Source organism: Equus asinus, chromosome 2 (genome assembly GCF_041296235.1).
Source record: "Equus asinus isolate D_3611 breed Donkey chromosome 2, EquAss-T2T_v2, whole genome shotgun sequence".
Lineage (NCBI taxonomy): Eukaryota > Metazoa > Chordata > Mammalia > Perissodactyla > Equidae > Equus > Equus asinus.
Window position 1 is genome coordinate 76,235,493 of NC_091791.1, and position 288,358 is coordinate 76,523,850.

Genomic DNA, 288,358 nt, shown 5'->3' on the forward strand with positions numbered 1-288,358 from the left:
TTCATTGATTTCTTTTTTCTTTTGCTAGCTCAAATATGTTCTTGAGTTCCTCTAGTGACATTTTCATTTCAGCTCCAAAATTTCTGTTTAGATCTTTTTTCTATATGTAATTTATCTTTATTTTTTTTTTTTTAGAAAGATTAACTCTGAGCTAACATCTGCTGCCAATCCTCCTCTTTTACCTGAGGAAGACTGGCCCTGAGCTAACATCTGTGCCCATCTTCCTCAACTTTGTATATGGGATGCCTACCACAGCATGGCTTGCCAAGAGGTGCCATATCTGCACCCGGGACCTGAACTGGCAAATCCCATGCTGCCAAAGCAGAACATGTGAAATTGACTGCTGTGCCACCAGGTCAGCCCCTGTAATTTATCTTTTTATTGACATTTTCTATTTGGTAAGACATCATTGTCACACTTTCTTTTAATTCTTTAGACATGCTTTCCTTTAGTTATTTGAATATATTTAGAATAACTAATTTAAAGTCTTTGCATAGTAAGTACAAAATATACACCCCATCAAGGACATTTTCTGTTGCCAGCCTTCTTTTTTTTTCTGTGTATGTGGCATACTTTCTTGCTTCTTTGCATATTTGCATATCTCAAACTTTTTTTTGTTGTAAACTAGACTGATGACTTCTTTCCCTGGTCTTTCCTGCGAGTATGTGCAGCATTGCAGCTCCCCAGGAATATGTCAGAGATTTTCAAAGTTTCCTATGGTGGTCTAGTTCTCCAGGATTTTTTTTAAAATTTCCAGTAAGGCTTTAGTTTTCCTTAAATGAAATCACAGCCTTAGGCAGCTGAGATGTTGCCAGAAATTTGGTATTGGTTCAGTAATGTCCTGGGAGTAGGTTTTCTTCTCTTTCTCCCTATTTCTGACCCCAAGCTCAGCTTAGATGAGCTCTGAGTCAGATAAAATAGCTACCACATTGTGTGAATAGAGATTTACCAGGGAGCTGAAAGTTCTGACAAAATATTGACTCTCCTCTGGGGACTGCTCCTTCTCTGTCTCCTTTGAGGACCTCTCCCCAACTCATCTGTTAGCAGTAGATGTGCTTTTGGTCCTATCCTAGGATGACTTTTCATTTCTCTGAACCTAGTCCCTCTGAATGCACTCATCCACTTGTGGATCACCTATACTCTGATGACTTGGAAATATAAATCTCCCTCCCAGAACTCTGAGGATTTAAGCTCTCAACTGGAAAGCTTCTCATGAACATTCCTCCAGCAACAAAAATCGGCATTTCAAGAACTAAACTCACTCTCTTCCCTGCCCTACCTCTCTAAATGGCTCATTCTCCTGTTTCTCCTATAAGTGATGGGGATCTCTCCATAAGGCAATCCAAACAAGGTCTCCCTGTGCTTTCTCCTTCCACACTGCTGTCACTCCACATCCACATAGTTGAAGTTCCCAGCAGTTCTTCCCCCTAAATTCTCTCCAGTGCTTCCTTTCCTCTCTGTCCACACTCTCTATTCAGACTAGGCCATTTGCCTCAATTTCTCAGATGGAATAGAGACACCCCTGGGATGCACTCCTGTGATGCTCTGTAATTAACCCACTTGGAGCTCTTACCACTCTATCTTCCATCCCAGAGCAGAATATCCAGGAAATGCCCAGCTCTCATTTGTCCTCATCCCTTTGGCTATAGAATTTGGTAGGCACTCAAAAAATACAAAGTAAATATTTGTAGCAGTGATTAAAACTCTAATGATGCTCAGGTCAAATTGTAAGTTTAGGTTATCTAGGAAAAATATGGGTGATAGTTAATAAAGACAGTGAGTGATACTGAAAATGCTTCTGACATTAATCAGATGTGCACTCCTGAGGTGTTTTACTAAGCTCTTGTGAAGGAAGGAGATATGAGAATACCATGAAAAGTTTGGCAATCATTCTCCACTCTGCAGAGTAACTTTGTGGTTCAGCTATAATTTAAGGAAAGACATGACTAGACAGCTCAGGACCACCATCTTTTTGGACTCCAAATTGCTGTTACTTGGCTAGAAAATCCACAGAGATTTGACTTCAATTTTCTTGAGGGTAGAAATGTATTTCTTCCAGTTACTGGCAGGTCAAAGTATTTCTTTGCAAAATTTTAGGAAACTCTGTCTTAACAATACCCAGAAAAACAGATAACCTTGACAAATGGGAATTTTAAATTTGAATTTGAAATGAAGTCATTGGAAAATAAAACATTCAAAATGCAAACACCTTTAAAAGGCATTTATCTCTAGAATGTGGTATTTGCAAACAGAGACTCCGACGGCTTGCATCCAAGGCTAGCTTTCTATGAGTCCTGGGAGTAATTATTTATTTATCCTACTATACTGAGTTGGATAGTGTCTTACTAAAACTCACATCCAGCTTAAGAAATAGAGTACCACCTTTACTTTTGGAGATCCCAAGTTTCCCTCTTTTATAACCTGAAGACCAATTATAGAGGAAGGAATCTCAACAGAAGTGCTAGCTGTGGGCACGGTCTCTCTTGCCTGCCACCCTTAAGTAATCCAAAAGACCGGCTTTTCCTTCCTGCTCTCCGACACCTAGAGTTCAGGTAGGTGACCTGGATTTGGCCTATCTGTTGCTCCCATTTAGCCCCTTGAATCTTGAGAAAGTGAAAGAAACACCCAGGGACACTTGAGAAAATATTCAGGACAGCCAAAGGCCCAGGAGTGTCATCCAAAAAACTGTTCTTGTGGCTGATGTTGGCTGCATTTCCTGTTATCTAGCCTCCCTTGATTCCAGTCAGTTCTGCAAGTTGTGATTGCCAGCCTTCCCATGAATTCTGGGAGTCTTCCAGTACACATCCAATACACTCTTTTGCTGCTTAAGCTAGCCAGAATCATTATCTGCTGCTTGCAACTAAACCTCTGTTCCTGTGCTCTCTCTTTCATAGTGGAAAATCCATTGCAACATGGCAGTTACTGTTTGATGCATCTCTGAGCTCTAGCCCCCAACCCTAGCCCTGGGTCAAGCTCAGGATCAGCACCAGGAAATAGGTGTTAACTAAGTGAGGTCTCAGGATAAAAAATTTAGAATATATATATATTAGGACTTAGACCTAGGGAATTTGGGAGAAAACTTCCCGGCTCCAGGAACTCTGCCTGTCACAAGAGACGCCATTGTGTCTATTGATTTGGATTCTCTGGCTTGGAACAAGGAGCACGAGTCACTCTTCTTTCTCCTCAATAATACTGAACAGCTGCTCTGAAGTGAACACCAGATGACATGCCTATAACCCCCTTCTCTAAATAAATGCAATAAATATGACTTTCTCTTTCATGAAACATGGTTGGGAAACATGCCAAAGGATCATCATCTCTCCCTGCTCTGGCAACTCTCTGGCATCCTACACAGCAAAGCAAGGGTGCATGTTCCCTGGGCAGCATCAGCCCCACTCTGAGCAGCTGCCATCACACTAGATCTAGAGCTGAGAGGTCGGGTGCTGTCTGGTGTGAAGCCCTCTGCCTCTCTGCAGAGGCTGTAAGTCCTGTGCTGCCAATTAGTCCTTCCAATGGGCATTCACTGAGTGCTGAGGCTGGGCTGGGGAATTGTAGTTTAATGAGTACCACAGATGCAGGAACACGTTTGCCCAACAGATGGCCAAGGCTTCTTGACTGATGCTTGTACCGAGTTCCGGGGTAAAGGGGACTATGGTGGAGGGGCAAGAGGGGGTCAGAGAAGACCTATGGAGGAGGTGAACCAGAACTGGGTTTTGATGTCAGATCGAGGTTTGTCAATGAGAAATGCAGGAAGGATGTTTCAGACTAAAATGCAACATGAGCAAATGCACGACGGCCTGAGGGTACAAGAAGGAGTCGGGATGGGAAGGCAGATCTGCAACTTGTCTTGAAATTGCAGCAAGCCTTCTCTGGGTGGGCCAGAAGTGAGCCTTCCTTTTTGGTAGGATCTGGGGACCAAGACTGAGTCTCCACTCGGAAACACTGGCGTTGAAGGACCTCCTGCTCAGCAGAGAGCCTTCAACCTGGGAGCCATGACTCTGTCTGGTTCCTGATCATTTCCCACATTCCTGGACATAGGCCATTTCTTCCTTTACAGGGCCAGGCAGGAAAAGTGAAATGCCCGACAAAGAGACTCACTGGGTGCTGTGGCCCTCAGTCTGGACACAGAGCTCTATCCATTCATTTATCCAACCTTTATTGAGCACCTTTGGTATACTGTGCCAAGGAGGGGTGGCCCAAAAATAACTGATACATATTCTTTACAGGAATGTGATTAAATACTATGCAACCATAAAAAGTGATGTGGAAAGAGCATTTAATGATTTAGAGAAGGAATGTATTCTATGGGAAAAAAGCAAGTTAGAAATATGTTATACATGGAATAATGTCATTTTCTGTAAGAGAGAAACTTCTCTCTGCACATAAAGATATGGAGGCTGGAAAGAGATGTGGATAATATCAATACATAAACATACACATGTGCACACACACATACGCATACATACATGCGTGCCTTCTCTCTGAATGGTGGGATTACAGGTGACATAATTTTTTCTTTATTTCTATTTTCCAGATTTTCTATAATGCACATATGTAATTTTGAATCTGGAAAAAAATAAAAGAAAAATTTAAAATACAACAAAAATCACAGCCCTTGTGCTCCCAGAGGTGCTCACGGGCAGTGCAGGACTCAATCACGTCCCCATAGGAGTGGGTGGATGTGGATGTTAGAAGACTCCGGGTCGTAGTTAAGTCTTTGGCTTTAGCAGGCCGTCATCCTGTTTAATCCCAGCACACAGCTACTGGCCTATTTTGTTGCCCATGGTTCCAATGACAGTTTAATTGTCAGGGCTTTTGTGGTCTCATTTTGGTCTGCTTGTTTGTCTGATGCTTCTGGGGCTCCCTCTGGGCTTTGCTGGTGCTACCTGAGGAGGAGAAGGTGCGTCTCCAGGTGAGGCACTGATGTCTCCTGGTGGGTTCAGGCCCATAGGGACAAGAGGGTTCTCTGACCAGAATCCTACTGTGGCAAGATCCCCTTAATAGAGACCCCCCAGCTACCCTTTTGTCTCTACTGGGAGAACATCCTCAGCCCCATGGAGACAAAGAGGCTGCCTCAGCCATGCCACTAACCATGGGTGTCCCTCTTGTCCAAGCCCCCAGGGCTGGAAGCCTCTTGGTGGAGGAGGACAGTCTCAGGCCCAGGTGGAGAGCTCCACCCCTAGCTGTTTACTCGTAGTGGGGTTCCCAGTTGACCTCCCTAGCACGTGGTGTTCCCATAGGAACTCTTGTTCAATACGGGAAGGGGAGGGAAGAGCCTACCTGGGTGCCCTCTGCTGCTAAGTTGGGGGTTGGGAACCACTGGATCTAGGTCTTCTTCCATTGGGTGGGAGGACCTAAGACGCCCTGCTACTCTGTCCTTTCTTCAGTCCTGGGATCTCAGACCAGTTCTCCTTTTACCACCTCTCAGAATTCCATTCTGACTGCCTGTTGTCAAATGTTGTACTTAGCAGAGAGGAGCAGAGAGATCTGGATCTTTCTCCTCTTGTCCGAAACACGGGTGCCCTCCTCAGTCTTCTTCATTTCTCTTTTCTTCCATCTACTCCACTAAGTTCTTTGTTAAGATACAATTAACTTATTATAAATTTCACCCATCTAAGATGTACAATTCAATGATTTTTAACATAGTCACCAGGTTGTGCAACAAACAAACACCACTATTTGATTCCAGAACATTTTCATCACCCTAGAAAGAAATCCTGTATCCATTAGCAGAAACTGGCCCTCATTCCCCTCTCCCCTCAGCCCCTGGCGACCACTAATCTACCTTCTGTCCATAGAGATTTGCCTTCTCTGGACATTTCTCCTGGATGGAAACATACAATAAATGGTATTTTATGCTTGGCTTCTTTTGCTTTGCATAACGTCTTCAAAGTTCGCCCAGGCTGTAGCATGTATCAGTGCTTCATTCTTTTTATTTGCAAATAATACTCTATTAAACAGATATACCACATTTTATTTATCCATTCATCACTTGAATTTTTAAGTTGTTTCCACTTTTTGGCAACGATGAATAATGCGGCTATGGACATTCATGCAGATTGTGTGGATGTACATTTTCATTGCTCTTGGGTATATGCCTAGGAATGGAATTGCTGGCTCATATGGAATGTAGTACTGACATATGCTACAATGTGGATGCATCTCAAAAACATTATACTAAGTGAAAGAAACCAGCCACAAAGGACCACATATTGTATGATTCCATTTAAATAAAATGTCCACAACAGGAAAACCCACAGAGACTGAAGTAGATTAGTGGTTGCCTAGTGATGGGGTCAGGGCTGGGGAAGGGGAGGTGCTTGTAATGTGTATGGGGTTTTTGGGGAGCTGATGTTGACATTCTAAAATCGACCATGACAAGGGTTGCACACATCTCTGAATATATTCTAAAAACTATTGTACACTTTAAATAGGTGAATTGTATGGTGTGTGAATTATATCTCAATAAGCCTGTTATTTAAAAAGAAAGAAGGGAGGGAGGGAAGGAGGAAGGGAGGAAGAGAGTCACTGTGGGGAGACAGGTCTGGACCCTGCCCCTTGTCCCCCAGGGTGAGTTGCCAGTGTCCCGCAGCCACACGGCTGCGGCCTCAGTGCCTCTTGTGAAGTGAGGGCCCGCTATAAATCGCCTGCCCACTGAGGACTGGCTCTGTAAACACGCGCCCAGGGGCCTCAGGCATGTGCCCCTCCACAAAGCTTAGCTGTGATTACTGCTTTATTGATCCTCCGATACCTTCTGGGTATTGAGTTGCTTAGAACTTTTTCACTTGCCTTGTAAGTCTCCCCATGCAAGTCAGCCGGCCCCATTTCCCAGGCCAGGATTCTCAACAACCCCAATCTTCCTGCTATAAATGTCACCGAAGATAAACTGGGGCCAAATCTCCTGTAGGAAGTGGTGGAAACTCTATCTCCAAAGCGGAGGGAAGCAAGACTGGACAGAGTTCGGGGGAATTCCCTAGAGCCGCTCTCCCCGCAGGTGCCCTGCAGGGCAGGAGGGCAGGAGGGAAGGATGGAGATTAGATTTGGAGCTTGCTTTTCTAAAAGCTTTCAGTCCTGGTGACTTGAGTTGACTACATGGTAAAAATAGCAGAGGGAAGTGAAAAATTTCATTAGCAGTTAAAGGTTCAGGATACATACAAAAGCAGTAGGAGACATGCACTTCCTTCAGAGAGAGAATTGCACTGAGCTGAGGTAAGAGCCCACAGAGCATGGGGGCAGAGCGTGTCTCAGGCTCCCCTAGAGCAGCAGGAAGTCACAAAGCCTGCAGGTTTGGGAGCCTTCCCATGACACAACAACCTCTCTGAGTGGAAAGTGTTAGCAATGCACTCTCTTTTCATTCATTAGCTTAAACAAAGCAGTTAAAGATTAAAAAAAAATGTGATAATGGTTCTCAATTCAAATAGAAATGGTTTGTAACCACCTGGTCCTTTGAATTCAGAAGATCATCCCTGTTTGTCAATCTCATGGGGTTGGGGGGGGAGGCAAAGGAGAAAATGTCCAGGGAAACATTCTGGAAACTGCAAAGCACTAGACAAACACCAATATCTTGCCTTCTCTCTTGGAGGCTTCTTACTCAGGGATCTACCTGAGGTGGATGCAGCAGGAGAGGACCAAGAACAATGCCAGCCCTCTGTCCTCCAGAGAAAAGCAAACCAGCCATAGAGGCTGCCCCCCTTCAGGCAGCCCTGACTGCTCACAACCCCCAACATTCAAATCCCTGCTTTCCTAGGAATCGCTCTTGTTAGGGAGAACTTATCAGGTTTCAAAATCCCCATGTGCCTACTCTCTCATTTAGTGACTCAACAGAATGGTGAGGTTGGAAGGTCAGAGATGAGCATCTCCAGGTACAGAGGGAGAAATGGAGGCTCAGAGAGGTTGGGGTATCTACATGCTTCATCCTACAGGGTCTGGTGTCACGGAGAGGGCTACAGGAGGTGGTTTGTCAGAGAGGGCCCGCCTTCTCAGTCCCAATGCTGAGGCCATTACCCCAACAGCTTTGTCGCTCTCAGTGCCTTTGCTCTCAATAACTTTGCCCATGTCTGGGTGTACTCCTGAGCCATGCACCAGGTGGTCCAGAGGGTCCTCATGCCAGGACCCTACTTGCCCTTGAGGGAGCCTTGGCATCTCATCAGACAGAGATCAGAGCTGATGAACCCCAGAGCACACATGCTCGGTGCTTCGGGGGCCTTGGTGGTACAGTGAAGGGGGGGACTCAACCAGGCAGAAGGAAAATCCACATAGCCAGAGTGTACACCAATACATAGGGGGCATTTCTCCTTTCCACAAAGAAGAGACCACCAATATTTTTTGGAAACATGTGCCTCTTTTAACTGTCCCCTTTTGATAGAAACATGAATACAGAGAAATGCTTCTCTATTTTAAAGGAAAAACAATGAAAGCATGATGATAAATAAGCATTGACCCTCCACCCCTTAGCTGGAGACATGACGGGGAGCCATGTGGCTGAGGGGACTGAAGTGGGGGCTGCTTCTCACCTCCCCATCATTGTCCCCATACTGGAAGGTGTGTCTAGTTTCATAAGATGCTCTGAATTTTCGAGGAAACCTGGGAATGTGCGCTCTTACATGATGCTTCCCTATTTTCATGTGCAGTACAAATCTTGTTTTCCCCTGAAACTCCATGAAGACCAACTATGTAAAATGCATCGGTGGCCAAATTTGACTTGCAAGTTTGGACATGTGCCTGAGGTTTTATATTACATCGACTGTGAATGTCTCTCCTTCAGAAGATCACACCAGCTCTCAGAGAGCAAGCTGACCTCCCCACTGCAAGCTCACCCCAAAGCCCTGGGAGGGAGCACAGAGAGTCTCCTGAAGCTCGTCTCCCCTGAGCACTCAGGGCTGCCCCTACTCTCTCCTTCTCTGAGGACCAGCCACGTGAGGATATACTCATCAGTTTTATTCCTACGAAATAAAAATGTATTAATTGATCACATTGTTCTATATTTTTGATTTTGTAATAAGATGGAAAATGAACTCTGCGTTCCAAAAGACTCAAGAATGATTTAATAGATTTTGTTCAAAAGCCTGACCCTCTTAAGATGAGGATATAGCTTTCTTAAGAAACATCGTTACTTGTTAATGGACAGTTTAGACCTGGCCCCTGAGAATTCGAAGTTCAGGGGCTTGTATCCTAATATAAACAGGCTGTGAACTTTTGACTAAAACAGGTAAAGTAATGACAAACAAACCGTGATGAAATGAAAACTAATCAGAGGAGAATAATTTTCTGAATTTTTCCGAGAAGCCCCGCTAATCCTGGAGGATGTGATCTCACGCCCCAGCCATGCAGCCTCTGTCCACACAGGGCAGCTGTAGATGCAGCGACATAGTCAGTGCCGCGTGCACCTCTCGCTCCCTGTGTGCAGGGCCACGTGGCAGTGAAGCCTGACCAGCACGCTGGCTCTTCTGCCAGCATCCTCCTCCCTTACAGCCGTTCTTCTCCTGGTTCACTGTTCTCTCCTGATCAATGAGGCCATTCTTTGGGCTCTCGCTGGTACGCTCCTGCACAAACATGCTTTTCCTCCTTGTTCACATTATCACAGAATTAAAAAAAAAAAAGAATTGAAGAAATTAGAACTGACAAAAGGAAGTTGAACAAATACATTGTCTCCTTCCTTCAATATATTCCCCACACATCAGCCAGAGGGATCCACTTAAAATCCAAAGATTCTACCACTCCTCTGCTCAGAGCCTGCAGTGGCTCCCTACTTCTCTGATGAAAACGAAGCTCTTTCAAATTACCTTTGGGTGTCTCTATGATCTTCCCCCCACCTTCTCCCCACTCACATCTGTGGTTTCATCTTCTCCTGTTCTCTCCCTCCCCCATGTATTCACAGCCACACGGACTCCTCAAGCATACCAGGCCCACCCACCTCAGAGCCTTTGTACTTGCTGCTCCTTCCACCTAGGACCTCTTTCTTAGATAGCCACATAGCTTTCTCTCACTTCATTGAGGTCTTTACTCAAATGTCACCTCATCATGATTTTGATTTGCATTTCCCTGATGATAAGTGACGTTGAGCATATTTTCATGTACCTACTGACCATTGGTATGTCTTCCTTGGGAAAATGTCTATTCAGGTCCTTTGCCAATTCTTTAATTGGATTTTTTGCTATTGCGTTTTCCTACAAACAGAGAATAGAATAGTGGTCACCAAGGCATGTGGGGGCATAGGGAAATGCACATCAAAAAATATAAATTTTCAGTTATAAGAATAAGTTCTAAGGATCTAAGGTGCAGCAAGGTGACTATAGTTAATAATACAGTATATATGCTTGAAAGTTGCTGAGAATAGATCTTAAGCATTCTCAACAACAACAACAAAAATATATAGTTGACTATGTGAGATGATGGATATGTTAATTATCTTGATCTTGGTAATCATGCAACAATGTATCTTATATCAAATCATCACATTGTACACTTTAAATATATACAAGTGTTTTTGTCAATTATTCCTCAATGAGATTGGAAAGAAAGAGTCAATTCCCTGGGGCTGTCCCTGACCATGCCATCTAAAGATTCAATTGAATGCCCCCAGCTCCAGCACCCCTGCCTTCCTCTCCTCTTCCCTGTGGCCCTGTCACTCTCTGATGTGCCATGTCTTTTAAATATTACCTTGTTTCTTAACTGCTTCCCAGTCTGTAACCCCCTTGGTAGCGAGGATTTTGACCCTTGTGTGTGGCACATAATCAGCTCTCAATAAATGTTGAAATTTTTATTCTTTTTTTCGAAACAAACACTGAGTAAAGAAGTACATGTGCCTGGCAAGGCGACACTAACGGAGCTGGGTGGTAGAGAGAACTCTGCTCCCCTTGCCCTTTGTTACTTGGATGCCTGGGCAGGTCCCTTGCCATCTCTAAGCCTTAGTACCCTCTGTAAAATGGGCACAATTATATCTTAGCTAACAGGCTGTTTGAGGGATATCATTGGAAGAGCAGAGTCTAAAGTGCTTTACAAGAGCTAATATGCACCAAGGCAGGGCTCCTTGGCACTATCGATATTCGGGGCTGGCTCATTCTTGCTTGTGGTGGGCTGTCCTCTGCATTGTAAGGTGCTGAGCAGCACCCCTGGGCCCCGTGCACTGGACACCAGTAGCGACACCCCCATAACCCCACTCACCTCAGTCTTGACAACCAAAAGTACCTCCAAACACTGCCAAATGTCCCTAGGGCGGGGATAGAATTGTCCCCACTGAGGACCACTGCTCTCTGAAGGCCTACTAGTTGAAGTAGCAACTATAATATTCACCATTTAAATTCTTTAACTGGTCTGTTTTTCACTGAAATTGAAAATCCACTTCGACTCCCTCTTTGGTTAAGTTTTATTCACGTGAGAATGAACAAGAAGCTGAAAACTTTTTCAGAGTTTATGTCGCAATTTCAGAGCCTTGAATGGGATCCCCAAAATACTGGGAAGTTTGTGCCAAGTTCCAAAGAAGGGCCTGGTAATAAGTTGTTGGGCAGGACATGCTTCCATTCTTCACCAGCCGCCACCACCATGTCCTTTAGGAAAAGTTCCAGACATCTGGAGGAGGCAGTTACAAACCCAGGCTAGCAGTTGGTTAAACGTAGCCAACTAAATCTAAGTGACAGTGTCGGGAAGCCACCCGGCTTCTGGGGGAATCGCTGAGGGGAGCTCTTTTTAAGGATAATAACTGATCCCAAATCTAACATACTGCACTCAGATGTGCAAGAAAAAGTTGCTTGTTTGTTTAAATTTTCCTGTAACTGCTTTAATCTTCTCCTTGAATCCCCACCCCCAGGAAGTGGAGATAGGGAGCCAGCGAAGGCAACTGAGCTTTTCCGGTAAACGGTTTCTCAATTCGTTTTTGGTTTAAATAGTGTCTTTAATAAATGGTCAACTCCAAGTTCAGCCTTCCAGTGGAGTCGTGGCTCCCTCCCTCTCTTGCAGATGGTGATCTGGGTGTGAGCAAAAGGCCTGGGATAGGAAAGTGGCCCCCCGTTGATGGTCAGCACGCAGCCCGCTCCGATGGTTGCCCCCGCGGGTTTGTGCTCTGTGAGATCTGTGGCGAGAACATCAAGACACCTGCAGTCCTGGCTGTGCTTGCAGCAGGGAAGCCACCATCTGCTGCTACTGCCACTGGCCGGCCTGGGGCTCTGGGCTTTGTGGTCCTCAGTGCCTCTCTTTTCTAGACACTAGATTGTTGACACTCCACATTGAACTTCACATGCTTTTACCTGGCAAGCGGGAGCTCCTGGGACCCATGCACACCTGGCTTGGGCTGCAGGAAGTCAGGATTCCTCAGATCTGAGCATCTAGACACCTGTCACTCACTTCCAGTCTATGCTGAAGCTGACATCAAGTCAAGGTGGTGGGGCTTGTCCCAAGAACCTGGAGCCTCATTCATTCATTTATTCATTCACCAAATATCTATCAAGTGCTCGCTCTATGACAAAGAAAATGAGCAGTGTGTCAGAGGGAGATGGATGCTATAGAGAAAAGTATATTCAGGAAGGCGATGGGACCATTGGGAGACGAGGCCACTATTTTAAACAGACTGATCCCAAAGCCTTCTCTGATAAAGTGATATTTGAAAAGATTGGAGTAGAGACCTAGAATTAGTCAGAGGTGAGCCACAAGAATATCTGCTGGAAGAATCTTTCAGGCAAAGGGAAGAGCAAGCGCCCTGAGGCAAGAGCATGCCTGGCGTGTTTGCAAAACAACACAAAATCTAGGGTGGCCAGTTAGAGAAGGCTTTAGAAACACCCAGGTCAATATGAAGGTCCCTCAGAACATTTCGTGGCTGGCTTCCTTATTGTAATGGCCTTCTTACTGATTTCCTTGTCCCACTCCTGATTATTCTCTAACTTGAGGTCAGCTTGATGGTGACAGAGGGGTATGGAGCCTGAGGTCTGGTTTCCTTACTCTCCCTCTAGGGCCCGTGACTTCCTCACCAACTTCCGGCCCAGGAGAGGCAGGATCTCTTGTTCCTCTTTCAGTCTGGTTGGAGAACTCCCTCACTGAATATCCTGAGTTCTCTCTCTGCAGTAAGACTTACAATAAAATTCTATGATCAGAGGAGTCATGGAAAGTCTCACTCTCCCTTCTTCCTTCTTGCCCAAATCTTGGCTTTGTCTCTGCTAGTACACAAGGCACCTTTGTGAGAATTAGAATGCATTGCTCACTTTCAGAGGATGAGGCCATGTACCATGACAGCTTGCCAAGCCAACCCTAGGCTGCATTTCTGGCCTCCTTCACATCATTGAATGAGGAATCCTCTAGCCTGCAGCTGGGTAAAGGCTGCACTGGCTGTCAAGACTATTGATTCCTAAAGACTTGAGAAAGTCAGCTTTGAGACTCAAGATTGATAATGACCTATGTCTCCTAGAAATACCAGGGCTAAACTTTCTGGGGACAATACACTTTGTGGTATGGTCTTAGAGGTAGAAGCTAGCCAGAGAATGAGATTGAAAGGGGGAAAGGAAAATATTATTCCTATTACCAATATTTGCAAAAGGGTCTGCAGGATCCATTTTGATCCTCAGAATAACTTTCTCCTCTTTTCTATCTCCCCTCATGAGCAGGATATTTGTAGGCTGTTCTCAGAAGTTACCATTCAGTAGAATAATGGACATGGATGGAGAACAAGGTATTCGTGGAGATGAATCAAAGCCAGGCTTGGTCGAAGAAAGGGAGGCTGAGGAGAGGATCAAGACTTAACTAGTTGATATCCGCTAAAGACAGTGGGTATCGAAGACCATTAAGGGTCTGAGATTTTACTCTCCTTACAAAGTAACAAGTTAGCCTGCCACAGTTTCATGGATGATGGCAAAAGACATGAGACTCCTGGGTCAGAGACAAAGGACTTTATTCCCATAGCACCGCAAGCAGCATGAGCATCAGCATATTTGCATCAATTCTCCCTGGCCCCCAAATCCCACAGCAGTGATGCAGAGAGGCCCATGTGGATATTGTACATGCAGTGAGTTTGCATCACAGGTGAGAAACCACAAGCTTAGGGAACCCCTGAATCTTTTATAACGTGCAGTAAGCAAACCTGCCTGACCTCTGCCCCAGAAGGAGACATTATCTTTGCTATACTGGATAGTAAGCAAACCTGCCGTTGGCTCTGGAGGGGCACCCTATCTGTGCCTTAGATATAGGCTGTTCTCTATACAAACATTCTTGAAGAGAATCTAGGACAAAGGCAGCCAGTGCCCCTGCTCACAAGAAATGTGAAAGACACACAGAGAATTGTCTCCTAGCATGGCGGGTAAGAACTCGATCTGCGATGTTGGTGGAAGTTCACCAATTGGCCACTGTTGCCCCAGAGCTCCTGCTCTTGATGAGAAAGGATGAAAAATATAAAGCTGAAGACCATTCTTGTGTCGTTAGAAGATAAGCTTGGCCTTTTTGTTTCTGGTATTGCCTCATAAGTAAACAAAAATGGGCCCAAACACAAAAAATAGTCAGAGACTGAGGAATTCGGCAACTCGAACATTTCTCCCCACTGGGCAGGTTTCCTATAGGAAGTCGTTGGCCCCTGGCTGCCTGGGGCGGCAAGCAGCTCAATCCATCACTGACAGGCAGCTCTGGCAGCGGCCAGCGTGTCTGGGCCTCTGGAGTCACATCTCCAGGCAGAGACCAACAATCCGGTGTTTAGATCCAAATCAACACTTATAACAGCCTTGGGAAGTTTTCAGTGCTCCAGAGACACAGTAACCATTATCAATAAAATCGTATGAACTAAAATTGCACAGAGAAAGTTTAGTAAAATCTTCTGGAGATGGGATTACTTTAACAAGAAATTTAGTTTTCTTTTCTTACTGCTGCTTCTGCTTATATAAGAGTTTTACTCAGTCACTAATTCACTCAATTTAATTGAATTCCTGTAACATTTTTTAGAAAAAAATTGTTGAGCATTTGCTATGAGTTGGTCTTGGCTAAGTGCTGAGGATACACCCATAAGCAGTGGCCATCCGTTTCCTGAAGAAGCTCACAGTCCTCCCAGAAGCACAGTCCTCTGAAGGGGCAGCCATCGAGGAGTGCAGAAAGTGCCAGAGGTGTGGGTGGAGTCGGCGCCTGACTTAGAGACACAGGATCCTGACCTCTCTGCATCTATCAGCGTGGGAACAGTTCCCTTCATCCTAGCTCCTCAGCCCTTACTGCCTCATCCTTCTTGGTTTCTGATTGTTCTGTGTGCTGCAAATGCCCATTGGGGCTGCAGAAAATCTTTAGGGCAAACTGCACAAAATGATGAAAATCCAGGATTACTTGGCATATTCAGAGTACTAAACAAAGGTTGGGCAAGATATTCAGACAAACCTACTATATTTATGATAGTTGAAGAAACTGAGAGAATGGAGGAATGAATCAATCATGTAAAAATGTGAATTCTTGTAACACATAAAAAATGAAAGATAAACTTTACATCCATTAGGATGGACGTTATCCAAAAAAGAAGAAGAAGGAAAGAAGTGTTGGTGAGGATGTGGAGAAATTGGAACCCGTGCACATTGTTAGTGGGAATGTAAAATGGTGTAGCTGCTGAGGAAGACAGCATCGTGGGTCCCCCTAAAATAAACAGAATTACCATACAATCCAGCATTTCCACTTCTGAGTCATGTATCCAAAAGCAATGAAAGCAAGGACTTGAACAGATGTTTGCACACCCGTCTTCATAGCAGCACTGTTTGCAATAGCCAAAGTGAAGATGTGACCCAAATGTCCCTCCACAGATGGAAGGATAAACAAAATGTGTATATGTACACATGCATTGGAATATTATTCAGCCTCCAAAAGGAAAGAAATTCTGACACAGGCTACAATATGGATGAAATTTGAGGACATTATGCTAAGTGTACTAAGTCAGACACAAAAGGACGAATATTGCATGATTCCATTTATATGAGGTACTTAGCACGATCAAATTGATAGAGACAGAAAGTAGAAGGGTGTTTGCCTGGGGCTGGAGGGAGGGGGAAATGAGGAGTTATTGTTTAATTAATACACTTTCAGTTTGAAAAAGTTCTCGAAATGAGTAGTGGCGATGGTTGCACAACAACGTGAATATACTTAATGCTTGAACTGTACACTTAAAAATGGTTACGTGGTAAATTGCATGCCATGTATATTTTACCAGCATAAAAAAAGGAAAGGTAGGACACTCAGTGAGTTATCAGTTGAAAAATTGATGGCATTTTTCACTTTTTAGCCAGATGTTTTGGCGTCATGTAGACATGGCCAAAATGAAATGATGAAGGATCTGGGAATTGAAGCCAGGACTCTGGAGTCTCAAGTGACTGCGATAATTACCGCATTTCATTTCCTGTATATAAGGCGACTGGAGTTCAAGACCGAAAGCAATATTCCAATGGGCTGTGATTAATTACCCCTCGCGTGTTTAAATGGACCTCCTCATGGCTTTTGCTATTGTTCTGTGCAAGTAATTAGGGCAGTTCCACTGGAGAGGTCATTCTTGTGCATATCCTCATGGAGAAAAGACAAAGGGCAATTTCTGTTCAGCATCTAATGAGATTTCAGACTTGGGATATTTTAAGCCACAGTTAGATCATGAACACATAGGTTTCACTGAGAAGGGAAGAAAACAGGCCTGAGCATGCTATCATTTGCCCACACCATCTCACTTAATTTTCTTACTAATTCTATGAGGTATATGTTATTTTTTCTTTCTTTATAAATGAACCTCAGAGAAGTTAAGTAACTTGCCCTGTGTTGCACAGTAAATGGAAGGGCGGAGAGTTGTGCTTTGCCCTGATACTAAATCCTTTCGTGCTTTTCTGAATTCCACCTATTGACAGGCAAAAGAAACTTTGGCTTTCCCTGAATGATTGCTGTTATTCACTCAGTCAACAAATAATCGTTCTTCACTTCCCATATTCCGGTGACAGGCTCTGGGGATAGAGACATAAACTAGTGTGTTGGTGCCTCTAGGAAGGGCCATGTTTTGAGTCAGGTACGAGAATCAGGTGAAAGACCGTGATCTATGCTGTTGCAGAGGCAGGCACAGGTTGCGGAGCACAGAGGAGGCAGCACAATCCAGACAGAAAAATGAAAAGCAGGCATTTCAATCACAGAGAAAGACTCCGGAATTCCCTGGAGTACACTTGGAGCCGTGCGCGGGGCAATCAACGTGGTAAGGGGTGTGCATTTGATCCTGAGGTGGACAGTGGACGGGAGCCACTGACACTCTCAAGTGAGAAAATGACAAGCAAATTTGCAGTTTAGAAAGACGACTCTGCTAATTATATGGAGGGTGGAGACGGGGGCAAGGAGACTGTTTTAGCTTCCAGGGGCTGCCGTAACAAATCACCACAAACAGGGGGCTTCAAACAACAGAAATTTATTCTCACAGCTATGGAGGCGAAGGGTCCAGAATCGAGGTATTGGCAGAGCCAAACTCCCTCCGACAGCTCTGGAGGAGAATCTGTTCCAATACCTCTCTCTTAGCTTCTGGTGTTGCTGACAACCCTTGGCATTCTGTGGCTTGTAGGTGCATCACTGGTGGCATAACCCTGTGTGTCCGAGTTGCTTCTCTTCTTGTAAGGACACTGTAATCGTACCTCCATTACACCTGCAAAGGCTCTGTCTCCAAATAAGGTCACGTTTATAGGTATCAGGGGTTAGGACATGAATGCATTTTTTGGGGGGGTAGGGATGGGGACACAATTCAACCCACAACGGAGACCAATTAGAGGACACTTGCAATTGCCCAGCTGAGAAATGATGTGGCACTGAGCAGCAGCACAGACATGGAGGAAAGGAGTTGGTCAGGAAGTAGAATTGGCCAAGCTGGATGATGGGATGTGAGAGCTAGGCAGCAGTGTTGGCAATGCCAGGCTTAGGGCTGATGGGGAGGGAAAGGAAGAGGATCAGTGGGGAAGGGAAGGGGCAGGGGTGATGTTCTTGAAGACACCAGAACTCTAATGGCTACAAGACAAAATATCAACATTTGCTTTAGACCCTCAAAATTGTCCAAGTCCGCCCCACACCTCTCTCTGCACCTCATCACTTACACCCCTGCCTTCCTCCAAGGTGTGCGTGTGCACACACACACACCAGGCAGCTGTTCTCGCCATCTGTTCACCTTCCTCCTAGAGTGTTTACTGGGGACAGGGCTCCTTGAAGATGGGTGATGTCCTGTACTTGTCTGTGTCCACCTGGGGCAGAGAAGACAGGGTGTGCAGAAAGGGAAAGCATGGTGTGGCACAGGGGGCACCCCAACCTGCTGAGTTCCATTCTTCTGCCCACATATCCCCCTTGGAGAAAGGAGAATTGACCCCTCCTGCCCCTCAGCTTCCATAGCATGTGGAGTCTAACGTGCACATACAGGTGTTCGGCTCTTTCATCGTCATCATGTGTGTCTGCTCCACCAGTAGAGTAAGCACAGATTGCAGAGTCAATGTTTTACTCATCTTAAACCTCCAAGGCCTCACAGGGCACATCCCAGAGTAGGTACTCAAGGAATACTTGCTGAAAAGAGCAAATCATATGGGCTCTTCAAGGAAAGTTGCTGAAGTCAGCTGCAGGGGTCAAGTGCATGGGCTGTGAAGTCAGGCAGACCTGCATTTGAATCCTGGCTCTGCGACTCAGCAGCTCTGTTCACTTAGGGGGATTTATTAAACTCCCTAAGCTTCACTTCCTGGCTGAAAATGGAGATCACAACAGTGGGCTGCCGTGACAATTCAGTGATAGCACGCGCAGATAGCATCTAGCATGCTGCCTGACACGCAAACTCGAAAAAATGCTGGTGATCATAGCTAGTCTCCTGAGGCTGCCCAGAACTTCTGATAGCCCATTTCTCTCCTGAGGACAGACTGAGGGGCTCTGTGAGTCCCAGTAACCCTAGCCCCCTCCCACCAATCTCTTGCCCCAAGGTAGTGGCAAAATTAAGACGTAATTGGGAGGAACATGCACGGTTCTCCATCACTCTTCATGGTTTGGAGATTGAGCAATCATGAGACATTAGACTGTCATTAAGAACAGCTGTTTCTAGAGGCAAGGCTCTTCCAGGAAGAGGCTAGAACCAGAAATGTGCCAAAAGAACACGTGTAGGAGATGAACAATGTGGGTAACAATTTGCAGATAGGGTGGGAACTTGATACAGTGAAAGGAGCCTGAGCTGCTGTCTCCCAGTAGAGTCCTGGCTCCATCTCTTTCAGGCCATGAGACCTGGAACAAGTTGCTGGCCGTCTCTGACCTCCATTGTCTCAGGCTTCTCATGTGGTTATTGTGAGACCTGGAAATAAAATATACAAACTGACCAAAACAGTGGGTGATGCACAGTGACTATCCAGCATACAGTGCCTCTATTTTTCTGTCATTATGAAGATGACGGTGGGGGTGGAGAGAGGTGTCACAGGCCCTCAGTAGTAAATACTCAGCAGTGAGTCAGGGGTGAGCTCTGTCATCCAAGAGAATGTGTGTGGACCTGTCCTGTTCGGAAAGCAGGGTCCCGTAGAGACCAGAGGCAACTCTCCTGGGCCCCAACAGAGCCCAACTCCTTAGTCCTGCCTGACTGGCCAGGTAGGTGCCCCAGGCTCTGTCTAGGTAACAGGCAAGCTGGGACTGCAAACTCCACAGGGAGAGTCACGTTGGAGGGAATGAGAGAGGAAGAGCGAGGCTGAACCAAACTCAAAAAGGACCCAGGAGGCCAACCAGTGGGTGGGATAGGGGACAACGATGGTATGGGGTGGTGGATTTGGGGAAGAAGAGAGCAAGTCACCCCGGATGACTGTGTGCTGAGTTTGAGGTTTTACTTTGTCATCTTTAGAAATGTTTGCAGGAGGCCTACAAAGTACGACAAACTGCTCAGTATCTTAAAGACTTGAGAAGTCCTTATTTTAATTCAAATAAGAATTATTATCTGTCTGGGGAGGTCTTTGAGACTTGCTGTCATGAACTCAAGGCTGGGGGACTTGTCGCTGGTCCTGCTCTGGCATTTTGTAGTTGGATGACCTCGATTAGACCTTTCACCTCAGTGAACCCAGCTCTCTTCTCTCTGAAGAGTGGGTTGGAGAACTTGATTTCTCATGTTCCTGGTGACATTTTGTAACATTTATTTTTGAATTCCCAACCTTCCTTTACTTCCCATCCCAATTTTTTTAAGTGTAGGAATTATAACAGAAAAAACATTTTTGCATTAACTTTTTACATCATTTCCTAGACGCTAAGATCTATATCACAAAATCACCCAGGAAGCCTATTAAAAATACCCTCCTCTGGGATGGGTGTCAGGGACATCTGTCAATTTCACAAGCTCTGTAGCTGAATTTTTATGATCACACAACAATAGCCTATGCTGTCTGAAAATATAACCTCATAAAGCAGCTGCTAAAAATTGAACTTGATTCAATCCTTAAAAGGCACATCTTTAAGCTGTAATAAAAGCCAAGGTCTTCACTAGCAAAATGAAGCCAAGAACTGAGAGAAATATGATGATGAAGACTAGCATTCACCAGCCTGAGGATGTCTGTGAATCACTAATATTGTGCTCTGCGCCTGGGCCATGGGCTTCCACGAGGTTTCAGGTTGTTAAAATGACCTCAGGACTTGGACCAGCTCTCCTCTTGTTGACCTGACCTGCTTGTCCACGCTAGAGGTCTAGCCTCTAGCCTCTGGTTTTAGGTTATGGCCTCTGGTTATGCCCTTTGGTTTAGGCTACAGTGCATGTGTGTGGAGTTGCTTTACAGGAAAGAATTTGTGCAGAGTTGCCTCCATCCTATAGCCCTCCATGGGAAGGCAGCTCGTGGGATCTGGGTACCCTCTGGCCATGGGCGGAGCAACATGTATCAGCCCACCATAGATCAGACTCTCAACCACGGCCGCTCAAGACTAGACCTCTGCAATGGTTGGTTCCCAGGAGGTCGCAAGCTGGACAGAGAGCAGAAGCTCAAACCATGGTGACCCCCTTTGAGGAGGCTGGTGGCACCTGCAAGCCAGCAGAGGCAAAAAGTGTGGCCCCTTGCATCTGCTGGGGCTGCTGCTGGGGTCCTGACATTTGGCTCTGACTGTGCAGGAGAGAGCAAGACAGATCAGGTGGCCTCACAGCAGGTTCAGTTGGCCTCCTGTGCTTCTGGGGTCTTCTGGGCTCACTCACTCCATCCTCCACCTGGACAAGGCCCTTCCTCAACATCTCTGTGTGTTCAAGCTAGCTTCAGGTGTCCTCAACTACAGAACAAGACACAATGCTGCCAGTTGAAAACTCTTGCTTACTTAGTTGGGAAATTTTCCATTGGAAAAAAAGGCAATTGGATATAATTAACATTTTAAAGAGCAGTGGCACTAAATAATGTTGAAATCAGCCCCTAAGCAGTCCCTAAATCCATGTTATTGAAGAATTCTACGGGTCGGTCATTCTTTCTCTCCTCCCCCATCTTCCATCTAGGCCTTTGCATACACTGTTCCCCTGCCTAGAAGACCCCCAAGCCTCATCCTTTCACTTGTTTAATCCCTACTCACTTTTTAAAAGAGAACGTGTTACTTTTGGAAGAGTTTTAGATTTACAGAAAAGCTGTGAAGATAGAACAGAGTTCCCATATATCCCACACTTATATTTCCCTGTTGTTAACATGTCACATATTAATATGTTCCATTTGTCACAACAAATTAACCAATATTGATACATTACTATCCACTAAAGTCCATACTTTATTCAGATTTCCTTGTTGTTACCTAATGTCCTTTTCCTGTTTCGGGACCCCATCCAGGATTGCATATCACACTTAGCCCTCCTGTCTCCTGAGGCTCCTCTTGCCTGTGACGCTTTCTCAAAATTTCGTTGTTTCTGATGACCTTGAAAGTGTGAGGAGTTTTGAGGAGGGTCCGTCAGGCATTTTGTAGAACGTCCATCAAGTGGGCTTTGTCTGTTATTTTTCTTATGATTAGACTGAGGTTATGGGGTTTTGAGAGGAAAACCACAGAGGTAAAGCGCCGTTCTCATCGCGTCATATTGAAAGTAGGTGCTATCACCCTAACAGCCTCGTCCGCCCTGCTCACTGACCACCACAGCAGTGTTTGTCAGGTCTCCCTACTGTACAGTTACTCTTTTCTCCCCTTTTCCATCCTGTCCTCTTTGGAGGTAAGTCACTGTGCGCATGGCGTGCTTAAGGTACAGAGCGGGGGTTTTGGTCCACCTCCTTGAGAGGGGCGTAGCTACACAAGTCATTTGGAATTCTTCTGCAGGGGAGATTTGTCTGTACTCCACTATTCAGTCATGTATTCATATCAGTGTGACTTCATGGATGTTTATTTTATACTTTGCTTTATAATCCAATACTGCTTTATTTATTGTGTTGCTCAAATCGTTCCAGTGTTGGCCATTGGGCATTCTTTCAGTTGGCTCCTGTGCCCCTTTGACATGCCGCCATCATCGAGTGTGTGCCTGTGTACATGCCTGCACGTGTGTGTGCATGTGTTTATATTCTGGCACTGTGAGCTAAACGAGGCTCTTCTGGTACATCAGGCCCCAGCCCTAGAATGAACCGTAACTCCAGGAGCCCTAGTTGCTTTCGTTAGAGAACAGTATTAGAAATCAAGATCTGGGCGTTGCGTGTGCTTATTGCTACTGGGATATCATTGCTCCCAGGCCCTCACTAACCGACGTACATACACATATCTACAACTATTTCTGTGTGTATCCTTCTGTATCTATATTAAGCTAAACATGAGTTAAGAGTAATATCTCCAACTCTAATCTGGTACCACCAGATTAATCTGGATCATTCTACTCTTCCCCCAACCCTTGCTTGTCTGTAACCTCCCACTCCAAGAGGGAAAAGCCTGGCTCCCACTATGTGTCACAGACTAATTGTTTGGTTCCAGTATACATGTGTAGTGGTTTCAGAACTGTTAACCCATACCTCTGTGGGAAACAACTTTACCAGCTAGATCACAGTGCTTATGTACAGATCTTTTGCCTTTAGTTTTACAGTCCATATTCACTTCCAAACTTAGGTCAACATTTTTCTCTATCCTGCTCAGTGAAGTTTATTTCATATGTTTGTAATACAGGTACAGTCGTCAAATTTTTTTGTCATAGTGCGCAGTCCATCCTGGCATCCACTGATCTCCTAGTTGATTCTTTTTTAATTTGCACACATTAAAGTCCAACTATTATTCTGTAAAGTTCTATGGGTTTTGACAAATGCACGGTGCTGTATACCCATCATTACAGAATCATAAAGAATAGTTTTACCACCCTAAAAATGCCCCTATGTTTTGCCTATTCAATCCTTCTGCTTCCCCAACTTCCAGCAACCACTAATCTGTTTACCAACTCTATCATTTTTCCTTTTCCAGAATGTCTTAAAAATGAAATAAAAAATTTCAGACAACAATAGAGAGAAATTTCCTGAGCATAGATTACACACAGAACCTTACCCACACCTGATTTAGATGAGGAGTTTGGGAGTTTTGATTTGATGAGACTTAGATGAAATTTTGGACTTGATTTGAAGCTGTAATGGATTGAGACTGTAAGGACCTTGGTATGGGCAAATGTATTTTGTATGTGGGATGGAGACGCTTTGAGGCCGGAGGGTGGACTGTGATATGCAAAATAATATCTCCCAAAGACCCTGGAATGTGTAACTATGTTATCTTGCACAGAATAAGGGATTTTGTAGGTATGATTAGGTTAAGAATCTTGAAATGGAGAGATTTCATGGATTATTAAGATATCAGAGTGGTCCCAAGGTAATCACAATGGTTCTTACAAGTGAAAGAAGGAGGCAGGAGGGTCAGATCAGAGTGGTGTGATATTACAAAGACTCAACTAACCATTGCTGGCTTTGAAGACAGGAGAGGGCCATGAGCCAAGGAATCTGGGCAGCCTATAAAGCTGGAAAAGGAAAAAATAAATAAAAGAATTCTTTCCTAGAGCCTCCAGAAAGGAATGAATCCTTGCCAACACTTTGATTTTATCCCAGTGAGACTCCTTTTGGACTTCTAACATCTAGAACTGTAAGATAATAAACGTGTGTGTGTGAAGCCACTAAGTTTGCGGTAATTTGCTACCTCAGCGATAGGAAACTAACTCAAGATCTATGATCCATTTGAGTTAATTCTTGTATAAGGTGTAAAGTGTGTGTCTAGCTTCATTATTTACATACATTTGATTGTTCCAGCACCATTTGTTGAAAAGACTACCCTTTTTCTGTTGAATTGCCTTTGTCAAAGATCAGTTGAAAATATTTGTTGGGCTGTCTATTTCTGGCCTCTCTATTGTGTTCCATTGATCTATGTGTCTATAATTTTACCAATACTCAATTATCTTGGTTTCTGTAGCTTTACAGTGAGACTAAAACTCAGGTAGCATGAGTCCTCCAACTTTGTTCTTCGGTAATGTTGTGTTAGCTATTCTAAATCTTTTGTCTTTCTACATACATTTTAGAAGTAGTTTGTTGATATCTGTAAAATAGATTTCCGGAATTTTGATTGGGATTATGTGGAATCTAAAGATCAAGCTAGGAAGAATTGACATCTTAACAATATTGAGTCTTCTAATATATGAACATGGACTAGTCCCCATTTATTTATATCTTCTTTTATTTCTTTCATAAAAGTGTTGTAGTGTTCCACATTCAGATCCTGTACATATTTGCTAGATTTATACCTAAACGCTTCATATTTTTAGTGCTATTATAAAAGGTATCTTTGTTTCAAGTTCCAATTGTTCATTGCTAGTATATAGGAAAGAAATTGACTTTTGTATATTGACCTTGTATCCTGCTTCCTTCTGATACTGCTTATTCATTCCAGGGTTTTGTTTTTATAGATTCTTTGGTGCTTTCTACCTAGACAATCATGCCGTACATGAATAAAGGCAGTTTAATTACTGCCTGTCAAATCTGTATATCATTTATTTCTTTTCCTTGTTTTATTGCACTAGCTAGAATTTCTAGTATGATGTTGAATAGAAATGTTGAGAGAGGACTTCTTTGCCTTGTTTCCAATCTTGAGGGGAACATACTTTGTAAGACTTTTATTCTTTTAAATTTTTTAAGATGTGTTTTATGGCTAGAATTTGTCTATGTTAATGGATATTACATGTGAGCTTGAGAAGAATGTATATTCTGCTGTTGTAAGAAGAAGTATTCTGAAAATGTCGATTAGATCAAGTTGGTCATAGTGCTGTTCATGTCATCTTATTGATTTTATCCGTACTGGTTATCTGCCTGCTTGATCTATCAATTAAGGACAGAAGGGTATTAAAGTCTCAAACTAGAATAGTGAGTTTGTCTATTTCTCCTTTCAGTTCTATCCATTTTCGCCTCATGTATTTTAGTGCTCTCTTGTTAGATTCATGCAGGTTTAGGATTGTTATGTCTTCTCGAAGAATTGATCCCTTTATTGTTACATAATTCCCTCTTGATTCTGAATAATTTTCCTTGTTCTGAAGTTTGTTTCATCTGAAGTTGATACAGCTACTCCGTCTTTCTTTTGATTAGTGTTATCATGCTATATCTTTTCTCCATCCCTTTCCTTTTAGCTGGTCTGGGTCTTTATATTTACAGTGGATTTCCTGTAGACAACATGTACTGGGCCTTGTTTTTGTTTAATCCACTCTTATAATCTCTGTCTTTTAATTGGTATGTTTAGATCATTCATATTTAAAATGATTTTTATATAATTAGTTTCACATCTGCCTTATTTGTAACAGTTATTTATTCTCTGCATTTGTGTTGTGTTTCTTTTTCCTCTATATTTCTGCCTTCTCTGATTTTAATTGTGTACTTTATATGATTTCATTTTAAATGTTTTCTCAGTATATAATTAATACTTCTTTTTAAAAATTTTTTTTGTGATTGCCTCAGAGGTTACAACATACATTTTTAAATAATCTAAGTCCACATTCATACAACACTATATTACTTTGTATATAGTTCAGGTAGCTTATAATAGGATATTCCCAACTCCTCCCTTCTGTCTCTTGAGGGCTAGCCCTGTACCAGGCACTATGCAAAGTGCACTGCATGTACAGTGTAACTTGAATAATAATATTCAGCAGCTTTGACATAAACGATCATTACACCCCTTTTACAGAAGATGAAATTGAGGCTTAGAGGCATTGAATTCCCTCGCTGGGTCTTATAACTAAGAAAGCCCAAGATATCCAGAATTCCAGGGCACTGAAAGACTAGAGAGAGCTCATACAGTGCCTGGTCCAGCTGCAGGCACATAGCAAAGGCTCAGTAAATAAAACAACCCACATGTCTAGAATGGTAAATGCCTTGGTGAGGGACCCGGCACAGGATGGTTTGCAGAATAAAGGGTGGGGCTAGCTGGGGTTTGGTAAGAACAGGGACTGATTTTTTTTTTTTTATTTTGTTAAACTCACATTAACAAATGTGACTATTTTCTGTGCCTCTTATGTCCACGGTAACCATCATGTTAGCTCTGATTTACTGAGGACCAAATTTTTTCTGGCATTGAGCTAGGTGAGTCCTCAGGACCTCCCTGTGGCTTATGTTTTGTTTGTTTGTTTTTGCTGAGGAAGATTTGCCCTGAGCTAACACCTGTGTCAATCTTCCTCTATTTTGTATGCAGATTGCTGCCACATCATGGCCACAGATGAGTGGTGTAGGTCCACACCCGGGAACCAAACCCAGGTCGCTGAAGCAGAGCATGTGGAACTTAACCACTAGGCCACCGGACTGCACCCCCCACCCCCACCACCATGACTTATATTTTATCCCCAGGTGACAGAGGAGGAGACTGAGGCTCGGAAAGGTAGAGGTCTTGCCAAAGGCCACAGACTTTTGGAAAAGCTGAGATCTGAACCCAGCCTGCCTACCGCCAAAATCCATGGCTCCCCTTAGCAGCAGGCCTGAAATAATTGCTACCATATCCCTTCCTATCAGGAGATGAGCAGACAGCCCCAGAGGCAGCTTCCTGCCAGCCTAGAGCTTTTGAAGCTTCCTGCATCTGGGCCACCTGGGCAGGGGTCTCAAGGCCTTAGCAACAAGCTTATGGATCCAGTAATAATCCACATTGGGTTTAGCAATCCCTAATGTGAGGGCTAATGATGTGCAGAGGCCTCAAAAATCCCTCTGCCAGAAACATCAGAAGGAAGCGGGTACAGTTGGCTCAAACACCAGCCAGCGGGCAATTTATTAGACCAGCCATGAGGCAGGAATGCAAGTCCTGCATGGAAGGCCCTTCCAAGGGCTGCACCTGGCACTGTGGACCACCCCAGGGGGCTGCCTCCAGCGCTGCATGAGAGACATCAGGCAGTCTGCACCTCTCAGGTACTGGATGTGTGTGTGTGTTGGGCTATGGGGTGAGGAGAGCTTGAGAACCCGCAGACCAGACCTCAGGCCAGTGGCAGCTGCCAGGCAGGCGGGTGGCCGCCCAGCTGCTCACAAGCTCCAGCGCTCCACCAAGTGCTCCTGTCTGCCATCAGCGTGGGGGTCAGTGCAGGGCCGAGGGGCCATGCTGGAGCCTAAAGCCCTCTCCCCACTTCTTCCTGCCCAAGCACAACTGTTTGATCCTCCATCAACAGCTGCCTAGCTAGGCACTAGCCCGTCTCTATTAACTTTTATGACCCTGCATTGCACCTTAATGGTTCCTAGAAGCGCTGGCCTGTTCTGAAGCCTGGCTTGACTATCCCAGAGGTCCCTACTGCCTGCCCACATCTAGAGGCGCTGCTTCCTACGCGGCACTGGGAGGGAGCAGGTGTCCCCATGGGGGAGTGGGACCTGCAGGGAAGGTCAGATAGGAGGGGCGGGACCCCAGGCATCTGCACAGACTCCCAACCTCCCAACTGGCGGGCAGGCTACCAGCATCTGCTCTCAAGCTGGACGTCATGCTACTGCCGGTCCTCGCAGATGGCTCCCAGCAGTGGCCGTCCCCGGGTGGATGCGCGGGCCACGGGGACCCGCAGGGCTCGCGGCGGGGCTGTAAAGATCGCTTCAGCATCTTGCCCAGTTCAAGTCACAGAGGCTGTAGAAGGAGCCCAGACCGTTCAAATCCACCATGTCATTTGGCTGTGGGAAAACCACCCCGGAGAGCGAGGCCCAGCTTTGCCAGGCATCCTTGTGAGGCGCAGTGAGGGTCCCCTAACTAACTGAGCACCCACTTCACGCTCCACCGCGACCGGCTCTCCCACAGGGGAAGGGAGCGAATCTAACGTTCACTGAGCACTTGTTCTGTGCCAGAAGCTGTGCTGAGTGACTCACACACATTTAATTGTCCCCAAACCCTGTGGGATAGGCACTACTGCTTACTTCTGGTTTATGGATGGACAAGCTATGATTCGGTGAAAAAGTTACTTGGTAGCAGAGCTGAGGTCAAGGTCTCTCTAAGGGTCAGGTCTTGCTTTTCACCCAGCCACACCCATCTCTGACAGCCCACCCTCCCAGAGAGCCAGTGCTGGGTCATGGGCACCCTTGGTCTGCCCCAATATGTACATCACATGCATGGGAGGCTGGGGAAAGCTGAGTAAGGAAAGAAAACAACCAATCAGGAATAAAATGAAAATGTCCCAACTGAAGAAATACTGTCCCTGAAGTTCATCATATCACTGCAGTGTTTTTTATTCTGTTCCGCTTACAGAAATGAAACTTCAACTCCGAGGGTAGAGAAAGCAAAATGTCTTTTCCTGTGGTGGACGGCAATAACCCGGCCAAGGGACTGGCCACCTCTAGGTGACACAGAGACAAGCCCTGCAGGGGTGGTGATGCCAAGCCATCCTGGCTAGAGGACTCAGTTCCAGGGAAGGCCAGGCCAGACCCTGCAGGTGACCTCAGGGCCATGCCACAGCAGACGTGAAAGCACGAAGTGGTATTTCCTAAATGTTGTAAGAAACTTCTTTTTTAAATATAAAACTAAAAAGTAAAAATCCTTGTCAAAAAAAGGCTGACAAAGCAGCAAGTACTCCCAATCTCAATACCTCATTGCCTCATTGAGTCAGAAGTGCATAACCTTGCAAAAATATAAACGAAGTATCAGAATATTTCAGGGCATCCACAGCCACACAGTTGGTGAGCAGCAGCTCCCTGGTATCATCACTCCCAACAGGGGGAGAATTATTCAATTCCTTCATGTATTTTAGGGATATCCATTCCTTGATTTTTGATTACATGGAGATATTTAATTTTTTTCCTCAAAGATCCACAAATACTTGAGCATCAAAACTTTTCAAATGGCTGCCACAATGTGGGTCATATAGTAGATGTTCTCTATGTGTTTAATATTTAATTAAATCAATGCTGATTCCATAAAAAATTACGGACTGTGTGCACAAGGGTAATGGGGCTGGGTCCCCGCGAGCTCACAGGACTTCAGGGGGGTCAGGGGGCACTGCAGGGTGCTCCTGCCATGGTTTCCTCAGCCCGTGGCTCTGATCAAGCACTTCCAAAGGCTCTTATAAACCCACAACTAGTGTGCAAACCAATGGTTAAAAAATTAGGGCTGGCCCAGTGGAGTAGTGGTTAAGTTTGTGCACTCTACTTGGACGGCCCAGGGTTCACAGGTTCACATCTTGGGCACAGACCTACACACCGCTCATCCAGCCATGCTGTGGCAGCGTGCCACATACAAAATAGAGGGAGATTGGTACAGAGGTTAGCTCAGGGACAATCTTCCTCACCAAAAAAAAATATTATATAAGGGAACTGTCACAGGGGTTAGGTGATGACTAAGGCAGATGAGGCCCCTGACCAGGAAGTTTACATTTCTGGGAGGAGAGACAGATAACAAACAAGTGAGCAAATAACTGATTTCTGATTCGGAGAAGCGATCTGAATAAAATGAAGCTTGCCGTGGTCAGGGAGTGTGAGAGGGCAGTGCAGAGGCCACGTCAGGTCTGGAGGTGAGGAAGGCCTCTCTGAGGGGAGATGCTGGAGTGATGAGAGAATGCAGCCTCAGAAGACCTGAGGGAAGGCCATCCAAGAAGGAGTGGAGTCAGTGCAGTGGTCCTGGGGTAGGAAATGAGCTTCATATTCGGGAATCTCAAGGTCTATGTAGCTGGAAAGGTGAGTGAGGGCAGAGCAGGAGGTGGTGAGGGCCATATGGGCCATGGTTTGGCGTCTGGGTTTTCCTCTAGAAGGACTGAGAAGCTGTTGGTGGTTCTGAGCAGGAGCACGACATGGACACCAGCCCCACGGGCACTGTGTGGGAAATAGCCTGGGCAGCAGTATGAGCTCCTGGGCATGGGGCTCACATAACAGGCTGGATGGTGGTGCCGTCAGTGAGCTGGTCACCAGCCTGAGGTGGAGCAGGCTTCTGGAGACATGGCAGCTGTGGAGCAAGAATCAGAAGTTTGATATTAGATATACCACTTCTGAAGATGTTCCTTTAAAGAGGAGCAGAAAAGTGGGATGGTAGCTGGAGGAGGGATGTGGGACTGAGAAGACCATCCAGGAAGGAGTGGAGCCAATGCAAAGGCCCTGGCCTAGGAAATAAACTTCACATTCATGTTGTTAATGACCAACCTTTCACTGCAGGTTTAGGTGCTGTTAGAATGACCCAGTGGCGAGGGAAGACCTGCTGGCGCAAGTGATGGAGGTGATTGTCACAGAAGCAGGCAGACTTTGAGCCCAGAGACATTGAGGAGAGGGACTCTGCTTTAAACTTCTTCATTTCTCCAGCACAGCATGTAAAACTAAGGGCAAAGTGCTGAGGAAATGAGAGCCACCACGTCAGACTAAGACTGAGAACCATGAGAGCTTCCTAGAAGAGGCAACACAACATCATGCTGAGAAGTGAAGGACCAGCGGCAGCTTGTTGGCAGGGTTAAGAGGATAGGAATGCTCTCCGCAGAGATAACAGCATGTGCAAATGTCAAGAGGTGGGAATGAGCTGGGCATGGTTGGTCATGGGGTGTGCAGGGGTGCTAGGAGCTGAGATGGGAGGGGGACCAAGCAGGCTCACAGGCCAGGCCAGGATGTGTCACCAGGTTGACCATCACCCCGGCAGCAATAGAGAAGATGACTGGGTGGGGAGGGCAAACTCTGGTGGGAGGAAGGCCATTGGGAGGCAATCCCAGTGGTCCAGAAGTGATGGTGATGAGCCAGGGGACAAGTGGAGGGACAAGAGGGCAGTCAGGGAGCTGGTTATCTGGACTCAGAGGCTGGTTTGACAAGGTGGGTAAAGAGGGAAGATGAAGCTAAGGATGGGTGCTGGTTTCTTGCTGGGGTGAGTGGGCAGGCAGAGGGCAGGTGGGGCTGGGGCTCCTCTCTTTGTCTCTGTCTTAATTGGCCCAAAGCCATGAAGAGCTAGAGACTTGGTCAGGAAAACTGCACATCAGGGCATCCACTTCCCCTCCTCCCGGACAGTCACTGACCTTGGTGACCCACACACTGTGGAAGGGGCCCTCTTGGATTCTCTAACAGAGATGCTGTGAGGTCTAGAAACTGGGGAAGGTAACCCCTGGGCCTATGCAGGGAGGGCATTCATGGCCCCATCCAGGGCCCTTTCGGTGGGTGGTCCCAGCAGCAGAGGACCAAATGACAGAGATTCATAATGCCATCTGGGCACATCAGGCACAGACACACAAGGATCAGTTTGTGAGGGGCAGGACTTTGGCCACTGCCTGGATACGTGAGACAAGACTCCTGGCCATGGGCAGAGGGCAGAGGGCAGAGGGCAGAGGGCATGGCGCTCACTGAGTGAGGTGGGTTTAAGTGAGGGCTTCGGGCCTGGAGGAAGTGGATTGGAATAATCGTGTAGACTATGGGCAAGTCTCAGGAGAGGGAGAAAGGGACACAAAGGAACCCCTGGCACACTGGAGTCCAAGTGCAGGGCTCCAAAACGAAATGCTTTCCTTGGTGGAGAAAAGCATTCTATGAGTTCTCTCCTGAGGTCAGGTTGGTTCTGAAAGTCCGAGCCTGCAGTGGGAAACCCTAGGCCTGCCCTAGGTGAGCCTGGGGCTCTAAGGCACAGTAGGCTGAGCTCTCCACCCTCCAGGAACAGTTGGGTGGACAGGAGAGGTGGTCCCCCAGACAGCCCATAGCAATATAGAACTACTCTTCTGTCCCTCCGCATCCTCAGGGAGCAGGAGATGAGTAACGTCTAGATATTTCCAGAAACAGAGAGAGCTACAAAGAGATGAGAACACTCTCCTAACTCAGGGTTGAGTGGGAGCTCCGCATTTTCCTCCTCTTCTCTCTGATCTGAAACATAGGGCCCAGTGCCCCACCATACTCCATGTGATCCCTTTGTGCTCTCGGCATGTGGCACACACAGTGGAAAGAGCTGCCCTATGCACTCTCTCCATCAGGGCATCTCTCCTGGCCCAGGGCACACATACTCACTCCAGCGTGTTCCGTGCACAAACATATCCAGGTCTCCTTCCTCTTCCCCTGCCTTCTCCTCACTAGCCTGGGTTTCTGCAAAGGCAGGGGCTGGGTCCCAGGTGTACTGAGCTCAGAGCACAGCACACCAAAAACGTGTGTGAAATGAATCCTTACCTACGTTTACAGTTTGTAAAGCACTTCTGTTGTTTCAAACCTCATAACAAGTCAGGGCTGTGGTTACTTCCATTATCTCCCACTAGCAGTGAGGAAGCTGGCTCCAGGAAGTGGTGTAATTTGCTGGAGGTTGCAAACCTTGGAGGTCACAATGCTAGATTTTGAACTCACATCTGTCTGAGTCCAGTTCCAGCCCTGCCCGCTGCTCTCCAGCCTGAGGCCATGCATACAAAGGAGAGACAATCAGATGATATCACATGTGTGCATTTGTCAGATTTGGGGATTGTAAACTAAAATCACAAAGATAACCCCACCTCCATTTTCATGGACAAGCAAATTGGGTGCACCCAGTTCAGGCAAATGAAGAGAACTGAACAGGGCTAGAAGTAGCTGTGGGCGCTCATCTCTGGCTGTCTGCTCTCTCACTCTCTGCTGACTCCTTTATTCATCCCTTCACTAACCTGCTGGCCATCTGTTTGCTTTGGTTACTCACCCACTGGCACATCTGTTGGGTTCCTGGCATTTAGTTCCCTCCCACCGTTCCTTCCACTCTTCCTAGGAGGAGCACAGGGCAGCAGTTGGGGTCAGGTGCACAGGGTCACACTTCTGCCTGCTCACTTCCTAGGGGATGACCTCACTCTGGCACTTTCCCTGCTTGGTGCCTCAGTTTCCACATATGTTAAGGAGAGAGCGATAACTTGCAGCTGGTTTCCAGCCTGTGAAGATTCAGGGCTTGGGACAGGAATTGCACAGAGCAAGTACCAGCAATGCTAGTTAGCATCGCTGCTAGCATTACTTTTTGTTTTACAGCCTGCTGAGTATTATGTGGGAGATCCGCACAAAGGTCCAGCCAGGCGAGACTGTCTCTTCCAGGAGGAGTTGGAAAGAGTTACCACGAGCCTGCGTAGGCAGTGCCACACCTTATTCTCTTTGCACTCACATCTTTCACTGTGAATCTGGAGGAATGGAGGCAGGAGGCTGCTAACGCTGAAGGAGACCAGGATGACTCCATAGAAAGGAAGAACTCAGATGAGTCACAGAGAGGTAGTATCCAGCTCAACATCCAGCAATTAATCAGGGTCTTGTGGTCCAGGAAATGGCTACAGGACAAGGGTCCAGGAACTCACCTGAGCAGCTGACTGGAAGGGTCCACGGCCTCAGGTGTGACCCCAGCTCACCTGGGATGGCTACAGGGCCTCTGGCTACTACGTCCATCTACCATTCCACAATTGTCCCACCACTCGGAGCAACTTCCCTGCGACTTCACTGGCGCCATAATGCAAGGGGTCTGTGCGGGGACCTGGGACCTGACTTCCAATGGCTCCTGGGATACCTGGCCCTCCTCACCTGGCTCAGCCTTGTGGGGAGCAGAAGGTACTCCAGGACCTAGAGTTTGGGGAGTACCATTCATTGTTCAGCCCCATCCTGGGAGGTCGAAACCACCAGGCCAGGGATGAGAAACCACTTCTATTGGAGACATCTGTCTTGGGACCTTCAGCCCTTTTGGGGCTCCTAGGGCTGGAATTTCTCAGGGGACTCCTGCAGCTCCCAAACTGCCCTGCAGAAAGTGGCCCCAGCCACACCACATACTGCAGCCAACTTCGAAGACTGCCAGGTTCCAAGCAGCACACCTTGAACTTGAGGCCCATGTGTAGGGCAGACCCAGGAAGCCCTTCTTGGGTCTTGGTTTAGATTCAGCAGCTTCCGGCAAGGCTCAGCTTTCTCAGAGGCTGGCCTGGCCTCCTTAGAGCCAGCAGGCAGCTGTGGTCAAGACCAGACAGATAGGGCCAGGGGAAGCGACTGAAGTCCTCTCCTAGGCCCTGTCCCCAAATCCCCAGGCCACTACAGGATGCTGGATTAGCCTCCACTGGCAAACTTGATGCATATTCATTAAGGCCAGATATCCAATTGATTATACAGCATTTACAAGACAAAGGACAGTAACTCCCCAAAGTGTGCTCAGGCCCCATCTGGGAACAGGAGGCCTTTTCCCTCTAGGTAGGAGCCTAGGCTCAGCTCCCTGCCCACTCCCCATGGGATGATCTGTGCTGTCCCTACCCGAGTCCCCACAGCCCGCCTCTAGATGTCACTCCTTCCACACACCCAGCTCACGTCCCCTGGCCTCCTATCCATTCATGGTCCCATGACTCATTTCCAAACTTTGACTCCAAACTAAGATGTAAGTGACCACATAGAAGACAGGAGACCATAGGTGGGCTCTATGGGGCTCCTTGACCACAGCCCTAGATACCCCTCCCTGGGCCTGGAGGTCTGTTTTGGCCCTTTCTCCAAGGGGTGGTGGGAGGAAGCGGAGGGTTAGAGGGGAGGAGCCTAGTTTCCTCCAAGATCAGAAACTCCTATCTGAACAAGACCGGAGACCAGAGATCAGAGGTACTGTTGGGAGAGGATCAAACGTATAAAGGGGCTCTCATCCTGAAAGCCAGCAAGATGGCATCCCTCTCTTTGGCCCCTGAAGTCCAGTTAGCCCTAGTGTGCCCCCAAAACTACTGACACTTACTTCTGACAAACTGTGCCCTTTTTTAGTCTACTCACACATCCCTAGGTTTACCACTTCCGTCCATAGTCCCACCTGAAATCCTTAATTAGGTAGCATAACGGAACTAATCCCACTCTTGTCTGAGCATCATGGAAGGTTCTGGAGAAAGGCAGACATGCCATCCCCGGGGATGCTTGGACCTTCTCACTGTGGAAATCTGTATAGGCAGGAACATGGCAGCTGTGAGCTCTCCCTAGGATCCTCTTGTCTTTACTCAAGAAAGACGGAAGTGAAGTGAAGTGGGGGCCCAGATCCTCGTCATCAAACACCCCAACTCTGCTTTGGCCACCCAGGATCAAGGCAGGATGGCTGTCCCTGTGGACCCTGGGTGTGGTCCCAACTGTCCCACTCATCACACTCATGACCAGAGCAGTCGCACCCACAAGACAGCTCCAGCATCAGTGTGCCCCGCTCAGGGTTGTTCTGACTGCTGTGAACTCCTGCTCCCTCTCCCGCAGTCTAGGAAGAAGCTGGATCTCTCTCTGATGATGGGCAAGCCCAAACTGGGAGCCGGAACTCTCCAAGGAAGTCAACCTGATCCAATAAGACACAGAAATCTGACACCTAAAAGGATTGGATGACACAAACAAGGGGCTGGATAGAAGTGAATACCAGGAACGAGGGCTGTGTTTATCTGCTTTTCCTGTGTGCTGGGCCTCACTACAGGCCTCATCACATTAGCTCCCATGTCAGCTGCTGGGTGGGCATTGCCCTGACCCCATTCTCCAAGGAACTTGAACTCCTTGCCTAAGAGGGTGTAGCTGATGAGAAGCTGAGCTGTGGCTCATCCCCCAGATCCATGGCCACAAAGCCACAATCGTCCCCTCCTCCCATGAAGGGCTGTGGTGACTTTGTTGAGGGCTTACTGGATGGACTTGCTCCTGTTTTCACTTCCCTAGGAAATCCAGTCCAACCCTGTGTGTCTGTGGACCTTCCATCTGTGGGAGCCAACCCCTCAGACACCATCTCAGGAGCCCACTAAACTGGGGGAGATCCAGCAGCTTCTCTTGAGGTGTCATTTGCGAGCCATGTTAAAGGAGAGCTTGGATCTGAAATTAAGTTCTGTTGTGTCCACGACGTCCTTTTTGTCAAGTTACAGCATCTGGGGTGAAGAAGAAATAACAGACTTCAGCCGGTGGGCTGTTGTTGGACAAAAGCCACATTTGTCACTGGGCTTTTGGCCAAAGTACTAATCATTTTTTTAAATTGACCCTGATGGAGGGGAGCAGCCGTGGGCCACCAAGGCAGTGGTGGGCGTGCTAGGAATTCCTGACCCGTCCGTCAGCACTGAAGCCTGATGGAGACTCGTCCAGACATCAACCCCCAGGGGCTGTGCAGAGTCAACGCCCAGGGTTGTTTTCTTAATAAGCAGTGAGGTCGCAATAATGGGTCCCCGGTAAACATTAGGGTCACATATCTTAGGGGTCTTTATTGTCAAAATATGAAAAGAAAACTGTCCGGGGCACAACTCGCACGCAGACTCTTGATTAGCCCTCTAGGAGGTGCACTGTAGGTGACCGTGCCATTTTTGACGACTCAGCGAGCTCCCCAAGCAAGACTCTCCTCTCTCTTATCTGCAGTATGCATGTGGAAGGTCCTCTGTGCCCTGGTCATCAATGGGCAAGTGCAGAGGGCAGCCGGGTTGGGCAAGGGCAGGAGGGTGGACTAGGAGGGTTAGAGATTTCACCCCAGCTCATGGTCAGGAGGCAGAAGACCAATGACATGAAAATCCAGGAGCCAGGAGGTGGGGAGCAAAGTGCAGGGAAGCAAGAAGGTGTCCTTGGGAGTTAAGGCAACCAGAGTGAGGCTGGCTGTCAGGGGCCCTGGGACAGCGGACTGCCCCTACACCACCCTGATGTACTTCCTGCAGGACGGTCAGCGAGCTGTGTGGAGCAGTGGCACTCTGCTCCATTCCACCATGAACACTGCAGAGATGGCAGTGAGGGGTCCTTCCTCATGGTCTCTCACCAACAAGGGGCAAGTGCCCGTCCCCCCTACACCACAGCAGCACCAGCTGGGCTTCTGTCCTGTCTTGTCTTTGTTCTGTTGCCCCTCAGCTCTGAACGCCCTTCCCCCACCCTCTTTCTTAGGCCAGGCCCAGGCATCTCACCCTCTGGAAGCCTCCAAACAAGCTCCCAGTCCCCTCCTCATGCACCCTGAGCCCTGAGCTTCCCCTCCATGTGTCCTTGGCACCTCTATCCTTACACTTATTACTACAGCATAGTTGTCTGTCCACTGGGCTTCTGTCCATTGCACTGAGAGGGCCTCATGGGCCCGCATCAACTCATAGTAATTTGTATGTAGCTAGTACTGAGTCCACAGTGAGTAAGCTCTCAGTCATGCTTGTGGCGTGAATGAATGAGTGAATGAATGAGAAAGTGGCTGGAGAGTTGGCGCCAGCTCAGAAAGAAAGAGCCTGTGGGCCTTGTTGTATGTTGCATGCTCATCTGAGCACTCCTGCCACATCTCTAGAGTCTGCTTGTGAACCTCCAAGTAAAGAGAAAATAAAGATTTCCAGGCCTGGGCATAAACTCCATCCTTAGCTGCTTTAACAAATACCTCAAATGTGAAAACAGGCTCAGTGTCTCCCAGAGAAGGTGTGGGGAAAGCCAGTGGGAAACGCCACAATAAGCTGGAGCGTGCCCTTGGATTTGATTTGCAGACTGGCCTTGTCCCGAAGCAGGGTCTCTCCTCACTGCTCCCCGCTCTGCGTTGTTTGCTCACATAAATCCCTCTGCAGGAGCTCTCACTGTGGCAGTGAGAATGCAAGAGTGGTTGGAGCATTATTCATTAGGAAGGAAAAATACCTCTTTACTTAAACTTGATAATGCCTTTGATTTTGAAACTCAGACAAGAACTACTAAACTTGAGAAGCTTGAAATTCCAACAACTGTTTGGAGACACTGATGGGGTTTGCTGTGGGTGTGAATGGAGCAGACGGACTTGACTGAAGTACTGGACCCAGAGGCTCCGCCACCTCTATGAGCTCCCCAACACCATATCTAAGTCTTTTCGGAACCAGAGAGGGTGGGAAGGCCCTAAAAAGCTGGAACTCTTTGTGTGTTTTACTCCTCACAAAGCAGAGAAGCATCTAATTATTGTTTCTCAACTGTGTAGATCTCTTACTGCCTTTCTCCACTCTCCTGTGTGTATTTGCTGGATTGATTTTATTCACTGGGTTCTAATTTTCTCCGTTGGATTTTCTCTTCCTTTGAAAGGCACTGAGACAATGGTGACCTCCACAAATGCATACATTTGTGTGTGTGTTCCATCAAGGAGCGGTGAGAGGGGAAGAATCATTCTAAATGGGTCTAGAGGAAGCCCTGGTGAGAGAAGGACAGGCACATTTTGCTGCAAAGGAAATGCAAAGAGAGAAAGTGGGACCTGAAACATGGAGGTTACCATGGTCAGAGAGACAAGCTGGGCTCTGGAAAGGTGTCCCGAGGTGTGGACCTTGGGATCAGGCTGCCACCCACCCTGGCTTTGCCTGTGGGCGGAAAGTGGCTGTTGGGGCACTGAGAGCTCAGACTCAGGCTCTGCTCCTGAAGTCTAAAAATGCCTGACCCTGTTTTTCTAACTAAATCCAAGCTGGCCAAGGCAGAAGTCTTCCTCTTCCTGACGATTCTGCATGATCAGCTGTCCCAAACACCGGCCCCTGCTTCTCTCCCCAATCAGTGGAGAGCTTCTTGTGGATAATCACGCATCTATTTTTCTTTCTCTCTCATATCAAACCAAATCTAACGACATAAACAAGATGTGTATACATAAAACGTGTTAATAATTTTTTAAAAGATAGCTTTACTATAGACAACAGTGGTTCTCCCAGGCGACCTATCAGATGACCTAATCGATGGAAGATAATGTGGGTCGTGGGCCTCCCACGAGTGGCAACTGGTGACCGGAGCCCACAGTACAGCCTGAGCCTCCTGAAAGACAGGGCTGCTTTAAGGATGGGGTCGTTTCCATGCCGCAGGACGGGGAGGAGAGGCCCTCTTCAGCTCCTGGCTTTTCTGCTGGCCCCCCATCTTCCTGTGCTTGGGGCTGATGGCGTTCCTGTTAGCTGAGCAAGAGAACCTCTCAGTCCAGACATCAGCCAAGACAGCCCAGGAAATCTGCGTCTGACAGTGACTTTGAGCCCTTCATTTCTCTTCCAATTTTCTGACTGTAAAATTACTAGGTCAAATTTAGTTTTGTATATAAAAACAATCATGTTTTTTTCCTTAGTGTTTTTAACCTGGTAACCCAACACTGTAAACATGCAGAAAGGATTGGAGCCCGGTGGGGTGGCTGGCTGACCAGCCATATGATTCTAAGAAGGTGCTGATGTTTTCATAAATGAGAGTAGGTGACAGGGAGCTTTGCACGGCTGTAAAGCTCCTGTGGGCCGGAATGGTAGCAGGAAAAATACAGCATCAGAAACATGGAGCTTCAAAGACTCCTCTTGCCTCCCAACGTGTGTCCTTACTGCATGTAGAGGCACAGTGTGGACACTTCATTGTGCATTTAGGTAATCAGATCCCTGAACCCCTTCCTCCTGGCCCCACAGAAGGTCCAGCATGGTTGTCATCTGCTTTAGTAATATGGTAGCACTCTGCGCTCTCAAGTGCCTCCCTTGGAGTCCATGATTAATAATCTCTTCCTTTGAAGTTGAGATGGCAGGGCTGTTTGTCAGTGTGCACTCCCACCCGCCTTGTTAGCACCCCTGCGCAGTGCTCAGCTAGAGCTCCGTGGTTTTCTGGGCTGGTGGCAAAGCAGAGCAGGTCTGGGTAAAAGCTCTGGTTCTGCCCTTAACTTAGTAGCTGGGTGATCTTGGACAACTTGCTTAGCCTCTCTGAGCCTCAGTTTCCTCATCTATAAAATGGGGATAATAATAGTGCCTATATCAAAAGATTACTCTGAGAATTAAGATGATGCAAAAGCACCTTAGCACAGGGTCTACCATATGGTAGTTTTTGGCAAATGGTAGTTATGTGTATTGATATTGTTTTGTTACAAAGGGCTTCATGGTGCACATGTTGACAGAGAATGATTGGTTTAATAAGTCTGAGAGAGCCTGCTGGAGAAAATGAATTTCCAGAAAAGTTTCAGTATATAAAGGTCGACTGGAACTGATGAGACTGAGATGGCCACTGTGTGTCTTGGACCCACCTTCCAGATCCAGATAGGCTCTGTGGAGCACAGCCCTGTGCACAATTTTTATTAAATTCCCTTGTGATAACTATTTTAGATAGTATTGTATCTCTTTCGGGTAGTTCTCAGAATATCTGACAGACAGACATCTCCTGCAAAATTATATGAAGAACTTGAGTAAGTAGAAATTCTATATAATACAAAGAGAAAACATTATGTATATACTTCATGAGTAACCCACCTTCAGTCTGCAAAATTCTTTCACTTTACCCAAAATCATTTGTACTTTTCCTAAGCAAGGTGTTAAATCCTGACGTGCATGGGCATTGGTATAATTCTCCTGGTCATTCCCGCAGCCTCCACTGTACTCCAGCATCCCGCTCTACTCCACTGCACAGGAAAGCTAGACACAGGCAGCAGTGCTCACCCATCTGTCTCGGTAAGGCCTAATTCTCCTAGCTCTTCCTTCAGCTGTATGGGTTTGTGCCCTCCTCTCTGCCAGCCTTCCAGAAGCCTCCCACCAAGCCCCACTATTGTCTCCCTCTGCCACACGCCAGGGATGCTGGAGCAGCAGGACCCTCTCCATCTCATGCCCTCCAGCTGGGTCCTCTCCCCCGACCCCTCCTGCTCTGCTTTTCTTGAGCAGAGACACACATCCTTCCTCAGTCATCCCTCTTGCCCGAGTCTTTCTCTCCTCTCTGGAGGAGGCACTTGCCTGGCTTGTGGGCTCATACAACTGCCAGTACCTGGAGCCCCATAGCTAACTTGCCCAGATACACTTTTCCTGGCTAAGGAAAACTAGCATTCTCCGTACCTGTGGAAACTTCCTAACACAACAACCCAACAATAGGCATCCCAGACTTAACACAGAGATATAAATAGATGATCCTTCACATCTATGCATGAGGCCACTGGCTCAAGTGGCCAATAACCTAAGTACAGGTCACAGAGGCCTGAAACTGGTCCCAGGAAGTCTCACAGCACTGCATCTTTGAGTGAGTCAGGGCAGGAAGGCCAGTGTCACAATCAATGCTCATGGCCCACAGCTCATGGGCTCACCCCTGGAGAGCAAGGCTGTGCCAGCATCAAAGGGCAAGGAGGGGACAGGAGAACATCTCCCGGCCCAAGGAGGACCGCAGGGGAGGAAAATTGGTGCTCAGACAAGAAGAGAACGAACATTTCTTGCTCAGTTCCCATGTGCCAACCCCTTCACATGGGGCCAAGGAACTGATTCTTGCCCACAGTGCTCCCAGGAATGGCTCTGCATTCGTTATAAGGAATATCTCAACGGGTCCCAGCCAGTTCTCCACCCCAGTGTCCCCAAGGGCTCGGACAGGCCCATCTTCATGTGGTTCATTGTGGGTGATGTTAAAATGGGGCCAGAGGAGGAGGGAAGGGTGAAGTGCCCCCTGTGAAACCACATCATTATGTCACTTAATATTCAGAGAGGCCTGTGAGGGAGGCATGACGGTGAAAACACCTCAAGTGACAGAATTAGGATTGCAGCTCAGAACAGACTGGCTCCGGAGCCTGGGCAGCTCGTACTTCCCTCATCAGTACGCTGATGCTCTGAACTCTGAGCTCCTACCTGTTCCTGGCTGTGGGAAAAAAGTAGACAGAGATAACTGGCTTGTTGCATTCCTCCTACCAAGAGGAAGCAGTGAAGGCCAGGTTTCCTGTGGAAGAAGAAAGATCTTCAAGCACTTGTGTTCATTCCCCAGCATGTAGCCCTTTGGGACATCATGGAAAACACCAATAATGTCTGATTTTTAAAGCAGAGTAAAGAAAAGGGGCTCAGAACAAGGGCGATTCACTGAAGTATGTAAGGTGCTTGATTGCACAGAACCACATGGAGCTAATCCTTACTGAGCACTTACATGCATCGCCATGATAATCTGATGAGGCAGACAACAGTATTCTCCCCTTGGGAGAGATGAGCACTAAGTAATCTGCCCAAGGCCAGGTAGTTAGAGCCTAGTGGAGCTGGGATTCAGGCCTGCCAGGCTGATACTGCACCCGGCCCCTGTATCCCACTGGTGGTTCACTGAAAGTGTAGGTGCGCTGTAAGAGGGGAAGACACCCTCCACCCCCCCACACACCCTTCACGGATGCTCACGGTGCCAACATAACCCCCTAATGTGACCATGGTATTTGATAAGCGAGTACTCCTTTCCTTCCTCCTTTCTTCCCTTCCTCCCCCCTCCCTCCTTCCTTCCTTCTTTCTTTTTTTTCCTTCCTCCTTTCCTCCTTTCTTTATTCCTCTCCTCATACACTGACCCGGTCCTTACTATGTGAAGGAGTCTAAGCGAGGTCCTGTACACTGCAGAGCCCAGCCCTGAAGACACCTTCCTCTTGTGGGGACGAGCCACTCACATAACTCCACCACATGGCAGGATGTAACAGTGCCAGGAGAGGGGAACCAACCAAGTTCTTGGGGATTAATGGAGAAAGGACCCAGTCTCCACCTGGGAAACCAGAGTCAGCTCAACAGCAAAAGTGGTGCTGAAGCCGGGCCTAAAGAATATCTAAAGGATATGTAATATTTTGAGAGAGATGGAGACAGAAGAAGCTAATTGCCCATTACCTTGCACTAGAAGTGGAGACAGAGCCATGGGATTTGAGGGCGAGAAGTGACCCTCTGGACCACTTTGTCTGTGCAGGGCCCCCGACAATCAGATGGTCTTCTTTAAAAGAAAATGATGTCAAAGTAACCAGCAAGTTAAAATCCCTGCGCTGGCTCCCTGTGCACTCAGCATGACACCCATGCTCCTGCCTTTGGCACCTGTGGCTCTGCGTGATCTGGCTCCTGGCTGCCTCTCCAGCCTCATCTCAGTCAGTCTCCCCTCCTCCACTGCAATGAGGGTGCCCTTCTTTCTTTCTTTCAAACACACCAAGCGCATTCCCACCTTAAAGCCTTTACATGAGACCTTCTCACTCTCTGCAACACTTTTCTGCCACATCATTGTGTGGCAGTGTTATTGTCATGATGCAGGTCTCAGCTGAAATCTCACTTCTCACCAAGTTCTCCTTGGCCACCCTAGCTGAAGCAGCTGCTCCCCAACACAGACACACGCCCAGGCAATCTCCAGATCTACGGCATCACCCTCTTTTATGTTTTTCAAAATACCTATCCCTCCCTGGAATTGCCTCTGTTTTTTGTGGATTGTCTCCATCTCGTCACTAAAATGTGAACTCCAGAGAACAGGAATCAAGTTAGATTTAATCATGGTATGGTGCTAGCCCCAGATGATGTCAACTCGTTGGCCCTCGATAAATACCTGTTGTTGAGTGCTCCCCTCCCACCTCACTCTTCCTTCTGAGTCTCAACACCCCTTCAGTTACAGGCTGAATTGTGCCTCCTGAAAATTCCCGTATGGAAGTCCTAATCCCCAAGACCCCCAGGTGTGTGACCTTGTTTGGAAACAGGGTCTTTGCAGATGTAATTAGCTGGGTCAACATGAGGTCAAACTGAAGTAGGATGGTTCTTAATCCAATATGACTAGTGTCCTTAAAAAAGGTGAAATTTAGACAAAGATACAGGCACAAAGGGAAGACAATGTGAAGGCATAAGGAGAAGATGGCCAATGTCAAGCAAAAGGAAAGGGCCTAGAGCAGATCCTTCCCTCACAGTCCTCAGACGGAACCAACCCTGCTGGCACCTCAATTTTGAACTTGCAGCCTCCAGAACTGTGAGACAATAAATTTCTGTCCTTCAAGCCGCCTAGTCTGTGGTATTTTGTTACTGCAGCCTTAGCAAACTGATACAAGGGGTGTATAAGATGAGCTCCAAATTGTTCTCCTATGACTCCCCCTTCCTGCTCTCCCCTGGTCTTAAGGGAAGAGTACTTTCCGTCATTCCCTTGGGGTGAGTATGTGGCAAACAGTCTCAGGTCCCTGCCATAGCTGACTTATTTAACATTCTTCAGCAAGTGGATGAATTCACTTCCTTCAGGTGAGATTAAATTCCTTAGCTGGACAGAGTCCTAATCTCCCCACACTCTCCCTTAAATAATATTTGTTCTACCACTTCCTACAAACAACTTTGCTGAGGGAGTTTATGGCATGGCTTAAAAGAGGAAGCTTTCATTTCCTCTCTCAAATCACTGTTACAACAACTTCTTCAGGGAGCTAAGAGCCCTTGCTCCAGCACCAAGGCACTAACAGCCCCTCCAGGGCTGACCTGGATAGTCCTGATGGCCCGGCTCAGTTTCTGCCTCAGGCCCATTCCATCCATAATGATTCTTCCAGTTGACACCCCTCATGTCAGAATACACAAGTCCTGGTTAAAGCACAACTCAATCTTCATTCCTATTTTCCAAAGCTTTTTCCAAAATGGGAAAACTATAGAGCTCAGGAGACTGGCTGAACAGCTTGAGGTTTTTGGCAAACACGGATATGTGCAGATGTGTTTTTCAAAACAAGAGCAGGGCCTCGTGAGCCAGTTCATGTAGGTCTTCTCTCCAGGAAAATGAGGGAGCAGTAGTCCTGGCACACAGATCTGAGAGAGAGTTGCTTCCTAAGTGTTTAGATCTGAGGAAAGAACCCCCGGTTCCAGTTCAAGAGACGTAAAGAGAATGGTATTGCCCTTGCAACAAGAAAAAAGCTAGACTAATTGCAAATTAATGACATTTCTTGAACCCATCAGACAACTGAGGTCACAGGTCAGTCATGTAACCCAAAATCTGGAGAGAGACAGATGTATGCAGGGATTTTAGTGTTTGCTTACCTAGGGCAGACATCAATGGGTGCCATATAAACTGGTAATAAGATCTAAGTAAAAATTTTTAAAGAATTGATAAATGCCACATCTGGGCTAGCAAGAAAAGGTGAAACCCCTGGGCAAGGGGTTGGGGTGGGGGATGGGCAGTGAATGGAGATATAGTGGTGTTTGCAGCCTCCTGCAGGTTTTTCCTCCATGAATCCCATCAGGCATTCACAAGGAAGATTAGGAGAATCCTGAGATGGTCTCACTCAGATGCTGAGCAGAGTAGGGTAACAACAGCCTTAATCTTCAGACCAAGAGCAACAAACACTGCCACCCCTCAGCACTGGTGGAAACCATTGCAGCTGGGGGAAAGGAACAGCAAAAGTAAGTCTCCATGCCTGGAGAAATCCAGGAAAATGTGCCAGGCCAACATTATAGCTGGAGGAGGTGAAGAGGCACTTATTAAGGCCATATTCCCTGACACCAAGCCTCACTGTGCCTGCCTGAGACGGAAGCTTAACCGGAACATCAGAGTTCATCCTTTTCCCCTTTTCCCACCACTATGTTTTAACAAATATCGAGTAAAAGTAACAGTCAATTGTAGCTGGGAGAATGACAACAAACAGATTCTCTCTGGGGAGCAGCACAATGTGAAGACTCAACACTAACCAGCTAGACACCAAGCCAAGCAGGGTACAGACAGTGGAGGAAACCCTCTGGAAATTAGCCCACACACTAAATACAAGGCAAAACCAGAGGAATCTGAAGTCTAGTGCAGTAAGGATAACCAGAGAAACAACAGACTTCAAAGGCAACCCAACTTCTGACTATATTAACACAAACTCCCACAACAAAGGCCCAGCAGAAAGAAAGGCATGCTCATGTCCAAGTATAAAAAACTATTGACCTCAACATTTACAGCCTTACATGAGATGCCCAACTTTCAACAGCAAAAACAAAAATAAGAGGCATAGGAAAAGGCAAGAAAAACACACTGCAGGAGACAAAGCAAGCATCAGAACCAGAATCAGATATGACACAGAGATTGGAACTGTCAGCCAAAGAATTTAAAATAACTATGATTAATATATTAAAAGATCTGATTGACAAAGTACAGCATGCAAGAACCGATGGGTAATTTCAGCAGAGAGAGAGAAATTTTAAGAAAGAATCCAGTAGAAATGCTAGAAATGAAAAACACAGTAACATAGGTGAAGAATGCCTTCAACATGCTCATTAACAGGTACAACACAGCTGAGGAAAGATTCAATGAATTTGAAGATAGCTTGATAGAAATGAGCTAAACTGAAATGCAAGGAGAAAAAAAAAGTAAAGAAAAAGTACATCCAAGAGCTGTGGGACAATATCAAATATTTTAAGACACCCGTAGTTAGGATTCCAGGACAAGAGAAAGACAGTGGAATAGAAGACGTGTTTGAGGGAATAGCATCCAGGGATAAGAATTCTCCCAGGCTCTTGGGAAACCACAGATCCAAGAGCTCATGGAACACCAAGTGGGATAGACATGAAAACAACACAAAAGAAATAAACAAAAAACACCTAAACGTATATTCAAATCACTGAAAACCAAAAACAAAGAGAACATCTTGAAGACAGAGAAAAAAAAGACACATTACCTTTGGAGGAACAAGGATAAGAATTATAACAGACTTCTCCTCAGAAACAATTACAGTGGAGTGGCACTTTTAAAATGGTGAAGGAAAAAAATCTATCAGCACAGAATTCTATAGCCAGTGAAAATATCCTTCAAAAATGAAAGAACAATAAATACTTTCTCAGACAAACAAAAATGTAATTGACATAATTACTGACATAATTCACCCTAGCAGGCCCCCCCAACAGAAATGTTAAAAAAAAGTTCCTCAGAAAGAAAGGATATGATATTGGTTAGAAAACTGCATCTACACAAAGAAATGAAGAGCATTAGAAATGGAATAAATGAAGGTAAAATAAAATTCATTCTTTCTTATTTTAATTTCTCTAAAAGATAATGGAATATTTAAGGCAATAATAGTAACAATGTTTTGCATATTTCTAGTGTATGTAAAAGTAAAATATGTAACAACAATAGCACAAAAGATAGGAGGAAAAATTGGAAATAAAGATCTTTGTATAATATATGAGTTGGTGTAATATTATTTAAGGATGAACTTGGATTATTTTAAGACATATTGTAAACCCTAATGAAACCACTAAAAGATTTCTAAAGAATATATACGTATGTACTTCAGTAGAAGAGAGAATAGAAAAGGAGACTAGGCAAAGACTTCTTTCAGCTGAGTGCAAGCAGGCACGGAGGGGACTGAGCTGGAAGGAGATGGGGAGCCACCTGGTTAAATGCAAGTGTGTTGCTTGACACTAGTGTCCACACTGCCTTTTTTTCTTAGGTAATGCAAAAATCAATACTTCCTTTTGTTGCTAGTGAAATTGTCCACTCATAGAATGATTTTTCTGAATAATTTTCTTTATTTTTCAGTTCTGTATCTAGTTCTTCAAGTCAATAGTGACCAAGTGATTACAGCAAAGTACCGGGCATATTTGATGAAACTTTGCTGAGCAGAAAAAAAACTACATGATGTGGGACATGTATTAATAACAAGCTACACTGTTCCTAATGTTGTATATTAGGTTGGCGGCTCTTACCTTTTTAAGCCATCTTTTGCTCCTAAACAATGAAAAATTGCCAAATAGGAAAACAGGCGTATACAAAATTGTCTTCTTACTGATGTAATGTTAAATCCTTTAAATTCATTAATCCATTGAGCATTCATGACTACAAAAAGAGAGAGAGAAGAGAAGTAAAAAGAAAATGATTTCCACATTAGCATTTTTCAGGGTTATTGAAATAGAATCAAGAAGTAGTCTTTCAAAGTTAGAACAGCAATTTCTTTTGGAAAAAATGGATATCCATTTTCAGAAGATTAAATTCCAGCAAAAGGAGGGGCCATCTACATGTAGCCAAAGCATTGATTTCCTTATAATGAGAATTTGGAACTCTGGTCACCATACAAGCCATCTTGAAATTTAAATAACTACACCAAAAGAAGGAAATTTCTCATGAAATACCAAACCGAAAATAATAGGATACAACTGTGCCACTGTCAATTTTCCCATGGAAACACTTCCCCAGACAGTCGAGGCTCTCGAGGATGGCGTCCTACGAACTTGAAAACGGTCCTTCTTCAATGAAAGTTAAACTTTCCCTTATGAACATTGGCCATTAATTCTTTTCCCCAAGGAATTTCTGGACTTTTTCTAATAAAATCAAGATCACAAGAAAATACACCCTAAATGTTTTTAAACGCCTGTTTTAAAGAAGTAAATATTTCCTTTTTTAAAATAAAGCTTTCATTTTCATGGTGAGGTATTTTTAATTTTTTACTTATTTTTTAATAAAAACTGTGTATATTTGAGATGTACAACCTGATGTTTTGATATACATACACGTAGTGAAAAGATACAGTTAAGCTAATTAACATACCCAACTTCTTCATTAGTTACCATTGTTTGTGTGTGCGGTAAAAACACCTGAAGATCTATTTTTAACTATAGTCACCATACTGCACCTTACATCTCTAGAACTTGTTCATCATACATAATTGGAACTTGTACCCTTCAACCAACATCTCCCTGTTCCACCACCTCCCTAGGCCCCGACAACCACCATTTCACTCTTTACTTCTGTAAATTCTACTTTTTTGAAAGATTCCACATAAAAGTGAGGCCATGTGGTATTTTTCTTTCTATGTCTGGCTTATTTCACCTAGCATAACGTCCTCCAGGTTCTTATCTCAAAACAGTACTATTAGCTTCAATAAAGATGAGAGTTAGACAAAGGACCAGAGTATCCAAATTGGGTATTTATAACGAAGAAAGTACATATTATCTGGCTGGCAGAAGCCATGACAGGAATCCAGAACCTGACCATCAGTTGTCTGTGTTGCTGACCAGAGGCTTCCATTGGCTAGTCCATCCTGCACTCAGCTGACGTACGGGCTCCGCCAATATGCCCAGAGCCCTTCCTCCCTGCCCAGCACTAGCCTAGATGCTAGAGCCCAGACATGAACAAGACACTCCTCCTGCTTCAAAGAGTCGCATCCCAGAGAAGAAGACAGACAGATTTAGAGGTAATTAAAGATAGCATTTCAAGTAAATGTGGCCAATCCTCCTGCCCAGTAATTTTTCAAATGAGCCAAAAGAACTCCATTTAGAAAAAAGGAAAAATAATCATCTACACAGAACTAGGAATGTCTCATCTCATTCCACTGTCTCTGCAGACTAGCCCTGAGGTAGCTCAGTTGGGACTGAGCACAGGGACAGAGGTGATCACAAAACCAGTGTGGTGTCTGGCTGAGGGAGAAGCATTCTGAATGTCCCCAGTGCTGTCCAGCATGGAGCCACCAGCGGCTGGTGCTCCATTGAGACTGGAGAGTAAACCCCATGTTAGCTTCTCCCACTCAATACCCATCAGCTTGGGCAAAGGGACTAAAGAGAAACTTGCTGCTAAATAGGTCTTTATTTTCTGTGATCAGGTTTCACCAACAGGAGGGGTGAGGTCAGGAGACATCTGACTTTATAACAATAGATCATAGGTGACTCTATAGAGAAAAAATCACAGAAGTCAAATCACAGAAAGTTCTTGGGCCAAAAGGCAGTTTTCTCATCTGACTTCCCACGAGCATTTCAAATCTTATAACACGGTAATGCCTGTATGTTATTTATTTCAAGTTATAAAATAAAACTAACAATCAACTATATCCTTTCCAAATTCCTGGCAATGGTTTTTGAGGTGGAAGAACACAGACCATTGTTCAAAAGATAGAAAAAAAATTGAAAAACCAAGGAAGCATTAAAACAGAACACCAAAGCGATGACTTACAGCACACGCCTTATGCAATAAATACAAATATATAACCTAACTCACAAAAGAAAGGTCCTCACTCAGGACGAGACCAAAATAATATAAAACCAAACGACACGCATTCTAAAAAAATATACAATTCAAATAAAGGAATTTAGGAAGGTTGAAAGTCAAAAGTAGAGCAAAAAAGTTATAGTTCAATGTACATGCATAGAAATCTGGGTGTTAATATCATACATAGTTACATTTAGAGCCAAAAAAAGTGGATTACATTTTGATAATGTTGAATTGTATTCAATATAAAAATATTGTACTCAACATAAACATTCAACATAAAAATATAAAATATTTTATAAGATTTTTGTTCAAGTATTAGTAAACAATAAAGAGAGAGCTATCAAGGACTTTTTTTATTAAACAGCATAGCATTAATACATAAAATGAAAGCTAGAACAAATAAAAGAATAAATTTGGCAAAACACAAAATCCTTAGAAGATTTAAATGTAGCTCTCTGGCTCTATCCTGTATGTCAAGAAATTAAGGATGAGTAAAATACAGAGAATCGAAATAATATAATTAATTAGATTAATCATAGACATAGTACATATCTACGTTTATATAAACACGTGTTTATTTATAGATGAGTGTGTCTCCATGTCTTGCAAACAGTTTACATCTTTATCTATTCTCTTTTTCCGTATTATTTCACAAGGAAAATGTCAAATTAGAGAAAAAAATGAAAACTAGCAGAAACTACCTTCTATAACATCAATAGAGTCAAACTAGAAATACATAACAAAAGGTTAGTCATTGCCGATTATTATTTAGCAAGGAACGATTTTGGAATTTTAAACAATACTTTGGTCAAAGAAAAACTCAAGATACCTCAGGGAACTCCCTTAAAACAACACCCCTTATCAAAATCTTCGTGATACTATTACAGCTGTAATAATAGAAAAATTTATAAGCATTAATATTTTTAGTAATAAATATGAAAAAATAAAAACAAATGATTTAAGAATCATATTCGATAATTTGTTTATTTTTTGTGAGGAAGATTTGCCCCGAGCTAACATCTGTGCCAGTCCTCCCCTACCGTGTATGTGGTGTGTGCTCCGCCACAGCATGGCCGATGAGTGGAGTAAGTCCACGCCTGGCATCCAAACCCACAGACCCGGGCCACCGAAGCAGAGTACGCAGAACTTTAACCACTCAGCCACAGGGCTGGCCTCTCAATAAATTTTTAAAAATAAAAGTTGCTAAAAGGATATTAAACATAGAGTCATAAGTAAATTAAAAGGTTCAAACAGAAAAATAGCATCAATTCATCATGATGTAAAAGGTGGTTCTTTGGGGAGGGAGGAGACTGGACTAGAATAAAATAGAATATAATATTAATTAGCCCAGTCAAGAAAAACAAAAAATGAACTAATAAAAGAAAAAGAAAAAGGAAGGAAAGAAGGAAGAGAGGGAGCGGGGAAAAAGGGAAAGAAATAGAGTAAGAGAAAGCACAGACATCCAAACCTGGGTATAAAAATGAAGTAGGATCAGAATTACACAAACATATGAATGACTCTGAAAACCTAAATAACATCGCCTTTTTTCTAGGAAAATATAAATGATCAAAATGGTCTCAAGAAGAGATAAAAAAGCCTAAAGAACAAACCAAAAGAGTTGTCAAAGAACTACACCCAGTAAAGCACCTGGTCCAAACTTTTTTCTGGAAAAGCTTTTTCAAACACTGAATTTAAACTGATCCAGAGCACAGAAATAAGGAAAAAATTCTCTCCATTATTTTTTAGAAAGCTAATACAATTCTGACATCAAAACCTAAAAGAGCACAAGAAAAGAAAACTACAGACACTTCACACAAATATTGACGCATAAGTCCTAAATTAAATATTAGCTTAAATAAGAATGAATAAATAAGAAACAGGGCAATGCATCAATGTTAGCCAACTTAGTAAGTATCTTGCTTGGTCATTGGGTCCAACCACATTTCTGAGGCTGAGAGCCGAGTCTTAGCTGAAGGGAATGGAAAGTCCCACTCAATGTCATGAAGCAGGAGTGAGGACTTGGACAGAGTGCTAGGACCGAAGGCCTTCGGGGCTTACACCAAAGTGTGGCCCGGCTAGGGATGTTTGTAGAGGACGGGCCTGGGAGCAAGATGCAGGTGCCCAGGCAGAGACACTAGGCAGGTCTGGGTCAGAGAGGGTTAACTCCTCTATGATGCTTCTGGGACTCTGCTGGAAAGTAGAGGTGACAGTTGATTCCTGGTCTCACAGGGGTGATGGGGAATGAGGTCTGGGCTACCACTCTAGGACAGAGGTGCAGGAGAACAAAGTGACCACAGCGGCCCCTGGTAGAGAGAACTCTCCTCCAAACAGGAACAGGGTCACTGGGGAGACAGGAACCTGGAGCAGAAAGCCAGGGAGCTCATAGTTCCTGAGCACACAGGAGATTTATCTTAGGTGGCTTAGAGGTGCTTTGAGAAAAAAAATGTATAAAAAGTGAAAACATCAAAGTAGCTTCAAAGGACGAAGAGAATCGTGCCATGTTTCACAACTTGCTAAGCCTCTCAGCAGCTTTAAGCCTGTTTCTTATCAAGGTCTGGACAATGACCACACCCAGGGGTGTGCTTCAGGCAGGCTGGGAGGTTAGGGAGCACACACCCCTGTCCTGGGCTGCCACCCCTCCACTGTGACAGGTCACAAAATAAGCCACATGCCAGATGCTAGCCACCTGTCCAGCCAAGCTGTCCTGGCTATAGGGGCTCTCCAACCTGAAGTCCAGCCCAGCTTGGGTGCATCCAGCTCAGGAACGCCCCAGGGTCATCTGAACCCATGGAAACTGTGACATTGCCCTTCTCGTCCTTGTCCTTCTGCATTTTGCCACATTTAACTCCATGGCTTCCACAGCCTCCTCGAGGCCCTGGGGGAAGTGATTTGTGTGAATGACGAGGTAAACCAAGAAGTTTATATGGCAAAGCATGATTGATTCCCTGGGGTTTTATTGTAATAACTTTAATCTTCTGGAACTCATCTGGTATGAATTTAGGAACCATGCAGCATTTCGCTGAAATTCCCCCTTAATGCAGCCCTCACTCTGCTGGTCTTAGTGGTTACAGAGTTTGCCATATTTATGATTTGGCCCCAGGCTCCTTATTAATGAGCCTTGAAAAGAGGGTGTGGAATGTGTAGGCGCCTTTAGTTGTGCTTTTCCTGGGGAGGAAACAAACAGAAATATCTACCTTGAAGTGCATGTGGGTTCTGCCTCCCTTGAAAGAGGAGTAAATCAGCTTGCGATTCCCCGGCCCCGTCAGGGTGGAGAAGTGTCTGACACTTGTAAGGTCTCTGAGCTCTTGGTGTTTGCAGATTAGGAGAGGGGGCGGGATTTCTGAGGTCTTTGTAACAACAAACTCAGGTCCTTCCTGAGTTTCTGGACCTGAGGCTGGATCCACTAAGATGAATTTAAAAAGGCCATGGGGTTTGGGGATCAGCTCCCTATATTTTAACTGCTTTCCTGGTCAACTCTGGCTGCACTGGACTTCAGGAGACCTGAGTTATACCCTGTTCCCGGGCTTACTGACTTTGGATAGGTCACCTGACCTCTCTTCCCACATCCATCCCTCAGTCCATCTAACAAACATTTCCTGGAGTGGCCTTACAGAAGGGTCCTCTGAGCTTTGTTTCCACTGGGCATTGGGGTACCAAGACCAGGGAAGCAGAGGCTGTACCCTAGTGATCTCAAGGTTTAGCGCATGCTCTGAGCTTGGCATTCAGGGCCTCCTCTGCAAAACTGCCTTCCTGGGGATAAAAATAGGTGCTACATCAGTGGGATGAGGAGTCAGCAGTCCACAGTATCCTGTCGTGCCTGAAAGCCTTTACAAATAGGTAGAAAAGCAAATAGACTTGCCCTTGTAACCTTATTGGAGCTGGGTAGTGGCCAGCTGAGATGGTAAGAATCATGACACCTCAAGGTGCAAAGTGCACACCACTTCACAGTTTACGAAGCACTTTCACACACACTTATTCCTTGCAGCAAGATGCTTGGTTAGCACTGTTTGTAAGTGAGGACTCCAGCACAGAGGCTCAGCACTGTTGCATGACTTTCCCTGCAACACAGAGAAGGAGCTGCTGCCTGATAGAGACAGGCTTCAACCAGACAGCCCAGATTTTAATCCTGGCTTCTCACCAGCTCTAGGGCTGGACAAGTTACTAATGTCTCCTAAGCCCATTTCTTTCTTAGGTTGACAAATAGCAATAAAATTGCCTGTTTGGTGGAGCTTGTGTGTCAATTACAACACATGTCTATTTCCCAGGAGTGTGCCAACACATAGTACATGCTCCATAAACCTCAGTTCAACACCCTGCTTCTTTCCCCTGCTGTGTTTCATGCACAGAAAGTATCCCATCAATATTAAATTACACTGCTAATCAGAAGAGAATGGTCAATCCACACACTTGCTGACCGGTCTGTAGGAATGCTGGTGATGCTCAGCAATGGCTCTTGGGTCACCTGGTGGCTAGTGTCATCCATGCCTTCCTTGTCTGGCACTGTCTACTGTGAGCTGGGCATTAAGGGACCTGCGTGGACCTGGAGTTCCAAAACCCACAAAGCAGCCACTTGAGCCCCCCGTGCCACTCTTCGCCCATGCTGGGCCTCGCTAGGCCATATGACAGAGGAAGGGCATTGTTTCCTCTGACCAGGCATCCTGAACATCCCACTAGGTTTTGAAAAAATCCAACAGAAAGAAATAGGGAGGAAAAAGCCAGCTGCTTGAGCCTAGGTCAGACTCTGAACCTTGCCAGCTCTCTGCTCCTGCTCTTTCTAGCCCCTCTCTCTGGGCCTGGGCCTCATCTACATCCCAGCAGCTGGGGTGGGAAAGGAGGGGGAGGGGAGTTAAAATGCAAGGACTCTCCAGTGGGATCAGGACAGCAGCCACATAACCCAGGTCTGCAGTAGCCCTGGTGAACCGCTGTCACCAAGACCCCCGGGGCCTGGACCCCAGTGGGCAGCTGGGGCTGGGCTACAGGGCTGCCCAGCTGTCCTCCACGCTGCTCCTCCCCCTCCCTGCTCAGGGACCTCACTGAGGCCCCCATGTTACTAAAGACCAAACCCAGGGGCAAAATATGGAAGGGGGACCATAGTCCCCTTCTGTGGAGCAACTGCTCTCCCTCACTTCAAATACGAGGAAGGGGAGATGGAGGGAGAGAGAGGGAGAGCTAGTCTTCCCTGAGACACAGACCCTTCCCTTCCTTGGTCTATTTACTAGAATTAGTAAGAAAATGCCCCCGCCTTGGCCTGAGCTAATTCAGTTGGGTTTTCGTCATTTGTAACTGTAAAAATGGGCTAATGCAAAAGCCCTTGCACCAGGTTTGGAGACATTCTACTCTAACAAGGTGGTGGAAGTTTTATATCCCTGCTGTTTCCATTATAAAAGTTTCTTAAAATCACATTTCATCTTAAACTAGGCCAGATCACTATTCTGAAAGGTGTCCCATGAAACTCCCCTTGGCACCCTGAAATTTCACAGAGTCCCGGTCCACTCAGCTGGTGCAAGCTGGCCACTCACACCCAGGAGCCTCCTGGGTGCGTGGATTCCTCTTCTAGTCCACATGCAGCACCTTAACTGGCCAGGTTCCTCTCCTAACACAAAATTCTTCCTGAGATGAGACTTGGCAAGGCAAGGGGTAGACAGTGGTAGACTCTGGGATGGGCCACCAGGTCCTCCTTCGAGGCTAAAGGACTTGTTTCTCCCAAGTGCTGGGGGTGCCACTTGCTGGTGGCCACCTGGCAGCCACACCATCAGAAGCTGTCCTCTGCTGGGGAGGAGCCTTGCCCAGGGTCACGCCTCTTCCAAGGGCAACAGAATAAGCAACCATTTGAGGTGGAAGCATGAGGGCCCTGCTGCCTCAGAGTCCCATGGGATTGACTGGGACCTTTTGAAGTCTGCATCACAGTCCAACTTCTCCCTCTGCCCACTTCTGCCTCCTTCCCTCCCCATCCACAGGTATCAACCCTGGGAGCACTCCTGAATAAACCATCTGCATATTAACAAAACACTCAGATAAAAGACAGGCTGGGGGCTGGCCCTGTGGCATAGTGGTCTAGTTCGCGTGCCTTTGGCGGCCTGGGGTTTGCGGATTCAGATCCTGGGTGCCAACATACATGTTGCTCATCCAGCCATGCTGTGGTGGCGTCACACATGCAAAATAGAGGAAGATTAGCACAGATGTTACCTCAGCGACAAGCTTCCTCACCAAAAAAAGAAAAAAAGACATAGTCTCTGATCCCAGTTGTCCTGGGCTCAAACAGTCTCAGGGGCTCCTTCTTGCCTACAGAACTCAGCAGCATCCCCAGCTGTGGCCAACTGTGGGGGTTCATGTCATCTTGGACATGTCCTGCCATGCTTGACTGGGTGGAGTCAGCTGCCTGAGAGGATGTCTGCAGAGAAGAGTGAAGCGGCATGAAGCTGTAGGTCGAGGGACAGGAGGGCTGTGGAAGGAATTCTAGTTCCTGGCCAGGCCCTTCTGTGTGGGTCTAGATGGCTGAAAGTGGTGCTGCAGGCAGATGGAAGCTTTGCGGGGCATGTCATCCTGGTGGCAGAGTGTGGCACAGGCGAGAGGAAGGGCCCGTTCCACACTTTCTACCTTGCCAGCTAGAGAATGGACAGCTTGAGAGGCGTGGAGCACTGAAGGCAGCTTTAGGGTCAGTCCGAGCAGCATGACCAGTGTCAGCGTGTCCTCAACGAGCCATGTGGACCAAACATGAAAGAGCAAGCGGGTGGAGCTGGATGCCCCTGGGCACTCCCTGGGCCCTCCAGGGCAGGGCCAACATGAAGGGGGCTCCAGAGAAAGAGAGGAGAGTTACTGTTTCCTGCAAATGCAAACCCATTTGTGCCCACAGCCTGGGGGGTTGGGGACACCGAGGACTGAAGAACACTTCCCTACCCCTTGGTCGGACACCCCAGGTCTCTGTGACCTGGTCACAACCTGCCTCCCTGTTCAGCCCCGTGATTTCCCCTCATGCATCTGCTACTCCACAAATCACACTCCTTCCTGACCCCAACACGCCTCCAGCATCCTCACCCTCATTTCTCCTTCCACCCACCGCATTTCCACTGTTTAGATCTTTTCAGCCTTCAACATCCAGCTCAGATACACCCCACTTCATCCAGCCTTTCAAACTGGCCCTGCCATTTGCCTCTCTCCTCGCCCTCCACCCCTCTCCTCCTCCTCTCCTGGACACACGCGTATTCTTGTTGTAACTCCAGACCCCAGGCCCATCACCCTGAGATGCCTGCTCCACCAGCCCTGAGAAGGTTTGTGCAGCATGAAGGGAAGGGAGAGCCCAGGATTTGTGGTTCAGTGTGAGTTCAAATCCCATCTTTTCCATTTACTGGTGACAAACTCCTTGAGCCTCAGTCTCCTCATCTGGGACAGATGGCTGTGCAACAACATGTAGGCACTGAGTGTCATGTCAAGTCCCTTCTGTCACTGTTGCTGGGGCTCTAAGGACTTCTTACTAGGAAGTAGAAGAGCTTTTGGCGAGTTTGGGTTGTCCACTCTGCATGAAAGCCATACCTTTGGGGGCCAGCTCCCGCCAGGACTTCCAGTCACCCCTGAAAGGGAATGAGGAAGAGCCCAGGAGAATGCCAGGGACAGAGTGAGCCCTTACCAGAGCAGTGCAGAGTAGAGGCAAGGAACACCCTGGGGATGGCACCGGGTGCCAGGAGGAGAAGTCTCAGTGGGCAGGTGTGACTGCTGGGATTGGAGATGTGGCATCACTGAGATGACTTGCTTTGTAAGGTCACCCAGGGAAAGAAAATCCACAGGGTGTGGAAGGAGGAGGCAGGGAGGATGTTGAGTGCCTACACAGAGCAATGGAGGAGCTTCCCCAGATCCTTTCCCCAAATAGCCCCCAGGGGGCAGGGGGCTTACTGGGCAGGAGTACAAAGTTTTCCATGGCCGCTGGCTGGCCTTTCTCACCATTACCCCACCCTCCCTGAGCTGACCTACCAGAGGCAGTAAGTGTGGGGCCAGCGTGGGGCTCACACCCACGTTGGCCTCCAAAGCATCCCAAACCTGCAGCCCCACAGGCCAACTGGGTTCGTCCAGGGTGCCTGGTGTTGGGTGGAGAGTCTGGCTGCAATTCTGAGTGCATCTCTTCCCTCCTCATCTGTGATCAGAGCTGAACCTAGGAACTGCTGAGCAGTTTACTCAGTCTTGCAGTGGACACTGCAGTCCCAGGCTAAGCTGGAGAGGTAGAGGAGGCCAGAATGGGGAGGTTAAGGCTCTTTCCTGGGTGCACTGGGTACTGCCACCCACTGGCATCCCTCCTTGCTGGGAACAGACTGTCTCTCTGAGCCGGAAGTGGAGAGTGGACACTGTGAGGCCTCACAGGCAGATCTCTGTCCAGTCCAGTTTCTTCCTTTTTCTTTTCTTCAAACTAAACACATCTACTATCTGGCAACCTGGGGAGACAAAGGTCAAATTTTGCACACATCAAGTATTTCTGCCTGAATAAACAAGTTCTTTTTTTTTTTTCTTGGTCCCTTATTATGCTCAGAATCGATCCAGCTGTTCACAGCTAGGTGACGTCCTGGCCAAGATATACTCTGGGGCAAGGACAGGCACATACCTGGACTGGCTGAGTAGTGGAAAGGAAGAGGAGGGTCTCACTTCTGGGGCCTGGGAGGGAGATGTCTGCACTTGTTCAGGGATGGGGGAGGAACAGGTGGCCACCCATCCCCAGCCTGGCCCTGCCCTCTCCATCTCCTTGGGGTCCTGGAATCGGAAGCTTACTCCAGGGTGGCTGACTGACAAGGACACAAACAAGTGCCCTCTTCCTGCTATGGAAATGCTGCTCCTGGAAAATGAATTCCCTCTCTGGACCTAAGTGCAGCTCTAGTGCCCTGCCCTTGCTCCTGTCTCCTTCGACCTCCCCCTTCCTCTTCCTCAGTGCTAATGGAGAACTGGCTCTGGGTAAAGTGACCAATTTATCTTCACTCTCATCTCCCATGGTTCCTAGGCCTGCAGGCAGGCTGGTTCTCACTGAAACCATGATTGCCCAAATTCCAGGGCTTGGAGCTTACAGAAAACAAGCTCCCATTTAAGAACCTGTTAAGGGATCAAACTGAAAGCAGTGAGGGGGGAGAGGGGAGCAGTGGGGGACTCGAAACCTGTTTTCCTTGACATCAAGGCTGATTTGGGACCAACTGTGTGCAGACCCCTGCCTGAAAAGCCCCCTGTGTTGAGACTGAGGTGGGGAGCTTGCAGGAGTCAGGCAGTAACTGTTGGAGTGAACTGTTTTTCCAATGTCTTGCTAAGGCCAAATCTACCGGAGGAGCCAGGAGACTCACCTTCGCCCTTGAATGACTTGCTCCTTCTTGCTCCCAGCCCTCTCCGTGTCTGCACCAGTGTTTGGAGATCGTGCAGCCAAGGGGGTGACAAGCCCCCAGACCTGCATCTCCACCCACTACCTTAGTGTCACCCCCCCAGGACCTGCATCTCCATCCACTACCTTAGTGTCACCCCCCCAGACCTGCATCTCCACCCACTACCTTAGTGTCACCCCCACCCCGGACCTGCATCTCCACCCACTACCTTAGTGTCACCCCCCAGACCTGCATCTCCACCCACTACCTTAGTGTCACCCCCCTGGACCTGCATCTCCACCCACTACCTTAGTGACCTCCCTCAAGTGTTTGAGTCCTGGATTCCTCACGGGCAATGAGGATGGGACCATGCCTGACTGCAGTTCAGTGGGAGAGAGAAACGCACATGAGAGCTGCTGTGTGAATCAACAAGAGCTATTAACTGGGAAGAAATAAATAATAATAATAAATGTTGTTATTCCTTGCACTTATACAGGACAGCAGTGTCATTCTCAGAGCTTCTGGCTCTGCCTAAAGGGAAGAGCAGATTCAGTCCCCTCTTCCAGCTCCTCTACCCGTCTGCAGCCCGTTTTGAATCATCCTAGTCTAAGAATCCAGTGTCTGAGCATGACCTTAGTCACAAGGATTTCAGGTTTGCTAGGGCACGGTCAAGTGAGCCCCTCTTCAGGGGCCCAGAGAGCCATGCCTGGAACCCCCCAGGGAGGTGCTGGTGGGCACGGAACAGTGGGAGCTAGTGCCATGGCTCCCAAGGGGACCCAGCCCCTGGCCCACACTGCAGCTCCCAGTGGGCCTGGTCCTCCATGGCTCTGCAGGCCCCATGGCAGGCTGCAGACATAGACCAAAGGGACCCAGGCCTCATTCTGGTCTTCACAGTCAGCTGTTCTGTAGGTTCATTAAACTGCCTCCTCTTGGCTCTCGGCAAAGCCTAGCAGTGTGTCACAGACTTCTACTACACACCAGAAATGCACCCGCAGTGGGCCCAGGGCTCAGGAAGGAGTCTGCACTTCTGCATCCAAAGCCACCAAAGGCACTTCCACATCCAGACCAGGGGCATGAGGGAAACACACAGGCCGTATCATGAGCCCTGGTCAGAGCCTAGACTGTGCTGCCAGTTCATGTGGTGCTGGGAAGTCCTTCATTCACTTCTGAGCCCGGGCATCTGCATCGGAAGAGTGGGATAACCACACTTGCCCTGCAATGCTGCTGGGGAGCTCAGATGAACTGGCAGTGTGACCCGTCTACGGAATCATCGGGATCTATCTGACATTCGGCCACACTGCAGTTGTCACTGCACACAGGACCTGTAACTGCAGCCACCTGAAGAGGCAGCTGGGCGCTTGGTCCCTGGGGAAAGAAGCCTGTCCTCGTAAGTTTAAGCTTTGATTCCCTTCAGACTTCAAGATCTTTGCCGGGTTTAATGGGCTCTTTCTATGGAGGCTGCATGAGACTGTCGTATAGCTAAGACTACCATCACTGCGCGTGGTATACCAAAAAAGGATGAGACTTCTGAGAGCTCTGGGACAAAATACAGCTGACAACTACACAAACCAGTGGCACTGTTGGACCAGGTACAAACCAAGGCCATCCATCTCAGTTGATAATGGCCTAAGTGTGAAGAGCACCTCGCCCCATCCGGCCAGGACAGTACAATATGCTTTTCTTGGCACACACTGGGCAGGGGTGCCTGACTCCTCCTGAGTTATGAGCACTCGGGATTTGGGCTTCCTGCTCAAAACCTCAACTCCAGTCAACTGGTAGACAGAATTATACTCACACTGACCTGCTGAAGAAGCCGCAGAAGTAAATATTGCCTCAGGTCAGAGCTCCTCCTGGAATGTCAGAACTTTGTTGAAAGCTGCTGAGGCAGGAGTAATACATCACCACCACCCGCCTCTGTTTACAACCGGGTAATGCCTTTTATGACCACCTCTCTCTATCCTGAATATTTGTTTTATTGCCCCTGTAGGGAGATTTTTCCATTTGGCAAAAATCATCAGACGGTTTCAGTCATGTTAACAACTGCTCATTAAATGCAGAGGAGTAAACACAGAAATAAAGGTTTGTTTCTTTGCTATTTTTTTCCTCCTTTTTCTTTTTGGAATTTATGGAAGAAAATCATGGGACGGGCAGTGGAGGATGAAGAGTGCTCAGACATTTCTCTCCTTAGCTCCTGCCTGGGTGGGCATTCCCCAGCAAGCCCTCCCTGCCTTTCAGAGAGGCCATTCTTTCAGCGAGAAGGAAATGAAGGTTTTGATCTGTTTCAAGGTGAGGGCTTGTTTTGAGATCTCTGCGTTTTGGACCCTTGATGCTTGATTCTTCTTCCCTTGTGGTCCAGGAAGCAGGAAGCACACCTTTCTGTTCATGGTGGAAAAGGAGTCTCAGGACTAGAGCACTTGGAGAGGATTGATGTGGAGTATTGAAGAGGAGAGTCAGGTGGATGGGTGGGTGGATGGATGGATAGATGGATGGTTGAATGAATAGATGTGTGGGTGGATAGAAGGATGGATGGATGGGTGGTGGGTGAATAGATAGAGGAATGGATAGACAGATGGATGGGTGGTGAAAGGGTGGATGGATAGATAGAAGGTTGGATTGCAGATTTCTTAAACTAACTATAGCACCTCTTGGTGGTACAGCCTAGGACTCTGAGGCAAAACTTGGGCACTATACAGAGACAAAGGAAGCAATAATGGTCAATAAGTCTGGCTGCAAACATAGAAGCTTCATTCTGGGAACCTAAGAAGAGAAAGGTTGCTGGAAGCTGGAAGCCAGTGAGGCTGCCTGGGTGAGGTCTGAACTCCCAGTCAGCATGCTGGATTTGCACTGTTTAAAAAAAACAACAACAACTCTAATTTAAACATTCCTTATTTGATAAATTATCCCCAAACAAAAATATCTTTTAATGATCAATTTGTTTAACCTCCCCAATCTGTTTCTGAGCAGTGGGGTGGGGGGATGGGTACCTTACTGGTGTAGGGTGATCTTCCCCACCTGAGTCCATCTCCCACTTACATTCCCTGGGCCAGGCTGCCAGTGGGGCCTGCCTTGGCACTTGGCATTGAAAGCCTCTCCAGGCAGCCTCTGTGTAGGGTCTTCTCCAGTGGATCTGTGCAGCAAGACTCCAGACTCCTGGCCACAGGGATGGAAGGTGGAGAAAGAAGTATAAGTACCCCTTCTGAAGAAGGAAGGCCAGTGAGGCTGGAACCCTGGCTTCTCTGACTAGGGGGCCAGCTGTGTGGGCAGCAGGCCCAGCTCCTCCTCCACAACCCACAGCAGCTCTTGACCTCTTTCCTCATCTGCAGATCCCTCCAGAGCAAGCTACTGCTCACGTGATGCTCATTCCTCAGATGAGGGCTCCTCCCCTTCCCCCATACACAGCACATGGCACCTGAAACAGAAGGATAAGTTATCAGTAGCTGGGCTTCATAAACAGCTGCCTGGACAAGAGGAAGAGGAGGGTTGGTGATGCTGGGGAGAACGGGCCTGACTCTCCTTGCCTCAGGCATAACCATAACTAATTCTGGAAGGTCGGGGTGGGGGCTAGTGTGGTATTAAACCGCTGATAGCAGAAAGGAGAGCAAAAAAAGATCATTCCTGTACTGCTTTAGTGCTGTACTTTCCAGCATAATAAAGCTGTTGTAAGAAAACTCAAGAAATCTCATCATTGAGATAGTGGGTGATTCCAGACCTTGCCTTCTCAGCACCCTTCCCATCCTCTGCTCACGTGTCCTGAAGGCCCAGGCAGAAAGCCCACAATTAGGGGTTCTATTGTGCTGCGAAGAGCAGACACTTTGGAGGAAGGTTATCAGACTCAGCAAATACAAGTACAAGACACCTAATTAAACTTGAATTTCAGATGAACACAGAACAATTCTTTTTAGTAAAATATGTCCCATGGAATATTTCAGACATATTTATACTAAAAATATGACTCGTTTATCTGAAATTCAAATTTAACTGGGTGTCCTGGTTTTCTACAGGAAACCTACTCTTCTCTTCTTCACCAGGAACAGCCCTGCTCAGAGCCAGGCTGAGCTGACTTAAATCTCAGCTCTCTCGAATAACTTTGTGCTCTTACGTTCCAAATCTTGGGAATGGGTTAACATTGAATTCACCTCATAGGGTAGATGTGAGGATAAAAGAGGCAAAAAGTGAATCACACTCAGTGACTCCTGCACAAACGTTATTTATCCTCCCATGGTTCACAGTCCCCGTCACCCAGGGGTTCATAGTGGGGGCTGGTGCATACTCCAAGATCCTTCACCAGAGCTTCAGGTGCTGAGACCAATCTACTCAGAGGCAGGGGTAACAGGAGAGAGGGGCGGGGTTAGGAAGGCAGAGCAAATCTGGACCTGACTCCACTGATTTTGGTGATGAGGTGCAGGCAGAGTTGAGTTGGTATGTGGGAGCTGGTGTGGGGGCTGGGACACAGACCTGCACTATCAGGACCTTTAGGTCTGATTTGCCCTTGAACATCAGCCCTGTTAGTCTGATGCTCCCGGAAAATGCTCCAGAAAATACCACTCCTGCTTTAGGAGTGTCAATCAAGGGAGAGGTTTTGGGAACAGCCAGCTTAAACAGATGATCTGGCTTGCTGGATGTACATATTCACCCAGGGTGACCCCTGCCTGTGTGGGTGCCCCAATGCCAGCCAGACCCCAGCACAGCCCTGCATCCGGGAGCCCTGGCTTGGCCTCCCCAGGGTTCTTCCCTCCTCGATGGCTTGCGGCTCTTTGGAACTAGCTCCTGAGGTCAATTTGGGATCCAGTTGAGGAAAACATGGCCAGCCGTACAGATGGTGAGCCTTGACGATTTTCCAGAATTCAAAGACGCTGGTCCCAGAGAGCTGTGCCTTTGTCCCTGGCTGGCTCTGCCATGTTGGCTGAGATCTTCAACCACTCTGAGCTTTGGGTTCCTTGTCTTCAAAGCTGAGACATTAGGGCTTATTCAGTGAGTTGGGTCTTCATAAGAAACAAATGTGACAAATTCAGAGAAAGCAAGTTGAAGTCCTATGTGAATATCTTCCCGAGGGCCTTCTCCATGCCAAGTGGTTTCACACTTAGTAAATCCCAACACCACCCCTGAGAGCTAGTGTACCCATTCCACAGATGACAGCCTTGAGACCCTAAAGGATTTGTCTTTCTCAAGGGGCCTCCTGGCTCCCAGGGTGGGACACCAGCTCGTGAACCCAATAGGAGGTGTCAGAGGTGGGAGAACAGAGGTGGGTGGGAGGGGGGCAGCAATGCAGCTGTTTCCTGGCGTGCCCCTCTAGGCACACCCCAGAAGATGGGAGGGGAAGGACTTGCAATCGGAGGGACAGAGGGGTGGGACCTCACATGTCTCACAGTCTGCCCAGGGCCTGAGCACTCCTGGCTGAGCATTCTGTGGCCTCACCTGGATGACAAGGGTGAGGAAGATGCCATATCTCCTTGTATGATTTTGTTTTACTACTTTGGGGACAAATGGTTTGTTTAGAAATTAAGAGAGAGCGTGAAATAATACAAAAGACGGTCATTATTTAGGCAGCCTTTTCTTTCTGTATCTTTTTCTATCACTATCTGAATTTTTGCTATACCCCCAATCACCTAGACTATTGCATGCTATGTTAGTCTAAATCTACTTAATTTTTAAAACTTAAATCATATACTTAAAAAATGAAATCAGTCTTGAGAAATATATGAATGCTTCAATGCGCTAGTTGTATTTTTTCTTTATTATTTTTAAAAATAAATATGTAAATCTATATTTTTAAAAATAATGTTTTCAGAGTACCACCCAAATTCATCTTGTCAGTTACACACTGGTAAACAATGATTTGGTGCAAAGCTTCAAACTTGTAGAAGGTCCTCCCCTCAAGCCAAGCCACTGAACTCTGAAGGAGTGAACAGCCCAGGCCGGGCAGAGGGCCGCCGGCAGACACCTAGACTGGGCACCACGGTCTAGAGACCATTACACACACTCAGGAGGTGGAGGCGCACCTGCCCCTTAACTCAACAGCCAGCCTCCTGACCCACCCCCCACACTTTGAACTCTGCATGATTAAGGTGTCCCTGAGGAGCAGCAGCTCTGAGCTGAGCGTGGGAGAGATCTGGAAGATCACAAAGGGAAGGTGGCATTGCTTTGGGCGTGATGGGGAATGGAGTTCCCGGCACAGAAAGAAAGGTGGAGCCTTTTAAACAGAGATAGCGACATAAGCAAAGGACAGAGAAGAAAGGGTAATGGGCTCTCCTGCCCTGAACTTGGGAGGTGGCCCTGTGGCTAGGGAGAGCCCAGGTTAAAGAGGCACAGTCTGAGGGTCCCTGGACCCCCAGAGCGTTGGCCAGAACAGAGTTCTAAATTTAAATAGCTTGCCCATTGAAAAATCGTGGAAATTTTACTGAAAACACAGACCTCTGGCTTCCTTATTTAAAGTCCTAACTTCCTCCCCTTCCCTCTGCTCCAGTTTCCTGTAGCACTTAATGATCTTCTATAGACTATGTGCTTAATAGCTGTTCTTTAGTACTCTTTTCCTGTCTCCCGGACCCATAGGATGTGAACTCCAGGAGGACAGGGGTTTGGGGAGGTTTTTTGGTCCCTTTACTTAAATATTTCAAACACCTAGCCCGTGTCTAGCACATAATAGTTGATCAGTAAGTATTTTAACGACTGAATGAAAGAAATGATCAGCACTGACCGGTCCCACGCTAATGTCTATCCAGGGGTCGCGGGGCGCGGCCAAGCAGGAGGCCCTGATTCCTCTCCGCCCTGTCCACGTGGGTCCCTCCCAGTGGCTCTCCTAGGCTGCGGGGGCAGCATCAGATTTTGTGGCAAAGAGGAAGCAAGCTAGAGGTTTTGGCGTTTGCTTTGGCCAGACTTGCGGGCGAGGCTCCGCGCGGCTCCCGCTGCGCTCTGGGCTCCATGGCCCGCCGCCGGGCTGGCTGCCGGATCTATGGCGGAGCCCTGCAGCTGTACCCTGCTGCTCAGCCGTCAGGGCCTGGACTCAGCCTTGCCGCACCAGGAGCCCAGGGGAGGGGGACCAGGAGTCGGGGGAGGGGGGACTTCGCCACCAGAGGGCGCCCGAGCCCAGCCGCCGTGCTTTGTCTTGTCCGCCGCCTGCCAGGGTTCGCTGGCTTGGAGATAACTAGTCCTCGCTCCGGAGACCAGGTGGAGGCGTGAGGATGCCCGAGGATTGTCTTCCCCACTGGATTGTTAGTTAAGTGCAGGGATCAAGTAAGTAAGGTTCCCGGCCCTAGGCCCAGTGCCCCGAAGTAGGCTCGGCCAGATGTGAATGAATGAATGAATAAGTGAGTGCAGGTTCAGAGCGCACCTAATTGGGCGCGAAAGTAGTTTCGGAAAACAAGACACACATGGCCTTTGTCCCGGAGCTCTCACAGCTTCCTGCAGACCACCCCCTCGCGTGGCCCTCAGCTGGAGCTGCCGAGCCCAGGCCAGCGGGGCCCGCCCACTCCTCAGATGGCCAGGACTCCGGGGCTCCCCAGAGACAAATACCTGTCCCCACCGCGCGTCCCTCAGGTGGACGCGTGGATAGAATTCACTCCATTGTCCGGCTATGCTGGTAAGAACATGGGGAGGTGGCTGGAGCGTCCCGTGGTCACTAGCGAGACCCAACAGGGCGCTCTTCTCACCTCTGCGCCTCCTGGGACGCCTGCCTGCACCCCTCCCTGCTCGGCTGCTCTTTCTCAGAGTATCTGGGTTAGGGCGCCGCGGCGGCGGCCTGCCAGAAGGGCTGGACACCGCTGAGGGACGACTCACGGTGTTCTCTGCACCAGAAAGACAGTCGCCAGGAGCACCCTCGGGGTGGGAGGCGGGAAGAAGAGGAGTTCACTCATCACTTTGGGTCGTCCAGGGCATTCACTGGGGAGAGGGAGAAAATGGTGACGTTTAAACAGTTATTTCCAGCTTCCCTTTATTGGATACTATGTGTCGGACTCAATGCTGAGCACCGCCCGGCAGTGGGGAGGCGAGTCGGTCCGTCCTCCAGGCCCACTCGGTGGAACCGCACAGTCGAGAGAAGAGAGGTACAAAGGGCCAAGTAAATTCACGCTTACTAAGAGCCTCCAGGGCGAAGTGCTTTTGTTTCCTTTGGCGGCACAGCATCCTATTTTAGGGGCCCAACTCTACAGTGAGGAAACTGAGGCTCGCTAGTAACTGATAGTGTTGGCTGGGAATAGGAGTCCCTCTGACGGTAGAGACCGGACTCCTTCCCTACCGCCAAGCTTTCCGGGCCACTGCGCGGTGAGCCTGGGTCGGTGTCACCTCGACGTCCTGCACTCCGAAAACAGGACTCTCTTAGTTACCTCGGGACGCCGCCGGCCCAGCTGGCCCTCACCCCTAGGACCGACTTGTTTGTGTTTCCTTGGTTCTCACTCAGCTCCTGCGGGACTCAATCTCTCCATCTGCATGATGGGAACAATGACCAGACCTTCAATAACCAACCTTCCCCTGGGTTCCTCGCTGCAGGTCAGGCCTACAGAGAGGGGCCCAGGGGAACCTGAGGTCAAAGGCCGGAGAGCACGGCAGATCCCAGAGCACTCCGGGGGCGCAGGAGGGGTGGGAAGGAGGGGACGGGAGAAGCTGCCGTGCGGGGGGAGACGCGCGTGCGAGCCCCCTGCCTCCGCAGGGATTCGGCTCCAGGCCCGCCCCTTGCCGCGCGCCCCGCCCCGCCCCGCCCCGCTCTCGCCTCTAAAGTGCTAGGCGCGCGCCTCCCGCCGCCGCACTTTCACTCTCCGCCGCCGTGTTCGCTCCGCGTCCGGCCTCCGTCAGCCCGCCGCCTGCCCGTGCCATGGATGCCAAGGTCGTCGCCGTGCTGGCCCTCGTGCTGGCTGCGCTCTGCCTCAGCGACGGTGAGTGCACTGGGCGGCGGAGGCGTAGGCAGGGCGCAGAACTCAGCGCCCCGTGCGGGGCCGCGGCTCCCCTGCCCTCGCCAGGACCGCCCTCAACGAACCCAGTTCTCGCCACTGTGCACAGGAGAGGTTGAGGCAGTCCACTTCGCAGGGCGCGCTCCCGCGTGGTGCAGTGGCCGAAGCCCGGTGCGTTGCACCGTCCGCGCTGAGGCTTCGCAGTACGCAGCCGGGCTCGGGTTCCAGGACGGCTGGCGGCCGCCAGACCTCGAGCGGGCTGCAGAGCGAGGTCGGGCAGGATAACTGGGTGGGAGCGCGCGGAGGGCTCGTTCGGGGAGGGCGCGGGGTGTGGCGCCAAGTCAGGAGCCGCGGGCCCCAGGCCCTTGCCGCCCAGCCCGCAGCTAGTACCGTCGCGCGCTAGGCTCGGTTGCCAGAAGCGAGTGGGCTCCGAAGACCCGCTGCGCTGGTGCTGGAGGTGCGATCGGCAGTTCGTGTGGGAGAGAGCGCTTTGCAAAGCTTTTGCAAAGCTTCGCGGCGTGCTTGTCGTGGCGGTGCAATTGGGTGCCGCTCCGTGGCATCCCCTTCACCAGAGGCCAGCCCTCTCTGCACTCACCCTGGCGCGTCTCCGCGGGCGAATCATACCGCGCAGCTGTTGGGGTTGCGCGGCTCGCCTGGCCATGCGTCTGCACAGCTCCACGGTCCGCAACGACGCGGGGAAACTGGGCGCGTGTCCAGCCACTGCCTCCCTGCCTGTTCCCGGGGTCACCAAAGGGAGGCCCAGGGACCGTCCAGGTCGCTCTTGCCCCTCCACAGCCCCCACAACACACCTGCAGACAGGCACCTTTGTCTCTGGCCAAGCGAGGGCACTACCTTGGAATGAGAGCTGCAGCAAAGTTCAATCGCCAAGGCCTTAGGCCACTGAGAAAGGTGGTGTCCCGTTTCACTGGGAGAGGGAGAGAGCTTTTTTTTTTTTTCTTTTGAAGCTTAAGAGAAATCTCGCTGTTTTGTCACAGGACACTGTTGCTGCAAGCCAAAATAAACTGTTGTCTCCGAACACGGAAAACAAAACCATGTTAGCCCGCGCTGCCCTTTCTTGGCTGCATGCGAAGTTTCGAAGGAACCCTGCAAAGGGCTGAAGCACGCTCTGAGCGCTTTGGTGCTGCTGCGGTCTGCGCAGCACCGGAGCGCCTGGAGCGCTAGGCTGGGTTCGGCCGCGGACCTGGCATTGCACCGCGGCATCCTTGGCGGCGGTGGTCCTGGAAGCCAGTGTGGGTAAAATGAGCATGCCTGCTGCTGGGCCAGGCTGGAGGGCCTGGGCTAACAGGGATTGGCAGCTGAGGGCCTGGGAAGTGTTCTTTAAAAGTGCAGCAAGTTTTGCTGATCAGAACTGCAGAGGGACAGGGATGGAAGGCAACTTAGAATTTTTCTCCTAGCTGGAAAAGTATCTTAGGCTGTGTCTCCACATTGACCCCCAGGTCATGGGGAACCTTCTGGTTTGGACATTAACAATTGAGTGGTATGGTGAGAGTGGAGGTGTGTGCATCTCTCTGAGGAAATGGTGCTGCCCCCTCCCCTAGGGAGTTGCAGAAAAGACTGGAATGCAGGGACTCAAGTCCTTGAGTGCTGAGCACAGCTGAACTGCAGGGAGGACAGAGGAAGTGGGGGCCTCATCTACAGACTCCTCCTGACCCTGGGAAGGGTTGGTTGTTGCCCCTCTGAGTTGCCTCTTGGCAGCTCAGTGGCCAGGTTAGAGTCCTGGGCTCCAGGCAGGTCTGGTTCTCCTTGCATGCATAGACCAGAAGGTACTTTTTGACCACCTGGAGCCTGTGTGCCCTCTGGCTGCATACTGAGTCTCAAAGCTGCACGCAGGAGACTTGTTCCGGCCCCTGCCCTCCCTCCACTGGCTGACCTCAGCCAAGCAGCTGGGCCCCTGGGTGCCCTGGGCTTCCAGGGGTTAAACCCAAGGTGGGCCTCATTCCCAGGCCTGGTTGGAGGGGCTGGCCAGGGCTTCTCTGCTGTAGAGTGCAAGCTTCTCTGAGAACTGCTCAGGAGCAGGGCCAAGTTCACTAGGTCCCAACCCCAGGGAACATCTGGGCCAGTCAGCCTTCTTGCCTGTACTCAGTCACATCCAGAACAGTTGGAAAAGTTGGTAATATTGACAAAAAGCACAGTGGGTGGACAGAGCACCAAGTGTCTTGGTAAGAGCACTTGAGGAGGCCCTGTCACTTTAAAAACCTGTTGAAATTCCCCATTTGACAGGCAGGCAGCTGGGTCCTGGGAGCAGGAATAAGAATTACCTTTGAAGGAAATGAATAATCCCAGGGGGACAGAGGGGACAGAGGAGAAAAAGAGAAAGCCTGTGTTTTGAGCTCAGAATCTGCTCTGATTTCTGGCCTGATCTCCACTGCTTGCTCCATGGAGTCACAGCAGCTTCTCAGACATGAGAGTAGCAGCCCCCTCCCCCAGCCCTGTGCTGCCCCTGCTCCTCTCGCACTGTGCACCTTCCAGCTCTTTGTTGCTCTGGGGTGGGGACCCTGTCCTGTCCCACCACCAAGGCCCCAGTTCTCTAGTTCCACTCAGCTCAGAAGGACCCATGAGAATTCCAGGGAAACCTGGAGGCAGGCCTCTCTGAGGGGAGACTGTGGCTCCTCCTTTCCCCGGGCCTCCCAGCCCCCGACTCTGGGGTTGCTTTCCCAGGTGATCTGGTTACAGGGCAGTACAGACTTCCCTTGCAGGGACTCCTTGCACTTGCTAAAAGCCAGGCCCCAACAGCAACTTCTGGAGTCAGATGAGATGAAAACCTGAATGCTGCCCCCGGGACTCTCCAGTGTCATGAGTCACTGAGCATCCTGAAGCTGGGCTTTCTCCTTCCTGGTTTTCAGGGAGTCGAGTTTGGTCCTGGGGACAGTGTGGTCTGCTTCCCGCCCCCATGCCACCCCAAGTCAGCAGCTAAATAGGCTGCTGTACCCAGGCCATGCCGTCTCTCAACTGATGCAGCCTTTAGAAAAAAAATTAGCTAGTCCCTTCCTCACGAGGTTTCATGCCCCAAAGTGTAGAACAGAACCACGAGGAGGCCTCTGGGAGCTCTGTAAACAGGCAAACTTTTTTTTAAATCTCTGCACTAAATATTCTCAGACATACGTTTAATCCCTGATGAAAGGATCCACAAATTCAGATAATTTGCGGTATTAAGTAGGGCTTGGATAAAATCTGCAGGAAAAAAACCAGCCCACAAATCCCAGCCCCTCGGGGCTTGCAATTCTAGACTTAAAGAGTGAGCAGTGGGTTCTGCAGGAGCCCTTTGCTAATTTACACTAATGAGTGTCAATTATGGCATTTTGCAAATTGGTGAATTGGCAAACAAAGATGTAATATAACCCAGGAGGCTATAGCATCCCTGCCCTGCAATGAAAGCCACAATTGACTCCAGCCCCAAGAATCTCCATGCCTTCGGAGCAGTGCTGGGGAGAAGGTGGGACCCTGTCCTGCCCTCTGGGGACTCCAGGTAGGAAGCAAGCTGGGAGTCTTTTTTGGTTGCCTGGACTTAAGGTGAATGTGAGGAGAGGAGATAGGGGTGGGCTGGGCCGGTAGCATTCCCAGGGGAGATGAAGCAGGCAAGAGAGCCTGGAGGCTCCTTTCTGCTCCCCTTCCCTGAGTAGGGAGGTCTTTCTAAGTTGGTCCTAGAGAAATTTATTTTGGACAGAAAAACTGGGAGCCTCAGTACTTAGACTGAAATTATCTCCTGTAATTGCTACCTTTATCTTGAGACGCCTCAGCTTCTTATTTTAATTTCCCTGCCCACCTAGAGTGTAGCTCTCTCCAAGAAGGGCCTTTTGCCCTCTGGTCCTGTAGAAGCTACTCCTGAGCCCACCCAGAGCTCACTGTGCTGCTCGAGGAGAGGGTTTTTGCCAGGATGCACCCCTGACTTGTCCCATCACTCTTAATCCTACCATCATTCCACCATCTTAAGCCTCAGCTGCAGAAGCAGACACACGTGTATCCCCAAGGCCTGGCAGGGTAATGACAAGATCCTTGTTATCATTACTCTTCTAGGGAAACCAGTCAGCCTGAGCTACAGATGTCCTTGCCGGTTCTTCGAGAGCCACGTTGCCAGAGCCAACATCAAACATCTTAAAATCCTCAACACTCCGAACTGTGCCCTTCAGATCGTGTAAGTCTGAACATCATCGTCCAGGGACGTCACATCTAATGGGCATAGTAACACCTAACTCACAGGCTTGTTAAAGCTAGAGAAATGACACATGCGCAGAGTCCAGCCTTGAACTCGGCATCATTAGAGGCAGGTGTTATTATCACCACAAGGACTTTGAGTTCACCACCAGGCAGGACTTTCAAAAACCACTCTTACCCTTGGTGCCGTGCTGGCTCATTGTGGTCCTCATCTTTTCTTTCCATGCTTCCTCCCTCAGGCAGCTGATGGCAGCACAGCCTCCAGACTGGAGAAACGTGGGCTTCACCAAAGTTTCTGTGGAAGTCCAGTAAATTTGCCAGCCCTTGGTTAGTGATGGTTTTGTCTGTGCTGCCAGTTTCAAGACTTTAGTGCTCTCAATTAATCCTTTATCACAGCACAAACTCACAAGACCCAAATTCAGTCATTTTTAACCATTTGGTGAAACTCAAAATTATCATCTCATTTAAGTATTTTCTCAAACATGACACATGAGTTTCTGTTTTTGCTGGTGTTGATGGCAACTGATAACATTTGATTTCATTCACATGGGAAAAGAGACCAACCAAAATCACACCTACACAAGACACACAGATCTCTCGCCCGGTGTGGGTGCATGAGGAGAGCCTGCTGTCTGTTGCTGGCCTCCAGGTCTCCTGTGCCCACACTTGCACACAGCGAGCGTGGTCCTGTGTCTAGACGCCGGGAGGTGAGGCTTAGGTCCTCCTAGGGGAAGCTCACCTCCTGTGGGTTCCAGTGCTAAAAGTGGGGTGGGAACACAGAAGTCGGAATGAAAGCTGCAACTCCCTGAAGGCCTTTCCACCCAAGGCCAACTGTTTTTAGGTTTGATTTTCTTTGTCTTTTTTTCTGGCCTGTCTGCCTTGAATGTGTTTGTCGTTTACAGTCTGTTTTTGGCCACTAGAAGATGAATGTTTTTTCACTTACTCTGCTTATAATAAAATACTCTCTCTCCTTTGAGAGGTGTTTTATCAGATACTGAATTTAGCTAGCATGAGCCTGCTTTCCAGGACAGATTGTGCTGGTTCAGTTGCCTGGGAATGCACCTCGAAGCTGAAGAAGCCAAATATAATTCTCAAGTCTGAGCCAGTACAAAATTAATATACGGCGGTACCCGGATTTGGACCTCCAACTGCCTTGCTTCGAGCTGTACCTTTCCTCTGCACACCTCTGTCACTTAATAGTTAGGCTGTGTGAAGACTCCCATGGATGTCCCCGAGCCACCATGATGGCCTTACCTGTCCTCATAGACCCATGAGTGGTGGGCAGGGGAGTCCTCAGGGTGCTTGAGAGTATCTGGTACCCAGGGCTTTATGGAGGGGACCCAGAGAGGTGAGTCCAGGTCCTCCCCAGGAGTTTTTAGGTAGGGAGGCTGTGAGTAGAACGGAGAAGTCGGAGGAAGGTGGGTTATGAACTTTTCAAAAACAAATGAAATCATGGAGCAGTCAGTGAACTTGTAAAATCTCTCTAGAAACCATTTTTCTGGCAAACTACGTACACTATCCCTGTCCCATCCCACCCCCACGCCGCAAATGCTCCTCTCCTTGCCCCCTCACTGCCCCCCCCACCCCCGGCCCAGACCACTGCAGTACCTCTTTTCAGGTCTCCTGCCTGCAGGCTTACTCTTAAGTCTGTTTTCCATGTACTATCAAGGTTACCCGCCAAAATAAAATCTGCTTCTGTCACTCTCCAGTTTAAAATCCTCCCAAGTTTCCATAACCTTGCAGATCAAGTCCCACTCCTGTGCCCCTTGCACCTGCTCCCTGGGCGTCCTGGCTCCTGTGCTCCCTTTGCTGTACTTGCTCTTGCCTTCCCTCACCCTTTGGTTTACTTGCCCAGCTCTTATCCTTCAAAGGCCAGCTCAGATGTTCCCCCTGTGAAGTCTCCCTGGACCCCCCCCCCAAGAAGACTCTTTCCACTTCCCTGTATCTCTGCAGTGGAACTTGCCACACTGCTAGCTTTGTATGTCCCCAGTGCCCCTTGAATTCCTCTGGAACCTGAGCCTGCTAAGGCGGGCACCTGGGCCAGGTAAGGGTCCTGATGTGGGGGCCAGATGAGCAAATGCCCACATCACAGCAGTGCCTCCTTCCGCTCAGCTGCACACTGTCCCCCTTTCTGTTTTGGCAGGGCAAGGCTGAAGCACAACAATAGACAAGTGTGCATTGACCCGAAACTGAAGTGGATTCAGGAATACCTGGAGAAAGCTTTAAACAAGTAAGCACGCAACAGCCAAAAAGGACTTTGCACTAGACCCACTTGAGGAAAGCTAAAACCGTATGAGAGATGAAAGGGCGAAGGTGTTGGGGAGGAAGGTCTGAATGCGGGGGAGTGCATGGACCTGGGAATGGGCTTGAGGTTTGCCCAGCATGTAGACAATGGCATTTATAGCACATGGTACGATATCGCAGCTTGTATTCATCCGTGCCCCGTACCCTTGCATATTGGCCGTTTTATAACTGGGGTTTTTCTAAGAAATTGTATTATCCCAGCAGCATTTCCCACCTGTCGGTTCTCTCATGATCATCACCATCATCATCATTCTCGTTATCCTTTTCTAAATCAGTGATTACTTCAAGATCTGTATTTGGTTTATTTTGAAGCTTCTCCTATTCTTCCCTGGGGGATCTGGGCACAGTCAGGTGATGGCCAAGCTTAGAGCTCAAAAAAGTGTCCTTCCTCCAGATGCTGAGGCTTGGAGGAACACCGTGGGCAGCTCCCACAGGGGGCACCTCCTAGAATGACAGCCCTGAGTGACTCTCAGATACTGACCAGTGCCAGGCAGTGGCCACCACCTTCACCTCCTCTTTCAAGCTGAGTGATTGGGTCTGCGGGCTCCATGTACCAGCCCCCATCACTGAGGACTGTGCTCAGACCTTCTCCTGGTCCTTCCCAGGCTTCCCCCTGCCTCCAACAGCATGCTTTCACCTCACTTTCGCTTCTCATTTCTGTACGTGCTCAGCGGGAGAAGGGTGATTGCTGGGGCTCCCACCCCACAGCCCCCTTCCCCCCCCTTGCCCTCCTCTCCTCCTCGGCCCTCTGTGGGATCCTTCTCTGGCCTCCTCCAGAATGGGACTGGCCCTCTCCTGGGCCATGTGAGATCGTGTCTCTGCCTTCCCACAAAACACAGGTCTTTGCAGAATCAAATGCAATTTTCAATCTGAGAGTTTGCTTTGAGGAATTTGGTTTCTGTGATTGCCTCTGAAGCCTGTATATGCCAGGGAGGCTGTACAAACTCTGAGGTTTCTGAAATCAGAAGTAAAAAAGTAAATGAATAAAGGAGCCTCTTGTCACTCACCCCAGCTCCTGAAGCCACACAGGGTTTCAGGTTCCAATCAGAAATGTTGGCAAGTTGAAATTTCCATGTATATATGTGATCCACAGACGGGCCTGGTGGTATTTGTAACATTTTGCAAGGCATTTTTAAAATATTTTTTCATGCACAACTTTTTTAAACGTTTCTTTAGAAAACAAATGTATTTCAGAATATATTTATAGTCGAACAACTCATATATTTGAAGTGGAGCCATATAAATGTCAGTAGGTTACATTTCTCTATTATCTTAAACTACTGGCAATTTGTAAAGAAATACATATGATATATATATGTGATTGCAGCTTTTTGATGTTAGCCACAGCGTATTTTTTCACTTGTACTAAAATTGTATCAAATGTGACATTATATGCACTAGCAATAAAATGCTAACTGTTTCATGGTATAAACCTCCTACTGTATGTGGGAATTTATTTACCTGAAATAAAATCCATTAGTTGTTAGACGTGAAGCTCAGATGTATTTCTGGAGTTTATGAAGATAAGCTGGCCTGCTGGTCAGGTGCCTTAGACCCTCCTGTTGAGGTCAGCTGTGAGTGACAGTTTCACCTGCAAGTGACTGCACCCGGTTTTCCTCAGGAGCAGATTAGATCTGCAGCTCAAGTTTTTGCGTCTTTTTTTTTTTTTAACCCAATGGAAGTAGTGGTGCTGGTGTTCTGAAGAATAATATTTGGCTCACTAATTCCTCTTCCCCTTCCTCCTCCTCCTCAGTTCTCCTAACATGCCCATGTAATCTCCAGAAACTCAACCCTTGTAATATTCAGCTTTCACATTTTCCCATGTAAAAATCCCATAATTCCCAGCCATGGTTAATATCGAGCTTTCTCAGGAACAGGTGGCCTCACCCCATAAATCATTAAATACCATTCAGCTTGAATCATTTTAATGTGACAGTCATGAGCCAGTTGCTCTAATAAAATTCTGCTAACCAGCTCTCTCCCTCACTCTCCAGAACAATCCCAGTCATTCCCGGGGGTGTCCACAGGCATCTAGAAAGGAGAAGGTGGCATCTGGCCACCCTCTTTCTCCTCTTCTGGATGACCATCTGAATCTTGGGCCTCCATCCTCCAAAGCATTATTCGATTTGAAGTGCAGAGATTTTTTACATAAAGCAGAGCAGCTCTGCCTTGAGAAGGAAGGAGAACAGATGGGGTGAGATGGAGGACCAAGTCCAGCCTGGCCCTGGGCCCTGGCGTGCCTTCGCACCCTTTTAGGTGTGAATTCCTTTCCCCATTGGAAGCATCAGGCAGTAGTGGGAACCAGGGTCAAGTTGGCAAATTGGCAATTGCTCTAACCAGTTCGCAGATGTTTCAAAAGTCTGTCTAGCTTTTTTTTGAATTGGGGAAAATGCCTAATTTATCTTAATTTACTGATGGCAGTGCTTTGCCCAGGGGCCTCCAGGCCTGAGACTGAAGACAAAGTTAAAAGGATACATGGGCCAGTGTTACATATTGTGCAGACTGAGACAGACTCTTGTTTGTTTCAACAGTATTAATGATTCTACTAATTTTATCTAAGGGGGCGCAGAGAAGAAAAAGTGGGGAAAAAAGAAAAGATAGGAAAAAAGAAGCGACAGAAGAAGAGAAAGGCTGCTCAGAAAAGGAAAAACTAGTTATCTGCCACCTCGAGATGGACCGCAGTGCTCTCTGCTCCTGTCTCTCCCGGCGCTTTGTAAATTTGCTCTTCCCCTCCTCCAGGGTAGACCCCTGCCTCCCGGGCTCCGCTCAGACTTCTATGGGGGAGCAGCACTCTGCTGCCCCTGTGGCCACACTGTCTCCTGTATTTATATGCTTTTTAAGGCCTTTCCTGGTCTACTAAGTTATGAAGAAAGTAGTTGTGTAGAGACTGGGGTTTGGGTCTGTGACGGGGAAACTCCGTGCTCAGGACTCTATCTAGAGTGGCCGAGGACTCTAGAATGGCCAGGGGTCTCCAGCATCTCTCTGGGCTGTTGAGCCTCCCACTCAGCCCTCCGCTCCCTCCCTTAGAATGCCCATGATCACTCTGGAGCTCACACAGCTCCACACACCTACAGTCTGCATTCCTGTCTGAGACCAGGCTGTGGCCGCCTGGCCTGCACACAGGGCAGTCTGCTAGCCCAGCAGCAGGAGCCTGGCCAGCAAGGGGCATGTGCCTTATACCCTTATTCCCCGCCCCTTGGCCTTGGTGGTGCAGAGCTGGCTGTGGCCATGCCACTTGCAGGTGATAACTGACTCCTTTGCCCAAGTGCCTGACGCCTGGCCCTCCACCACTCTGCCGCCAGGGGTGGGACTTCTCCAGCACCCCCCAGGCCTGGGGCTGTGTGAGTGGCTTTACCTCCAAGCACAAGTGGGCTTCTGCAGACTGTGGGGAGAGCAGGTGGGAGCTCTGCACTCTCAGAGAGCAGCTGTGGAAATGCTTCTCAGGGAGCCTCCTCGCCAGGCAGTTCATTTCGTAGATTCTTTAAACAGGTCCCCGATGGATATGGAGGAACTGTGTGCAGGGCCTGCAGCTCCGGGGACTCCTGCCCTATCCCCTCCCTACTTCTGCCGGAGAGTCTCCATGACCCTGTGTGATTACGTTCGGGAACACAGCTGCCTCCGTCCTCACTCATGGGAAATATCTGCTTAAAGTGGACATGGTTTAAGTTCTAGAACTTTCCTCCCCCACCCACAGATTTATGTCTGAGATTTCTTTCCAAGTCTCTCTAATTTGGATGGGAAGGAGAGGGATCACATTGGAGAGAAAGGCCCTGATTTTCAGTGCTTTGAAAAAGGATGCCTTGAATACCTACTCTTCTCCCCATCCCCTGTCACACATAAACACACACTCACCCTGCACCCCAGACCCTTGGGCATAATTTCAGTACATGGGTCCAGAAAGATGAAATGGTTGGAGGATGGAGCAGATGGATTTCAGGAGAAGAAAACCCTAGGTCCCTGCCTGTCACCCTCACCTGGGTCACACAGCCCGTGTCTTCCTTCTGCTTTAATGCACTCCTTCATGGTTACAGGATGCAGAATTGTAGCCATTCCTTTTTGCCATTGGAGAAGTGTCCCCCTAGGGTCTTGCTGCCAAAGGCCTTTTGTTCCCACTGCCATCTCTTCTATTTGGCCACCTCTCCCAGGCTGAGCCCCTCTTGCTGGCACTGGGAATAGCAAACCTGCTCCTGGGTGTGTGGGGTGCCCACCTCCTCCTGCCCTCCCAGCCTCTGAAGGCATCTGGATGATGGCTGGGCTGCCCAGGGCTGCCGTCCTGCCTGTGGGAGCCAGCAGCAGTTCTGGTCTGTAGGACCTTGGCTTAACCTTAAAAAAACACCCCGAAGAAGGTCAGACCCAGGCCTCCATGCTCTCAGTTCTTCACACTGTAGGAACAGTGCATCTCTGTGCCTAGAGAGGGGTGGCAGGTCCAGCCTGAGCACCATGGAGAGCTGTTTGCCATCTAGCAACAGTGAGGCAAGCTATTGCTTCTCTAAGGTGACAAACTGCTTTTTGCAGTGCTCAGGGCAACAAGGTTTCCCCTCCATTCCTGGGGAAGCCGGGGCTGCGGGGACTAAGAGAGTTGGTGCCACATTAAGACACGCAGGCAAGCTTGAGTCCTGTCCTTGTATGACTCCAGTGGCCCCAGGGCTTCACTATATCTGACAAGTGGGCATAGCCCCAGCCCCGTCGAAGAGAGGGTCGCCGTGGAAGAGCCGAAGAGGCGGACCTTCGTTCTCTTGGGGGTTGTAACTAGGCAGGCGCGCGCCTGCACCAGGTGAACAGTGTGCGGCGTGCAGCAGCCGGTGCGCCCGACTCCTGGGCCCCCCTGCCCACGCTGGCCGAGAGGTCCTGAGGCGAGTGTGGGTGGGAGGTGGAAGAGTTCAGTAGCACTAAGACCCAGGACGAGCCGGCAGACTGCTCCTGGCTCCAGACCGAGCAGGGAGGCCATCAGTCCTAATGTCTGTGCTGGCTGAGGCAGTGCGCCCTGTCCTGTCGTGTGACCGCTGTGCCATGCTGTTTCAGTGACCTCCTCCATCCACCACGCCCCATGCTTGCTGCACCCGTCCGTCTTCTCTGCTTCCCTTTTCCAATTGATCCCTTGCTTCAGCCATGGCTCTCTCTCTCACTGCCCTCCCCCTGCCCAGGGCCTCGGAAGGGAGACGCACTGCGACGACTTGGAAGTCAGGCGTCGGGGGCCCTGCTGGAGCGGGGCTCAGCATCTCAGGCATAAGGCCTGGCTGCTGTGGGAACCCGCCTTAATGGTGTCTCCCTCTGTTCTTGTTAACAGGAGGTTCAAGATGTGAGAGGCGCAGGTTGGGTCAGACGCCTGAGGAAACCTTACAGTAGGAGCCCAGGTCTGAAACCAGTGTTAGGAAGGGCCTGCAGAGGCTTCCCAAGGCCTGGGCAGGGCCGAATGCATTTCCAAGGGCTTTGTTTTGCACAGTTTGCCTTACTTTCACCGTTTGATTATGTAGCAAAATATATGATGTTTATTTTTCATTTAGTTTGATTATCCAATGTCACTGGTGACAGATAGCAACTTAGACTAAGACCATTATTTTACTTGCTTTATTGTAATATCTTTCCCATGGAGCCCCAGGTCTGATTAGGGGTTCCTGAGTTTTGTCTCTCTCTGAGCTGTGCAGGCTGAGACCCCAGACTGAGGGAGCCTTGCCCACATCATCATGTCCTAGGATGGAGAAACCACCAGGAAGTGTCAGGACCAGTCAGCATGGGCACACCCTAGGACTGCCCTGTGCCGTAAGGGGTGATGAAGAGTTAGGTTCTAGTGGGCCAGGCGGGAGGCTCACCCTTCCTCCAGGGGAGAACTGGAGTCCGCCTCTTTGGCGAGATCGCAGGGCTTCCCTGAGCTGAGGCAGCAGGAGTGTGAGGCCAGCGTAGGGTGAGATGTACCCCTCATCCTGAGCTCTCCTCTACATCCCATCATGTTCTTCTCATCATTCTCTCTCTCATCCATCATCATGTGTCTCCAAGACTGTCTCCATGACCCCGGAAAAGGACTCTCTCAAGACCAAAGCTTTAATTTAAACTGGGCATGAAGAAGCAAACCAAACTGTCTCCTGTTACCGGGTCCTGAAAACACTGTGCACATCTGTGTCTTGTTTGGAATATTGTCTGTTGTCCAATCCTGTGTTTTTGTTCAAGGCCAATGTCCTCAGTGCATGCACTGTCAGTTCCTCGTATGCAAAGGCTGGGAGTGAGGAGAAGCCCGTCTGGGCCCCTGACCAGGTTTCTGATGAGGACAACCATCCTTTGGGGTGGACAGCCTTGGTTTCCCCACTGATCACAAAGCTGTGGCAGATCAACAGAGCCCAAGGGAATTTGGTTTATAGCAGTGTTGACCTCTGAAGACACCGACCCTCCCTGCTTCTATGGTTATTAATAGCTCAGAAACAGAATTTTGTCTTCATTGTATCAAGCCCAGCATTGCTATGGAAATAAGAAAGGAATTCTCAACTCTTTTGGTTTTGAAAACCCAGTCCATAAAATGATCAGTCTTGGACATGAAGATTCCTTCCCAATTAAAATTTAACCTCATCTTCTTCACCATTGGGCAATCCCATTGTCTCTTATCTTGCACGGTGGCTGCTGGAACTTCTCTGCTGCCCCTGTCTTCTTGTGCTTCTGGGACCTCCAGCAAGACATTCCTCTTAGAAAATGATGGGATATTTGGGAAAGTAAGTTAAAAACCCTGCTGTTTAGAGTGTGTCCTTTTACTGAGGGCAGTTTGTAGAGTTGAATTACATAGTTTAAAAATTTCACTTTTTGAAAAGGTAGGCATTTGAGGGCTTTATGCTTGTTTTGGTGTTTTTCATGTGGTCTCACAAATACTTTTCCCTTTGGATAAAGATCTCAGTAAAATTTTTAAAATTAAGAAAGTGGAAAAAAAGGACAAAACAAGGAAATGTATCAATTGACAGGACACTGTAAATAACATGCAGAAAGTGTATTATAGTAAAACAGTCTTGAATTATAGGTGTTTTAAATTTAATAATCTTTGAGTTATCAGTAGCATGTGTTAGGCATTTCCATAGACATTCCTTTAAATTGGATCTTCATGGTAGAAGGTCAGTCCATCAACTGAACAAGCATTCACATCAAACCAGTTAGTTTACATTGAAAAAGTAGAGTATGGGGGCCTTTATTAGTTATAAGGGATACACAACTGGTTTCAAAACCCTCTTGAAATCAACCTGCCACTACAGGGCTCCTAAATTATACATGAAATGATGAAACTTTCAGTGGGATAGTCATTTTCCAAGTAATCCAAGATATTTAAAAATCTCATGGAAAATTTGGGAGCATCTTCCCCTGGAATCCATGAACCAGAACCATTAAATCTCTTACTCCAAGAAAATAAACATGTCCTTAAATCTTGACTACAGTTAAGGAAAGAATCATTTCTATTTCTCCTCTATGGTGGGAAAAATCGATAAGAGTAGAAACTGCAGAGAAAATTATTTGTGTAACAATTCCTCTACTTGCAATCTGCCCTAAAAGGAGATTCCCAGCTAAAGCAAATATGCGTTTAAAGAGTCTATTTGCAAAACAAAAGGCTCTCCAGATCAGCCTGTTGCTTTCAAAATACAAGTCAAGGGCATCAGTTGCTGAGGGGTCACCCAGCTGTTCCTCCTGGTCCAGTGCTGCTTTTCCCTGACCTTCCTTGGGCCCTTAGTAAACTCCAGGGCAGTCCGCCACTGCCAGCCTTTGCATCAGGACCAGGCCGGGGAGCCTGGGGGACCAGGGCTCACAGACGTGCTGTGTGTTGAAATCTGAATCTGTGCCATGTGTTGTTTGCACTGTTCTTTGTCCAGCTCTGGCCAGGTACTGAGACCCCAGCGAGAAGGCTCAGGAGGGGCCCTCTGCTTGTCTGTCTGTCCTCCAGAGAAAGGAGGTTCTGCTTTGAGCAGAGGCCTGAATAGTGAAAGGTTGCCATCCCCCAGTGCGAAGTCCAGAGAACTTCAAAGCCTTTGCATTGATCCGATTTGACCTTCCTTTCTGACCGCTGCCTGGTGTTATCACTGTGGGCTCCCTCGCTGGGAGTTCACCACCCTTCTCAGGTGGAGCGCCCTTTTGCAGCTGGATGAGAATTGTGGGGTCCTGATCCCTCTACACATTTTCCCTGACCCATTCCAAGGGAACCCCATCCTTGGGAAATGCTCCCTAGGAAACTTCAAGTCCTAAGCAGACCACTGACACGGCCAAGTTGAAAAAAATCTCATAGGAAACTTGTTACTCTGCAGCCTCGCTGGACTCTCAGTCCCTGAGCAGTGATGGGTCAGTGTTAAATGTGATAAATACTGTATTTTGTATTGTTTAAAATGCATCTCCCAGATAATGTGAAGGTGGTCCAGGAGAAGCTTCCTGTATGCATTGTGCTTTTTTTTTTTAACAAGTAACAACTCCTTTTGAGAAACAATTTCTACTTTGAAGTCATATCAATGAAAAGATGTATATGCACTTATAATTTTCCTAATAAAGGCATGTATTCAAATGTAGCAACCAACAGTTTGAAATTAGTGTTACCATTTGGAGTTTTCCAGACTTGGTTTTTCTTCCTCAAACCCAAAAAAGAGGGATTATGTAATCTTAACTACAATAGTTAGAGGAAAACAGGCCACTGTAATCACACTAATCTGAGGTAAGAGTTCTGGGGGCATACTTGCCTCGCCCAGTCAACTGACCCTTAGTAGGGGAAAGGCACTCCCTTTTCTCCAAATGTCCTTAGTTTTGCTAGAATCCCTTCCTAAAGGCAAGCTAGACCTCTACTCCAGAAGGGATGGGTTTCTGCAAGGGCCCAGCATTTGCCTGTCAGCTGTGGAGAAGGAAACCTGCGCTCTGTATTTCCCAGGCTTAGTAGAAGACAGCAGAGGCCCCATCCCTGAAGGCATTGCTGAGGACCCAGCACCCTGCGCATTTTCTGTCCTGCACAGGGGCCCTCCTGGAAGCCAGACACTGATTCTCTGAACTGTGGCCAGCCAGCCCTGTCCCGGACACTGTGAACAGGGATTGAGGGCAGTAAGCCTGACAGACAGGTTCTGTCCTTACAGAGGTCGGTCAGCCCCTTCACACTTCCTCCCACATTCTCTCTGGTCCATAGTCAACCATGCTGGAAAGGAGAGGGCAACACAAAAGCCGAAAATGTCTCAGTCCAGATTTTTCTGTCCCCCAGATCCCCTTGCCCATAGGCCCCGATGTCACCATGTACCCCTGTGCTCAGAACCTCCCAGTTATTTATAGGGTGGCCGTGATGTGGTTGCTAAGTTGCAGGTGGACTGGAGGGAGACAGAAGGATGAGAGGAGGCCACAGCAGGAAGCAGCATGGTCTCCTGGGACAAGCATGGGTGTGAGGATTAGCAGACCAGCCCTTGAATCCTGATCTTCCCTCAGAAGCACTCTGTGACTTGAGACATCCCACCTGCCTGGATTCTCAGGCTCCCCGGCTATAGCCTTGGAGCTTAGTATCCCCCGGAGTTGTGAGGATTAGACTGGGGTAGTGTGTACAGAAGACATTTTGCTCCCTCTGCCCCTGTCCCCTGGGGTCCAAAGAGCTGGAGTAGGTCAGACCTGCCTCTGCTGAGACCCACAGCAGAGCTCAGATACCAGCTGGAGCTAGAAGTGATCTTAACTGTTGAGCTTCTTGCTCTTAGCTGGCAGACTGGGAGAAGCCTCTTGATTGGGGTCTTGTGGGTTCCCTGAGTGCCTGTGCAGTGCTGGCTCCAGTACACTCCACCACTGTGTGTGCACCAGGAATTAACCTCTGGGTTAATTCTTCAGAATCATGTTGACTCTTCAGAGTGATGTCATATAAAAGAAAAAAAAGAGGCAGTGGCCTACCATGCTTCACACGGCTGATGGCCCTCATTAGTCAGCCAACTACCGCTGCGCTGCCAGGCCTGTGCTAGGTGGAATAGATGCTGTGGTGAGCAAGATGGCTTACTCCCTGACTTCATGGAGCCTGCAGTCTGGGGACTGACTTGCAATTAAGTGAGCATTTTCATAAAGCTCGGTAAGTGTAGGTCAGGTGCATCCAGGTGTCGGGGATGCTTAGAGCACCATAAACGGCTCCCTAAAAGAAGTGCTGGTAAGCCGAGACCTGAGAGCAGTAGATTCCTCTGGGGGGATCTACTGTCCCATGAGGACTGCCCCTGAGAGCCCAGGTGGTTCCTTCTGTGGGTTAGAAATGAGAGCTGATTCTGCCAGGGGTGCAGCTCATGGGGGAGCCCAGCATGAGGGCAGAGGGAGCTGGATTTCAGCCCCTTCACTCCTCTCACAAACCACACAAATGCAGCTGAGAGGAGCTGAGCCCCCACAGGGAGGAAGTTCTGGCACCTGGGAAGTATCATGAGGGGGTCCCCTCGGCACAGCTGATTGAATGGTATGGAATCTGGCCCAGGCTGGCTGATCCAATTTGCTGTCCCAGAAGTACAGAGTTGTGACTCACACCTCATTGGGTTTTCTGACCACAGTTGAGAGCCTTGTACTTGGAAGTGTGCGTAGCCAGGAGACAGAGAAACAGATGAAACTGGATGAAACGGATTCAGAGAAGTGGGGATGAGAGACCAGCCACCCTGGGCAGAGGTGGGAGTGGCTGGGACGGTCCAGTAACACTCCCCGCACTTGGGTAGCATATATTTCAAATAAAGCCCTCACAAGAGCTAGAATGAGGATTTCTGCTAATTATACTCAAATAACCATCACTAGGGGCAATTAGGCAAAGTGGGCAAGGAGGCTCAGCTGTGAGCTGGTGCTTGCACAGGGAGTTATGTTGGAGATCTCACTACTCCCTCTCCAACCTCCCCAGGGTCTGTGCTGAGCCCTCTGTCTGGCTTCAGTTTGAACTCCAAGGAAGGACCACGCCTGTGCCTGTTACCCTGTTAAGATTAATAAATGACCCTAAGCCCCTTCCCGACAAAAAGGCACACAGATTCTGTTTAGGGCCTAGACGCTTTTCCCCCACTGAAAGCACCCACCAGCACAACCCAACTTGCCCACATCAATTGTGGTGAGATGGCTGAACCATGGTCAGCCTGTTGACAGCTCCAGGCCAGCCCCAAGTATGGGGAGGGGAAGCTGAGATCTACCCCACAGCCTGTGTATCCAATAAGAAGAACAAACCAGGACAATTGAGTTCTCAGGTGAGTCCATCCCTAAGGCCTCCCCTGCTAGACTGTAAGCTCCGTAATGTCTCATGGGGGTTCAGGGAGTCCCAGTGCCCAGAAGAGTGCTTGTCATAGTGGGTGTTGAACAAACGTTTGATGAGCCAGCTGACATCCTCAGGTTGTGGGGCATCAACAGGCCCTGAGGCAGCAGCCTCCCGGCAAGCCAGAGACAAACTGTGCTGGCCTACCTGGGGCTGGAGCTCCTCTCCAATCTCAAGGAGGTTGCTCTGCCACGTTTTCAGGAGTTAACGTTCATTTTAGAGCAAATGAGTTGCAGCTGCCTCTTGGCCTGTGAAACCAAACAGAAACAAAGCAGAGTGAAGCCCTAGATGAAGCCTCTTACACTCCCAGCCCTTCTACTATTCCTGCAAATGGAGGGGCATGTGGAGTGGCTAGAGGTTCTTGTGGACTGGTCGCCAAGTGGGAGGAGCCCTGGACTTTTAGGGAAAGTGAGTAGCTGTTCCTTGCTGTGTAACCCATCCTCTGTTAACTATAACTCAGTCCACACTGTTCCTGCACCTCTGCAGCTGACTACAGCTCAGAAAAAAAATACATCCCTGCTGTCTGGTCTCTTTAAAGTCATGACCCTAACCAGAAATAGGTCCTCAGAGGTGCCAGCATCCTATCACAAGTCCCTGCCCCAGTTGCCCCTCCTGCTAGGTGCTTATTCCACACTTTCTTCTCTCTTTAAATCTTCATCCTCTTCTCCCTCTGCACTATCAGCTGATGATCTGGCTTCTGTGTGAGAATACAAGTGAGCAATAAGAAGCGGACTTCCATGATCTTCACCTCTCTTCCACCGCCTGTCACTGCTGTGACCCTGCAGGGAGCACCCTGCTCGCTGGCCACCCTGCATCTGGTGGTGGAGCCCAGTGCTTCTCCCCTGCCCAAGGACATCTCTCCTTACCTCCCCCTCTCTCCTGCACCATAAATCTTTCACTCTCTACATGGACCCACCAACATGCAATAATAACTCCCATTGAAAACAAGACAAAGTAAAAATAAAACACCCCTATACTCTATCCTTCTACCCTTATATCCCCTTATAGCTTCTGCAGTATTTTCCTGCTTCTCTTCCCACAAAAGTCCTCAAAGAGTTGCTATATATCCTGTGTCCACTTTCTCTCCTCTCTCTGTTCTTTCTGGAATCCACTCCAATTAGAATTTTGACCCTACTACTCACTCCAGTCGAACTGCTCTTTGTCAAGGCCATCACTGAGCCCTGTTTTGGGAAATCCAATGATCACTTATCAATTCTCAGCTTACTCAGCCTATAGGCATCCATGGCATCACTGATCACTCTCCTTGAAACATTTTCTGGTTGGCTTTCAGGAGACCACTCCTGACTGTTTCTTCAGCTTCATGCCTTCTCATTTCCCTTTGCTGTTTCCTTCTCATCCTCCAGACGTCTAAACACAAGAACACCCCAGGGCACAGTCCTCAGATGCTCTTCTTTAGCACCAGGTCAACCCATTCACTCTCTTGGCCTTAAACACCAGGTAAATGTGGAGGAATCCAGGGCGATATCTCTCCTGAACTCCAAGCTTGTACACTCAGCTCCTCTGTTGAAATTTATGATATGCAAAATGAAATTCCTAATGTCCACCTTTTCCTCAACCTGCTCATCCCCATTTCTGCAAATGACGACTCTATCTTCTCAATTGCCCAGGCCAAAACCTTATGGTCCTCTTTGATTTATTTTATTCTCTTGCAACCCTGAGCTAAACCATTAACAAACTCAATTAGCAACCTTCAGAACAAATCCAGAACCCAATCACTTCTCACTGCTGCCATGTTGGTCCAAGCCACAGCCATTTCCTATGTGAATCACAGCACTAGCCCCTGGCCGGCCCACCCTTATGCCCTGCAGTGTCCTCTCAACAGCAGGAAGAGTAGACCTGTCATGATGCCCGGCCACGTCACTCCTACTCAAACCCTACAGTGGCCAACAGGGCTTTACACCTGCTGGCCCCTGTCACCTCTCTGACCTGACCCCTTTCTGCTCCAGCCACACTGGCCTCCTCTCCCTTGAACAGGCTGGCCCCACGCCTGGCAAAGGACTTTTGCACTAGTTGGTCTCTGCCTAGATACCACAGGGTTTACCCCTTCCTTCCTTCAGTCTCTGCCCACCATCATCTGTCAGAAAAGCCATTGCAGACACCCCGTCCTCTAGGGCAGTCCCTCCCACCGCTGGCCACCTTATCCTGTTTGTTCTCCTCCGTAGCTCCACCTGCCATGTTCATTTCCCCACAGGAGAGGGTTCACACTATGTGGGAAGAGAGGACCTTGGTCTGTTTTGCTCACTAGTTATTCTTTGTGGCTAGCACATAGAAGGTACTAAAGAAATATTTTTTGAATGACTGGCTGATAAATCAACAGGATGTTCACACAGTGGAAGCTTTCTTGGCTCATCTCTAAAATAAAGATAGCAGTGCTCACCTCACAAGGTTGTGCATTCATTTGCACACTCAGGGTCACACTGGTAAGTTGTTATTTGGACCCAAATTCATCTCACTCTAATGTCCATATATCACAGGTCACACATGCTGACCCACTGTGCCTGAAGCTTCCCCCTTGAGTCCCTGGCACATGAAGAACAACAGTGGTTCATTTCCTGTGAGTCCAGATTAAAGAATCGTTCCTTCCCCCAGAGGCACCTCCTTCTGAGTGCTCCCACCTCCTGTGGGTACATGCACACACTCCCTGTGCAGACCAAAGGGTGGTCAGTGCTGGGCCGGGGTCCAGGGGAGGACAGCCACAGCCAGTATAGGTCCCTAGGATGAGGTCTCTGCTGCTGGTGTTTCATCACAGGCCTGATTTTGGGCAGTGGCCAGTGGTCAGACCTTAGCACGCAGCCTGTGCTCTAGAGGAGCAGGATTCCAGAGACATCAGCAAGTAGAAAAGGACAACGAACAGAGATCAGCTACTAGAAACTAAGGCTGTGTCCTTCCATGAATGGACACAGCTGGGGAGTGGCAGAGTGGGGATTCCAACTTATGTCTATTTGGCTCCAAACATGAGCCCTTAGCCGTTAGGCTTCCCTGCCTTGCTTCTCTGGTTCTCCATGGCTTTCCCACTGCCCTGCCCAGGTGGAGACCTCATTCCACCCTAGATGTTGCTGGCTTCGCCTAAAGGCAGCTGCTCACAGCCAGACCCAGGCAGGATGGCCGACCCTCTGGGGAGGTCAGGGAAGGGGCCAAGAACTCAGGGAGGGTTGGCAGCAGCGGTGGCTGTGCTCGGGTTTCCTGAGCAGCAGCTAAGCTCTGCACTGCAGTTGGGGAAGTTGCTCAGGAGAAGGAATGACCGGTCTTGGTCAGTCTGGACGGCCCCAGATGCAGCCACAGGCTCACCTTGTCCTGGCCTATTCCCAGGCATTTCTCTGAACATCAGCTTGGGTCACATGGGCTTGTAGGCCGTGAGGAAACAACTATTCTGGGCATTCCTGAGCTTCAGGGTAGGCAGCTCTCCTTCCTGCCACTACGGGAATTCACCCCCCAGCACCATGTTGCAGCCTTGGCACCTGGAACGAGGTCTGCTGGGGACTAGCTCTGTCCAGTTCTTCCTGAGAGAGCACCTGCCCAGTAGGCTGTGTGGGCCTGCCCCCTGCTCAGGCCACAAAGGGGAACTGGCGGCTAATGCATTCACCTGCGCGTTTCCTTAGGTTGGCAGGACAGAGTTCCCAGCGGAGACAAATAAACACCTTGATCAGGAGCTTTCCGTCAGCTGACATTTGTGGGGCAGCCTGCGCCTGCCAGGCCCATGGTGGGACTTTCCAGGCATGCTCTACTTCAGTCCCCCCAGCAATCCCAGGAGAGAACAGCCCTCTCCTGTGTGATGGTCCAGGGCAGCTGTGGAGCCTCCATGTCTCAGAGCTGGTGTGTGGGGAGGCCAGGTCTGCTTCTAGGCTGTTTGGCTCCAATGCATCAGACAATCTGTTCTTGCAGTTTGCGAAGAGGTCCCTCAGGCAGAGGCGGTGGCAGGGGCTGTCTGGCTCAGGTCCGGTTCTGCCCCGTAAGTCCCAAGGGTATTTCTAGGCCTTAAATGAGAGTTCCTTAAGTTAGAGGGAATGCAAGGAAATTCTGACTGTGAAATTGGTATAACCTCTCAGAAGCAGCAATTTTTAAAAATGAAATAGCATTGAATAGAAAAGAAAGAAGAGAAGAGGATAAATTGGAAAACTTTGGTATATGTCACACTCACTAAAGGGAAGAATAATCCGTGCATGTGTGTGTTTCATAATGTCAAATGCAATTTTTATTGTAGATTGTGGTCAAAAAGTGTACTGGTCTTGTGTCCATAAAACCCAATGAGGAGATGGCTCTCCTTCCCCGAGTAGAAGAGAGAAGTCACAGGATAACACTAGATAGCTGTGATTTAATAAGAGTTTAAAAAACATTCTTACGTCTCTAGAATCAGGGTACATTTTACAATTACAGTACACATCTAATGGCTAGTTTATGTTTTTCTTTCCTGAAGAGCTGTAGGCTTTACAATTAAATGCTAATATATCAGACTCAAAAACACCAGGGTCATAATTGCTACTCTGTACTGAGCCTCCTGCTCTGTGCTCTGCTATCAGTATTGGACGCTGTCCTTCAAGAGTAAAGCAGCTGACTGATGTGCGTTATGAAGATGCCGCTGATCCCAGGCGTGGGTAAGGACAGAGAGGCTCAGGAGAGTCCAGGGGCACGCCCAGTGTTACCCACCAGAGCAGCAGATCTGGAATCCAAGCATAGTTATTTCTGACTCCAAAGATCCTTCTGAGAGCTCTCTGGGAAAGGCTGGAGTTAGAGCCATCCCAGGAAGGGCACAGCTCTCGCTCTGTGCTTTTCCAGAATAACAACACCAGTCTCATCCACAAGGCACTTTCCCTGCAGCTGCCAAGGCCCGTGTTCTCAGGTGGCAGGAGGGCAGGGGCCCGGGCCCCGCCGCAGTGCCTTTTCAGGGAGCCAGTTCCAAAGGGATGGGCCTCACTGATCCCCTGCTGACCTCCCCAAGCCTGCACCCAAGAAGCCACAAAGAACAAGGGCCTGGAGCCTGGGGTCCCAGAAAGGGGACAACTTGAACCCCAAGATTCCCAAAGTGGGGAACCAGAGGGAGTAATCCCCTGGGCAATCCAGGGTACCAGTGATGATAATCAGATGCCCTTTTAAAGTCCTAAAAAAATGGAGTGACTGTGTATCTCGACCTGCCCAGACAGTCCCAGTGTCTGCCTGTTGTCCCAGCAAAATGACTAAGAGTGCCTTTCTCTCTCAGAATGTCCTAGGTTGAATGATAAATTATATGGCTGCTTTATCAAAAAATGAATGAGGTTGTGGACTCTGCTAAGCCACACCTTGAATGGCGAAGGATCCTGCTCATCCCAGCCCTCCTCCTTCTCTGTGTCGTCTTTTCTCTCCAAGAAAAACTGAACAAGCCCCAGGTCCATGTCTTACTTCCTTCCCTGGTCCTCATCGCCTCTCTTCACCCACACCTGGAGCTGCTTTCAGGGGCGTCTGAATCCCCAGCCTGGCCTTGGGCTCCACATTATCCCTGGAGTCCAGGTATAAGACATGGAGGCCAGCCCAGGATGAGGAGAGATCAAAATCCACAGAGTCTGCAAAAATTGCTGGACCTGTGGTCAATGCCCACCCCATCATAGACCACATTTGAGACCCAGGGAAGTCTTGGCACCTCCCTGAGCCCTGGTCTCCTTGTCTGTGGCTCCTCATCTGTAGCTTGCAGAGTGGGGAGAAAGGACAGCCCTGGATTGCCACGGAGGTGGAGCAGGGGTGGTGCCTGAGTGCGAATAAGGATACCAACCTAGCATTCATTGCATCCTTCCTTGTGCCAGGCACGGAACACACACTACCTGATGCTCCATGCTCCTTGCAGGGGAAATGGTATGCCTGTTTTGCAGATGAGAAAACAGTCAAGTTTAGCACTTTTCTAAGCCATGTGTATAAAAGTAGCAGAACCTTGAGTCTCCACATTTTTTATTTAGCCATCTGTATGACCAGTTAGTCTTCCTTCCTGTGTGTCTCAGACATAGCCATCAGAGAGATAAAAGGGAAGTGTCAGGGTGGGGATGGGCGATGGTGAGGAGGGAGTCACTTTGAGCCTAAAGGGCCTTAGACTCTCCTTCACCTTCTGCTGGACTAGGGACTGCCCTGGGGTACAGGGGTGACATGATTGGCACTCTCAAGGGGTCTAGCACACGTGAGATATGTGGAAGTATCTCCTGGATGTGACAGTGTTGACTGACCCCCCCCCCCCCCCCAGTCACGAGCAGCTGTAGGCTCAGGAGTGTGGGTCAAAGAAATGCATTCTTGAGTTGGATAAAGGGAGAGTCAGACCCTGCCCTCACCAGGCAGCACGGAGAGGCTGATAAAGAGTAACCGGAATAATAATGATAAAACCAGCTGATGTCCCCCAGGTGCTGATTATGTGCCAGACTTAGGGCTGGCTGCTCCAGATCCATAACTTCATTCAACCTGACTTATCAGGGAGGAAGTGAGTGACTTGCTCAGGGCCCCCCAGGATAAACAGGAGACATGGACCCGATCCTCTTTGTCTCCACATGGTTTTGTCTTGAAGGCTAGCAATTGGGACTTTGTGGCTAGGTGTGTTGGGTGCCAGGGAGTGCATTACTAAGTTGGGGTTCCCCTCCCTGGCTTTGGCCCTCAAGGGCCGCAAACCTGCAGATCTTTCATATCTGTGGGCTGCCTCCCATGTCGTCCATTTGTAATCAAACGCATACTTTAGTGAAGTGTCAGGTGCTCTTGGTGACGTTTCTCCCTTCAGCTGTCTGTGTGGAGGATGTCCTTTGCTGGAGGCCAGGCTGGGCTAAAGAATGGAAGCCCCCTCACTTCAGCTTCTTCCCCGGCCCATCTCCCAGTGTTCCTGCTGGGGTGGCCAGGCCTGTTTGAAGTACCCAAGGACAGGACATTGTCTTGAAGCCAGGGTTCAGGAATCTTTGCAAATTCATGCGCTTAGGCTGTATCCTTGGCTTTAGGGTACACAGGCCTGCACCCCCCAACCTTGGGCTCAGCCAGTTGCCTTTTTACCTTTCCCATCTCAAAGTTGCTCTCTGCTTGGAGACTCACACCCATCCTCAGGGTCCCCTAGCTCCTAGCTTGTCCCTCCTCCAGGATCCCGCACTCAGTTGGGGCTTTGGATCCCATTCCCCTTGGCCTCAGCTCCATCAGCAAGAGTCACCAGCTCTGCCAAATTCCATGGAAATTTCCAACTCCTAAATCTCTATTGTGGGGCCACCACTAACTCATTGCCAGAAAATTTAGTTACTTGTTGAACAGGATATTTAAACAAACACTAGAGGTTATGTAATTGCCAGGCATTGCAGCTCCCTGACCTGCAGCCTCAGTAGGTTTGGGACATCTGCACCTCTGGGCTGGATGCAGGGGCTCCTTAGAGCCACCCATCCCTGCGAGGCTCTGGCACACTGGACACATCCAATTATAAGTCAGCTGCCAAGAATGTGGTTTGAAAATCATTTTTGCTCCTTTACCTATAAGCTGAAAATCTTTCATCCGGATTTCACCATTTCTTAATTTTGCTGTTGTTTCACAAACCACGGATCTCCATAGTTTTGAACATATGTGTTCCTGGGAGTTCAAATTCCCAACTTTCATCCTTTACTCCCAATTATTCCAGCTTCAGCAAATTCATTCCGCCAGCTGTCCTGCCAGGGGGTCCCAGCACCACCTCATGCCAGTATAACGATGATGGATCCCTTCTCAGAGCAGCCAGATGGGCTCCCAGACAGAAAAAAAAAAATGGTTTCCAAGTAAAATAGGACAGACAGACAGAGCTCTCACCAGGTCTCTTCAACCTGGTCGCCACTGGAGGTGGCTTAGAAGGATGTACAGAATATCCAGTGCAGCTTGGAAATAAGACTTTCATCTTCTTTTCCCCGACACACACCGTGAGCTGTTTGACAGGAATTAGATCAAAGTGGAAGAGATTTGTGAGGTTCCCAGCACTGAAATCCTCCTTCCCATTGTTTTTATTCACATTTTCACACTATTTAGCCTCAAAGTGAAGCAAAACAAGACAGAAAAAGGCATCTTCAACAGGTTTGGGCTTGGGATTGTGGCAGGAACTAAAGACACTTATGAGAAATCTCAGGGACCCAGCCAAACCCAAACACTGGATGAGGCAGGGGGCCACCCTGGGCTTTGGGAGCAGCTCCAGCCTTGGTTTGCAGCTTTGGGCATGTCCCAGTGCCTAGTGTAGTGAAAGGCAGCTTCATGACTCTCTGCACTTCCCAGCACCCAGAAAGGGACCACAGAGGCTCCCTGACTCCCTGTGGCTAGTGGAGCTCATCCATATGAGAAAAGATAGGCAGAGATTTGAGGAAAGTCTGGGGGAAAAAAACAAACAAAAGTTGAAATGGATGGAAAATAGAATTCATGAAATAATACTAAACATTTATTTTAAATAACGGGAGGAGAGCCTCTATAATGGTCTAGAACAATTTAGGATTTTGGATGCAATCAATTTCTTTCCTCGTAGAAGGTTGAAAAGCACCTCAAAGGTGATGCGTTAGATTCTGGAGCAGAAAGATCAGCCTTGCCCTGCTTTTGAGTTCCCCTGCTATGCCCAATAAAGTGTGAACTCATTGCAGTCGCTAAATAAAAATCTTCTGTAAGGATCTTACCACTCCTTTATTGAAACCCTCTAAGAACTTCCCAAAGCTCCCCTCTCTAGCCTCTCTCCTCCCCATCCTCAATCACACTGTGTTGCTCCTTCCTCCCCCAAGGCCCCCAAGGTCCTCCAATGCATTTTTCCTTTGCTCAAGGCCTCTTCCTAGACCTTCCACCCCACGACTCCCTTATCCTTCAGCAGGACCCTCCCATCCCCCAAGATGCCCCTGTGATAACCCTTTCTGCTCCACCCCGTTTCCCTCATAACCCACAGACCTTCGCACCATCTTCATTCCTTTGCTCAGATGTCTATGGTCTGTCCTCCCCACTGGCTGCCAGCTACACGAAGCCGAGTTTCGTCCACACCACACCTCAGCTGTCTGTGCAAGGATGCCCTCTGAGGGCAGCTGTCCGTTCTGTAGTCTCACCTCCCTGGAAGTCTTCGCCCATCAAGCAGCCACGTCCAAGTTTGTTTACCCTCTCTTTGGTCAAAGCCTGACCTGCTATCCCAAGAAGGAAGGCAGTAAAACTGCCGCATGTTAACAATTTACAAATGTTTTTGTTATTGTTGCCCATATGCTCTGAGGATTTTGCATTGGTCAAATTAACATAATTTGAATAGTGTGGCAAGCCAATATTTTTCTAAACACTTTCGTGTGGTTATATCTGCAATGTATGTTAATATATTAACATAAGGCATAGTATTTATTTTATTAAATAATTTAGTTTAACAAGTTTAATATAGAACACTGTAACACCCCAGGACTACAGACTTCTGAAGCATTAGGAAAAATGGAATATACAATTTTTAGCATACTTGTGCAAACCCCCAGACAAAGGACTTGCTCACAAGTATCTTGTTTGGCACTTTTTATGCTGTAAATGTCTGGAAATATTATTGCCCTAACCCGTTTCCAGTGAGTAGATGAAAGAAAAGAGAAGAAGGCAGATCCAAGGAGAGGATTTATTAAAAGAAGTCCAGAAAAGCCAAGCAAGATGAGAAGCCAGTCTTGAGGCAGCGGAACCTCCTGGGGAAAGCCTGAGCCAGGCTCAGCCCGAGCTGCACGTTAGGATCCTGATTCCCAGGCTGGGAAGAGTGAAAACTGAGTCTGGGGGTGAGATAAGCATGGCAGGACTTGTTTGCCCTGTGGATAATCTCACAGTGGGAAATCACTGCTCTAGACCAGTGCTCCTCAGATTTGAGGGATTATCAGAATTGCCCAAGGGCTTCCTAGGACACAGATTTCTTGGTTGCACCCCCAGAGCTTCTGACTCAGCAGGTCTGGGTGGTACCTTTCTCACAGGTGCCAGACATGTGATGCTACAGGTCCAGGACCACAGGATGAGAGAGAACCTGTGCTCTGGACACTGGGGCATTTTGCGTTGGGGAAAGGCAAAGCCACAGGGATCATTTAAAAACTAACTCAGGGGCCGGCCTGGTGGTGCAGCGGTTAAGTTCGCATGTTCCGCTTCGGCAGCCCAGCGTTCCCAAGTTTGGATCCGGGTGCGAACCTATGCACTACTTGTCAAGCCATGCTGTGGCAGGCGTCCCACATAAAATAGAAGAAGATAGGCACGGATATTAGCTCAGGGCCAGTCCTCCTCAGCAAAAAGAGGAGGATTAGTGGCAGATGTTAACTCAGGGCTAACCTTCCTCAAAAAAAACCCCAAAAAACTAACTCAAACTCAAACTCTCTAAAGCTTCCCACAGCCCTCTGGGCCTCCACACCTGGTCACACCTGCCCTTGCTGCTGTCTCACCTGGCTGCACAGGGAGCTTGCAGAGTGGGTGGAGAGAGCGAGCAGGGAGAGGCAGGGAACTGAATCCGGGAGAGGTCCCTGAACCTTGATGGGGCAGGAGTCCTATCCTTTTGTTGCTTTCTCTCCACCACTCAGCCTGTCACTGTGGACCCAGCCTCCATGTTGCTGCCTCCTCTTACCCCTCATTAATGTTTCCATTGCTCTCATTCGATTAATGGACTTCTCTGAGTGTATCCAGCAGACTTCATTCTACTCACTCAGTTCCCCACAGAGCACGGGGACAGCTGGCTGCAGGGGCTTCCCTGGGGAGGAACAATCCAGATTTAGCAAGTGTCGTGGGGACACAGTCTCTAAGACGGTGTTTAGAGACATCGCCACCAGTAGAGGTTACTTTATGGGATGGGATTCTGGGAGACTGTGCGGAATATCTTCTATCGCCCTCCAGACCCAGTCCCACTCTCTTGGGCTTGACCTCTGCTCTGGGAGCCAACCCGGCCAGCACTGCTATCTGAGTCACCAGCAGGAGGTGAGGACAGCGGGAGAGGTGAGGTCAGGATGTTTATGCCCTGGCACCTTCAGACCAAGTCACCCCTGGCTTCTGCTGATGGAAGGTTGGAGCTCTGTCCAGAGTGCTCCCTGACTTTGCATCTGGTGACGGCTCCGTCCCCTCCCCCTGCTCAAGGGGAGGCCACCCTGTGTCCTGCCTGTACCTTTGTAAGGATTCCCTTTATTAAACTCTTCTGAAATGACCTAACTGGAGTGTGCCATCTGTTTTCTGCTGGGACCCTGATTGCTACACTCACTTCATTTTCAGATGACATTTTTCCATGCTGTCTGCATTTCTTATAACAAGCCCCTGCTACTTTTATAGTGAAAGTAAACAGCAAAGATAAAGAACAAAGACAGGCAGCATTTAGCACGCCCAGACCTGGCTCACTCTCGGCCCAGGTTTCAGTCCCCATGGGGACGCAGAGCTGATGCAGTTCCCTGCATCTGTGCAGAAACATACCCGGGGTGGGCGGGGTGGATTTTAGCTCAGTGAGTTAGGACGATGACACAAGGATTTACTGAGAACAAGAATGACTCAATTCCTACTCTGGAGTGAGAACATTGTAACCTTAGTCTGATTGATTCCATGGTCTATATCAAGCTTCGAGGCCACAGACCCAGGCTTTGGAGTTAGGCAGACCTGGGATTCAGTCCAGGCTTAGCCTGTATGGCCTCAGACAAGACACCTAACCTCTCTGTGCCCAACTTTATCATTGGCAGAATGTTAGCTTTGGAGAGAACTAAATGAGATCGTATATTTAAAATGTTTAGCATAATAAGCACCCAGTAAGTACTCAAAACATGGAGACAGTTCTCATTCTAATTGTTACAAATGCTGTTTCACGTGTAGAGCGATCAATGAGTACAGTAAGGTGGGTTATGATCTACTGGCTTCCAGTTTCTTTTTCACAAGGCAAGTGTGGCAAGTCCCACCTGGGCTGCCCTCCTTGTCTTCAGCCCCTGTTCTGTCTACCCTCTGCTATGCAGCCCAAACTGCCTGAGGCCCAGCTCGCTCTACCTTGGGGTGGCAAAGCCCTCCTAACAAGGTCTTTGTCTCAGTTGGCAGAAAATTGGCAGTTTGGCATCTGCAACCATTCAAAGTTCACTTCATGCACCGAGGTGTTACCATCTGATGTTTGAGGAAGGAAGATCCCTCTAATGAGGTCCCCAGAATGCTGGCGGCCAGCCCAGGGGGTTGGTTTGCGACAAGCATCTTGCTATCGGTCACCCAAGGGCTTGGTGTCTGGCTCAGTGTGGCACTGGGGCTGTCTTAAACATCTGCTGATCAGAAAGAGTCTTTTCCTAAATGACATTCAGCCTGAGTCCCCTGTTGGTGCCATCCATGGGCACAGGGACACTTCTCCTATAACAGCACCCCGTCCTTGCTGTCCATCTAACCACTCTGCTCACGGTGAGAGGGCCCACCCATGCCTTTGTGAGTCAGTGCAATGATAACGGGGTCATCAGATGTGAAGGCAGAACAGTTGGCCTGAATAGCCTGAAAAACTGAAGCCACTTCCTCGCCCAACCCAGGTGGGCCAGGAGCAAATGCTTGCAAGGGAAGCTTTCCTGATGTCACTGGAGGGACAGCTGGTGCTCCGCAGACTGTGCTACACCCTTGTTTCTGACCATCCCTAGTTGCTTTCCCTTCAGCTCATCTACTGCTCAAGTCCCTGGGAATATGAAGGAGATCACGTGGGTAACATCCACGTTACAGGGCTCAGTTCACGGCCTCCACCACGCAGCCCCACCCAGAGGATGTGCATGGAACAAGAGAGTTGTCTATGGCACCCACACGCTTTACCGGGGAGCCCACAGCTCCCACCAGCCAATTTGATCTTCCAAATATAAATTAGTTGACACCCTTCTCCCCAAGTGAAATTCTCCCATGGTGTTTCTGTGCCTTTAGAAGAAAATCCAGACCCCTCTGCAGAGCCCCGTGCCCAAGGAGCTCTGCCTCTGGGGACCTTCCAGTGCTCAGCAAACCCACTCCTTCACCCATTCCTGTGATCCGGCCTCCCCAGTCACTTCTCTGTCCCCTGGTCCAGCCCCGTTTGCCCTCTCCTCAGGACATTTGCATGTCCCTTTTCTCCCTTTACCTGGAACCCTGTCCCTTTCATCTCCCCCTGGCAGCTGCCCTCTCTTTACCCTCAGCTAAGGAAAAGCCCTCAGGGAGGCCTCCCCCAGTCTCCACCTCAGCCCCTGCCCCTGCCCCCTGTCCAGTGGCCCCCACACTGCCTATCTCTATTTGACGTTTCCTTGATAATTGTTTTTCTGTCTGTCTGTGAATGTCAGTGTAGAAGGGCAGACAGCCACGTCTGTTTCCGTGTGTGTCACCTGGGACCTGGAACCATGTGGAGAACACAGAAGGTATTTAATAAGTATGTGAGGCCTGAATGGATGAATGATCTCCTGGGAGCCTTTCCAGTTTAGAGACTCTGGGTCCCGGATCCAGGACAGAGGGGCTGAAAGGAGTCCAGGCAGCCATCTCCCCTGTGGCCCTGCTGCACCACAGGGATGACGAGGCAGACACAGCCTAGCACGTCCTCCTGAAGCGTGCAGGCCCAGGGTGCCCTGCAGGAGATGGGCGTGTCCCAGTGTTGAGCGTTCCAAGCCCACATTCAGCTGTGGGGAGCACTGGGAGAGGCACGACACTGGGGGTCGTCTGGTGGGCCCCGGCCTGACACCAACCCGCGGGATCCTGGGCTTTGGAGCTCGGCGGCGTGCCCAGGCCACAGCTGGCCAGGCTCAGCTGAGCCTCCCCGGAGACAGAGAGCTGTATAAACAGGAAGTCCACTGCCCAGACACGGCTGTGCCTTCAATAAGTGCTAAATTCTCATAGGTCACTTTCTCCCAAACAGTTTCTCTATTGGTTTGAAGCCACAGCTCTGGTGCAGAAAACGAATTCCACACTTTCCTCCTTTCTGGGTCAATCACCACGCAGGAGAGAGAAGGGGAGTGGAGAGGAAGAGAGAGGGGGAGAGGAGGGGAGAAGAAGAGAAGAGAGGAGAGGAGAGGAGAGGAGAATGGAGGAGAGGGCAGGAAAGAAGGGGAGAGGAGAGGGAATAGGAATACAAGAGAGAAGAAGGTTGAGAAAAGGAAGAAAATGAGAACGGGAAAGAGAAGGAGAGAGTGAGACACAGGAAGAGGCCAGGAGCATGCCGCATGATTATATAATTTGTCAAAAGCAAGCCACCTAAACAGAATGGAACTTTTGAAAGCTAGAGGTACTTGGAATGGACGAACCTATGAAGTTTGCAGGTTGGAGCTTCTGTGGACTCCCTCCTTGCAAAACACCCAAGTCAGAAACACTCTCCTTCAAGAACTGGGTCTCCTCAGAAATTCCATTTTCTAGCATGTGCTCTCCCCTCCAGGAAAGTGGCCAAACCCTGGTGGGGTCTCATATCCCTTGCCCCCAGGGAACCGACACTCGTTCCTCCTGGCACCCACAGTGGCCTCCCACTGCTCTCTAGCACGCTGAGCCCTCAGGACACAGAGGCCAGGGAGGGAGTTTCTGCCGCATTGAGGCTGGTCCTGCTGGGATTCACGGGGGTCCTGCTGACTGTTGAAGAGTAGAAAGAAACACTTTTTGGAGGTGAGACCACCCCACTAGAAGGCTGCTGCACGACCTTCAGGAAGGACTTTGCTGTTTTGAACCTCAGTTTCTTCCTCTGTAAAATGGGGAGAATGGTAGTATCAACCTCTGCAGGTTACTGACAGAGCTCAGAAGGAGCAGACAAGCGCAGGTTATCTGTAAATGGACTGTGCTGTGCCCACAGGGAAATCAGACAGCAGAGTTGCCTAGCGATGACAGGCGTGTACCTTATGTGGCACATCTGAGCGGGCCAGTGTGTAGGGTCACACACCCTGTGGCCCCAGGAAACCCTGTGTGCTCCCTGCACAGAGGGGAGGTCTGACAGACTTCACACCTGTTCCAAGCACCCAGAACAGCGTGGGATGGATCTCCCAAGTCTCCAAGATGAGTTTGTAGAACTTCATAAACGAGGCCTTACTGGGCACTTACTACGTCCCAGGCCCTGGGCTGCCTGCAGGGGCTGCCAAGATGGTAACAACAGCCACCGGTCACTAAGCAGTTGCTTTACACATCTACCTCTGCAATCCTCCCATAGCCTGCATGCTGGTGTACTCCCATTCCACATATGGATAACCTGGGGCTCAGTGAGGCTGAGTCAAGTCCAAAGGCCATTCAGTCCTTAGGGGGCAGAGCCCACTAGCATCTGCTGATTCCCAAGCCTTTGCTCATAACCACCATGTGAGGCTGCCTCAGAATAAGAATAGGACTTCTTGACTTTGAGGACCTTGGGGAGCAGGAACAAAACAGATGTGAAAACGAGTAACATGCTGTGCAATGAATGACAGTGGGGAAAGAATGCAGTGCCCGACCTGCACTCCCACCCATGTCGTGGAGCAGCCCCATGGGGTGGGGAGAATTGATCCTTGGGGGAGGAAGGTACAAGGAGTGAGGGAAGAAAAACCTGGAACATTTGGGGAGAGATAAGAATTTGAAGTGGCAGCTGTAGGGTTCATAAAATGTGGTGCCGGGGAAGCATGCCCACCTGGTGCACTGAAGGATCTCCCTCCACCTGGCCTCCGGGACCGCTGCAATGTCTCCACCTCAGTGTTGCGCAGCTGCCAACCAGTATAGTCAAGACTTCCTTGGTGTCTCCACTTGGACGCTGATAATAGGCAGAGCCAGCCACCATTATCCAGCACAGACGTGTGCCAGCACTTGTCTCAGCACCTTGCAGAGAGTAACGTTTTTCATTCTCCCAACAACCATAGGAAGGAGGTACCATTATTAGCTCCTTTCACAGATAAGGAAATGGAAGCTGTGATGGTTAATTTTATGTGTCAACGTGCCTAGACCACGGTGCCCAGTTGTTTGGTCAAACACTAATCTAGATGTTGCTGTGAGAGTATTTTTTTGGTGTAATTAACCCTTTAATCAGCAGACTGAGTAGAACAAGTGATCCTGTGTAATGTGAAGGGGTGTCATCTAATCAGTTGAAGGACTTAAGAGAAAAGAGTGAGGTCCCCTGCAGAGGAAGGCATTCTGCCTCCAGGCTGCCTTTGGACTCAAGAGTGCACATCAACTTCTGTGGGAATTTCCAGGCTGCTGACTTGTTTTGTAGATTTTGCTCTTGCCAGCCCCTACAATCTTGTGAGCCAATTCTTTTAAATATCTCTCTCTCTCTGCCTCTGTCTCTTTCTCTATATGTATTAATGTATATACATATGTAGAATACATATGCAGAATATATATATCCTATCAGTTCTGTTTCTCTAGAGACCATAATACAGAAGCACAGAGGAGAGGTTAATAAACTTGCCCAAGGTCACCCAGCTGAAAGGTTGGGGAGATGAGATTTAAATCCAGGCAGTTTGGCCTCAAGCCACATTCAAGTCTTCGCTTTCCTTCCTCTCACACAGGGATGATGTCCCGCAAGCTGCTCACACTGGGCATGTCCAATTGCAACTCTTCACCCTGAACCTGATCTTCCTCTGTCCTCCACTCAGTATGGGCCCGCTGGCCAGTTAGTCTCTGTCCAGAACCATGTGTCACTCAATCCTGCCTGCTCAGTCCCGCACGCAGCTCCCGCATTCTTCCCCTCTCCTCACGCACCTCCTAGTTGGAGATCTGCTGTTGAAGTGAAATAAATCAGCCCATCCTGGCTTAAGCAGTAGCAGGGAATGTGCTGACTTACAACAACTAGACCAGCACGGGTGGGTAGAGCTCCAGGAACAACTGGTTCCAGCGCTCTCTCTCCGTCTCTGTGCTCTGCTCACCTCATGATCTGCTACCACAGCAAGACCTTCTCCACGTGGGGTGGCATGTGACTCCTATCAACCTCAACTTCCCAGCATTCCAGCTTAGAGGATAATTCCAGGGAATTGTCTCATGGGCCCTACTTGGGTCTCTTGTTCATCGCGGGACAGACACTGTGCCAGGTGATGGAGACAACAAGACTGGCCACACTGGGATCGTGTGCTCAGCCCTGGATGGTGGGAGTGGTTGACACCCGGAATGACAGTGTCCTGGAGACCATATGAATGAAGGAGGAAGAGCTGCCCAGAGGAAAGGTGGAGGTTCTGTTAGCAGAAGAGAGTGGATGCTGGTCAGGACACACTGGTAAATTTCTCCCCTTAGGAACAGCCTCCTTGGGGAAGGGTTAGATGCCTTTTGCAGGTCCCTGGGACCCCCCATGCCAATCTGTTGCATGGCACTTAACTAACACATTGTGCATATTATCTGTTTTCTCTAGATTTTGAGCTTCCCGAGGGTAGGAATTCTGACTCTTATCTCTGAATCTTCAGGACTGTAGTTCAGTAAATGTTTGTTAAAGTAAAATGAACTTTATTTTATGAGGAACCTTTACAATATTCTGAGCAGAGGAATAGCACAGTCTGATTTGTGCTTGAGATAAGAATGAGGGGGCTGGGTTGGAGGGAATGCAAACTAAAGTAGAAGACAAATTTAGGGGCTATAAGAGACTACAGCATAAAAATGATGACGCATGAGCTGCGGTAGGATGGAGACATGTAAAATACCGATATCTCAATGTGTCAGGCCAACGGACTATCCAATGGACAAGCTTCATTGAGTGCTTGGGTCACCATTGACAGGTGAATCATTATACTGTGTCACTGTGTCTCTATCTGTCTTGGCATCATTCTGCATCCCACCCCCAACCCAGCAAAGCAATCACCTCTTGGATTTGGGGTCCATTGAAAGGGAGGTAGTTGGACTGTCTAGGGAATTGTCTAAGATGTCCAAGTGTGAGAGGGTTGGAGGGGGTGCGGACTGGTCTCAGACATGGGAGGAATGTTGTTTGGTTAAGCAATCTGCTCTATGGACATGGTGACAGATCAATTAGTACAGAAGAGCTTATAATAAAAGGCAGCCACCTTTGCTGCAGAGGCCATGCACAGGCCCGCTCCTTGAGGTAGCCTCTTCCTGTCATTTTAGTTTCTACTTCAAATGTGTTTATTTCTTGTTTAATCAACTTTATGCAAAAACTACTTGTCTCCAAGATTCATCTCACGCCACTAACCCACTTCTGCCAGTGTTGGGGGATTAAGTTGTTAATTTTAGTTCTTCTGACATTATATTTGTAGTTTGAAAAATGAACAGAAAATCCGTACATAAATCTTGGGTTCACTCACCTTTACTCATGGTCTCAACTTATCTCTCTGTAAAAGGACATTCACATCCTCACCTTTCTCTTCCTTACTCTACCTTCTATCAGCTACGGTTTCTGCCTCCATATTTTACAAGGCTGTAAATAGTTACTTGTACACAGCTGCACCCGTCTTTAGTGTTTTGTCAGAGGTTGATTCCAAAATTGAACAATAACAAAATACATTTAAATTATTATGAACATAATGTAAATATTTTCACACCAGATAGTGGGCTGGGTTTACATTAGCTTCTCTCCAGGTCCAGTGTCACCCAAACGAGAATCAAGTGTTCTTATTTTTTGTTCTTCAACAGTATTAGTTACTTCATGAGCACATTTTGGTTTATTTTAATTTTGGACTGCTACTTTTTTTGTACATGGTTTTCTTTCCCTTGGAGTTGCTAATTCTTTTTTTATTTTTATTTATTTATTTTTGGTTGTTGTTACTGAAGACAGATTCAGGTGTTTCTATCGTGGTCTCACATTTTCTCATCCTGTCTTCTCATCCTGTCAAGTAATAGATTTGTATTTCTTGAAAACACCTAGTTTCCCTGACATTTCCTTTCTAAAGTACTTGGTATTGCTGCTGCAATTTGGGATGGCTGATCTTAAGGCCTTCTTGATGTTTTCATTTTAGAATTTCCCTTCTGCATTGGATCTATTGTTTTATGAATTCCATTTTTTTTTCTTTCTTGGCATTCTCCTTGTTTTACTGGAGCACATCCTTACATAGCTTCCTAAAAAAAGGAGTAAATGGAAAATAAACTTTTTGAGTCTTGATTTTAGGAAACAGCTTTATTCTACAGACATTGGATTGACATTTTGGCTGGGTATAAAAGATTATACCAGTCTGATTATGCTTCACTTGTAAATTCGTTTTCTTTGTTTGTCTCTGGAATCTTTAAAGTTCAGTTTTGGATTCTCATAATTCTGAACTGTGACCGAGTTGTGTCTAGATATGCTTTTTTTCACTTATTGGGCTGGACTCCTGTTGGATCCTCAATGTAAAGACTCAGGATCTTTTCCAGCTTTGGGGAAATTCCTTCTTTTTTAAAATTCTGTTCCCTCTGTTTTTAATTTTTCTCTCTTTCTAATATTTGATATTGAAATTTTGGCTTGATGCTTGATATTCTGTGTATTTTCTCTCAGGATTTTATTCTGTTTGCCAGGTAAGTCTATATTCTTGGAGATTTTCTTGACTCTATATTCCAGGCCTTCATCTTTTTTTTTGCTCTTTTATTTTAGTGATTATATTTTTTAAAATTTGAAGACTATTTCTCATTATCTGAATGTGTCTTTTTCAAATTACTTGCACTTTTTGTGTGTGGCTGTAATATAGTCTCAAATCTCTCTGACTCTGCTAACTGAAGAAGATGTTTGTTCCTTTTAAAATTCTCTTTCCAGAATGTTCCCTATTTCCTTCAGGGTTCAATTTTACCTTTTGTCTTTCTGTTGTTGTTTATTCTCTGACTTTTCATCTTTATGTCCTGGGCTTCCTCACTCTTCTGACCATTTCTCCTTGCCCGTGCTGTGGTCTGGACATCGGATTCCATACTCATTTGTTATGGACTGGATGTTTGTGTTCCCCCAAATTCCTATGTGGGAGCTCTTACTGCCAGTGTGACTGTATTTGGAGATGGTCCTGTAAGGAAGTAATTAAGGTTAAATGAGGTTACAAGGGTGAGGCCCTGACCCAATATGATTACTGTCATTAAAGAAGAGTCACCAGAGAGCTTCCTCTCCATTTGCACATCCAAGAAAAGACCATGTGGGGACACAGTGAGAAGGCAGCTGTCTGCAACCTAAGAGGAAAGCCCTCAGCAGACACCAACCCTGCTGGACCTTGATCTTGGATTCCCCAGACTCTAGAATTGTGAGAAAATAAATCTCTGTTGTTTAAGCTGCCCAGTCTGTGTATTTTGTTATATAGCCCTAGCAGACTAAGACACTATTTATTCATTCCACAAACAGTACCTGAGGCCTGTTCTAGACACTGAGGATACAGCAGTGAACAAAGCAGACAAAGACCAGGTGGGTGTCATGAGGCACAGAGTTGCATAGAAAGGGCAGAGAGGAAACAGTACATCTACGATAGGATGTCAGGAAGGGATAAGTGCTAGTGGCAACATTAAATGGAGGCCAGACGGTGAATGTCTGCTCAATTCTCTGTGTTGTACTTGAAGTCCTTCTGGGTTTCTGGGGCCAATGGAGCCCTTTGTCATCTTGGCCATGGTGTTCTTGATTGGGAGAGGGCACAAACCAGACAAGTTGGCTTGAGAGGAGCCAGGGGACTGCCGCTATGGCTGAGCTTGTGCGGGGAGGCCATCAGCACAGCCCCTGGGTCAGCCCTACCCATGGCTCTTAGAGGACCATTCAGTGAGGGGACAGAGGTCAGGACTATGACCATAGCAGGAGAGCACTGAGGCTAACTAATTCTGGGTGTCTTGTCTCCCCGATAAGGGAGATGTGGACCAGAAATAAATTTATTTAAAATAAGTAAAGGAAAGGGATGCTTTTTCTACTGCAGTCTGACACATAGATTCATAGCTGGTGTTTACACCTGCTTCTCTCTGAAAGAAGTGAGTGTTGCCAAACCAAACCTCCCCTTTCCACATCAGGAAGACTGGTTAACTTGCCATGGGTCAGGCAAATAGCCCAGAGGCTTCTTCCTTGCGTGAGCTGAGGCTGGCATCCACCCAGCAGTGCTGCAGAGCCCCTCGGGTGGGGCGTCCAGGTGGTTGGGGGGTGGCCGCCTGGCCAGGCTTCCCGGGGAGACCACAGGACCCTTCCTACACTCAGGCTCAGAGGCCATGGGGCCCATGTCTCAGGTCTGTGACTCTCTCCCTCTGACAGATCCTTCTCCCCAGGGAGCAGAGCTCCCAGGATGTCCAGGTGATGTCCCAGGTCCTGACAGCACACCTGAAATCACCAGCTATTGGAGGAGGGCAATAGTGGTCTCAAGGCTACATTTCCAGGGCTGTCTCAAAGTCTAGAATGAGTCAGAGGTTTGCAGAGGCTGAGGATTCCGTAAGAAGGGAATTAGAAAGAGGCCCAGGGCGTGAGGCCATGACGTTTGTCAAGTCATCTCCAGCACCGCATTGTGAATTTAGAACATCTGCTTTAAAATGACTGACTCTCTGGAGTATGAGCTTTCTTCATGGGCTCCCTGCGATGCTCGCATACTGCTTCCGGAAAGCCCTGACCGCTTCAGTCCTTCCTGGAGGCCTCGGAACTTGGGCAGGTGAGGCTTTGGTCCTTGGCTCTGCCCAGGGTCCTGGGTGCCTGTGAAGAGCTCTTTGAGTATCTGCAGGGAGTATTGCTGTCTTCGGATCTCCCAGCATCCACCCCCTTCCTAAAAGCACAGAGACTCCCTTTTGCAGAATCTTCTCTCCCCGACCTGATCCCACCCACTGAGTCTTTGCTTGTGGAGTATGAGGGAGAGGGGGCTGAGAATTGAGGATCAGCTTCCCCAGCTGGGCCGAGGGATGCCCTGTGGGAGATGTGACCCTCAAATGCAGAGAGGCAAAGACAGAAAACGGAGTGGGACGGTGTTCCTTCTGGTGCTGGTGTCTGAAAGGGACAGCTGGGGGCTCCTGAACCCCCAAGGCAACCCAGGTCCTTGTCCCGCCCTTTTTCTTATTCTGAGTCTGATTCTCTACCATTCTTTCCATCTGGAGTCTAACGTGTTCCCCTTCGGTGAATATCCCTGCAGCCTGAGCGGGATGGGAAGGCGGTGGGAATGGAGGAGACACCCTTCTAGTTGCTGAGTCCTGTATGACTTCGATCAGGGATGCTAACAGAAACTTCTAAGTCAGCCAATGTATAGACCTGGGAATACCTTCATTTAAACATATAGGTGTGTTTTGTTTAAAAATTAAGAAATATAGTTAAATAAAATAATTAGGAAAATTACTTTGGTGGCTGCTGAGTAGGGAAACATGGGTGGGCCATGGTGAGATGGGTAGGTAGGGCTGCTGAGACAGAGTGTTTGCAGAGGAGACCCTCCCAGCAGGTCCTGCTCCGTCCACTGGAGTGACTGAGCCACGGGTCGTGGGGAGCACGAGGTAGAGAGCTGAGCCCTCAGGGAGCTCCGCGTGAAGCTGCAGAAAAGAATAAAGGGGTCTAGTTCCACGGCTGACGGCTCTCTCCAGCCCTCTTCTTCCTCTTCTTTATACTCTCCCCCTTGCAAACTCATCCATTCCAATTGTTCTGTGTAAATATCTCCCCCAAATCCTCATGCAGTCCCTATTTCACTTCCAAAATTCAGTCTCACGTTCTCTATTACCACCTCCAACTCATGCCCAGTTGACAACCCAGACCTACTAAAATCTAGCCTTTGAGCATCAAGTGACATGCAGGGATGGGGGGAATAGACCAAAAATAAGAATAGGAGGAAAATTGCTTTCTGCGGTATTCCCCATCTGCCCACACATCACTTTCTCTGCATGCAGTAGGTGCTCGAGCACTGTTCACCAAGTGAATGAATTGGTGAAGGACGCCACATCCACCCACCTGGAAATCACTCAGTGGTGAAACCCAGCGAGCCCCACCCCTGCCATCCTCCCTGTTGTGTCTCTGCTGCCCTGACTCGGGTCCTCCCTGTCTCTGAATTACACTCTGTGATAGGAAATTTATTTCTTGTCCTCTCTCTTCAGCTTTTCCCCATTCCAGTCTACTTTGCTGGTTAAATCTTTCTCAAGCCAAGGTTTAATATTATTTGACAAGTAAACACATGTCCTACTGTGTGCCTGGCCCTGTGCTAAGGGCCCAGCGTACATCAGCTCACTTGCTCTTCAAAGTCACCACCTGAGGCAGTTACTCTTATCCCTCCACCCCTACCTGCCACCCTCAGCCTATAAGAAAAAAATTGAGTTCAGAGGCAGCACCGCTCGCCAGGGCCAGTGGTAGACATGGAGCAGGAAGCGAATGCTGAGTCCACAGCTGATTACAGCATTGTTCTCCCAGGATCTCACCCAAAAGTTATTAACTGCTCCCTAAGCAGAGAACACAATAATAGGTCCTTCAGTGTGACATTCCAGGACCTTTCCAGTCTGTGCCCAGCCCCCTGTCCACGTGGATCTCCCCGTTGGCTTCCAGTTTGGCTCCTCCAAGCTCCTTCCCCAAACGCTCACCTTAGCTCTTCCTTCTACTTGAAGGGTTGTTTCTTGACGTGTTCAAATCCTACCCATTGTTGAGGGCCAAGGTCATATAATACTTGAAACTTCTTTTGGAAAACATTTCTGTGTGGCTTCACTGTGTACCCAGTATTTAGCACTCTTGTGCTGACTGGAGCCTCCTGGAGAAGTATGTCTGAGCAGCACCACCGTGCCTCTCCCAGCCCTCAGGGCAGAGAGGAATATCCACCCTCTCAAGATCAAACTGCAGGCCTCCTGGCTATTCCTGCTGCCTTCTCCCAGAGGAGCGACTAACAGGGCAGTTACCCCTCAGAGCCACTGCAAACCTTCCTTACAGAGATGTGGTCTCCAGTGAGGAGAACTTCATCTCACCAGCCTGTGTCCAAGGAGGTCAGTATGTCTAAACCCTTTCATAAGAATTCCAGAGATGGGCCAGCCCTGGTGGCCTAGCGGTTAAGTTCAGCACGCTCTGCTTTGGCAGCCTGGGTTTGGTTTCCAGGCACGGACCTACACCCCTTGTCTGTTAGTGGCTGTGCTGTGGTGGTGGCTTACATACAAAAGAAAAAAGAGGAAGATTGGCAACAGATGTTAGCTCAGGGCATTCTTCTTCAGCAAAGAAAAAAAAAAGAATTCCAGAGAGAAATAAATAATTGATCTTCAAATATGCACTATGACTTTATTCCCAGTTAAGCAATTTTGGTACTTTAAAACTTTGGATTAATTATTCCAGGTCACTAAATTAATCATGAGCTTCAACATTCAACACAGTAACTAAGAGTTCACAGGCAGGTTCCTGCCATTTCCTTTAAGTCCTTGAAATTCAAATTCTCATTTTCCCCCAGTTTATTGAAATTCAAAAGCATGTCCTATGTTGTCAGGTTCCAGGTGACCCACTTTTTAGGTGGAACGAGTGGTTGGTATGAACCTGACTATAAAAACAGATTGATTAGTTTTCAAAAGTGTGGGACATCTATGTTTTTAACCTTTGAGAGTGTCCTCATCCTCCAAAAAAGCCTCTGGATTCTTCCCCAAAAGACTTAACAATGTACAGGGAATTCTGAGGAATCTGTTAGTTTGATGCTTCTAAGCCCTACCTTGGAGGAAAATACGGAAGGCTAAATGCAAGGAAAAGTTATACCCTGAAGCTACACTAGTAATGGATAAGTGAGAGATGGTAGGTCTGATTGAGAAGCTAGGTCTGGGTGGCTCCCAAGCTTGGGTACACGTGTGTTGGCACCCTGTGCAGAGGCACTTTTAACTGACCACGGGCACAGGGCCACCTGTCCTCTGCCACTGGGCTCTGCCTTTTCAAACCTGCAGTCACCAAACGTGGAGGTGAAAGGGCTGGGGCCTGAGCCGTGCGTGCATTCTGAGGACTGCAGCTGGTCTACACACCCCAAGATCTCAGGAACCTGCAAGGCAGCGCTAAGATGCATCGTTGCTGGATGTCTAAGGCTTTTAATTTCTCACCTACTTTTTCCTCTGCAATCGGGTGTGGGAGGCATGTTCAATCCCCAAAATTTTCCCTTTGAACTTTGGTTTTGATCATTTGGTTGGTCAAGTTAATTTTGGATCTTGGTTCTGTCGCCACCCCAGGTATTTGAAATTCCTCCCAGCTGTATGCCCTCAGCCTTTATCAGAGCGTCTACAGTCAGCGAACGTTCATACACCCTTTCAGCATCTCAGGTTCTTCCCCTCTCACCGAGAACTGAGTTTGGACTAGAACACAGGGCTCTGAGCAGAGATGGAATCAGGATTCCCTTCCATCTAATCCATTTGACAGTCATCCCTGCCTCTCTGAGCTGGATTGTGACTTATTTATGCCCCCCGTGGAGAGGGTGCACCACTTTGCTTACTGTATTCTGTCCTTCAGTCTGATAGATGTTTTATAATGTTAGAGTTACACCAAGGTTCTAATGAAGTTTCCCAAACATTCTTTCCCAGAACAGTTTAAAGAGAAGGATCTGGATGAACCTAGAACGCTTCTGTAGTCAGAATGTGGAGAGCCAGGTGTTTTATCCCTATCATCCCTTCTCTTCAACAAAAGTGGACATGGATCTTTACACCAGTCTGGGCAGTGGAGAGGCTGGCAAACAAATAGTCTGCTCCTATCTCTTTCCTTCCTAAAGAAATTCATTTCCCTCCAAAGCAACCTTATTATTTGTGTAAGTTCCCAGTGTCCTTCATTACAGGTGGCTCTGGGTCAGCTCAGGGCTAACTGTGAAATTCACAAGAAAGCCCTTGTAGATGGAAAGAATCACTCACTAACTCCAATAACCCTGACATGTCTTTCTGTTTATTGGTAGAGTAACCCCCAATGTACCCTCAGCTAAGTAACTTATAACACAAAAATTCCATATTCATAATTGGACTTATTTTTAAGCTTTAAACTGATCCATCCTATAGACCCTGTTTGTTGAGGGTTCAATAAAATAAAATGAGGGGAATTGCGGAGTTAATGCTTTAAAATTGAGACTTCTTGGTATGGTTCAGAGAAGGCTATTTTTCTGGGGAAGAAAAACAAAGAAAGACGAGACAGGAAGATGTGAGAAGTCTTATGATTTAATTTAATGAGGACTGTTTTGGGAGCTGTGGCTTTCAGCCATACCAACAAAATCCTCCATCCACTGCACCTGAGGGCTGTATCAGAATTTTTCTCCCAAAGATTTTAGTATTCCAGTTATATATTACTGTTTATCAAACCATCCCAAAATGCAGTGACATAAAACTACCACCATTTCACTGTGGTCACGAATTCTGTGGGTCATGAGTTTGAACAGGGCTTGTCTTCCCTCCATGATTTCTGGGGCCACAGCTGGAAAGATCTGAATGGCTGGAAGTGATGTCAACAGCTGGGGACTGGACTGGAGTCATCTGGAGGTACCTTCCCTCAATGTCTGGCACCTGGTCTGGATGGCTGACACGCTAGGCTCCATAGTGCCTGTTGACTACAGTGCCTCCTCCTTGCCTTTCCATGGCGTTTAGGTGGCTGGCAGCATGGTGGCTGGATTCCAAGAGGGAGGGCCTGTGATGGTTAATTTTATGTGTCAACTTGGCTAGGACATGGTACACAGGTATTTGGTCAAACACTAGTCTAGATGTCAGTATGAAAGGTATTTTTTTTAGATGAGATTAATATTTAAATCAGTAAACTTTGAATAAAGCAGATAATCCTCCATAACGTGGATGGGCTTCATCTAACCAGTTGAAGCCCTTAAGAGAAAAAAGACTAATCTCCCCCAAAGAAGAAGGAACTCTGCCTCTAGACTGCCCTGGAACTCAAGACTAAACCAGTAACTCTTCCCTGGGTCTTCATCCTGCCCTCTACCCTGCAGATTTTGGATTTGCCAGCTTCCATGATCACGTGAGCCAATTCCTTAACATATATCTCTGCCTCCCTCTCTGTCTCTGTCCGTCTCTCTCTACATACAAACACATTCTATTAGTTCTGTTTTCCTAGAGAACTCTAATACATAGGAGCTTAAGAGGGACACTCTAGAGAGAGCATATTGGAAGAGATGAAGGCTGAGCATCCAGGCCTCCTCTTCCTCCTGTGTTCTATTGGTCAAACTCAGATTCAGGGGGAGAGGATGTAGCCCACCTCTCGACTTCTTGAGAGGAGGAGTGTCAAGGAACATGGGTCCAAGTCTAATGACCTGCACACTGTGAAATTCACAATGGCCCTTTGAGAACTAGGATCATACACAGGGTAAAGTTTCCTGATATTGTCTAGGGAGCCAGCTGAGGAATAGATTGAACAGTACGTCTTGGCCAAGAGCCCCGGAACCATCGCATGGCCTCTGAATGCATTTCCCTACTGCAGACAAGAAGGGGACGGTCAAGGTCACATTTTTCCTAGGTCTCAGGTAGGACCAACTGCCAGGGGGAACTGCTCCCTTGCTCTATGCTTTAGGGGAAGCCTGTGGCATGTGGACTATGCATCTAAACATCTGGTTGACAGAGTAGGCAACTTGGAAGACGGCATATAGACACAACCTAAAATTTTAATGTGACTTAGGTTGATGGGATCGCCAAGTGCATGAATCACAAGATGGCTCCTCTCAGTGTGCTTAATGTATGACAGATTGTACTCAAATTTCCTTCATTGTCTCATTTGACTTTAAAAATAAGCATGTAAAGTTATCTGTTATTACTGAACAAATCACCCCAAAATCTAGTGGCGTGAAGCAGAAACAATCATTTCATTATGCATTCTTGTCGTTCTGGGTGAACAGACTCAGCTGGGGGCATCACTGGGCATGTTTCAGATGGCCATGAGGGCAGGAGTTACCTTGAGGGTCACTCACATGTCTGGCTGTTGATACGTGATTGGCTGGGACCTCAACTGGGACTGTCCCTAGCCATCTGTATGGACTTCTTCATGAAGAGTGACTGGATTCCGAGACAGAGCATACCAAGAGAACCAGGCGGAAGCTGAACAGCTTCTTATGGCCTCACTTCAGAATCATGTAGCATCATGTCCATGGCATTCTATTGGTTACAAGCGAGTCACTGAGACCAGACCAAATCCAAGGGGAAGAGTATCCAAGCATTTTCAGATATACCTAAAAACCATCACAGGCAGTATTTATTTCACAGATGAGGAAACCAAGACGTTGAGAGGCTGAGTAGACCCTGGTGGTTCACAAAGCTAGTAAGTAGCATTACGGAGATATCAAACTAGCTCGGCCAGCAGCCGAAGCCTGTGCCTTAAACCACTGTGCTACCCGACCTCTGTGTGAGTCCACATTCTAGCAGGGAATGTGAGACATAGATATATAGGAGCAGAAATTGAGATGGAAGTTGATAAGCACCAGAAGAAAGGAACTCACAAACTATTCCAAGAGCAAGGAAGGAACGAACATGTCCTGCTAAGAGAGGTCAGAAAAGGCTTCCTGAAGCAGGAGGATTGGAGCAGAGTGAGGAAGGATCTGTGTAAGATGAGGATGTGCAGAGAAGCTGGGGTGTGGGTGGGTAAAGGTGGAGGGGTACGTCCTGGCAGAGACAAAGGATGAGTGGATACGCAGAGGCAGTAACACACATGGCTACCCTAGCTAGTAACAGCCGAATGTGCAGAAGGAGATTCACGGAAGGAAAATGGGAGATGTGGACTGCCACCTGATTATGAAAACACTTGAATACTAGCTTGAAGCTTTTGCTTCCATTTAAAGCTATGCTTCTCAAAGTGTGGTCCCTGGACCAGCAGCATGCACAACATCAGCATCATTGAGGAAACTGCAAGAAATGCACAATCTTAGCCCCACCCAGACTTACTAAATCAGAAACTCTGGGGACGGGGCCCAGTAACCTGTGTTTTAACAAGATGTGTAGGTGATTCTGATGCAGGCTCGGGTTTGAGAGCGTCCCAGGTATTGGGGAGTCTCTTGGCGGTTCTGAACAAGAACATGCTATGATCTGAGCTGCTCTTAAAGCAGGTCACCCTAGTTGTTGTGTATTGGCCAGGCTGAAATGAGAGAGCAGATGCTTGCCTCCAGGAGAGAGGCAGTACACAATTGGACTAATGTCGGAGGAGAGTAGAAGAGGCCCTGGGGCAGGCATAGCCCTGGCACAGGGACACCGGTAAGGAGTGTGAGCCTCCCTCACAGCATCCCCTGTAGAGCTCACAGACTCAGCTGGCTAGTTAGAATTTTCTAAACATTTGAACCATGTGGCCCAGCAAACTGGGTATAAACTGAGGACCCATGGATTGGGTTACAGATGTGGTTTCCTATTACACAATCCATCCACTCTCTGCAGTTTGCCTGGGGGAAAGCTTTGCTGCGTCTAGCATTTTCTTGGGGCCGTCCATGCTTCACTACCAGATCTGTCAGCTCATTCTGAAGCCCACTGATTTTTCTAAACCACCTTTGCAGAATGGATTTATCAATATAATCTACCACATATGGTTGAAAATTAAATGAGATAATTTCTGCACACTCAATATATATTAACTATTTTTATTATCATTCTTGTTACCATCATCATAATTTTTTTTTAAAGATTTTGTTTTTTTCCTTTTTCTCCCCAGAGCCCCCAGGTACATAGTTGTGTATTCTTAGTTGTGGGTCCTTCTAGTTGTGGTATGTGGGACGCACCTGAGCGTGGCTCAATGAGCAGTGCTGTGTCGGTGCCCAGGATTGGAAACGACGAAACACTGGGCCGCCTGCAGCCGAGCGCGCGAACGTAACCACTTAGCCACGGGACCGGCCCCCATCATCATCATTTTTATTCATTAATTTATTCAATATATATTTGATGTGCAGCTGCTGTGCTCAAGGCACTGAGAACACAGTGGTGAGACAATCAGTTTGTCCTCTGGGTCTCTCTATCCTTCACTGTCAGTTCATCTGAGAGACAGACCAGAACATGGGTCTTAGTGTCTAAAGAACTGGGTTTCAGCTTTAAGTTTTTTAAAGTGTTAACTTCATAATCTTGGAAAACCACATCTCTAAGCCTGTCTATTCAACTGAAAATAGGATTAAAAGACTTGCCTTGCTTCACAAGAATGTGCAAGGATCACATGAGAAAAAGGATGGGAAGACAGTATACTCGTCACTGTCTGAGATTAGTGAAGGCTCTGCACCCTCAGAGAAGAGCAGCAGAACCAGCGCTTCTTTTTCCTTCCTCCCTGACCCTCACCCCCTCCATGCCTCTCTCCCATCTCTAGGCCCAATTCTCCACTGTGGTGTTGCAGATTTCATTCTCTCTTTCTCTGGGCTGCTCCTAGACACGCTTCCAATTCAGTGAAAGCCAATTAAGTAATGAATCAATTTTCCAAATGACTAATTCGGTGAACATACCGGGATATGCACATTTGTCAACAACTTGTCTCTTTTGGCTCTTGATAGAGCATTTGGTAGTTCTTCCTGGGTGTCATGATTTCATCAGCTTATCAATATTTTAAGGGACGTTCCATTTGTGCTTGTGTAGGGACCTGAAGGGTGCTGGGGCACAGAAGAATTCTCTGATGCGGGAAAGGCAAAGGACAGTCAGCACATGGCCCAGCCCAGACCACCTAACTCATAGAGGGAGGGACTAGGGTTAGCAGGAAAGTCTGGAGACCCCAGGTCCCCAGAGCTGCAACCTCTACAGCTCTTGTAGGCTCTGCCAATCCCTCTAATATAAATCGCTCTAGATTTTAATAAAAAAACGTTTAAATGTTTTTGGTAAATCTGTAAACTGGTCATTGAATGAATTAGCCACCCAGCATGGAATGATCCAGTCACCAATCAGTGTGTGGTCAACTGGCCTTTGGGGACTTGTGGAGACCCAGACAAACCCTTCCAAGTGGATTTTCAGCCACTTATGAGCACACGTGGCTGAGCCAGGTCTTCAGTGTACCATGATTAGTGTTCTCTCTGACAGTTGCTTTCCCTCTCACTTGAACCCCTAGTCTAGCACATTTACCAATGTCCCAGCAGAGGCCACAGAAGTGAAGGGAGGGAGCAGCTCTCCAGAATCCCAGATGTGGGACTCAGCACCACCTGAAAGAGTCTGGCCTGGAAATGTCTTAGGTGACATCTCTGTTGTTTCCCTGCCTGAATCCTTCCCAAAGCTACCACTTTCCCCACCTGTTTCAACAATTTTTCTTTTCTGAGCCGAGAACAAAGGTCAGAGAACTTTCCCCATTAACAAATGTCATCTGCGTATGCTCTGCTTCTGGGCTAGTCCCAGATGGCTGGGCCACTGACCTTTACCTCCCTTTTTCTGCTTTGCATCTGTGACGGTGTTAGCTGTCCCTGGGTGCCTGTGCCTGTGTGATACGTCAGCTGCAGTTCCACTGAACGTATGTGTGCTGATTGCTATAGCGTCTCTCCACTGGGAATAAGGTGGGGATCCCAGAGTGGAGGTGACCACCAGGTCCCAGAGGGCTCACCGTGGATGGGGCTGAAACTGTCCCTCTCAACCCCTGCGTTTCCTTAGGAGGAGGAGGAGAGGTGTGTCTGATAGAAGTGTTGACTGCTTGGGTTTCATCTGCACATTCTGCACAGTGAGCTCCCTAGGAGGACCCCACTCCTGCCAGGGTAGTGGGTGGTGACACCTCTGGAGAAACTGGTAGGTCAGGAGGAACTTGCATAAGGCACACGTCAATAAGGGACAAAGGTGAAAGCGATAGGCTTTTTGCAGGATTCTGAGCCACTGCCTTAGCTGTAGTTGGATCTCTCTGACGGGTCTCTCCAGGCCCCGTTGTCTCCTACTCCACCCACAGAGTAATTGGCTAAAACTCAAACCTGATCAGATGTCTCGGGCCCCACTTTGCCTTCCAGCTTCCCCTTGTCCTTGAGGACAATTCCAAACCTCCCCATTATTGGAGTCCTGTCTGTCTCCAGCCTAACCACTTACTTTGGTATTTGTTTTCGTTTCAAGCCTACCGTTTACTGAGCGTATTAGTTTGCTAGAGCTGCCTTAACAAAATACCACAGTCAGCCTGCCTTAAACAACAGATATTAACTCTCTAGCAGTTCTGGAGGCTGGGAAGTCTGAGATCAAGGTGTCGGCAAGGTGGGTTCCTTCTAAGAGCCATGAGAAAAGGATCTGTTCCAGGCCTCTCTCCTTGGCCTGCACGTGGCCGTCTTCTTCCTGTGTCTTCACATGGTCTTACCTCTGCCTGTAGGTGCTCTAATCTCCTTTTCTTATAAGGATACCTGCCATATTGGAGTAGGGCCCACCCTGATAACCTTACTTTAACGTAAGCAGTTCTTTAAAGACCTTATCTCCCAATACAGCCACATTCTGAAGTACCGACTGTTAGCACTTCAACATACGAATTGCGGGGGACACAATTCAGCCCATAACACCAAGCCCCAAGTAGGGGGAGTAATTGTCCTAGTTTGAAGGGGACTGGTGGGTTTCCACAATGTGGGACTTTGGATATGAAAATCAGGACAGCTGGTCCCCCAGCGCTAAGTCTCTGTGCCTCAGTCTGTGCTGGGTGTGCCCCTCTGCACCTCTACGGCAACTTCCATCTCACTATTCTCCTGAGGCTCTCTGCCTGCTCAGTCAGAATTCCTTGAGCATAGGGACCATTGAGTACTCATCTTTGCACACATCTAGCATATATTAGATGTTCATATATGCAAAGGAATCGATAAATGTTCCATGAGGATGTCCTGATCTTTCCTTTCCTACTGGAATGCCCTTTCACCCTCCTCCTTTAACTTGCCATTTTCCATATGCCACCCATGATAAAGGCCCTGTTCTAATGCAAAAAACCATCCCAGCTGCTTTCATCAGAGCTGGCTGGGAAGGTTCCTCCATGTTTTGTGCGTGGCCCTCCCCACCCGTTGTCCTCTGCCCTGGGCTTGGTTACATGGGAAGAAGTTGGCTAGGGATGCCTGTGATCCTCTGCAGGCTTGAGCTCAGGAAACAAAGCCCGCCCCTCCCTAAGGTAACAATGAGCATTCTATTAGAGCATGGCTGCTCACAAAGCTTGTCCTCATCTCTCCTGGCTTTCAGTCTCCTCAGAACCTGAGGAATGAGGTCAGAGAAGGTCAACAGCCAGGGCAGGTCCCATGGAGGCAGGGGCAGAGCTGGGAGGTTGCTCTTTGGGTTGGCTGGACTGCCCTGAACAGCAAGCCCAGGGATGCCTGGGCCACCTGCTCTGTCCCACCTTACATCTTGTTTCCCCAAGGTCATCATTTGAAGCCCTCACTAGCCTGGAGCTTGCTGAGGGTGGGGGTCTCCTACTCCTCTATGCATCTATCATGGCCCTGGACTCAGTGCCCACAAGATGTCTTTAGCAGTTCCAGGCTGGTTTTTGATCACCTGCTCTGCACCTATGTGTAACATGACGTGGCTGACTCATTTTAGGAACGTGAGAATTGAAGACTCTTAGACTGTAGCTGAAGATCTTCATGGACAGGTCTGAATTTAAATTCTAGGCATCATTGTAATCATAACAGGTAACATTTATTCTGTACCAGACCCTATGAAAGGGGGTTCTCATGTATTAATTCATTTTAACAAACTACAACCTGAAGAGGCTGGTTCTCTTGTTACACTGCAGATGAAGAAACTGAGGTGTAGAGAGGACACAGACCAGGCGTGGCGGACTGAAATTCACACCCACGTCACCACTCCAGCCCTCTCATAGCCACCAGTACAGCTCTGAAATTTTGCGCTCCACTCTAAACTGGACTTTAAATGGAAACCCTCAACTAAGAGTTTATAAACACACACACCTACAGGATTGGGCTCCCTAAGGCTGTCCAGTATAGGTGCTGTATGTGCCAGGCCAGGAGCTCAAGCAGAAGGGATGCACCATGTGGGTCAGGCGCACCTGCACACTGCCACCTTCACCCTGCCATGTTCTCCGTCCTCTTCTCCTGGCGCAGTCCCTCTACTCCATGGTCACGCTGGCCTCACTGTGGCTTGTTTTCACCACAGCTGTGGTCAGGGTCACAGGATTTAGCAGAGAATTCATCTCTAATTATATCCTGTAAGTCATGAATATCTCCCAGCTAATAATAATGACCACTAAAGCCTGCACAAGACCTCACAGATCTCAGAGCTCTTTTACCCAGGAAAGCCCGACTGATCCTTCTCATCACCTCATCAGGAAAGCAGGTGGCTGTGCTGCTTCTCCTCTTCTAGGTAAGCCAAGGGCCAGGCAAAGGGCCAGAGGGTGGTGGTTCTTTTGCATGTGCGTGGAAACTTGACACCAGCTTTGGTGTGGGGTAGAGCCTGTGGAGTCTGAGCCCACAGCTGCCTCTCTTTCAGAGAGAACGCAGATGGAGCAGACGCTGCCCCACAATATGGGTTATTGCAAAGGGACAGAACAGAGTCCCTGCAAAAGGTGCCATAGACAAACAGAGAGGAAAAAGACAAAACAAAGTCCAAAAAGCAGGCAGCACTTCTCAGCAGGCACGTGGAAGTGATTGGAGCCTTAGAGCATCGCCTTACACCTGCAGGAGGTCAAGCAGGGAGTGCTGCTGTGGACTCTAAGAGGGTCTGAAGGCAATTACTCCCAGTTTATTATTCAGAACAGCGTCATTTATAGCTGAGCAGCAGAAGAAGGTACATTGACCCTTTCTGATCTTCGGTCTTCTTGACTGCACCAACATCAGGACCTGGCCTGTAAACTCGGCTGTGAGGACATCCGGACTGGACAGCTGGATCCTGGGGAAAGGCATACATGCTCAAAGGAAGGATGCACATCTCTGATCCAGGAGAATCTCATAGCTGGGAGGCAGTGCAAGTGTCTCAGGGTCTTAATTTGTCAGGCATGGAAGGGACATTTGAGACTCGGAGCTTTAGGGACCTGCTCCCTGTCCTCATCTAGATGGGGAGCCAGGGCTAGGCGTGGAATCATGAGGCCTGCCTCCCACCTGGGTGCCTGGCAGAACCCCGCGCACCAGGCACAGCGCCTCACCTAGAAGCGCTCCTGGGGGCTGAGCCCACTCGGCCTTGACCTCTGCCTCTGCAGCACATCTTGGCAGACGTCCTTTTGTCCAGCCAGCTTGTGATCCGCCACAGAGTACAGGGCATCAGGAAACGTGTTTTTCCTTTCTGAAGAACATCAGGCTTTGTTTATTTTCCTTGTTCCTCCTTGTCTCTTTCTCTATTTCTTCACTTACAACGGATCAGCGCCAGGCACATCATCAGTATTCAACAAACAGATGTGAAGTGCATTGCTTTCTTCTTCTTTTTTAATAACAACTTCTGTGTTTGATTATGGAATTAAAACAAGTTCGACCATAGGACATCTTGAAAATATAGACAAGTGTAAAGAGATAAATAAAACTTCTCTAAATTTTTACAATTTGAACAAACACTGGAGGACATTGTGGGTGGGTTTCTGTGGGTTGCCCTGTAGTTTGAGAACTTTTCAGGAATTTCAAGCCCCATGAATACTTAGCAATCTGTGCCTATGGGTCATTAAAAATATAAAATAAATAAAGGAAGGTGGAATAAAGACATGGAATGTGAGAGAGGGGAGAAGCAAAGAGCACACATCAGAAGTCTGGCTTAAAGACGGCGAAAACTTTGTCAGCTTTGAGGCTTTCCCAAGGTGTAGATAAGTCAATGCTCCCATGTGGCCAGGCTTGCTTACCCTACTGTGTATTGGGTGACTCTGTAAGGCAGTAAAAGAGTGCTCCTTTCCCTGTAGCCCAGATAGCTCAATAAGCATTGATATTAAAATAAATCCCAGTGAGGCCTCTCCTTTGCTGTGAAAATGCCCTAGTTTGTGCGTTCAACAGCTGCCACAAGTGCCACTTTCTCAGACCTCCAGTCTGAGTTCATCTTTCAGGCCTTATTTTTCACTTACCCACTTGTACAAGTTTCAGACTCCATCTAAGAGAGAAATCTCTCTGTGATTCAACCATGCTCCCACAAAGTTCGCCTTTCTGACATTTGCTGAGTCAAATCCCTGCCCCTAGCAGGCCACTTCCTCTCATAGCTCCACTCCCCTCTTGCAGGAGTTCTGATTTCTCCCAATCTGGGGTTTGCTCAAGAGTTTGATTTTAAGGGTCTCACTTGGTGCCTCTGCCATGGATCAGATGAGCACCAAAATGCCATACACCTAACATGTCAACTAGTAAGAGAAAAAAGGCAGAACTGGATTGCCTGCTGGGTCCCTGTTTAATCGAGAAGGAAACATGGGGTGGTGAACTGTAATGGTGCCTAATACTGGAGGACAGAGGGAGACATGTTAGCCTGATTTAACCTGGGCTTCTGTGCCCCAGGATGAAGCAAGGCACACAGATAGGTCCTCTTCTGATTAAGACACTTCTCAACACAGCTGAGAAATGAGACTCTAGGTGGAGGAAATTCAGCATGTGGATCTGAGTGGCTCCGAATTGAGTTTTTCCTCAATCTGAACCAGTCCCAGATGGAAACAGTAGCACCAATTTTAACTGGGCCCTCACCCCTCTGACTTCCCGTGAGCAAAGTGTCGAGCCAGAATTCTGGGGGAAACTGCTTGGTTGACCTGATTTCTTTCCCGTGTAGGGGGAGCCCTGGAGGCCTGGGTCTGCCCAAGGCTTAGAGGTCACAAAAGCTCAGACCAGGTCCCGGTAGAGGAGACCATCTGACCAAGGTGTTCATCACAGAGCCGGGTCAAGAAGGGAAGGATCCAGCGATGATGCAGAAGCACAGATACCTGGGAGAAAAGACAAGAGAAGAGGTTTCAATAGGGGTGGTTCTGATGGTCAGTGTAGAGGGGGAGTGGAGCCGGGATTTCTCAGAGATGTCAGGGAAGCTGGAGCTAATTTTTCTTATTTACTTACATATTTTGATAAAAAAGTTCAAAGTAGAGAAAAGGTCTAAAAATCAAAAAGTAAACATATTCCTATCACTCAAGATTAACAATTTTTCTATATTCTTTTATTTTTAAGAAGAGCAAATATTCTCAAAAAAATAAAATATCTTTTAACCACTTACCTCTGTCTTATTCTCGCCTCTCTCCTTGTGGCAACTCCTGCTGTAAGTGTGTGTATGTTTTCCAGTCACTGCTTTTTATATTGTTAGAAACATACAGCCCCATACCCAACATATAGTATTGGTTTTTCTGGGTGTGGGTCAGTTTTTCATTTAGATAAATAGTATTGTTCCACATGCATTATTCTTCATCTTGTTTTTTCTCTCGACGATATTTTTTAGATCTACCTATGTCAACATATAAGATAGAGTTCATTTCATTTAACATTGGTGTATAGATTTCATCTATGAACATCACACACAGATTCTGTTACAAAAATATCCTACATAGATTTATGAACAATGCCATTTATCTAAATTAAAATATCACACACCAATTTATACTCCTACCAGTAGTGAAAGAGATGTCACATTGCTCCACATTCTATACAACACTCGATCTTTTTTATTGTAATCATTCTGGTGTATGCATCTCACAGGGGTTTTTATCTGTATTTCTGGGATGGCTAGTGCTGTTGAAAAATCTTATATGTTTATCTGTCATTTGAATGTTCTCTTTTGTGAAGTCTCGGTCCAAGTCTTTTGCTCATGTTTTTGTGTTGTAGCCTTACTTCTGACTAATTTGTAGGGAATATTTGCTTATTTTGGATACAAGCTCTTGTTTGGTTTTGCTTTATGTGTCGCAACAATCTTCTTCTATTCCATGACTGTCCTTTCATTTTCTTAATTGTATATTTCAATGAGCAGACGTTCTTAAATTGAATGAGGTCTTGTTTATCATGTTAATCCTGTATTTGGTGATTAGTGCTTTTTAGCTTCCATGTAAGGAATAGTTGCATCTCTCAAATCTTGTGATATTCTCCTTTATTGTCTTCTAGAAACTTTACTTTATTTTTTATATTTATAATCATAATTCACCTGGAAAGCATTTTTGTGTGTGTTTTTATGATGTGAGGTAGGGGTCAAGCTTCATTTTCCCCAATAAAAGACTGCCAGTAGATACAGCGTCATTTGATGAAAAGGCCTTCTTTACAATTGCTCTGCAATTCCCCCCTTATATAAATTATGTACCCACATTTGACTGAGTTTAGTTTTTAGCTATTTTTTCCATTTATCTATTTGTGTGTTATTTTCTAATATCACAAATTATTAATTACCAAAACCTTGTAAGACTGGATACTCAGCAGAGTAATTCCTCCCACTTTGTTCTTCCGCTAAAATTACCTTGGTTACTCTTGGCCTTTTTTTGCATTTTCCTATGAATTTCATTTCAGCTTATAAAATTCCAACAAAAAACCTACTTGATTTTTATAGAGATTTCCTTAAATCTATAGGTCAATTTAAAAGAGAATTAAAATCTTTACAATGTTGAGTCTTCTAATCTATGAACATGGTAGACCTCTCTACTTATTTAGGTGTTATATGAATTTCTCTCAGTAATGTTTTAGAGATTTCTATGTAGAGGTCTTGTACATCTTTTATTAGATTTATTACTAGATCTGTGGCATGTATTGACACTGTTCTAAATGGTATATTTTTATATTTAGTTTTCTAACTTTGTTTTACGTTTTATATAGAAATACAGTTGTTTTCATCTTACCAATTTATCTTTTATTGTGTCGACACCACTGTATTAGTTTACTAGGGCTACCATAACAAAATGCCACAGACTGAGTGACTTAAACTACAGAAATTTACTTTCTCACAGATCTGGGGGCTCAAAGTCCAGGATCAAGATGTTGGCAGGTTTGATTTCCCCTGAATCCCCTCTCCTTGGCTTGTAGATGGCCACCTATTTGCTCAGTCCCCACATGGCCTTCCCTCTGTGTGCATACCTCCCTGTCGTCTCTTTTTGTGTGTTCAGATTTCCTCTTCTTGTAAGAGCACCAGTCAGACTGTAAGGACACCAGTCAGAGTACTCTTTTTGTAAGGACACTACACTAACAGCCTCACCTTAACTTAATTACCTCGTTAAAGGTCTTATCTCCAAATACAGTTCACATTCTGAAGTAGTGAGGGTTTAAGGCTTCAATATATGAATTTGAGGGAGATATAATTCAGTCCATAGCAACCACATTGTTTTAATTATTATAGTTTTATAATATGAGTTTTACCTGTCTTAATGCATTAACTCCCTTTCTTTTTCCTTTTCAGAATGATTTAAGCTAGTCATTTAGTTTTACTCTTCCACCAGGAAGGGAAACAAGTAGTGAGAGAGGAGTTCATGCATAGTTGGAAGCAAAACCTGGAGGAATTCCATGAAGTGCCAGAGAAACAATATTCATGGTGAAGGATAGAGCCATTAAGCATTCTGAGCTCTTCAGATATCACTGTGTCTCTCTCAAGCTTTTGTTGCAGGTAAAATAGGGCAATGGGTCTCTCAGGTCCAGTGGCTGAAAGACCCTACCATTTTCTGGAGCAATCAGAATGTGGGAGGGAGTTCTTGTTTCTTTTCATCCAAGTCATACTCTTCCCAGTGGACCAAGTAGAGGAGCTTACTGTAGCCTCCCCATGAGTCTTGTGCTTCTTTCACTTTACTACTATTACTAAGAGCTAGCATTTAATAGCATTAAATTCTTACCTAATTTAATCCTCTCAATAACCCTGTGAGTTATACATTGCCTAAACTACAGATGAGGAAACTGAAGTTTATGGAACCTACATGACTTTCCTAAAATCTCATTAGTGAGTAGTAGAGCTGGAAATTAATCTCACAGTAGTCCGGCTCCAGATCTCATATTGCCCACTGGTTTATATCCTGTCCTAGCTAAGCAAGAGTCTTGCAGCACTGGGTCCGTTGTCCCGGATATCCGAGTTTGGAGGAAGATTACTTGCCTACAGGCTTAGATTCATGGGGCAGGAGAGTGATTCCAAGGAATTTCCAACCAAGATTTGTATTAGTCCAAGAGGCACAGGGTCAGAAAAAGTGGGCATCAAGGCATACATTTGGGAAACTAGTAGATGGCCGTGTTGGTATAAAGGGAGTAGATGAGAAGCCAAGCTAGGCATTCCTTAATTTCTTTCTACTGTAGCAGTTGAATAGTGTCCCACCCAAATCCGTGTCCGCCTGGAACCTCAGAATGTTACCTTATTTGGAAATAGGACCTTTGCAGATGTAATTAGTTAAGAAGAGGTCATACTGGCTTAGGGTGAGCCCTAAATCCAATATGACTGGTGTCCTTATAAGAAGAGGAGTGGACACACAGAGACACCCATAGATAAGAAGGCTATGTGAAGACAGAGGCAGAAATTATGCTGCCATAAGCCAAGGAACACCAAGGATTGAGAAGCTGGAAGAGGCAAGAAAGGATCTTCCCCTAGAGGTTTGTGAGGGAGTTTGGCTCTGCTGACACCTTAATTTCTGATCTCTGGACTCCTGAACTCTGAGAGAATACATTTCTGTTCTTTTAAGCCCCCCAACTTGTGCTATTTTGTTATGACAGCCCTAGGAAACTGATACACCTACTCGAAGTGGGAAAGACATCTCTGTTAAAATAGTTGAGGTCACATTTACAGATCCCTCTAATTTCTTATTCTTTTGATTACCTGACTTGAAGAATTACCTCTGCTTCTTGGCGTGTGAGATGTAAATGAAACAAATACTGGGAGCTGCACTGCTTCTCAGTACATTTGGTCCTGGCTGTGATGGGCTTCTCAAAATGAGCAGTGTCCAGCATGCAGCAGACTCTGCATATATTAATTTTTTGAATGAATGAATAAATTTAAGAATGATGGGCATAGAATGTAGAAGAGATGATAACACCTCTCTTGTGAAAATTAGGCTTCTTCATGTTTTTATTTGATTCAGTTGTCACTAGGAGACAGTCTGATTTGGTGAAGCATAGAAAATGGGCTTGAGAGTCAGACAAACTTAGAGTCACCTGCTGTGTGACTTTGAGCCAGTAACTTAACCTCACTGAGCCTTTGTTTCCTCACCTGTGAGTGAAGACAACAATGCCTGCCTTAAACGGTTACTGAAAGGATGAGTTATCTGAGCACACGGCCTACCAAATGAGCAAATCTGGTCACAACTGCTACAGTGTTCATCCACCCTGCTCCTCTTCCCAAGTGGGAGGTACATAATGGTCACACTTGTAATGACCCTCTGCAAACAGGAAGTTGCATGTACACATTTTGTGGTGTGGGTGTGTGTCTGTGTGACGTATATTTTTAGGTGTGAGGTGTGTACAAAGTAGTGTGTGTACTTCAAACGGCTATCCTTAGATAAACCTGAAAAACTGTGACCACCCTTGTCAGTTGCTGAATTCAGCTGTGGAAAATCAAAGTAGTCCTCCTCAGAGAATGGAGCATCAAAAAATTGAGTCACTTAGTCATACATTTTAAATCTCTGTTACATTTTTCTCATTCATCCCAGGACTGTCAACACAGCTGTTACCCGGTGTTGGTGTAGACAGCTTTCTAAACGGAGTGGTATGTCCATTGGTTCTGGTTTAATAGACACGGTATTCGATATTTTCAAGTTTTGGCTACTGTGCTCAATAAATCATCTTCTTTGGAGGAAATAAAAAGGAATAAAAAAAGAAGAGGAAGAAGAGAAAAGGCATCAAGCTTGACTGGTAATGATTCCAGGAGATTCCCTCCCAGGGAGGAGTTTGGAAAGAGTGTGTGAATGCAATTGCTATTAGTGGACACAATCTGTCCTGAGATCTATATGTCGATATTCCTAACACTGAGCCGTGCTTCTGGGGAGCACACTCCCAAGACGTTTGTAAGGAGTAGTGGAAAGTCTGACTGCTGAAGGCAGCGGTTCCACGTACCTTGGAAGCAGATGTTGGCAAACAATTACTCTGCACAGCCTGGTCCTCAGCCAATTTCTAAAGCTTCACCAGATCCTATAACCTGAGCAAAGTGGCTTCAAGCCCTACTTGGCTGATTTCAAATCCAGACACATACATAAACGATTAGATGACATTGCATTGGTATTTTTATGGCTTTGTAAATCTATTCTTTTTCTAATGCCTTAGACACCTTGGACAACTGTTTGAGTGGCTGGGAGGAGGGGAAAGCAAGGAATCCCATAAATAAAGAAACAGTGGTATCAGAGCTAGATCTGCCTCCGATATTTGTGTTCTTCCCACCACAGTGCACTGCCTTGGTGGTGGCAGAAACTCAGGACCTCTCATAGTCTGGCCTCAGCTTCTCTCCTTGGTCTAATTTCCCATAAATCTACACTTCTATTCCTGGTCTCTGGCCACACTGAATTCCTCACCTTTCATGGACCGCATTAGCCCTCAAGTCAGCGTCTTTGCAGTTGTTATCCCTTCGATCTGGAACACTCTCTGCTTAGAATAGCTTTTGCCCTCTTGGCTGCCTGCCAAATTTCTACATAAAGGGCAGTCACTTCTGACAATTTTTTTCCAGCCCCCTTTTTCTATCTCCTGGCTTTTTGTAGCTCCCTTTTCGATAGCATATATCCCTAAGTCTCTAATTGTTTGTTTACCTAGCTGCTTTCCTCACTTTTCACCTTTGCAGTGCCTGACTTGGAAGTGCTACTGGGCTCTGGTGGCATTGATAGAGATTGTTTGATGAATGAAGGAAGTAACGAATGGACAAATCCAATGAAAGCTCTCAGCGAAAGTCCCAAAGGCCTTGGGATGATGTGAGCTGCTATCATTAGACATCACACACATCATTACGTATCATGCTAAATAAACCATGACTGAGCCAGGTCTCCCTGAGCCAGACTACATATTTCTCTCTGAGAGGATAGAAGTCTCAGTTTGGTTACAAATTAAGCATCAGAAATAATTATCATTGCAGACATCAGCTGGTATAGCCAATTATCTCATATATCCAAGCAGAGAGTTTAACTACTAATTCAACTACTGGCTTACCGTGTGACTTTGGGCAAGTATCTGTTGTTCTTTAATCTTTCCACTTATACAAGAGAGATAAAGACTTTGATCTTTAACTCAAGGACTAATGAGGTTGAGTTTGTGAAAGTTCTGAGCATATTGGGGGAAAACACTTGCCACAGGATTTACAACCACACACTTTCATCCTATGTGGGGCATGTAGGGGCGGTAACTACAAATAAACCAAGATGGATCCTAAAATATTGTTCAAGTAACTCAAAGGAAGGCAAGAAGAGAGAAACAAAAAAACAAGAAATAAAAGAAAACAATAAAATGGCAGCCTTAAGTCCTGTCATATCTATAATTATCTTAAATGTAAATAATCTAAATACCAATCAAAAGATAGAAATTGACAGAGTGGATTTAACAATATGGTCAAAAATGTCTACAAGACATATACAAATACAATGCTGTACAAATATCAAATATAATGATGTAGGCAGGTTGAAAGTAAACAGATGGATAAAGGAATACCATGAAAACGTTAAAGAGAATGCGGACATGGCTATATTAATATCAGATAAAGTAGACTTCAGAGGAAAGAAAAAAATAGAGACAAAAAGAGACATTACATAAGGATAGAAAGATTAGCCCACAAGGAAGACATTATAATCCTAAACGTGGTTGAACCACAAAACAGAGCCTCAAAATACATGAAGCAAAAACTGATGGAGCTGAACGATGAAAGAGACAAGTCCACACTTACACTTGGACCTCACCCTCAGCAACTGACAGAACTACTAGACAGAAAATCAGTGAAGATATAGAAGAACTGAACAACATCATCAACAAATGGGATTTGACTGACATTTTTGGAGCATTCTACTCAATAACAACAGAATACACATTATTTTCAAGCATCCATGGAATATTCACCAAGATAGATCATATCCTGAATCATAAGCAAACCTCATCAAATTTAAAAGAATTAGCATCCTATCAAATATGTTCTCCGACCATAATGGAAATCAAACGAGAAATCAATAACAGAAGAACAACAGGAAAATCTCCAACAACTTGGAAAATAAACAACACACTTGTAACATAATGCATAGGACAAAAAGAAAGTCTCAAAGGAAATAAAAAAATATAGAAATGAATCAAAATGAAAATACAACACATGAAAATATGTGGAGTGCAGTTAATGCAGTGCTTAGAGGGAAATTTATAGTCCTAAATTCTTAGTTTAGAAAAGAGGAAAGATCACAAATCAATAATTTAAGCTCCTATGTCAAGTAACTGGAAGAAAAAAAAGAGCAAAATAAACCCAAAGGAAGCAGAAGAAAGAAAATAATGAGGAGCAGAAATTCAAAAATTAAAAACAATAGAGAAAAATCAGTGAAACAAAACCTGGCTCTTCAAAAAAAAATCAATGAAATTGATTAACTTCTAGCAAAGCTGATAAAGAAAAAAGAGAGAAGACACAAATCACCAATATCAGTACAAAACTGAGGAAGTCACTACAGATTCTGAAATCATTAAAAGCATAAGAGGGAAATACTTTGAACAATTTTACTCCAATAAATTCAATAACACAGAAGAAATGGATCAAGTCCTCAAAAACCACAAGCTAGCAAATTCAATGAGGATGAAATAATCTGAATAGTCCTATAACTGTGGAAGAAATTGAATTCATAACTTAAAATCTCCCTAAAAAGAAGTCTTCAGACTCAGATGGATTCCCTGAAGAATTCTATCAAACATTTAAAGAAGAATTAATATCAATTTTACAGAATGTCTTCCAGAAAATAGAACTCATTTTATGAGACTAGTATTACACTCATACAAAAACCAAGGACAGCACAAAAAATGTATATAGAAAACTGTAGGCTAATATCTCATGAATTTTCCTGCCAAAACCTTCAACAAAATATTAGCAAAGTGAATCCAATAACGTATAAAATGAATTAGAAAACATGACTAAGTGACATTTATTCCCAGATATGCAAGGCTGGTTTAACATTTGAAAATCATCAGTGTAATCCATCACATCAGCAGGCTGAAAAAGAAAAGCCATATGAGCATATCAATTGATGCAATAAGAAGAAGAAAAAGCATTTGATTAAAAAGATGAAACTGAAATTCCATTTCACCAGAAAACAAGTAAGTGTTGTGCTGGCTTTGTCCCCAGCTGTGATGGAAATGAACAAGCTTGGTTCCCCGCCTTGGAGAAACAGGAAGTCTGGAGTGGAGCAGAGATATGGAGAAGGGAAGAGATAGGTCATTTGCATTCTGGGCTCAGGAAGGCTGTCATTTGCCTGATGTTAAGCAGATAGTAATTAAGAATCAGAGTTTTTGACAACAAATCCAGAGATTTGTACACCAGAGAACCCTGGAATTGTACTCCTGATCAAACTCTTTCATAAATACACATACACACTTATGTGTATGTATATATACTAGGAATGAAAAATAGCATGTCTCAAGACAAGAAACTAGCGAATACAGCAATTTGAAATCCTTTCAATAATTTGAACTGATGATTTCATTGTTAACTTAAAATGTTTTTGTGGGATAACTGGCATCACCGAATTGTTTCAAATGTCTAACTTTATGGTGATGAAATTGAAGTTCAGAACAGAATTGAAGTAAGGCTTGCCTGAAGTCACACAGCTACTTAAAGGCACAGAGCAAACTAAAACTGGTTTACTGTCTCGCAGGAAAATATTTTTTACGCTGCAGCTCACTAAAATGTTAGTTACAAACGCATTACATGTGTTAATTATGTAAGAGAATTGATGTTGTTTTTAAAAATGTTAATGCCATTTAAAAATCCATCCTCACTGTATCATTAATATGAATTACAAATGTGGCTTTTACTATAAGCTGTCTCAAATTCTTTTAAAATTATGTGGGAAATATTTTGTAAACACATAGAATTAGAGCTCATGTATTGGTCTCTAAAATGAACATTTTCCACAAATATTGCAAATATTCATAAATATTTGAAAATAAAATATATTTCGTTTCAGAGGATGTGGAAGGGGTTGGTTTGGAGGGATTGCCCATGTTACTTAGAAAAGCTGTTTATAAAAATGGGAACAATGTCTTCGTTTTCCCTCAATGCATTTCCTCAAAGCAAACAGCCGTTCAGAATCTTTCCATGGCCTGTTCTTTACACGAGGATTTTTAGCGTTTGGAGGAGAAAGCATTTTTTTTAATCTTATCTCATTAACATTAACAATGGTTTGTACTGGGTACAGTTCTAAGCCCTTTCTACATATTTTTTTAAATTTCCACAACAATTTTCCAAGGTAAGTATTACTAATAGCAATATTACAGTCATGCAGCGCATAACCACATTTCGGTCGACAACAGGCCACATGTGCAACGGTGGTCCCATAAGATTAGTACTATATGGCCTAGGTGTATAGTAGGCTGTGCCATCTCAGTTTGTGTAAGTACACTCTATGATGTTCATACAATGACAAAATCTCCTAACCACTCATTTCTCAGGATGGATCCCTGCTGTCAAGTGATGAATGACTGTATTCCAATGTTACAGGCAAGTAAAGTGATTTGTTCCCCTAAGGTGATGGCGAGCAAGCAGAAATGCTGGCACTGGAGGCCAAGAGATTCTGATTCAGAAGGCTGTGCTCTTTTCTCATTCCTGTTGCTCCTCTCACCCACTCCTCACCCCACCCCACCCCCAGCATTGAGGTCAGTGTGAGGTTACCTTACAGGATACTACAGAGAGAAAATATGAAGGGGCTGCTCTAAAGCGAGGAAGGGGAGACAGTCTGTGGAGGTTCTGCTCTCAGGTTGATGTAAATACACAGGCATTTTTATAAATTTCAGGAGGAGTTAGGAGCCAGGATGGATAGGGCTAACCATTACCTGTGAGTGCAACTGAAATTGTGCCTACAAGCCATGCAGATCCACCACACACAGCTAGCCAGACACCCCGAAACTTTCATCCTAGAACAAATGGCCACTGCAGCAGGCATGATGTTGTCACCAAGTGCCCCTCCAGATGCACCTGGATTTGGATCAATCTTCAAGTGATATCCATTTTTTTGCATCATATTTTCCAAAAGTTAGGGACAAACTAGAACCAGACCTAAGAGAAGCAGACAAGTGATTAAAGGAAAAATTAAATAGAGCATCAAGAGAAAGTTTAAAGGAGATGGGTAAATGATGGGAAATGACACCGCCACGTGTTAATATCAATCATGAGGGAAAATCACTCTCCACATTATTTTTGATAGGAAGGATGCAAGAGGATATGGTTCTGGCCAAAAAGTGATGGTGCAAATCCTGGATTAATCCCACTTTCCAGAGGACACTGGAAAAGTCATCTGACACTTCTGGTGTTCAATAATCCCTGACATAAAGGAGTTTTGGAGAATCAAGTGTAGCAATGGACTGAAAGCACTCCATGAATCATAGAAACTCAATGTCAGTTGAGGATCTTTGAAGGATGATGGCTACCACCTATTTCTTGTCATCAAAGATGATATCACTCAGAAAAATGATTGTTCAGAAAACAGGGAACCAGATAGACCTGGAGGCACGTGCCTGTGCCTATAAGAGAATGCTTTCAGCTTGGCACTAGGGCACCTGAGAGCCAATGGATGTGTACAGGGCTCTGGAGGCAGGGAGGGCCTGGGGCCAGAATGTGGAAGCTTGAGGCAAGGCAATCATGAGTTTCCATAGAAAAGCCTCCTGAGGTGGAGACCCTCAGCTCTGAGCAGGGACAATGGCCGTGGGGAGGCTGAGGTTAAGCCCAGACTCTGCTAGAGCAGGACTATGGTGGGGATGGAGGGAAGGGAAGGGCAAGGCTGAGGAGAGGGCGAGGAGATGTGTACTGGGACTCCTGGCCTTCTCAGGAGCTTGGGAGCTCCTAGAGGAGTTGGGCTGGGGTGTTTCTGGCGACTGTCCCAGCCATACGTTGCTAGGAGCCTCCCCAAAATGCATTTCTCTGGTTACAGAAAGAACAACATTGCCCATCTTGGCAATGGAAATTCCTAGGATTAGGAAAAAAAAAAAAGAGAGCGAGAGAGAAAGAAAGCCAGAGAAATTAGTTGTCTATAGCTGATTTTCTCAATATTTTCTCCCATTGCCAGGTAACAGCCCAGACTTATTCCTATGAGTGTACCCACTGCTCTCGCACTGCCTCTCCCCTCAACCATATCAAGAGATATTGGGGAGTGAGAGGGACGTTATTGGGAATAAACTTGAATCTTCTCTATTAAAAATTAACTGCTCTATTCATACTTGCCAAAACTTGGCAGCAACCAACATGTCCTTCAGTAGGTGAATGGATAAATAAGCTGTGGTGTATCCAGACAATGAAATATTACTCAGCACTAGAAAGACATGAGTTATCAAGCCATGAAAAGACATGGAGGAAACTTAAGTGCATGTTACTAAGTGAAAAAGCCAATCTGAAAAGGCTACATACTGAATGATTTCAACTAAATGACATTCTTGAAACAGCAAAACTATACAGACGTTAAAAAGATTAGTGGTTGACAGGGTCTGGATTGAAGGATCTGAATAGGCAGAGCACAGAGGATTTTTAGGGCAGTGAAATTACTCTATACAGTACTGTACTGGTAGATACACGTCATTATATTTTTGTCCACACCTATAAAAAGTACCACACTAAGAGTTAACCCTAATGTAAACTCTGGAATTTGGGTGATAATGATGTGTCATCATAGGTCTATTGATTGTAACAAATGCACCATTCTGGTGGGAGATGTTGCTAACGGAGGAAGTTGTGCGTGTGTGAGAGCAGGGACTACATGGGAAATCTCTACTCTCCACCCAATTTTGCTATGAACCTTAAACTGCTCTAAAAAATAGTTTTTATTTTTGATTAACTGTTCACAATGTAAATGCTGTATTATGTATTAACTAATATACATACCATACCTCATGACCCGTCAAGGCACAAAGGTTTGGATGGGGCAGGATCGATTCTCGCATGTTTGCCTTGGGGTATATTCTCCAAATAAAGTTAGTTTAGCAATTGAAAGAAGTACTAGTGGGGTGGACAGAAACCGTGGTTTCTGCAAAACGGAGCTGCTTCCGCCATGGCAACCCCAGCAGAGGAAAGCTGGGGTCTCGACACACACGTGACAGACCGTGCTGGAAGGTGGGCATGCAGCGGTGACTCCTGCCATTGGCTCAGCAAGACTGACCCTGCCTTGCTCTGCTCAGGAGGTCCCCAGTGTTCCTGTTGGATGAGACTTAGGAAGCTGGCCTTCTAGGAGGACAGTCCATATCCTCTCATGGCAAAGTTAAGTCTCTGAACCTGGATAACAAACCTCCCAAGATCTGAGCGGGGAGAGAAGGTGAAGGGCTTTCTGACATGACTAAGGAGCCTCCTACTGAAAATTAAGGTTATTTTGGACTTACCAACATCAAAGTCACCTTTTTGGGACCTAGGACTCTGTCCCATACCCCACTGAGTCATGTCATCTACAGGGGGGGCTCCACCCAGGAACAGCTGCAAACCACAATGGTCATAACATTGGCACTCCTTTGGAGTGGAGTCTTAGCTTCACATTTCCCAAATGAGAGCTCTGCTCCCCAGCCATACATATGATATCCAGTCATCAGATTGAAAAGCGATTTCTTTTCTTAGGTGACCAGGACCAAATCCTCTTGAGAAAGTGAGCAGAAATTTCAGCCTTGACAGAGTGTGGAATTTAATGACACTGTCAACTTATTTTTTTTTATGTTTTATTTTTTAAAAGATTTTATTTTTTCCTTTTTCTCCCCAAAGCCCCCCGGTACATAGTTGTGTATTCTTCGTCGTGGGTTCTTCTAGTTGTGGCATGTGGGACGCTGCCTCAGCGTGGTTTGATGAGCAGTGCCATGTCCGCGCCCAGGATTCGAACCAACGAAACACTGGGCCGCCTGCAGCGGAGCGCGCGAACTTAACCACTCGGCCACGGGGCCAGCCCCACTGACAACTTATTTTTAATAACACCTTTATTGACATAAAATTCATACATAAAATACACCCTTTTAAAGCATGCAGCTGAGTGGTTTTCACTTTATTTATGAGCTTGTGCAATCATCATCACTATCTAATTCCAGAACATTTTCATCACCCTCAAAAGAAAACCTGTTCCCATTAACAGTCACTCCCCATTCCCACCCTCAACCACCTCCACCCATGGCAATGGTAATCTATTTTCTGTCTTTATGGATTTGCTTATCCTGAATATTTCATGTAAAAGGAATCATGTGTATGTGGTCTTTTGCGTCTGGCTTCTTTCACTTAGCATGTTTTCAGGGTTCATCTACGTTGTAGCATGTGTCAGTACTTCACTACTTTTTATTGCCATGTAATATGACAATGTGTAGATAGACCACATTTTATTTATCCATTCATCAAATGATGGACACTTGGGTTGTTCCCACTTTTGAGCCATTATGAATAATGCCTCTGTGAACACTTGTGTACAAGTTTTTGTGTACATATATTTTAAATTCTCTTGGGCATATACCCAGGAGTATAATTGCTGGGTTATGTGGTAACTCTATGTTTAACTTTTTGAGAAATTGCCTGACTGTTTTCCAACGTGACTGCACCATTTTACATTCCCATCGGCAATGTACGAGGGCTCCAATTTCCCCACATTCTTTTCGACACGTGCTATTCTCCGTGTTTTTGATTGCAGTCATCCGAGTGGATGTGCAGTGGTTTTGATTCACATTTCCCTAACGATGTTGAACAACCTTTCATGTGTTCATTGGCAGTTTGTATACCTTCTTTGGAGAAATATCTGTTTAAATCTTTTGCCCATGTTTTAATTGGGTTATTTGTCGGGATACTAGTCGCTTAAGCTGATACGTGATTCACACATATTTTCTCCCATGTTGGCATCGTGTTACTTTCTTGATAGTGTCCTTTGATGTGCAAGTTCTAAATTTTGATGAGGTTCAATTTATCAATTTTTTTCTTTTGTTACTTGTGTTTTTGGTGTCATATCTAAGAATTCATTAAATAGTCCAAGGTTATTAAGACTTATCCTATTTTTTCTTCTAAGAATTTTGTAGTGTTACCTCTTAGGTTTATATCTTTGATCTGTTTTGAGTTAATTTTTGTATACGGTATGAGGTAAGGGTCCAACTTCATTCTTTTGCATGTGGATGTCCAGTTGTCCCAGCAACATTTGTTGAGAAGATTATGCTTTCCCCACTGAATCATCTTGACAGTCATCAACTGACCATAAATATGAAATTTTGTGTTTGGACAGTCAATTAGAATCCATCGATCTCTTTGTCTATCCTTATGCCAGTACCACACTGTCTCGATTATGGTAGCTTTGTAGTAAGTTTTAAAATCGGAAATTGTGAGTCTTCAGACTTTAGTTTTCCTCTTTCAAGATTTTTCCAACTATTTAGGGCCACTGGCAATACCATATTAATTTGAGGATCAGCTTTTTCATTTCTTCAAAAGAAGAAGTTGGGATTTTGATAGAAATTGCATTGAATCTGGAGATTAGAGGAAGTATTGCCATCTTAACAAAGCTAAGCGTTCCAGTCTTTGAATATGGGAAATCTTTCCAATTCTTTAGGTCTTCTTTAATTTATTTCAATGATATTTCATAATTTTCAATATACAAGTCTCACATTTCTTTTATTAAATTTATCTGCAAGTATGTTATTCTTTTGATGCTGTTGTAAATGAAATTAATTTCACTTTCAGATTGTTCATTAATAGTATGTAGATATAGAATTGATTTTTGTATATTGATGTTGTATCCAGAACTTTGCTGAACACATTTCTAATAGTTTTAATAGTTTTTTAATGGATACCTTAGGACTTTCTTTTATGTATACATTTTAATTTATTTTTTATTGAAGTATAATTGGTATATAACATTATATTAGTATCAAGTATACAACATAATGATTCAATATTTGTATCTGTTGCAAAATGATCACCACAATATGTCTAGGTAACATCCATCACCATATATAGTTTCAATTTTTTTTTCTTGTGATGAGGACTTTTAAGATTTACTCTCTTAACAACTTTCAAATATGCAGTACAGTGTTATTAACTATAGTCACCATGCTGTACATTACATTCATATGACTTATTTATTCTATAATTGGAAGTTTGTACCTTTTGACCCCCTTCATCCATTTCATCTCCCCTTTTCCCCCACTTCTGGCAACCACCAATCTGTTCTCTGTATCTATGAGCTTGGATGTTTGTTTGATTTTTTTTAGATTCCACACATAAGTGAGATCATATGGTATTTGTCTTTCTCTGTCTTACTTATTTCACTTAGCACGATACCCTCAAGGTCCATCCATAGTGTCACAAATGGCAAGATTTTATTCTTTTTATGCTGAATAATATTCCATTGTATATATACCACAATTTCTTTATCCATTATCCATTGATGGATACTTAGGCTATTTTCATATTTTGGCTACTGTAGATAATGCTGCAGCGAATATGTGGGTGCATATATCTTTTTGAATTAGTGTTTTTCTTATTGTTAGATATATATCCAGAAGTGGAATTGCTGGATCACATAGAGTTCTATTTTTAATGTTTTGAGGAATCTCCATACTGTTTTCCATAGTCACTACACAATTTACATTCCTACCAACAGTGCACAAGGGTTTCCTTTTCTCTGCACTCTGGCCAATATCTGTTTTTCTTATCTTTTTTTATAATGGTCATTCTAACAGCTGTGAGGTGATATCTCATTGTGGTTTTGATTTGCATTTCCCTAATGATTAGTGATGTTGAGCACCTTTTCATGTACCTGTTGGCCATCTATATGTATGTATTCTTTGGAAAAATGTCTATTTAGGGTTTTTTGCCAATTTTTAGTTGGATTATATGGAGATTTTTTTTTGCTATTGATTTGTACGAGTTATTTATATATTTTGGATATCATATACATAACTTGAAAATATTTTCTTCCAATCAGTAGTTTGCCTTTTCATTCTGTTGATGGTTTCTTTGGCCGTGCAAACGTTTTTTAGTTTGACGTAGCCCCACTTGTTTATTTTTGCTCTGTTGCCTTTGTTTTTGGTGTCAAAACAAAAAATCATCACTAAGACGGATGTCAAGGAGCTTACCCGCTGTGTTTTCTTTTAGGAGTCCAGTGGTTTCAGGTCTTATATTCAAGCCTCTAATTCATTTTGAACTAATTTTTGGTTATCGTATAAGATAGTGGTGTAGTTTCATTCTTTTTCTCACCTAATTGCCATCCTGCTAGAACCTGCAGGACAATATTCAATAGAAGTGGCAAGCGCAGACGTCTTTACCATGTTCCTGATCTTAAGGAGGAAACATCCGGTATTTCATGGTTAAGTGTGATGTTACTGTGAGCTTTTTATAGATGCCTTTTATCAAGTTGCATAATCAGCTTTTTACGTATTAGTTTCATTTGCTATCCCTCACATACCTCAGGAGCTGTTTGAAGCTATGGTGGTGTCATCAAAGTTCAGATGATAACTTTCCCTATTATGTCTGTATAACATATTTATGCCTGAAAAATGATGTCCTAGCATTTAACAGACCAACAGGTCAATACATTCTCTTTGATACATCCTGGTAAAGATGAAAAAGTTTAGACCAGATACCAAAACCTACTAATTTTTTTTGGCAAAGCACCTTGCCTGCCTTAGCATTGACTTGCCCCTCTATAACAGGGAGGGGAATTGCTTCTGCGTTTACTTTCTAACCAGATATGTGACTATCAAATGAGAACAGATGTGCAAATGCCTGGGAACCTTAGAGAGCTGTGCATATCTAAGGGTGATGATGCTGATGCCGAAGACTTAATGAGGTCCAGTTCGCCTTCCGCCGCCACATGGCCAGACAAGCTGGAGCGGCACTCTAGATCTCTGATTTTCATGTTCTGGGTGCAAAATGCATGTGATCAATGCCTTCATGACTGAAACAGGACATCAGGTAAGAAAAATATGCCTAGAATGAGCAATGTTGTCTGGGGGAAAGAAGCATAAGAAGACAATAAAATAATAGGAAAAGGTGGAGGAGAGGGCTCCACAAGTTTGCTTCCCTTCCCAACTGCGGAGAGGAAGGCAACATTCACCACAGCCCCTCAGGGCCTGTGGCCACCTTACCCCAGCAGCTTCCACAGCAGTGCGCAGTGAGTCCTTGTATTGGAGAGGAAGGGAAATGCAAGGACTTCTTCTTTGCCACAGGACCATGCAGGGTGCCTGAGACAGGGTGCAGAGAAAGGGAAGTGGGGAAAGATAGTGCCTAGGCCCTCCCAGCAGTGTTATCTCAGGGTGACTGCATGCTGCTCGGCCTGCCAAGGCGGCGGACTTCACAAGCCTTAAGTTCACCAAGAGCATTCTTGACCTCAGTCTTTCCTGGAATAAAACCCTTTCTTTGGGGTGATTATCCATGACAGGACCCAAATGTAGCATTTTCTACTAAGTGATTTGATGATGAAGTGATAAACCCAAGTTATAATTGAAAAAATATTTTTAAGAGAAAATCTGGAAGTTTTCAGTGTCATGTCACTGTAATTACAACACTCACAGCTGCCTTGTTTAAAAAATTGAGCCAGAGGACTTCTTAAAATGATGACCAAAAGTGAAAAGTCTGGAGTCTTGGCATAGTAACAGCCAAATCTGCAGAGGCTTGCTTACCCTTGCTGGCCATTCCTGATGACCAGGACCTGATTAGCAATGTCCTTTGTGTCAGAATTAGGGACAAGGGCACTGGTGGGATGAATGATGCGACGTGTATTGGATGGTATTCTCACTTGGACCCTACTAGGTAAGGTCGACAGTAAAGCATCGCTTTGTGTCTGTGAGCATGTAGCAGAGTGAAAACAAACAAAACAAACCCAATTTTAGTTTGCTGACCTCTCAACTTTAATTAGTGGAGCAATCTCACTGCAGAGTGGATGATCTTTGTTCAGTAAAGTACCTCGGTACATCTCTGTAATGTGAAGGAGGAGGCTCCAGAGATGTTATTTGGAAAGAGACAAAGGAAGCTACAGCTAAAAGACATTGTCTAGTAAATAAGAGGGAATGTGGGTGCAGGGGAGGCCAGGGATGCGAGTGGGCCATTTTAGAGGAGAGTAGAGGGAAGAGAGCCTTCTTTAGGGGAGAGCTACATGGCCCACTCAGGAGAACTGTGTTTAGTGAGAATTTCCCAGAGGCATAGGGTAGCTGAAAACTGAAATACAAGGCTTCTATGGATTCAATTTTATTTGTTTACGACATGCTGCTGACATGTCACCTCCCCTCCAGCCTCTCAAATCTATAAGGGTCAGCTAAACCTCTGCTTCCTTTTGAGGTGGTGGTCTGGGGACCACAGGTATGGGCAGCGAAGGAAGAGAGATTTCCACCTCCTTTTAGGGGCAATGGTCCCAGGGAGCAGTGCCCAAAGAAGAGGTCCAAGGACCTGAAGGGCCCTGGAGTTGCCAGCAGCGAAGAGAGCTGTGGGTGTGGATGGAGGAGCAAGTGGCGGTGGGAGGGGCCAGGGCTGCTGGACGAGGCCTATGCTGCCAGGCATGGGCAGAGACGGTTGGAGGGCCCGGGGCAGGTGGCAAGAGCAGCTGCCGGTGGACTGGCCAGAAGCAGTTTTAAGATCAAACTTACAGGAGGAATTGGGTGAGGCAGGGGAGACCTACAGAAGTTTCCTTTCTTTAATGTCATTAAAGCGATGAACATAGAGAATTGATTCAAAGAGCAGAAAGCTGGGAAAATTGGTGCTAGTTTTATGACTGAGAGGCTGCAGGGAGTGTTGAACTTTGCTTGGACTTGAGAGGCAGCCAAAATCGAGTGTGAACCCGACTTCTGTCCCACATGAGCTGGAGAATCTTGAGCAGAATGGAACCTCACTGGGACCCAGTCTCTTTATCTGAGAAATGGTGGTAAGAATAAGGATCTTGCTGGTCATCATGCTCACTCTCCCACTCCCTCAGGTGAGAAGCCAACCATTCTCCACTGTGGCCACCCAAGGCATTAAGAAATCCAGAGGATCTGAATTAAGGAGGCCCTGTCTGAAGGAGCACTGGCTCCCTCTGTGGTCTTTTCTTCCTAAACCAATGATTTCCCCTGAGGGTCCCCAGCTCTTCCTCTGCTCATGTCTGCCATGGAGCCCCTTTTCATGCGATATGGACCAACTCCCCTCTCACTCTCTAGCACCGTGTAGGCTAATACCTCTAAGGTAGCAGCTCGGAAGTGGGCTTGTGGTGGATTCCCACACAAACAGGGGCAGTCCCTCGTTGTTCTTAGCAACATGTCTGGAAACAAAGGAAGCGGACAAGTAGGGGGAGATACAAGAGACCCATCCCTGTAAGAATAATACACAACAGGGAAGAATGATTCCATCCTGGAATGGGTGAAGGAGGTTCTGGAATATAGCCAGAACTCACCATTTCCTGTCAGGATTGGATGAACTCATTCTCAGGTTAGAAGAGGGTTGCTAAATCAGTGTCATAGGACCACAAGTCTGGGCTGGGCAAGACCTCATGGCAAAAATGAATTGTCCCTGACCAATATACTTTCTAGAACCCAAATGTTCCCCTGTCAATCTTCCATTTAAAGCTTTCTTTGGTGCTCATTTCACAGTTTAATGATGCCCAGCTTCCTTAGCTGATGTTCTAGACCCTGTCAGCCTGAGCTCTCCTGTCCTTTCTAGCCTCCTTCTCCTCCAAACATCCTGAGGATCTCTCACACTTCCTAATGGGGTCACGGGCTGTAATGCAGCTGCCTGGGTGTCCTTCCTGCCTGGAAAACTCGGGCTCATGCTTCTAGACTCCTGGGCCAAGTCACCTCCTCCAGGGAGCTCCCCTGACTCCTCCCAGCTGTTAGAAACTTCCTTTTCTGGCTCCCACAGGCCTCTGTTCATGCCCATGCTGTTCACTTCCTTGTGCTTTGCTTTTTCTGCCCTGCCTCCAGGTCATGAGCTCCTCAGGACAGTAATTTGCTGGAGGCCCTCGGGCAGGGAAACATTTTGCTGAATGAGTAACTCTTGTCATACCTACACTCACACACAGGCACACACACACTCATGCGTGAACACACATGCACATTCATGCACACACACACATTAGTCAGTGTTTACTGTTTTTGCCATGTGCCAGGCACTTTGCAGAGCATTTTATGTGCATTTTCTCATTTCATTCTAAAAATAAATCTATATACGTCCTGTCCTTACCCCTAATTTACAACCAAGAAACTAAGTAATCGACCTAAAGTCAAACAGCTAGTAAGTGAGAGCCAAGACTCTGACCAGATTCACCCACCTGATACTATTAGAGCATAAAGTTACAGATCTCAGAGACAGCAGGTCTCAACTGTGGGTGATCATCTGTGTACATTACGGGAGTGTTGAGAGGGATGTTTGAGATCATCCAGTCTCAGTCATCATTCCATGAGCTAGAAAACTGAGGCCCAGAAAGAGGGAGTGATTCCCCAGTGTCACACAGCAGGATAGAGTGGGCTCCTGATATCCAGCCACGTGTCCCCAAATACGCCTCCACTTTCACAAGGACACGTCCTAGGTAGGCCTCGACCATCACTTCAATATATTTTAAAGTGAGATGAAAATTCTGACGTTTATGCATACATATTACAGTATAGAATATATAATATAGTATATAATATTATAAGTATAATTAATATTATAGTATAGTATATATGTTATAAAACATATATAAAACAGTAACCATGTTGTATAAGATCCTTGCCATACATACCATACACATGAGACACATTTGGGCATATCCTGAAGAGACGGGTTTTAAGTTGTATTAAAAACAAAAAGTATAAGAAGAAATAATAGTGTGAAATCAGTGCAGGAGAATTTATGACTTATGTAAGGAAGTCCTTGTTAAGAGTGCCATCCGTTAGACTAAAGTAGCCTCCCCAGGGACAGGGGGCAGCCCCCTGACTTGAGGCATTTCGGCCCGGTCAAGGCAGTGCTAAGCACAGGAAGGCAATGAAGCACCCTCTTCCCAGGGGACGCTCCAGGGACAAAGCTTGAGTCCCAGTCTCCTTTCTGATCCAAGAGCGTAGAGCAGAAGTTTGAGCCAGGGAGACGTCAGTGTCCAGCCTAGCCAGCTGAGCAACAGGCTTAGAAACTACTAGGGGCAACTTAAAAGATATTATGTCAAAACCCCCCAGCAGGACAGGGGAACACTAATGTAATTACTAGGCTGCAGGGACTCATATGTGGTGGGCTCAGTGTCTCTGCATTTCTGTGAGGCATGTGACAAGGTGACATGTGGAAGCTTTTTGATCACTTTAAAGATGACAGGGCAAGATCTTCATGGGCTGCTTATAAAAGGCTTGGCAGTTGGTTGAATGGTCCACAAAGAGGACTGATGAATGTGGATCCCAGCGAGCTCTCGAGGAGTGGGCAGCCTCTTTAAATAGATACTAAGATGGATTGTGATATTCACAAGTACTAGGACATAGAAAGGCTGCCTGTCCAGCTCACTAAATTGATCTGGAAGGCGTTACAGATATATTGGATATATTAGAAATTCAACATCTCAAATGATCTTTGTAGAGGGGAGCTATGGACATAATAAACCAGGATGGAATTTAACGCAGAAATTGTGAAGCTGTATCAAGATTGAACAACAATAAGAACAACTGCCTGGCACATGGTCAGAATTAAATGTTTGCTGTCTGGATTACTGGATGGGATTAATTAGCAGCGCATGTAAAAATGAATTCAAATTGAACACACACTCAGAGTGGATTAGAAGTGTGAAAGGTGTGGCCCGTGAACTCCTGTGACCCCCACCCATGTGTTACAAGTCCAGCTGTCAGACCCTGGGAGATGACAGCTCATCTTGTGAACTGCTCAGAACCTATCTGCAGGGTCAGATATGCTTCCTGGCACCACAATGCCAGAGGCGGCTTGAGAAATGGATTGTATGTGGAGGCAATGGATCCCAATGGCGAAATTATATCACACTGCGATGGCTGAAGGACCTAGGAAGGTTTAGGAAGTGGAGGAAGAACTGGGGTTAGGTGATGGCTGTGTTCAAGTACTGAAGGGCTGTCATGAGAATCAGAACTATCCTTGCTCAGGGTGACTTGAGAGGACAGAGTTAGGGTAAGTGGAACGAGTGACAAAGGGCAGATATTGGCTCAATATAAGGAAGGTATTTCTAGTGCTCCGAGTTGACAGCAATGGAATGGACTGCTAGTGAGCTGCCCATCACGGCAAATGTTCAAGCAGAGGCTGAACAGTTACTTCCCATGTTTAGCATAATGTGATTTATGCACAGGGCAGATGAGCAGGCTGATTTGTGTCCTCCCCAGGGTTGAGTCTGGAGAAGGGCAGCCACCTTACTGGCCTTGAAAGAAGACATTGGTGCCAGCAGAGGGCGCTCTTACGGATGATGGCCTGGCTGCCTGGCACTGCCTGGTGTTAAAACCAGAAGTGGTGGCATATGGAGTGAAAGCAGCTGGCAGGGCCACCAGGTCCAGAACCAGGTCCAGAGAGAAGTTGGTAAGGCAAGCGGGACTCAGAGAAAATCAATGTGTTGACCTGAGCTAGGGGACCAGGGGTTCTGCCACAGGTATGAAGCCGAAGGCCTGCAGAGGGCAGGTAGCTGAGAGGGGGCATGGGAGAGCTTGGGACCCCTCTGCAGGGGACAGCAGTCACTCAAATCCAGTCGGCCAACTCATCCCTGCTTTCTCTGTCCAGCACGTCAGGAGTGCTGGCTAAACCACAATGCTTGCATCTCTCACATTTCTACTTTGGTGTTTAGGATTTCCCTTACACCTTCCTAAGTGTTGCCCCTCTCCAGGCCTGTCTCTCCCGTCCTGTGTCGGCCCATGCACACGCTCACGCGCTCCTGGTCTCCTGACAAGCACGCAAAGGCAGGAGGGGTGCCCTCTGAGAATCAGCTGCTCAGAAACGAACGCTTTAGGGGCTCTGTGCACATCTGGTGCTAAGTGGTGAAGAGAAGCCAGGTGGACCTGCAGGCAAAAACATCTTTTTAGTGCCAGCCTCTCCGCTTTCCTTAGTGGTGTTTCACCTTTACACACCAGAAGGTGAAAATTCCTCCACGGGTTTTCAGAGAAGTAAGCTCAGGTGAGTTACACCTGGACTGCACTATTAGACTCAAGCGTCTTCCTTCCCACGGGTTTAGCAAATTCAACAGTCTCAAGTATCTTCTCCACAGGAGAAAAAGGCATGAAATGAACTGAGCCCCAGACTCAACCTTCCAGGGCCAAGTCTCCAGTCTCTCTCAGTCTCCCCAGGCAGCCAACTATTTACAGAGATGTCTGGAACTTGCTTGGGCACGTTTCAGCTTTATGAAATATGGATGTTTCCCTCAGTCCCCAGGGCCCCTAACCCCCACTCCTCCCGCCCCCGCCACCACCACCCAGCCACGTCTCCACTGGGTAAAAATGGTCGTTCTTCTGCTGATGCTCCAACCTGTGGGAGAGCCCAGTTTATGAAAGTGTGCAGACCAACTCCAGGCTTTCATCTGTGGACTGAGCATCCACTGTCCTATCTCCACATTACCCAGAATCAGCAGTGAATAGTTCACACCAAGCAGAGCGAGTCCAGGTGGCTTTATCTGGGGCCAGGAGGCCGAATGGGAGGTGGGGAGCTGAATGTCCCCATGCACACCAGTTCTCTCGGCCAGGGGAGCGGGAAGCCAGCTGGCGTCCTCTCTCTCCCTCTCCTTCTTCTAATATAAAACCACATGGATTATTCCTCTAAAAGTTCCCTGATTCTTTGGGCCTCGTGATGTTTTCAGTGGATAAACTGTCTGTTTATGATTAAGAGAGGCAACAGTTCCTCAGACTTCGCATGTTTCGAACTCACTTTATTTCACTTTTTGAGGCAGCCACCAGCCCCCAGTGAACGGCACCACATGCCCATTTGTACCCAACTGAGCTGCACGACTTCCTGATGGCAGGGCCGTGGAAACTAGTCAGTGGAGCAGAAGCGGGGAGATGACAGCCCGTAAAAGGGGAGCCCGGCAGGCCTGCAGACTGCAGGCTAGCGGGGCATTCATCAAAATCTGAGTTGCCCACACGGCTTCCATCACAACCAACAATCTCTGATTGTGACACTTGGTTCTCGGAGAGAAAAAAGTAAACAAATCACCCAGCTGCAAAACTACACTTTTTAACAAATTATTAAGTAAACAATGTGGAAGATCTCTGCCAACCATTCACTGGGAACAATGAAGAGAGCTAGTAGGTTCCAGATTTTTTGTTTGTAACAGCAGAAGTCTCTTCTATTTGCTTGCATTAGGAAGATTTAACTGAGCAAAGGCTGTCGCTCTGCTTCCCTTTTGCAGGTTAAAGGTCTGCACTTTATTTCGCTCTCTATTTCCAATTGCTAGGCTTTATCTAATTACCTTATTGCCAAATCATTGACTGAAATGATTATTAACATGAGCGTGCACAGATAAAACATTGGACAAGGTACTGAAGTTTAATGGGACAAGTGCTTAGAGGTCCAAAAATCTATCCCGTTTGTACAGGGCTGGGGGAGGGTTTGGGAGGGGTCTTAGCTCATGCTAATCTAAAGCACAAAAAGTTGGTAGGTAACCAAAGTGTCAATTGTTAATACGATATGAGATGTCTCACTCACCCTGGACAGAATTGGCATAGTCTCTTTTTCTGAGCTGACCAAAGCAAAACCAGGTCGCTTGCTGTGCAAGGACTGGGGCCAACAAAGTTATTCATCTTGAGGATGTACTGCCCTCTGGATGGGCCCTTTGTGTTATCTGGCTCGGAGGCAGAGGAGAGGATGACGGGAAATACTGGGCAAATAGCAGAAGTATAAACAGAAGATTTTATCACAAGCCCTCAATGGTGGTTAATAGGCTAATGGCCTCTGTGAGCACTATCCCGTGTGGCTGTATCTAACATCAGTACTTTCTTCGTAATATTATTTTACTGATGCAGATAATGGACACTGGGAGTTTTTTCGACAGAAGAAACTATTTCACAAGATATATTAACCATGTCTTCTATTTTCTTTACTGTGATGCTTTGACACCTTAAGGCCTTGCTGACCCTGGAGGGACTGCCTCTCCCAGAGATAGCCAATTCCGAGAGATAGTAGAGGACTTACCTTTGAACATGGCTGCCAAGTGAAAACCAATGCAATGCAATGTAAATGCAAAATCTGCAGTCCACACCCCCAACCACCTTCTCCATCTGACTCTTACCCTCTGGGCAACTCTCCACCTGCCTAATCCCCACAGGGCCAGGTACCTGAGAGCTGGGGACAGCTCCTATTCAGCTCCTGCTGAAATTATTCAACCTAGCCAATCCTAAGCCTATTTACCCTGCCTTGCAATTTCTTTCCCTGGAAAGCACAGGAAAGGCTCCTACCCACGTTTCCCCCTCCCCTTCCGCCTCCTGACCCACCCTGGTGAGTCTCGGTGTGGCCGGGCATGGCCAGCCCCCTCCTCTGGGAACTGTGGGTAACAAACTGTCTTTTCAATGGCCATCATCTCCTGATATGTTGGCCCTACTCTACCTAAATAATAAATAATAATGAAACCAATATTTTAAAACGAAAAGGTATGAGCCATGGTGTTTCTGGGAGTCAGGAATGACAAGCACATTATTTACAATTTCTGTAGGAACTTCTCCTTAAAAATGTTCTTTATGAGAAGACAGGAATGTCTGTGTACTAGAAATACAGTAAATTGGTTTTATGTCATTTTTTAAATTAAAGTAATACATATTGATAGTAGCAAATCAAATATTACAATGGGCTTATAGTACGAAGTGGCAGTTTCTTACCAGATGCCTCCACAGCCCAGAACCACACCGCAGAGATTTTTCACTCTATTTGTTAGCTATTGTTCTGAGGGATACTTCCAGAACCGCAAATCATATGCTTTAGCTCTACTGATCCCTATCGACATGCTTTATCGGTCTGTTGTTTCCACATTCTCCTGGAGATGTACAGGATCTGATACCCTTACAACCAACGCCTTCTGTCCTCTGCTCCTTGAAATGTTTGAGCATTATATTATTATTTCTAGGACTTCTATTGGTAATACTGTAACTTTAAATAACACACTCACTCTTTTACTTCTAGTTCCATTTATTTTCAACAGACTGTCTTGACATACGCTTTGTAAAACGAGGGTCTTAGTTTCTCGGCACTTTCCTCCACTTTTCTTCTGCCTCTCCCCTCTCTTCATGACAACTCGGCCACCCGGCTACTGTCAGCTGCTCCTTTACTAGAGTCAGTTGATGCGATGTGGTTCATGCCCTCCTGCTCAAATTCCCAGTCCAGCCTCAGTGCTGCAACAGCCAGACCAGGAGAAGGGAACTGGGGCCGACTTCCATTAGTGACTTTCTCTGCTCTTCTGAGCAAGCCACCCAATTCCTTGAAGCCTCCACTGCCTCATTCGATTTCTTCCTTAGGTTGAGAATGAGATGAAGTGGGATCAAGCAAGACCACGTAGATGAAACAGTGTTTAAGCCCCACACTGCTGTCCACATGGAGGCCAATGATCTGATCTGTCCTCCAGGAAGCCTGGTGACTGGGTGAGTGTGACCCTCTTGTCCCTGGCATCTCATTGTACTGTCACTACCTGGGATGGAATGATGTCCCCTGGGCCCTGTGGTTGGGGAAGAAACACTTTTTACGGATCCCTTTTGTTTCAGATCCAATTGCGCAACTCTCACACATGTTCTTACTCTTGTGTTTTTTGATGTGTATATTTGAGTGCAAGGTATGTTTGGCAATTTTTAAAGGTGCAAAGGGAATGATTTCATCATTATTCACCTCTCTGGAGTAAAATGTTCTAATTTACTGATAAGAAAAATCAATCCAATCTTTTCCTTAATATCCTTAGCAGTTCCATTTGAATTCCTTTACTGGTCTTGCAGTAAAACCTCAACTACCCCAGAAATGTTATTTATACGTGGCCTAGAGCTGCACTGACGAACCCTAGAAAGGATTGTGCTACATGTCCGTCTGCTCATGCATAGCTTCCCTTTTTCTTTCTCACTTTTTTTTCCCTCTCTGAGAACTGCTATCTAGTTTTGGACTCTAATCCTCCTACCCAGGGAAATTTTAGAGCTGTTTTCTATCTTCTTCCAAATATTTATTGTCAGTGACAAAGTTAACTTAGGCACGTGATGCTTTATATTACTACCCTATTCAAAGAATGACAGTCCCAGAACAGTAATAACAGTGATGGCAAGAGCAGCCGCCTGATGAGCGGCCCGTATATGTGACGACACACTATGCTAAGGGATTTGCCCCATTAACTCCTTGAACTCTGGAACTACCTTGTTATCCTCGTTTTACAGATGAGGAACTGAGACCCAAGAGGTTCAACCACATGGGGTTAAAACTGCGCCCAAGGCCACATCGTAATTCTGGTGGGCTGCATCGTCATGTCTTCTCTGCTGAACACCCAAGTGTGGTGGTTTCTCTAAGCCCACGTGGGCAGCGCCCTGGACTGGCACAACTTATTTAATAATCCTTGGTTTCATACACCTTATGAAAACCATGTCACCAGGTAGAGCAAATGACTGGGCTAGATAGTGATGGCAGTGGAAGCACTTCAAATAACAATTAATTGCTCTTTGCGAATGAACGCCCTGGCGGATGACCCGCTTAGTTCTCTTCTACCACCTCCTCAGAAATCCTCTAAGCTTCACAGCACGGGCAGCACCTGGGTTATGGGAGATGGGAGATTGGTTGGCAGGGAAAGGAATGCCTGGTTATTTAAAATATCTCTATTTCTTAATTTTTTCAATTTATTTAGTGACTGTAATAAATACAGAGAGCTGGAATAATGCCAAGCAGTCATGTGTCATACCATATAGATATTTTTGTCCTGATGCACTTTCTGATGCCGTGTTCCTCCTAATATGCAATGTGAAAGGAATTTTTTTTTTTGAGGAAGATTAGCCCTGAGCTAACATCTGCTGCCAATCCTCCTCTTTTTGCTGAGGAAGCTTGGCCCTGAGCTAACATCCGTGCCCGTCTTCCTCTATTTTTGTATGTGGGATGCGTGCCACAGCGTGGTTTGATAAGCAGTGTGTATGTCTGCGCTCAGGATCCAAACCGGTAAACCCGGGGCTTCCAAAACGGAGTGCGTGAACTTAACCGCTGCGCCACCAACTGCCCCCCACCCCCACGAAAGGAATTTTTAAAAGATTACATTGTAGACATATTGAGTGCTTTGATCTGGAAGGATCCTCAGTGCCCTCAGATGGAAGCATGGGGGACCCCTATAGCAATGGGTATCCCCTCCTTCCTCACCCCCCCACCCCCACTAAGATTTCCCTGATCTCCTGCCTTAAACATCTAGATTGCCTTACCCTCCTTTGGCATGGGCGTCATTATTTCACTATTGGGGTTGTTAAAAATCTTGGGGTTGGTTCTCCTCTCAAGGATCACCACCCATTTTACACTTTCTACTCTGCCCAAGAGTCTAGGAACATTCCAGACTTTCTACTTTTCTCCCTCTTTTCTTTATGTAAACCTTGACTCCCCATGCTGGCTCCCAGCTCCCTACTCTACTTTGCCTGGTTCACTGTGCTGGCCCAGCCTCCCTGCAGACGGCTCAGGGCCAATGGATTCCTGACACCAGGAGATGAATTAGATCCAGCGATGCTGGAAGCAGGTGGCTACGAGTGACTTGGCCATTTTTTGGCTACTCTTTCTCTATGATAGAATGCAAACCGTCACACACACACACACACACATTCCTAGTGTCCTCGTGACCCATAAGACCATGTGCGGCCACAGGGATACTAACTCCAGTACTGAGGGGCAGTAGTTTAGCTAACTCTTAAGTCAAGAAGGACAAGTCAGTAAACCAGCTCTAAAGTCAGCTCTGGAGAACCAGAACCATTGACCACACATAATTCCTGGGAAAAGAGCTCAGATTCTAGTCAGAGGGCATGTCTGCCACTCAGGCTGACGAGGTGCTGAGTCATTCAGTTTCCAGCAATTAATTAGGCATTTTCTGCTCACACAAAACGTAGCCAGATAAATGCCAGATAAATATCTAGTGAGGTAAGCTAGAAATAACAGCACAAACAGTAATAATTGATTTGCATTGTGATCTCTAGATCTAGAAATACCTCTATTTATTTGTGTATTTAGGTATTCATTCATTCACTCATTCAGTGGACATTTTTAGAGCTCAGAAGATGAGGGAAGCTCTGTGCTACAGAGATGGCCTTTGCCATCAAGGAGGGGCACACTAGAATCGCAAGGATTCACAGCCTGCAGTTAAAATGCCATGGCAGAAGTTGTACCAGGTGCCATGGGAACAGTGCGGGAGGCTCAAAAACTCTGCTTCTGGATGAGTTCCTTCATGTCCATCCTTATCTCAACATCACTTAATCTCTTTACCGCTGGCAAGGTTAAATGGCTTTACATCACCCCACACAGGAATCTTCAGGACTCCAGAGAGATGTAAGACCCTGGCTCCTTTCTCATAGGCAGGGGAGGAAGTGGGTGTGCAGCTGGGGGGCCAGACAGGCCTGCAAATAGCCTCTACTTAGGAAACACTGTCCACAGCCCCCAGAGCTGGGGGATGGGCCTCCAAGTGTGGATGAGGGAGAGAAATTAGCCTCCAAGTGTGGATGAGGGAGAGAAATTACTTCAACAAACCCCACAAGATGAGCAGAGGCTGTGTCCAGAACGTCTCAGTAAGTAATTTTCATGCACAGGTGTGTGATGTGGCATAGAAAAGAATATTTGGGGCCAGGTTAAAAACACCCTGGTTGCCATCAGCTGAAAGATTGTACTCGGAAGGCACCCCTCTCTAAAGAGCTGGGCCTGTTGGAATGGGATTGTTGAGAAGAAGGCTTCAGGAATTCTCTTTGCGGTGCCGATGCTCCTTTGGGGATAGACTGAGTGTGAGTGTGGGTCAGTCCTCTGGGCACGAGCGTTCCTGGCACAGGCCACCAGATGTGTGCCAGCCTGCTACAGCCCAGGCAGTGCCCAGTGCTCTTCTATTTTAGCGTTTTCCTCAGATAGTAGAATTGGCACAGGCCTACCCTGGGAAGTTGAGGAAATAGAGACAAATTTAAAAGGGAAGCAATAACACTCTTTCTTCATCACTCCACCCGGAGCAAATTTCAGGTAATATTTTACTGATTCTTCTGGCAATTTTAAAATCCGTATTGTCGATAGAGATATTTTTGAGAGAGGGGTGGCTACAGATTATATTCTATATCCATTTGTCTTCTTATTTTGTATTACAGGAATACGTATTTCCTTATCTTGTTAGGAGTGTACCATAATTTAAATATGGGTAATATTTTGGATCATACTTTTCTAGACAGCCAGACCCACACATACTTTACTTTTTCATTATAGTATACTATTCTTTAGTCAGATTTCTTTACTTTGTCATTATGGATAGATTTTCCTGTTAGTAAATATAGAGCTGTATCATACGTAAATTTTTGTATAATATTTTATGGAACAGAAGTTACAAGATTTGCTTAATCTTGTAACAATAGGCATTTAAGATTTTTCCTTTCCATTTTTAGTTAAAAAAAAAAAAAGCCGCAAGATGGTTTCCTGGATGGTGTGTTTAGAGCGGGGTCCTGAAGCTGGCGTCCTGGAGTGAGGGGCTGCACTTTGAGCTCCTGCGCGACGCCCTCCAGGTGGGCTGCAGCACTGTTCCCGGCAGCACCTCAGGAGCAAGAGTGGACACCGTTCTTGTTAACATTTAAGATTCCTTTTTTTTTCTAAAGATTGGCACCTGAGCTAACAACTGTGCCAATCTTCTTTTTTTCCTTCTTCTTCTTGTCCCCAAAGCCCCCCAGTACATAGTTGTATATTCTTGTTGTGAGTGCCTCTGGTTCTGCCGTGTGGGACGCCGCCTCAGCATGGCCTGATGAGTGGTGCCATGTCCACCCCCAGGATCTGAACGGGGGAAACCCTGGGCCGCCAAAGCAGAGGGCGCAAACTTAACCACCTGTCCAGGGACCCGTCCCTAAGGTTCTTTTTAATCTGTGCTGATTTGGAGCTATAAATTATATCTCACTAAGGCATTTTCATATTTATTGGTAATTTGTATTTCATTCCATTCTATTCAAATTGCCTATGTATGTTCTCTCCCTGCTTTTAAAAATTGCTGTTTACCTTTTTCTTAATGTTTTACAAGACCTTTTTATATAATAGCTAGATTAATCCTTAAAAGCATATAAATATGTATTTGGCGATTGCCTTCCTGCCCACTCTCTCCCCTCAGTTTTCCTTATCTCTGAACTTTGTATCTGGCAGATTTTTGTTGTATTTCAAAGCACATTTTCATTTTTCATGTATTAACATCTATTAATCTTTTCCTTGGATTATTTCTGATTTTGGTTGCATGCTTACAAAGAACTTTCATACCCAGATTTTCCTACAACTTTTCACTCTATATTTTCCTCTATTGCTTTTATGATTTTTTTCTGTTTTTTTTACATTAAGATATTTAGCCCAGGGGCCAGCCCGGTGGCGCAGCGGTTAAGTTCACACATTCTGCTTCCGTGTTGGGGGGTTGCCGGTTCAGATCCCAGGTGCCGACCTACGCACCACTTGTCAAGCCATGCTGTGGCAGATGTCCCACATATAAAATAAAGCAGAGGAGGATGGGCACAGATGTTAGCTCAGGGCCAGTCTTCCTCAGCAAAACAGAGGAGGATTGGTAGCAGATGTTAGCTCAGGGCTAATCTTCCTCAAAAAAAAAAAAGGAAAAAATATTTAGCCCAGCTGGAATTCATTTTGATAGGAAGTACGGATTTAACACTGTTTTCCCCTGAAATGGTTAGTGGTGGTCACAACACACTCCCTGGACAATCTTGCCATTTCCCACAGAGTTAGAGACATCTTTACACATGTATATCCCCGTGCGCTCTTCTGCGGCATTTCCCGAGGGCGCCTCTGAACAGTGGAAGGCATTCCGGCACGATGAGAGACGGTGAAATCAGCTAAGGTGACCTCTCTGGGCCTCGACTCTTTGCTCAGCATCTGCATTGCTAGTTCAGAGAGTTATTTTTCCAGATGAAAACTCTGAAATCCATACAGTTGGGATGTTAATTGACATCTTGTTATATTTATGGATTACTGTGCCAAAAATTATGAAAGTCTTATCTAAATATAATAAACATTTTGTTTCTTCCTTTCCAATATTTATATGATTTATTTCTCCTTCCTTTTTGGAGGAGCTAAAATGTGGCTCCATAGCAATGCTGAGACATGATAGCGAGAGTGGATGTCTTTACTTGATTCCCGGGTTTACCATGGCTTCCTCTGTGTTTAACAACTAAGGATGATGCAGGCAGGCCATTTCTGAGAAACACTCTCCATAATGTGGGGAAAACAGTCAGGAACAGTTATTGAATTTTGTTATCTGCCTCTTAAGCAATAAATGAGATAATTTTTGGATTTTTCTCCTTTAACAAATTGTTGTTATAAATAATATTAACGTATTTCATGCTAATAAATTATTTCCATGTTCCTTGGAGTAAATCTGGCTAGTTCGTGGTATTTTGTTGTGTATTCCTGGATTTAATGTGAAAATATTTTATTAATAACTATTACATCTATATCCATAAGTGCAATAGTTCCATAGATGCTTTTTATTCTCTTCATTAAGTTTGGGCTTCAATGTGATGCTAGCCTTAATAAGACATTTCTAAAAACTTTCTAAATTTCTAAAAACTTTCTATGCTTTGGAATCTTTAACATAGCATCACATTTAACTATACTATCAAGGTCTGATGAAATCATCTATGACTTGTGCTATTTATAAGGGATCTAGAGGAGAGTGGGCAGTAATTTGCATTTAAAAAAATTCTCCCTTCCTTGGGTGGGGTCCTTTGATAGAAAGAGTAGTTTTGCAAGTTCCGTGTGATTAAGTATTGTTGGTATCCTTTTGTCATTTCTTTCTAATTTTATTACATTCTGGTCAGAGAATAAGGCTTGTAGAATTTCTGCTTTATTTAAAATACAGCTTATGAAAGCTTTTGGGCCTAGCTCATGATCAATGTTTATAAATATTGCATTAATATATCCGTATTTTAAGAGAATGTACTTTGTCTCTTTGCAGCTTACAAAATTTTATTTGTAGCTAGTACGTCATTTGTTAATTATATTATCGTGCCTTCTATGTCCTTATTTTTTTAAGTCTTTGATCTGCAAAATTCTATGCAGTCTGTTAAAACTTTTTGTTACCAAATGATTTTGTTTCCTTACATGTTTTATATTTTTGCAGAATTTCTTCTGAAACCAGCATTTGAAAAGCAAATGTTCAAGATGCTAGTGACTATGATGTCTTAATTTTGGATTGTAAACTTTATTAATAAAGATTTTTCCCCATTTACTATTTTTAGGGTTTTTTTCTATATTTGATGTAAATTTTACCTGCTAGATCCTTGCCCATCTCCTAAGTGTCAAAGTATCAACCCTTGTGTTTTATTTTCCTTGATGTACCTCTAGGTTTTGAAGCACTCTGAGATACCTAGTCTGTGAGTAGGGAAGTTTACTTATTCTTTTGAATGTATTCTGATAACTGATAAGTTCGGTCATATTCTTTTGTGTGTGTGTGTGTGAGGAAGATTGGCCCTGAGCTAACATCTGTACCAATCTTCGTCTATTTTATGTGGGATGCCTCCACAGCATGGCTTGACCAGAAGTGCTTGGTCTGTGCCTGGCGTCCGAACCTGGAAACCCCAGGCTGCCAAGGTGGAGCATGGGAACTTAACCACTATGCCACCAGGCCAGCCCCTTGGTCATATTCTTATCCTATTTCATCTTTTGTATGTTTCTAGTATTCCTGTTTTATCTTTTTTTTTTTTCAGTGGACTGATCCAGTATTATTTTTCCCTTTTGCTTTTTAGAATTTGGCAAGTCATATATCTAATTTATATTTTCCAGTGACCCTTCAGTTTGTAAAAATGAAACAACACGAAAACACCCTTGATCTTCTATTTCACTATAATTGCAAAAAATGAAATGGTTTCCATGAAACAAGCATTGGAAGAGACAGACAGATCTTGTATTTCCCTCCCTCCTCCTGCCTTCTCGTATCAGATCTGGATGTCCCATCGTCGGAAAGACAGCCAGGGAGAAGTTTGAATTTGCCCTTGTTTAGGGGCAAATTAGTTCAGTCTGGTTTTGCCTCTGCCACAGAGACCCTACCCAGGAACACATAATAACATAAAAAGCTATTATTGAAGGAGAGGAAGGTGAAGCTGTTTGAATACTGTGTGTCTTTTAGAACTATTTTATTCTTCCTTTTACTGATGTAGGTATAGACTGAGCTGTTTATGAAAGCTGTTTGTTATTAGTGTGTGTGGTGTGTGTATATGACTGTGTTTGTGGTGTCCATGGTATGTGTCGGCTGCCTGGTGTGTGTGGTTTGTGTATGTGTGTGGTATGTGTATGCAGTGTGTGTGTGTAGATGTGTGGTATGTTTGTGGTGTTTGTATGCATGGTCTGTGTATGTGTTGTGTGTGTGTCTGTGATGGGTGTGGGGTGTGTGGTGCGTGTATGTCTCTCTGTGATATGGTGTATGTATTTGTTTGAGTTGTGTGTAGTTATGTATGGTGTGTGATTTGTCTCAGTAGCGCAAGTTCTGTGTTTGTGCCTGTGATATGTGAGTAGTGTGTCTGATGTGGTGTGTTTGATGTGTGTGTGTGCAGTGTGTGTGTGTGTGTCTGTATGTATGGTGTGGGATGTGTGTGATGTGGTATGTGTGTGCTGTGGGTGTCTGTGTGTAAAGTACTTTGTGTGGGGTATGTCTGGTTTGTGTGTACAGTGTGATAGGTGTATGTAGCATGAGTGGTGTGGGGGGTGTGTATGTGCAGTGTGTCTGTTGGGACGTGTGTGGTGTGTGTTAGTGTGTAATGTACGTGTCTGGTTTACTGTACATGTGTAGCGTGCATGGTGTGTTATGGTGTGTGGCGTGTGTAGGTGCGTCTGTGGATGAGGTGGTATGTGTGTGCATGCATGTGTGGCCTGTGGGTCATGTGTGTTCTGTTCTTGCTCTGGAAGACACATTTTCACTCCACCCTGCGAGGTCGCGGTGGGGCCGAGGTTGTGAGGACTGAAACCCACCCAGCGCCATCTGTCCTCCAGGTCTGTCGGAGGTGGCTCTTTTAGAAATGGTGAACAGAAGCCCACAGTTTGGGGGAAAGTCGTTGAGGTGAATGTGGTGTCCTGACCAACTGTCCCAGGGACCCTGAGGCCCTACACGAAGGTCCTGTGGGTTAGGGGTGAACTCATTTATTTCCTGATGATTGTGGGATTTCCTCCTGTTAATTATCGCAAAGATGAGCTGCAAGGACACAAAGGGTGGCTGTGCAGGACAGGTGTGGGGAATGATCTGGGCAGGGCTGGAGACGGCGTGCAGGAGGGCCCTGTGGAAGGACTCATTTTCTTCCTGAGTGATAGGAGGGCAGGAGAGGCCAAGGTGTGCCCAAGATGGGGCTCGGGAAAAGGATTTCCCTTCAGACTCATAGTTTTCTGTGTTACTTTTGCTTGGTTTGCTTTTCTATGCTGTGCTTCTGGCTCACGAACCTCAAGTCTTCAGGAGTCTGGCCTTTGCTGAGCTGAGGGACACTTGTGATGGGTTAGTCTGTTTTGGGTCACAGTAAAGGGAGGGAAGCCTTTGGGTGTTCCTGCATCCTACATCCTCTCCATGGCCAGGGCCAGGGCCAGGGAGGCAGCAGTCTCAAGGGAGTGCAGATGCCGCTAGATGTGGGTAACCTGCATCTTTGTATGCTGGGCATTCTTCAGATGGGGCCATGTAGCCGTGAGCGCTGCCCCACCTCTCTGAGGACTCTTGAGGGCCCCAGCTCAGCCCTGCTTCTGGAAGCAAATAAATCAGCTCTCTTGGATCTACCCTGTTGTCTTTAACTTTTCTCTCATAATTTCCATCCTTTATTAAAAGTAATTATCTGAGTATATGAATATACTATTTTTAATACACTATTTTGAAATATTCTAAATTACACATAAAGCAAAAGTCCCCTTTGTTACCACTGTCCCAGATCCTGCTGCTGCTTCTTTTTTTTTTTGGTGAGGAAGATTGTCCCTGAGCTAACATCTGTACCAATCTTCCTCTATTTTGTGTGTGGGATGCCACCACAGCATGGCTTCATGAGCAGTGTGTAGGTCTGTGCCTGGGATCCAAACCCGTGAACCCTGGGCCACTGAAGCAGAGCACACGCACTTAACCACTAAACCACCAGGCTGGCCCCCTGGATCCTACTTCTAATCCTGGCTCTTGTCCTCAAGAATTATCAATTTGATGTTTATTCTTTTATACAAATTTTCACACACAAAAATATGTAGTTTTCTTTTCTTATCATATGTGGTATTATATCACACATTTTCTTCAAATTTCTTTTTTCACTTATGCCATAGAGGTATTTCCAGATCAGAACATACGGAAGTACAGTCATGTGTTGGTTAATGACGGGGATATGTTCTGAGAAATACATCGTTACATGATTTCATCATTGTGAGAACATCATAGAGTGCACTTACACAAACCTAGATGGTACAGCCTACTGCACACCTAGGCTGTATGGTACTAGTCTTATGGGACCACCATCGTATATGCAGGCCATCCTTGACCAAAACATCGTTATGTGGCTCATGACTGTAACTTAATCTTCTTAAATTGCTGCACTGCAGTGTATACTGCAAACACCCCCTAATTCCATGTGACCTTTTCCTGCTGGTGGACATCTGGAGTACTTCCTTTTTATTCTATCTTAGATGATACTGCAGTGAACATCTTTATTCCTGTCTCCTTGTATGGATGTGCAGTGTTTCTCTAAAATGGCTATCTAGATTTAGAAATGTCACAATAAGAAATGCACATGTAAAATTTGACAATGCCAAATTGCTCTTCAAAAGACCTCGCCAATTATTACTCCTACCAATAGTACCCACTGCCAGTTTCTTTTCCATCTGTATGAATCTGATGAGCAGAAGCAAGCTCTGTCATTGCTGTTTTAACTTGCATTTCCTCAGTCATGGAGGGGGCTGTGCATCTTTTTATGTTTGTCTTCAGTCTGGATGACCTTTGCTATGAATGGTCTGCTTTCATCTTTTGCCTGGTTTTGATTATTTGCTTTCTCATTTATTACAAAAAAGTACTTTATGTGTTCTGGAAATTGATACTATTACATAAATAACAGACATTTTCTTCTAGTCTATGCTTTGTCTTTTAACTATGATCATGGTGTCTTAACAGAAGAGTTTACAATTTTGATGTCATCAGATTTATCACGCTTTTGGTTTACAGTTTAGCATTTGGTGAACTCCTTTAGTTTAAGTGCTCATCTTTATACCTTAAGCTTTGGAAATTGTTCTGTTTATTTTAATATTCTTTCCCCTACACTTCCCATGTTCTCACCTTCTAGAACTTTGTTAATAAATTTTAGAACCTAGACATCTATTCACATTTCTTAATTTTTAAATTGTTATACCCAACTTTTCCTGTTTGTTCTGTTCAGGAAGAGCTCTTAGTTTGATTTTTATTTAGTTATATCCATTTACCATGCGGTATATTGAGTATATAGAACCTTGGGTTTTTTTACAATAATATATCTCTGTGCATTTATATGTGTGTGTGTGTGTATACATATATATGTGCATACATATTTCCAAGAACTGTGGTTGTTTCTTTATAATAACAACCTATGCTTGCTTCAAGGGGATCTCAGATCATCTCAGATCCCTCTGAGAATGTGAATGGTCCCAGTACAAAATCTCACATGTCCTGCTTGTCGATATTGGCTCCTTTCTTACTGGTGCTGGCCTTTCTGTATGCTAGGAAAACTTTGCCATGACCTATTTGCTGTGACCTAGCAGCAGAGGTTTGAGATGAGCCAACAGGCCAAGTGTCTGCTCATTATTCCTCATTATTCTCCTGGGTGACAAACTTCCCAGCTCCTCCTGGGTGTTTGCAGACACTCAGGTCACTTCCCTGACTCTTGGGCTCAAGTCCACCATTCGCCACCCTCACCTGATTGACAGGGGTGAGGGGGTCAGGGAGAATAGCACCCCTGGCTACTCCTATTGTGCCCAACCAATCACCCTGTCTGTTTCCCCAGGCTCCCTTCCTCTTCTCAGATTCACACCTTTGGGCTTCAAACACCTGGGGAGCTGCACCCACCTTTTGCAAAAATCTTTTCCTGTATGAATTTGGCTTATAGTTTCCTTCTCCAAACTGATCCCATTTACTTTCTGTCTTTTAAGAATCCCTCATAGTTTCTGGTCCACTAGAGAGATGTGTTTTTGTTTTCTAGCTCTATTACTGATTTTATAAAATACCTTTTCTGCAACCTTTCAGGATTTGGAGTGGGAAGTGGAAATGAGAGTATATGTAGTTTACCATCTTTATCTAATTTCCCTTGTAATCGTCTCTTGAAACTGCATTCCAGATTAATTTCTGAGTTGATCTACTGAATTTATTTTTGCAGTATCCATTCTGCTATTAGTTACTTTATCAATTCATCAAGTCACCTTCACTCAAGATTTCCAGTTTAACAATGAAGATTTATCTCTAATCACTCTCTTTTTTTTTTTTCCTTGAGATTGCTTGCTCTGTGTGACAGCCACATCAGGTTACAGACTGGTTCTTAAATATTTATAAATTAAAGTAGGCTGAAGGGATGTGGATCTTAACTACTGCGGCAAAGGCAAGTAGAATTCAAATACCCATCCATGGAATTGGGCCAAATGAAAACACTTAGCACCAGGAAAGCCAGTGTGTGGTTGGCAGGGTAAGGAGGAAAGAAGGTTCTGTTCACCTGTTTGGGCAGATACAGGAAGCCCATATCAGGATGATGGACTCAGCCTTTAATTTCAATGCACTCATGGACACAGAAGCCTAATGGTTCATTGAGCACCATGACTAAGCGTTATTGGATTCCCCACAGAATATGTGTTTGAGAAAATGCGTTATATAGTGGGTAAAGGCTTTGAGAACCACTGATCCAGAGTCTGACAAACTTAAGGTTGATGTCTTTCTCTATCACTTCTTAACTGCATGAGCTAGAGCTCATCTCAGGCTTTAGTGTACTTCCCCAGGGATCCAAATAGACGAGAGTAATAGAATTTCCCTCACAGGGTTGGCATAAAGATCAAATGAGATTAAGTGTACAGTTAGAACGGAATATGCACCCAGGTTATAACGAACACTCAGAATCTAGATATAATCATGATTTGCCTTGATAAAGTTAAGGATAATGATTTAGGATTTTAAAAGTCCAATTTCTTCTTATATCCATTTTTAAATTGTATTTCAGAAATTTGTCAGGGTGTTTAAGATTGGATAACTACTGCTGATCTTCCCATTGTCAGCACCTAGCTCTAAGCCAATTAATGGAAAAGCCCATTTATCATGCCATTACTTGACATGATATTCAATTTGTAGCTACTTATGAAAGTGAAGCAAAGACATATATTAGGAGAGCATATTATGCCATTCTCTTTATATTTTATATTATAACACATAAAGTTTGTAGGAAACTGGCAAAAGTTAAACAAGGATACCACGCCTGAACTTAGAATCCAGGTGAAAAAACTCGAGTTTTCCATAAGTGTGTAATACTCCCCTGGAGCTGGTTCTCAAAGTCTGTCCCTGATGCATACTATCAGCATCACCTGGGAATTTGTTAAAAATGCAAATCCTCAAGCCCTACCCCGGATTAACTGAGTCAGGAGCTCTAGGAGTGGGCCCAGGTGACCAACGTAGGCCAGACTTCGAGAACCACTGCTCTGAAATGCCAACAGTGAGAGCAGGAACCAGCTCCCTGATTGGTTTTACAGGTGGGGAAACTAACATCTGGATGAAAAATGGTTTGCATCAAGTCACAGGGCAGATTGGTGGCAGAGCTGAGATTACGAGGCAGGTGTCTCCCTCCTGGGCCTACCTGCTGGCCAGGCTGGGAGCCATTGCAGACCTGATCACTCAAGCCCACTGGTGAAACAAAGGCTCCCCGGAAGCTCACAGCCTCCCTTTGGAATGTGACTTCTTAGAGAGATGAACACCCTTCGTTGTTTTTAGTGGCACTGTTATCACCGTCAGAGCAGCTGAGCAGAGAGCTCTACCACAATCAAAGGCGCCAGGAAGACAGTCCTCCTCTGGAGGTGTGAGGGCCAGCAGCCTTGAGAGGAGGCCTGAGCTAATGGCGGTGCTGCACCCACGGCCTGGCTCCCAGGAGCACGGCGGGCGGTGTGTCTCTGACAGTGGAAGCCAGCAGTCTAGCGGCCTTCTGAGACTTTGGCTGCCGGTGGTCCTGAGCAGAGACATAGCCGACTTAGGGGGTTTATTTTAGTCAGCCCCGCCAATATACAAAACACAAGGAAGTTGGGCTTGCTTGAGAAGTGACTTGATTGTATCGACATATCTCAATGCCTCTGCTGCTCCTCCTTGTCTGAGAGATGGGGAAAGCTGGCAACCAGAGCCCAAGTCTATGTCACCCACATTCGAGTCACAGTGAGGCTCTGGGTGTTTCTCCTGATAGTCGCTTTGGGTGGCAGATGCTCTTCCAACATCATAGGAACAGGGCAACATTGAATGAGGAAGTGGGGTTGGCGTTTTCCTCTTTCATCCTCCCTCCCCCCATCCTCAACACACACACACTCACACCTGCAAGGACTCACTGTAAGTACAGTGAAAAGGAGATGGGGGAAAGATAAAAGCTGTGTGATTACATGTGCAAATGTATATACATTTTGGAATATATGTGTCTTTACACTTTACATTATAGCATATGTTATTATATATATCATATACATGTGTGTATACATATACATACATATATATATATATATATATATCATAGTGTATGTAGTACGTTGTGGAGTCCAGGTGGAGACTTAATTTCTGTTTGACTCAAAAGACCGTCTCATCTCCGTGTTCTTTAATAAAGTGAAGTCCTTAGGAATACAGACACAGCCACTTATTGGCTAGGAGATCTCAGGCAGGTCGCTGTCATTCTTGTGTCTATTTCTTCATCTGTAAAGTGGATACGAGATGGTTATCTGTCTATTGTGAGGTTTAACTTTGTGTACAAAGAACTTAGAACCATGTGTGCATCAAGCACTGTATCAGTTTAGTGATTGTTAGTGTTTCCCTCTCTGAGATCCCCAGATGATGAACTCCAATGTCCTCGGCTTCCCACTGGCCTCTGGAGGCCCTCAGAGCCTCAGAACGTGGTCTGTGTGCTGACGGGCAGGCCTTAGCTCACGTCCCAGCAGCTGGGCTGCATCCTCGGAGCGGCCCCCTGTGTTTTGGCAGCCTGCTGCCCTCTAACTAGGCCTCTAGATGGAGTTTAAAAATTGATAGAGCGTGGGTTCCTCGAATGCTCCTCTATGCCAGGAAGACCAGAGGGTGGTGGAGGAAAGAAGTGAGAGAGAGGGGAATAGAGCATTGGTGGCCCTGAGGGAGGGAGCTGAACAGTGTTTCGTGGCTGGACAGCACACGGTTCATTCCTGACTGAAATTCCAACTTCACCTCTTAACTGAGACACATCTCAAGGGAGTCCTGATAGGGACAGAGGACCCAGAGGCAAGTCACCAGAGGACTGCTGTATTACTCCCAACCACTCCAGTCACCTGCAAAGAGTAGGCATGGGCCCCCAGCACCTTTGTCCTCCGTAGCTCTTCATGGCACATGCCAATGAACCAGGATCTTCTGGTGCTAAGTGCTATTTCCAGGAGGCCTGTGTCGGGGAGAGGAGGATGAAGGGCCATGAAAGCCATAGAGGAGCGAGCTGCAGCAGAGAGACATCTGGCTCCTGCTTCACTGTTCACTGAGGCCACTTGGCGAAGTCTGAATAACCTCCTAATTACTAAAGCCAGTACAATGTTTCCCTCTCTTCCCATTTCTCCATTGGCAGCAGGGGGCCATGTTAACAGCTTCCTTCCTTCACCTCACTGCCCATTCTCTTCCTACCCTTCCTCTTTCTGCTTTGCCTTGAGAAGAGGTGCCATGTTTTGGATTACTTGACATAAGGCCCAGAGAACTTCCTAAGGGACCTGAGAGGTCAGCCAGGCAGGGGCCTCGGCTGTGTGCGTGGCCTCTGGGGAGGCCCTGCCCACGTTAGCTGTGGAGGAGAGTCCTGGGCTTTCATGGCTCGCCCAGCTTGGGCTCCTCCGTTGCACTGATCAGTATCTATTGATCACTGACAGATGTTCACGGAAGAAAATAGAGAAATGAACACTCCTCAAGTCCAAGGAGTGTGTACACAGTATAAATTGAAAGGCTTTGTAATTTCTGTCACTAGGTTCTTGATAGGGTGGCAGGTACGTAAAAGAGAACTTTCAAGGAGTTAACTCTCAGTGTGTTTGAGAAAATACATGTTTTGCTGTTGCTTCACTGATGTGCGTCGTCCAATAAGAGACATCCCGACCTTGCTCAAAAGGACCTTCTCCAAGATGCACTTTGCTAGCCCTTGGAAGCTCTGCCATTGGCTCATCAATATGCTCTTGATTATGGTTTTATGATGCAGGCCGTGTTCCACTCCTGTTGTTTCCAAGAGCCTCAGCTTAGCATGTTTTCCATAAATCATTTTAATAAAAAACATGTGAAAAAGTCAAAGACCTCTTCAGCATGTGTGAAATGAAATTAAAAAACAGTTATAAAAATACCAAAGAATCTGGTGGGTGAATCCACCATCAAAGGGAAGAAGAATCTGTGCCCGATTCCTAGGTGAGATATCAGTTTCCTAGCAGGAACAGAGTGAAGGCTGCCTTCCAGAAAGATTAGTTGTAAAGGGGAAGCAAACAATGCCAAGAAAAATAGTACAGCTTGGTTTAATTAACTTAGTTGAATGCATGTTTTCCTTCTGTCATGGAAGCTAACTAAAGGTTTCTGGCCCAAGCCACTCAATCCTTTCACCTATTACTCCTCTATCTCCGTTCAGTCCTGAACTCCTACAGTCCCTGTAGGAAAATCCCCCCTTAACTGAGTTGTGCTGCTATCTTGATGGCCTTGTTTGCTCTGGGAAACTTCCTACGTCTTGGTATTGGGTGTCAGAATTTCTGAAAAGGCCAGTCTGAGACTCTCTTACGTACAATCAGTGGGGCTATAAACAGCTGCAAACTTTATGGAGGGAAATGTCATCAAATCTGTCAAAATAAAATATACTCACACTCTTTGACCAAGAAGTTCTACTTTTATGAATTTATAATACAGAAAGGTATGTAAAGATGTATGTACATGGAATACACTGCAGACTTGTTTGCAAAACCCCAACTTTCCGTTGAGAGGGAACTCATTCAATACATTGTGCACAACAGAGAACTGGAAAAATATGCTGCCATTGGAAAGACGAAAAAGGTTCTGTATGAATTGATATGGAAAGATCCAACCGGATCTTAAGTAAAAAACTAACTTGCAATACAATATGTCTAGTCAACATTATCTACATAAAGCATGGGATATGCATAGTAGAGCAATCTGAAAGAATACACCCCAAATACTGATGGTGGTTCTGGGAGTGAGGGCAGGCGTGGTCGGATCACAGCTTCCACCCTCCCCAAGCATGATAATGGAGTGTGTTTAACTCTTGCTGTACTCTGACGATTCATCAAGATATTTCTACTCAGCTCTGCTCAGCTGCTTCCACTGGATCTTGTAATCAAGTCCAGAAAAACTCTGCTGTCTTTTTTACCTGCCTTATCATGTCCTTTCCTCATAAAATACATATCATATGCTTGAATGGAGAGAAAGTAAAATTGAGGGGGAAAGTAAGCAATTTGGGTGAGTAATTCTCATTTTTATCTATAATATTTTGCTTACTTTTATAAGACATTACCATAAAGATTAAACAGTACCAAAAAAATGGAAAAACGTGGAGAATCAGCTATCTTTTTTATCAATCATATGAGCAGGTTCCCAGGTCATAGCCATCTCGGGTCTTGGTTCTTGGAGGCCTTTTGAGGAGGAAGAGCAGCCCAAGATTCCACGAAACTGCTATGTTGTCATTTGGACCCAGATGCATTGAGAGGGTGCTTTCAAGATGCCACAGAAGTTGAGTGAGTCATGCCCAGTCTCATGGGGCAATGACACAAGGGCAGGGGACCTGAACATGGGGAGGGCCAGGAGGGACCCACAGTGGCTGGGCTTTCAGAAGCCAAGTCAGTGCAGCAGCCCTGACCTCCTCACGGGCCCCCTTCTGCCACTGCTGGGGGAGGCTGTCCGTGGACAGTGCTGGGAGAGCATGGCCAGGGGAGGAAATGTGCCACAGGGCCTCCTGCAGGCAGTTCTCCCCGTCTGGGATCTGCATGGATGCCCATGCCACCTTCCCGCAGGGGCAGGCAGGCTCCAGCTCTCAGCTCGACCTCTGCAGGGTGGACACCACGCCACCCAGTCTCAGGGACACTTGAACTCATGTGCAGTCCTGGCACCAAGATCTCAGCGCTCGCATTCCCCTTCTGGGCTCTGCGTGGGGTGCAGACACACCTGAGGGGATGAGGAGTATTTCAATCTCTCTCCCTAATCACTTATTTTCCCTGTGAATTTCTGAAAACTCCTTTCCAGACAGTCTTATGTGGGCCTATCATCTGATATCCTCATGGGTAACTGCTCTTCACGTGTGGTCTGAGGCTTTGTTTAAGTGCCTTCATTTTCAGTTAAATGCCATATTCATTACATCAGTGTTTTTCTGGGCAAAATAGATTTTCTCCAGTTTTCCAGTTTCTCTCCAGTTTTCTTGGACAGAAGGCCTTCGTTCGGATATTTTAGGCCAATTTTTCTATTTCAACACTGGCTTTGAATCCTGATTCTAACCTTAACACTAACTTTAACCAAACCTCGGCCTCCCTCTTTCTTAGGGCATCCTGCAATGGGATGCCATGTAGCCATGCCAAGAGGACTTTTACGGCGCTAGAGTGGAAAGAAGTCCCAGATACAGCGTTAACTTAAAAGCAATGTTGGAGGACAGTATGTTCAGAAGGATCCCATTTTCTCAGTCTTACCACAGGCCCTGTGCCTTGGTGTCTTGCTGTCTAGTCCCTGGGTGCAGGGTCCTCCTTGAAGGCTTTGTTCAGCCTGGCTGGGTGGCACCTGGCTGAGTGGCTCACTGTAACATGTGGCTGGGGGTGGCCTGCAGAGCTGGCCTGGGTGACAACTTCTTGATTTTCTCACTCGCTCCCTTTGCCTGGGTGCAACCAAGCAGTGCCTGGCCAGGACACTCCCCACCTGGGTCAGGTTAAGTGCAGGTGGGGCGGGCCTTGGGGAAAGGGCCTTGACCCACTGTATTAGTGTCCTGTGGCTGCTGTAACAAATCACCACAAACTCAGTAGCTTTAAACAACCAAAGTGTATTCTTTCACAGTTTTGGAGGCCGGGAGTCTGAAATCAAGGTGTCAGTGGGGCCATACTCCCGCCAAAGCCTCCCTAGAGGATCCTTCTTTGCCTCTTCTGGCTTCTGGCGGCTGCCCTAGTGTTCCCGGGCTTGTGACTGCAACTCTCCATTCTCCGCTACCGTCTTCATGGGACCTTCTCCTCTGTGTAGGTCTGTGTCAACCTCTCTCTGCTTCTCTCCTATGAGGATAGGTATGATTGCATTTAGGGCCCAGAGGACCAAGGATAAACTCCTCCTCTCAAGACCATTCATTTACTCCATTTTTTGCCATAGAAGGTAATATTCACAGGTCCTGGGGATTAGGACACAGACATATCTTTTGGAAGCCACTATTCATCCCACTACACCCACTCATGGTATTCATGGCACTGGGACAGACATCACCTATCAGGTACTGAAGGAGCGTCAGAAGCACAACCCACACAAATAATTCCCAATAAACACGTCCGCCAGGGTCGCACCTAGGCGAGGCGTGTTTCTCTTTGCCAAGGGCTGGGTTGCATGGACTCAACTCTCCTGCGCCACTCTGACCTTGCCTGTCCCTGCTGGGCCAATGCAAGATCTGCGTGCTGGGTTTGGTCCCAGGGATTCCTAGGACTAAAAGTCAGAAACCCTATTTGGAGAGTGTGTGGGTGGGAGGGGGCTAAAGTGTGATAAGGAAGCGCTGGGCTCAAGTCCTGGTTCCACCATTTACTAGCCCTCTGTCCTTGGACAAGACATCTAGGGTCTTGGTTTTCCAATATGTAAGGAACGACAACAATAATCTCTACATTTTAGGATTTTTCAAGGATTAAGTGATAAAATGTGTGTATATTAAAACCAATCTCTTAGCACAACACGTGTCGGGTGATTGAGCAGCCCAGCATTAGGAGAGTAGGGCCATGGGCAGGCTGCCAGTCATCGGACATCTATTATCAGTGGAACAGTCGGAGTCAAGTCCTAGCTCTCCACTGTGTTTCCTAGGAGGTTCAGGAAGTTCCAGAGACTCAGCGGGCATCTCCTACCTTCCTCCATCCAACCTGGGGAAGCGGCAATGATTGGAGGTCTCTGCAAGAGAGAAACTCACTTCTGACAGAAGAGAGTCACTCCATGATGCAAGATGATTTCTTCCTCCTCTTTCCTGTGTCTCTAATACATAAAGATATTAATATGTGCAAAGAATAGACGCAACAGGGTGTTCTCAGGGGCATTAGCACTCCATACCTTCACTGAGAGCTGAAGGGTGGGAGCACCCAGCGGAAACGGCTCCCTCTGGGCTGAGATTGAGAGATTAAAGGTGTTCAAGGCCCCCAGTATCTGTCCTGTCCCTAAACCCTCTTCTCCTGGGAGCCCTGACCATTGTATTTGCTACCATCACGATCATCACCTGATGATAACAGTCACACTAGCAGACTCCATGGAGACACAGGGGGAGGGTCCTGTCTTCCCCTGACTCACGCTGTGGTCTCGAAGGCCCTCTGGGGCCTCCGTTCTGACCCCCATCCCCACCCCATGGCAGTCTGCATATGCTCACATGCCCATCCACCCAGGCCCACACTGACTGCCTGGCACAGCTAAAAGGAAGTAAAACCACACTGCGAGCTGCTGTGAATAGGCAAAGCCTTAGGGATTTTTGCTAAATCCAGCCAGGATCTGGGGCTTATTTATGAACTCATATGGCTTTTTGACTCCTCTGACTTTTGCCAAATTGCTGACATGTTTTTAAATTATCCAGTTTTTGTTTTTCCTTCTTTCCTGCCTCTTGGGGAGATAGGGCCTCAAGCATGTGGCCCTTGTCAGTTCATAACAGTGATGGTTTTCTGGGCCACTGTCCCCTTTGCAGATCGCCGTTCACAGAGTTATCATTTCAACCTAGACCTCAGAAGCTTTTAGCCCTTAGGAACACAGAAAACTGAGTAGTTAAGAGGGGAGAGGTACAATGCAAAGCTATTTTTTCCTTTCGTCTTTGTAACCATATAATAGGAAATTTTGTGAGAATTAAATTCCCAGCCAGCATATATGCTTTTACTGAGTAATCGCTACTCATCCAAGCAAACCCAGAAAACTTCTGTTTGCTTCAAGGACTCACATGATGGCAAGCATCGGTGACTGGTTCATCAAACAGCTGAGTTGTTTTACAGCAGAGAAATGGGTTATAGCTTTGACGACAGTTGGCTTTGCTCTGCTGAAAGAGTTCCAAAAGATTTTGCCTGTGGGTGTCATCTGAACTCCACCCAAGCCCTCTTTGCCCTGTGTCATCTGGGAAAGCTGTGGTGCTAACACCCCCCAAATTCAGCATTCCTGCAAGGTTCAGACTGGGGCTGATTAACACGTTGTAACTTTCTAATTAAAGACAGGAATTCTCCATCCTCATCTTGGTTCTACACAATTACTCTGTAGATTGCTCATGAGAGAACATCAAAAAGGGAAAAACTAAGCACCAGTCTCCCACATCGTAGCTGGGATTGTCACTTCCTGAAGGAAAACTCTGACTTGCCTTACCTAAGCCTAAGTCATCCTGCATGAATTCACTCAGGATGTTAGAGCATTGGCCAGTGTTCCTTTCTGTGTTGGGTGTATTAACATGGCCCCATTTACACTCACTGTTGGTCAGTGGGTTTGAAATATGTCTACGAATGTTTGGACACTCCCTTCAAATGGCAGACTCCTCTCCTTGAGGGTGGTGGACGCAGTGACTCACTTCTGACAAACAGAAAGAAGGCAGAAGCAATGGTATGCAACTTCAGAGAGTGAAGATATTAGTTTTTCATAGCTGCATAAAAAATTACCGTGAACTTATTTTAACCAACATAAATTTATTATCTCACAGTTCCATAGGTCAGAAGTCTGGGCACAGGACGCCAAGGTCTTCTGCTCAGCGTCTCACAAGGCTGAAATCAGGTGTGGCCAGGACTGAGATTTCATCTGAGGCTCAGGATCCTCTTCCAAGCTCATGCAGGTAGTTGGCAGAATTCAGCTCCTTGTGGTTGTAGGACTTAGGTCCTTGTAATCTCGCTGGCTATCAGCTGGGGACCACTGTCAGAAACTAGATGTTGCTCTTGGGGCCTAGATACCTGGCCCCCTCCACAACATGACATTTTGCTCCTTCAAGGCCAGCAGGAAAATCCCTGGTAGCAAATCTCTCTGATCCATTTTAAGAGACTCCTTCATGAGATCAGGCCACTCAAGAAAGTATCTCTTCTGATTCACTTGAAGTCAACTTTTAGGGATCTTTTACAATATCTCTTCTGCCATATAATGTAACATAACCGTGGGAGTGAGATCCCATTACATTTGTAGGTCCTGCTTACACTCAAAAGGACAGTATTACATAAAGCACGTGCACCAGGGGGCAGAATCTAGGGGACCATCACAGATTTCTGCCTGTCTCTCTGACTCACAAAAAGCCTTGTGACTTCCTGCTTGTCTTGCTCCCTCTCTCTCTGGGATCTCCCACTTCGGAGAATGCCAGCTGCTATATAGTGAGGATATTCAAGCAGCCTTATGGAGAGGTCCACTGGGTGGTAATGGGGTCTCCTGTTAGCAGTCAGCAAGGAACCAAGGCCTGCAACCAATAGCCATGTTGGAGAGCCATCTTGGAAGCAAGTCCTCCAGCCCCGGTCAAGCCTGCAGATGACAGCAGCCCTGGCAACATTCTAACTGCCACCTCTCATGAACACTGAGCCAAAACCACCCAGCTGAGCTGCTCCCAGATTCCTGCCCCTTAAAACCTGTGTGATACAATAAATGTTCACTGTTTTAAGATGCTGTATTTTGAGGCAACTTGTTACACAGCAATAAATAACTAATACACAGACATTATTCACTAAGAGAGAATTAATAACAGTGAGAAAATGTTGCATTGAAAAATGAGAAGAAAAATCCCAGCAAAGCTGCTCTCTTCCCTTCCCTATTCTGAAAGGCAGAGCACTCAACTGGGCCTTTGTCACACCAGCCAGAGACTCTCAGTTACACTGTACTCACCACTGGATCCCTTCCCTCCCCTGCGGGGGGTGAAAAGCCACATTGCCAAACCACCAGTCCTGTTTCCCATGGCCCTGCTGCTTTCTGGTTCGTTCCAAGGCTCTCCTCAAAGTTTTCCTTGGTTTGGGTTAATACTTTTCTCCACTCTGAGTACCAAGCCACTACCCTAGGGCCCTGCCTCAAGACTCCTCGCTTTTCTCTCGCTGGCCTTGTCCTTGCTTCTGCATCTCAGCTTTGGGAAGGAGCTGGGGCATGTGGAGGCGGAGCTCCGGGGAGCCCTGAAGAGAGTGCCTCTGGGGCTTCCCAGCCCCTGGCTTAGAGCCATGGCTTGATTTAAGGCATTTCACAATGGGAAGCCATGCTCTTAAATCTGGGTTGTTTTCCTCCCAAGCTGTAAACTCAGTGCTAGATGACAAATCACAGCATCTCTTTTTTCTGACTGCTCGGCTGCCCTCACAAGCTGCACCCACTCGCTACATTGATGGGGAAACCCGAGGGTCCACAGGGGGCAGACAGCCTGTGCCTTATGCTCTGATGAGAAGAGGGCAGCAGTGGGCTTCAGCTCCTCCCCTGCATGTCACTCACGGGAATCGCTGGACAGAGGCAGCCCAGGGGTCCTGAGTGCCCTGCCCTCCATTGTAAACAGTGCAAGGAGAAGCCTTCCGCGTGAGCAGCAGCAGATCCAAGCAAAGAGCTTTCCCGTTCCAGGCTCGGCAAAGCCAGGGCCACAACTATTATTCTTTCAGGTCAGTTCACCTTGAGCTCGAAGTAGCAGTCAGTCGCCAGAAGGCTCGGCATGATGCAGTGCAGACCCCTCACCCGCCCCTGCTGGCGGTGAGTAATTGGCACTAAACACTGGATGTGTCTGGATTTAATCTAACCTGAGCTCAATTACTTACCTTGCCTGATGGAAACCTGCCTGGGCTCCAGTGCCTAAGTGAAGAGGGTTCTGAAATCTTCTGATCCCTGCAGCCTTGGTCCTGCACCCTCCTCAGTGGTCAATGAGATGCACATGCCACCAGGCACTTCTTCATCCATTATTTCGTCTGATCTCCAGGATAGAAATGGAGTGCTGAGAGGGATGCGGGGTAGACACTGCATCCCTGTCCTGTGGGTGAGAAGATGGAGGCTCTGAGTCAAAGTCACTTGCTCAAGGAGCTTGAGCAGTAGTAGTTGAGAGAAAACCACATTGTCCCTTTCCAAATCTCTGCAACAGAATGGGGCTCAGCCTCCGGGCACCCAGGGAGACGGACCCAGCCAACAGGGCTCACTGGGAGAAACCTGGGCCTTGCTCTGAGTCACCCCACTGCACCCCACTTTCTTTTTTTCAAGGATTGGCACCTGAGCTAACATCTGTTGTCAATCTTCTTTCTTTCCTTCTTCTCCTCCCCAAAGCCCCCCAGTACATAGTTGTGTATTACAGTTATAGGTCTTTCCAGTTCTGCGATGTGGGACGCCACCTCAGCATGGCTTGGTGAGCAGTGCTAGGTCTGTGGCCAGGATCAGAACAGTGATACCCTGGGCCACCAAAGTGGAGCTCACGAACTTAGCCACACAGCCATGGGCTGGCCCCCTGCACCTCACTTTCTTTCTGCATCAGACTTTGTGAGGCCAGCCTGTATCTCTCAGCTGGAATCGCATCAGCCTCTTAGAACTCCCACAGTACACAGACAACTTGGGCGGGATTGGAGAAACCCAAATCTCAACCCTATTGACCTCTTTCTTCTCCTCCAGGGTCATCCCACCTTCAGGCCCTCTTTAGCCCAGGCCTTCGAGGCTTCTCTGCTCCATCCAGCCCACTCCTTTGAGAAAGTGTCTCTGTTCCATCAGCCTGCCTGTGAACTTAGCAGCTCTAGCTGTGGAAAACTCTCCCTGAGCACGTCCCAGGGCCGTTGGATGTGCTGGTTCCCGAGTCAGCCATCTCTCCCTCTCAAGCATTGCTCTGTGCCCTGCAAGAAGTAAAGCAGGAGCGGGCTTCTTGGTCAGCAGAGTTCTCCTCACTGGTCTCACATGAGCACCTGGCTCAGCTGGGCTGTGTCTCAGCATGGTCCCGGCTGGGCCTGGGGCAAGCCCGAGAGGCCTGGCGAGAGCTCTCTAGCAGAAAGTAAGAAACTTCCAACCAGAACATGCTTCTGTTTGCTTCTGAGCCAAGTAGGCACACCAAGGGAGCAATCAGGCTGCCAACTTGGAATCCTGCCCTGAATTCCTTCCAGACCTCATACCTCTTCCCCAGAGGGCTGCCCCCTGGATGGCTGTCCTGGGTTGGACAGAATTAAAAGGATGTGCAGTTAGAAGGCAATAAAATCTTCTCTCTCACTTATTTTTCTCTTAAGACTCTGACCCATAGGCATAGTGGGAGAAAGAGAAAAAGTGTGTATCTTAGACATAACTTTGAATAAAAAGTGGAAGCAACCAGTGACCATTAAAAGGCCATAATACAATTGGTTAACATAATTTAAGCCAAGGTTAAACTCATTGGGTTTGAATCCTGGCACCACTGTCAACTAGCTGTGTAATTTGGGGTAATTTGTTTAACCTCTCTGTGCCTGTTTCCTCATCAGCAAAATGTGGATAATGTCAGCGCTTGCCTCTTTGGGAGGTTGTGAAGACTGAGAGAGCATATGGAAATAACTTAGGACGAAGGCTAGCCCCTACTGTGTTCTCAATGAACCTAAGTAAACTAGGATCCGTGTTAGATGGGAGCTGAGGAAGAGCGAGGAGTCAGAGATGGAGGGCAAGTTTCAAGATGGTGGACCAGGAGATGGTGTCAGCTGTGGGGACTCTTCTCTGGGAAAAGGAGCAGAGCTGGCCCAAGGCCTGGGCTCAGGCGGGGATGTGGAGGAAGCACTGGGCCTGCAGAGCATGGAGCCAAAGACTCTCCATGGGTTCCAGCCCAAAGGCCAGCAGCTGCTCAGATCAGGCTATCACCATGACGAGGTCAGAGGGAGAAAAAGATGCAGGCCTAGGCCACAGAAAGGAGCTGCAAGCCCAGGATCCAGAGAGAGGAGTAGCAGGAAGGAAGCCAAGTTGTTCTTTGGGTCCAAGGGTCCAGCTGCAAACATTTCAGGGGGCCTGAATCATCAGTTCAGGGGTGGGGATGCATAGAGTGTTCTCTGAAGAAACAGCAAAGTTTAGGAATATTTTTTCTAGGGGAGATGATAACTTCATATGTGGACTTGAGTTTTTCTGCCTAGACGCGTGGGTGGCAACTACCCTTCTCTGTTCTGAATGTTCCCTTCCTGGGGTTACATAGCCAAATGTTGACTCAGGAGCTGGGCTCACTGCTGTCCTCTTTGTAACCCAAAGCTCCTTTTAAACAGGCAGATTCATGAGTCCCACTCTAGAAATCCTAAGCCAGCAGCTCTGCAGAAGTAAGTGCAGGCATCTGCGACTGGAACGAACATCCCAGTGACCAATGTGCAGGACATTGGCCACTGTGAGCAGCACACACACCAAACTCTTCCTTCTCAGATCTCAGATGAAAACAGTTCAAGGCAAAGAGGCCATACTTTGTCTTTATTTAGAACTTTATAGAACAGGGGTATTCAAAGGAAATTTTTTTTTGGAAGATTAGCCCTGAACTAACATTGCTGCAAATCCTCCTCTTTTTGCTGACGAAGCTTGGCCCTGGGCTAACATCCATGCCCATCATCCTCTACTTTATATGTGGGACACCTACCACAGCATGGCTTGATAAGCAGTGTGTAGGTCTGCACCCAGGACCTGAACCAGGGAACCCCGGGTCTGCTGAAGCAGAATGTGTGAACTTAATTGCTACACCACCAGGCTGGCTGCAGGAACTTTTTGCATTGATGAAATGTCCTAAATCTGCAGTGCCCGGTATGGTAGCCACTAAGCCACATGTGGCTATCAAACACTTGGAATTTATCTAGTGTAACTGAATTTTTAATTCTATATGTTTTTAACTAATTTCAATATAAATATTTGTAGTCACATGTGGCGTATTGGACGATGGAATTCTGGAGGAATGTGGATTACAGAGAAATCAGACACGGGGTCAGCACTGACTATAACTTATTCCCACATCCATCTGCAAACGTGTAAGTGTACAGAAATGTAACAAAGATAATCTACAAAGGTGATCACGTCAGAAGAGCTGACAAGTGAAAGAGCTTTGCCTGGAAATGGGTCCAAGAGAAAGAAGAGAGCAATCCCAGGCACCGATGTGGAATATGTGCCCTGCATCATGACAGTTTACCTCGCAAAACAAACAGGAGAAGGAAACCTGGCCTGCCCTATCACCTACCACCGTGCCCGTACACCACTTAGCTGCCATCATCCCGCAGAGTCAGGTCAGCAGTAAGTCACGCTGCGGGAAAGTCATTGGCATGCCTGGCGAACAGAATACGGTGCTATGAGGTTCTGAGAGGCCAAGAGCTGGCAGAGGGTGAGACAAAAACAAAACCAAAACCAAGGAAGGCTCCAGGGCTCTCTTGGTCCAGGTAAGAGGTGACTGTCACTGCTTAACGGGGCCAGCAGGTGGTATCCTCTTCAACCAGGGACACTTTGGGATCCAGTTGAGTGTGACTCTTGCTCCAAAGAGTTGATTTTTTTTTTCCCCAAAGAGTTTTAAAGGCACCACCAGGCACCAGACATTGTGAGGCAGGAATGAGCATCTCCAAACTGGCTAACTTGGGCTGGATTAGATACCCAATGGGCAAGTATTTGGGGACCTGACAAGGGCCTTACCCAGGTGAAGGGCAATTCTTTTAACTCTACCTTGAGTTGGTGGGTGGAAAAGTAACTCTCAAGTCTTGGACTGTGGACAGCAATGCCACTTTTGGGCACATACCCTGGAATTTAGAGACAAAATTTTATAAAGTATTTGTGAAAACTAAATGTCTGACATCTTTGCAGGACCTGTGAAGCCAGGGATCGATGCTTCTGGCAGGTTTCCCTGCTGTAAGTAGGGCCAAGCGTATGACAGGCCAATGAGGTCACTTGGGCAGTCACAGTAAGTCTGTGAGGTGCAAGAAGCCAGCTGAGCACCAGGGATTGGAGCATCACAGGTCTGGGGGCTCCAGCAATAGTCCCCCCAAATTCACATGGAAGAGGTCCAGGGAGAATGTTCCATGTCACCCTGGCAGCCCGGTAACATACACCTCCTTCCCTAAGGTCTCTGACCTCAGCGGGGTGGACAAGCCTTGGTGTGAAAAGGTACCTGTGTGAAGCCATCTGCCACCAGGAACAAACAGCCACTGACTGGTACTTCTCTCCCACAGGCATTGATACAAAGTGATCTGTGAATCTGCCACTAAGTGCCACATGAATTCTCGTAATATCTGAGGCTCAAAGGTTATCCGCTGAGAGGGGCTGTGCCCCTGAGCCTGGCTGGAGAGGCCTGTTTGGTGAGCAGAGTACGTGCCCACATCCACCTCCTTGTTCGTACACCATCCACGGAGCTCCATGCTCTGTGGCAGGGGTGCAGCCCTGTCCCCACTCCAGAGGCATGGAAACAGTCTGGGAAGTTACATGCCTTTCCCACAAGCAAAGGACGGGCTGTGGCACCGCAAAGACTCTAATGCGGGATCTGCTGACAAACCTGTTTTTTGCCCCGCTTCTGTGCCCTTTTGTTGGCTAATGTTGAGGGATAGGGTGACCCTCTGTTCTCCCCACCATGATGCACCCTCTCAGGGGGAGGAGAGGAAATGTCGCACACTGACACTGTTTACCATGATACAGGCACACTGGGCACCTCGCACATCTCGCCTGGCACTCACCCTACTAAGATGAGAATGGTTATAAAAAGTAATGCAAGGTTCCCTTGTGGTGGTGGAACTGCCGTGTACCTTGACTGTGATGGTGGTCGTATGAATTGACAGGTGACAAATTTCATAAAACTAAACACACAGAGAGACACACGCAAAGAAGTGTATGTGAAACTGGTGAAATCTGAGTAAGGCCGCTGGTTGGATCAGTGTCAGTTTTCTGGTTGTGACACTATACTACAGTTATGCAAGATATTACCATGGGGGAAACTGGGGGATCTCTGTATTTCTCACAGTTGCATGTGAACTTACAATTATCTTAAAATAAAAATTAAAAACACATATTTAAAAAAAATAATTCTCACAGAGTGAACTGTTTTTAATTTAAGCTACTTTAAGAAACAGGCAGCTGAAGCCCAGGAGGGGATCCAACTGTCCCCTTCTGGGGTCTCAGGATTCATTGTCACCCACGCCACCCTCTCCCCAGCACCAGATCAGGGCTGACTGAAGATAGTGAGCACCTGTGACCTCAAAGCCTGTGGTGGGACTAGCATATCAACACAGAGCAGCCAGGAAGGGGAGAGGGTGGGAGTGAGTCCTCAGGGGAAGCTCTCCAGAAGCCTAGGGATGCGCACACAGTGCCCATCTCACAGCCAGACAGGGAGGCCCAGCTTCTGTGCCATGCAGGGAAACAAGACAGACCAAGGCCACCCCTGTCTGTCCTCAGATCTTCCCCAGTACAGACTGCCTCTTGGAACGGGGAGGAGGGAGATTCAGAGCGTGGATGAGAGAATATTGTGCTTATTTCAGACAACGAAAAAAAATACCATGAAAAAATATTTTAACTCATGTGATTTTTGTTCTATTATAGACTCCAAAAATATTAACATTTTGATTCCTTTATTTTAAGACAAGCACGATCTTATTAGCTCTTATTAGTGTTTATCGACACATTATAATTTTAAAAGCATCTCATGGTCCAACACATTTAGGAGTGTCGATGAAAATAATCCATAACCAATCTATAAATGAAAATTTGGGTGAGTTTATGCTGAGCTGAAATCTGAGGACCATGGCCCGGGGCCTTTCTTCCCGAAGGAAGAAAGGGCACCAAAGAAGTGAGGTGTACAGAGTGGTTATATACCCCCATACAGGACATTTCACATATGATTGAAATGTCCCTCCCACAATAGTCACAAGATTGCCCTGTCAGCACAACACTTGATGGACACAGCAGGTAGTGGGTCTGCTATCTCCGTGGGCGTAGCAGGAGGCAAGCCTGTTGTCTCGAGCTGGGTGGTCACAGGTGAGCCCAGCAATCAGTTCCTAGCCTAAGGAAAGATGCTTAATCCTTAAGGGAATGGCAGCGTTGGGAGGGGGAGGGAAGTTGCACCTTTATCTCAAGGGCCTTTGTTCTTGCCATAGGGAATATCTAAAGCAGATATACAATGCATGCTCAACAGGCACAGTCAGGCCCTTTTGGAAAGACAAGGTCAGGCCGAATTAGGTTTATAGCAAATGGCTTCCTCATATTCTCCAATATATCCTACTGCTTGCCATTTTTATTTGTCAGGAGGTACTGACCAAGCTAGTCAAGCAGCATCTCTAGGAGAGGCCCCACGTGGTGCCTTGGGCTCTGTGTGTGTCAATAATATCGCAAATAAACTGAAAAAACAAAAGAATCCCCCAAGTTCTCCAGGGCCCGGGGCTGCCTGCCCCTCGAAGGGCCTCAGATCTCCCTCCACTCCCTCTTGTGTGGCAGGGTCGTGATTATTGCATTAGTGCTGGGCTGGGCCCATGGCTGTGAGCAAACCTTAGTTCCTCTTACGGCTCAGTCTCAGGAGGGCAAGAGAGACAACGATTGACTGAAAAATCAGGCGAAGTCTGGTCAAAGACTCAGAAATCCTGCAACCCTCCTTATCGAAGCATGGCTCTTCTTGTGGAAGCTGTTGGTACTTCGGGGAGGGTGTGTGTACATATTTTGTTTTGTTTGGGATTATAGCATTTCCTCGTGTACCCTGCCTGAAAAGCAGGAATGAACAGGATCAGATGCCCTTTCTCCTCACTCAGAGTTAGCTGGGCTTGATCCTTCCCCAAGGCCACATCCCCTCTCCCTTGCTCAGGGAAAACTTCCCAGACGGAGGTTCCTAGGTTGATGTTAGGTATGAACAAAATGCAAAGGAAACAGGAATCTTGGCTTGAGTGTATTAACAGAAAACTATTTGCATAGCCACTGTCAATTAAAAACTAAAAATATTTCCCAGATATTCTTACCTGCTCATATTACAAGATAGCAGTTTAAAACTGCCCCAAGGTCAACGAAAAGTAAAAGTAGCTAATCTAAGAAATAAGGAGTAACACACGCTGGCGTAACCGCCGTACGATGGATGTAGAGAGGGCTGCAGCGCTCACAAACAGGCGGATGAGGAGGAAAATTGCCTATTGGGAACTTGAGGGGGTATTTGGTTGCAGTTTATGTTCATCAAATTTAAACACCTGAGTTGATACAAAAATGTGGTTTCCTAGGCCTTGATATTTGCTATAGGCAACTATTTCTGTATAACTTGGATCACGCATTTTTTTTTTTTAAAGATTTTATTTTTTCCTTTTTCTCCCCAAAACCCCCCAGTACATAGTTGTATATTCTTCGTTGTGGGTCCTTCTAATTGTGGCATGTGGGATGCTGCCTCAGCGTGGTCTGATGAGCAGTGCCATGTCTGCGCCCAGGATTCGAACCAACGAAACACTGGGCCGCCTGCAGCAGAGCGCGTGAACTTAACCACTCGGCCACGGGGCCAGCCCCTGGATCATGCATTCTTTATGGTTACCCAATCCATCAGTTCTCTGTGAGCATCATCTGTCGTGCCCACTCATGACGGTGGGGACCTAAAAGTGGGCCCTGAGGCTCCACCACGAGAACTCTGAAATAACAGGACAGGAGACCAGTAGGTTTTGAGCAAACAAGTTTGTCAGTCTTCTGGTAGACACAGTAAAGGGAATTTTGAAACTCCTTTTGGTCCTCTACGACTCTGGGTATGACTCAAGGAGGGCTACTCTGGGAAGTTAGGGAACCCCAATTTGGGAAGAAGTCACAGGACATGCAATTGCTTTTGGAGGCTCTTTGTTGGGATTAGCAAGAACAGTGTCACTGAAGAACTCTCCACCATACCTACAACCATCCACCCCTAGACTAACACCAGCTAGGTCACGACGGTGGAGGTCGAATCTTGAGGGTCCAGGCCAGACTGTATCCTGCCTAAGTCATATTAGTGTGGGAAGAGCCAGAGGGATGGAGTCACTCCAGATCCTTGGAGATATCAGATCCCAAAACAAGGTCAAAGGGGCAGAATCGGGGTCGTCGATGGGACATGCAGCCGGGATGTCAAAGCCAAGAAAGGACAAATAGGACTAGAACATTTCTGGATCAGAGTGAGAAAGTCCCGAAGGAAAATTTAAAGCAGCGTTGCTTGTCTCGATTGTAGGGCACATGGTTGCAGCGAACTAAATGTTTGTGTCCCCCCAAATCCATATGTTGAAATCCTAAGTCCCAAGCTGATGATATTAGGAGGTGAGGTCTTTGAGATGTAATTAGGTTAGGAGTGTGGAACCTTCATTAATGGGATTAGTGCCCTTATGAAAGAGACTGCAGAGAGATCCCTTGTCCCTTCGCTGTATGAGGATACAGTGAGAAGCTGCTGTCTGTAACCCAGAAGAGGGCTCTCACCAGCGCCCAGCCATGCTGGTGCCCTGATCTTGGACTTCCAGTCTCCAGAACTGTGAGCAGTAAACTGCTGCTTATAAGCCACCAGTCTATGATATTTTGTTATAGCAGCCTGCACTAATACAACAGTATTTGGGCAGGTCAGGATGTCTTAAAGGTGTCAGTACAAGAAGGACAAGCGTTGAGAGCTTAGTCTAAATTCTCTGGTTTTTCCAGAACTGAGTAGGATTAGACCACCTTAGGTGTGTCTATTCTTTCATATAAATGTTTATATTTGCTATATGTCAGACACTGTGCTGGGCTCTGGATAAACAGTAGTAAATAAGACATGGGTCTTGACCTGAAGGAAATTGTAACTTAGTGGTGGAGATAAAAAATGGAAAAGCAGTTACAACACGGTGTTTTAAGTTCTGTGATCAATGGAAAGTTCTGGGTGGAGCTGAAGTATCTAGGAAGGGCAGTCGTGGCAGGGAGATGGGAAAGGTTTACAGAGGAGATATTGCATAAGCTAATGGAGGGATAGAGAAGGAAAAGCAGACGGCCAGGTGGACCAGTGGGGCGTGCATTCTAAGGAAAGGGTCAGCATGCACCATAGAAGCTTCTTAACCAGCTTCCACTCTGCTGGTTCCCTGGATTCCTGCACGCTCCATCCCCTCCCTTTACCAGCACACTGGAGGTGCACAAGCTGGCTGCTCCTGGGCTGCACCTGCTCCACCTTTGCTAACTTGACCTGGATACTCTCAAGGGTTAGTTGTTTTGTTTTCAAAAATCTGATTATGACTGTTATACTTGTTATCAAAATGATTTAATTTAAATGTGTTATTCAAATTGATAAAAATATGGGTACAAAAGAGTTATAGTTTCCGTGAAAATTAAACTGCAAATTTTGAAAAGACTTGCTAAAGGTGAGTCACTAACAAATGAAGCTAGTGAATTAGGTGTGGATGACCAGCAGTAAATTATTGGAGAAATAAAATAGTAAAATTCCATTAAGATTCTACAGGCAGAGTGTGTCACAACAGTTTTTAATATCTTAATCTTTTTTAAATAAACTATCAATGGAGTTTGTAGAAGATCTCCTATAGATGTGATTTATGCAAGAAAGACACTACGGAAGTCCCGCCAGAGCCCTCACCTAAGAGGCGTTGGATTTATAACAAAAGATTAGCGAATAAATGTTCATGTATTTGATTTAAAGTAAAATAAATATTTGTGATATCCAAATATTGTTGTGATTCTTTGTGATACTGACTTTTTGGTTAACAAACCAACCACAGATCTCAGACCCAACGGACTGGAGGACCCAATGGATCCTAGGGCACCAAGGGCATTAGCGAGGGCACTGGCTTTAATTGGGAAAGTAAGAGAGAAAATCGATAACTGGATCATATGGTAGTTTTACTTTTAATTTTTTGAGACACCTCCATATTGTTTTCCATAGCGGCTGCACCAGTTTGTACTCCTACCAGCAGTGTATGAGGGTTCCCTTTCCTCCACACCCTCTCCAACACTTGTTATTTGTTGTCTTTTTGATAACAGCATTCTGATGGTGTAAGATGATATCTCACTATAGTTTTGATTTGCATTTCCCTGATGATTAGAGTGATGTTGAACATCTTTTCATGTGTCTGTTGGCCATCTGTATGTCTTCTTTGGAAAAATGTTCGTTCATATCCTCTGCCCATTTTTCGATCTAGTTGTTTGTTTTTTTGTTGTTGAGTTGAATGAGTTCTTTATATATTTTGGAAGTTAACCCCTGGTCAGATATATGATTTGCAAATATCTTCTCCCAGTTGTTGGGTTGTGTTTTCATGTTGCTGATGGTTTCCTTTGCCATGCAGAAGCTTTTTAGTTTGATGTAGTCCTATTTGTTTATAAACTAATGCGACTTTAATAAAATAATTTTCAAGAATAAGAGAGAGATAAGATCAAGTAACTCAGAGTAAATGCAGGATTGAGTTCATGCACGAGAGAGTTGGGAGGATGCTGCTGGGTGTGGTGGTATTGGCAGAGACCAAAGCTCTGTCAGGGACCAGCAGGGTGCAGAGTAAGGCTGTGAGCATGCTGGCAGCATTACAGTTTCAGGGTAGGGCTTTGAGACAAAGCAGAGGCTGCAAAATGAGCTCCCTGGGCACTCTGGTACCCATGCACAGACCCTTTATCCACATTAGCCTGGGCACTAGTGAGGACAGGACAATGTAATCTGAGAAAACCTCTTCACTTGGCAGCATTATAGAGAGTTATATGTAAACTGCATACTGACAAATCATTGTGAGGCTTGTGCTTCTATTTCTTTTTTTTTTTGGAGGAAGATTAGCCCTCAGCTAACTACTGCCAGTCCTCTTCTTTTTGCTGAGGAAGCCTGGCTCTGAGCTAACATCCGTGCCCATCTTCCTCTAGTCTATACGCGGGATGCCTACCACAGCATGGCTGCCAAGCAGTGCCATGTCCGCACCCGGGATCCGAACCAGCGAACCCCGGGCCGCCGAGAAGCGGAACGTGCGAACTTAACCGCTACGCCACCGGACCGGCCCCTTGTGCTTCTGTTTCTGAGGAGGGTCTTGTGATGATAAGAGATTACGAGAAATGCCTTATCTCCTTATCTCCTACATATGCACAGTGCTTAACAGCATCTCAAATATTTTCATACTCATTATAACACCTTAAAATACATTTAGTTTTCTCATGTTGCGCTCATATTCAAGTTTGAGAGACATGAGCTACAGTAAAGCACATGGGTTTAGGGTCAGGTCTAGGTCCAAGACCTACTTATTCCACTTGGCAATTTTCTACTCTTGAAAGTTAATTAAACTCCCTCACCTTTGTTTCCTCATGCCTGAAGCGAGGACAATAATGTCCAATAGGCGCTGTTAAGGAGCGGACTCAATTAGCTAGTGCCACTATGACTGTCCACCAGTTATTGATCACTCTGGACCAGCACTCTTCTAAGAACTATAAATTATTATCCAGGAACTGTCACAACAACAATATAATAAGGTTCTATGCCCACTTTACAGATCTGGAAACCAAGACTCATGATCTTAAATAATTCAATTGAGAGCATAAGTCAAAAAGTTACAAGAGCCAAGATTCAAAGTAACTGCTGTTATGAATGTGGCCTCAGAATTACATATAAAAATGGGCACACATGCATCTAAAATCCTGGTCATGATTTCCTGTAGATATTCACCCCTCTGTGGACATTTCCTTTGCTTGACTCCCACTTTCTCTGCATACAAGGGACAACTAGAACCCCAGTCCCTGGCCCTCTGAGCAGAGCGTAGTTTCTGTGATGGCCCCAAAATGTAGACAGAGCACAGAAATACGAAGGCAATGTAGGACCCACAGAGAATAATGTGGTTAAAGAACATAATTAACAAAGTTTAAAGTCAACCCATTGCCTTGGTAACTCTGTGATGTCCATGGCTACAGGCTGATTGTCTTCAGTACAAGGCTTCTGGTGGCCTCTACATGGCCATTTGCCTTAAGTTTCTCAGGAGTTGCTGAACTTTAATACATATGAGCAGAACAACATGAAGCAAATGAGTCTACTCACATTCATCCAGCATGTTTCTTCAGTGTAACCTGTTAGTCTGAATCCCAGCCTAGCTTAGCCTCCTGAGAAATGTCTCAGAATCAGCAAATAGATGTTGGCTGCTTAATCTCAGGCACTACTGGCACACTGGCTCATCTAAACTTGGTAATCAGTCTGTGAGCTGGACATCATGACCACCCCTGCTTTATGAGAAAACAGACTTCCTGGGTGAATAGCAATTTCTCAGTCAGTGCCAGGATTCAAATTCACACCCAGTGTTCCTCTCACTACACCCATATACTGCCTTCCTTCCCTAACTCCACATGACTCTTAGGAGATCACTTCATTAAGCTCAATGGAATAATTGTGCCTTATGTGATAGCTGGTATACTTCACTTGATGGTATCTCTGAGGTCAAAGAAAGAATTATCTAACAGAACAACATAGCAAGCTTGGGAACTATACACCTGTGGAAACGAAATGACCATGAACACAAAACTCTGATGGATGAAATCAAGGAAGAACTGACCAAATGGAGAAATGTACCATGTTCATGAATAGGAAGCCTCAATATTGTCAAGATGTCAATTCTTCCCACATTGATCTATAGGTTCAATGCAATTCCAATCAAAATCCCAACAAGTTACTGTATGGATATCAACAAACTGATTCTAAAGTTTATGTGGAAAGGAAAAAGACTCTGAATAGCCAAAACGATATTAAAGGAGAAGAATAAAGTTGGAGGACTAATGGTACCTGAATTCAAGACTTACTGTAAACAACAGTAATCAAGACAGTGTGGTACTGGCAAGAGAATAGACAAATAGATCAATGGAACCAAACAGAGAACCAAAAATAGACCCCCATAAATGTAGTTAACTTATCTCTGACAAAGGAGACAAGGAAACACAATGGAGCAAAGATAGCCGTTTTCCACAACTGGTGTTGGAAAAACTGGACATCCACGTGCAAAAAAATGAATTTAGACTTACACTTACAACCTTTACAAAAATGAACTCAAAATGGGTCATAGACCTAAGTATAAAATGCAAAACTATAAAACTCCTAGAAGATAACATAGGAGAAAACCTAGATGACCTGGGTATGGTGATGATTTTAAAGATGCAATACAAAAGGCATGATCAATGACGGAAATAACTGATAAACTGAACTTTATTAAAATTAAAAACTTCTGCTTCTGCAAACTATAATGTCAAGAGATGAGAAGACGAGCCGTACACTGGGAAAAAATATTTGCAAAATACCCATTTGATAAACGATCATTATCCAAAATATATGAAGAACGCTTAAAATTCAAAAATAAGAAAACAAACAACCGGATTTAAAAAGGGGCCAAAGATCTTGACAAACACCTCATCAAAAAGATATACATGGGGCTGGCCCCGTGGCCGAGTGGTTAGGTTCGCGTGCTCTGCTGCAGGCGGCCCAGTGTTTCGTTGGTTCGAATCCTGGGCACGGACATGGCACTGCTCATCGAACCACGCTGAGGCAGCGTCCCACATGCCACAACTAGAAGGACCCACAATGAGAAATATACAACTATGTACCGAGGGGCTTTGGGGAGAAAAGGGAAAAAAGTAAAATCTTAAAAAAAAAAAAGATATACAGATGGCAAATAAGCGTACGAAAGATTCTACATATCATATGTCATCAGGGAAATGCAAATTAAAATAACCATAAAATACCACTGTACCCCTATTAGAATGGCCAAATCCAGACAACACTAAATACTGACAGGGATTTGGAGCAACAGGAGCCCTCAGTCATTGTCATTGCAACTGCAAAATGGTACAGCCACTTTGGAGAACAAACCAGTGGTTTCTTACAAAAGTAAATATACTCTTACCATATGCTCCAGCAATTGTGCTCCTTGGTATTTACCCAAAGAAGCTGAAAAATTATGTCCACACAAAAATCTACACACAGACATTTATAACAGCTTTATTCATCATTGCCAAAATTTGGAAGGAACCAAGATGTCCCTCAGTAGGTGGATGGGTAAATAAACTGTGGTACATCCAGACAATGGAATATTATTCAGAGCTAAAAAGAAATGATCTGTCAAGTCTTAAAAAGACATGAGAAAACTTAAATGCATATCAGTAAGTAAAAGAAGTCAATCTGAAAAGGCCAGATACTTTATGATTCCAGCTATACAACATTCTGGAAAAGGCAAAACCACAGAGACAGTAAAAATATAAGTGGTCGCCAGAAGTTAAGGGTGGGAAGGATGAATAGGCGGAACACAGAGGATTTTTAGGGCAGTGGAAACACTCTGTACAAGGGCTGTAATGATGAGTACATGTCATTATACATTTTTCCGCACACCTAAAATGTATAACACCAAGTATAAACCCTATTTAAACTACAGACTTTGAGTGATTATGAAGTATCAATGTAGGTTCACCAATTGTAGCAAATATACCGCTCTGGTGGGGGATATTGTTAGTGGGGGAGGCTATGCATGTCTGGAGATGAAGAATGTAGGAAATCTCCGTACATTCCTCATATGTTTGCTGAGAACCTCTAAGTACTCTGAAAGTATAGTGTTTGAAAAAACGTCCATGATCTCCTAGTGTTTTTAGTCTTGACTATTGGAGGACCATGAAGTTGTCCTCTCCTTGAGTCCCCCAAAGTCTCAGGCACCATCTATGACAAGGCCCTAATTTCGATGTTTAATCAGTCAGTACTCTGTGATTGCCAGTTCTTGCCTTTCTTATATCCCCAGACAAGCTCGACCCCCATCAGGGATCCATTCACCATTCACTATCTTCTCTCCCTGCTTGTTCTGATCCATACCAACCTTTCCATCTTGGCTCACAATACTCTAGCAGCCTAAACATTAAACTTGCCACCGTGCCTACTTAGAATGTTCTCTGTCCAGGATTCCGTTTGTGAACTTCTACTGCATTTGTGTCTTCAGAAATGTCTCTCCTAACACTCTCAAAAGGAACCTTTTCTCACATCCCACCTCCAGCAACTCTGTACCACATTAAACCACTTTATTGCCTGCATAGAATTTGCCACTCTCAGAAATTATGTTTGTTTGCTTGCTTCTTTATTGTCTTCCCCCATCTTCTTTTTTAAATGTAAATTCTTTGTTTCTGCTAAATCCTGGTATCTAGAATAGTCCTTGGCATGCAGTATTTATTGGCTGGTTGAATAGATGAATGGATAGATGAATGAACGACTTTGAGAATAAGTGCATCCTGGGCTCCAGGTGACTTCCTTGTAAAGACTTTTTCATTTAAAATATAGAATTATTAAGAAATGCAGTATAAAATTATATGAAGTATTAAAAAACTCCACTCCCTAGAGTTAGGTATTATAATAGTTTGGATTATAGCTTTACAGACTTACAAATGCATATTTAGTTGTAACGTCTGTCTATCTATCTGCCTATCTGCATACTGTATATACTTCTCTACAATTTGCTCTTTGGAGTGGCACACTTTCAAATACAGGCACCCCTCGTTTTATTGCACTTTCAGATACTGTGCTTTTTACAAATTAAAGGTTTGTGGCAACCCTGTGTCATGAGAAAACTTTAATAGATGAGGAGTTGCTTCTTAGGGATGAGCAAAGTAGTTTCTTGAGATGGAAACTCCTCCTGGTGAAAATGCTGTGAAGATTGTAAAAATGACAATGAAGGATTTAGAGTATTAAGTAAACTTAGTTGATCAAGCAGCAGCAGGGTTTGAGAGGACTGACTCCAGTTTTGAAAGAAGTTCTACTGTGGGTAAAATGCTATCAAACAGCATCTCATGCTACAGAGAAATTATTCTTGAAAGGAAGAATCAGATGATGCAGCAAACTTCACTATTGTTTATTCTAAGAGATTGCCGCAGCCAGCCCAGCCTTCAGCAACCACCACCCTGTTCAGTCAGCAGTCATCAACATAGAGGCAAAACCTTCCACCAGAAAAAGATTATGACTTGCTGAAGGCTCAGATGATAGTATTTTTTAGCAATAAAGTACTGCTTAATTAAGGTGTGTACATTATTTTAGGCATAATGCTATTGCACACTTAACAGGCCACAGTATAGAGTAAACGTAACTTTTATGTGAACTGGGAAACCAAAAAGTTCATGTGACTTGCTTTATTGCGGCTGTCTGAAACCAAACCTGTAATAGCCCCAAAGTATGCCTGCAAAACATAATTATACAATCCAGGAAAGTTGATCACATAGACTTACAAAATAGCCATGAGCCCTAAATGCGAGAGTCTGAAAAACGAAATCCCCCACAGACTCAGCACCACAGAAGCAGTTATGTGCCAATGGGCCCAGCACTCCAGCCCCAGTGAGCCTTGGTCTGGCCATTCTCCGAACAGCTGCCAGAAAATGACACACTTGGAACCTTGTACAACTTGTGTTTTCCCACAGTAGAACCTGCACTCCAAGAGTCTAAGAATTCCTGCAATGTAACTGATTCAACTCAAATAAAAGAAAACAAAAAAAGTTCAAACTAAATCTAATCATTTGAGAATAGCAATGATGTAATGACTCACATAGTTTTTAGTTCTCAGTGACGTCATTGCGAGTGTGAATTTGATGTTGTGAGAATACCTACTAAGAATGAATAGAAGAACCTTGAAGACATTTTGCTAAGTAAGCCAGTCACAAAAAGAATAATCTTGTATGATATGACGTATCCAGACTAGCCAACTTCATAGAGACAGAAGGTAGAATGGTGGTGACTGGGAGGCTGACGGGAGGGAGGAATGGGGATTTGGTGTTTAACAGGTAGAAAGTTTCAGCTTTGCAAGATGAAAAAAGGTTTGGGGATTTTATGCAAGACAATGTAAATGTAGGTAAACTACTGAACTGTACACTTAATAATGATTAAAATGGTAAATTTTATGTTATGTAGGTTTTATCACACTTCAAAACTTTTTTTTCAATTAAAGCAAAACGAATGAATAGAAAAGGAATGCATATTCTTCACCGTGCTATGCTTCCCTATATTTTCACTTTCCCATCATTAGGATTACCATATATCCCACTTTGCTTAGGACAGTCCTGGCTCACTAATGTTGTCCTGGTATAATTATTTGTAGACGTCCCTTTCATTCTGAAAAGTGTCATGGACCATAATTATTATGCTCATCTTATCCAACACACTGTTGGCAACAGAGGACAGCAAGAAAACTTAAAACTAGAAAGTGCACTGAGCACTTTACTGGCATCTACATTCGTTTACTCCTTCATTTGCTCACGTAAAAAGGTCCTCTGTGTACCTTCTACCTGTTATCACTCCAGGCCCTTCACTGGTGTTCAGGTGACGGTCTTCCCAGACAGACTGTGGGTTCCTCCAGGGAAGGACTTATACCTAATTCATCTAGTGTCCCCAGACACACATCAGGTTCCCAGCAGATGTTTGCTAAATTGCGGGATGTCCTGGTTCCTGCTGAAAGACAGCAGTGCAAGAGGACTGGTCCTCACAAGCGTTGAACCCTCAGAAAGGTCTTTCCTGTGTGCCCTTGGGGGTGATTCTGAAGGGCCTCCTGGGCTGGATAGACAGATTGCCAGTGGGAGGGCAAGGACCTCAGCTAAATTTCTCTCTCATGTGTTACCCACTTCCAAGTGCCTGCTTGAAGTCTTTATCTTTCCTGATGGTGCTTTTTTTTTTTTTAAACAAACTAAGAAACAACTCCATTATTCCTGAAATAGATTCTCACAGTAAGCCAATAAATGCTTAGTAAAGCCTGCACATGTCCCTTTAATGTAAGTTATTCATTCATAAAGCAGAACTTTGAAATTCTACTTGCTCGGCAAGTTGGGCTAATTATCTCAGCTCAGTGGCAGGCTTTGTAAATCTGTTCTTGGTTTCCTCTTTCAAAGGCAGTGCTGTCCTCAACGTGAGTTTCAGCAAGTCACCTTCTCAAACGCCTGTGCATTTGTCTCCAAGGAGTTTTAACTCCTTGCCTGAGTGTTGTTTGGCTCTTCTCTGATCTCTAATGATCTGTGGTCAATTTGAGGACTCAGGGATGGCATCTCTATCTTCCAAGTCGCTTAAGATCTCTGATTCCAGGAAAGGATAGAGCTTAATGTGCTCCAGTCCTATGCTTTCTTCCTCCTCCTCCTCCTCATCAACACATTGGCTTTGGGGGCCTAAGACCCCAGGGCAGTGGGAGAAGAGGACTGGAGAGGAATGCTAAGTAAATGTTAATGAAACAGCAGGTTCAGATTGGAATGTCTTTTGGGGATTTCAGATTTGTTTGGATAAACTAAGCCCAACATCTGGATGGTATTTGGATTAAGAACCATCAAGAGCTGCCCACTTAGACCTTGATCAGTCTTGCCGGGTGTGCATCATTTTTATTAGTCTTTTCAAAACAACTTTGGTTTCATTTATCCTCTCTAGTGTGTGTGTGTGTGTGTTTTATTACTTTCTGTTCTCATCTTATTATTTTCCTCCTTCTACAAATATTCCTAACTTCTTAATGTGGATCTTAGTTCATCAATTTACAGCTTTCTGGGACACATTTTTTCTCTTTCCTGGTGACAGATTCACTAGGATCCTTCTTTTGACCCAATGCCATGGATGTGTCTTGTGTGCAGTTGGCTAATGACTGAAAGATGAGATAATTAACCCCCGGTCTCAAGGGGTTTCTATTTAAGGAAGGAGACAAGACAGTATGTGTTAAGTGTTAAATTAATAACACAGAAGAACCAACTGCAGGATTTCAGAGGAGTGCTTATCAGTGACAGTTCCGAGAAGGAGGGGGGACCAAAGTCAGACCCTGCAGGACAGGATGATCTGGAGGGGCTCAGACCTGCAGGAGCACCTTATCAAAGCCCACAGTAGCCTGGGGAAAGACCCCTTCCAAGGCAAGGAGACTGTGAGGCAAAAGGCCAGAGAGAGGAGGCAGGACCATAGCATGGAGGACACGGGGGTGTACTGACACCCAAGAACCTCGTCTGAGTGCAGCAAGGCGTTCTTGAAACATCTGAGCAGCAACGCCACGAGCAGAGTGAGCTTAGAGACAGATGGTTTAACAGGGAGACACTGAAAGCAGGGGGACCAGAGGGGAGGAACTCTGGGCAAGATCACTACGAGTGAGATGACATAATGGGAGAACTTTCCGTCTGAGCTTCTGGCTTTGGGAGAAGCAGGGGGCGCAAGCATGTTCCCTCCATGGAGCTCCTCCAGGTCAGGCATAGATAGGTCCATTTAACAAAGAACATCTTCATGACAAAGTCATGAGGCCGCATTTCTTTTATAAAGGGAGGATGCAAGGCCTGGCTGGAGTCACAGCAAGCGGAATGGAGCCAGGCCTCACCCTGGGCTTCCCGGAAGCAAAGCCTGTGCTTGTCCTACCACATCCCACCTCCTTCAAGGCCTTTAGGTGGCAGCGGAATGGTGGGGGCCAGCGAGGAATGTAGTTGAGGCCAAAGTGCATGGCCCCAAATGTCCAGATTCGGGGTTTGACTTCTCCTCCCAGGTGTTTCCTGTCCTTGCACAACCCTCAAACAGGTGAGTACAAGCTCAATGAAAGCAGATCCCAGGAGTGGTGTCCAACGGTCATGTCACTGCACTCAGCCTTCCCTGTTCCCAGGAAAGCTGCTCACGCGCCTGCCCTGGGAGGGAAGCACCTCATCAGCCCAGGGTCCCTTCCACGTGTTCCCACAGCACTAAGCGCCTGCTAACTCAGCACTGACCTCCTTGAACCGCAGTGTGTGACAAACTTCAGGTCCTGGGAAGGGACTTCCTGTTCAGCATCTGCCCACCTGGCCCAGAGCAGGTGCTTGTTATCTGAGGAGGGAACAGTGCTCCCCCACACTGAAGGCGGAGATTTCGCAGGCTCTGATCTGCTGAGGAGGAGGAGGACACTTCCTTGGGTGAGTTTCAAACCAATCCAGCCAGTGGCCCCCAAGCCCCTGCCCTTGGACAGCATGGACCAGAGGCTCACACCTCCCAGCCTGAGCCCTTCTGGGAGGTCTCCAGTCCAAGGAAATGATGACTCTTTTCAGGGACTTAACTGTCCAAGAAACTCATCCACAGAGGAAGCACCTGCCCCGACCTCCCAGTGACACCACATCTAGCCCCCAATTTCCTCACCAACAAGGCCTGAGGCTCTCCCACAAGTCACTGCCTCCCCCAGTATTCACCCCAGTCCCCAGAGTCATCTCCACCAAAATCAGAATTCCTCCCAAGCCCACCCAGTCATGTGTGTCTTCATTCATTCATTCATTCATTTATGAGACTCAGAAGAAATGTATTTAATTTGCACTGAGCTCCTCAGAGGGAACCGATATCTGACATCGTTATCTCATCTCTTTCCTCATACATTAAGCCTACCCCATGACCTTTTGATGATAAAACTGCCTCTTGCTTGGTTTAGCAGCAGATCCACCCCAGCTGCAGGTGCACACACCTGGACCTTTGTCACCGGGCTTCTCTCTAGTGCTCCATCTCTGCTTAGGAGGCAACTCCGTTGTCATTGGGTCTTCTTAGCCTCCAATACTATCTTTCAGGTAAAATTGTTATGCCTTCCACTCAGCTTCTTACCTTTAAGATGTTTTTGAAGGCTCTCTGGTTTGGGGAGCCAGAAAGTCATTAAAGATAATTCATGTTCTACTATTTGTCTTACATATTCACCTCCTCTTTATTAGTAGTCAGTTCTGTTTGAGTACTGCAATCTTTATTTTGCCTTAGAAACAAAATCTGCTTAGTCCCAGGGGCAGACACTACTAGTGAGAGAATGCCAGGTCCTTAGCCCACACGTATTGCACCTGTCAGCTCAGGGAGTCGGAAAGTGGCATTCGTAGATCTGAATGAAGCAACTTCTGCAGCTGGAGAAAGCTCCAAGCCAGGAGGAGTGTCTGGGTGGACCTCTGGAACTGTCTCAGACAGTCCAACCTTAAACAGACCCTTCACTCAGGTTGCTTTTGATTGTGTCGCCTTATTTCCTTCAGAGCACTTATCCTGAAATTCCTTTATTTGCCCACTAGCTTGTTGTCTGCCTCAATGGCAAGGTAAGCTACCCAAGAGTTCTCCTCTGAAGCCCCAGTGCCAACAATGTCACAACATGCCTGCCATAGAACAGGCTCCACGCACGTTCATTGAAATGAGTCGACATACTTTCACGCAGTGTCCTCATCTGTCACTTAGGAGCCAGGGTTTCGTTCTCAGTGGATCCTGCACACTTCCGAGGCACGGCACGGTGGGACTGTTCACCTGGGTGCTGACCCAGCTTGCTAGCACCATGGCTCTGGGGCCTCAACTCATACATCTGAAAAGTGGGAGATTCTATCTTACAGGGCTATTGTGAGAATAAGATAAAGCCTGTAACGTGCTGAGCCCCAAACAGGTGCCAATGAACAGTTGTTACTATTATCACACCCGATGATTTCACAGGGATTTTGTCTGTTTTGTTGTCTTATTCTATTTATTCAACTGACTAAACAGAAAGGTAGAATGTGACCTCACTCAGGAGGTCAGGTCTGATGACCTCAGGGAGACTATGGGTGGAGAGGAGGGCAGGGCCTGGGGTCCCTGAATCGCTGGCTAAAGGAATTTCTCTGGAGACTTGTCCAAGGCTGCGGGGGAAACTCCTGTTGCATCCCAGCTCTCCAGGCCAGAGATGAGGAGTTTAAGGTTTTACACAAAGGAGTGTCTTTAGACCTTGGGGAGCTTTTGTATTTCACACCTACCCCAATGACGTGATTCATAACTTCTCACTAAGATCCTAATCGCCATTACCCAGGAGAAAGGCTACAGGAAAAGGAGAATTTGGGCCTCAGAAAAAGTTCTCTAAAAGTTCACTCCTGCCCTTGGCCTCTAGAAAACACTTTCTCCTCCTGACTGTCAGTCTCCTGGTTGTCCTCCTACTTCTCTTGTTCCCCCTTAGGCTCTTTGTGGGCCCACCTTCCTCTGCCCCCAATAAACATGGGGTTCCTGTCTGCTCTCTCACTGATTTCTTTCTTCCCGGCTACTTTCCCACGCCCACAGATTCACCAATTTGCCAATGGTTATCAATGTGCCCCCTTGCCTGGCCTGCCTCTGGATGCCTCAGACCCACATGTCTGACCACCTGCACAGCCCCTCCACTTGGCAGCTCCAAGCCTCTCAAACTCAACAAACCCCAAGCCCCTAAAATGCTTACCGTCTCCCTCTGACATCCCCTCTCCAGGTTCCTCAGCTCAGTGTATGGCTTCCCCACTCCCCAGGGGCCATGCCAGCAGCCAGGGGCTCAGAGTTGGTTCTTCCATCCTGTACATTACACACAGTCAGTCACAGATCTGATTGATTTCACCTCCATCTGCCACTGATCTCCATCCTCTCCAATCTCTCCCCATTCAGGCCCCTGTCACCTCTGTCCTGATAGCTAAAGAGCCTCTAACTCACCTCCCAGCTGCAGCTTGGCCCTCTCCCATCCATTCTTCATGCTGCTGTCAGCACTATCTTTTCAAATGCGCCAGATGTAAACCGTATGGATTATGATACTCCCCATCATTAGAATCCTGCAATGTTCATACTGTACAGTTCCATTTAGAAGTTCGCTTGGGGTCAAGAAAGTGGCTACTCCTTGGGGTGGGGAGGAAAAAACTAGGAGGGGCAGGAAGGAGCCTCTGCAGATCTGGAAATGTTCTATATTATGATCCAGGTGATGGTTACCTGGGTGTACAAATAGGTTGATAATCATCAAGCTATGAACTTAACAGTTGTACACTTTACTGTATGTAAAGCACATGTCAAAAATAAAAATAGGAAATTTATAAATCTACACAACTAATTAAAAAGGAAAAAAAAATTAAAGAACTCTATCAGGAGCGCCAAATCTCTCTTAGGATGAAACCAAACATTTTAACGTGGCCTGTGTTTAGGATGCACATATATCCTGGCTGGCCCGGCACAGTCTCGGCTTATGCCTAGGGTCCTGGTGTAATTATTAACATGTCCCAATTTATATGTTCAATTATAAGACCACCTCCCTCCTGCCTCTGAGCCTACCTTGCTGTTCCCTCCGGAATATTCTTTGCTATCCTTCAGCCAGGTAACAACTCATCGTTCAGATTTTCGCTGAAACATCACTTTTTCTGAACAGTTCTCTCTTACTTGCCCCTAACCTGTCTGAGGATGGTCCCTCTGCTGACTGCACCAAGATCAGCCTGTCTTTTCTTCACTGCACCAAGTTACTTGCAGAATTAGGATGGTGATATGACCATCTTTTCAGTATCAACATTTATTTAAATGTATTTTTCTTCTTATATTACAAGATCAGGAAGTATAAACCTCTCGTTTTATAGGCCAGAGGACTGAGACTCGGATATTAAAAGGTCATTCAGTCAGTTATTGCCAGAACCAGGACCAGAACCCACGGGAAGCCGGATTCAGGGTTCAGACTCCATAAGTTACTCTAATGATTAGAATATTTGGTGGGGCTTTGAGGATATGATTCTGAATATAATTTCCAATTCCTTGGGACTGAGTCTGACAGTTTAGAAAGTGTAGAAGATCTAATTTAATGTCTTTGATCTCATGAACTGTCCTGCAAGTTAACCTTTCAAAAAATAATCCTGAGTGAATAGAACTGTTGGCTAAGGGTTTAGACCCCAGGCCTTCCCCTTTTTGGTATAGGCTAGAAGTTATAAGTGTCTATTTATGACTAACTCTGCATTCCTCCAGTATTGGTCTACCAACACAGGTGGACAGACCTGTCCATAGGCTGGCGTCCTGTGCAGCCATAGACCATTAGAAGAGGCTCGGGACAGGAGGTGGGCGCTCGAGCCACACTGTCATGGCCCAGTTCCAAGGCCATCACTTCTGGGTGTGTGACCTTAGGGAAGCTATCTAACGTCTCTAGAGCTGAGTTTCTCATCTGAAAATCTGGGAAATATTACTGCCTGATTGTTTGAATGATTGAATAAGATAATCCATGCAAAATGCCTAACACACAGTGAGCGCTCAGTAGGTACCAGCTCTTCCTCTCCCTTCCCTTCCTGCCTGCCTTCTTCTCCTGTTCCTCCTTGCTCTCCTCCTCCTCCTCTTCCTTCTTTTCTCCTTCTCTTCTTCCTTCTCCCCTTCTTCCTTCTTCTTCTTTCCCTTTTCTTCTTCCTCCTCCTTCTTCTGAATGGTAGTTTAAATAACAAACCCACACCTTCTTCAGATTAAGATTCTTTTCTATCAGCCATAGGAAAGCCACAGTGTGTGAGCCTTGAAGTGCTGGGCATAGGAGAGGGGGTCGTTTTTTATATTAAACCATCCGTTTGAGCCACCTTACTGCTCAAGATGTTTTTAGGCTCACCTTCAGTTTTTCGCTTCCTCCCTAAAATGTGAATCCAGAACTAAATCATCTAGATGTGCTCTGTCCAGAGCCGAAAAGATAATACTACCACTCCCCTGTCTGGGAGCCATACTAGGCTTCCTGTAGAGTAGTCCCAAATAGCATGCTTTGGGGTCACAAGATCACTGGATCACTCATGCTGAGCCTGTGGAAAGCTATGCAATAATATGAATTACCTCCAAATACTCAGTGGAGAGCAAAGCTGTGAGGTCAAGTTGTGCTAGCAAGCCACCTACACAATGGGGCAAAGTTCAAAAGCAGATCCCATGGCAAATGCTTGCCTGATTTGGGCTGTCACCTCAAATCTTGCTTTGTTTATCTGGAGATCAGGTAACCTTTCAAGTTCCCATCTGACTGGCCGCAGGAGGCCCTAGTGACTACACAACTGGGCAGATGTTGGAAATTTGGGCTGAGATTCAGTAGCTAGAGTGTCAGAGTGGATTCCCCAGATCCAAGTTCTGAGAAAGAAGCAGGCAAACAACTTTGGGGACTCCATCCGCCTCTGCCCAGTCCCTGGCAAGTAGCCCTGTCCTTGCCTACTGTGACAGGACTATGGTTGCTTCCTGCAAATGAAGGTCATGTCATCGACCACCTGCAGGAGAGCAGCCCAGTAAGTGGGTGGAGTTTTCTGAGTCAACTTGATCGTTGGAACAACATTTTGCAATATTTCTGCCTGGGTTGAGGATGTAGCCTTGACCCCTTTCACCGTGTGTGTTAAATCTCAGTATTTATTAACTACAGGTCTGAGCGTTATCTCTGTACTGTAGGAGAGGCTGCCCACAGCCAGCACAGCTATGATTAACCCTCTGAGCAGCGCCAGAGTTTTTGTCTGGTGGACTGCGATCCTCACAATAGTTTAACTCTCCACAGAGTAGTCCTTCTAAGGAATATGAAGGGAAGGAGGGAGGCAAAGCAAGGGGCTTAGGTCTAGGCTATCAGCTCATCTTCTTCCCAGGGTGAGGCAATGCAATGCAGGAGAACAAACATGGGCTTTAGATTTACCCAGGTCTGTGCTGGAATCCGGGTCCTGCTCTTCGCTAGCTATGCCACTTGATCGCTATAAAGCGCAGTTCTCTTCTTTATAATTCGGGGATAATAACACAGACAATATACAGAGAATTCTAAGGGTTGAAATAGCTGGTCTCTCTATACAGTACCGAACCCGTAGTGGATAGATGATAACCCCAGTCCTCCCCTCTAATAGAGCCCATTATTCCGAGCTTGCTGCACTAATAGAAGCCAGGTCTATCTGCTGGCATGGGGACAAAGAGTTACAGTTAAGGGACAAGGACAGGGGTCAGGTGTTGGGATAGAGCTTCCATTAGCAATGGGTCTGAGGGTAGTCAGGGGCCTACCTGGAGCTAGGATGACAGGGCTGGGTCTTTCTTTGATAGCAGGTGTCTGACGTGACAAAGCACAGCCAAACCATGCAAAATGAGACCACACCTAGATCAGCACCATAATTTGAGCCTGGAAGTCAGTCAGTCCAGGGCTAAGAAGAGCTGCTCCTCTCCTGGCCCTGGGCCACTTGCAGACGTTCTCCAAGGCCCCTTTCAAATGTAGGGACTTGTGGTTTCCAAGCTTTCCCACCTCTGATGAGGATGAGTAATTCCTCAAGAGGAGTGATGCTGGGGGAAGCCTCCTGCAGCAGCAGTTACAGTTTTGAATTAATTCTGTTATTCTTTTCATTTTTTTTATGAATTCAAATCTGTGTAGGAGTATCCATCATGGAAGTCAAATAAATCACCCCTGGATAATATTTCTCCTTAATTCCTTTGTACTTGGTTCTGTGTTTTTACTTGTTTTTATATCAGTGTTTAGAAAAAGGAGACTAAATGAGGCCATTAGATCATCAAATTAAATTTGGTTCTGTTTGTAAGGTGCTCATAAGTTTTTCTGACCTTACTATTTTCTAATTTAATCAGAACTCGCCACAAAATAAACGAAGTGAGGGGATATGTGTGTGCTGTGATGAAAATGCTGTGATTGGCATGTAATCCTAATCACTGTCCTTTCTTTCTTTCCTCTTTAATCAATGCTCAGTCTCAGATGAAACCCAGCCAAGGATGATTGAGAAGTATTTTAGATTCCTATGATTTTATACGTATTGTGTTTGTGCTGAAAACGTCCTAATCATTTTGACTTCCCCTTCTAGTGTATGTTCCATATTGTGACTCATAAATAAGTTAGAATACACAAGGAAATAGAGGGAATTCTGTTCTTTATTCACAGTTTTGTTACTACCAGATAAGAACCTGCTTAGGGGAAGTAATTGTACATGATGTTTAGCGGCTGGGCACTGTAAGAAACACTTTTAGGTATTAAACCCTTTGAATTCTCATAACAATGAAGTAGGTACTTTCCTTTTTCCAATTTTATGGATGAGAAAGCAGACAATAAAGTTAAGTAACTTGTTCAAGGTTACAAGTCATAAGTGACTGAATCAAGGCCCAGTACCAGAGAGTCACGTTCCAGATCCTGAACACTTAACCCATGACAATAGATCACAAGAAACAGCTGAATGCAGAAAGCGCGACTGGGCAGTCTGCTCTTTTCAAGACTCAAGAGCAGCAGCACTGACCCAGCCTGCTAAACATCCAGCCACTTGGGTCTGGGTTACTCTAGGAGCTCTCCAGCTGGCAGCATCCCTAACATCCAGACTTGCATGTAGGTTAGCCCAGTGATGTCTCAAAGACCCTGACTATGAGGAAGGATGGTGAAAATGTTATTTTTAGCCTAGACCTTCATCGTATTGACTTGAGATAAGGATTGTCATTTGCATGCGTGGCACTGTGTCAGGAGAGGGCTGATGGTGATGCAGAAAACCTGTTTTTGTTTTATTTTATTTTTTCTTTCAGAATAGGCAGCCTCTGAAGGGAAAAAGCATGCACTCCTTCTCCTGTATCTTAAGAGGAAGAAGAAAAATAAGCAATTAAATGACAACTCCTTTCTGTGATGTTGATAAGAGAAGAAAGGATTCATTTACTTGACGAAGTTTGCATTATTTCCTTCTCAGCAAACTGAGGCAGAAGTTGCAAGGCTCAAATATGTACTTTAGTTGAAACTTAGAAGATCAAAAACTATATTCTCAGGATTCAACTCATATTCTCGAACTCTCACTCACCCCTTGCCATCTGTAACCTAAGAAATGCATGTGCTATTTCTCTGCGTGTGCATGTGTGAAATTAGTTTGCACTTTGCCCACTGGCATCTCAGCTTTTGGATGAAATGCCGTCATTCCATGTCTTCTCTAATTCTTGCTATGCTTTTAAAGGTAAATTTTCATTGAAGGATTTCAGATCTACAAGTGAACAAATCATAAGGGTCCAGCTCATTGAATTTTCACAAAATGACCACATCTCTATAACCACCACCAAATGAAGAAATAAAGCATTACCAGCACCCAGAAGCCCTCACGTCCTCTCCCAATTTCTCTCTCCCCTCCCAAGTAAGAATGGAATCATCCTATATGTACTTTTCTGTGTCTGACTTTCTCGCTCAACGTTATATTTGACTGATGCAAGCACATTGTTGCATGTAGCAATATTTCCTTCTTTCTTATTGCTGTCTAGTATTTCATTGTATGGATTTATCACAATTTATTTATTTATTCTGCTATTGACGGCCATTCTGTTTCCAGTTTTTTATTATTACAGATTGTGTTGCAATAAATATATCCTTAACATATCTTTTGGTATATACATATGTATGAATTTTGTCAAACTGGTTATTTCAATTGACATACTCACTCATAGAATGTTCCGTTTGGTATCATTGGTCTTTAATTTTAGCCATTCTGGTAGTAATGTAGTGGTATCTCATTGTGGCTTTAATTTCCATTTCTCTGATAACTAATGAAATTGAGCGCTTTTCTGTATGTTCATTTGCCATTTAACTATGTTTTTCTGTGAAGTGATTCTTCAAAGATTTGTCTTTTATAACATTTCTATTCTTTTTTGTATTTATGTGTAAGAGTTCTTTATATAAATTCAAGACCTTTGCTACATATATTGCAAATATCTTCTTAACACAGTGTCTTGGTATTTTATCGTTTTCATAGTGTGTTTCAATAAAATTTTTAATCATATTACCTAGTCTAATTTAATTTTTTTCTTTTATTATTAACATTGTCTACATTCTGTTCAGGAGGTGTTTCCCAATATAATTTTATGATGAAGTTAATTTAATTTTATTCTAGAAATTATGGTGTTTCACTTTTAGATCTTCAATCCATCTAGAGTTGATTCCATATGGATATCCAGACTCCACTCGGTTCTCTGGAAAGACCACCCTTTTCCCTCGTGCCACCACAGTATCAGCTTCGCCATAAGTCAGTTTCTTAATATGTATTTTAGAATCAGTTTTCAGATCATCGTTAGATTCAGTTTACCAGTGTTTTGTTTAGCATATTCATGCCTAGTCTATGAGAGAGATTGGCATAGTTTTTCCTTTTTTTGTAATTTCCTTGTCCGATTTCTCTTTCAAGGTCTCACTGGCCTCATACAATGAATTGGAAAGTGACTTTTTCTCTGTTTTCTGGAAGACTTTACGTAAGATTAGTTCATTCCTTCCTTAAACGTTTGGAAGAACTCACTGGTGAAGCCATTTGATCTTGCAGATTCTTTTACAAAAAATTTATAAATTTCAGTTTTTTAAAATAGAAATAGGATTACTTAGATTTTCAATTTTACCTTGTGTTAGTTATGGAAAGCTGTATTTTTCTAGGAATACATCAATTTTATCTAATTTTAAAAATCATCACTTTAATGTTGTTTATAAAAGCACTTTAAGGGGGCTGGCCCCATGGCCTAGTGGTTAGGTCCAGCGTGCTCCACGTCGGCGGCCCAGGTTCAGTTCTCGGATGTGGACCTACACCACTCATCAGTGGCCACGCTGTGGCGGCAAGACCCACATAAAAAATAGGGGAAGACGGGCACAGATGACAGCTCAAGGTGAATCTTCCTCAGGAAAACAAACAAACAAAAACACTATATGACCATTTTAATAACTCTAGGGTCTCTAGTGATATCTCCTTTTTATTGAAGACATTGCAGTATCATTCTCTTTTTCTGTCTCTCTCCCATTCTCCCTTTAAAAATAAAACTATGGTAAAATACACGTAACATAAAATTTACCGTCTTAACCATTTATAGTTTCACAGTTCAGTAGTGTTAAATACACTTGCACTGTTGTGTAACCAATCTCCAGATCCCTTTTCATTCTGCAAAACTGAAACTCCATACCCATTAAGCAAAAACTCCCCATTCCCTTCTCTTCCTAGCCCATTGGAAACCGCCATTCTACTTGCTGTCTCTATGAATCTGACTACTCTGTGTACTTCACATGGTTGGAATTACACAGCAGTTGTGTCTTTGTGACTGGCTAATTTCACTTAGCATAGTATCCATCAGATTCAGCCATTTGTAGCATGTGTCAGAATTTCCTTCCTTTTTAAGACTGAATAATATTTCATTGTATGTACATACGATATTTTGTTTTTCCACTTATCTGTGGATGAATGCTTGGGTTGCTTCCTTTTGGCTCCCGTGAATAACGCTACTGTGAACATGAGTGTACAAATCTCTTTGAGAACCTGCTTGCAATTCTTTTGGATACACACCCAGAACTGATGAATCATATGCTAATTCTATTTTTAATTTTTTGATGAACCAACATACTATTTTCCGTAGCAGTTACACCATTTTACACTCTCACCACCAGTGACAAGTTTTTCCATATCCTCACCAACGCTTCTTGTTTTCTGATTTTGTTTGTTTAGTAATAGCCACCCTAATGGGTATGAGGTGGTATCTCATAATGGTTTTGATTTACATTTCTTGAATAATTAGTGATGTTAAGCATCTTTTCATGTACTTCTTGGTCATTTTTATACTTTCTTTGGAGAAATATCTATGCAAGTCTTTTGTTCATTATTTAATCGGGCTGTTTGTTTTGTTGTTGTTGTCATTGAGTTGTAGGAGTCCTTTTCATATTCTTGATATTAACCTCATTAGATATAAGGACTTACAGATATTTTCTCCTGCTCTATGGGTTGCCTTTTCATCCTGTTGATTGTGTCATTTGAGGCACAGAAGTTTTTAATTTTTACGTAGTCCAATTTATCTATTTGTATTGTTGTTGCCAGTTCTTTTGGTGTCATATCTAAAAAGTCATTGCCAAATCTAATCTCATGAAGCTTTCCTTCTATGTTTTCTTTTAAGAGCTTTAGTTTTAACAATTTTATTTAGTTCTTTGATTCATTTGGAATTAATTTTGTGTATGGCATAGTGGAAGGGTCCAAATTCATTCTTTTCTATGTGTATATCCACTTTTCTCAACATCCTTTGTTTGAAAGACTGTCCTTTCCTCATTGAACGGTCTTGACACCCTTGTCAAAAATCATTTCACCATACATATTAAGGTTTATTTCCGGGCTCTCTAGTCTATCCCATTGGTGTATATGTCTGTCTTTAGGTCAGTATCACACTTTTTGGATTACTGTAGCTTTGTAATAAGTTTTGAAATCAAAAAGTGTGAGACCTTCAACTCCGTTCTTTTTTTTCAAGATTATTTTGGCTATTCAGGGTCCCTTGAGATTCCAGCTGAATTTTAGAATAGATTCTTCTATTTCTGCAAAACAACACCATTTGGGCTTTGGTAGAGATTTCATTGAATTTAAAGATTGCTTTGGGTAGTATTCATATCTTAACAATATTATGTCTTCCAAGTCATGTACACAGAAGGTCTTTCTATTTATTTGAGTTCTTTAATTTCTTTCAGTAACATTTTGAATTTTTCAGTGTACAAGTCTTTCATTTCCTTTGTTTAGTTTATTTCTAAGTATTTTATCCTTTTTTGGGGCTATTATACATGCAACTGTTTTTCTTAGTTTCCTTTCTAGATTATCTAGTTCATCGCTAGTGTAAAGAAACACAACTGATTTTTGCTAGTTGATTTTGTATCTTGCAATTTTGCTGAATTCATTTACTAGTTCCAACATTTTTTTTTGTGTTTGGAGGAATCTAGAGTTTTCTACATAAAATGTCATCTGCAAATAGAGAGAATTTTACTTCTTCCTTTCCAATTTCTACGCTTTCCCCCTCCTTAGCCCTTTTATTTAATCTTTTATTTTGAAATAATTATAGATTTATAGAAAGTTGCAAAGATAATATAAGTCCTGTGTACCTTCACCCAGTTTCCTGTAATGGTTAGATTTTGTATAACCATAGTACATTATATAAACAAGAAAATTTATATTTGTACAATTTGTGCGTGTGTATATATATAATATATATATAATATATATGCCATTTCATTACATTTACATTTATGTAACAACCACTGCTATCAAGATGCAGTCTAGCTCCAGTGAAGTGAAGAAACTTTATATCCCTCAACATCCCTTTGCCCTCTCCTGTTGATACCATAATTCTCTTAAGTATTTCCTTTATATACATTACAAATCACATCAGGCACTGCAATAATTTTCGCTTCCACCACCAAACATAATTTAGAAACTCAAGAGGAGGAGAAAATCTATTATATTTACCCATATCTTTGTTCTTTCTCTTGTTCTTTCTTCCATTCTGATGTTCCAAAATTCCTTCTTTTACTATTTTCTTTCTGTTTCAAGAACGTCTTTTAGCCGTCATTTAAGGGTAGGTAGTTTTTCTTTTTACTCTTGAGTGCTGTTTTCAGGGATATATAATTTGGGGTTGACAATTCTTTTATTTTAGCACTTGAAAAATGTTGTGTCCCTTCCCTTTGGCCTCCATGGTTTTTGATGAGAAGTCCATTGTCTTCTGAGTTTTTTTTCTGATGGGTAAGGTGTCCTTTCTCTCTCATTACTTTCAGGATTTTCCTGTCTTTAGTTTTCTGAAGTTTAATTGTGATGTGTCTTGGCATGAATTTATTTGGGAAAATCATACTTGGAGTTCATTCATCTTCCTGAGTATGTATGTTAGTATCTTTTGCCCTATTTGAGAAATTTTCAGTGATTATTTCTTTGAATACTTGTTCAGCTTATCGTCTTTCTTCTTTCTTTTCTGACATACATGATAGAGATTTGTTATAGTCCTACAATTCCCTAAGGCTCTGTTCACTTTTTTAAAGTATATTTCTCTCTGATATTCAGCTTGGGTAATATCTATTGTTCTATCTTCAAGTTCACTAATTCTTCCTTCTGTTCTCTCCTTTTTGTTATTGTGCCTATCATTGTCATTATTTTAGTTATTGTATATTTCCAGTCTAAAATTTCCATCTGCTTCTTTATGACTTCTATTTCTTCACTGAGACTTTCTATTTTCCATTTGCTTCAAGTGTGTCCAGAATTTCTCATTGAAGCATTTTGACGATGGCTGCTTTAAAATCCTTGTCAGATAATTCTAATATCTTTGCCATCTTGATGTTGTTGTCTATCGATTGTGTTTGCTCATTTTCCTGGGTTTTGGTATAATGAATGATTTTCCTTTCATTTAACACAGACATTTGAGTGCTATGTTATGAGACTCTGGATCTTATTTAAACCTCATTTACCAGGACTTCCTGGCACTGCACCAGCAGGGCAATTAGGCTGCTGCCTCATTACTATCAAGTGAGGGTGAAGCTCCAGGTTCCCTCTTCGACCTTCTTTGAAGTCAGACAGGGGGGAGATGCCTTATTACTACCAGTCTCCCCACTAGGTCTGTGCTCATATCACTCTGGCTGGGAGAAGAGGGGACTGTGTCTTGTTGCTGTTATCCATGGGCTGCCATTGACACAGCAATATCTCTGGATGGTGGTGAAACCCTCAGGTCCCCACTCTGACACCACCCAGAGAGGAGGGAGGGAGCTTCCTTAATAATGCACTGGGGTGGAAGTCTGGGATTCCCAAGTGGCCTCCAGTGACACTGTGGGGGTGAAGAAACCTTGTTACCAGTGGGTTGAGATGGAAACCCCAGACCCACACTGATACCACCCTAGTAGAGAGAGGGGGAAGGGCATCTCATTACACCCAGGCGAGAGTAGAAGTGTAGGTTTCCCACTTGGCCTTTGCTGATAGGGGTTGGGTGGGGCCACAGTCATTTCTGTGGCATTTGGCTAAAGTAGAGCAGTTATTGTCTAAAAGTTTTCTGTCTTGTTAGGCTACCCCTTTCATGAATCTTCAGATAGCAAAACCAAGTTTTTCTTTGGACTTTTTTGTCTGTTTTCTTTGAGATTTCCAGGTTGCTGTTTTTTTCACAGCACCATATCTGAGATATGTGAGGCAAAAAGAAAACCCAGGGACAAATGTCTCAAGCTTCATATGCACCCTCTCTCCACCTTTTAGAGTGTTCTTATGTTTATTTTCTGCGTAATGTTTGGATTTTTGAGCTGTACTTGGTGGGAGGAATAGGGAAAAGTATGTCTACTTCAACTTGATCTGGAACCACACTCCTCCCTGTTTGTGATCAGACATGTTAGAGATTTATTACTTTTTAGGTCTCTTTAAGAACATCCTTTGGCCTTGCTCTTCTTCTCTCTAGTTCGTTTGTTTTCTATTTTGTCAATTTCTGCTTTTAATTTTATCTTTTTATTTTTTCTACCTTCTTTGGATTTAATTTACCAACACTTTTTCTGACTTCTTGCAATAGATACTTAGATGCATGATTTCCAACTTTTTTCATATTTAGAGCAGTTTTAAGTTTACAACAAAATTAAGAGGAAAGAACAGAGGATTCCCATATACTTCCTGCCCCCACACATGCATAGCCTCCCCCAAGATCAACATCGCTCATCAGAATGATACATTTTTTACTAACAATGAACCTGTATTGACACATGATAATCACGCAAGGTCCATAGTTTACCTTAGGGTTCACTCCTGGTGTTGTGCATTCTATGGCTTTGGAAAATGTATAGTGATATAGATCCATCATCACAACATCGTATACACTATTTTCGTTGCTTTAAAACTCTGCTGTGCTCTGCCTATATTCATCCTCCCTCCCCACCAAACACTGGCAACCACTGATCTTTTTACTGTCTCCATAGTTTTCCTTTTCCAGAACATCATATAGTCGGAATCACATAGTATGTAGTCTTTTCAGATGGCTCCTTTCACTTAGTAATATGCATTTAAGCCCCCTCCTTGTCTTTCATAGCTTCATAGTTCATTTCTTTTTAGTGCTGAATAATATCTCATTTATGGATGCACGACACTTTATTTTGCCACTCATGTACTGAAGGACAAATTTTGACAATTATGAATAAAGCTGCTATAAATATCTGTATGCAGGTTTTTTAATGGACATAACTTTTCAGCTCCTTTAGGTAAATATCAAAGAATGCAATTGCTGGATCATGTGATGAGAGTATGCTTAGTTTTCTAAGAGGCCACCAAACTGTCTTTGAAAGTGACTGTACCCTTTTGCCTTCCCATGAGCAATGCATGAGAGTTCCCATTGCTTCACATCCTCGCTGGCCTTTGGTGTTGTCAGTGTTCTGGATATTGGCCATTCGAGTAAGTGTGCAGTGCATCTCGTTTTAATTTACAGTTTCTTCATGACATATGATGTCATTTTTCATATGTTTCATTTTCATTTGTATATCTTTTTTAGTCAAGTGTCTGTTAAAATCTTTGGCCCACCTTTATTTGGATTGTTTGTTTTCTTATTGTTGAGTTTTCAGAGGGCTTTGTATATTTTGGATAGCAGTCCTTTATCAGATATGTCTTTTACAAATATTTTCTCCCAGTCTGTGTCTTGTCTTCTAATTCTCTTGACAACATTTTTTGCAGAGAAGTTTTACATTTTGATGAAGCCCAGTTTATAAATTATTTTTTTCATGGATTGTGTTTTTGGTGTTACATCTATAAAGGCATCACCATACCCAATGCCATCTAGGTGTTATCCTATGTTATCTTCTAGGAATTTTATAGTTTTGCATTTACACTTAGGTCTATGATCCATTTTGAGTTAATTTTTGTGAAAGTTGTAAGACCTGTATCTAGCTTCATTTTTTTACATGTGAATGTCCAGTTTTTTCAGCAATATCTGTGGTAAAGATCATCTTTGCTCCATTGTATTGACTTTGCTCTTATGTCAGAGATCATTTAACCATATTTAAGGTTCTATTTCTAGGATCTCTGTTCTGTTCTGTTGACTCTGTTCTATTTGTCTATCCTCTTGCCAGTACCACACTGTCTCGATTACCGTAGCCTTATAGTAAGTCTTACAGTTGGGTACCATCAGTTCTACACCATCAGTCCTCCACTTTGTTCTCCTTCAGTGTTGTGTTGGTTATTCAGTGTCTTTTGTCTCTCCACACAAACTTTAGAATAAGTCTGTTGATTTCCATACAATAACTTGCTTGGATTTTGATTGGAATTACATTGAATCTATAGATCAAGTTGAGAAGAAATAACATCTTAACAATATTGGATCTTCCTATCTATGAATGTGGAATATATCTTCATTTATTTGGTTCTTCTTTCCTTTCATTCATCAGAGATTTGTAGTTTTCCTCATATAGAACTTGTATATATTTTGTTAGAAAATATATTTCTGGGGGCTGCTAACATAAATGATATTATGTTTTTAATTTCATATTCCACTTGTTCATTGTTAGTATATAGAAAAGCAATTCACTGTTATATATTAACTTTGTATCCTACAACCTTGCTATTACAACTTCTTACGTCCATGAGGTTTTTTGGCAATTCTTTTGGATTTTCTATGTAGACAATCATGTCAGTTATACGTCTTCTTTCCCAGTATGTATACTTTTATCTCCCTTTCTGGCCTTACCACATTAGCAAGGACTTTGGGTACAATATTGAAAAGGAGGGATGAGAGGACACATCCTTGCTTTGTACCTGATGCTAGTGGGGAAGCTTTGAGTTTCTCAATATTAAGTGTCATGTTAGTTGTAGGGTTTTTATAGATAGTCTTTATCAAGTTGAGAAAGTTCTACTCTGTTCCTGGTTTACTGAGAGTTTTTATCATGAATGGATTTGAATTTTGGCAGATGCTTTTTCTGCACCTATTAATATAATCACCATTTGATTTTTCTTTTTCAATCTATTGATATGATAGATTACATTAATTCATTTTCAAATATTGAAGCATCCTTGCATACCTGGAATAAATCCCACTTTGTGGTGGTATATAATTCTTTTTATACATTTTTTTATTTGATTTGCTAAAATTTTGCTGAGAATTTTTGCATCTATGTTCATGAGAGATATTGGTCTGTAGTTTTCTTTTCTCATATTGTCTTTATCTGGCTTTGATTTTAGGATAATATTGTCCTCGTAGAATAAGTTAGGAAGTATTCCTTTTGCTTCTATCCTCTGAAAGAGATTGTAGAGAATTCGTATGAGTTGTTCCTTAAATGTTTTGTAGAATTTACCAGTGAACCCATCTGGGCCTGGCATTTTCTGCTTTGGAAGGTTATTAATAATTGATTCAATTTCTTTAGTAGATCTAGGCCTATTCAAATCATCTATTTCTTCCTGTATGAGTTTTGGCAGGTTGAGTCTTTCAAGGAATTGGTCCATTTCAGCTAGATTATCAAATTGGTGAGCACAGAATTGTGCACAGTATTCCATTACTATCCTTTTAATTTTCATGAAATCTGCAGTAATGTCCCTCTTTCATTTCTGATATTAGAAATTTTTGTTCTCTCTTTTTATCTTAGTTAGCATGGCTAGAGGTTTGTTGACTTTACTGATCTTTTCAAAGAATCAGCTTTTGGTTCCGTTGATTTTTCTCTGTTGATTTCCTATTTTCAATTTCATTGATTTCTGCTCTAATTCTTATTATTTATTTTCTTCTGCTTACTTTGGATTTAATTTGCTTTTCGTTTTCTGGTTTCTAGGGTAAAAACTTAGATTATTGATTTTAAATATTTATTCTTTTCTAATATATGCAGTCAATGCCATAAACTTCCCTGTAAGCACTGCTTTCAGTGCATCCCACAAATTTTGGTAAGTGGTGTTTTCATTTTCATTTAGTTCAAAGTATTTTCTAATTTCTATTGAGATTTCTTCTTTGACATGTGCTATTTAGAACTGTGTTGTTTAATCTCCACGTATTTTGGGATTTTCCACTTATCTTTCTGTTACTGATTTCTAGTTTAATTCCACTGTAATCTGAGAGCATACATTGCATGATTTATATTCTTTTACCTTTTTTTTTAAAGACTGGCACATGAGCTAACTTCTGTTACCAATCTTTTTCTTCTTCTTCTCCCCAAAGTCCCCCAGTACATAGTTGCTTATTCTAGGTGCAGGTCCTTCTAGTTGTGGCATGTGGGACACCACCTCAGCATGGCCTGATGAGCAGTGCTATGTCCGCACCCAGGATCCGAACCAGCGAAACCCAGGGCTGCTGAAGTGGAGCACGTGAACTCAACCACACGGCCACAGGGCCGGTCCCTTCTTTTCCTTTTATTAAGGTGTGTTTTAGGGCCCAGATTGTGGTGAATGTTCCATGTAAGCTAGAGAAAAATAGGCATTCTGCTGTTTTGGATGAAGTAGTCTATAGTCTATAAATGTTAATTAATTGATGGTGCTGTTAAATTCAACTATATCTTTACTGATTTTCTTTCTGCTGGATCTGTCCATTTCTGAGAGAAGAGTGTTAAAGTCTCTCACTGCGATAGTGGATTCATCTACTTCTCCTTGCAGTTCTTTCAGGTTTTTCCTCATGTAGTTCGATGTTCTGCTGTTAGGTGCATACACATTAAGAATTTTCATGTCCTCTTGGAGAAATTGACCCCTTTATCATTACGTAATGCCTTTCTTTATTCCTGATAACTTTGCTTACTGAAGTCTGCTTTGTCTAAAATTAATATAGCTACTTCTGCTTTTTTTTGGTTACTGTTAGCATGGTATATTTTTTCTAACCATTTTCTTTTAACCTATATGTGTGTTCATATTTAAAGGGATTTCTTGTTGATGACATATAGTTGAGTTGTGTTTTTTGATCCACACTGACAATCTCTGTCTTTTTCTTTTTCTTTTTTTTTTTGGTGAGGAAGATGGGCCCTGAGATAACATCTCTTGCCAATCTTACTCTCTCTCTCTTTTTTATTCTTGCTTGAGGAAGATTGTCGTTGAGCTAACATCTGTGCCAATCTCCTTCCGTTCTGCAGTTTGGACACCACCACAGCATGGCTTGATGAGCAGTGTATAGGTCCACGCCCAGGATCCAAACCCATGAACCCCAGGCAACCGAAGCAGAGCACACAAACTTAACTGCTACACCACCGGTCCAGCCCCTGAAAATCTCTGCCTTTTAATTGGTGCATTTAGACTGTTGACATGCAAAGTGATTATTGGCATAGTTGGACTAACATCTGCCATATTTATTATTGTTTTATCTAGTTGCCCTTGTTCTTTGTATTTTTGTCTTCCACTCTTTTTCTGTCTTTTGTGGTTTTAATTGAGCATTTTCTATGATTCCATTTCCTTTCCTTTTTTAGCATATCAGTTATAGTTCTTTTCAGTGGTTGCCCTAGAGTTTGCAATACGCTTTTACAACATCCAAGTCTGCTTTCAAAAAACACTGTACTGCTTCACGGGTAGTGCGAGTACATTATAACAACAAAATAATCCTAATGTCTTCCTCCTGTCCCTTGTATCATTGCTGTTGTTTATTTCACTTATATATAAATATACATAAGGACATATATATGTGATATATATTTTGCTGTTGTTAGTGCATTTGAGTCGATGCCAACTCCTAGCAACCCTGTGTACGATAGAGCAGAGCCCTGCCTGGTCTTTTGGGCCATTTTCTCACATACGATGCTGTATCAGACGTTGATCTGTTGCTATTCGCAGGATTTTCATGGTCAATTTTTTTTTTGAAGTGAGTGGCTATGTCCTTCTTCCTAAACTGTCTTAGTCTCAAAGCTCTGCTGAAACCTGTCCACCATGGGTGACCCTGTTGATATTTGAAATACACATGGCATAGCTTTCAGCATCACAGCAACAGTCAGCCACTACAGTGTGACAACTCACAGACAGGTGGCATGTTTCCTTGACTGGGAAATGACCCTAGGCGGCAGCACTGAGTATTAACCACTAGACCACCAATGACATATATAAGTATACAGAATTCAATACATTGTTGCTATTATTATTTTGAAGAAACTGTTATCTATTAGATCAATTAAGAGCAAGAAATGGTGAAATGGGTGAAGGTGGTCAAAAGGTACAAACTTCCATTATAAAATAAATAAGTAATGGGGATGTAATGTATAGCAATGGTGACTATAACTAACAATCCTGTATGAGAAAAAGAATGAGAAAATAAGTGTTTAATTTTACCTCCACTCAATTCCTTCTTCAGTGTTCTTCCTTACTTTTTGCAGATCTGAGTTTTTGACCTATCTATTTTTCCTCTCTCTAAAGAACTTCTTTTTAACGTTTCTTGCATGCCAGGTCTACTGGCAATAAATTCTCTCACTTATTGTTTGTCTGAAAAAGTCTTTATTTCTCCTTTACTTTTAAAGGATAATTTTGTTGGGTACAGAATTCTTGGGTGGTGGGGTTTTTCTCTCAACACTTTAAATGTTTCACTCCACTCATTTTTTGCTTGCATGACTTTTGAGGAGAAGTCAAATATAACCTTATCTTTGGCCCTCTATAGATAAGGGGTTTTTTTGCCTCTGGCCTCTTTGAGAATTTTTGCTTATCTTTGATTTTCAGTAGGTTGAAAATGATATGCCCAGGTATATATATTTTTTAGCATTTATCCTGTTTGCTGTTCTATGAGATTTTGGTGTCTGACGTTAACTTGGGGAAATCTCATTTATTATGGTTTCAAAGATTTCCTCTGTTCCTTGCTTTCTTTCTTCTCCTTCTAGTATTCCCATTATGCATATGTTACACCTTTTGTAGTTTTCCCACAATCCTTGGATACTTCATTCTACTGTTTATCAGTCTTTGTTCTCTTTGCTTTTTGGTTTTTGAGAGTTCTGTTGATATACATCCTCTAGCACAGAGATCTTTCCTCAGCCACATCGAGTCTGCTAGTAAGTCCATCAAAGGCATTCTTTATTTCTGTTACAGTGTTTTTTATCTCTAGCACTTCTCTTTGGTTCTTTCTTAGGATTTCAATTTCTCTGTTACATTGTCCATCTGTGCTTGCAGGCTGTCTACTTTATCCATTAGAGCCCTCAGAGAATTAATCATGATTGTTTTAAATTCCCAGTCTGATAATTCCAACATCATTGCCATGTTTGCTTCTAGTGTCAGAGGAGGGGAAGCATTCTATAGTCCTATGATTAGATCTTTGCCTTTTAACAAGCCTATGACTCTGGACTATGAACTTCACAAATGCTTCTCAGTGTTTTTATCCAGCTAAGGTGGGACAAGATGACTAGAGTAGGTTGGAGTTGAGCATTTACCTTCCCTGGGTCAGTTAAGCTTTGATAATCCCCCAGCAAGTTAGGCTCTGGTTAACCAGTTTCCCGAGGTCAGTCCTTGTTAAGAAGAACAGAGTGCTCTGGCATATTTCAAAAATTATTCCTTTTCCACGCCTTCTGCCAAAAGCATGAGGGGATTTTTCATTGATATTTACTGTGAGAACCTGGTCAAGCTCCCAGAGGTAAACCCCACAATATTGTGGAGGCCCTCCTACGGCTGTGTCCCTCTGGAATTTTTAACTCTCACACTTGTCTGCCCTGAGCCTCTGGCAATTCATCGGTACAGCTCAGGTTTCCCTGCTGCACCACCGGTCCCTAGGCAGTTTCCTCTGTTGAGTCTGTCCTGGGAAGCCACGACTCCGTATTTGCCCGTCTGTCTCTCCATTCTTAGGAGCAGTGGTTTTCCCGGTGTCCTCCCCTCTCTTATGAATCCAAGAAGAGTTGCTGATTTTTCAGTCTATTCAGCTTTTTTCCCTCTGTCTATCATTGATTTCGACAAATACCTTGAGGGGAAAACCACCAAACGTTGAGCTTATTTTACATGGTTTACTTCTCTCAGGGGTTTTTGCCACTTAATTCCTAGCTATGTTGGTATCTCTTTAATGCCTTTAACAGCTGTTTATTTTGCATTATATCTGGAGTTGAAAATTTTTCTTGGCAGAAGTCTTGGTCTGCTTCAAGCTACCCTATTTTGGTCAGACTTAGAAATCCCCTCTAATTTTCATTTTATTAGAGACAGAATAACATAAAGAAACAAGTCTAGAATTAGAAAAATCTATAATCCATTCCTGGCTCTGTCACTTACTAATTTTGAGAACTTGAACCTGTTTACTTAACCTCTTAGTGGCCAAATTTAAAAAGTCATATCACTGTTAGAGTTGACATTTTAATGAAGAAAAGAAAAGTATTAAGAACAAATAAATACATTACAAAATATGACGACTGCTATAAAGGAATTACAATTATGCATCATTGGCATATAGATATTATTTAATGATATAGGAATAGATTGTATCCTTTATGGAAATGGGATAAAGAACAGAAGAAATTCCAAAACAAAGTTCTGAAAAACTGCATCAACATTTTAAAATTGGGTTGAGAAGGAGAATTGAGGACAAGTAGTAGGTGAGAAATTGTGGGGCTGTGGCATGACAGAAGCTGGGAGGGAGAATGTTGCCAGAACAAAGAGTTGGACAGCTTTGTCAAATACTGCTTCGATATGAAGTAAGATGAGGGCGAAATATTGACCATTGAATTTGACAGAGTAAAAATTGTTGGAAACTTTGACAAGAGCAATTTCAGTAGATTTTTGTGCACAAAACCAGATGGAGATGAATTGAAGAAGGAATTAGAGAGAAAGAAAGGGAGATAGCCTGTTTAGACAATTTTTCAAGAAGTTCAGCCTTGAAAAGAGGGCAGGAAGTGGGGCTATGCTTACGAAATCTCAACAGAGTTCTTCTCGAGACACGCCCTTTCCATCCCGAGAGCTGCAGAGGTCCTCAGTCTCAGTACTGGTTTTGTCTTTCCCTCCTCTTTTCCAATGAGCCCTTCCATTTGTCGCCCATGCATACAGCTTCTCTTTCTCCTTTTCTTTTGCTTGGTGTTACAACTAATATCTTGGTCCAGCCTTTTCTGTTTCTCACTGAAGTTGAGCTTTTTCATTTTTTAAATGATATTTCAGATTATGGTTACTTTAGATAAATTAGCTGGTAGTTAATATCTTCTGTTTATTTAAACTTTCAAAATAGTACAAAAATCTGTCCTAAAACAGTGTAATCAAATTGCAGAGTTCCTATAACAGATTCAAAAGATAGATGTCAGACAAAGTAGCATGGTGGAGTAGAAAATTCACAGGATTCTGAGCCAGACAAATGCTGAGTTCAAGTCCAACCTCTGTGTGTCTTCTGAGGAGACTTTATTAATCTTAATTTTATAGATTTTATATACAGAAAGATTTATATAGATTTATCCATGTGTATTATATATAAATTATATATATTTTATACACAAAATATATAGTTTTAAATATATATTTAATTCATCTAATCTTTAATTATATTTTCATATATGTGTGTCTATCTATATCTATCTATCATCTACATCTCTTCTTAGAGATTTATTGAGAAGCCTTTATGAGATATTCGAATACTGGCCATGCAATAAAGAGTTCCTTTTTTCTTCTTTCCTCAGCTCTCCGTCTCTTTAACCAGCACTACAGCTCTAAAAAAGATCTATCCTTCTCTCTTCCTTTTCCCAGTTTCTCTTATTATTGACAATGTCTCTTGCTATTGGCAACTCATCTTTCTTTCTCCTAGACATCATTCAGTTCAATGCAATCAATTAAAAAATTTATTTTGCAACATCCTGGGTCACTCACCAGGCTATTTTTGAAACTCATTGTCTCCTTTCATTTCATAGGCTACTCACTGAGCCTGCAGTTCTAAAAACTGTTTCTTTCTCTATCACTACTGTTCAAATTATGTCAATAAGCATTTGAAAGAACCCGCCTTTCTCACACTCACCTAATTCTTACTTCTCTCCCCTGACTTCCACCCAGCCTCTGCCAAATCACTCTGCAGTTTCATATTATTGTCTGAATCCCTTGCTGCTCTGTCTGCATTTTTTAGATTTAAAGTATTCTGCCTTCTCTCAAGTCCTCTCCTCAGGGCTCGCTACATAATTTGTTGGGCCCAGAGCAAAATGAAAATGAGATTCCCTTGTTCAAAAAACAGGAAAAGGAGTGCAGTTAAAAATGTGAAACTATAAAGGCTTTCCTTTAAAAACATTTTATTACTCATAAAATGTAATGAGGCAATATGGTATTACTTAATCACAACATAACGTTAACACAAAAAGAGCAGGGATGCCTCCAGGCTCTGCCTTCATGCTCTCCTGAGGCCACAGCCAATGCTGCCAGTACTGCTGCTTCTGCTGTTGCCACTCCTGTCGCCACTGCCAATCTGGGCCTAGGTCCCAGAACTGACTACCCCCTCTGGGTCCTGCAGTGTCCCAGACCATCCAAGGCACATGTGTGTGCTAGGCAGCCACACCAACTGTTGGGCATGCATGGTGCCCACTGCCTGCTGTGCACACGGGCTTGATTCATGCATGCGTGTGCTGTTGCCTGGCATGTCTCCTCTGCTCATGCACGTGCTCCAGCGTCCCATCAGATTTCGTTTACAAAACGTGAGTCCAAGGATGAAATTATTAAGAACTTCAAGATGGCCCCAGCGAACATTAAACCAAGTGTGGAGCCCTTCTGAGAAGGGGGCGCCAGGCGACTGCCTTGGTTGTAGGCCCATGAAGCTGGCCCCACTGCCTGCCCACTACTGCAGGGTCCAAGGAGTGCTGGCAGAATCTAGCTGGCATGTTTAGGATGGACAGACACTAAACTAGCATACTTTTCTTTCTTCTTGACTTTTGAGTTAGAGTTAAGAGAGGCTCAGGACCCATGTTTTCAAGGTTTACATTCCAGCATAGACTCTTTTTATTAATGTGACCTTGAGTTTGTAATATTTATTTCCTGTACCTCAGTTTACTTATGAGTAAAATGAACATTCCTTTAGTTTTTAAAAAAGTGAGAAGTCATGAATGAGACATTCTCTACCCGCCTCAAGGACCTCCTGATTTCTCAATTCAATCCACGACTCTACAAGTGCCTGTTTCCTTCCAGCTATAAAATGGGTGGATTCACAGAGAAGTCATCTTGATTTGAATCCAGATGGATGAAAACTAGTTTCCCAAATGCATGAGGAGAAGAAAGAACATTTTCAAACAGCCTGTGTATTAGCACAGAGGTGAAAATTTAGGACATGTGGCAGGAACTGTCACAGTTAGGAAATTTGGAAGAGGTGGCTGAAGGACAAGAAGGAAGCAACTGCAGATGGAGCAGCCAGGTCACAGGGCCTTGGAGCTTCGTGAGGAATTTTGGACTGGACCTAGGGAGGTCTTGGAAAGACTTTTAAGCAGAAGAATGGCATGGGCACTTAGTGTTGGTAGAAAGACCACTTTGCCAACAAACGAGAGCGTGGATTAGAAGACACAAAAGTTTGCAGTGGGGAGACTAGGATTTCAGGGGGCAGTGCAGATTTGGGGATGAAAAAGAGGGCCTTGATTTGGATATGTCCCAATAGGACAACTGAGTAGCAGTGCTCATTGGAACTGTGGCTCAGGAAGTAGGAGGACAATCAGAGTTGGGCGTGTAGAATTAGGAGCTGTCTGGATTTGGACATGCAGCTTATGAGCGGAGAGGGTGAAGAGTGAGGTGAGGGAAAATGGCTGAGGGTTGAACATGGAGGAACCTTAAGGTTTAGAGGACGGACAGAAGAGAAGCAAACTGCAATAGTCACTGAGAAAGAGATATGGAGGAGTGGGAATTAGGAGAAGAGGAGAGCAGAGTGGCCTCTGAAGCTATGTCCTGGGCAAAATAAGTGTGCAACAGTGTTTGATAAAATGGATGAGTGGCAAGGATGACAGGAAATGAATGGAAACATTCATTTGAAATGATGGGTAGTTGAATGGAAACACACCAAGCACTTGCCACATGCCAGGCACTTCTTCTGGCTTTAAATATGCACACTCCATTTGTCTTGTCAATGGCCTTCCAGGGTGGATACTGTAATCCGCATTTGACACATGAAGAGAGTGAGGGGCAAAGAAGTTCAGACACTCAAGTTCCACTCTGGGGCGCGTAGAGCAGGAGTTCTAACTGCACACCTAGGTCAGGAGACGTACCCCTCATTCTACTCTGCCCACTCTTTGTACATGCTGCTGCAGCCAAGATCTAGCTGCAATGTGATGCCTTCTGGGACGCCTTCCTCCACCCTGCCCATCCTGAGACATACAGCCTGGGGCCGAGGCAGCACCGAGTGAGACGAAGGGCACAGACTCTAGAACCTGACTTCCAGGGTTCAAATCCCAGCCCCACCACTCACCTGCTGCATGATATCATCCCCTTAACCTTGCAGGGTCTAGAAGGCAGGGTTGTCAACATATATACACATATGCAAGATTACCATATTATGATGTTTATACCAACGAATATATATGAATCTATTTAAATCTCACAGCACACATATGATGAAAGGACAGTTATTCCCATTCGCAGTGAGGACGCCGAAGCACACAGAGGTTAAGGAACTTGCCGAAGGTCACTGAGCTCAGGGGTTTGCTGATTCTCGCTGTGGCCCGGGCCCTGCAGAGCCAGCATTCCCTTCTTTTGTGTACTCCCCAGGCCCTGCTCTCCTTATGTTGAACCAAGTCTCAGAGTCTGACCACGTCTCCTACAGGGCTGAGCAGGGCCTTGTTCATGTTGAAGCCCAGCACCGGGAGCAGGGTCTGGCCCTCCATTATCCTCAATACTTACTTCACGGATGAACCAATGAGGGAAAAACAATGTTGAGGTTACCAGCTGAACCGGTTTGTTCTTTCGAACCCCAAAAGGTACACAGGACACTTCAGGAGCAGAAGCACCACCCCTCAGGTGTGTCTAGTCTCATCACAGCTTGTTTTCGTCCTTGAGGAATTACTCTCTTCTGACCTATCCATGGGCAGGCTGTGGGGCTTTTGGCAAATGGCCAAAACCTCTCTGAATCTCAGCTTCAAACCTGTGAAGCAGCCTTCTCAACAGGGATTATTAAGCATGCTACACGCTGAAGCATGTGGTAGAGGACTTTTTTACATTTTATTTTATTGTGGTAAGAGCACTTAACACAAGATTTACCCTCGTGACAAGTTTTTAAGTGTAAGACACAGTATTGTTAACTATAGGCACAATGTTGTACAGCGGATCTCTAGAACTTATTCATCTCGCTCAGCTGAAACTTCATGCCCACTGACTAATATCTCCCCATTCCCCCTCCTCCCAGCCCCTGGCAGCCACCCTTCCACTCTTTACTTCTGGGAATTTGACTATTCACTTACTTCATGTAAGTAAGTATGAAATGAGCATGAAATCACACAGAATTTGTCTTTCTGTGACTGGCTTGTTTCACTATCATAACGTCCTGAAGTTTCATGTATGTTAGAGCATATTACAGAATTTCCTTCTTTTTAAGGCTGAATAGTATTCCATGTTATATGTATCTACCAAATTTTCTTTACCCATTCATCTGTCAATGGACATTCAGTTTCCTTCCATTTGGAACTTTTATGAATAGGGCTGCAGTGACCATGGAAGTGCTGCTGTCTCTTCAGGATCTTGATTTCTATTCTTTTGAATAAATCCCCAGCAGTGGGACTGCTGGATCACATGCCAGTTCTAGTTTCAGTTTTTTTGAGGAATCTCAATACTATTTTCCATAGTGGCTGCTCCATTTTGTATTCCTACAAACAGTGTGAGAGTGTTCCAATTTCCTCACATCCTTGCTCTTTTGTTTCTCGATAATAGCTATCCCGGCAGGTGGGAAGGGATGTTTTACTGTGGTTTTGATTTGCATCCCTGATGGTCAGGGACATTGTTCATTTTTTCATATACCTATTGGCCATGTGTATGCCTTCCTCAGAGAAATGTCTATTTGAGTTCTTATCCCATTTTTTAATCAGGTTATTTGCCTTTTGCCATTGAGTTATAGGTGTTTCTTATATATTTTGGATATTAACTCATCAGATATATAATTTGAAAAATTTCTTCCCATTTCATAGGTTACATTTTCACTCTGTCAATTGTTTGCTGGGCAAAAGCTTTTAATTCTGATATATTCCCATTTGTTTATTTATATTTTTGTTGACCATGCTTTTGGTGTCACGTCCACAAAATCATTGCCAAGACCAATGTCCTAAAGCTCTTCCCCTGCGTGTTCTTCCAGGACTTTTACAGTTTTGGGTCTTATCTGTAAGTCTTTCATTTATTTTTAGTTGATTTTTGTGTATGGTGTAATATAAGGGTCCAATTTCATTCTTTTCCCAACACCATTTTTTGAAGAGACTATCCTTTCCCCATTGGGTATTCTTGCTACCCTTGTCAAAGATCAGTTGGTCATACATGCGTGAATTTCCTTCTGGGCTCTTTATTCTGTTCCATTGATGTCTGTCTTTATGCCGGTAGCATACTATTTTGATTTCTGTAGCTTTGTAATGTATTTTGAAATCTAGCTTGTTTCCCCTCAAGATTGATCTGGCTATTAGCCAATTTTTTAATTCTTATGTGAATTGTAGAATTGTTTTTTCTATTGCTGTAAAACTGTCATAGTATTTTGAGAAGGATTGCATTGAATCTGTAAGATCACTTCGGATAAAATGGACATTTTAAATAATATTTAATCTTCAAATCCATGAACACAGGATATCTTTCCATTGGTGACTTCTTTAATTTTTTTGATCAATGTTTTGTAGTTTTAAGTATGTAAGTCTTTCATTTCCCTAATTAAGTTATTCCTAAGTATTTTATTCTTTTTGGTGCTGTTGTAAACGGGATTGTTTACCTAATTTCCTTTTCAGATAGTTTGTGGTTAATATATAGAAACACAATTGACTTTTGCATGTTGATTTTGTATCTTGCAACTTTACCAAGTCTATGTATTAGTTGTAACAGTTTATGGAGTCTTTAATGCTTTCTGCCATAAGTTCATGTTGTCTGCAAGCAGGGACAATTTTACTTCTTCCTTTTAAACTTGGATGCCTTTATTTGTTTTTCTTTCCTAATTGCTCTGGCTGGGACTTCTTGTAGTATGTTGAATAGAAGTGGTGAAAATGGGCATCCTTGTCTTCTTCCTGATCTTAAAGGAGAAGTTCTCAGTTTTTCACCATTGAGCATGATGCTGGCTGTGCGCTTTTCATATATAGCCATTATTATGTCGAGACACCTTCCTTCTATTTTACCTTGTTGAACGTTCTTATCATTCAACATGAAAGGATGCTGAATGTAGTCAGCTGCTTTTTCTGCATCTATTGAGATGATCATCTGATTTTTATCCTTTAGTTTGTTAATGTGGTGTATCACATTAATTGATTTTTGTATGTTGAACCATCCTTGTATCCCAGGGATAAATCTCACTTGGTCATGGTGTATGATTCTTTTAATGTGCTATAGGATTCAGTTTGCTAGTATCTTGTTAAGGATTTTTGCATCTACATTCATCAGGGATATTGGCCTGTAGTTTTCTTTTCTTGTGATATCTCTGTCTGACTTTGGTATCAGGGTAACACTGGCCTCACATAATGAGTTTGGAAGTGTTCCACTGTCTTCAAGTTTTTGGAATAGTTTGAGAAAGATTGGAATTAATTATTCTTTAGATGTTTGGTAGAATTCATCATTGAAGCCATCAGGACTTTTCTTTGCCGGGAAGTTTTTGATTATCGATTCAACCTCCATGCTAGTTATATGTCTGTTCAGATTTTCCATTTCTTCATGATTGAGCCTTAGTAGGTTGTATATTTCTAGGAATCCATCAATTTCTTCTAGCTATTCATTTTATTGGGATATAACCATTCATAGTATTCTTTTATGATCCTTTTTATTTCTGTGGCATCAATTATAATGTCTCTTATTTCACCTCTGAATTTATTTATTTGAGTACTCTCAGTTTTTTTCATAGTCTAGTTAAGGATTTGTCAATTTTCTTTATGTTTTCAAAAAACCAACTCGGTTTCATTAGGACATTTTTTGTTGTTTTGTTTTAATTTCAGAGTACCTTCTGCACATACACCAATTTTTCCATCATCAGCAATGGATTCCTTCTGGCCCTGGATATTCTGTGCCTTCAAATGTTTCTCCCTCTTACCTCTTAAAATAAACAGCACTTTGGAGCTTAAACTTAGGGGCAGAGCTGTAGATTGCATAGGAGGCTCATCAAATTTTCCAAGGCCCACTAGAGTGTTTCTCTGAAACATCAGCCTCTAGCAAGTTAAAGGGCTACCTATGATGATTGGGCTCTTTCTGGTCCCCAAAATGGCCCTCTGTTCTGGAGGCAGCTCCACCAAGCTGGGGGTTTCTCAGTAAAGTGGTGGAATCTCCCAAGAGTCTGTGTTAAGGCTTTGGTGGCCATCTTTTCACTATAAATTCCCAGGGCTTGGTGTATTCTCTGCGGTCCCTGGCTGACTATATCCCAAATCCTCTCCACTGTAAGTAATCAGCTGGGAGACCTGGTTCTGCTTGAGATGCAGATTGCTTGGGCTAATAATCACGTGCAGCAGCTTCTAGATTCCAGGAAGAATGGCAGTTGCTTCTCACCCAGCCCGATGGAAAGCAGGACGACTCATTCTGCAAGCATTCATTGAAGGGTGTGAAGACTGAGGATGTGCTTTGAAATCACACCCGCTCAGGATCTACTACTTATTAATTATGACTTTGGGCAAAACTTTCAACTTCTCTAAGCCAATAATTTTTTTCTTCATTTGCAAGATGTGAACAATATTTTCCTTCTGACATCATGTAAAGGTCATGTATAATTCATGTAGGAATTCCTTGAAGAAAGCCTGGCACATGGATGAGAATTGATAAATGGCAGCTGCTAGTTTTTTATGAAAGAAATAAACAAATGATCAACAAGGAATGTTAAGAATCACATTGTCTAATTTTCACACTTTTTTTCTCACACGAGGACATTGAGTCCTATAAACTCTATACATTCTAATTACTAAAAACATTTTTTCTGTTTTCTTATTGTGAATATTGAAATTTTTTTTTGCACTAGAGAGCCCCAACTTGGTACCCTAAATCATGTTTGTTCCTCAATTCAGAAACAACTGGGCAGACGTGCAGAGGCCATTTCATCTATTTCCATCAAGAGAAGGAAACAGGGAATGTGATAACTTGCAGCAGGGATGACAGCCCAGTGTTGCAGGAAGAGGTTGTTTTGAGTACAGTCTGGCGACCCTCACTAGATTGGCCTGTACTACATGAATTATTCAGTTCTAAAGAGATGGGGATTCAAGAAACAAGGAAAGCTATTTCACTAAAAACAGTATGAGAATTGGAGATTGAGGGGAAACCTTCCTTAGGGTCCAACATAGGAGAGTGTTGCATGAGTGGTGGTCAGAAGTACACTTGCCAAATGAGATGTTATGAGACATACTGGGGTGCCAGAAAAAAGCGTGAAAGAATTTGAAATGGAAAACAGGAAGGATTATTCATTGCCCTGTCAGGTGAACTCTTCTGGACTATTTCTACTTTTTGCTGCCTTTGAACTGTTTTACAAATCTGTAAATTGCAGAAAACTGATAATAATGCAAATGATTCTTGTCATAGAAATATGAATTAATTGTGTTCAGTGGAATGCAATTATTGCGTTGTGGATATGCCATTTTGCATCTAAGTTAGTTTCAACATCTCTTCTCTGCCTACGCATGAGTGATACTTTGGATTCACCTCGAAACAGGTCAAAGAAACATCTTACTCATTATGCTATTAATTTGCCAACATTATTACAATAAATTATTATATTACATTATTAATGAGTGAAATACAATATTTTACAAGTGTTCTGTTTATATCTATATGAAAGACATGGTTATATCCTCGTTAAAAACCAATCTTTCCAGGGTTTTTGGACATTATTCACTGAGATGCCCAATGGGCTGACCCAACAGAAGCAGGTAAAATGTGTTGCCTGAGAAGAACACAGCAGATAAGTTATTCCACATTGGTGGCAGCAATGATTGGGAATTTTGTCTGACCATCTGATAATCTCCCTAAATGGACTGATGAATTGCAGAGATCTATTCTGTGTTGACCAAGAATCTGGTTTATTAGTCCTTTGTTTGTCATGGTGTCTATTTTGAGCTCAAATCAATTAAGGATGGCATGGTTACCAGGTAGAAATACAACACATCAAGATATAATAGAAGTCAGTTATAGCTCTACCAAACAAAATTAATTTGGGAGGAAACCATCCCCATTCTTCATTTCCTCCAAGAAAATAACAGGCTCATTTCTACTCTGGCTTCCAGGGATAATGGAGTTTTTACATGAAAAGCCTCCAAGTCAAGAGCCCCTTCCCCTATAGACTCTAGCACAATTCTCAGTATTAAAACCACTTTGGAGGCTGTTCCTTGAGCGAGAGTCTGTTCCATGAAACTAACGACAGAGAGAAATGTGTTGTGCAAGGAGTCGGTCCAGTGCCCTCTCCACCCCAAGGTTCAGCCCTCCTACACCTTTGGGTTACCCTGATATTAGGTATACAGTGTAAGACCTGGTGTAAGATATCTTCAGGGGCCCCATCCCCTTGTGTTCAAAGTCAACAGCTACCTCTGAAGCCCAGTTCTGGACAGGGTCAGTGATGCCACTGGGTTCATACCAAACTGTGGTCTCTGGCTGACAGCACAGGCCTTTGGAGAGTTTTCTAGTCAAATGTGTCCTCATTTGCTCCACCCATATTTAGCTAATGAACTTCTGTGCTTTTGGGGCCCTCCTGGTTTTCTTTATCAGCAGGATTTGGTGAATGGCAGGAGACACTGTACAGGAAGCAGAGCAATATCACTCCTGGGTCTTCTGCCTCTCTTCGGACAGGTCTCCAGTTAGCCCCCCTGTGTGTAAATCCTGTCTCATTGCCTCAGACTCCAGATGTCCCTGGAGATAACCAAAATCTGGTTTTCAGAAACTATTTCTTCTGTGATTCAAGACCAGCCACTCCACTTCTCAGTGGTATGAAGTCCCCGAGCCTCAGATACAGGAAAATATCACAAGGCTGAGACTCACCCCATGCGGTCTCATGTCCTGGCTTTTTCACCTATTGGTTAACCAGATTTCTCTAAATTTCAGCTTGGGAGAATGAAGTTTATATTATAAGTGGATCTGTCATACAGCTAGATCATGAAGAGCAGAACTCAATCTTCCCAGGCTGTAGGCTTCACTTGCTGTGTTAGCCCACCCCGACTCTGGCAGAGCTAACAACTGCTTTTCTAGGCCCATGACCAGGAGCTGGGGCAGGGTAAAGAAATGAGGTGGAGCCAGGATGGGCTACACTTCCCTGCACATCCCCAGGCATTGTGTCCATGGTACCTGCATGGCAGCATCAGCCACGGGGACCCACACATACTTTGCCTCTTGCTTTAGTGGGTCCAACTTCTTTGATACCTTCTTTGTGAGCAGCCACCCAACTGAGCCCTTCGGAGCAAAAGGATAGGAGACCACTGGATGCCCTTGGCTGCATCAAGTTTAGTGAGCTGAGTAAGAGGCCAGGGCAAGCCCCATGACTACTCAGCATAAGGGCTGGGACCCGGCTGTGGTTCAATTGCTGTGAGTGCCCTTGGAGGATGCATGTCATGACTGCTCCAAGTGCATGAAGATCTCGAGGCTGAGACTCTACCCCGACGGGAAAACTGTGTCAAAGACAAGATCTGGCATATTGTCATCAATTGTGGCTGGAGGAAGTCACCACGATCACCTCCTCCATCCACTGCACATGTTGTCTTTATGCTCAAAGACAAACCCATGCACACCTGCACCAGGAGGGCTCTCCTGTGCTCCATATTGACCCAACCATGCACAGAATGGGACCCTTGAAGAGGTGTGTGTGATGAGGGGGCCATCCCATTTCTTCCCACCTTGGGTGTATTCTTTCTTCTTTCCTACCATCCCACTTTCAATCGCTCTGTCTTCATTTATCCCCAGGCATCATGTGGCTGCACCATGAACACTCCCACCATTGATGATGAGTGGTCCCTCTCTTCTGCCATGAAATCACACAGCCAGCTACCATAAAGAGTATCCTGAGGAGGGTGGCCCTTTGGGAAGATTCTCGCCCAGAACTGAGACCTCATGGTCAAGTTCAAAGTTGTTCCTAGACAGCCTAATACCCCACACAGTTTGGTATGAACCCAGTGGCATCACTGACCCTGTCCAGAACTGGGCTTCAGAGATGGCCCTGACTTTGAACACAAGGGGATGGGCCCCCTGGAGATCCTCTTCCTAGGCCTTGCCTGGCCATTGCAGGGTCCAGCACAGTAATGCCCTCATCCCTGAACACATGTTCTCTCCCAGTACCACCCAACTCTGTGTCCATCAGATACTGGCTACATTTTCTAAGTACAAAAAAAAGCCAGTTTTCCTGTCTCTGAGTTTATTTGGTGCTGAACTGAGTTGTTGTGGGTGGGGGTCAGCTGGGTAGACCCAGGACAGGAGGAAATTTTCATGTCCTTGTTCCCATTCTCATCCAGTGGCTGAAGAGTGTCCTCAGTCCTACATAGAAAGATGTAAGGATTTCTTGCCCAAGCTTGAAACAGAAGGTCCGCCTTCCTCTCCCAGCTCTGCTAACACTTTGCTCTGCCCTTGCTGTCCTCTCGCATCCCTCTTTTAGGAGAAGCAGGAGGAGAGAAAGGAGACTGCTATACCCCCTCAGCTCACCTGGGTCTATGGTGTCCACCAGGAACTAGCTGAGGTCACTGCACACATATTCACGCAGAGTCCTGTGTCACTCACCAGGGACTGTTTGCACACTCATTGGGGTGAGCTAGAGGGAAGGTAGGTCACTGAGGCACACTTCCTTTGGGGAGGAGGTGAACAGGTCCAGAAAAGCCTCTCAGAGAGAAGCCCTGCACACCCACAGACTGCTCTAAGGCTGTGCGAGGAAGCAGCAGGGCACAGGAACGGACTCCTCTCCACTGTCATTGATATCGAGCTCAGCGGGAAGAACAGACTTCCTCAGCAAGAGAACAGGGTCTTGGAGACTGGTGGTGGCTGTTCCTCATGAAGGATGCAGGGCCAGGGACTGCTCCCTCACTTCTGAGCTCAAGACCTAGCTACCCCAAATCTCCACATCCTACTTTTTGTGACATGTGAAGCACCAGGTAGAAGACCATGGGAATGGAGAGAGAGGAGGCAGCAGGTGCCCTCAAGCCACTCAAGTGTCAGGCCCCCGACCCTGCTCTGGCCCCCACCCCTCCTATCGTCACAGCACACCCTGAGGGCGTTCATGACCTCAGTTTATCAGGGCCACGAAGCTGAAGCGCTTCCTACAGTCAGCCAGCCACACATTCTTTGTTTTCTTTGCATTTCGGCAAAGAGTCCAGTCAACCTGTATCACAAGGGAAGGGAATAGTGATGATGGCTTTGATGAAGGTTGACATCCTATGGTGGAGGCTGTGAATGCCCAGGGAAGCTGGGCCCATCATCAGGGTTTCCTCAATGGCTCTTCTGGGCAAGTTGCATCTGCACCTCCCTCTCCCCCAGGCTTCCACTCCCACGCCTACCTTCCAGCTTCAGTCTACTCACCCTTCACTTTGACATTGCCAAGGTCAATGTTCATTTTCTTTTTATTTATTTACATTCAACACTGTACTCTGTCGTGTATGTGCCAGGTGCTGTTCTAAGCACTTTAGAAATCGTAACGCAACAAATTCTCCTACGCCTCCTTGACATAAGTGCTATCCTTGTCTCTATTTATCAGATGAGGAAACACAAGTACATAGAGGTTGAGGACTTTGCTCAAGGTCACGAAACTGGCTCCCATGGCACATGCTGTCCCACTGGGCCGCCTCCGCCTCTCCTCTCTGCCTGCAGCCCAGCTCTGGGAGCCCCTGCTCAACCCTTTTCTCTGCACTCCATCCATGGGCTTTTCTCTCATCCTCCCCAGATCTCCACTAATTCGTTTGTTTCATCGCGTGGATGCTTGTCTATTGCCAGGCCCTACATACAAGCTGGGGACCCCACCTCCAGCTTTTCAGACATGGTTGATGCCTGGTGGGCTCACAGTCCAGAAGGAACCAGGTATCACCAACCCCTAAGGTGCACTCAGCCCCACAGGTAGCCCAAAGACAGCTTTGTTAGAATTATAACAAGATGCCCCTTGCCCATTTTTTAACTGCATTATTTGTTTTTTTGCTATCGAGTTCTATGAGTTCTTTATTTATTTTGCGTATTAACTCCTTATCAGATACATGATTTGCAAGTATTTTTTTCCCCATTCTGTTACGTTGACTTTTCATTTTGTTGATGGTTTCCTTTGCTGTGCAGAAGCTTTTCAGTTTGGTGTAGTGCCACTTGTTTATTTTTGCTTTTGTTGCTTGTGCTTTAGGTGTCATATCCAAAAAATAATTGCCAAGACCAATGTCAAGGAGCTTTTCCCCTGGAAGCTTTTCTTCCAGGAGTTTTATGGTTTCAGGTCTTACATTTAAGTCTTTAATCCATTTCGAGTTAATTTTTGTGAAAAGACATTTTTCCAAAGAAGATATTCAAATGGCCACCAGATACATGAAACTGCTCAACATCACTAGTCATCAGGGAAATACAAATCAAAGCCACAATGAGATATTATCTTACCTTCATTAGAATGGCTATTATCAAAAAGGTAAGAGAGAATAAATGCTGGCGAGGATGTGGAGAAAAGGGAATTCTTGTTCACTGTTGATGGAATGTAAACTGGTGCAGCCACTATGGAAAACAGTATGGAGGTCGCTCAAAAAATTAAAACTAGAACTACATATGATCCAGCAATTCCACTTTTGGGTATACATCTGAAGGAAACAAAATCACTATGTAGAAGAGCTATCTGCATTCCCATGTTCACTGCAGAATTATTCCCAAGAGCCAAGATAGGGAAACAATATAACTGTCCATCAATAGATGCATAGACAAACAAAATGTGGCATACTATATACATATTTATATCATTAGCCATAAAAAGAAGGAGATCCTGCCATTTGTGACAACATGAATGGACCTTGAGAGAATTATGCTGAGTGAAATAAGTCAGACAGAGGAAGACAAACACTGTATGATCTCACTTATATGTGGAACCTAAAAAAAACAAACTCATAGAAAAATAGATCATGCTTGTAGTTACCAGAGGTGGGGGCATGGGGTGGGAGAACCAGATGAAGGTGGTCAAAAGGCATAAACTTCCAGTTATAAGGTAAGTAAATACTGGGAATGCAACGTACGACATGATGACTATAGTTAGCACTGTATTATGCTGTTTGGTGTATTTGAAAGTTGCTAAGAGAGTAGATCCAAAAATTCTTACTACAAGGAAAAAAGTATTTTTTGTAACTTATAAGGTGATGGATGTTAACTAATTGTGGTAATCATTTTGCAATGTATATGAGTCGTCATTATGCTGTACATCTTAAAATTATACAGTGCTGTATGTCAATTATATCTTAACAAAACCAGAAAAATAAAAGCCACTATCAACAACAAGATGTCCTTTGCTCCAGACTTGTAACTGCCATCTGTGAAAAACGAGTCCTGTTAAAATATGCGTCTATGACAACTACGAAGGTGAACTGTGTTCTGTGCACAACCTCCACAGCTGTATGTGGCGCCCCTGGGAAGGGATGTGGAGGTTAGACAGGCCCATCCAAGACTGGGGAAGGGCTAGCAAGGAGGTTGCGATTCAAAGGTGGAGTGGAGTGAAGAGGTGAAGGAGAGTTGGGAACTGTCCCAGGCAGAGGAAGCAGCCTAGGGGGACGAGGAGGGGCGGTCAGGGGCTCTGTATTGTGGAACTTAAACATTCCTTTGTCATAACCATGACTAAGTGTTCTACGCTTTCTCCACACATGGGCTTGAAGAAACGAAAATCAGTAAGGAGCATTTATAGGATTATGACCCTGTAGTATTTGAACACATAAAGTTCTGGGCAAAGTTCTCAATCTCTGGGCCACTGTCAGAAGAATGTTTCTAGAGTTGGACCTGAAATTGGAAGGAGCAGTCTATCTGTCTCTAAAACCACCTAGTCATTCTGTTTTCCAATCCTCCAGGCTGTGCAGGTAAGAGGTTTCAAAACTAAATACACCAGAACATATTTTTAAGCAATGTTAGATATTTCCTGTCCCAAAATGCACATCACAGCCTTGGCTCCATGCCTGACACCCCTAGAGCAGCCATCTGTCCAGGATGACTCGGGGAGCCCCAAAAGAGCTGTCCACAGCCTGGAGCCTGCAACCCTGGGCATCCCCTGTGGCATCTCCCAGCAGTAAGAGGAAAGTGTCTCTCTCGTGTTGACAAAAGCATGTGAAAGTTTGGAGGGAAAAAAGGAGAGGACCCCAGGCCCTTCTGAGTGGCCACTTTCTTCTCTGACCACTGTGGATCTTCAGTGGCTTTCCTTAGTCTTTTTAGAACATGGACACACAAACTGGTGCTGTTCCCCTCTTGCCTCTGCTCACTCTCTGCCTCTCTACTCCGTTCCTTGCTGGCTCCCATGTCTCGTGGACACTTTCACCTGTCACTTTCTCTGGCCCACTCCTCCAGCTTTCCCACGTGAGAGAAAAGGAGATAGCAAACCCATTTCCTTCTTTCCGCTGATCCCCTTGAGTGGCACATGCAAGAAATGTGGAGGGAGGATTCAGGCACCTACACAGATCGTTCAGGCCTAAAACCCTCTGTTTGTTGCCTAACAGAAAAACACAAGAATCTGTTCTCTCGAGCTGCTATTTCACATTGCCTGATTTTCAATCCAGAAAAATCTAGAGCTGTAAAGGACACACAAGGTTACCTGTTACAGTCCCCTGACTCCCATGCTATAGATGAAGAGATGAAATCGAGACTAGGGAGGAGAAGGGACCAGCTTCTCCTCCCATTATGGGCTAAATTGGGTTCCTCCCCCAAAATTTCATATGTTGAAGCCCCAATACCCAGTACCCAAGAATGTACTGTTATTTGGAGATAGGGTCTTCACAGAGTGATTAAGTTAAAATGACATCATTGGGATGGGCCCTAATAGAATATGACTGGTCTCCTCATAAAAAGACCATGTGAAGCTACCAGGAGGAGATGGGTGGCCATCTACAAGCCAAGGAGAGAGGCCTCAGAAGAAAGTAAACTTGCCAACACCTTGTTCTCAGACTTCCAGCCTTAGGCCTGTGAGACAATAAATTTCTGGTGTTTCAGCCACTCAGTCTGTGCCACTTTCTCGCAGCAGCCCTAGCAGACTAATACACCCCAAATACACAGCAGGAGGAGGTGGGCAGAGAAGCCCTGGGCCTGCCCAAGTTCTCTGCTCTGCCCACTCAGTCTCGTTCTCACCTGGATGCATCTCTCTCCTCTTCTAGCAGAGCACCCAACATAAACATATTTGGATCCTGAAGCATAAATGGGTAGTTATTCAGGTAGAGAAAGGGAAGAAGAAAATATGTAAAGGGAAGGAAAAGGCATCATCAACATCTTGGGGCATCTCTCAGGCTGGCAGTGGGTCACTAGAAGAAGCTGGGGGAGACCTAAGGAAAAGTCAGAGAGGGTCTGGAGACCAGGATGGAGCATCAGGAGCAGGGCTGGGTCCTGGCACCTCAGATTTCCCAGGGAAGGATTTCCCATTGTCCTACAAACAATGGGTGCCCCAAAGGATTTTAGACAGAAAGTGACAACGTCAGATTTAGTATCAGACAGTTAATTCTGGCAACAGAGGAAACCAGGGTTATTGGATGGACACCCCAAGCAAAAAACCCATGGGGAGACTACTCCAATGGTCCCCATGAAGGGTGATGGCATTCTGCAGATCAGAGGGTGTCACATGAACAATAATGAGCTGGGATGGCCACATGTTGCCTTTCCTACTTCCCTTCTGACCCCCAGATGGCATGAGGAGGGGTCCAAGGGAGGTCAGGTGTGTTGTGCAGTCCCTCTGGGCAGGAGGGGAGCCCACACTCAGGGACTATATTCTGACTTTCAGATTTAAAACAGCAAAGCAATTTGCAAAGTTTGAAGATCATATGATCCAGCAATCCCACTTCTGGGTGTATACCCAAAGGAGACATGAAAAAGATGACGTTCATTGCAGCATTATTCACAATAACCAGATATGGAACCAACTAAGTGTCTGTCAATGGATGAAAGGATAAATAAGATGTGTATATATAGGTGTGACATATATATATACAGTGAAATATTATTCAGCCATAAGAAAGGAGGAAATCCTGCCATTTGTGACAACATTGATGGACCTCAAGAACATTGTGTTAAGTGAGACGTCAGAAAGTGAAAGACAAATACTGTATGATATCGCTTGTATGTGGAATATAAAAAGGCGAAACTTGTAAAAACAGAGAGTGGAATATTGGTTACTAGGGGCTGCAGGATGGGGGAATTGGGGAGATTTGTTTGACGGTCTAAACTTGCAATAGTTAAGTTCTGGAGATCTGATGCACAGCATAGTGATTACAGACAACAGTACTGTATTATAAACTTCAAAGGTGCGAAGAGACTAGATCTTAATTGTTCCCACCACAAAAAAGAAATAATTATGCGATGTGATGGAGGTGTTAGCCAGCACTACAGTGGTGATCATACTGCAGTATATAAATGAATCAAATGAATACATTGTGTACCTTAAACATATAGAATGTTATGTGTCAATTATTTCTCAATAAAATAAAACTTTGAAGAGCAGTTGAGAGCTCATGCATTTGAAAGCAGTCTTGCATGAAAGACATGGAGATCTTATAGAAACTGTAAGGACCTGTTGACAAAGTCTAACCAATAAAATCCACATGTTATTTACATTTGTTTCACCCAGCAAACTCTCAGCTCCCCATAGATATTGAGATATAGGAATAAGCTGGTAGTAATGTTACTTCATTGGGAGCATGTTGCATGTTCCTAAGCTAAGAGGTGACTACGGCAAAGGTCTAGAAGGAGGCATTAAAGGCTTGAGTAGCTTGGAAGGAGATGGGAGAGGCAGCGCGTGGAAGCTCATTCACAGCAAGCTCACGAAATCAGGAGGACTTCATTACTTTTCAGTAATGTGATAACGTTCTGATAAAAGTAATTTACAGACAGACTCCAGGCAAAGCTTGGAAGCTGAGCCTACGGTTTTTAAAGAAAAACCCACAAATTCCAGCCGGGAATTGTGTCGAGTTTGTGTTTCAAGGTTGAGGTAGCTGCTCTCACATTTCAAAATTGTAATGCAGTAGCAGCAACCCCGGTTACAAACTCAGCAAATCGGGAAGGAGTCCAGCGAGTTTCCACATCCCCAAGTCCCAAATCATGCAGAAGCAGGTGATTTTCTGTGAGTTTTGTGTCTGTTGACGTGCCATTGTCACGGGAGGGTGGCTGGACCTGATGCACACGGACCGCAGATCCAGCAGGTTGGTGTTTGTTTTCACTCACAGACACAAATGGAACTTGGGATTCATTTTGCAAATGAGATGGAGTGGAAAGGGCATCCTCATCTTTTATTTAATAAAACAGCAGTGTGATTCTAAATTAGTATTGGATGGGAAATTGGAGTTTTGGGCAGATGTAAAGGAATCAAATCTTCTGGGAGTGGACAAAGGAAGGCCTCGTCAGTCAGTGACATTTACTTTAGACCTACAGCTCTAGACAGACTTAGGAATGTGGAGGAGAGTATTCCAGGCATAAGAACTGCATGTGCAAAGGTCCTGAGGCAGAAAGGAGCTTGGCTGTTTCAGGAGAAGAGAGAAGGATGTCATGGCTAAAGCCTAGTGAGTGAGATCATTGAGACAGAAGCTGGAGTTGAATTGGGCTAAACCTTCATAATTCCAGGGCTTAGAGACCTTGCTAAGAACTAAAAGAAAGTTCTCTGCCATAATGTGGGCATGTCACAGAGAATAATACAGATGAAATGTCTCTCCAGACGCCATGAAATGTTGGAAAAGCCCTGCCCAGGCTTACAGACGGAGCCATCAGAAATGGAAGACCTTCCTCTTTAGGACCCAAGCTCTTTCCCATGAGTAGCGTACAGTCTTGCTGAAATGGACACAGTGGACTTCAGTGTACTGATTGGGTGGAAGAGCTTCTGGAACATGTCCTGTCACATACTACCACCATCCAGCCAACGTCCACTCTAAGCCCAGAGAAAATATTTTCTTCACATTTTTTACTTTCCTCCGTTTTTTCCCTTCATTTTTCTGTTCTTCTTGCCCTCTGTCCCAATCTCTCCTTTGTGTCTTCTTTTCTTCTCCACTTTTTAACATCTTTATTGAGGTATGATTCACATGAAATAAAGTGCACATATTGATTTATACATACGTTCATGAAGCCATCACTGCAGTCAAGGTGGTGAATGTATTTGTTACCCCCAAAAGTTTCCTCCTGCCTGTTAGTCACCCATCCTCCGACTCTGCCCCACGCCCGAGCAGTTCAATAGATGTTCTTTCTGCCACTAATGATTAGTTTGCATTTCCTGGAGTTTATATGAATGGACTATTACATCGTGTATCCTTTGTGGTCGGGCCTCTTTTACCCAGTGTAATTATTTAGAGATTCATTCTTGTTACATGTAACAATAGTTCATTCCTTTCTATTGCTGAGTGTTCTTACTGTGCGGAGATACCACAACTTGTTTATGCACCGATGTGTAGAAGAGCGCCAGGCCTGTTTTCAGGCGTGGCCTACGACAAATAAAGCTGTCTGAACACTCATGTACAAGTCTTTGTGTAGACATGTGCATTCATTTTTGAGAGGCAAATACCCAGGAATTAAACGGCTGGATCGTTTGGTAGGTGTGTGGTTAGCTTTTAAAGAAACTGACAAACTGTTTTCCAAAGCTATTGTACCATTTCACACACACCCCCCAGCAATGTATGAAAGTTCCAGTTTCTCCATATCCTCGCCAGCACTGGGCATGGTCATTCTTTTTATATGAGCCATTCTAACAAATGTGAAATGGTATCTCGTGATTTTAATTTGCACTTTTCCAATAACTAATGATGTTGGGCATCTTTTCATGTGTTATTCGCTCTTTGGTGAAGTGTCTGCTCAAGTCTTTTATCTACTCTTTTACTGAGTTGTTAGTTTTCTTATTTTTAACTGTTGAGAGCCCATCCGTACTGGGTACAAGTCCTTTATCAGATATTTGCTTTGCAAGTATTCTCGCTTGGTGATGGTTTGTCTTTTCAGTCTCTTCAGAGTCTTTCAAAGAAGTGTTTTTGATATTTGTGAGGTCAAATTCATCATTTTTTAATAGACTGTGCTTTGTGCTTTTGATGCTGTAGCTAAGAAATCTTTACCTAACACAAGATCACAAAGATTTTCTCTTACATTTTCTTATAGAAGTTTCATTGTTTTAGACTTTACATTTAGATCTAAGGTCCATTTTGAATTAGTGTTTTTATTTGGATCAAATTTTATTATTTTTGCATATAGAGACCCAATTGTTCCAGCACCAAGTGTTGAAAAGACTCTTTTCTCCACTGAATTGCCTCTGCACTTTGGTCAAACATTTGTTGTCCCATGTGTGTGGCTGGCTGTTCTGGACTCTATTCTGTTACATTGACGTACTTTTCTATCTTTATGTCAATACCACACTGTTTAGATTACAATGGCTTTATAATAAGTCTTAAAATTAGTTTGTGTTAGTCCTCTAACTTTCCTCTTCTGTTTCAGAGCTGTTTTGGTGATTCTAGATCTTTTGTATTTCTATATGAATTTTTAGAACCAGCTTGTAAATTTGTACAAGAAGGTCCATTGTGATTTTGTTTGGGCTTACAGTGAATCTACAGATCAACTGGGAAACAGTTGACGCCATAACGATATTAGCCCTCTGATCCATGAGCAGGGCATACCTCTACACTATTTAGGTATTTTTAAATTTTACTCAGCCATGTTTTCTACTTTTCACTGTACAGATTTTTTACATCTTTTAGCAGATTTGTCACTGAGTAGTTAATATTTTTGATGTTATTATAAATAGTACTACTTTTTAAAAATTTAATATTTTATTGTTCATTGTTAGCGTATAGAAATACAATTGATTGTTTATATTATCTTGTATCCTGCAAATGTGCCTAACTCACTTATTATTACCAGTAACTTTTTTTGTAGAGTCCTTCAAATTTTCTGCATTGGCAGTCATGTCAACTGTAAAGCAAAGCCATTTTGCTTCTTCCTTTCCCCTCTGGATGCGCTGGCTAGAAGCTTCTGCACAATGCTGAATAGAAGTTACGTGGCCGCATCTCATTGTCTTCTCCTGATCTCTGCAAGAAAGCATTCAGTTTTCTCTGATCAGTAAGACATACACTGTAGGGTTTTTGTAGATGTTCCTTATTAGGTTGAGGAAATTCTTTTCTGTTCCTAGTTTACTGAAAGTTTGTCAGCAATGGAAGTTAAGTTTTGTCAAAATCACATTTTTTACATCAACTGAAATTATCGTATGTTTTTTCTTTTCTAGTTTGTTAGTGTAGTAAATTACACTGATAGACTTTCAAATGATAAACCAGCCTTGTGTCCCTGGGGTAAACCTCACTGGGCCATGATGTATCATCCTTTTGTATATTTTGATTTTTTTTTTTTTGCTAAAATTTTGTTTAGAATCTTATTTCGCGGGGGATATTGGTCTGTAGTTTTCTTTTCTTGTCATATTTCTGTCTGGGTTGGTATCAGCATAGCACTGGCCTCTGGGAAGGAGTTAGGAAGTGTCCTCTAATTTTCTGGAAGTGCTTCTGTAGAATGAGCATCACTTCTTCTTTGGCACATTTCACTAGGGAAGCTATCTGGAACTGGAGGGGGTTTTGTGGAAAGGTTTTTCATTTCAGATTCAATTTCTTTAACAGATGTAGGGGTCTTCGTATTATCCACTTCTTCTTGAGGGAGGTTTGGCAGTTGGTGCACCATGATGCTCTAAGAAAATTTGAATGTAGGGGAGAATGGATGAATGAAAAAGTGAAGGAACAAATGGTTCACTGTTTAGAGAAACTGATTATGTGTACATTTGGGTCAAAGTGGTGAATCATCCTGAGGTGAGAAAGAAATCTCCTGGCTGCAGGTATTCTCTGAGCTAGAGAAGCTGATGCCAACTGTGGAGATATCAAGGGCTCTGCTGGGGTCAGCATTGGAAGTGTTTGAGGGGTCCCTCACCACAGGACCCCATCCCATTCCTCAGGAGCGCTGCATCCACCAGAACAGAGGGCCTCAGGATGCCCCTTAATTATTGAGAATACTCCTCTGGTGCTCAGGCCACAACAACTGAAGATCTCATGGGAATGGTGACCCTATCAGGTTGTGGAGCCTCTTCGAGAGTGTGAGTGAGGGCTTTCCACCCTTTACACAAACCCTCTCTCTCTGGGAGTAAATTGGCCCCCCCAACCTTACCGTTTCACTGCTAAATTTTCCTCCCAAAATAAAGCCTTTGGTAATGGTTAAAACAGGTAGAGAGATGTCCCAAATAAGACAGCTAATGCTGTATTCACCTCTGGCCTTAAGGTACCCTGCTTCCCTGACACCAAGATAGAGTGGAGCAGGCAATGTGAGTGAGGTGTGTGTGTGCATGAGCGTATGTATGTGTGTGGGTGTGTGCATCTGTGCGTGTGCGCCTGTGTGTGTAGGTGAGTTGGGTTTCTCTTTCAATCCAAGGAACTGGCAATGGCCAACAGCTTCAGCCTGTCTCTGGGTGTGGGGTTCCATGTCCAAGCTTCCTGTAAAGGAGAGAGGCTTCCTGGCCAAGGCCCCACCTGAATACCGGTTCAAGTCTGTAACCTTGAGATGCACAATGGCCAAAATTGTCATTGATGAAGGAAGAACTTCACAATGGGTTTCTGAAATGGTTACAACCAGCTTTTTATTATTAAAACAACCAAAGCCAACAGTTTCCCTTTACAACATGTATGAAGAAGAGAACATTGGAAAAACACCTCCCCACTGAGATACCACCTCAAAATCAGGTCCATGCTGTGCCCCTCCCCATCTGGAGGAGAGCTGGAGGAATCTCAACAGGGTGATGTCCATTCCCCATGCAGCTCTGCCCTGCACCATCCCACTGGGCTGTGCAGTGCCCACTGCATGCAGCAAATTGCCCGCTGGGCTCTGACATTCTCTTTAAAAGACAAAAGCCACACACCTGGAGCCAGGGTCTGAAATGGGAAACTGATGTAATCATTGGAAGAGACTGTGGGATGGTCAGCTGAGCTTGCAGCCACTTTCCTGTCTTGCAACATACATTCCTAGTTTAGCCAGAATCATCGTACCCCACATTCTCCAAAAGTGCCTCTTCCCATGGGCAGAAAAAGAACACAGTGTGTGTGCTGAGGTTTTTCTCCATTTGTCAAGTGTCACCAACAGTGGACATTGAATCCCAAACATCCCCTCAGAGAGCTTGCCACACAATTAGTTTAACACAAAGATCAGACCAACACTAAAAAATATGTGTAGGTGAAGGTTTAAAAGTCACAGAGTCTCTTATGTAAATATTTCAAAATGTTCTCTCTCCTTGTGTCCCCTCGCCACCCACAAATAAATAACACCACAAATCAAGGGATGAATTTAACAGGGAGTGAAAATGGGTGGACTCTGAGGGGCTTCTTTCTCTCACCAGTCACATGCCCCTTTCCCTCATTTCTACATGAATCAAGGGCCTTCGTCTTACTCATCATTGCATTTCCTGCCACGTCCAATATAGTACCTGACACACAATAGAGACTTGGCACAGATCAAATCTATTCATTATTTTTTCTGTTTTACCTTTTGAGACAACCAAAACACAGAGAATAATCTCAGATGAGTTGAATTCACTGCATTCTTGATGGGTCCTAATTATGCTAAAGGAATCTTCTTATTCCTCCCCCACCCCCAGCATTTGTTTGACTGCCAGAATTTTTTCCTCTAGCACCGGTTTCAGCACTTTTATTTTGGCTTTCTTTCTTTGCAATAGTTTCTTCTCTCATAAAATGGGAATTCCCCCTTTTCCCTGCAAAATGAGGAAAGGAGTATGGAAAATGAGTATGTGACGATGCTGACATGTGGTAGTGCTAGATTTATTCAGGGTGAGCTCTTTAGAGAGAAGGATCCTAAGAAGAATCTTCTGGTCCCTTCCATTCCATCTCGATGTCCCTATCTGCGTGAAGGCCTGCTGCCTCCCACTGGGCTCCCACCTCCTCTATCCTTCTTCTCATTTCTTCTTTCCTCCCTTCTTTCATTCCTTCTTTCCTTCTTTCTTTCCTTCTTTTCTTCCCTCCTTCCTTCTTTCCTTCCTTGCTTCCTTCCCTCCTTCTTCCTTCTTTCCTTCCTTCCTTCCTTTCCTAATTCATTCAACACCCCACAGGTTGACCATCCTAACACCTAGCTCTATCATGCCAGTCTCTTACATGAAGGCTTTTATAGAGTCTCCCCCTCCCCTCCCCCAATTATATGATATTGAAACTTTTCAGTCTGGCATTTGAGTCCTTCCACTATGTGGTCTCAACTCATCACCTTTTAAAAGAGGGGTTGGGAGGTTAAGGGTTTCTCCATGTTCGAGCATATAAGGAAGCCATATAACAAGTGCAGGGGGAGAAGGCCTGGAGAAGAAAGGATGCAGAGGAGAGAGAGGTGGCAAACCATGCCATCTCAAGGCCTCCCTACTCTCCTTCCCCACCCTTTCTGAGGTCCCAGGATCCTAGCTCCCCGTGTTCCTAATTGTGACCAGCCCTTTGAGTCTTGGCCTGTCTGCATTACTGCTCAGGAGATTTTCTCCCCACTTCCTAGAGTAAACCTTTCTTCACTCACTCCTACCTTAGGGAAATCCTACCAGCATTAAAGGTGCAAATCACCTCCTTCATGCAGCTTTTCCTGACTCTCTCCAATAGGTTTCAATTTCTTGCCCTGAACCATCACAGCATTCTCCAGTGTTTTCTCTTCTGATTCAAGCAAGCACAGCGACAAGCCATGCTCTGGGACGTGGAAGCGGGCTCTTCTGCAGGAGAGGGATGAGACATGGGGCATCGACATGTGAAACTGCAGAGACAGGCAGTGCAGAATCAGAGGGAGGTGATGTTCATGAGTTTAACCTCTACATCATTCTCCCTCCTCTCTACTGTGATATTGGAAGGGGGAGGTTGGGACTGACCAACGAGTTCACATGGACGTGGAATGAATGCACTATGTTTCATAGCAGCCAAAGCTATTTTATTTTATTTTTAAGAATCGTATGGATTGCTTTTGTGGAGCTCCTGACTAATGCCCAGGGCATTGAGACTGACCACATAGACCACGAAGAAGTGGAATCTCAGGGCAGCTCTGAGCCAGGTTGCCCGAGCTCAGGTCTAAGCTCTCCCAGGATTAGCTGGTGATCTGGACAGAGTGCTTACACTTCCTGTGCCTCAGTCTGTTCGTCTGTAAAATCACAATAACGTATACCCCACAGATTTGTTGTGAGGATTAAGCAAGTCATTATGTGAACGATCAGAGTTATAACTGCAGCAGAGGAAACACCCTCAAAGTATTGATTGCCACTCTATATTAGATCAGATCCAGAGCCATTGGTTTCCAGCAGAGCCACAATGACCCTTTCAAATCCTTGTCTGTGCACTCTCTCCATGTTCTGTGAAACTAGATGAAATGTAAGCTAAGCCACATTGAGCAACAGGGCCCCTGTAAATAATTTTGCTTTGACTTTCTGCAAAATACATACTGTGGTGCCAACCAAGTTCACAAAAACAATTGCTAGGGGAGTCTGTTTTCTTAACTTCTAAATAATAGCTCTGAATTGCCTGGAGGAATGTTATTTACATTCGCAAATTTAAGGTTTGTGAAAGAATTTTCCTTAATAGAATTTGAAAACTCAGTGAGTTTTAGTTTTGTGCCTAGTTCTTAAAGTTTTAAAATTTCCTTCAGCTTCACACAAAGCTAACTCTCATTTCCAAATATTGCAACCAGCTCAGTGCAGAAAATAACTCTCTAATTGTTAGATCTTTGTTTAAACCCTTGCTCTGCACTTGGGAAAATTTCGTGTATTCTCCGCATCTTGGTGTCTTCAAGGTGGGGAAATGGAACTCATCTCATGATGTTTATGAAGCGTAAAAAAGCTGAAAACATACATGTTGTACTTGTTTTTGGTTAAAAGGCTGACAAAATAATAGTAGATATTGTTTTGAGGGGTAGGCGATTGTTTCCTATGTGCTGTGCACTTTATATATGTCCATAGGTTTCTCCTCAAGAGATTTTGGACTTCTCAGGAGCAGGAACCTCAAAGAAACAGTCAGAAATTTAGGCAGAGAGCCAGGTCGAGAACCAGAGTTATTTAAAATGGGCTGAAGGAGAAGCCACAATACAAGGATAAGGATGAAACGTATCGAGTTCAATATAACAGAATACTAAGATAAGAATTGAGGTAGTCTCTTTTTTTAGCACATGATTTTGGCAACATGATGTTGGCATAAAGTAAGTTAGCCTACATTCAAGTTGGAAAATAAGACAATTTGGTCAAACAACGACTAGGTCAAAAACAAACATCTAACTACTGCACCATTCTAGGTGCGTCTTGGTGGGTAGTTTGGTTTTTTTGTTTGTTTGTTTGTTTTTGCTTGAGGAAGATTGTCCCTGAGCTAATATCTGTGTCAATCTTCCTCTATTTTTTGTATGTGGGATGCTGCCACAGCATGGCTTGATGAGCAGTGTGTAGGTGCGTGCCTGGGATCTGAACCTACAAACCCTGGGCAGCTGAAGCAGAGCATGCGAACTTAACTGCCATGCCTTCTGGTGGGTAGTTTTAAAACTTTGATTTTTCGTTAGAAACTTTTTTGAATTTCCATAAATGTGATTCAATTTTAGCTTGTTGTTCTTGCTCTGTAGAACTTTAAGTAGTAAAAAGGTAGAATAAATAATATTCAACAGTGGATTATCTGGGACAATTTCTCAGGCAAATAATAGTGATTTACATGATTTAATTCTCCTGGAAAAGGTGTGTAAGGATGTGCTCACAGGTGGGCTGAATGTCCCAGGTGGGTGGGCCTGTGGGGGTTTTGTTGTTTTTCTTCTTTTGTTTTTCTGTATTTTCTAATTTTTTTATTTAATTATTTTATTGAGGTAATATTGGTTTACAATATTGTGTAATTTCAGGTGTACTTTATTATATATCAGTTACTGTATAGACTGCATCATACTCACAACAATAGTCTAAATTTTATCCATCACCATACATATGTGCCCTTTTACCCCTTTCATCCTCTGCCCACCCTCTTCCCCTCTGGTAACCACTAATCTGTTCTCCTTGCCCATGTGTTTGTTTATCTTCCACATATGAGTGAAATCATACAGTGTTTGTGTTTCTTAGTCTGGCCTATTTCACTTAGCATAACACCCTCAGCGTCCATCCACATTGTCACAAATGACACAATTTTGTCATTTTTATGGCTGAGTAGTGTTCCATTGTATATACATACCACAACTTCTTTATCCATTCATCAGTTGATGGGCACTTGGGTTGCTTCCCTGTCTTGGCCCTTGTGAATAATGCTGCAATGAACTTAGGGATGCATAAATCTCTTTGAATTATTGATTTCATGTTCTTTGGATAAATTACCAGTCGTGGGATAGCTGGACCATATGATATTTCTTTTTGTAATTTTTGAGAAATCTCCACACTGTTTTCCATAGTGGCTATACCAGTTTGCACTCCCACCAGCAGTGTATGAGGGTACATTTTATCCACATCCTCGCCAACATTTGTTATTTCTTGTCTTATTAATTATAGCCATTCTGATGGGTGTGAAATGATATCTCATTGTAGCTTCGATTTGCATTTACCTACTAATTAATGAGAACTATAAGACATTATTGAAACAGCATGGTACTGGTAGAAAAACAGACACACAGATCAATGGGACAGTATTGAAAGCCCAGAAATAAAACCACACATCTATGGATGGCTAATCTTTGAGAAAGGAGCTAAGAACATACAAAAGAAAAAATAAACAAACAGGACTGCATCAAACTAAAAAGCTTCTGCAAGGCAAAGGAAACCATGAACAAAACAAAAAGACAACCCACCAACTGGGAGAAAATATTTGCAAATCATATATCTGACAAGGGGTTAATTTCCAAAATATATGAAGAACTCGTACAACTCAACAACAGAAAATCAAACAACCTGATCAAAAAATAGGCAGAGGATATGAGCAGGAGTCTTTCCAAAGAAGACATACAGATGGCCAAGAAGCACATGAAAAGAGGTTGAACATCACTAATTATTAGGGAAATGGATTTTCTAATTTTTTAGTGAACTCAATTTCTTTTTGCAATAGAAAAAAGGCCAGATACAAGTGCAAAAGATCTGGAATATTCAGAGATATTTAAAGAACATTTTCTTTAAAGAATATTTCCAATTCATTTTAAGCCAATGTGATATAACTTCTAGGGGAAATTCTAGAATTCAGGGCCAGGGGATTGAGGTGGAGGGACAAATGAAAGAGAGGTGGACGATTGATGGAAAATGAAGAAGGCACCTGAGGACCTCTGATAAGCTCCTTTCTCCCTCCTCCCCTTCCTCTTATGTCATTTGGTGGAAATCATTGTCATTGCTGAGCATCCAAAGAGTTGGCTTTGCGTTATAGGGATTTATGTACAAGCCTTTTCACCATTCAAACCTGAGTGCTCCCAGTGGGACTGCTTTCCTCCTCTCTGTGTGCCTGCACAGTGAAAAGATGAGGGAAAGAAGCTTCACAGCTTTTGTAGTTTTTTTGTTGCTATCATTAGAGTTTTTCCAGGAATAGCATGTGGCTGGTGGTTCCTCCCAGAAGACCCGCACACAGGGAAGTAGACTAACAAGGATTTGAGGCTACACAAATCTCACCAAATGAAGAGAGGCAGGAGAATTGTTGTGTGTACATTTGGCACAGAAGACATGGCTCAGAGCCCTCATGGCAAAGCTACTATGTATGATATATAAACAAAGATATTACACTCCCAATGTGTTTCGTGCCACATCATATTTTTTCCCCTCAGCTAAAATGTGGTGATTAGTCACTGGTTTTGGTTTGGATTATTGCAGTTTTTCTTAAAGAGTGAGACTTAAACTCTAAAGACAAATGAAGGCATTCTTTCTGTTGAATATGTTTGAGTGGTAGCTTCTTGATTAAATTCATTTATTTTTTAACTCTACATGACTCTGAACTCTTCAACGGGGCAATGCTACAATTATTGAATTACCAAAGTGTGAATCATAGCTGGATGAAACATGTTTTTGAACTTGTAACTCAGATGGATTTGGCAATATTAGTATTTTCTTCTTTCTCAACTTTCCTAGCCCTTTGGCTAAGGCATTTGTGCCCTCCATCTGTTCTTCATTAGAACATTGTTTCTTATTTAGGGAGGAGTTCTCAGTGTCTTAGACAGAACTTAGTAAAACTTTTTTTCTAGCACCACCAGTTTACCTTGCCAGAGCTGTTCAAGAAAGGCAAAGGAGGGTCAGGCTCTCTGAAAGACTGACAAAGGCCACTGTATGGGATCGGGGAGGAAGATAGAGCATCTTGAGTTTGACGAGACACTAGTTCAAATCCTTAAATCAAATGGACTTTTGGAAATAGAAGCAGCTGTGCCCCTCGAAGCATCAGTTGCTTGCCTCAGCATATGTCATCAGAGACAAACGCCTCTGAGAGCAAATTTTGAAGCACAGAGGTTAGTGTGAATTTGGAAAGGAAACGCCCGCTTCTTCCATCTCGCTGGAATCACTGTTGTAGTCTCAGCCAAGGGGCACCAATACCATTTAATAGGTTTACAACAGCAGTTCTGAAACTGGACTGCAACAGACTTATCAAGTGGACTTGTGGCTACCGAGATTCATGACAATCTCCGTAGCTCTCTGTCACTGGAGATCTGTGCACCAGACTGGGTCATAAAGATTCGGCATTACCACTAGGAGCTAGGCAAATGGAGTCAAGGTCATTGGACCTCAACTAGGACACGAGGACACTGAGAAAAAGGATATATTCATGTGCTGGGACTGCCATAATAAAATATCAGTCTTATTGGCTTAAACAACAGAAATTTATTTATCTCGTTTCTGGAGGCTTGAAGTCCGAGATCAAGGTGTCAATAGGGTTGGTTTCTTCCGAGGCCTCTCTCCTAGGCTTGCAGGGGGCCACCTTCTCATTGTGTGTGTTCATGTCGCTGTCTCTGTGTCTGCACATGTCTGGTGTCTCTCTTTGTGTCCTAATCTCTTCTTCTTATAAGGACACTAGTCATACTGGATCAGGCACCACTCTAATGACCCCAGTTTAACTTGATTACATCTCTAAAGGCCGAGTCTCCAAACACAGTCACATTCTGAGGTGCTGGGCATTGTGACTTCAACATATCAATTTGAGGGGAGACAATTCAGCCCGTAACAAACATTAGAGGGGAATTTGGCACCACTTGCTTTTTCCTGCCCAGCTTCTCCATGATAGAGAAAAGGCTAGGATTCCCAGCTTTGTGTACCAATGCCAAGTATCATATTTGAATATAATAACAGAAAGCCATTGAGATGAATAAAGCAACCAATTCAGACACCACTTAGTATCACCTTCACTTAAATTACATTCACTTACTTAGCAATTGCTATATTCCTCATTTCTGTCTCCACATCTCAGTGTAGTGGCTGGAACTTCCAGAAAGATGGTAAATAATAATAGCTACTCCTTCCTACATCTGATTTCAAAGACAATGCCTCAAGAATTTCACTGTCATGAATGATGTCCACTGTTAAATTTCGTTCATATTCCTTGTCATTTTCATTCCTGATTTACCTACAATTTTCATACAAATATATGTTGAATTTATCAAATTATCTCCGAAGTTTTTTAAAATGAACTTGCCCCATTTCCCTTTTGGCCAATTTATTTTAGGTAGTCTCCTAATGGATTTATTTGTAACATATCACCAATGCATTCCTGAGGAAAACTTAGACACGGAATGTTAGTCTTTAAATATGCTGCTAAATTCTACTTGCTAGTCTCCAATTTAGAATTTCTGCCTTGAAATTCATAACTCACCTAGGCTAAAGTTTTCTTCGTTTTAGTATTTTCAGATTTAGATAACTTCGTTATGGTAGCGTGAAAAGTGATTTGAGAAAGTTTTTGCTTTTCTAGATCCTCAAGAACAGTTTACATAATGCAAAGATTGTCTGAATGTTGCAAGCTTTAAAACAAATTATCAATTTCACCACCTAAGAAACATTCTGCCATGTTCCTATCACTTTTATCTCTATTACTAAAGCTAAAACTCTGTTCAAGCTTTCTATTACTTTAGTCAGTTTTGGTAATTTCTCTTTTTCTGGGAAATCATTAATTCCATTGATATTTGTCAACATATTAATGTGGATTTATTCTGAATGTTTTCTTGCAAAATTTGAAGTCCACATCTGTGGTTAGTTACTCTTTCTCATTCTTAGTTTTTCATATTTATACTCTCTTTTTTCCTCTTCATTTATACTTGCCAAGTATATAATTGTGGTTGATTTTTTTTCTAAAGTGCCAGCTCCTGCACCGATTGAAGTTGTCATAAAGTTGTTATCTGGGAGGAATGGTGATAGAATTGTCAACATGAATCAGGAGAGAAAGAAACAATGGGGCATGTCTGTGAGGCTGAAGGCTCAGCGAGTTCAACTTTGTGAGGCTTCCTGCAGTGAGGACATTGACAGTCTCCACAGTTACTATGACAGCATTGTTTATGTCTCACACAATCCTAAATCTCAAAGAAGTCTGTCACTCTAAATGTGGGACACATTAGGATAAAGCCATAAATTGGTGCTAATACCAAGACTCTTCGGGACAATTAAGGACTTTTTTTTATTATTGTCCTCGTTTGATGAAAATAAGCAGGGGAAATGGAAAACAATCTCCTCCACACTGAATTTAGAGCCATTCTTGGCAGTGATCAAAGGAAAGAAAGAGAAATATCATGGAGGTCAAACTTGAGGGACTTGGTGTTCAACTCATAATGAAAAGAAAAGGAAAAAAAATTTAAGAAGAGTGTAATAATAGTAATTTCAATATTGAGTGATTATCATCTGGTGTGTCAGTGAGACCTCTACAATGAGAAAAACTTGAAAATTAAAATGCACTGCTTTCATTGAGAAAGTACCCTCACCTAGGTGTCCTGGAAATTTGGTTGTCCTACTTAGCTGCAGTGCATTGTCTCCTGGCAAATGTTATCAAGTACCCCTCTGAACCAGGAAGAGAAGAAACTGTGGGAAGCTGAGGATGTCACAAGCTCATAATATTTACTTCTCTTAACTGTGCTTCATCAGCTTTGGGGGGCACATTGGTTCCTCAATGTGGGTCCCCATTTCCAACACATGTTGGCTAGACTCAGCATCTTCAGTCCACAGCTCTGTGGTCAGCACTTGCCTTGCTCCTGTTCCCAGAAGCTATACCTAGTGTCTCATCTCACTTGTTCTTTACTATGCTCTTATCAGTAAAATTTGCTGATCACCAAGCTAAAAGAGGACTCTTGGTCACATAATCTTGATTCTCCTTCATTTTTGTCATGTACTAATACATGACAATCTCTCTAAACCTTAGTGTTCTCATCTCTTTTGGAAGTTTGGAATATATTTTACATGGTTTTATGGTACAGTAATTTTTCAGAATGTCATACTGCCAGGGAAAAATGAGTGGCTCCCTTCAGTTGATGGAGTCCGGCTGGATAAGACTCAAGATGGGGAAGCAATGTCCATCCAATAATGGAACCTTGGTAAGACTTTGCTCCATTGCATGCAGACAGTGTGGTTTATGGACTCAACGGCATAGAGAATGGAGACATGATGATGGGGATTCTGATCGTGTGAATTACTATTTTCAAATTGGATTCGTGATTTAATTTATAGTAGTACACATGCGAATGCGTTCTCTGACATGTGTTATCAGTCAAGCTGCTGGGATTATGGCTCATTTCATATCCGTGGGCCTGGCACAGTGGTCTTGACACAGGAAAGGGGCCCTTTGATCTTGTAGACATCTAAGAATGGAAGAAACCATTTATTTCGATCTATGATACCTCTGAAGCATTTTATTTTTAATCTCACAAATCTGGGAAAAGGAGGTGACTTTGAGATCTGAAAAATGAGAATGACCACATCTAACTCACAGAATGATTGAGAAGATCAGGTGAGAAAAATGATTGTGATAGTATGTTCTAAATTGTTGGGAAAATGTAAAGGACATTTGTTACCTCGTCTGCAGAAAACATCCTAAATAGACCAGGGCTTTCAGCCCCAAACTGACACTAATGCCAAGACAGCTCTCTCTGCTGTATCTGGGCTGTAAATCTTTGAACTTTAGGCCTAAGTGAAATTCCATCTCTCACATTTTTTAATGAAACCAAAATAAACACAATTACTGAACAGAAGCCAAAGATCACAGGAGGTTAGAAGTGAGGCAAGGATATGGTCAATCCTATTTGTTTGCATTCTGGCACTGTTTTCTTGGCAAATATTTCATTAATGGGAGGGCTACGAGGGGGCAGGGATGGCCCTTCGTTCCTCCTGATGGATGTCTGCTGCTGATTAAATCTGAGCTTGGGTAGCTGTGTGATGCCCGGGAAACCTGAGACTCTAATGAGCACTCAGTCCAGTAGAATGAGAAGATTGAAACCACAAGATATTAAAATCCCCCTGAGTAAGAACTTTTCCCAAAGATTAGCCATGTGCTCTTGAAATCATGTTCAGGAATACACTAACATGCACGTGTCTTTCCATATTCTGTCTCTGCATCCATCCTCCAAAGACCTTGAAATCCACTCTTTTCTCTTTCCCACAGTCAGAGTAAACATAAGAATAAGTCGCTTGCTCTTCCAGAAGGTCCATTCTCTACATAAAGACTGGGCTTACAATCAATACTCTGGTTTGCGATTAAATCTACTGTTGATTTCTCATAATAGAGCTAAAGGTATTTGGTAAATGCTACATCAATATCATTGCATTTCCCACAGAATAATTATGGCTGCTAAAACCAAAAGAGTCAAGATATCTGAGCAACGCAGAATATGAGTAATTATCCAGAGACCATTTCAGTAAATTTCAGTTTCTTGGAAAACTTTCTTGTTAGACCATGAGTAACTTCTGGTGGTATAAATCCTCATTCACTCTCATTAAGCCATGTTATGTATTCGGGATAAACAGTCTTGGTGTCTTCTCCCAGAGGTCTCTGTCAATATCTGCATTCTGTTGCCGCTAGGTATAGTGAGTGTCCCACATCACAGAGAAATTCAAAACAAGGTTAACAAATCAGGTTTGTGCTTCTCTAATGCAAGGACACTGCTGTTCCCCTTACTCCCAGATCAACTTTCATAGCTTTGAAACATTTCTAAACTCTCTCTTACACTCATAATTCCTCCTCAAGGCAGGGGATGGTGTTATTCAAAAAGAAGAACAGAATGAGTTCAGTTCATACTTGTCCTCAACAAAATCACAAGCATCAAGCTGCTGCCGTCTTGCAAATTGCCATTCCTCACCCCAACACAGACACCAGTCTGCAGTCGAGCAATAGCCCTTGACCTGCTGTTTCCAGTGAGACCAGGGTGGTCTTTCAATCTCAGAGGAGGCATAGCCACTGCCTTCTGTTTGTCTATGCCTCACTTAGATTTACCTTTGGGAATATGTGTATGTGGAGGAGGCCGTCAAATGCATCTATTGTTTATATTAGCTTGTGAGCTGTAGGAAAGATTGCTATAACCTCCCCGGTCATCGTGTTCAGTGTGTCCAAATAGAAGCAATAGTGTGAGGAAGGCGTTTTCTTCTGATCACACCACTAAATCTTTTTCTTCTCCTCCTCACCAAGAGAACAGTCTCAGGCCAACTGTTGACTTCAGTGGGCGCTGGGCAGAGGTGTCCAATATCCTTAGGCATATTTGTCCACTTCAGCCACACAATGACTGGCACAATCACTGAAAGATGATGAACCAAGGCCATGGGAAGCTCAAGATTGCTGCAGTGGCCTGAGTTGACATTTACAGGATGTATATCTAACTCAGGTCTGACGATTTATCGATGGGGTGTCTGGCCCTCTCCATCCTTATTTATGGGCTTTGCTCACAAAAAGAAATGATAACACAGAAATAGATAAAAAAACAGCTTCTAAAGTGACTCTAAACTTCCCTTTTTTTAATGAAAAGATTTTAGAGCTAACAGATAGAGTTTAAATAAAGCATCTTGGGCTTCTGTACAGGAAGAATGAGTAAGTAAAAGGCATTGTGAAGGAGAATGCTTAGCTGACCTCCCGGTGGTACATACATTTTGAATTTCATTCCTTCAAGCAATACACCCCAGTTACACCTCCTTCTCTTAATTAATAACACAATTGCTCTCTGAGAAATCAGGTAGCTATGTCACCATGTAAGAACCGTAACTGAGTCGTCACATTTTCAGATGCCTTGTGTAACATTCCTACCTATGGCGGAGAGTCCAGATGGTTGCCTGTGAGTAGTTATGGGAGCAGATGATGGAAGTAGAGACTTTTGAGGCAGAAAGAACATTTAGGACGCAGGTTGAGAAATAGTTTTATTTAGACCAACACAGTGCCCACTGTTTAAAGAAATCTAGTTTTGCAATTAATTGGCAATACTTGAAAGTGAGGAAGCTTCACACAAAAATCCACACTTCTACCATCTCTTGGAAGAATGCCTGGCTTTCATTTGGTGTGGCACAGGTTAGAGATGGACTATCACCTTTAGCTAGCCTGCATCTACTGTCTTCCCACCCGTAGGCACTGGGGTCTTAAATCTCATTCCTATTGATCATTACAACCCACCTCTGTTACATCACCCGGGAGAGTCCTGCTCACATCCAGCATATAAATGAATGAAAGAATCCTCTATCAGAAACTTGCAAAGAAATGTTCTCAGACTAAACCTTCCCACAGTAAGAGAGGCCTCCCTGAATTCTAGTCACATGTGCCTTGTACTAGTAAAATGATCTGTTTACATAAATACATGTCCCTCGAGATTCCGAACCATCCCTGGGCAAGCGCCACTTACTGCACCCCACGCGGAACAATGGCTGCATCTGCAGTCTAATGACGCTGTGTACGTATTCGTCAATGATGGTTTTAAGGATTGATAACACCTCTCTGTCCTTAGCTCTTAGCCTTAACTTTTAAAAGAAACGTAGAAATTTATTCAATCCTAACGTTTGGAAAAGTCATAACAAGCTGAGAGTTGGTTTAGAATTATTTAAGCTATTCCCCAGATTCTCCCTAGAGGAAGGACTAACCCTCAGAGCTCTAAGGGTGTTTGGAAATGGTGGTAATTTGAAATGTCACTTTTGCATAATCCATTTTATTTAGAGAATAAAAAAGTTAAGTCTGGTTAAACTCGAAAATTATGCCAGCACCAAAACAAAAGTTTTCTCAGATAGTGATCTCACATTAACTAAATGAAAAGTTTTTAGCTTAAGTTAATTTGTAATTATTAAATGTTATGCAAATAACATTCTGGAAAATTTTTACCTTAGTTTATTTCCTTTTTTTAAAACAAATACTTGTCAGAGTGTGAAAGGAAGAAAAAATACGAACTCTGTTCCATAATAAATGAGTCTGCCCTAGGGCGCAACACGCCCCCTCCACGATCTCATTAATCATTCATCCTCGAGGCTTCACTGGGCAGACAGATGTGCCACAAAGAAATCTGATCCCCATTTCACAGATGGGGAGGCCAAGGCAGCAAGAGGTTAAGTGATTTTTGGAGACCACACAGCAAGAGGAGGGAGGAGCCAGGCCTGGCCGGCCACCACCTGAGCTCCACTGCCCCTCCCCAAAACCCCTCAGGAAGAAGGGACAGGCCTGCAAGAGGTCCCAATGGGAGAGCCTTTGACTGGGGTGGGGTGACAGCAGGAACCCCGCAGGTCTGCCTTCAAAACATCTCTCCCAGTTCTGTGGGCTACAAGTTCGGCCCAGGTGCTTCCCCTAGTCCCCATTTCCTCCCCTTTAAAATGGTTACAACGATACTCACAATTTCATCTGCAGTGAGGCTGACTTAGAATTCACGTAGGGAGAATCTCTATCACATTATGGACGTTCAGTGATATTGTCTCCCTTTGATTCTGCAACTCACCCACAGTTAGAAAGCTATTATTTCCTCCCATTCCCAGACTAAGAAACCCTCCGTTCACTATGCCACCCATCAGGAGGACTAGGGAGAGTGAACAGTCCTGTAAGAGCCTACAAGATTTCAGCCATGCCATATTATCTATGCCATGAGCACTCCTTTTCTGATACTGAGAAATTACTATGATTTATAAACATCATCTTTCCTCAACCCCTCACTACAAATGCTTGCTGCTTACATGCTCTGGCTCCTCATACTTATAACTGTTTACTTCCTTTCTAAAGAGGCCTCCCTACGTAAAGGATAAATAGAGTCAGCATTCTACTGCTGCTCATTTATGTAACGTTACCTCGCAAAGAATATCATAGTTCACCGTTGGTGCCAAACTAAACATGAATTTCCTTTCAAGATTATTCATAGTGGTGAATTAATAATTGTGAATCAATGATGTTTGTCATTGCTATTAAAAAGGGAGATGGTGCAATAGTAAATAGATCGTGAAATATATTATAAAACCCACATGTCTCTTAAGATCAGAAAGCTTGTATGACCTGTGTCAGGGGACCGGCATCCCTGTTCCCTAGCTAGACACATGGAAGCCATCGTTTACACTCCTCCCTCCCCCTACAGGCACCACATCCTGTACACCACGTGTCCCTCTGCCCCTCGCAGGACTGTCTCCTTTCCTTCACTGCACTGGGTCTGGCTATATCCAACCTTCAGCATCCATCTCATGCTTGTACTGTGGTAACAATCTTCTAGCTCATGTATCTGCTTCCATTTTTACCCACTGCTTGTCCATCCTCCACACAGAGCCAGAGTATCTTCTAAAATACAAATTTTACCCTGTCCTTGTTCTGTTGAAAATCCTTGGTGACTCTCCTGGGCCTATGAGGAAGGATGCACAATGTTCTCCCAGAGCAGGTCCTACCTCCCTTTATGCCTCTCCCTGCTACCGTGTCCACTTTCTCTCCTCCATGCCCACACTAACTGCCTCGTTTTTCCCTGAGCCTATCAAGTTGGTTCCTGCCTCAGTGCTCTACCACCCTGCTCTACTTACCTCTCATATCTCCCCTTCCGGCTTGTAGAGTGGCTACCTCACTAAGCCTGTTTGTAACACCCCCTGGAGCCATTCTCTCCTCCTGTGAACCTCTTCTGGGCCTGTGCTCATGGGACCCTCCTCAGCAATTAGTCCTCTAACTGCTTGTCTCCCTCATATGCCTGCTGGTCTGCAGTGCTGTGCGGCTTGACTACTGCGGCTCTTGGTGTGGATTACTTTTCCTTTTTCCTCCTTGGGACTCAGTACACAATGTCAACTGAAGATTTATTACGTATGGAAAGTCTCAGGTATTATGACTTTGATATGGCCTCCCTACGTCCTCTCTCTTAATACTTTCGAACCTGTTAGACGTATACTAGATCTTAAGCATCACTTTATATTTTCTATCTCCAGATAGTTTCCTCAGCTCAATCTCTCAAGCATTCTTTTTTTTTCAGTTAAGTCCAACTTGCTGATAAATTACCTTTTGGTTTATCTCAGTTACTGGATTTTTATTTCTGGAAATTCATTTACTTAGCTTTGTCTTGCTTGTTTTGTTTTTCTGCCCAGAATCTACTACTTCATTTGAGTTTCTAGTCACTTTTTGATCTCTTAAATACACTAATATTGGCTTATTTTTAGGCTCTTTCAGACAGCTTGATTATCTCAAATTCTTAAGTGCTATGTTGTGTTTGTTGTGTCTTCTATTTCTTCCTCACAGTTGACAGCTTTGTCTTACAGCTTATAATTTTTGTTTTAAAGTTTCATCTGCCAAGGGATTTCTTTACCTGTGGGCACTCTGGATACTCTGACTGTGGAAAGTTCCATGCAGAGTAGCTCTGCCTTTGCTCCTTCAGGGCACCTGCAGGTCCACTTTCACGCTCATTTCTTGGGATACACTTGAACTCCATACCACCCCTGTGCATGGCATGGGCTTCAAGTTTTCACACCTCACAGTGACTTTCTTTTTCTTTATACTCAGAGGCCCAGGCGAGCAGCAGGCTTCCTTATTGCTCCCATGTTTAGAGTTTCCCCTTGCGGAAGCACAGCTCTTTCAGATTCCTGGCTCTGTATAGAGCGTCTCAGATCCAACCTTCAGGTGCCGCAGGTCTTCTACCCGTCTCCCATCCTGTATGGCATTCAATCCCCATCCCCAGCTGCTAGGATCTCTATTCAGACTCTACTTCTCTGCCTACTGAAGCATCTGACCACAAGCAAACTTTTCTAGCCTTCAGTTTTCATTTTTGGCATGTGGGAATTTTTCCTTCTTTCTACTAAGCTCAGCTATGTGTCTAAAAAGACTCTAGTTTGGCTACTTTTATTCAGTATTTTTCTGCTTTTATAACTGGAAACACAGCACACGTTAGCGCTGTTTTCCTGTTTTATGAACTAGAATCTTCCCTCTGGGCGCTGCAGACCTTGAATTAGGATGTGCGGTTGGTTTATTGAACATTCAGCAAGTAGCTGCAGCATAGAAGACACTTACACTTTTGACTGCTGAATAAATAAAACCTGAGACAAATCTCACCTTCTCCGTTTAGCGACCAGGCCTTAGAAAAGACATGAAATTCCTCTAAGCCTCAGTTTCTTTATTGTCAAACCAAATGAAAATAATCCCTCCCTTGTTGCCTCACACAGAGTGAGCTGTGAAAGTCAATGCAAGTAGTGAAAGAACTTTAGAGTCACAAGCTCTAGTTAAGGAAAAATAACACTCTTAATCGATCATCCATTCACTTCTCTCTCACCAGGACAGGGAGAACAAGTGAGAATTAAGCTCCTCTGGCCTCTGCCAGTTGGTGTCAAACTCCTAAAGTGACATCAGTAAAGTAAGGCAGAAAGCTCCAGGAGGCTCAGCACATTTTGCCTCAGTTATAGACCCATCTTCTGCGGTCTTGTATTTGAGTATTTCATGCATTAAAGCTTGAAGTTCTCCCTTTAAACTTGGCTCTGCCATCTGTCCTGTCTTTGTCCAGGGTTGAGAGAAACATGAATTCCAAGAGCAATGGCCTGCCTGGTGTAGATGGCACTAAGAAGCAGTTCTCTCTATGACTCTCACTTTCTGTTTTCATTTGTCTAATGGTTTAGTGGTCAAATACTTACTGGATGCAATCATGGAAGGATAATTGTGAGAGGTGTTGTATTTTCCTTTCCCTTTGGGGCTTAAACGTACTGATTGCATGGGAGGAAATTTGAAGCATTTATAGCTTTTTCCCAGCTCCACATGTTCTAATCAAATACTTTTCACCATGTCAGCAGAACTCTTTTCTAAAACCCTGTCCATCTTTTTAGCCTTGTCTCCGACTCCTCTCCTATGCATGCCTTAGTTATCTGTCAAACTGTTCTACACAGTAGATTTTGAACACTCTTCATGATTTCCTGACCTAGTGCCTTTAGATGCTGCTCCTGCCACAAACTCAGCTCCCCTCTTGAAGCCTCATCTGACCACAAGGCTGAGCTCAAGGACTCTGCCATTGTCTGAGCCCCCCATTCAGCTGAGCCAGTGTTCTCTTAACTTCAACAGACAAGGCTGCCTGTGCCTCCCTTGCAAGTTCTTACCATGCTCTGGCAGACAGTGCACTAATTTAGGTGGTGGTCTTCTCCCCAGCGAGGAGATTTTTTTTAAATGTACCTATGACTTTCTTAGTTACCTTGGCATTCCCATAGTACCAAGAACAGTGTCTCACCTAAAATTAATGCCTAGTTAATGTGTACAGATATTGGTTTAATTTGGATAAATATGTGGTGACTTTTTCAATACAAACGGATAATCTACTCATGTTCTACAACAAAACCCCAGGCGATAAAGAAAGCTAAATCAGACTCAAATTTTAGACTACTCATTCAGTGCCGCAAACTGGTAAGAGGAGATTTGTTTCTTTAAAGCCCATTTTTGAATCATGAGAATGCCTTAGAAAATCCTTAGCCTGTTTCTTTGAACCCAGGGTCCTAAGAAAATGTCTCAGTAGGTTCCATACTTTCTTCCTAGTGTATCATTTCACCATTGAGCAGATGCACAAATCAAAGCAAAGCAAAGAAATGTCATGGGGGCCTCACACATTTCTATGTCACAGTCAGAGCCAGAAATAGAGCTGAGGCATTTCTATCTCACCCCTTGGCCAAAGACACCACTGCCCTTGCACAGCATTAATTATCATTAGCTGTGAAGCACAGAGAGCATAGTTCGTGTTTGAGTGTGAACAATGAAGCATTTCAGATTACTGCGGGAGAAGGAACCACATGGGAATGAGGCAAAAGTGTGTTCATTCATTTATTCATTGGTTCTCAAATATTTGGTATGCATCATAGTATATCTGGGGGGTAGGAAGGATAGATAGCGAATAGGTGTTCTTAGCAAAGACCTCAGAAGACCTGATGGAGACAATCCTTGGGCGACCCTTAATGAAATTGAATTAGATGTGCATAGTTCAATGAAGAGTGAGCCAGAATCTATTCATTATTTTGAAACTAGTTTTAACTATAAAAAATATCTTGCATATTGTTCCATATCAGAACATATTGAAGTGCTTATTATTATTATTATTCTTTTTACAGCTGCAGAGTATGTCATAATATTTTTTAACCAGTCCCATGTTGATAAATATTTAGGTTGTTTCCAAAAGTTTGCTAGTTAAAAAAGAAAAGACTGCAAAGATATCCTTGTACATACTTTATTTCACACAGGAGCCAAGTATACCTTTAGGAAGAATTCTTCGAAGTTAGAAGTGGGATCTCTAAGTCAAATGACATAAACATCTTAAATTTTGATAGATATTGCCAAATTACCCTCCACAAAGACTGTATCTGACACTCTAGATTTTTCTTTTTAAAGATTTTATTTTTTCCTTTTTCTCCCCAAAGCCCCCCGGTACATAGTTGTGTATTCTTCGTTGTGGGTTCCTCTAGTTGTGTCATGTGGGACGCTGCCTCAGCGTGGTCTGACGAGCAGTGCCATCTCCGCGCCCAGGATTCGAACTGACGAAACACTGGGCCACCTGCAGCAGAGCGCGCGAACTTAACCACTCGGCCACGGGGCCAGGCCCCTGACACTCTAGTTTTTAAACAATATGTATTTACTACCTACTATGAGTAACGATGGATTGTTATATTTTCCTTCCCTTTCCATTCTTTTTACTAAGCATTTCTTTTCCTTGCCTTATTGCAATGAACCCTATCTCCTGGGTAGGACCTCCTGAACAAAATTAAACAGAACTGGCAAGAGCAGATATATTTTGCCATCAATTATGTTAGCCCCTTTTCATACTGAGGAAGTTCCTTTGTATTCTACATTGCTGAGTCCATTTTCTAAATCATAAGCGCATGTTGAATTTTGTCAAATCTTTTCTTGCATCTATTGGGATAATTATACGTATTTTCTTCTATTCTGTTAATGTGGTGAATTATATCAGTAGATTTTCAAATATTAAGACAATCTGCTTTCTGGGATAAACCCTACTTGATCATAATAATTGTCTTTTACATACATTGGATTCATTTTGTTCAATTTTCCTAAAAATGTGTGTTTATGTTCTTAAGGGAAATTGTAGTTTCCTTTTCTTGTAATACCTTTGCTTAGTTTTGCTTTCAAGGTTATGCTTGTCTCAACAATTTAGAAAATGTTTCCATATTCATTTTCTAAAAGAATTTGTGTAAGATTCGCATTTTTTTCTTAAATGTTTCATAGAATTTATCAGTGAATGTATCTAGACCTGGAAATTTCTTTATGGGAGTTTTTTTTTTTTTTTTTGCTAATGAATTCAATCCCTTTAATAGATAAAAGGGTATTCAGATTTCCTATTTTATCTCCTGTGAGTTTTGCTAAGTTGTATTTTTTAAAGAATTTGCCCATTTCATCAAAGTTGTCAAAGTTAATGGTATAATATCATCTATTAAGTTCTCTTATAATCCTTTTGATGTTTTTAAAGTTTATAATAATAGTTTCTTTATTATTCTTGATATTGGTATTTTGCGTTTTCTCTTTTTTTCTAGATCACTCTTGCCAGGGGTTTACCAGTTTAATTAATCTTGTCAAAGGACAAACTTTTGGCTTTGTTAATTTTCTCTATTGTGTGCCTATTTTTTATTTCATTAATTTTCACTCTTTATTATTTCCACTACTTTTGGTACTATGCACGTTTTTTCCTATTTGTTAAAGTTAGAAGCTCAGATAGTTGATTTTATATCTGTCTTCTTTTCCAACATAAATATTGAAAGCTCTAAATTTCTCTCTAGTCACTGCTTTTGCTGCACCCCACAGATTTTGATATGTTGTATTTTCATTGTCATAGAAGTTAAAATATTTTCTAATTTCCGTTGTGATTTCTTCTTTAACGCATGAGTTATTTAGAAGTGTGCTGTTTGATTGTCAACTATTTGGAAATTTTCTAATTTTTTTCTGTCATTTATTTTGTGATCATATTGTGAAATATTTATTGTTTCAACTTTTATAAATTTATTTATACTTATGGCTCAACATATGGCTTCTCTTGATGAATGTTCCACATGCACTTTAACAGAATATGTATTCTGAATCATTAGATATAGTATTCTGTGAAAGCTCATTAAATCAAGTGTATAATTGTCTTTTTCAAGTTGTTCAAAATATCCTAATGATATTTTGTGCCATTTTTTTAATCAATTGCTGAGAGAACAGTGTTGAAAAATGCCTTACTATTATTATGGATTTATCTATTACTCTCTTAATTCTTTCAATTTTGCTCCACGTATTTTGAAACTCTCATTAGGTACATAAATAATAATGACTGTGATGTCTTCCTGATGAACTGATAATTTTATTATTATAAAATGTCCTTCATGGGAAGTGCTTCCAGGATTCCTATTCCTGGGAATTGAGAAGAACATGTGCATGGGTGGGCTGCCTGCATGCCCAGGAAAGACCTGAAAAGGACCAGTCTCTCACTTCTTGGTGAACTTGAGGTCCTGTGCACGCAGAAAGTGAAGACTAAGGCAGAGTCATAAACTACTGGAGCATTGGAGGCATGCCCCAACATACAAATAGAGTCCTTTGGCAAAGGGTGGAAGACTTAGATGATTCAAGGCACTTAAGGAAATATATGTCCAATCATTAAGTGACCAATGAGTTAACTGAATATAGATTTCAGTGTCCACACATGACAAAGAATACAGACTTTATAGGAAAGTCACTAAACAAAAAAAAGCATCAACAACAGCAAAAGGCAACAACAACAAACCGAAGAGTGGGAGGGTGATCTGATTTGTAGAGTTTCCATATTATGTTAGTTAAAGTGTTGAGTTTCAACAAAAATTATGAAACACACAAAGAAAGAAAAAGGGAAAAAATACATATACACAGGAAAAAAACATCAATAGAAACTGCCCCTGAGAAAACTCACATGTTAGAATTGCTAGACAAGGATTTTAAACAGGCTATCATAAATATGTTCAAAGAACTAAAGGAAGCCATGTCTAAAGAATTAAAGGAAAGCATGAGAATTATGTCTTGCCAAATAGAGAATATCAACACATAGGATCATTTTTAAAAATTAAGTATAAATTCTGGAGTTAAAAAGTACATTCACTGAAGTGAAAACAAAAAAACAAAAACTAGATGACCTCATAGCAGATTTGAGCTGGAATGAGAATCAGAAAAGTTGAAGAGAGTTAAGCTGTCTAGTGTGAGAAACAAACAACAAAGAATGTATAAAAATGAACAGCGCCCTGGAGATCTGTAGGAAACCATCATGAGAATCAACATATAGATAACGGGCATTCCAAAATGAGTGGAGAGAGACAAAGAGAAAAAAAACTGAAATAACTTCCAAAAACTTTACAAATTTGAAGAAAAATATTAACCGACCTATCCAAGAATCTTAAAAAACTCTAAATAGGATAATCTCAAATGGATCCATGACTAGACCCATCATTGACACACTGTAGAAATCCAAAGACAAAAAGAAAATTTTGAAAGTAGCAAGAAAAAATGACCTATCACATACAAGGGATTTTCAGTAAAATTAATGGCTAATTTTTCATTAGAAATCTTGCAGGCCAGAAAAAGTGAGATGAAATATTTAAAATGTTGAAATAAAAAGATGGTCAACAAAGATTTCTATATCCAGCAAAACTCTTCTTCAGAAATGGAGAAGTTAAGAAGTGTTCAGAAAAAGAAAAACTGAGAGAATTTGTTGCTAGCAGAACTTCTCTATAAAATATACTAAAGGGAGTCCTTCAGGCTGAAATTAAAAGACACTAGGCAATAACTAATCCACATGAAAAAAATTAAAAGCACTGGTAAAGTAACTACATAGATAAAAATAAAAATGAGTATAAATGCTTCTTTTTTTTTTTTTTTTTCGGTGAGGAGAGATTGGCCCTGAGCTAACATCTGTTGCCAATATTCCTATTTTTTCCTCCCCAAACTCCCAGTACATAGTTGTATATCCTGGTTATAAGCCATGCTAGTGCTGCTATGTGGGACATCACCACAGCATGGCTTGATGAGCGGTGTGTAGGTCCACGCCCAGTGAACCATGGGCCACAGAAGCAGAGTGCGTGAACTTAACCACTTGGCCCAAGGACTGACCCTTATAAATGCAATTCTTGTTTATAACCCTTTTCTTCTCCTATATGAGTCAAAAGACAAAAGCTTAAAGCAGTAATTATAAAACTGTGTTAGTGGGCTGATAGTACATACAGATGTAACTTGTATAAAAGTAATGCCCCAAAGGAGAGGTGAGGGAACAGAGATACATTGGAGGAAAGTTTTTGTATACTATTGAAGTTGTTAGTATTAATCCAAATTACATTGTTTTTTAATATTTTTTATTGTATTAAAAATTACATAAAATAAAATTTATCATTTTAGCCATTTTTAAACATACAGTTCAGTGACATTACATTCACACTATTGTGCAACTATCACCACCATCCATCTTCTCAAACTCAAACTATATTGTTTTGATTTTAATCCCCTGTACAACTACTAAGAAAATAACTCAATAAAATATAGTGAGATTAAAAAACACAAGGGACTTAACATAATCTATCAGTAACTTTTCTTTTTTTGCTCTGAAGGCTACTTTATCAGGTATTAATATAACCACTCCTGCTTTTTTAATGTTAATGTTTGCATGGTATTCCTTCTTCATCCTTTTCTTTTCAACCTACCTATGTCATTTAATTTTAGGTGAATTTTTTTAATCAAGACATAGTTGGGTGATGTTGTGTGGACCACTCTGGCAATCTCTGTTTTTTCAATGGTATATTTAGACAGTTTACATTTAGTGTAATCATCGCTATGTTAGCATTTAAGTATGCAATTTTACTTTTTGGTTTCTATTTGTTTTCTTAGGTCCTTGTTTCTCTGTTCTTGCTTTTCTGTGAGTTACTTGAATATTTTTTAGGATTCCATGTTGATTTATTTACAGTGACTTTTGAGTATGTATAGTTTTTATATTAGTTTTTCTGAGTATTACAAGATACGTCTGTGACTTATCACAGTCTACTGGTATCATCATCTTACCACTCAAATAAAGTGTGGAAATCTCACTTCCATTTAGGTCCCTTTACCTTCCCACTTTAAAATACTATCTTGGGTGTCAGATGGTAGCTTATAATTTTTGTTTTAATCATCAAATATAATTTATAAGTTTCACAAGGAAAAAGATAGTCTCTTGGATGTACCCAGATTTCTCCTTTTTTCAGTTGTTTCTTCTACCTTCCTGATGCTCTGAGAATCCTTCTTTTATTATTTTCTTTCTAGAAGAACTTCCTTTAGCCAGTCATTATAGATAAGTCTGCTAACAACAAATTCTTTTTGTCTTCTTTCATCTGAGAATATTTTTATTTCCTCTTTATTCCTGAAGCATAGTTTTTTGTTGTAATTGTTAAAGATTGACATCTGAGCTAACATCTGTTGCCAATCTTTTTTCTTCTTCTTCTTCTCCCCAAAGATCCCCCAGTACATATTTGTATATTCTGGTTGTGAGTGCCTCTGGTTTTGCTATGTGGGATGCCATCTTAGCATGGCTTGATGAGTGGTGCTAGGTCCACACCCAGGATCTGAACTGGTGAAACCATTGGCTGCTGAAGCAGAGTACACAAACTTAAACACTCAGCCGCAAGGCTGGACCCTGAAGCATAGTTTTGTTATACATAGAATTTTTGGTTGACATTCCTTCTCTTTCAGAACTTGAAAAATATTTGGCACTTCTTTCTCATCTCTGTCATTTAAATGGTGTTCCCCTCTATATAACCAGTTACTTTTCTCTGACTGCTGATTTTTTTCTTTATGTTTGGTTTTCAAAAGTTTAATTATGATATGTCTTGGAATTGATTTCTTTGGGTATACCCTGTTTCAGGTTTGCACAGTTTCTTAGATTTTTAAGTGTGTTTCTTTCATCTAATTTAGTAAGATTTTAGCCATTACTTCTTCAAATGCTTTTTCAAGCACTCTCTCTTTTTCTTTTTCTTACGCTTCTTTTTTTTTCCTTTCATTTTTTGTTTGAGGAAGATTAGCCCTGAGCTAACTACTGCCAATCCTCCTCTTTTTTTCCTGAGGAAGACTGGCCTTGAGCTAACATCCATGCCCATCTTCCTCTACTTTATATGTGAGATACCTACCACAGCATGGCTTTTGCCAAGCAGTGCCATGTCCACACTTGGAATCCGAACTGGTGAACCCTGGGCTGCCAAGAAGCAGAACGTGCGAACTTAATTGCTGCACCACCAGGCTGGCCCCTCTTCTTACACTTCGATGATACAAATTTTTAATTTTTTGTTTTCATCCCACAGGTCCCTGAGGCTCTTTTCACTTTTTCTTCAAGTCTGTTTTCTCTCTCTTGTTCAGTTTCGGTGAATTCTGTTATTCTGTCCCCAAATTCACTTATTCTATATTCTGCCATTTCCATTCTAGTACTGAGTTCATCCAGCAAGTACTATTTAATTGTTATTGTATTTTTCAGTTGTATGATTTTTATTTGGTTCCTTTTTTTTCTTTTTTTTTTTTTTGCTCCTCTTTTGTTTTTGCTTGGAAATATTTTCCCTGAGCTAACATCTGTTTCCAGTCTTCCTCTTTTTCTTTTCCTTCCCCAAAGCCCCAGTACATAGTTGTATATTTTAGTTGTAGGTCCCTCTAGTTCTTCTATGTGAGCCACTACCACAGCATGGCTACTGACAGACGAGTGGTGTGGTTCCACACCTGGCAACAAAACTGGGGCCATTGAAGCAGAGCTTGCCAAACTTTAACCACTAGGCCATCAGTGCTGGCTCTGGTTCTTTTTTTTTACAACTTCTATTTCATTTTTGACATTTCAAATTGTTTCATTTGTTTCAAGAGAATTTGTCATTGACTGTTGAAGCTTTTGTATGACCATTGCTTTGAAATCCTCATCAGAAAATTCCAACATTGGACTCATCTCAGCAACAATTAGTTATCTTTTCTCATTCAAGTTGTGATTTTCTTGGTTCTTGTTATGACAGGTGATTTTCAATTTTACCCTGGAGTCTTGTCTATTATGTTAGGAGACTCTGGATCCTATTTAAATCTTTTATTTTAGCAGGTAGTGACCCTGTTTATATTAGCATCAGGATCCCAGGCCAACTTTCGTGGACTCTGGTTCTAATAGTGGCAGTTTAATTTTAGAGTCCTTGAGTGTTACCTTGGTCTGACTGGTTGATCTGATGCAGCTGAGGCTCCCACTGGTTCTTGCTAGTGCTCTTTGTAAAAGTGAAAAGGATTTCTCCAGACTGAGCCTTGGGAATCTTCTGGGAAAAGAAGCGTGGTACAGGATCCCTCTACTGTTGCCTCTAGCTAGCCCAGTGTTTCTGGGGAGGACCCTCAGGTCCACAGGAACAAAGAGACTTTCTGGATTAGACTGCTTGCCATGTGTGGATCCCTTGCATGCCTGCCCTGCTGTCTCTGGGTGTAGGGGTTGGAGAGTCTCAGGCCCTCAGAGATAAAAAGGCTTCCTGAACCAAGTGCCTGAGTCCTTTCTCTTATTTAGTCTGCCAATCCACTGTTGGGTGGGGAAGGGAGCCTTCATCCACTGGGCCATGTGGCTGACTAAGCAGGCCACCTGGGCAGCCAAGTCTTTCACACTGGCTTTGCCCTCCCACAGCCTCAGTGTCTCTAGTGGAAAGGGGACTCATAGGCCCCACAGGGAAGGAGAGGACCTCCCCTGGCTGCTGGTTTCTGGTGGCACTCCTGGTCAATCTCTTTTCCGGGTGGGGTCAGGCTCACCTGATATTGCTAGAGAGACTCCTATTTGATCAGGGGGAGATGGAGCCCACCTAACAGCCCTCTGCTGCTAGGTTGAGGGTCTGGGAACTTTGTATCCAGATGGCCTTCCTCCTGTCAGATGGGGAATACAAGACATAGTGTGCAGTGCCACTCCTCAGGCCTGGTGTCCCATACCAGCTCTTCTTCTACTTACCGTCTTTCAGAGTCCTCTTTTGCTTGTCTCTTGGACATGGCCAGGGTTTACAGTTGTGCTTAGCTTGGAGGAGCAGGGGAAAAATGTTTTTTCCATATTGTTCTGACCAAAAGTCTGCTCTTGGCTGCTTTTACAAGTCTATTTTCATTTCTGTTTTGAATTTTCCTGATGGTTTCATTGTGGTGTTTTTCCACAACCTACCCACCTCAGTTTTTTTCTTTTTGGTCAGTGCAGAGGTTTGCTGGGATTTCTTTGCTCTATTAAGTTATGCTGTTATTTAGGTCTTGTTAGATGCAGAGAGGTCTGCAGGGCTTGGGTGTTCTAAATATAGAAATGCATTAGGCTATATTTTATGATATCACAGGTCATAACTGTCACACATGCATGTGTGTGTGTTTGTAGGTTATGGCATGGATCTCAAACCACAACATAAAACAATTGCAACCCAAGCCTGAAGGCTTTATAGAACTTTCCGCTAACCCTCTGACAACAGGAGCAACTCTATCCAAACTCTTACAGTAGATTCTTACTTACCTTCACACTTTAGTGTCTTGTAGCTCTCAATCATTCATCAGTATCCTATCAACAGGCCACATGATCTCAAAGACCAAGGACAGAGCTAGGGCCAGCCACTTCCTGGATCCTCTAAAAATATTTACCCTGTAGATTTTTAGAGAAAGGGCTAATGCAAGAGGTTCTTCATACTCCTAACCCAAGCAGTGATCTCTAGGGGGGACATAGGAGATGATTCATTAAGAGGGATAAAATTTTATCTTTCTTTTTGTTTTTTTCTGAAAGATTTTATTTTTTCCTTTTTCTCCCCAAAGCCCCCCCCCGGTACATGGTTGTGTATTCTTCGTTGTGGGTTCTTCTAGTTGTGGCATGTGGGACACTGCCTCAGCGTGGTCTGATGAGCAGTGCCATGTCCGCGCCCAGGATTCGAACTAGCGAAACACTGGGCCGCCTGCAGCGGAGCGCGAGAACTTAACCACTCGGCCACGGGGCCAGCCCCTATCTTTGTTTTTTAAAGAAAGAAATAAAAGTTTACTCATGTTTAATGGAGCGATGTGGCATCCTCTCTTTGTCTGTAGGACCAAGGTGTGTCACATGGCATTTACTGGGGCTTCTGAGGAAAGACTGGTAGGCGTTCCACGGTGGTGCCTTCACATTCACTCCTCTCAGCAGTTGTCTTATGCGCACTTGATTCAGTGTGTTAAAGGATATTTTTTTAAAGGATAAACTCGTGAAGCTCATAAAAATATAAATAAACTCATGTCAAAGATTATATTTAACTCATAACTTAATAGGACAGAAAATGTTACAACTGGTTCAAAGGAAAATTGGAACAGTGCACATATATAGGCCATCAAGAATGCTGAAACAAATTGGCAAACAGATGCAGCCCTCATCCACAGGGCAATAATCCATTACATTTCACTGGACATAATCATTTGCGTTTCTATAGAAAAGAGACATTTACATCCTCATCATCTTTTATGACTCATAGAGTGGTAAAAAAGCTCAAATATAATGAAAGGGAGAAAAAATGTAAAATAGTGTGCTAAGCAGGATACCTCATAACCTTTTCTTGGCCATTTCACAGTCTTTCATAATATTCCCTGACCAGTAGAATTACAGCTTATATTATCGGCTTTAAATGAACTAATGTTTGCAAGGATAAAGACCCTGTGAATTGGAGATACTAAACAAACAAAAAGGAAAATTCCAGAGCTGATGTTTCTTATACTCCTCAGAAGAGCTCATTATAAGCCATGTTAGAAAGTAAAACTATAAAAATATAACCATATATGACACAAAGTTAGGCAAAAATTCATTTCAAATTATCAAGAAGTCGATTTGAAATATGATTAAAATACACCTTTGTATGCATAATCCTCGAGCCTGGGTGTATTCTGGCCTTAAGGTAAAGCCATCAGAATTAGACATTAAGAAGCACTGTTTCTTTCCCCATTACTTTCTATTTTCTATTTTGTATATTCTTTATAGTATTTTACTTATGAGTATACATTATAAATTTAAAATATTGGGAGTGCATGGTCAAAACCGTTTTCTACTGATGTTGATGAGGGATCAGTAAGTTTGGAGACCATGGATGTAATGGCCTTGGCAGTCCAGCATAGAAAGATAAACATTTTTGAAGATAAAATGATTTAAGGACGTTTAGAGAAGAGAGTCAGACAGATGTGAATGAGACTAAGGAAGAGGAAACAACACTGATTTCATAGACCAGCCTGTAGTTGTTAAACTGCGTTGCAGGGAGGTTCCTCTGAGTTTCTGCACAAAGGGAAATACTTTCTACCAAACAGAATTTGAATCACCTACAGAACCCCTTTATTACTTTGACCTGATGTGATGGTTAATTTTATGTGTTGACTTGGAGGGCGTTTTTGGATGACATTAATATTTAAATCAGTGAATGTTGAATAAAGCAGATTGCCCTCCATACTGTGGATGGGTCTCACCCAATCAGTGAAAGGCCTGAGTAGAACAGAAAAATGTGCCTTCCTGAGCAAGAGGGAACTATCCAGCAGAATGCCTCTGGACTTAAAATGCACCATGGGCTTTCCTGGGTCTTCAGTCTTCTGGCCCATACTGCAGATTTTGAACTTAACAGCCTCCATAATCACATGAGGCCATTTCTTACAATAAATTTCTTTCTACACACACACATACACATATATGTATATGCATCCTAATGGTTCTCTTTCTTTAGAGAACTCTGACTAATACACCTGTCTGTAAAAGGTAGAGAGTAGCAGATAATAATTATCAGTGAGACTCAGGAGCCAGACTGCCTATGTTTGAATTATGATTCTATTATAGACAGACTCTCTGTGCCCCTTAGGACAAGCCAGATCACTTCTCTTTGCCTCAGTTTCTCAACTGTAACTTGGAAATGACAACAGTACACTGTTTCATGGGGTTGTTGTAAAAATAAATTAGTTAATTAATACAAAAAAGCCTTATTATAGTACCCTTGGCATATAGCTAGTGTACAAAAAAATTCGCTTTTGTGATTTTTAATGGGTTTTCCCCTAAAATTTTATTAAAAATTGTAATCACTACTAAAAATGCATGCAAACCACTGGAATGATCCATCTCTTCAGGCCAGTTTTTATTTTTTGCTTACTACTAAGCAATGTTGCAAGTATTCAGTGGCCAAAACAAAGGAGAATGTTGTTCTAACCACCCAGAGTCACAATTATTTCATGTTTGTGAACCAACCCAATCAGAAAACCAAAAGGAAACATCAGCCACACTACTCAGAAATAGAATATATATACACAGACACACACACACATATGTGTATATATATATGTATATACATACATACACATATATAATATATGCATGTGAAGTCCAAAGGAAGTCTGCTAATTTATTATATGTATATATTAGCCCACGGTGATACTCAAAATTGTTGGGGTCCTTTTGCAAGTTATATTAGGTGCAATGGCTCTCCATCTGTCCTAGTCCATTTGGGCTGCCATGATAGAATACCATACACTGGGTGGCTTAAACAGCAAACTATTTATCTATCTCTGTCCTAGAGGCTGGCAGTCCAAGATGAAGGAGCTTACAGATCCAGCACCTGGTGAGGCCACTCTTCCTGGTTTGCAATTGTCCATCTTCTCACTGTATCTTCACATGGTAGAGCAAGAGATCATCTCTCTCAGGTATCTTCTTATAAGGGCACTAAACCCATTCATGAGGGCTCCACCCTCAAGGCCTAAGTGCCTTCCAAAAGTCCCACCTCCAAATGCCATCATGTTGGGGATAAGGCTTCAACGTATGAATTTTGGGGGTACACAAATATTCATTCCATAGCACCACTAATCAGAATTCTGTAATAGGAAGAGTCAATTCATTACAAAAGAAAAAAATTGGCCTTGCAGGCCAATATGGACAAGCAAGAGCCAAGCTCTACTTTCTGTCTGCTTATACTCTGAGAACCAAGAAAACACCACACCTAAATTGCCATGGCAGATGACAGAATAACATGAGATTACAAAAAGTACATAGCTCTCTATGTGTTCCAAAATGATTGCCTGAATTAATGAATTCAGTAAGTGCCCCACTGAGCATTGATTGTGTCCAAGACTCTGTATGAGATAGACCTAAAAAGTTAGGAAAAGCTGCAAGGGCACTCTCCTGTATGCAACCAGGAGGTAAATTTGCAATGGCTGGAAAATGGTTTCATTTTTACCTCCAAAAGCACTGCAAGTCATTATCTCCTTCAAGTCCTGGCCCCCCATGTCATATAGCCTACCCTAAATTAACCCAAACCACATTAATAATGCCCAATGGATTTTTCTATCCATGAAATGCTTATTTGCAAGATGTCAGTTCCATGTACCCCTTGGACTTTCTTGATGAATATGTGCCAACTTCTTCACCAGATTTTGACCTTCATATAGACAGGGATGGAAATTCTTTAGACCTCACTTACACACACTGGATGTTTAATGTTTGCTATGGGTGTAGTTAATTGAGGGGGCTCTGCACTGACACTTTGAATGTCCTTAGGCAAATTATTTTGTTTCTTTACCCAAGAAGTGCAAAGTAATGCAAAATTCCATAAGAGAATGGGACATCTCAGAGAATGTTTTATACATGATCCCAGGTTATAAAAACCAATTACTGTCAGGATTACATTTGTCATTCATATATTGGTTAAAACTCAGACACAAGTTCTATTGAGAAGAACTTGCCAAGACAACAGCAGCATTTGCATCAATTTCTATCAATTAACCAGAAATATAGAATAGTATATGGTTCTTATGAGAAATTCATAATTTATGCACACAGCTTTCATTTCCCCAGAGTACTTCCCAAGGTGGTCAAACTGAACTGGAGACTCTCAGAATAAAATTATTTAGAGAATTATGGGCAAAGCAGGTGTTTCCTTCAGGGAGAAGATTGCACTTGCTTTCAAAAATGTCCTGGAAGTAAATCCTCATGGGAAGCCTGTGGACCAGACACTGGATATTATCATCCAAGTAGCCTTGCCACTCACAAGCCTGAGTATCAGAATTTGTTCACAGATTTCCACAAATGTCCTTTGAGGAAAAGGGAGTTTACAAGGAAGCAGTGTCAATTAATCTAAATTCCATTGTTGTACCAATTCACCTGAGGACTGGAATATATTCATTTTCCATAAGGGAAAGGGTAATTAAAAATCTAATAAGAACAAGGAACAAATTAAAAACAAAGTAAATATTCTTAATCACTCATACATGTCCACCATAAGTTGTTTTCAAACTAGTTCAGATAACTGAATATTAAGGAGTGCATTTTGGTGAATACAAAGTAATATTGATTCATTAAAACTATTTTTTTTTTGCTACTATTACTGATTAATTGCCCCACAGAACTCAAAGTTGGATTTGGAAGCATTTAACTGTTTAAGAGATCCAATAACCAACCACCCTGAACCAGACCAAGCCCCACCACAAGAGCAACACCTGTGACCTTTGTCCTTCTTACTCTTTGGTTTGTGTGTGTGTGTGTGTGGTGAAGAAGATTGGCCCTGAGCTAACATCTGTTGCCAATCTTCCTCTTTTTGGTTGAGGAAGATTGTCACTGAGCTAACATCTGTGCCAATATTCCTCTATTTTATGTGGGATGCTGTCACAATGTGGCTTGGCAAGCAGTGCTAGGTTTGCACCCAGGATCTGAACGTGGGAATCCTGGGCCACTGAAGCAGAGCATGCAAAATTAACAACTAGGCCATTGGGCTGACCCCTTTGCCTCATTGTTAATGCTAAGATCGCCTCTCCAGGAGGAAGTTAGGCCTTATTACCATAACCCACAGTGTATGTGGAAGCATGTTTTCCACTGAGCCTGCACAAGCAAATGCCCACCTCTCCCATTTGAATTCCCCATCCAAAATAAAAGAAGTCTCCTGCTTTCCCGTGTGCGGGAACAGCCACAACTTTGGAAATGATTCTGTGTGGCCTCCTATTAGCTGCAAATATACTTTATTTTTGTGTAACAAGTACTTATGATGGAGAGTCTGATTTTAACTCACCAGGACTTTGATTCAGTAACACCACCATATATATATCCCTGGGTGAAATAAAATGCCAACTTACATAAGCATGCAGGCAAGCAAGTATCATTAGATAATGAAGCTTCCAGAAAAATTTATGGGCTAGCTATGTCAAACTGAAGACTTTACACTCATTTCCATAGTTTGCTTTTTTCTCCAAGTTTATAAAATACCCAAGGTGTTTGATTTCACCCTATCATGTGTCTGCATTCCAGGAGATCATACATAAATTAAATTCCATGAGACTCTATGCCTTTCCAATGGGAAATTCACCTTTTAAAAGAGAAAATCTAGGAAGTGATGTCAGCATCATGGTGGAGTGAATTTTTCCCCTAGTCTCTGCCCTTTAAGTTACAACTAAGTGGACATTCATTAACCAGCAGAGGATTCCCTACACAGCACAACAGGGTGCCTGAGAATCCATGCAGCCCTGCAACTGAAAGTGGGTGGACTGGATCCCCAGAAAGCAGTGGAACTAGATGAGCACACCCCTCCCCACTCTGGCAGCAGCAAACCAGATTGTAGATCCTCACACAGAAGCCAACTCAACTTTAAGAGGAGGCCAGGACAGCTTGGCCTGCTCAAATGCTTTCAGAGTTGCAGCCTGGCTCGAGGGAGTGCTCACCATGCCGTGGTGGCCCTTCCAGTGGGAAGACTCTACAATGAGTGGCAGCAGCTCAGCTCCCATGAAGGCACCCACCAACTGAGCACAGCACTGTTGAGAACGTGCCCCACATGCTCAGAAGGCACCCCCACCCATGGCGCACAGCAGCCTGTGGGAAACACTAAGTGGTGGCTCAGACCACATGTGGTTGCCCCCACCCACCAACACAGTACAGGCAAAAAAGCACCCTGCCCACAGAGCACAGCAACCCAAGGGACCCATTGAGTGGCAGCTCAGCCCCCTCGGACACACCCCTCAACCCTACCACAGCACAGGCAAGAAGGTGCCCTGCCCACTCAGAAGGTGCCCCCACCTGTGGAGCACAGCAGCCACGGGCATCCACTGCATGGCAGCTCAGCCTTTGTGTGGGTGCCTCTCCCCCCAGCACAGTGCAGGTGAGAAGGAGCCCAGCCAGTGGAACACAGCAGCCCATGGGACCCATCAAGTGACAGTTCAGCCCCCACATAGGTGCCCCTCCTGCCTAGGGTGCAGCAGCCTGGTTGGTCCCCTACCAAGCACAGAGACCCTGCCTATGGTGCCTGACCTGCCCACCCCATGCAGACACCCTGCCCATGTGAGTGCAACCTGCAGAATAGCAGCAGCCATCCTGGGAAAATGCAGAGTAGCCCTAGCCACACAAAGTCCAGCAGACAGGGCAGGATCAGAAAAGACAGCTCCATCTCTCCCCCCAGCAGTGGCAGGTGGAATCTGTGACCTCATACTACCACAAATGCACCAGTAAATGATCAATTCACCAAAGGCATTGAAAAACTACATTAATGCTTCAGAGCAGAAGGAAAATTCAACTCTCCAGAAACGAATCCTAAAGTAACAGACATTTACAATCTAAATGACAGAAAATCAAAATAGTGGTGATAAAGAAACTAAACAAGTTTCAGCAAAACTCAGAAAGACAATTCAGTGAGCTGAAGAATAAAATTAATGAGCAGAAGCAATACTTCACCAAAGATGTTGAAACTCCAAAAAAATTTTTTAAAAAAATCTAGAGATGAAGAACACAATTAATGAGATTTTTAAAAATCTGGAAACCATACAAAACAGAGCTGTCTTTATGGAGGACAGAATTAGTGATTCAGAGGCTAGAAATACAGAAATGCTTCAGGTGAAGGAGGAGAGAGAACATAGATTTTTTAAAAATGAAGAAATTCTTCAAGAAATATCTGACTCAATTAGGAAAAGCAATATAAGGATTATAGGTATTCCAGCAAGAGAAGATAGGGAGAAAGGAGCAGAGAGCTTGCTCAAAGAAATAATAGCTGAGAACTTTCCAAAACTGGATAAGAAGCTGGACTTACAAGTACATGAAGACAAATAGAACTCCTAATTACATCAGTGCACAAAGCCCTTCTCCAAGCCATATAATATTAACACAGGCAAAAGTCAATGACAGAGAAAAATTAGTAAAGAAGCAAGGAATAAGAAAACAACTTACAAAGGAACCCCATCGGTCTTTCAGCATATTTCTCAACAGAAACCTTACAGACTAAGACAGAATGGAATGATATATTCAAAATACTGAAAGATGAAAACGTTCAGCCAAAAATGCTCTATCCAGTGAAACTATTCTTCAGATATGATGGAAAAATAAAAGCTTTGTCAAATAAACAAAAACTGAGGGACATCATTGCCACTAGATGTCCCTTACAACAAATGATGAAGGAACCCCCTCCTACCAGAAATAAAATGGCAAAGATTTAAAAAGCTTTGAGCAAGGAGATAAATAGACAGACAAAATAAGAAAATTGCAGCTTCCTATCAGAACAGGTTAGCAAACACTTAATTATAACATAACCGATAAAGGGGAGGAAAGCATCAAAAATAACCATGAACACTACAATTTAGTCATAAACTCAGAACACAAAAAAGAAGAATTTGTGACAATAATAAGTCAGACGGGGAAGAGAAAAGGGATGGAACTTACTTAGACTAATGGAGATAAGAGGTTATCAGAAAATGGACTACCTCATCCATGAGATCTTTTATACAAACCTCATGGTAACCCCTAAACAAAGAGTCAGAATAGAACCACCAATAATAAATAAATAGAAAACTGAGAAAGCCACAACAGAAAATCACCAAACTGAAATGGCAATCAGAAATACAAGGGAAGAGAAACAATGGAAATATAGAACAACCAAAAAATAAGAGATAAAATGTCAATATTAAGCCCTCATATATCAATAATCACTCTAAATTTAAAGGGATTGAATTCTCCGATCAAAAGACACAGAGTGGCTGGATGGATTGAAAAACAAGACCCAACAATGTGCTGCCTCCTAGAAACACATCTCAGCTCTAAAGACAAACACAGGCTCAGAGTGAAGGGATGGAAGATGATACTCCAAGCAAATGGCAAGCAAAAGAAAGCAGGTGTTGCCATACTTATATCAGACAAAGCAGACTGCAAGATAAAAAAGACAAAGAGGGGCAATACATAATGATAAAAGTGAGATTCCACCAAGAGGAAATACTTGTGAATATATATAAGCCTAACACAGAAGCACCAAAGTATATAAAGCAACTACTAACAGATCTAACAGGATAAATTGACAGCAACACAAAAATGGTAAAGGATCTCATTACCCTCCTTACATCATGGATAGATTATCCAGACAGAAACTCAACAAGGAAATTGCGACCTTAAATGAAACATTAGGCCAGACGGACTTTATAGCTATATAAGGAACATTCTTTCCAAAAACAGCATAATACACATTATTTTCAAGTGTACCTGCAACATTCTCAAAGATAGGCCATATGTTGAGAACAGGGCAAGCCTCAATAAATTTAAGAAGATTGAAATCATATCAAGCATTGTTTCTGACCACAATGCTATGAAATTAGAAATCAACCATAAGAAAAAAGCTGGGAAAGTCACAAATATGTGGAGATTAAACAACATGCTACTGAACAACCATTGGAACAATGAAGAAATCAAGGGAGAAATAAAAAAAATACCTGGAGACAAGGCTGACCCCAAGACTGAGTGCTTAAAGTTCCATGCACTCCACTTCAGTTGCCTGGGTTTGCAGGTTCAGATCACAGGCATGGACCTACTTCACTTGTAAGCCATGCTGTGGAGGCATTCCACATGCAAAGTAGAGGAAGACTGGCACAGATGTCAGTTCAGGGCTAATCTTTCTCAAGCAAAAAAAGAGGAAGATTGGCAATGGATGTTAACTCAGGGCAAATCTTCCTCAAATGCACAAAAAAAATACCTAGAGACAAATGAAAATGAAAATACAGCATACCAACTCTGATTGGATGCAAGAAAAGCAGTTCTATGAGGGAATTGATGGGCAATACAAGCACACCTCAAGAAGCAAGAAAAATCTCAAGTAAGTAATTTTAAACTACATCTAATAGAAGTGGAAAAAGAAGAACAAACTCAGCACAAAGTCAGCAGAAGGAGGGAAATAATGAAAATCAGAGCAGAAATAAATGAAATAGAGAGTAAAAAAAACAGTAGAAAGAATCAATGAAAATAAGAGCTGGTTCTTTGAGAAGATTAACAAAATTGACAAACCCTTAGCCAGATTCACTAAGGAAAAAAGAGAGAAGGAACAAACAAATAAAATTAGAAATGAAAGAGGGGAAATTACAATGGATACCAGAGAAACACAAAGTATCATAAGAGAATACTATGGAAAACTATATGCCAACAAATTGGATAACCTAGAAGAAATAGATAAATTCTTAGGCTGAATCAACCTCCCAAAATTGAATCAAGAAGAAATGGCAGATCTGAGTAGACAATCACAAGTAAAGAGATTGAAACAGTAGTCAAAAATCTCCCAAAAAACAAAAGTCCAAGACCAGATGACTCCTCTGCAGAATTCTAAAGAACATTCATAGAAGATTTAATACCTTTCCTTCTAAAATTATTCCAAAAAATTGAAGAACATGGAACACTTCCTAACTCATTTTTGAGGCTAACATTACCCAGATACCAAAACTAGACAAGGACAACACAAAGAAGGAAAATTGCATGCCGATATCACTGAAGAACATACATGCAAAATTCCTCAACAAAATAATGGCAAACTGAATACAGCAAAATGTTAAAAGGATCATACACCTTGATCAAGTGGGATTTATACCAGGGATGCAGGGATGATTCAATATCTGCAAATCAAACAATGTGATACACCATATTAATAAAATGAGGAATAAAAACCACATGATCATCTTAATAGAGATGATAGGAAAGCACTTGACAAGATCCAACATCCAGTGGCTGGCCCTGTGGCTGAGTGGTTAAGTTTGCATGCTCTGCTTCGGTGGCCCAGGATTTTACCAGTTCACATCCTGGGTATGGACATAGCACTGTTCATCAAGCCATGCTGAGGCAACATCCCACATAGTACAACTAGACGAACCTACAACTACAGTATACAACTATGTACTAGGGGGCTTCAGGGAGAAGAAGAAAAAATAAATAAAAGATTGGCAACAGATCTTAGCTCAGGTACCAATCTTTAAAAAAAAATCAACATCTGGTGGGACCAAGATGGTGGAGTGAGTGGTCTTCTTTGTCTCTCCCCCTTTGAATCTACAACTAATTGGACATTCACCGGTTAATAAAGGAAATCCAGATAGCATCTCAAGCCCCCTGAGAGACCTGTACTGATATTCATCGGGAAGTGGGTGGACTTCCCCCCGGAAGGAGGTGGAAATAGGCAAAAACTCTCCAACCCCCGAACCCCAGACAGCCTAGTACCTGCAAGAGGCTCTGTTCCAGAGGACTCCCCCATAGCCTCGCCACGCACCAAGGGCAGGAGTGTGCACTCACCGGCAGAGTGACAGTGGAAACAGGTGACAACAGCCTTACCTAAGCACCCCATGATTACACCTAAGCCCAGGGGGAAAGTCCAGGGTCCCGCACCCGCCAGCAGGGAAAGCCTCTGCTCGCCATTAGTGGGGAGGCTCCGCCCAGCATTCAGAACACAGGGAAGCTCCCAGGGAGCAGATTCCCCAGCAGGGCACCAGCCTACCAGCTACTGCCGGGCCCACGGTCTCTGGCTGTGCATGGGATGGTGCAAGAGGCACCCAGACTTCCCATGGACGTACTTGGGGACTGGGTGGAACTCCAGCACCTGGCTCCATGGCTCAGGGGGAAACTCCAGGGTCCCGCACCCACCGGCAGGGAAAGCCTCTGCTCGCCATTAGCAGGAACCCCCACTCAGCATTCAGAACACAGGGAAGTTCCCAGGGAGCAGATTCCCCAGCAGGGCACCAGCTTGTCAGCCACTACCAGGCCCACAGTCTCCCGCTTTGCACAGGACGGTGCAAGAGGCACCCAGACTTCCCGTGGACGTGCTTGGGGGCTGGGTGGAGCTCCAACACCCAACTCTGTGGCCCAGGGGGAAACTCCAGGGTCCTGCACCTGCCAGCAGGGAAAGCCTCTGATTGCCATTAGCAGGGAGGCCCCACCCAGCATTCAGAACACCTGGAAGCTCCCAGGGAGCAACATCCCCTGCAAGGCACCAGCCTGCCAGCCGCTGCTGGGCCCACAGACTCTGGCTGTGCATGTGATGGTGCAAGAGGCACCCAGACTTCCCATGGATGTGCTTGGGGAATGGGTGGATCTCCAGCACCCAGCTCCGTGGCCCAGGGGGACCCTTCAGGGTCCTGTACCACTGCCAGGGAAAGCCCCCGATCACCATTAGCAGAGACGCCCTGCCCAGCCTTCAGAACGCCAGGAAGCTCTCAAAGAGCAGAATTCCCCGCAAGGCAGCAGCCTGCCAGCTGCCGCCGGGCCCACGGACTCTGGCCATGTCCCAGACGGGGCAAGGGGCTCCAAGAGATTCCGTCGGAGTGGTTTGGGGCTGGGTGGAGCTCCAGTGGAATGGCTACGTGGCCAAGAGGGGAACTCCAGGTTCCCACAGCAGCCTCAGCGAAATCCACTGCACAGCACTAGTGGAGAGGTCCCAACTGGCAATCACAAGGCTGGAAGGCCCTGGGGCAAAAGTAGCACAGCTAGGTGAGCTAAGCACAGACTGCAGAAGATACCCATAGCTCTGCTGGGACCTATAGTGGACAAGTGTGATCTTGCGGGCTCTGACAGTGACAGAGCTGCGATTATAGGTGATCCTGCTCCCAGCTGCTGGGAAAGCCCATAACACCACTGCAGACCCCAAGGAGGGAGCGCGTCTAGGTGGTCTGCAACAGTAGGCACCAGCAGCCTGAAGCCACCTTGCGATTGCCCCCACAACTGATGAGGGACCCCACAGGACCACTGTGACTACGAGGAGGGGCCCAGGCCCTCTCAGTAACAGCTGACGGGGTTCCTGGTTGGTGCAGTCTAAACAGCTGCTCCCCCAACACACACCAGTTGCAACAAGTGGAAGCAGCAACTAAACTCTATCTCTATGCAGAGGCACAAATCCACACCATAAAGCAGTATGAAAAAATATATTAAATCTCCAGAACAGAAGGAAAATGATAGGTACCCAGAAAACAATCCCAAAGACAAAGAAATCTATAACCTAAATGACGATGATTTCAAAACAGCCATTATTAAAAAACTGAACAAGTTAAAAGAGAATTCAGATAGACAACTCAATGAGTTCAGGAGCTATGTCACAAAAGAGATTGATACTATAAAGAAGAACCAATTAGGAATACTGGAGATGAAGAAAACAGTGGAGGAGATTAAGAAAAATCTGCACTCTCTGAAGAGTAGGGTCAATAATATGGAGGACAGAATTAGCAATTTGGAGGATAGGAATATAGAAATGCTGCAGACAGAGGAGGAGAAAGAACTAAGACTAAAAAGAAATGAAGAAACTCTCCAAGAATTATCCAACTCAATTAGGAGATGCAACATAAGGGTTATAGGTATACCAGAGGGAGAAGAGAAGGAGAAGGGGTCAGAAGGCCTGTTCAAAGAAATAATGACTGAGAACTTTCCAAACTTGGGAAGAGAGATGGAACTTCATGTGACAGAAGCCAATAGATCTCCAAACTTTATAAATGCAAGAAGATCAACCCCAAGGCATATAGTAGTGAAGCTAGCAAAAGTCAATGACAAAGAGAAAATACTAAGGGCAGCCAGGCAGAAGAAAATAACTTACAAAGGTACCCCCATGAGGCTATCAGCAGATTTCTCAGGAGACACCTTACAGGCTAGAAGAGATTGGAATGAAATATTCAAAACTCTGAAGGACAAAAATCTGCAGCCAAGAATACTCTACCAAGTGAAAATATCCTTCAAATACAATGGAGAAATAAAAACTTTCCCAGATAAACAAAAGTTAAGGGAGTTCATTGCCACAAGACCTCCTCTTCAAGAAATGCTCAGGAAGAACCTCATATCTGAAAAAGCAAAAAAAGGAAAGGGGTTACAAAATCCAGAACAAAGGAGATAAGCAGAAGGACAATAACAGAAAGTAGCAGCTCTCCATCAGAACAGGTTAGCAAAAGTTAAATAAAACATTAAAGATAAACGGATAGAAACACCAAGAATAAATATAACCTAGTCATTTTAACCACAAACTCACAACATAAAAAGGAAGAGAAAAAAAATTCTGACTATAACAACCTAGAAGGGGAAGAGAAAAGGGATGGAACGTTTTAATTTAAGGAAATAAGAGGTTATCAGAAAAAGAACTATCTCATCTACGAGATGTGTTATACAAACCACCTGGTAACCACTAAACAAATAACAAGAATAAAGACACAAATTACTAATAAGAAGAAAGCCAATACAGAAATGTACCTACTTGAATTAGGAATCCAAAAATCATGGGACAAGAAACAAAGGAAATGCAAAAGAACTGGAAAACAAGTGATAAAATGGTAGCAGTGGGTCCCCACGTTTCAATAATCACTCTAAATGTAAATGGATTGAACTCTTCAATCAAAAGACACAGAGTGGCAGGATGGATAAAAGAACAAGATCCAACAATATGCTGCCTCCAGGAAACACACCTCAGCCCCAAAGACAAACACAGACTCAGAGTGAAGGGATGAAACACAATACTCCAAGCTAATAATGAACAAAAGAAAGCAGGTGTTGCCATACTTACATCAGACAAAGTAGACTTCAAAGCAAAACAGATAAAGAAAGACAAAGAAGGGCAGTATATAATGATAAAAGAAACACTCCACCAAGATGACATAACAGTTGTAGATATATATGCACCCAACACAGGGAGCACCAAAATTTGTAAAGAAACTATTAACAAAACTAAAAGGAGACATCAACAACTATACAATAATAGTAGGGGACCTCAACACCCCATTAACACCAATGGATGGATCATCCAGACAGAAAATCAACAAGGAAATTATAGAATTAAATGAAAAATTAGACCAGATGGACTTAATAGATATATATAGAACACTTCATCCAAAAACAGGAGGTTACACATTCTTCTCAAGTGCGCATGGAACATTCTCAAGGATAGACCATATTTTGGGAAACAAAGCAAGCATCAATAAGTTCAAGAGGGTTGAAATAATATCGAGCTTCTTTTCGGATCATAATGCTATGAAACTAGAAATCAACTACAAGAATAAAGCTGGGAAAGGGGCAAAAATGTGGAGACAAAACAACATGCTACTGAACAAACAATGGGTTATTGAAGAAATTACAGAGGAAATCAAATATCATCTGAAGACAAATGAAAATGAAAACACACCATACCAACTTATTTGGGACGCAGCAAAGGCAGTCCTAAGAGGGAAATTCATTGCAATACAGGCTCACCTCAATAAGCAAGAAAAATCTCACATAAACAACCTCAAACTACACCTAACAGAATTAGAAAAAGAAGAACAAACAAAGCCCAAAGTCAATAGAAGGAGGGAAATAATAAAAATTAGAGCAGAAATAAACGATATTGAAACAAAAAAGACAGTAGAAAGGATCAATGAAACAAAGAGTTGGTTCTTCGAAAAAATTAACAAAATCGACAAACCCTTAGCCAGACTCACTAAGAAAAAAAGAGAGAAGTCTCAAATAAATAAAATTAGAAATGAGAGAGGAGAAATCACAACAGATACCGAAGAAATACAAAGGATCATAAGAGAATACTATGAAAAGCTATATGCCAACAAATTGAACAACCTAGAAGAAATGGATAATTTCCTAGACTCATACAACCTCCCCAAACTGAATCAGGAAGAAATAGCGAATCTGAATAGACCAATCACAAGTAAAGAAATAGAAACAGGAATCAAAAACCTCCCCAAAAATAAGAGTCCAGGACCAGACGGCTTCTCTGGAGAATTCTACCAAACATTCAAAGAAGATTTAATACCTATCCTTCTCAAACTATTCCAGAAAATTGAGGAAGATGGAGCACTCCCTAACACATTCTATGAAGCCAACATCACCCTGATCCCCAAACCTGACAAGGACAACACAAAGAAGGAAAACTACAGGCCAATATCACTGATGAACACAGATGCAAAAATCCTCAACAAAATTTTGGCAAACCGAATGCAGCAGTACATCAAAAAGATTATACACCATGCTCAAGTGGGATTTATACCAGGGACACAGGGATGGTTCAACATCCACAAGTCAATCAACGTGATTCACTACATTAACAAAATGAGAAACAAAAACCACATGATCATCTCAATAGATGCAGAGAAAGCATTCAACAAGATCCAACATCCATTTATGATAAAAACCCTCAATAAAATAGGTATAGAAGGAAAGTACCTCAACATAATAAAGGCCATATATGACAAACCCACAGCCAACATCATACTCAATGGACAAAATCTGAAATCCATCCCTCTCAGAACAGGAACAAGACAAGGGTCCCCACTTTCACCACTCTTATTCAACATAGAACTGGAGGTGTTGGCCAAAGCAATTCCGCAGGAAAAAGAAATAAAACGAATCCAAACAGGCAATGAAGAAGTAAAACTCTCACTGTTTGCAGACGACATGATCTTATATATAGAAAACCCCAAAGAATCCATAGGAAAACTATTAGAAACAATCAACAGCTACAGCAAAGTTGCAAGGTATAAAATCAACATACATAAATCAGTAGTATTTCTATACACTAAAAATGAACTAACAGAAAAAGATCTCAAGAACTCAATCCCATTCATGATCACAGCAAAAAGAATAAAATACCTTGGGATAAATTTAACCAAGTAAGTGAAAGATCTATACAATGAAAACTACAAGACTTTCTTGAAAGAAATCGTTGATGACATAAAGAGATGGAAACATATTCCATGCACATGGATTGGAAGAATAAACATAGTTAAAATGTCTGTACTACCTAAAGCAATCTACAGATTCAACACTATCCTAATCAGAATCCCAATGACATTCTTTACAGAAATTGACCAAAGAATCCTAAAATTCATATGGGGCAACAAAAGACCCCGAATTGCTAAAGCAATCCTGAGAAAGAAGAACAAAGCTGGTGGCATCACAATCCCTGACTTCAAAACATACTACAAAGCGACAGTAATCAAAACAGCATGGTACTGGTACAAAAACAGATGCACAGATCAATGGAACAGAATTGAAAGCCCAGAAATAAAACCACACATCTATGGACAGCTAATCTTCAACAAAGGAGCTGAGGGCCTACAATGGAGAAAAGAAAGTCTCTTCAACAAATGGTGCTGGGAAAACTGGACAGCCACATGTAAAAGAATGAAAATTGACCATTCTTTTTCACCATTCACTAAAATAAACTCAAAATGGATCAAAGACCTAAAAATTAGGCCTGAAACAATAAGTCTTCTAGAAGAGAATACAGGCAGTACACTCTTTGACATCAGTCTCGAAAGAATCTTTTCGGATATCATAACCCCTCAGATGAGGGAAACAATAGAAAGAATAAACAAATGGGACTTCATCAGACTAAAGAGCTTCTTCAAGGCAAGGGAAAACAGGATTGAAACAAAAAAACAGCCCACTAATTGGGAAAAAATATTTACAAGTTATTTATCTGCAAAGTGTTAATCTCCATAATATATAAAGAACTCACACAGCTCAACAACAAAAAATCAAACAACCCAATGCCAAAATGGGAAGGGGACATGAACAGACATTTCTCCAAAGAAGATATATGGATGGCCAATAGACACATCAAAAGATGCTCATCATCACTAATCATCAGGGAAATGCAAATCAAAACTATGCTAAGATAGCACCTTACACCTGTTAGAATGGCAAAAATATCCAAAACCAAGAGTGACAAATGTTGGAGAGGCTGTGGACAAAAAGGAACCCTCATACGCTGTTGGTGGGAATGCAAACTGGTGCAGCCACTATGGAAAACAGTATGGAGATTTCTCAAAAAGTTGAAAATAGAAATATCTTATGACCCAGCCATCCCACTACTCGGTATCTATCCTAAGAACCTGAAATCAGCAATTCCAAAAGTCCCATGCACCCCTATGTTCATTGCAGCATTATTCACAATAGCCAAGTCATGGAACCAACCTAAGTGCCCAGCAACTGATGACTGGATAAAGAAGGTATGATATATATATATATATTGTGTGTGTATATATATATATATATATATATTGTGTATATATATATACACACACAATGGAATACTACTCAGCCATGAAAAAGGACAAAGTCGTCCCATTCACAACAACATGGATGGAACTTGAGGGTATTATTTTGAGTGAAATAAGCCAGACAGAGAAAGACGAACTCTGTTTGACTCCACACATAGGTGGTGGTTAACATATAGACAAAGAGAACTGATTGGTGGTTACCAGGGGAAAGGGGGGGTGGGGGAAGGGCACTAAGGGTGAAGTGGTGTACCTACAACATGACTAATAATAATGTACAACTGTAATTTCACAAGGTTGTTAATTATCATAATCAATAAAAAAATCAACATCTATTTATGATAAAAATTCTCAATAAAATGAATATAGAAGGAAATTATCTCAACACAATAAAGACCATATATGACAAACCCACAGCCAACATCATACTTAATGGTGAAAAATTGAAAAGCATCCTTCTGAGAACAGGAGCAAGACAAGGGTGCTCACTCCTATTCAACATAGTACTGGAGGTTTTGGCAAGAACAACTAAGCAAGAAAAAGAAATAATACATATCCAAATTGGAAAGGAAGAAGTGAAACTCTCACTGTTTGCAGATGACATGATTCTATATTTAGAACACCCTAAAGAATCCACTAGGAATCTATTACAATAATCAACAAGTGCAGGAAAGTTGCAGGGTACAAAATAAATTTACAAAAATCAGTTGCATTTCTGTACACTAATAAAAACTAGCAGGAAGAGAAGTCAATAATACAATCCCATTTACAATCCAACAAAAAAATAAAATATCTAGGAATAAATTTAACCAAGGGAGTGGAAGACCTATACACTGAAAAGTATAAGACATTACTGAAAGAAATCAAAGAAGACGTAAAGAAATGGAAAGATATTCCATGTTCATGGACTGCAAGAACAAACATATTTAAAATGTCCGTATACATAAAGCAATCTACAGAATCAATGCAATCCCAGTCAGAATCCCATTGACATTCTTCATGGAAATAGAAGAAAGAATCCTAAACTTCACACGGAACAACAAAAGACTCTAAATAGCCAAAGGAATCCTGAGAAAAATGAACAAAGATGGAGGCGTCACAATCCCTGACTTCAAAATATACTGCCCAGATATAGTAATTAAAACAGCATGGTACTGGCAGAAAAACCAGATGCACAGATCACTGGAACAGGATTGAAAATCTAGAAATAAAACCGTACGTCTTATGGACAGCTAATTTTTGACAAAGCAGACGAGAACATACAGTGGAGAAAGGAAAGTCTCTTCAATAAGTGCTGTTTGGAAAACAGGACAGCCACAAGCAAAAGAATGAAAGTAGATCATTATCTTATACAATAAAAAAATTAACTCAAAATCAATTAAAGACTTGAATGCAAGACCTGAAATCATAAAACTCCTCAAATAAAATAAAGGCAGTACACTCTGACATCTGTCTTATCAGCATCTTTTCAGATACCACATCTACTCAGGCAAGGAAAACAAAAGAAAAAAGTGAATAAGTGGGACTACATAAAATCCAAAAACTTCTGCAAGGCAAAGGAAACTATGAGGAAAATGAAACAACAAATCACCACCTGGGAAAAAGTATTTGCAAATCATATATCTGTCAAGTAGTTAATTTCCAAAATATATAAAGAACAATTCAACAACAAAAAAACAAACAACCCAATCAAAAACTGGACAGAGGATGTGCATAGACATTTTTCCAGAGGATATACAGATGGCCAACAGGCACATGAAAAGATGTTCAACATCGCTAATTATGAGAGAATTGCAAATCCAAACTATATTGGATATCATCTTACACCTGTCAGAATGGCCACAATTAACAAGAGAAAAAATAACAAATATTGGCAAAGAAATGGAGAAAAGGGAACACTCCTACACTGCTAGTGGGAATGAAAACTGGTGCACTCACTATGGAAAACCAGATGAAGATTTCTCAAAAAATTAAGAATAGAAATACCATGTGATCAAGCTATCCCACTACTGGATATTTATCCAAAGGACATGAAATCAACAATTCAAAGAGATTTATGCACCCCTTTGTTCATTTCAGCATTATTCACAACAGCCAAGATGTGGAAGCAACCTAAGTGCCCAACAACAGATGAATGGATAAAGAAGATATGGTATATACATACAATGGAATACTACTCAGCTATAAATAAAGACAAAATCATCCCATTTACAACAACATGCATGGACCTTGAGGGTATTATGTTTTGCAAAATAAGCCAGATAAAGAAAGACAAACACCATATGATTTCACTCATATGTGGAAGATAAACAGATGGATAAAGAGAACAAATTAGTGGTTACTACAGCGAAAGGGAGTAGGACGGTGGGTGAAAAGGTAAATGGCATATATGCATGTTGATGGATAAAAACTAAAAAATTAGTGGTGAGCATGAAGCAGTCTATACAGAAACTGAAATATTATAATGTACACCTGAAATTACATAGTTACAAACCAATATGACCCTAACAAAATAATTGAAAAATAAATAAGGAAGGAAGAAGGTCTAAGAAGGACGAGCCAAGCTAAGGGTGTTTTAATTCTTAAATTAATGAAAATATAACTGTGGTTCGGTGCTTGTCAAATTTTGGAAATTCTTAGCCATTATTATTTCAAATATTTCCTCTTTTCCATTCTCTTTTCCTTTTCATATTCTAGTACTAATATATTAAATCCTTCGAAATTTTCCTGCAGGTCTTTGATGTCCTGTTCTGTTCTTGTCATTCTTTTCTCTCTTCTTATTTCAGTGTGTAAAGTTCTGATTGACCTGTCTTCAAGCTCACTGATTCTCTCCTTGGCCACGTTCAGTCTCTGATGAGTCCATCAAAGGTATTTTCCATTTCCATTACAACGTTTTAGCTATCTAGCGTTTTCTTTTTATTATTCCTTAGAGTATCCATCTTTATGTTTACATTGTCTATCTGTTTTTGCATGTTGTCTACCTTTTCTGTTACAGCCCTTAATATAATAGTCACAGTTATTTTAAATTCTCTTTCTGATAATATGTCTGTGTCATATCTGAGTCTGGTTCTGATTATTCCTTTATCTCTTCAGACTGTGGTTTTTCCTACCTTTTGTTATGCCCTGTATTTTTTGTTGAAAGCTGACCTTGCTGTATTGGATAATAGGAACTGAGGCAAATGGACCTTTAGTGTGAGATTTTATGTTAATCTGGCTAGGAATTGGGTTGTGTCTAATGTTTGCTGTAACTGTAGGTGCCAGAGACTTCTAAATCCTCTAGTTTCCTTGTTTTGTCTTTCCTATTGACTTTGGGCTTCTCTAAGAACTCCTCAGATACAGTGTGTGCCTTGCCATTCTCTCAGCTATAATCCTCTGTTTTTATATTGGAACCCTATTAGTCTGGTGGTAAGGTCTATGCTGGGGGTGGGAGCAGGAAACATTCTATAATCTTATGATTAAATCTCAGTCTTTTTGTCAGTCTGTGTCCCTGGCCTGTGACTGTCACAAATGTTTCTTAGCTTCCCTCTTCTTCCCCCACTTAAGTCAGACAGAAACGCTAAAAGGAGCTGGAATTGGGGATACATCCTTCTCCCAGGTGGGATAAGGCTCTGGTAAAGTCTTTTACCCTGGAGAGTAGGCCTTTGTTTGGGAGAACTCTCTGGGCATTTTTCTAAATGATTTCTCTTCCCATCCCTCAGCCAGAGCCTGGAAGGGATCATTCTCATAACTTTACCCTGAGAATCTGGTGAGATTATGGGAAGTAAAGCCAAGAAAAGTATGGAGATTCCTCCACCAAGACCCCCAGGAGTTTCTCACTCTCAAGCTAGTCCACAGTCAGTTTCCAACAATTCATCAAAATAAGCATTTAAGTGTTCCCACCAGCGTATGGCTCTAGCAGCTTCTGCCAGGTAAGCAGATCCCAGCTGTGAGCTGTGACTCTCTTGATTTCCTGTCTCCAGTGATTTGGCTGGGGGAGGGGCGGTTGTTGGCCCTATGATCTCAGTTCTCTCATAGGTCCAAAAAAGCTGTTGCTTTTCAATTTGTTCAGTTTTCTTGTAAGGATGGGGATGACAACTTCCAAACTTTTTACAAGTTAGACATTCCACGTGCTCTTTTTATACCCTTCTATTTGCATACACACACACACTCCTATATTCATACAAGTAAATAAAGTTGTATTAAAAAGAAGGCAAAGGATTGATAAACGCCAGACGTAGGAAGATGGTTAAATTGCATAGGTACAGGGCTAATTATCCATTCATTAAGCACAGTAGGCACAATAGTGCATACAGTCCACAATATTGTTAGGCTCCCACAAAAATGTTTAAATTTTAATTTCCTTTAAAATCAGAAGAAAAAATGAACATCATAATAATAATGAATATAGAATAATGAGTCTAGCCTGGATTTTACTCATCTTATACCAATGCAATTATAAAATATGATTTTATATATATGTACACACATACATCATATATATACACATAACACATATGTGTGTGTCTGTATATATATACATACATATAATTTTTTAATAGAGGAAAGGATCCACAAAGACAAAGTGCTTAGGGTCCATAAAAGTTAGAATGGAGTGAGTGAAGGGGATGTAGGCTATTGGCAGGGTTCTGGTTTTTGTGTTGGATGATGCTTATTGCATTATCAAAAATATATTACTAAATACATAAATATACAAATAAAAGAGGGCTATGCGTTGACCAATGATGATAACATCATGAGCCAAAAATTATGTTGTGCACTTGAGGTAAGAGAGAAAGAGAGTCAGAGAGACTCAGACACTAAGGAGCATCAACGGAGTGGAAACAAAGGTTCCAGATCATTGTGTGAAAGAAGGAGTCATCATTTTAATTTTGTTCCTACCTCATGTGGCCAAGTCTAGCCCATTATAAAATGTCAAGAAGGGTCTCCAAAGGCAGCCCTCTCTGAGCCCAACCTAGAGCTGGCTTAATATTGGGAACCACCCATCTCATCTGTCTGTACCTCACTCCCCATCTCATTCTCTGGATTTCTAAGATAACTGAGTTTAATGTCAGTCTGATCTTTATTCTGGCTGCTTCAGCTCTATGCACAAGTATTTCTGTTTACACCCCACGCAGGGTTGGAACTTGTCTCAGGGACACTTAGGCCCTAACGTCCTGCTCCCTGAACTTACTCCCAACCCAGTCCCCTGACGGAAGGACACAAAAATCTGTTTCCATCAGAGTCTTGAGGATGAAATCAAGGTGCTAAATGCCATTTGAGATTAAAGTTTTACCTGTATTCCTGAGCATCATCAGAGACACATAATTGAAACGGAACACTGTTTTCCAAAACCTACCAAACTGCTTGAGTTGAGACGTGAGAATTTTATACAACAGAGGACCTGGCATTAGCTGAGAGGGGCCATGACACATGCCAATGGAAGATGAGAAAGTTTAGACTAGAGGCTATACACGCAGATTCTGAGGCCAGCCCACTCAAGTTTGAATCCTGACTCTGCCACTTACTAGCTGTGTGACCGTACCAGCAAGTTACTTGCCCCTGTGTTACTTAGTCACCTTATCTAGTAGACAGTGATAAGAAAACTCATAGGCTGTTGTGAGAGTTACAAAGACCATGCATTAGCATACATAATGCCATCAGAACAGTGCCCAACACAAAGTGCTACATATGCATTCGCTATTATAATTGCTTTTTTTCTATACTCCCACCTGTCTGTTTCAGGAAGAACAGGGTGTTTGGTTCTGTGGGTCTTTGCTGCTCTGTCAGAGTCCACTCACTGTTTTCTCAAATGTGATTGTGCTTGTATCTACTGCAGAGTCTCGGCAAGAAAGGTCCTTTGGAGAGAACCTTTGCTCTGCCTTTGCTGCTCTCTGTGCTGCGCCTTCTGAATGCTCAGTGGGCAGAAGGGGCAGG

General features: G+C 44.3%; 1 protein-coding gene across 5 annotated transcripts; it reads left to right on the plus strand.

Moving 5' to 3' along the window:
- The first annotated feature begins 67,785 nt into the window (after positions 1–67,785).
- On the plus strand, positions 67,786–200,816 carry CXCL12 (C-X-C motif chemokine ligand 12). Of its 5 annotated transcripts, none has more exons than XM_014859701.3 (4): positions 67,786–67,956; positions 72,007–72,124; positions 74,288–74,374; positions 96,482–96,785. In XM_014859701.3, the coding sequence occupies exons 1-4, from the start codon at positions 67,896–67,898 to the stop codon at positions 96,546–96,548; spliced, it is 333 nt and encodes a 110-aa protein (XP_014715187.1). In that variant the 5' UTR covers positions 67,786–67,895; the 3' UTR covers positions 96,549–96,785. The 5 variants fall into 5 exon arrangements, with proteins under 5 accessions (XP_014715187.1, XP_014715188.1, XP_044613966.1 ...); XM_014859702.2 differs by lacking the exon at positions 96,482–96,785 and adding an exon at positions 79,736–82,967 and having other exon boundaries at positions 67,788–67,956; XM_044758031.2 differs by lacking the exon at positions 96,482–96,785 and adding an exon at positions 74,843–75,936 and having other exon boundaries at positions 67,791–67,956.
- Positions 200,817–288,358: the final 87,542 nt, after the last annotated feature.

Excerpts from the sequence above, each read along its gene's own strand:
- CXCL12 (XM_014859700.3), top strand. The coding sequence starts at position 67,896 with ATGGATGCCAAGGTCGTCGCCGTGCTGGCCCTCGTGCTGGCTGCGCTC. Across the intron at positions 72,125-74,287 it reads AACTGTGCCCTTCAGATCGT|GGCAAGGCTGAAGCACAACA; the intron begins GTAAGTCTGAAC and ends CTGTTTTGGCAG. Across the intron at positions 74,375-77,008 it reads CTGGAGAAAGCTTTAAACAA|GGGGCGCAGAGAAGAAAAAG; the intron begins GTAAGCACGCAA and ends ATTTTATCTAAG.